This window comes from Microtus oregoni, unplaced genomic scaffold (genome assembly GCF_018167655.1).
Source record: "Microtus oregoni isolate MIOR12 unplaced genomic scaffold, Mior012 000032F_ref0000030, whole genome shotgun sequence".
Taxonomy (NCBI): domain Eukaryota; kingdom Metazoa; phylum Chordata; class Mammalia; order Rodentia; family Cricetidae; genus Microtus; species Microtus oregoni.
Window position 1 is genome coordinate 12,867,686 of NW_024543091.1, and position 288,358 is coordinate 13,156,043.

The window sequence follows — 288,358 nt, forward strand, 5'->3', positions numbered from 1 at the left end:
GCCTTTATTCTAGAAGGAAATACAATCTCCACTAATTTATTATTAGAAGATGGTAGGAAGTAAGGGGTTCTTTATAGAGGGTTTCATAAGCCCTGCTAAGGAGGTGTAGAGTGCATCAGAGGAGTGGGATGCTAAATTTGTATCTCAGAGAATGAGTTTGGGTAGCAGCATACAGGAAGAGATGACAGCAGAAGAACCATGATGAGGTTCCTATGCCAACTTAGACATGCTGAGCTGAGGCAGTTGCCTTGGGGACACAGGGACGACATAGCTATGAACTTACTTAGAGAATCTGATAGAAGATTATTACAGGGAGTTCATGTTGGGAGGGAGGGAACAAGAGAAAGATATTTTATAATAAAAAAGAGATCACTGGATGGGTGGTGGTTTCAAATGCCTTTAATCCCAGCACTCGGGAGGCAGAGGCAGGCGGATCTCTGGAAATTTGAGGCCAGCCTGGTCTACAAGAGCTAGTTCCAGGACAGGCACCAAAGCTACAGAGAAACCTTGTCTCAAAACACTAAAGAGAAATATATATATATATTTCTCTTTATATATATATATATATATATATATATATATATATATATATAGAGAGAGAGAGAGAGAGAGAGAGAGAGAGAGATATCACTGTGAGGCTCCGGAGTTCAAGAGATGAGTGCAGAGTGTCTGAAGCTGTGTCCTAGGGCCATGTGCTTTGATGGATCAGGCTATGAGGAGTGGAGGAAGGAAGAAACGTGGACAAAAGGGAAGAAAAGTGTGGAAATTACTTTCTTGTTTTTTCATGAAATCTATTTGTGAGAATTTTCTCCCTAGGGTTGGGGCTAAGCCATGTCTACCCTCCTTCTAAGGTCCCAATGACAAACCAAAGTTTGATTCCCCTGAAGTAAACCCAATGAATTTATCTGATGAGGAGAAATGGATGAAGGTTTGCTCATTAAAGTGTGGATAATCCCAAAGCAGCCACACTATAAAGTCTGCACCCAGCATAGATAATGGCTTTTCCATAGTGGAGGCCCCTTTCTCCTGTCTTCCCCAGGGCAGAACTGGTTAGGAAGGGAAGCTAAATACTCAGACGAGGGTCCCATGACCTGCCTTGCCCTCCTTCTATGAGGGAACATCAACAGTAGACAGGACCTGCTGTGATGATTCCTTATAAGCAGATTCAGCTAAACTCATGAAGGTAGCAACAGTTTAGCTCAGAGACCGGGGAGATAGCAAAAAATTAGCTTTTTGTCGAAGCCAGGAGAGAGCATATAAGCCCAACGTGAGTGAAACTAAGCAAAACACATTACAAATGTGTGCCTGGAGCTTTCTGTTGGGAGAATTTTACCTTTGACTTGTATTTTTCAATGAGGTGCCTTTCTGTCTCCCTAAGGTACATTTGACACTGTCTTAGGGGACATTTTTGATTGCTGTAACTAACATGGGGCTTCTGGCAGGAGAGGCCAGAGGTTCTGCTAATGTCCCTCAACATACAGGGGAACAATCACCTGACTGAAGATGTTAATGGAACCGAGGGTGAGAGATTCCTGCTTTGACAATTGAGCTGGCAATTTTGTTGAAAGAGCTGAAATCATCCTTAAATTGCTTTTCTCATCAAGAAACACCACAGAAGGACCTTGAAGTAATGTAGGGGAGGACCTTGGTATGCTGGCTGGGAAGTCCATTCCAGTTAGTTTTTCTCGCTCAAAAGGCCACTTATCTGGCCAACAGCCCTTATGCACACAGAGGCACATTGAGGGCTTCAAGAACATGCCACACATTGACCCAGTGAACCCAATGTGGAGGATAGCCATGGGTGGAAAGACATGTTCAATATTACAGACAGATATAGATAGAAACTAGATAGAAACACAAAGGTCACGGGGAACAACTAAAGCTGGAGGCATGGACACAAATGTGAAACATGGCTACTGCAATGTTACATACGAATGCAGAAATGTTGCACATTGTCAACCCAACACAATCTAGACTCACTTGGGAAAAGATTCTTAGTAAGTTCATCTAAGTCAGGTTGGCCTATGGGTATGTCAGTTGGGATTCCATGTCACTCTGCAATGCAGAATCCCAACTTCTTTTTTAAGTTAAAATGCTGTAAAGTGTGATTTTTTTTTAAAAAAATCCACTTTTAGATGAACCTCTCTTCACCTTTAATGATCTTTCAGCCAAGTGCTCTCCTGTTTTGTTTTTACTTTTCTAAATAGAAGGAATATACAGAATGGCTTGACCAATGAGGATTTATCATTCTTTGCCTCTATTCTCTTTATGAAATTCCCTCATTCTGATCCTTAAAGTCCTTGGATATATTTATAAAACGCTGTCTGAAGTCTCCTTGTGCTTCTGCTAAGTTGCTTTTCTCAGGGAATATCACAATGGGGGGGGGGGCGGTTGGTATCTGGAGAAGACATACAAAACATGCTTGTGTTTTGTAATGAGATCTAGGCATCAGGAGCTACAATTCTGGGATGCTTCCTGCTATGGATATTTGATTCTACCCTTGCTCAGTGGGGGTTTGGATCTCCATTTGTTGCTACCCCAATCTTGCAGTTCATGGATCCACTGAGTGAGGCATCCATCTGGGTTTTGGAGTTCAGATGCTGACTGGCCTCAGATTGGTGCAGTGAGGAGCTAATGTACTGGCTGGAACTCTGAGCTCAGACTCCAGGCAGACCAGAATCTGTGTAGTGGGAAGGATGAATGACAGGTGACCAGACAAGGGAAGGGGACTGGCTCTGGGGCCTCTTAAGCAGGGTCATTTTTGGTAGTAGTAATTGCTTTCTAAGTATTACTATATAGTTCAGAATTGGACCACACAAATGACTGATTGCTTTTGTTTTTTGGATTTTCATTTGTATAGTATTCTGTCACATAGCGCTGTGTGACCTAAATTGCAACAAGAAGCAATTTAAAGCGGGAAGGGTTTCTTCTGGCAGAGAGTCTGAGAGGAATCTATCCACCCTGGTGGTGAGTGGACAGAAGCGAGAGAGGGTACCACAGATAGAGCAGGAAGCAGCTGGCCTCCATTGCACCTGCAGAAACAGGACAGGAAGTGGGGTTGGGCAATAAAGCCTCAAGCCTCATCCCCACGATGTACTTCCTCCAGCAAGGCTTTACTTCTTAGAGGTTTCACAGCCTTCATAAACAGCTCTCCTAGCTGAGGCCTAAGTGCTCAAACATGGGAACCTGTGGGGAGACATATCACAGTCAAGCCACACCACCAATACCTGACAAAAATTCATCACCAACTCCATCCAAAGATCTTCTGAAATCAGCCCAGCTCCACCAGGTAACCTACTGGCTTCTTTATCCTACAGGCATCCTGCTTGGAGTTACCTACTTCTTGTTATAGTCTGAACTGGTTGCTTCCTAGGCTTGTTCACAGCAGTAGACATGAATAACAGCTTTGTCCTCTGTGGGATTTTCTTTTGCCCTAGGTTTCACTAATGTCCTTTTCTGATTTACTTGACTTTGTAGATGTCCTGTATCTTCCAATGCATGCTAACGGTTCATGGAAGAAGTAGATTAGCTAGGTATATACGTTTAGTGTGGAAATGGTTTTTAGAGCTGGGTGTGGTAGTGTACTGTACACCTTTAATCTCAGCATTTGGGAGGCAGATGCAGGTGGAACTCTGTGAGCTCAAGGCCAGTCAGCTCTACATAGTGAGTTCTGTGACAGTCAGTGCCATATAGTGTGACCCTATCATGAAACAAGACCACACACACACACACACACACACACACACGAGCATTTAGGTCAGGCCCCTTCTTGCTTCTAGAACCCAGAATGGAAACTGGTAATTCTACCTCTGAGCTCCACACAGCCGATGAAGCTGGGAGTTCTGATGCCATTTGATTCTCCATCTTCCTAAGAGCAGCTTGTTGTCTCTGACAGTCTGAGTCTCACTAGACAATAGATTGATGTAGGCACTTTTCAGTAGTTTCATTGGGCATCCTGGTTTGGCATCAGTGTGACATTTGTTTTTGTTGTTGTTGGAGTTGTCTTCACTTTTATTAACTTTCCTGTTTGCTCTCTTTATACCTCTTATTAATATTAGCATTGGGGCTTTTCCAGAAGAAATGTCTTTAACTGTTCGTATTGCCTCTTCTGTTTTTTTCACGTAAATAGAGGAGGGAAGAAGTGAATAGAAGAGGCCAAACTGTGATGAGACATCCCATCACTCTTTACTGAGGATACCCCAGGACCAGCTTCCATCCCCAGGCTTGCTCTGCTGGTGTGTGATGGCTTTGAAGGACGTCAGGATTCCATGTCCATCCTGCCTTGAGTTGGGTTTTCAGCTGAGCTTCTCCGAGAAGTTCAGCTTAACAGGAAGCAATTCCTAAACACGTGCCTCTGTGGGAAGGCAGAACTCAGCATATCTCGTCACCGTGCTTTGGGTAGTATCTTTCAGGAGCTCTCTGGATTTCTAAGTTCTCAGTGCCTCTTTAGAGGTGTGTACATGCTTTATATTGGACTTCCATGACACCTGCGGAAAGCCACTCAAACATGCATGTTACCTTCCGGATGTTAGCATTGACAGGGGACAAGGACAAGAGGGAAAATGCTTGCCCTGCATAACCTTAGATGAACTATTACCTGTCCCACTCAGATGCAAGCATTCCTGGAAGGTTATCTTTTATGATACAGAACATGCTGTTTTAGTTTTGTTCTTCACTATGCTGTGGAAATCATTGGCCTTTCAATCAGCTGTTGAAACTTGACCACACAACCCTTGATCTTTGATTCAGTTAACATCAAACTCTTTTTAGAAGACAGTTTTATAAAAATTACCTATGTACCTAATGTATTCCAAATCTTCCATCCAGTGTGAGGAATGAGCCTTCTCAAGGACCAAAGGATCATTCTGGATGTCTACACTGATGATGATAACTAGGCATTTTTGGTATGCATACTGATTTATTATAAAATTATATTCATTAATAACAGTACTTGAAAATATTGCTTAAAATTATAATTTTTACTCCACATATGAAGAGAATAAGGCTCAGGACAGTGTGTGAGACTATTTTCCTGATGTGGGATTTCCCTCTGTATGCTGTGAATATGATTGGTTAATACATGAACTACTTTGGTCCTATAGCAGAGCTATAGGGGAACAGAGCTAGGCAGGGAAAACTAAAAGGAATGCTGGGAGAAAGAAGAGTGGAGTCAGAGAGAAGCCATGTAGTCCCTGCCGGAGACAAATGCCAGAACTTTACCCAGAAGCCACAGCCATGTGACCATACACAGATTAATAGAAATATTAATAGAAATATAATAATTAATATGTAAGAGTTAGCCAATAAGAAGCTAGAGCTGATGGACCAAGCAGTGATTTAACTAAAACAGTTTCAGTATGATTATTTCGGGGCTAAGTGGCTGGGAAGCAACAAGCGGCCCCTTTCCCACAACATTTTCCTACTATGTTCTAGTAAGAGGATGAGTGGGAGGCTGATAATATGGCTCAGAGGCTAGACTACTTTCTGTCCAAGCATGAAGACCTAAGGTTGAACCCCCAACAATTCATGTAAAGTTGTATGTAGTAGCACAAGGTTATAACAGAAGTGCTTCCATGGAAGATACAAATGGAGACTCTTTTCACACTGGTGGGCCAGCTAGACTTCCACATGCAGTGGTGCACAACAAGAGGCCTTGCTTCAGTGGAAGACAGAAACCTCTGACCTCATGTACCACAGCATGTGTATGCCATAGTCACATGCTTGCACGCGCAGACACACACGCACACACACACACACGCACAGACACACACACACACGCACAGACACACACACACACACATACACACACACAGACACACACACACATACACACACACACAGACACACACACACACTCACACACACACATACACACACGCACAGACACACACACATACACACACGCACAGACACACACACACACACACGCACAGACACACACATACACACACAGACACACACACACATACAAACACATACACACACACATACACACACAGACACACACACACAGACACACATACAAACACATACACCCACACACACACGCACACATACACACACACACAGACACACACAGACACACAGACACACACACACACATACACACACACACACACACACACACTAAACAGAGGACTGGAGAGATGTTCCCATTACCCATGTCAGCACTGCAGCTGTCAATCATCTGTAACTGTTGCTCCTGAGAATCCAGTTCCTTTTTTGGCCTCTGGAGACATTTGCATGTACACACACACACACACACACACACACACACACTCATTCACACACATACACACACACATTTTGAAAAAGCCTTTAAGAATCCTACTGCATGTACTGGCTTTGTGGGAGCCTAGGCTGTTTGGATGTTCACCTTCCTAAACCTGGATGGAGGGGGGAGGACCTTGGACTGCCCACAGGGCAGGGAAACCTGACTGCTCTTTGGACTGGAGAGGGAGGGGGAGGAGAGTGGGGCGTGGGGAGTGGGGGAGGGAGAGGGAAAAGGGAGGCGGGGAGGAGATGGAAATTTTAATAAAAAAAATTTTAATAAAAAAAAAGAAGAAGAAAAGAAAAGCCAAGTAGCTTGGATGCTCAGCATTTACCCCACATTCAATGCCTGTTATATTCATGCTATTTCTTAAAATATTTCTATTAAACTACATAGGTTGAAAGAAGAGAAGAGACTAAGGATGTGAGGCAGCAATTCTCAATCTGTAGGTCAAGACTCCTTTGGGGGTCAAATGACCCGTTCACAGGGGTCACCTAAGACTTTTAGGAAAAAAAAAAACAGATATTTTACATTACAATTTATAACAGTAGTAAAGTTAGTTATAAAGTAACAATGAAAATAGTTTTATGGCTGGGATAACTACAATGTGAGAACTGTATAAAGGGTTGCAGAATCAGGGAGGATGAGAACCACTGAGTGAAGGAACAAGAGAAGGGAGTTTCAGCAAACTGAAAGAGTGGATGGGCAGCCTTCTTGCTTTCTTACCTTCCTTGCCTTGGGAGTCAGTCGCCATGTGTCACCTGCCCGGAAATGTGAGCATTTTCTTGATATTGTGAAGTACTGAGTCTATGTAGCAAGAAGTTCTTAAGCTGCCATCATGAAAGACTGTTTTCTCTGACATGGACGAGTTGCAGTGAATCACCTGGAATGGAAATCACCTGCGTTTCATCAGTTTTCTAGCCCAAGGGAAAGCAAGCTTACTGCGTTGTGGTGTGCATACCAGTCCTAAATCCTTGTGGACGTTTGAATGAACAGCTTCCTCAGAGACTTGACCCACGACCACACCTTATCCTTGGCCGCATGGCTCCCGTGGGGTCTCTGGCCTCTCTTCCAGGTATCCTGGATTGGGTGTGAACTTCATTTGATAATGAGTGTAGTCACTTCTGTTTAGGGAGATCAGGAGAAACGAATTTGTCTCTCCACATTTACTCAATATTTTTTTTTTTTTTTGAGATGATTACATAGACGGCCTTTCTCGATTTCACCAGAGGCTTAGGTGGTCGGGCCCGAAAGCAGTTCCCTTCCTTTCCCAGCAGAGAACGACTACAGCCAGGAGAAGCTAAGGAAATCAGACCCTGGAAAGAAAGACACAGAAACAAATTCTACAGTCCGAACAGGAGCAGAAGAATTGATTTCAGTATTGAGGGAAGTGACAGATGTCCCTATGTTATGGGAACGGGTTTAAGCATAACCTTAAAATAGTGCTTGAGAGATATGGGGAGACAGAGAAGAATTTGTCTTTGTGCCTTAAGCCCTTTCTCTTCCATGAGGAATTTTCTTTTAGTTAGAATACATTTTGGACCACAGCCAGGGACCTGGTAGTTTCTAATCTTGGGTGTTGCTGCCACCTACATGGCAGGAAGACTACACACAAATCAGCGCTTCTCAGAGGGTACCTGAGACAGAGCACTGTCTGTGAAAACATAGCCCTGAGACCTCCCCATTTATTTCTCCACTTCACTATCCCAAACAAAGGACTATTTATTTCTACCCCATTACCTTGAATTCTCGAAGAAGTTTAAATTCTTCACTTAGATTGGGGGTGGGGAGAATAGCACTGGTTATTTGGATTAAGGACTGATCTCAGGGAATCTTCTCTATCATAAAGACCACCTCATGGACAGCTTCTTCCCTGGGCTTCCTTCTCAGGGGAAGAAGAAATGATATTGGCCTGGTTCTGTATGTCCCCAACTCCCATTGCCCAACTTCAGAATACAAAAGGGAAGCTGAAACCACATAGGATACAATTAGAGATGCAGAGAAGCAGGGTTCTAATGACAGACAAGAGAGGCTATTTTTGATAGGCAATGCAGTTGACCCTGAAGCATTAACAGGGAATTCCTTTTAAAAAAAATCCGCAGAAGCGTGTGCTGTATCAAGAACAGAGATCACAGATGCTCCTTTTATCTTAGAAGAAATTGTGCAAACACCTTCCCTGCAGAATCTGCACAGGCAGGATCTAAAAGGCAATTGATGACTCTGTAGATAATTACAATTAAAATGATTGCTAAGTGAGTAAATGATGGGTTTAGGAGGCACGTGCCAACTAATTATTGCTTTTTCATACTGTTATGAATATTGGCATGTTGCTGGCATTTGGCACTTTACAAATTTAGGCTGGGCGTGTACTAAATATGGACTGTTCTTCATTGCTGTTAAAGATCTTATATCCTTGAATAAAAATCCCCACAGCATTTCAAAGGATCGGGCTACTGAAGACAAAAAGGATCTTTACAACTGATGACAGAAAACGTGTTGTAGCAGTGGGGTAAAGGTGTTTGAAATCGTTCAAAGGCAGAGCCCGAGACACCAAGAATTTTCTCTTTTATTACAGAAAAGCAATGTAAACATGTTTAGGTGCTCTATGAATAACAGTTTTATGTAATATTCTCTTACCTGTTTATTTTCTGTATCATTATAATCATGCTAACAATAATGCAATCATCGCAGTCTGTCTGTATGCAAATTGCTTTGTGGGGGAGGCAAAGATGTATTTATTAAAAAGTAAAGGAGCAGGACCAAAGATAAGTAATGATTTTTTTTAAAAAAAAATCAAATTAATCAAGACAAACATTTTTAGTGCAATATTTATCAAACCCTAACTGGAAAATAAAAGTATGCTATCCTAAGTTTGAAGATGAGATCTGGCACAGTTAAAACGAATGTAAAGAGAATGGGAGAGCTGTGGCTGGGCAGGCTCACCCTGGTCTCTGCCCCAGTCATGAGCTGACCGAACACCTGCCATTCTCCATTGGACCTAAGCCCGAAGAGAGTTTCCAGTGGTAGGTTCCTTTGGGAGATTGACTATTTTTATCTGAACTTTTTCTCCACATATCCTCTTAAGGATCCTTCCTTGCTGACCAGAGCCACTGCGCGTGCTGGTGGTGGGGTGGCATTTAACTGTGTGTGGAAGACAACAGTCAAGACGCTTCACGAGTTTAAATTGGATTACTACTAATTTAGAAAATCTTTAACAAATGCTAAGCATTGCACAGATCTTTACACAGAAGAGACTATGAAATGAATGGCAATTTTGGTACATTGGATATATTGGAATCCATTTTGTAGAGAACAAAAAGTTCTGACAATGCCTTAAAATAACTGATCACATGAGCTGTGTGTAAATTAAAATTAAAAATTACAAAAGTCCATTCTGTGAACTGGAGACTGAACTCAATTGGGATTAAAATATTCTGACACTCCAGTTTAAATGCACAGCATATACATCATCTTTTTTGAAAAGCAGATTACCATAATGTGCCTTTACAAGACGAAGGAAAACCAGTATAGCTTCTAAAAACATTGATTTGATCATATCTTAAAGGGATTTTAAAATTGCAGGAAATCGGACACACAAAGGAGATAAATATGACCGCAGATGCCAGCCCCGGGAGACAGCCTACCTACTGTAAGGTTTTCTTGTTATTTCCTAATAGTAACAAGGTCTAGGAAGTCTAAACGTAGTTTCTAAAATAGCAAGGGAAAAGTTGAGGCTGTCTGATGGTGTGTTTATGATACCACACATTTGACTTTAATTGGGTGTTTCCCAGGGCTTGCATCATCGTCCACAGCTATCACATGGAGCCCTCTTAGGGTGGAAAGTGCATGGAAGCATGGCAAAGAAATGGGGCTCCAAGAAGCCCACATCACCAGGGCACACCAGGGTACACCAGGGTAGCCTCTTAGCGCCAAAGAACTTCCTAAGCTCCTTCCTCCGCACCGCCAACAAAGACCTGGAACAGCTCCACAACGTGCATAAAGGGTGATGACATTCATGTCTGAAGACATGGCTTTACTCTGAATTAGATTTCTGTATGGAGGTGTACACAGGCATAGATACTACCTGATGACTCCTGAAAAGAAATGCAAGATTCTCTTAAACCAACAATTCAATACAGTCACAGGACTCTGAATCCAAACAGTTTCAGGTACTCCAGTGCTCACCAAGAGACAGACCTAAGAAAGACACCCTGCCCCAATCAGGAATCCAGTTTTAACTTGAGAGCTAAGGTGCCAAGTGGTCGTAAACCTAATTAGTCATAGGCCCACTTGCTGCTTCAGTTTTCCTAAAGTAGAAATCACTTAAAGCATGGACTCGAGACGGTGTTCATAGGGGGAGCATTTTCAAACAGCCCCAGGGATTTGCATCCTAAACAGGACTGCTATGAGGAGCATTTCAGATCTAACACACTCAGTTCTAATCCGAATTCAGTTTAGGATTAAAAGTTTTCGTTTTGGAGTGGTGGTTTTTAGAAATTGATAAAAAACAAAAACCAATCTTGATGAAGTCATTTAATATGAATTTAAAGTGACTCAAGCTACGGTGCTGAAGAATCTTATGTTCTGTTCGGTGAAGCCAGGGTTCCCCCATGTCTGATCTCCCACCACTGCTGACACCATGAAATATTTATCAAGGATTCAATATTGTTTTCTTTAGACCTGAAAATATGCTAAGTACAGCAATGGTTTCAATGTACTGTTAGTCTTTTGTGCAAAGGACATATTTATGAAAATAATAAAACTCATTTTAAATAAGCATACCAGAGTTTCAATACGTACTTGGTTTTAATCATTACAATTTCTCTTTTTGGAGACATCTTTGATATTTCATCATCCAAAATGCCTGAGATGCCTTTGAAAGGCACAATCTGCCCCAATGCCTAGCTTGTTTGTAACTTGTTTCAGATTCCTCACGGCTCTATTCAAAGGCGTAAAATGCTCAGAAGAGAATGGTTTCTGTGGCTATTACTATTGACAACATATTACAGCGTAAGTACAAATCAAAATTAACTGCATGCAGCGACATATTTTAGGAACCATGAAACATGGATTTTCATCACTTTGATGGCGTTGCAATTTTTTGATATTCCTATTAGATATATTCATCTAGTTCAATAATTAATTGTAAATCTCGAAGGGTACAGAGCAAGGCAGCTCAATGAAGTATTTCCCTTTTTGAATCTTTCCTTTCCCCTGACTGCTGCATCCCAACACAGGATCTGAGGCTGGTCCTCAGAAAATTGTTGAATTAAAATTGTATGAACTGAAATGAACTACACACACACACACACACACACACACACACACACACACACACATACCCACACACCGTGCATGCACACACACAGGCAAAATATGTATATATCATATATATTTATTTCCATCTTCTTATAAATTAGGCCATATTTCTATTCATTTAGCTATATATTGATAATCTTTGATGGTTTTCTATAAATTAAGAAATCATTCAATAAAAGTCATAGCACTTAATTCAGACCAGCTTCACAGATGAGCATGTCACATCCATTTCTGTTGATACTGCTTTGCGTTTTTTTTAGTTTTAGAATTTCTGCTAGCCCAGCTTCTTTCTGGGAAAAGATTGTGGATGTTTATACTAACAAAGAATGAGCTGTGGCATGTTGTAAGTAGAATCCCCTCCCCCAGTTCAGGTTACAAGGCTAATAACATCAACCTTTAATTAAAGACGTTCGCTACGGTGTCATTAGAGCTCTGGACTGATTGGACTTTGCAAAACTAGACACTCTTGTATGTCACAGATTGACTAAAGGACATTTCGTGTTTAAGGATGTGATGTGCAAAGGCTGGTTGGAACTGAAGCGCCCGCTAAAACACTATGTCCAAGCTCAACATGGCAAAGTTGATAAAGTTGTGGTTTAAATGCCTTGAAACAACTATAAGCTGAGAGTCTTGTGCATTCCTTTGGCTTCTCATATTCAGGCACTGATATTCACCACCTGAAGCAGTGTTAAATCTCTACCTGTGGGCTGACATTCTTTTTACAAACAGTGACAGAAAATAAGGAGGAATAAAGAGGCCCACTTAGACAATCAAATCCTAGAATTAGAATTTGGGTGTCCTCAACCAGTAATAACATTTTTAATACACCCTGGCTAACATATTAGTGAAGCCACTAGAGACCCACGACAACACTGTTTCTTTTATTTGGTGGGAAAGAAATAGTGTGTTTGTGCTTCTCTGTTAGTTCAGATTCGATTCCGTTTTCAAGACTCCGTCTAGCACATCCTGCAGGAACACACCTTCGCTATCCATGGACGATGCCGAGGCTGACCTGGAAAGAAAGCAGATATCTGGGTTACATTGTGCAGTACAGAAACAAGAGGAAAGACAGAAGGAGGAGAGATGCGTGAAGGGGAAGCGAGAGGAGCAGAAAAGGAAGGAGAACATTGCCTGTGATTTCTGCATCCCGTTCCTACCCTGAAGTAAAGTGCACTAATGATAACCGATATCCCTGTCTTATAAGGCAGGAACCTACATTTTAATCCTACGCATTACCAGTAGCTTTAAATAAGTTCAACAACAAAATCTTTCAAAATGATGAACTTAGCTTGAAAGAGGCAAATTCTCCCAAATTTTAAGTAACTCAATTGTTCTTAGAGAAACCTACAACAATGGTTTGAGTGCCAGGCTTTATAAATATTTGCTGAAGTATGGATTAAGGTGCAGAATGTATGTATCGTTCAAGCATTTGGGTAGTTATCTGTATAGGCTAACAAAATGGGAGGGGGAGGCAGATATGATATAAATTGATTTGACTATTCAAAGAAGTGGAGGCTTGTGCTTTCATTAACTGATTTTTTTTGGTATTAATGATGCAATTCCAAAGTTGTAACTTTCATTCCTCCTGGAAAAATTCAAAATTGGACTTTTAATTTTAATTATTATCACAGCAAATAAATAGGGTGCCCTATATCATTACACGTATATATTCCTGTGAATCAGCCTATGGCTTTATGCTGCTTTAAAAGTTATTATGCTGGGGTTTACATTTTTCTCTTTGGAATAAATTAATTAAAGCATTGGTGTTGCTAAACAAAGCCAGTAGGAACTTATTACTTTATTATTGACATTGTTCTTCCTTTTTCCAGAGCAAGTTTCAGCCTCAGCCACAAGCCTGTGTTTGGTGGCCATGATTGATGCTCAGCTCACACTGTCCACATTTTCGGCCTCATGCATCATCATCAAGCCCCTCCAACACTGCCATCCTGGAGCTGTCCTACTTTCTGATTCCTGGCTTTTGCCGGTGATTCATGAGCCAGAATAGTAAAAGAAAAAAAATCTCACCTTGGCTTTTCACAATGTATCATCCTCTGTGAGAATTCTAGTTTTGTTCATCAGATTCATGCAAATGTGATATTGATTGACAGTGATGTATATAGATCCACACGCACAATGTGCGACATAGAAACCACTAAAATGTTCTATTAGCGGCAGGACACACACTGCTTAGAAACTACTTTGAAACTGATGTGGAAACTTAGTGCATAGTTTTTTATACTTTCAAACTCTGCCTTCTCCTCTATTTTCAGCTGGCACTACCCGTGTGTATGTACGTGCGTGTGTTCATGTGTATGCATGTATGTGTAGGCCAGAGATTAGCACTGTTATCATTCTCTGTGTTACTTTTTCAGCTCACTGAACCTGGAGCTCTCTGATTCAGATAGACTGGCAGGCCAGCAAGTTCCAGGGATCCCCTGTTTCTATTTCTTCAGCATGTAGATTACACCTGGCTATTTTTACAGAGGTGCTGAAGATAAAACTCATGTTATTGTGCTTGCATAGAAAGCATTTTACCGACTGAGCCACCTATCCTTCCCCTGAAGTTATTTTTAAGTCCACTGTCCCAAGAACATTGGGAGGTAAAATTATTAATTTTCTATGCCAATGTTCTAATGTCTCTCATTAACAGTAGCCTAAAAATTGCAAACATTGCCCTGTAATTTTATCATCATGAGTATGACGATGAGGGACAAGGGGTGTGTTCTAAGACAGCCTGGAAGATAAGGCTGAGCTTTACCCAGAAGCAAACTAGAAAATGTCAAAATTATTTTGCAAAAGCAGCTTTTAAAATAAGAAGCATCCAGGCCTTAAAAAGCCAGGGAAGGAAGGTCTAATGGCCCAAAATCACAAATAGGGAGCTGCATGTTCATGATGCTGCCTTAGAGCTTCTATTACTAGACATCAACCTTGTCCCCACAGGTTTCCAGAACAGAAATGCCGGGGAAGAAGTAGGTAGATGTCACAGAGTCAGAGACACAAGCTCCTATTTGGGATTCACCTGTGAGCCAAAACTCACGGCTGATGAATTATTTCAAAGAAAAGACATGTCCAAGGGTTACTTTCCTCATCAGACCAGACCTCTAGGTTCACCAGCAAGGTCGAAATAGCAAGAATACCCTGGCTGACAGGTGCTTCGCCAACCTTAATGGACTCCAGGCACTCACCTGGGTATAAGGCTTGAACCAATAAAGATCAGAATGGCAAGCTGAGTAAGGTAAAGCCCTCCAGAGAAGAGGGGAGCACACTCAGCCAGGCCTCTGAGCTGTGACCCATATGCAGAGTGGCCCATTTATGAACAGCTCCCCCTGGCCAGCTCCAGGCTGGACAGTACTGTGAGGGTGAAAATTAACCCACTATCTCCAAAGGCCACTCAGGACGTCATCTGTAACATTTTACAGAAAATCTAAAAATTCCATTTTATTAATGGTGTTTAAAAACTAGCAGCACCTAAAATAGTAACTTCATATCTTTTCAAAAATATGTTTCAACTTCTCTATGCTACCTTGTCCTTATGACCTTCTGTTTATGAATGAGGGTTGGAGTCAGTGTTATGTAGCTACAGAAGCCAGAATTAAGGGTCAGCTCGAAAAGATTTAAAAACAAAGACAGTATTTGGATAGAGGAATAGAGGAAGCGATACTCTTGGTATGGGAAAATCATTTCTGTTTTCCTTTTCTAAATACTCTTTAAACATTTAGTCTATTCATTTAAAATGAGGTAATAAATATATTAGTCAGTTAGCATTACATTAAACTACATAAGGTCAATATCCATTACAGCTAGAAGGCCGAGCATGCTCCGCTTTGTAACGGGGATTTTGCACACCCATGAAGATGTTAAAGGGAATTTCAGATGGAGTGATGCCATTCCAGGGGAAAACGGGAAGAATGATGGCTCCAGACTTAAGCGTACCCCTTCGCAACGATGGCATTGTAAGTTTAGCTGCCGACACACTGCTCTTAGTTAGGGTCTCAAATATCACCACTTCAAACCTCCTACATTGGTTTTGTGTGCGTGTGTACACCACCCCTACACAGTAAACAGAGATGTGTACTTCTCCAGGGTGATGCTCATCATTGTGGGGCCCCTACACTTTGAGTCACTTAGACTGAAGTTTATCTCTGAAAAATGAGTTGTCATAATTTCACAGCTTCAGAAAAGTCCCTCTTTGCCACCAAATTCACATAAGAAACACAAAACATATTTTCTTTCCTTGTTCAGTTATAGGAATTTCATCTATCAGATGTTTCTACTCCGAGGAAATTTAATGTCTCATCAAAATCTTTTTCAGCAAACAAGCACCTCTGTCAGAAGTGTCTTAATTTCTTATTACAGAATTTTATCCACACGAAGAGTAATAAATAATTCATGCTACTACCTCTTTGTTGTGTGTCCCTGAACTGCACAGAGCTGGGAAGCTGACAGCTGTGTCAGGGCCAGGCACCCAAGATCTGACATGACAAGCAACTAACAAGTTCCTTTCGGTGTGTCCCAAAAGAAGACAACAGCCCAAAGTGCAGAGAGAAATCCCGAGCCAAAACGAAACGGCTTCTTTCTTTTCCCCTAAGTGTTTGCTACGAGCTGCTTTCCAACCCGCAAGCCCTGGTCATTTTACAGGACTGCCCAGCCCCCTTCCTTCCTCACACTCGCTTGGCCATTTACGCCTGGCTACGGATCAATATGAGCAATTCTTGGAGAAATACGATGTCTCCATGACAACCAAGCCACAAATTCTCAGTGGAAGGCAGTGAGACCAGTAGCGAACCCTCCAGAGGTTTCTAGGCCTATAAGGGTAAGATGTCTTAAAATGCAAGGATGGACAGAGGAAGAAGCCAGAGCAATTCATTCTTTATTACCGGTTTAATGATGTCCGATGTATGGAACAGGGCTCCCTCTACAACACTCTTCCCCCACTCCTGTGTTTTCTAATTACTCTGTTTTGTTTCTTTTGGACATGTTCTTTTGTTCACAACAGTCAGATGGTAAAAGCCATCTGATTTTCACTTATATTAAGGAATCGTGGGTGACATTATTGCTGATGCATCGTGTCAAAAACAACGAGCGCTTCAGGAAACCCCTGATTCCTAGATTTAACTTCCCGACAAAACGTTTGATGGGAAACAGTTCATGGAGAACTGTAAAAACCCCGTCAGAACTAGACACCTTCAATCCTAACTAAGTAATCTAGGAATAATCTTTAGTAGGGACAGATAGCACTACCATCACCGTCTCCTTTTTAAAGTGAAACAAATCGACATTTTCCTTGGGGTGTTATGCCAGAGAGCAGGGTTAATTTGTTCTTTAGCAATTTCCGTCATTGTAAGAAGATGCTGTCTCTCTGTGCCCTCAGATGCAGAAGAGAAAGCATTGCTGGGATCGGGCACGCAGCTGCAGCTCCTTTTTTAAGGGATCCTAGTGCAGTGGAGGGGGCTGATACACACTTGCCATCACGACTGGGCCTATTGGGGTTCTGAGATGACTTAGGGGGCCTGCCATACATTGCAGGCTGCACCTTTCCCTGAAAATTAAATCTCAGTATCTCTCCTCCGGGAAGGATCAGGGGACTGCTTGCAGCTGGCCCCCTGTCAGGGAAGGCAACACAATTTGGAAATCTCTTAACTAAGCTGACAGCCTACAGAGAGGATGAATCAAAAATATGATACAAAGATCGCACACAAAGATGTGAGAGGGTGGAGGAGACAGTGTAGCCAGACAAAACGGGAAAGCAATGTCTGTCCAGCCCGGAGAGAGAGCGAACTCTTTCAGCCATGGTAATGAGGTGGGTACCAGCAGCTGGAGGCTTGTAGTGGCCCAACAATGTCATTCAATTTTTAGTAACAATTATTTTTTCTTATAATTAATTAATAATTAAAATTGGGTGTCCTTCAATCTGAAGGCAGAAGCCAAAGATCCCAGCTAAGAGGTTCGAGCTATTTTTTTTTTCCTGGTACATTTTCCTACCTTTCCTTTTCACAGAGAGAATATCAATGTAAGCAAATTTGACACAGAGTAAATCTTACTCCCCGATAGAGGGTTCCAACAGTCTTTCCTGTTGTTTGACCACCTCCACCCTTGTTTTGCTAAAGCTCTCCCCTCCCAGTCAGAGTTCTGTTTGTACAGGGTAAGGTAAAGAGATTCTAGTGGTGGCAATCTGTTCCTCTTTGCTCGGCTCTGCATTTCAGCCTTTCTCGGGTTAGATCTCATTATTTGAAACTATTCCAAATGTCGACATTTCTCTAGTTTCCAGCTTCTGTGTGGATTAAGCAGTTTAGCTTGGAATTGATAATGAACTAATGGTGCCGGCTTCCCTTCTCCGTCATAACGTCTTTGTACTGTGTCCAGCTGAATTCTTGATGAAAGAGGAAAAGATAACAGCCCCACACCGTGACCTCCTGGGGGGGGGGCGTTAATTTGAGAGTGCAGCTGCTAAGAGCCAGCAGCCTTCCACTGTCCTCCCCCACACACTCCCGAGGACCCCAAAGCTGTGTCAAATTTATCATTTTATACTTGACTATGTTTAAATGGCTTCCACCTGCACTCTCCGACTCTTCCAAGACACATCTGTCAAGAATGTCCTCGGTATCTTGGAAGTTTGCCGAGTTCAAGTCGGTGCCATGCTTGACCGGACTGACTGAAGCTGTTAAAGAGAGAGAAAGGAGAGAGAAAGAGAAAGACAGCCATGAAAAAGTAGCAGTGAACGCCATTAGACCATTTCAGTCCCACAGAAAGTGTGGGGGCACACTATGGAAACACAAATAATAAATTGAAATAAAGCGTATCCTCTAAGTATTTATTGGCAGACACATAATTAGTTGAAAAATCCATAGATGGGACTTTATCTCAGAAGAAAAATAAGCTTCTGGCCTCAGCTTAAAAGCTACGCAGCTACAAAGTGACAAAGTGATGCTTTCGAAGTTGGATTCGTATTTTTAATGCATAAATCTAAAACAATGTAGTCAATTAAGAGCACATGGGCACAGAGCAAAGACCATCAGCCAACTCAATTAGAAAGCCCAGCTCTGCCCCCGTGGTGCGACTCCTTCCGTGGTGCAAATCACAGGAATGGACTCTTTGTTTGCACTTTGGCTGTCTTTTCATCACCCCAAAACCCATGGCCCCAAACGCATGCACACCAAACGTCTCAAACGAAGATCTTCAAGTAGAGAAAGAATGCATTCAACACCAGGAGAAGAAGGGTGTTTTGAGCAGCAGGTCACCCAATGACTTTTCACAAGATCATTTCCTAGGTAGCAGCAGGGACAAGACATGGAAGCTGGCACCCAGGTACAGCATTTCCTGTAAGAACGTTATCAACACCAGCTCTTTAGCAGATAGACGCAGATACCTATGGTTTCTCCGCAGGTTGAAACATTGGCTGTAGATGACATCCACAAGCAACGCGTTCCCATGTTACCTCCTCACTAGTCATTATCTACCAGGAAAAGAGGGTCTGCTCAGCATAAAGATATTCAGTAGACAGAACAAAATGAGTGCCGATCACACAGATCAGGTCACACCCACTGTTCTGAAGCCAAATATATGCACATTGTGGGGCATATGCATTCCTGTGAAGTATAAACATGTACATACAACTGTCCGTACATGTCCTTATATATGCATACATGTATACATATGTACACATTATTGAGTATACACTAATGCAGACATGTAAACATGTACACATCACCATTCATATGTATACCTATATATACACTCACGTATATATACATGAACATATGCTATCCAATATATATACATATATACTCAAGCAGGCATATAAATGTCCATACATACCCTTTTCTATATGTATACACACATGCACATACACTATTGAGTATATATCCATATATATGTGTGTATACGTATAGAAAATAAATACTCATTAAGGCATGTAAACATGTCCACACACCACTGTGCTTATGTACACACATGCATATATACATATACACAAACTATATATATATATATATATACTCATTCAGACTTGTAAAGATGTACATGCACCACGATTTCTCTCTATACATGCATACATCTATACACACATACATATACTGCTGAGTGTATATATATATATACATACTCACATGTATACACATACATACACTACAAAAAGGGTATATGCATGTACATACTAATTGCATATATATAGCTCACATCTATATATGTATATATACACTATTGAGCATTTCTATATAGTAATATATATACACTAGCAAATATACATATTACTTACACACATCTATAAATATATATCTATATACACATAAACACTTTTAAATGTACATATAACTCATGTATATAAAACATTTATCTATATACATACAGATACACACTACTGACAATATATATAGATGAACTCTTAAACACATGCATATGCATATACATGTCATACTACTGAGTGTGTATGTAACTCAAATGCACACACATATATTAGGGAGCAGTAGAATATTATATTCTTATGTTTCTATAGTACTGGCTACCACTGTCTACAGCTCTTGGTGATACATCATATTTATAAGTAATCAATGCAATAAACAAAATGTACCTACATATCTCATATAGGAAACGTTCTTAGGTTCAGGTTCACTGTTGCTAGACCTCCTCTAGTACATGAAAGAGCCACGCAGAGGCTGGAGCCCACATAGCATCACACACTGGATAAGTGACATCAAGGTGTCCTGCTGGAGCCCACAGAAATCAGCAGAATCAGCGGTCTGGGCTCCCCACTCCTCTGTGTGCTCAGAACCTGAGGCCCAGCAGCGACTCTTAAAAAGAAGCTGGTAACAATTCTAGTCACACATTCGCTGCAGACAGGGTCAGCAGCCTTCTCCGAGCCCAGAGAGTAGCTATCTTATGAACAGTGGGAAAACACTGGATTTACTATGTCCCAAAAACCTTCCCTTCAGAAGCAAACATGGGGGAAAATGGAATGCTTATTTTAGATAAATAAATCTACACTTTCATTTTGTAATTTTTGAAATTTCTGGAAGACACCAAAAAAGCATAGGCCAAGCCTGTCTCCTTCATTTTCTTTCTTGCCTGCAACAGTGCCTGGGTCATAGAGATTATTCTCCAAGGGTTTCTGAAATGAATGAATGGGCCAGACTAGTTGTCTCATAAATCAAGAGTATGTGTGCTCTCAAGGATGTGTGTTCAGTTAGATCCACCAGGAGACTACCACTTCATACCGTGTGGCCGAGTCTTTGATCTGCAACGAAACACCTGTGTCCTGATTATCGCTGGTGTGGCTTCCTTCAGTTTAGCTTTCCTCGCTTTAAATTGTGTGGATTTTTGAATTCACAGACTTTTGTGAGTGTCTAAGTGGGGTAGTGAAATGCGGCACAGCCACAGGAAATTGTTATACCAGCCAACGCTCATAGTCTTTTTAAGTGGATCTTTTCTCCATGTATCTTATTTGTTAACTCTGAAGTAGCAACTGTGGTGTTTACAATAAGAAGCAGATCACATAGATTAATCTTTTGATAGACACCAACGAGGTGGCGTCTCTCTTTATTTGGGCCAATGCATTGTTCTTCTCATCCAACATATTGTTCTTTCATGATCGAACACCTTTTATCATTCATCCATTTCTTCACGCCTCCAAAATATCTCTATCAAACAACCAATATTACAACTGCTACTCTAGTGGGCCCCTACTCCTTAGCCAGAACTATTGGCTACTGATAGACTATGGGAGAAAGGATACCATTGTTTTCAGTTGTGTGCCCGCTGGTGATCCCAGCAGACTCCAATGAATAGTTCTGATTCATGGCCACTAAAAGACCCTATTTAGTTAAACTCAGGGGATCACTAACCAAACATAAATGTATGGGTATGAGGAAGAGACTAATAGGGAAGATAGGAGGTAGACAGAGGAAGGTAAGGGATTACAGAGGGTGGGGAATTATATGAGTATACTACATACATTTGTGAAATTGTCAAAGAACACATTTAAGCAATAAAACATATTTCTGTTAACTAAAGACCTCAAAGGGAAGAGGGCATGGCATTAGAAGAAAGAAGTGCCTACCACTATTATGAGTGGCCATAGACTAGATCCAAGATGGGAAGATGACACCCAATGTTTTCAAAAAGCTAGAAATTAGGACCTGCCCTTGGTCTTTCTGGAACTGAGTCCAGCAGGTACCGCGTAGTTACTCTGTCTTGACTTCTGCTTTTTAAGAAGCTGGTTCTTGTGAGACTGAGTGTTGTTATTATGAGGAGGTTATTCAAATGCCCTCCTCACTACGGGAGAATTTTCACATCTAAAGTGGTACATGATTTGCCATTCTTCCCTGGGAGCTTCACAGAGCATCCAATTAAACCTACTGTGCCAGAAAGGACTCTACTGTGTCAACTGGTAGCAGCAGGCTTCAGAGAGGTTAATTACTGCCAGTCTACCTTTTGTTTGTTTGTTTCTTTGATAGGCTAATCCTTGTGCTTGTCTGTTGGGGTGTCTCCTGTGGTGTTTCCTCACTAAACTCTGACGTGACGAGTGACTGAAGTCCCTGCGATGGACCATTTCAAAACCGTTAAAATGAACACACACTGATTTGGTGTTTATTTAGGCCTTGCTCTTTGCTGGACCCCAAGGGGCAGAGAAGTGAGGGTCCTTTTAATGCACCCTCATGCAACCTATGATCTAGCTGGTGCACAATTAACAACATTAGTCAGGATCTCTGGAGTCCACACTCTCAGGGTGACATGCCTCTCAGGAGAGCAGAGAAGTCCTCTGCTAGAAAGTACTAGAGGTGAAGTTTGATCTAACTCTCCTTGAATGGGAATATGGGAAGACCAACCGGAGCCATTATCACTAAAGAAAAAGGCCCAGGCCCAGGTATGGTCAAAGAACTGCTGAATACCTCATGCCACAGATGTGTTTGCCAATGTGCCTGTCCACTTGGGATGTTTTTAATGAATTTTCCTTGTTTGTCTCTTGGAGCTGTCTCTGAATTGCTGCTGTTGGCTAATTCTTCTCACCTGTAGACGTTAGTTATAGACAGATTTTTTTCCTTGCCCTAGATAGTCAATAATTTGATCTTTACTGATGGAGGACCCATTTATCACAGGAGCCATCCTTTCACTATACATATCGACTCTTCCTTATCAATACCACAGTCCATTTGTAGCTCATCACTAAAGTTCTTGGGTGTTTTCAGTAGTTTTTGAAGGTGCTTTTCAGAGCTGGGCGGAGAGGCGCTTTTGACATCAATAACAGTGGAGACGGAAGCAAGACTCATCTTCAGCTTCATATCAGCGGCTTTGCTTCCTCTAGAGTGGATGCTGAAGCTGCCCTGCATTTGGAGGGTTGGGACCCCAAAAGACATGCTCTTCTCCACTAAAAGGCGAAGTCTGTTCCGTCCACTGGTGGATGGAAGGCTGTTCCCTTTACTCACCACACACTTTAAAATATTGACAGCCGAAAGGCTGGTGCCCTGAATATCTTTCCAATATCTCTAGTCAGTAGACAGAGAGAGGAGTCTGTGTGCTCTACATAAATGTGTGCAACTATGGAATGTACCTCTAATGGGTTTAATTCTGGGTTCTAAGAAATGAACGGTTCAGACAAAGACAATGGAAAATCAGTGTCCCTCTCTCCTCCTGTGTGTGTGTGTGTGTGTGTGTGTGTGTGTGTGTGTGTGGTACAGATTATTCAGGTTCATAGTCACATGCGTACATACACCTGTGGAGACCAAAGGTTGATGTCAGGTTTTTCTCAACTGCTCTCCACCTTACCTGTTGAGCCACACCCAGTTTTTTTGTGGGTGATGCAGACTGAACTTGGGTCCTCATACTTCCACAGCAAGCACTTCATAGACTAACCCATCTCTCCAGCCCTCATATCCAGGAGTTTAAAACAACATCCCAAACATTTTATGAGGAAGACTCTATGGAAGAAATTACTGTTTAAATTACATGGTGACATGGCCACGTAATTCCAAGTATGCCACACTCCATACACCTCTGTTCTTTATTCTGACTTCTGTTATTTTATAGAAGCTCCCACCCCCTTTTTGCCATTTGTAGAATAGCATTTAATGTTAAAGACAGCTATGACTAGAGTATTGGTTGCCTTTCCCATCACTGTGACCAAATACAGAGACACTTCAAAGAGAAGAGTTTGATTTTAGCTCATGATCTCAGGGCATCTCAGTCATGAAGATGACACAGAGAAACTCAAGGGTACCTAGGGTATATGGCTGGTTCTCTTCCTGTCCTGATTACAGAAAAGAAGCCAAGAAAGCTAGACCAAAACTGGAGCTAGGAAACGTCCTCAAAGGCCCATTTTCAGGGACTCACCTCTGCCAGACTGACCCCATGTAATGAAGTTTCCATAGCTTTGGACAAGCTGACTACCAAGGTTCAAACACATGAACCAAGGGGAAGAACACCACACATTCATATCCCTCCTAGCTAGAAGGGTTTCAGGAGATACACTCCCATCCTGGGTGAGAGGAGAGACACCTCCAATGTCAGCCTCCGTTCCCTCTACAAATACCACATGATTTCTCAGCTAAGGGACTCTGACCAAGCAGAGTGCTCTGTAAGAACCCATGACCTTCTGCTATAGGTAAAATGCACAATGAAGGGCATTTTCAGAAGAAACAACCCCTCCCCATGCCTAATGGGTAATCTCTCATTGGGCATAAAGTCTCCCAGGAGAATGCTTGTGTCCAGTACCCACCGGGTCAGTCTACTTCAGTTGGGGTCCATCAGTGAAGCTATTCTTCTTCCCACTTGAAAATCAATGGTTCCATGAAGACCATGTCCAAAATATTCTCCATATTCTAAAATCTTGTAAATCATTTATCTTTGAATTTAATTCTGTAAAGTCAACTATTTCGAATTATCTTTTCTTGCTATGTGCTTTAATTGAAAAGAATACATGTCATATGTGAAGTGAATAAAATAAGCATAAGAAATGATTCTAATATCATAAATTAGGACTGATTTAGAAAGAGATCCCAGGGTTAGGGAGATGTTTCATTGGTCGAGAGTTTTCGCAAGGACCTGTCTGTGTTCTGTTCCCAGCATCAAGTTAGGCAGCGCACAACTGCCTGGAACTCCAGCTCCTGGAAATCTGTCTCCTTCTTTTGGTCCCCTCGAGCACTGCAATTCCATGTAGGCTACACCCCCCAATAAATATAAAACCTTAAAAAAATCATAGAGATCCATTCATATGTGCAACCTCTTTGGAAATAAAGGCAAATATTTAAAGGCAAATGACTCATAAAAGAAAAGCACACATATAATACACAAGTTCAGGCCAAAGAAACAAAAGAGAAAAAGAAAATAAGAAAATAAAGAGAATAAAGGAAGAGAAGAGAAGAGAAGAAGAAAAAACCAAAAAAAAAAAAAACCAAAAAAAAACAAAAAACAAAAAACCCAGTCCAAATCTTCTGGCTTAGTCTGGAAGCAAGATCTGAACACTTTCTTTTGGGATTATCTACCTCCTTCTGCTCCAGTGGAAGCAGTAAGAAATACACAAAACAACGTCTTACAAGAGACACAAAAGAAAGAAAAACAACATCAATTTCAGTCAGAAGTAAATGTTGATGCCATCCTGGCAGGTCATAAAGAAAACAGCATTCACATATTTTATGTGTTTCATTTATAACTATGTCTATGTGTGAAGGTATGATATCTGAGGGTAGGTGCCCTTAGAGCCTGGAAGAGGACATCAGATCTCTCAGAACTGGAGTTACAGGGTTTTGTAAGATGACAGACATAGGGGCTTGGATTCGAATGCTGGTACTTTGCAAGAGCAGTACATGCCCTTAACTAATGCATGTACATGTATTTTAAATCAGAAGGAAGTACAACTCATAAGGGAAATTTAAATACAACCAGCAGCTCTGTAAGCACAGAAAATGTCATCTGGACAGACTCCAAATTTAGTTCACAACATGGCTTGTCTCTGGACAGATGTCAGATCAGGACAGCATTATCTGCTAAAGAGCTGTGCACATATTGCCCATACTTTAAGGAGTATCTACTGAGATAATCAGGTGGTGGTATCGCTTGAGTGTACACCCTGGGTTAGACTCTGGGCTTACTTTGCTTTTGGTGTGGAAAAGAAACCTTACAGTGACGTCAACAGATTCAATTAGGAACCTGATGCTTCATCACCACTAAGGGATGCTCAGGAAGAACACTGTTAGACTTCTGTGTTCCCTGTCCCCTGAGCTTGTTACCTGACCTGCACTGTCATTTGGATTTGATTTTTCTAATGTGAGTTTCTGCAAGGATAATGAAATTTTTAACTGGTAAAAAGAAGAATCTTTCAGAATTCAATGAATAATACCCATTATGTTGGTACCCACACCCAGAATCATGCAATTTTTATTTCTTCATACACACACAGACATACACATACAATGTTGACTAATTAGACTGAGGGGGAATTTTTCCTACAGCTAAATCTATGGCTGAGGCATGTGTCTAGATCACCAAGGGGATTGGAGGGTAGGCTAGTGTGAATCAGGACGAGGTATCAATTATTTATTAAATCTCTTTAAACATGATTTTATTCCTCACAGAAATACAAGTTCCTCTATTACGCAGGATATCTGAGCAATGAGTTACTTTGGTTAGACTAGAAACCAGCAAGTACTATACTGCTGACCTACCACAGGGCACAAAGGACTTATCAATAATGATTTTCAGGGCTGGAGAGGTGGTTTTATTGGTAAGAGTACTTGCTGTTCTTCCAAAGGATCAAAGTTCAGTTCCTAGCACCTACATTTTTGTGTGGTTCATAACCACCTATAATTCCAGCTCCTGGGGCATCTGACACCCTCTTCCGGCCTCTGTGGGAACTTGCATACATATAACACAAACTTACCTACACTTATACACACACACATAAACAAACAAACAAATAAATAAATAGTAAATATAATCTAGGTAAAGCACTAACAATAATTACGAAGGTTGAAATAATTACCACATGTAATTGTAACTTTGGGGAAAAAAATCTTAGGGCTCTATTTAATGTTACAGCTCAAATCAATCCAAACATCTCTAATAATTTATCATTGAAAACAGTAGTGGCTTGTATTAAAATGCCTTATTTGCATATTTTAAAACAGAAATATTAACATTCACTAGCTAATGTCCAAATTATGTTTATTCATTATAAGATAAAAGAATATAAAGGATTTCATTATTGGAAAGGTATGCCTTCTCAAGGATACAGTGTAGCAACAGGGCAGGTGTCTCTGTGTGTCTCTCCTAAGTCTGAAGCCTAATGTCACCTCTACTCTTTTTAGCGTGACCTTGGGCATGGGACTTTACTTTCCTGCCTCAAGTTCTTTTCTACATAGAATGAGGGGGTTGGAGCAGGAAGTCCCTCTGCTGCATTACAAGTCTGAAGTTCAAGAATTCTCAAGATCAGTCAGCCACTCTCTCAGAGCATCACAGAGCAGAGTGCTAAGAAAGTAACTGGCGAAGAAAGCGGCCTTGAAAATCTCCAAGACCTCTCTCTCTAAGGGTTTCTAACATAAGCAAGGGGACAGGGTCCTTTGTAGCTTCCGTCTTCTAGGCATGGAGGGAGCAAGAAAGACGCTGGGACTGGGAGCTAACTCAGTCAGCAAGCTGCTTGCCTTGTGAGTACGGAAGCCCAAGTGTGATTCTAACTCACACAGAAGAACAAGTGCGGTGGTGCTTGTAATCTAAGCACTGGAGAAGCACAGACCCAAGGGTCCCTGAAACTCAGTCAGCAGTCTGGTTTAGTTGCTGGCAATGACAGATAATATCTCAGAGTTAGAGGAAGGTGTCAAAGAAAGTAAGCAGGGTTCCCGAGGATGACACCTAAGGTTGTCCAGGAGACTTCACATGCACAGGTATGGTTTATATGCACATGCATACCTGCATGCAAACACACACATGTATGCACTGTCCCCATACATTCACATATTTGCGTACACATAAAACATAATCTGTCCAAATTGTCTGACTTGACCCCAGCTTCTTACACAATAAGATAAAGGCTTAAGAAAAAAAAAAGACTCAAGAACATTTAATCTTCAAAGACTCTTTGAGACTAAAGAGGTGAAGAGATGGCAAGCCGCTTTCGAGAGCACACAGAGGTTAGTGTTCGCGCTCCTCGTGTAATTTAGGTTTGTCAAAAGTCATTTTCCTCATAAGGACCAAATCCCCCAGTAAACGCAGAAATGCATTACCTTTTCTAACTAACTGTTGAGAACCATAAAAAAATATGAACTGAAAATCAAGACTAGATTCCAAAGGAGAAAAACAAATAGGTCTTCACACATTGGCAACTTGAAGAAAAACCCTGAGAGGAACTTACAAGAATCTTCACAGCTTGATTTTGTAAAATGTAGGAGAAGGTCAGAAAAACAAAGCAGACCTTTCCATCAAAAAATACCAAGCTAGCATTTGAGAGCAGAGATAAACATGATTTATGTGTGAACTTGATAAGGACTACAGAGGGCAATTTAAACTATAACAAAACCTGCCATCCTTGGTAATAGAAAGTACCAGAAAGAGCCCCCTCTTGATCACTGGGAGAAGAGACAACCATAGAATTACATGAGCTCTCGAATCTATAAGTCCTGCAAACTTTTCCCAGGGTGAAGCTAAGGAAGGACCATGTGTGTGTGAGGAGAAAGAGAATGGTGACAGGGCAGTCAAATTCTCAGCTGATATTAGTCTGTGTCTCAGGAGACACTTGTTCCAGATGGTTAGTCAGATCAGATGGTACTGTCCCAAGACAGGAAACAGAAAATAAACAAATCATGTTACCTAGCCTATACCTTGTTTTCCCTTGTCAACAGAAAGAAGGAACAAAAGAAGGAAGGAGAGGTCTAAGTTAGAGTAATTTTGAAATATTAGTCCTAATGCTTTGAAAGTAATGGTTTGCTTAATACCAAAGTGGAAAGTCTTACTAAACTATAATGGGAGGCAAGCTTGGATGCTAATCATGCTTTGTGATTACATTACAATCCAACCTGGAATGAGCATCACTCTATCATATCCTGCATCCCACACAAACGTTTATACTAGACGTGAGAAGTAGACATGGTGGTTGGTATCCACTTTTATGGTTATGCATATGAAATGTAGCCAAGTGTTTTAAAATGTTTAAGTATTTATTGAAAGATAAATAGGAGAAAGATGGTTTCTAAAGTCTGAAAATAGTTGGTGTATCATACTCAGGATATTTGCATGATGCTCTCAAGATTTGGTTACTGATAGAACATAAAAACAGCCTTTATAAGTGACAGAGAGTGTCCTTTATATACTTATTATTTTTGTGACATCATCTCTTTATTTAGCACATATTGGTTTTGAACTCAATATTCTCCTGCTTTGTCCTCCCATTGGTTCTATAGATGTGCACCACAATACATGCCTGAGAGACCCAATTTGATGCAAAATAATCTGTAATAATAAGTAAGACAAGCATAACACAAGGAAAAGAATTTAAGAGCATGCATGTATATGAAGGAAGAGAAACTATACCCTATAATCTAGGAGGATGTATCAAGAGCACAAAAGAGATATTATCATAGGCTGAGAACAAAGAAAAGTAAGCAGAGAGCAAGAGATGTACAGGTGCTCCTAGATAAAACAGTTCCCTAGCTTATGGTAAAATACCCCTTGCTATGTTTTAAAACCTTGTTTGGAAGAATGCATGAACATAAAGAGTTCCCAAGTTGAGAAATGTTAGGCTGAATCATTTAATTATAGAAACCACCATGAAACACAATCAGAGAGAATACATGTTGTGCACACATTTTGACAAAGTTACATTCTGGAAAGCATTCAAGGGAAAAACAATCCTAAGTATTTGTAAAAGAAACAGGATACTGAGCTGTCATTTGGTAGGACTTAAACAGGACTTGTTTCATAGGGAAAAGAAGCTGGTGAATGACTAAAATCAGGTTGGGGATCCAGGGAAAGGATGAGCAACACAATAAGCCCAGCACAGGAGAAGCAGAGCGAAGAGTCTTGTGAGAAAAGCCAAGTGGGCACACCAGCAGGTCTTTGCTCTTGATGTGCTGCATGGGTCCCTGATGTCTTTTAGGATACAAAGGAATGAATGATCTGGAAGGAATGGAGAGGAGAAGAGTTCATCGCTATGAGACTATCTTAAGATAGCAAGACTAAAACCTGGGAACAAATCTGAGGAAGGCAAGGAAACAGTGATTGAAATAGCTCTGAGAGTCATTTTCTCACCTCCAGTTTCTCTAACAGCCATGACCTTACTCCCTTTCTGCAATCCCTTTTGGGGTATCTATTGTGACCACCCAACTGGATGTCTCTCGAGTCGTTCTTTCAACTGAGAAATGTTGTATCTCAAATTGAGGGTCTGATCTTACAGCTCCTGTGTAGAACATGATCTTCCACAATGATCCTTGTTCAGTCCACAGTGGGAGATTCTGGAGTGATAAATTTTACGGACTGTCCTAGTGCCAGCTCAAGTAACATTGCTGGTTACAAAGGGATTCCACCCACTCTCAAACATTTCATTTCATACTGAGATACAACACACTTTAACATTATGAGATCACACATTGCCCCTGGGAGATGACAATTATTTTCTATACCACTGCTTTTGCACAGATCCTTATGGACAAATGTCACTCCTATTCTTTGTTTACTAAAATATCAGTCGTAGTTGGAGATGTAGTTCAAATTCTACCTTTTTACAGAATATTCATTAACCCACCAAGGAATACATCTCTTTCCTCCTGTCTTTATCTGACTTAAATTACACTTGCATGGCCATTCTTTGACCACACACGGGTACACTCTCAGGACTTCCAGGTACGTTAGACACATCTTGAGTCAGGACGCTGTTTTCCTCTGCACGGAAGCTCCAGTGCCGCAATCAGAAGGCTGGGCTAGAAAAATCAGAGGCATGACCCATATGTCAGTTTCTGACAGCCCGAGCTTGTCTCAGTCAGTTGGAAATTCAGAGCGAGAGGATGCTGGTTCCAAACGTAATGAGCTCAGCTCTCCTGGGATGGTGGAACTGTAGGCAGTAGGGGTCGGGAAAATCTACTTTCTCAGATTGGATCTTTATGTCAAGCCTGGGTGCTCCATACAAGAAAAAACTTTTAAGTCAAAGATCACTTATAAAAAAAAAAGTGTTCCCTCATAACCTTCAAAGAATGAAAATAAAGGTTGTTGTGGAACACTGTCCCCTAAGGATAATAGCCATTACCATCTTCATCAGAGTGGTTGTGATTACTGCAAAAGACTACAAGATTGGACCTCTTAACATGCCCTCATCGAAGAAGATGGAGAGGTGTAGTACAGAGGCTGCTTGCTGGTTCCCCACTGCTTAGACCAGAAATAATCACACAGAAACTGCATTAATTAAATCACTGCTTAGCCTGTAGTATCCAGCAGACTTGCCCATGAAGCAGGAAATTTCAAAGACATTTTTGCCTATATTGGAAGTTTGTCAGTCACTTTTTCCAGGGTCCTGCAGAATGTCTAGTAGACGTCTAGGCAAGTTTAGCAGTCATTCATCTGCAGGTTCTGCATGTCCAGTTCATCAAGCAGTCCAGGCAGGAGCAGTTTCTTGCCCAAACAGCTAACCAACTCCATAAGGAGCTTATTCAATGTCTATTTTTCTCTTGAAGTAGATTGGTGCTGCCAGGAGCATATGTGTCTCATGTCATGGGAAGTCCTAAGTTCTTAAACATTTTAAGTGCCATATTCTGAAGGTCTCTGAAAGATTTGAAGAATACCTATCTAACTGAAATATATCTCTATACATCTAGAAAATCTAACATGACTACAAGGTTGACTATTATAGATGATTATCTATTAACCTATATTTCTTAATTATACGTTACATTTTTAAATGAGCTGCACAAATGCAATGCCTTTATCAAGAGCAAAAATATACATATAACAAAATTGACCTTAAATTCATATCAATAAACCAAGATCTATACCAATGCAAATCTCTATAGCATATCCCCCTTTAAATGTAAAAGAAAATTTATAAACAATATTTGGGAATATGGGTGTAGTTATTCTCCAAACTGCTGTCATGGCAATTTGTAGGAAGAGGATGCTTGTTGGTTCCCAGCTGCTTAGCCCCAAAATAATCACACAAAAACTGTATTAATTAAATCAATGCTTGGCCCATTAGCTCTAGCTTCTTACTGGCTAACTCTTACATATTAATTTAATCCATTTTTATTAATCTGTGTATTGCCACATGGCTGTGGCTTAACAGCTAGCGGGGCTACATGATTTCTCTCCTCTCTGCCTTCCTTCTCCCAGCATTTAGTTTAGTTTTCCCTGCTTACCTAAGTTCTGTCCTATCAACAGGCCAGGGCAGTTCATTATTCATTAGCCAATAAAAGCAACACATAGACAAAAGGACCTCCCACACCAGGGAGAATCACTGGGTCCTCACCTGAGATTCCAGTCATTCCCATGTACACCTCTCTCTCAGCTACAGGTAATGCTTCTCTTGATGCATGTGTTCTTAGGAAGTACCAGAGAATATAGAATGCTGAAAGTTAACTGAGGTACTCACCCCAGCCATGTGACAATGAAGACCTTGCTATCTGTGCTGTGATGAGACCTTTTCAGTGATGTGGCTCTTTGGGGGGGTTCCCCCAACATCTCTAAGTAGCCCCCAACCAATGCTCTGGAGGTCCTACACACTCACTGATTTGCCAGTTTGGACTTTGGTGGAATCACCACTTTGGTCTGCACCCTATCTGGTCCAAGTACACATTTATTCATGTCTTTCGAGAAAATATTCACACTATCATTGCGAAAATTACCTCTACTTCTGACAATTCAAGGGACCATCCATGGATAGTCATTCTCTTTCCCTGACCCTCATAAATCACAAAGTTAAACTGACCCCTGGGATTTCATTCTTCTAAACATTATATACAGTCATAAAATAAATTTTAGTCCCACAGGACATCCCATTTTTGTTTCATTATTTCAAGGAAAGGGTCACTTGAATGTTAAAGTGTTTAGTTTGATCATTGCTATGATTCATGTTGACTAACACCCATAGAAGCATTCTTATGCACTGAATGCATTTTATTATATAAAATTGTGTCATAGACCTCATAGCAACAGTACCTTCCTGAAATATTTTCCAAAGCAAAGGTAGGTATTAAAAAGTCTGAAATGGTAACCAGAGATAAAAACAAACTCAATATGTAAGTGATGGTTATTTTGCATAAATTCCTGTTCCAAGAAGATTTATTTTTCTTTCTTCAAAAGAAAATCTTCTAAGAAATGCTCTTAGAAATTTCTCTCAAATGTAAGACCTAAGTTTTTATTCATTCTCTTTTAATATTTTTATGTTAAGTTCAATCATCTCACTGATATTTCATTCTACAGAAGATGATAAAAATTTTATTAATGTAATAAAAGGAAAAATGAGCGAAGATAATTTGGCATAATTTAACAAGATAAAATGAATCCTTGTGCTCTTAATTTAAGAGCAGGCTACAATCTCCAAAGGAATATGCAATTTTGGAAACATGGGTTTTGCATAAGAGCACCATTGATAGTCATAATTTAGTTACATGATATGTTAATTAGGATGGCTCTAGAAACTTAAATGGGGTTGGTCTCTAAATTCTTTCCAGAGGACAGTTATCTTTAGGATTTATTTTATTCTATGAGTGTGTATATTTAATCTGCATGTATGGATGTGAACTGTATGCATGAAGTTTTCCTCGGGCCCAGAAGAGGGCATCAGATCTTCTGTAGATGTAACCAAAGATGGCTGTGGGTCACCATGTGAATGCTGGGAATGGAGCCCAGGTTCTGTGCATGAGGAATGGCTGCTCTTAGCCAATCACCATCTTTCCAGTCACAGCTATTTTTAATGGCTTCCTCACTCACCTGCTAGTAGGTTGGGGTAAGGGTTTTTCTAATCTCTAATAATCAAAGTTTGATTTCTCCTGTTGGGCATCTTCAAGGGACCATGGTCATTTGCCTCTGCTTATGACCTCCTGTCCTTCATCAACTATAGATCACCCATTTGTTCTTCAAAGAGAGAAGATTTAGGTTAAAGTTCTTTTTGCCAAAGTAGGGTTGTTTATTTTTTGTTTTTGTTTTTGAGATCCTAAAGACTTGAACTATTGAACTACGAGGCTTAGCCCAAGCCCAGCACAGTGGGAACCTAAAGAGTTCATGGCTCTCTGGGAGGAGGCAGCCATTTCCAAAGTATCCCTGCTACTTCCCACAGTAAGGAAGTTGTCTAACTTGGCGTCACACAGTCCAGTTAGATGAGGGATGAAACAAAAATGCCTTAGAAGTCTATTTCATTGACCAATCTAAAGCACAGATCAAATTGGCTTTCTCCCAAGACTAAACATCGTTCCAAATCCCCTTATCCTGTGAAACTGTATCTGAGAGTCTGACCCACACATGGCACCAGGCCCTGGCCTCCACTCAGCCAGGCAGTTATCCATGGAAGCGGCTCACGACTGACACACAGATTGACTGGTTCACACTAATTTACTTCACAGAGATTCCATTTATCTCTTAGAAGATCCCCTGGCAGCAGCTTATAATGGCATATCCTAGGATGCCTGCCTGTGTGTGTTTTTAAAGTGACAGTCCTTGATGAACCTGAGCTGGAAGACAGTTCACAGAGGGACAGACAGCTTCGGAACTCATCCCGAGGCACAGCTGGGACCAGGAAGCTTGCTTGACTGGGCAGAGCAGCTGAGGACTAGCTGGATGTGTTTTATGACAGGGACAAATCAAGGCCACATAGCCATTTGGATGGGGGACAGAGAGGCAAACAGAGGACAGAGTACAATTTGGCCATTAATCTTTACTTATTGCATGTGTGTGTGTTTGTATGTCAAGGTGGACACAAATGTGTGTGGATGTCAGAGGCACTTCTGTGAGGGCTGGCTGACCAGTGAGTTTCAGAGACCTTCTTATCTCCATTTCTCCAGTGCTGGGATTACAAGTACATGCCACAGCATCTGGTTTTTACATGCTGGGTGCTGGGATCAAACTCAGGTCCTTAGGCCTGCATGGAAAGCACTTTGCTATGGAACCACCTATGCAGGCCTAGTTTTACTCTCTAACTATGACAATATTATCAATTTCAACAAATTATCAATGGAGTGTTCTAAAGTTAAAATAGTTAAACTTAAAAATAGATCAGTGGACTGGGAAGAAAGAATGAAGGGGCAGACACAGGTTTTTCATAAATATACTAAGTGTTAAGAGTAAGTGATGGTTGAAGAGTCACTCCTAAATGAGACATTCCCTCTACGGCACAGGGAACAGCATGGAAGAAGAAAAGAAGAAACACACACACACACACACCAGAAAATAGAGAGAAGACATGCAAAATACTAAGTTCTAGGTAGGGCATGGCCATTGGAATTACGAACTCAAAGCAGTTGAGGTTGTTTGTGTTGGCAATGCATAAGACTGGACCTGTCAATTGTCAATTATGAACTGAGAAAGAACTCACAGAGCCCTATCTTCCTTCCCCTGCCAAGCTACAAGTTAATTCCGAGTGAAGGTCACTATCTTCAGTTGAGTACACAAGAGAGAGACCACCAGGCTCCAGTGGATAGCTCCAAACCCATGGTCACACAAATACCTCTTGTCAAAATCAAAACAAAAGATTGTGAATGTGGGAAAGAAACCTGCTAGGGAGTTGGAGGAGTGGTATTAACAGTGATAGGAGGGAGGGAGGGAGGGAGGGAGGGAGGGAGGGGGCAAGGGTGAGATTAACCAGAATGCCCTATATGCGTGGATGAAATCACCTAAGGATACATTTAATAAAAGTTATAATTAGTCAGGCGGTGGTGGCACATGCCTTTAATCCCAGCACTCGCGAGGCAGAGGCAGGTGAATCTCTGTGAGTTCGAGACCAGCCTGGTCTACAAGAGCTAGTTCCAGGATAGGCTCCAAAGCCACAGAGAACCCCTGCCTCAAAAAAAAACAAAAAAATAAAAGTTATAATTAATAACAAAGAAAGAAAAGAAAAATACCAACTAATTTCATTTGCTATCAGCAGTGAAGCCTAAAGAGCTAGCTGGAAGACCACACTTGACAGACTGGTTGTTTACATCTGAAGATAGGAAACCTTTGTATTTTCCCTCCCATGCATTTCATAGAGCTTGAGGAAAGATAAACTCAATCTGCATTTATCTAAAGGATAACCAGATGGATGAATATCTGAAAAGATAAGTCATATTGGGCTATATCTGGGGAATGTGGAACACTGGCCAGTTACATGGTAACGGGAATTGAAATATTTTGATTCCTAATTATTTATTATTTGAAGGGTGTGTGTGTTTGCACACATGTATGTATGCACACTCACATGCATGCATGGAAGTTCTAAGAGGGTATCACATATCTTCTTCTGCATATCTTTGAGGCAGAGTCTCTCCCTGAGTCTATGGCTCATGTTTATCTAGTTTAAGCTAGAAGCCAGCAAGCCCCAGTGATCCTATCTACTCCACATACTTCAGGGCCAGAGTTACAGGCATTCATAGGGTAACAGGTTTGTCACCTGAGTTCTGGGATCTGAACTCTGGTCCTCTCAGCAAGGCCTCTTAACGACGGAGCCATCTCTCCAGCCACTGAGTTTAGATCATTTACCGACATTGACGCTAATAACATTAAACAATAATCTTAAACAACAGCAAATCTACAGAAGCGGTGGCTGAGTCCACAAGGTTAAATGCCAGGCGGCAGTGGCTTGAGCCCTATCAAAAGGGAGGATTCAGGTTTGGCTTGTGCCTTATGGTGACTGTGCTGCTGGCCTGGAGCTTTGAAGAACAGCTGCGATTGTCTTCAAAGACACTCAAAGTCAAAGACATTCAGGCCGGCCCCAAACCAATTAAACAGATGTAAACAGAAGGAAGACCCTCCCTGAGAACCACCACGGTACTGCTTCCTAATGAACGGTGGCATAATTGCGCGCCACCCAGCCCCTTGATCTCACATTAAATCTAATAGCTAGCTGACTTACACTGAGCGTGCTGGTCCCGGCGTTCTGCATTGCTCTGCTTAATTTTAGCTCATTAGCCTTCATCATGCGACTTGTAATCCTTAAAGCCCGAGATTGTGTCTGGCTGTTTGGTGAGGATTGTGCTTGGTAATGAAGGGATTCAACTTCTAAGAGGGATGGTTTAATTGAATGATAAGGTATGATTCGGCACTTAAAGAGTTACACACTGTTTTCCTTTTTGGACAGCCTGGTTTGACTGTGTATGTTTTCTGCAGCAAACAGGATAATAATTTAGCAGCAGTTTCCATCTGCTTAAAACAAAAACAAAAGCCGCCCCCCCAAAAAAAAAACAACTTTTTTTTTTTTTCCAATGAGGAACATCTTCACTTAATTGTCATGGACTTTGGCCATTATGTTGTTAAAACATTCAAACCAAGCAACATCCTGGCTTTCCTATAAACTGGTGACCCTGAGAAGTCAGGCTGCCCGTCTGGGGTTTCCTCCTTTACAACACAATGATAAGGACTGTGCCCACTGGAAAAGAACTGTGCTCAGAGATTAATCCAGATAAAATGAGAGGATTGCTTGGAACAATGGCTGGAAATTGACAGGCCTAAGTCAAGCATTATTATATCTGTGCTTGTCCAGAAATGTGCGCTATTATGGATGTGATGCTCTGGCATTCAGATCGAGACATTTTACCTCATCTTGCTTGCACTACAGTGATACATAAAATATAGGAGAGCAGGTCAGGGTGTTTTAAGTGGCTCTACTATCTGGACCTTCATTTGAGACTTCAAAACTCCAGGAGATATCTAGTGGCTCCTCTTACTTTAATGGTATGCACAGGCATATGGTGACCAAATTAAACCCCGCCCAAAGTCACCTGCAACTTTTCCCTTTTCTTATAAATAGTGCCAGGGACAGCAGGAAGGAGAGACTGTTTCTGACAGTGTTGGCTGGAGAACATGGAATCTCGTTGGAAAGATGCTCTTAACAGCTTTTTTCTTTGCTGATAAATTGAAAGTAAAATAAATTAAATAGGCATGGTGACATGCTGATACCTGTTATGAAATATTATAAAAGTCTCATGAAAACTCGACTTGAGTTTGGAATTTTAAATTATTGCACGTGCACAATAGTTTCAGACCATAGATGTTTTGATTCTGTCCTTAAATGAACAGCTATGTGTTTATATTGAAGCTGAGAACAAATCTTGTGCTATTATTTGTGTCTGGTCCTTTATTTTATGGGGATGAGTATCTGTCTGTATGTATATGTATTATATGCATTCAGTGCTCAGAGAGGCCAGAAAAGGGTGTTGGATCTCCTGGAACTGAAGTTACAGATGTTTGTGAGCTGTCACGTAGATGCTGGGAATCGAACCCAGGTCCCCAGCAAGGGCAACCAGGGCTCTTGCACAGTGATGTGTCTTGTGTGCCAGGATTCCTGGTCTTTTGATTTACTCCTCTAATACTTTAGGTTTACAGAGATGCTGATGCGGAAAGTGAAAGTTACCCCAGCTGAGCTCCGTCAAATGCAAGTCCACAGCAGGAGGATGACTATTTGATGTGCTGCACCACTAAAGACAGGAACCAGGGCTGCCTTGTTGCCCACATTCCTCTTCATCCTCTTTTCCAGGTTAGAAAGTTCCACAAGGCAGTCAGTCAAATAACAACAAAGAAAATAACCTCTTCTTTAAACAACAGGTCACATCTCGGAAACAGGACATGTTAATATCCATCCTAATGGATAATATAGCCATGTTAGGTTTTGGAGGATTGGTTTTTGTTTGTTTGTTTGTTTTATTTAGAGTCAGGGTTTCTCCCTGTGACAGCCCTGGCTGTCCTGGAACTCACTCTGTAAACCAGGCTGGTCTTGAACTCACAGAGATCCATCTGCCTCTGCACCCCCCTCCCAGTGCTGAGATTAAAGGCGTGTGACACCATCCATGTTTATATTTTAACTGATCCTAGTTAAAAATAAACATGTAAAGTGGGATTAAAGTCGAGACTACCTTTATATCACTCTCCAGCCATAGCTGACAACACATTTTGCTTAGCTGCTTTCTTCACTGACACCCCCTTATTCACACAAAAATATCAGGTTTTCTCAGCTCCTGTATGCTTCTACACACTGTACTGGTGGCTAAAAGAACTGGTCAGAAGCCTGAGCATTCGCAAGACCCTTGAGGCTGCATTTACAATTTATATATGTAATGCAACTGCATTACATAGGGAGTGTCATAAAATTGGTCTTTATAATGCATTGCCAAAAGTCTCCTATATAAGCGTCTGCAGAAAGGTAACATCACAAGAGAAAAACATTTCCCTAAGCAGAGAGAGAAACAAGCAAACGAAAACAATTCAAAAAGAAGAGAGAAAAATAGAAATTTTGAGGAAGATAAATCAAATCAACCACAGGGTTTAAATAAGTAAATAAATAGAAAACCTACTAAATAGCAATAAGTAATCTTCATATGTTAGCATATATTCAAACCAAGCAACATTCTCAGTAAACACCAAAGAGCTTAATTCATCTGTTGGAGAAAAAGATGGAGAGTAAAATCTAACTGACGAATTTCACTGACAAAGTAAAATCTGACACTGTGCTGGATAAAGGAGAATCACCAACCACAAAGAGTTAAGGGAGATTAAACATAAAAGGATAGGAAGGCTTTAAATAAATGAACAGAAAGCAGCTGCCACACTGATACTGCACAGGGTGGAGAGCAAAGCAGAGAGCATCAAATAAAGATACAAGGAAGAATATCTTCTCACACTAAGGGGACTATTCACATTGAAGGCAGTTTTTGACTAACTAGCTTGCATATAATTTTATCACCATTTTAATAAAGCTGATTATAAATTGCCCCCTTGGAAAGCAAAGAGCAAATACTAGTAAGATAAAGCTTTGTGCTTGCTCAACCTAAGACAGAAATGGAGACAAAATATTGACAAGTACATAGAAAACCTACAAAAGCAAATCAGTCTGGAACTTTGAACAGTAATAATAGACAGCACATGTTGCTGTCATATGCACACAAAACATTCACATTTTTATGATGAAAAGAATCCCCAGGAATGTCCCAAGGAATAGAATTAGCACAAACAGTGCCCTCCAAATCACAGCACAATAAAATTGAGATCTAACAAGATTTCTTGTGAGCAGCCACTTGGAGTCTTGCCCTTCTCTGTTATGTACGGCTATACAGAATGGGTGGTCACCTTCTCTAGTGAGAAATAAGAAATATAAAGTGGATGGCAAGGCGTTCCTCACCTGACTGCTCTTTATGGTCGTCTAGAGCTATGTTCAGATGATCCCAGAGCTCCGTTTCTTTACTTTCAGTACTATAGACTTTGGCAGCACTAAACAATATTCCCAAGATCTTGTTCCAAAATACAGTTGTGCTAAGGCACACTTCAGAGGGACATCTTCCAAAACCAGAGAAAGGACCAGAGCTGCTTCCTTTCCAGAGACTAAGTGATGAGGGAGAGGGATGCATGACAGCAAGATGCAGTGCGGTGGGATGTCTCCAGCACAGCTCACGGGAGATGGAGCTCCTCCTGCTCATCTAGACCATACACAGAACTTCAGCCGAGGTCAGTCGTTTTCAGAGAAGGCAGTTTGTTACTGAAGACAGACGGTGAAGCACTAATCTTTGCTCAGCTCCATTTACTGCTTCAGAAAAGTGACGAAAATTGGGGCAAGGTTAGAGAGCAGGAGCTGAGAAGGCGGTAAGGACTTTCTTATCACATCACAAACTTTTGAGTCTGAGTGTGGAGGGGGACCAGGTTAGGGTTTAACAGAAAGACAGTATATACTGTTTGGGTAGCTTAAAATGGATTATAATATTTTTAAAAAGTTAGTTCTGATGTCTGAAAAATGGAAGAGCCATTGTTTAAAATGGGTTATACAGCATGCCCGGCTACAAGAGAGGACAACTTTAAAACCTCGAGTCAAGGGAGCGATCAAGACATTTGCTTCATCTTAAAACCAACCCAGAAAGGCTGAGGGTGACAGGCAAGAAGCTTTAGAAATAATTTGGGAATTCAAAAGAGAAAGAGAAAGCAACTCTGCCTGGTCATAAACAACACAGCACTTCAGTAAGATACCGTAGAAACAGGTGGGTATGGACAACGTTCCTTCATTCTTTCTTAGAGTTAATTCTTTGGCTAGGGCTTCCATTTATTAGTTAAGAAGATCTAAACTCAAGGAAGTTAAAACAATACTGCTTGTTCACATACATAAATCTAAAGCCTGACAGACAGGAGCCAACTTAGAAAACAAAACAACAAGAATAAAAAGTAAGTAGATTTGAGCAATTTTCAAAGGCAAGGGAGGTCAATTTAGAAGCATATCGATGTGCTTCTAAACCAATATGGTGAAGTCTCACACCTAAGGCCACGTAGGCTGTGATTTATAACAGGTCACAGGTGATTTTTTTATTTAACCTTTTGTTTTACATGCTGAAATCAAAGCACCCAAGTTCCAAGTCCTAGTGCTCTGAGAACTAGCTTGCCCACTTGGCTTACCTTCTCTCCTTTTCATCCACACAGATACTTTCCAGTGGGGACTGATGGCATCCTCTCTGGTAGTAGAAGTGCCACAAACCGAAAGTTCAATTAGGTCAAATCAGATAAGCTTCATTGAACCCAGCCATTGTTCTTTGTATTGGGCTCTAGGGCAAGCCACAGTGACAAGTGTTGAAGAAACAGATTTGATGGGACATAATCCAGGACCTACAATTGCTTTTCTGTCTCATGGGTCTTGACCAGGGGCTGGGAAGCCATTTCTTAAAGGTCAAGATGGTCAATATTTCAGACAATGGGTCAGGAAGGACATGGGCAGATCCTAACTATTTAGCATTGCCATAAAGGAACAGGAGCCTTAGCTGGCAATACAAGAAGGGAAGACTGCAACTATGTTCCAATAAAACTTTATTTACCAGAGCCTGGGTTCACCCTAAATGCCCACAGTCTTGACCATTTTGGGTTGACATATCAAGCTACCAGCTGAGCCGGAGTCTATTGTGATATTGAAAGCTTAGCACCCCAGAATAACTACAAATGGGTCCTAACCAAAACTTTACACTTACAAAAAACACTAGAAAGTTCTTTGCAATAATATTTTCAGATCAACTGTGTAGTTCTCAAGTGTGATCTTTGGAAATGACAAAGTCAAAAGGTTGGATACCCCTGTAGCATTATAACATAAAATTCTCTCCTTTCCGATGATGACACACTGACTGCAAAATGGGCCCAAACCCCCACCCCCTCCTAACCTCTTCAACTACTACCCTGGCCCAGGACAATAATATATATGTATGTGTGGGTTTTATATATACAGGTTGTCTTGAGCACACACAAGACTCCACTGTAGAAGGTGCTTCAGAAAGGAGACAGTGAGAGAACCATTAATTCAAGGGACATGTGTTAAGTGTTGACTGTGTGACAGTTCCTGCCATAGAAAACAACACACACAGGTCCTTTATAAGTTTAAATGTTAGCTTCTAAGCTGGAGGCATACGGTAAGTGCATAATCACAAAACTACTAACTGTGCATGAAAACAACCCCTGGTGTGTCATGAGCACTCATAACGCATGGGCGTCAACGAAGCAACGTTCAAAGTAAGAACTCCATGGGCAGAAATTTGGTAAACGATTTACAACAGGAGAGATGCCAGTTAGGATGGTAGCCACCTGCTTAAGTGTGTGTGTGTTTCTGAGGTTGGTGAGATTTGGGGACAGGAAGAAGGCCTGCAGGACTGCAGGGCAGAAAATGGAGAGGGGACTGAGAAATCTGAAGCTGGATAGTCTGCGGGAGGACCCCACAGTCCACAACAGAGCTGCGGGGGGGGGGGGGGGGGGTGTTCACTGCCTCTTCAGCACCATGAGAAGCAGGGAGAGTAATTCATGCAGGGCACAGGAGGCATGCTTAAGCTCCCCTGCCTGGAAGTTCATTCTGGTTATTGTGTGAGATACGGCTTAGAGGAACTTTTTAAAATCAAACCTGTTCTCCCCCTTTCTCCTGTCAACTCCTCTTATGAATAAAGCACCTTCTATTAAAAAATAAGCTTTTATTAATTCTTTGAAAATGTCATTATGATGTATTTTGAAGGAATTAACCTTCCTTTCCCCAACTCTTTTCATAACCACACTCTCATTTGCCCATCACTTCCCACCCAACTTTGAGATGTCTGGGTTTTGGCTTCTTTGGTTATTAAGTACAGCTGTATACAGAGCAGAGAAGTGGTTAGAGACGAAACCCTGCACATCCCTTCCTCTCGTTTATTTTATGTCCATAAATAACCTAGAGATATAGATTTCCATGAAATTGACTTCCTTATGCAAGGAAAATCCTAATGTTCTGTAAGAAACATTTCCATTCAGAAATCAGATTCCCTGCACAAAACAGTAAGATTCAACAGGAAGATATTTAGACAATCTAGACAACAATAACAAGGAACCAAGGAACCAGGGGCAAAACTAAGCCAATAACAAGCATCAGAGAAAGAGTTGGTAACAACACAGGGTGATAACTAACGAGGCATGGAATAAGATGGAGACCACGCATGTGTACATATGTGTACATGTCCCTCCTCGTACACACACAAAGACAGACAAACCCACTGTGAGGCGGGCAGCCCCTGATGCTGTCTGGACAGCTGGCCTCCATTGACTGCAACTGTCCTGCCAGACCAGGGTGGGGACAGGAGGAAAGGAAGTGACCATTTGCCCATCTGCTGCCTAGCATCCTCGGAGAAAGGACAGAAGTGTGCCTGTTCGGAATTTTCCAAGGCCATCTCCAAACAAACCACCCTGCATCTCTGTCTATGCACACACTCCCCAGGTAGAAATACTCAGAGATGTAGAGTGGCCTACCTTGGTGACAGAGCTAAGATAGTCTTGTTTATTGGTAAAAGTTTAGCTGTGTAGCACGTTGACGCCTCCTGTGCTCAGGAAAGCCGTGCATCCCGCTGCTTATTTCCCAGCTTGTCAGGGTTATTCATTGTAGCCATTGTCACAAAGCACATGGTCACATCTCATGTGTCCGATTCCAGGGTGGATCCCATGTGACCTTTGACTTTCTGTATCACAAAGGCTGACATCACCCGTTAGGTTGATATCATCTGTTTTCACAGCGACCAGATAACCTATGCTATCTATAGTCTAGATTTTCTATATCTCCTATTAAATAATAATAGTTTTATAATAGAATGCTAGATGCTTGGTCGTTTTCAAATAGACTCTCCTTAACGTGTTTTAACAGCTGTTCTTCCCTTTGGTTCTGTGACGACATCTAGACAATATCCAAGTGCTTAGAAAATCCTTTTGTTCTCGGTGATAAAAAAAAAAATCTGTGTGTTGTTAAACAACAGAAGATTCCTACCTTCTTGTTACAGGTTTATGTGCTGAGTATTTGTATTCATGAAGAAAATATTAACCAGTGTCCAACCCCATCTGATTTCTCTCCCTTTTGTTTTGGGGAACATGCTTCCCCACCCCAAAGGGTAGTTCTCCTGAGAAGGACCAGATCCTCTGTGCTGGGTCAATGCCACAGGGAAGGAGAGACTCCCACACGACAGCAGAAGGTTTGAATCATAGCCATATAGATGACGTCCACGACTATCAGGCTTCAGCGTCATTTTAAACTCTAGAAATAATATAAAAAATAATAACAAAGAAAAATTAAAATGCCTGGCTTTCTTTTCAGGCCTTCCCCTCGGCCCCTGACGCCAAGTGTCACATCTCTAACCAGAGACAGGACATATCACAGCAGCCAGTAGGAGAGAAGTCATTTTTTTTTAATCTGGAAAGATAGTGGCTTCATCATTAAAAAAAATCCAACCAACTAGAATACAAAGCCCTTTGACCTGGAGGATCAAAGGTTAGGCAGCAATTTTGAATAATAAATGAGACCTGTTGACCTCTTGACCCGAATCTGGCAGGGTGAGAGTGTTCCGTTCTTCAGCAGATGCTGAAGACAGACACTTGCACAGTCAGCCAGCTAATGACCTGCCTGAGCCCTGGGTTTCAGTGTGGTGGAGCACGGGCAAGAATGTTCTTCAAACTGCTAGGTCACAGAAGAGACATTAATAGGAATATTTCCATTGTTGCCTAGAAGGAGTTCACTCTGCCGGTCCTCGTGTCTCCACTAATCTGCAGCATTCAGTAGATGCCCCACCATCAGCTAAGGGTTTCCTTCTGATTCTTCATTTATTTCTGATCTGTGCATGTCAGAGACAGTATCAGCAAAGTGATTCTATTTGTTTTATTTTGTTTTTCAGACAAGAGGAAGACTGCCTTGTTATGATCCTTGTCGTTCATCAAGGCAAACCGCCCGGGGAAGTTAAACAATGGATTTAGACATGCGTGATGCCAGGCTATGCTCAGGAAAGGTTTATGAAATGACATCGGATATAATAACTAGTTTTGCCATTCAGGTTTATTAGACTAATAAAGGGCTCTAAGGCATACCATAAAATTTCCAGGAAAAAGTGGAAATGGAGGCGAGGCTTTAAGCTACACTTTCCATCTTTGCTATTTAAACTTTCATGTTGCTTCTGGAAAATAATCCTCTGTTACAGAGTCAACGTGGGAAATATTTGCATCCTCTTAGTAAATATCCCATATGTCTATTTTGACATGCTTGATTAACAACAATGTCAGCACATTCAGTTTGTGTTTGCCTGGTGTCTTTTTAAATTTTTTTTAAAAAAAAAAAAGAAAAAGAAAAAATGTCAGAATTTGGCCAAATTCCAGTTTAGCTAATTAGATTTACCCTGGTGGGTCTCCCTTGAGCTTTCAACTAGATATTATATCCTTTTTTACCATTCATATTAAATTCTTATCAGCTGTTAGATGGTTGCCAAGGGTCAGTTTGTTAAACAGTGTTATCTCCTTTTGAGTAACACAGATGAAGAAAAAATATTTTGAATGAATTTTCATTTGCCACAGATTATAAAAAAAAACAGTAAAGGGAAATCTTCATGTAAGTCTCTATATCTGCTGTAGACAGAAGGAAGACAGCATCGAAAGCTACCAGCTGCTCAATTGGTTTTAAGCTTATTCAACTTGATCTATAGCGTACACATATATGGAGCACTATTGGCATACGTGGGCCTGCTAACCATCCATCCGTTAGAGAAAACGGTGTTATTTGTGCTGAGTTTGTCTATAGCCACAAGCTTTGCAAAGCACAAAGTACTTGACTCAAATGTATCCTGAGGTCATGTTCTAAATAATACTATGGAGTATTACTTCCTTATCCCCGCTGAACCGTAATGCAGAAGAAAGAAATGCGTATAATATTCCATGTGTGTGTGTGTGTGTGTGCGGGGAGGTCTTTGCTCCATGGAAGCACTTCCCATGCCATTTTATTTTAACCTCAAGATGAACTGTATGTGGGATATATTCAGCTCTGGACGAGACACTGCCAATCTGTTCTTGAACAAAGAACAAGCTACAAAGTAGAGAAAAGCGGTGGCACAGTCATCGCTGACTTCCATGACGTTGATGCAGAGGGCGGGAGGGGGGGGTCTCTGAGATGAAGAATAACTGGGATTTTAGCTAGTGTTCTGCATCACATGGCCAGATTCTGAGTTCTCCCCTTCTGACTCTTCCAAGTCAGTGGGGACTTGGAGCAAGAGAAAGAAGAGCTGGAAACCGTGGAGAGAGTTAGGGAGTCTGCTCTTTCTCCACAGAGCAGTAAGCCAAGGTACAGCCATGGAGTAAAGGCAAGAGGAAGAAGAAGTAGGTGATGGTTGCAGAAGAGAAATTGGGGGAGGAAAAGGGAGGGAGGAGAGAGAGAGAGAGGGAGGGAGAGAGAGAGAGAGAGAGAGAGAGAGAGAGAGAGAGAGAGAGAGAACTGAGTAAAGTGGGAGGGGAAGAGGGAGAACAGGATGGGAGAGAGTGACGGGAAAGTCCTCACCAGGAGAAGGCTGTTCCCACACTCCAGTTCCTTGCCTGAACAAGACATGCTTTGTGCTTATCCCCTCTAAGCCTGCACTCAAAAGAACGATTATGTTGCTGGGGCTGAGGACATGACTTTGTTGGCAAAATGTTTTCCACAATAGTAGGAAGACCTGAGTTTCAATTCCCCAGAACCCACATAAATAAGCCAAGCATGATGGAATGTATTTATAACCCCAGCTGTGGGGGGGAGGGAGGCAGAGATGGGTGGGTTCCTGGGCCTCAGTGGTTGGATTCCAGGTTCAGGTAGAGACTCTGACTTGTAAAATAAGGAGGTGAGTGGTAGAGAAAAACACCTAGAGTTGGCCTCTGGCCTCTCTGTGCACGCAGGATCACACACAGACAGGCATGCACACATGTACATACACAGACACATGGGCACACACCATGCACACACAGGTGGATATTCTGAACATATCCAGGCTTTTCTCTGTGCTCTAAAGTACTTTCCCAGCCCTTGTCATCCAGCAGGGTAGAACAATTACATCCTTGAATCCAATTGATCTTATCCTGGGGCTCTTCTTTTTCCTCCAAGTCCAGCTGAGATTGTATTCCAAAGGAGCTACGGTTTTTTTTCTTCCTTCCTTTCTTTTTTTTCCAACATAACATTTTTTATTGATTCTGAGTCCCTGGGAATTTCACATCATACACCCCAATCACACTGACTTCCCAGTCCTTCCATGTCCCTGCCACCCATGTGACCCCCCAAAGGTAAAATTAAAATAAGTATTAAAAATAAGAAAAAAATGTTCAGTTTGTCTAATACTTACTGGAACGCGGTCAAACTCTTAGTGATTAGCCTCTTAAATAGAACTGAGTCCTTCCTCTCCTGTTCTCCTGCCAGAAGCCATCAACTGTGGAGAGCTACACTTCAGCAGCCACACCTCACTTTTTAAGAGTTCTCTTCAATGGCTTCATGTCTAGATTGTTACATTTTGGGGGGTGTTGGAGATGGGGGTAGGGGTTGTCACAGAAGCCTTCCAAGTTCCTCCCTCTCAATGGAGCATCTGTAGTCATGGATACCACAGCAAATGTAGCATTCTTGCTCTTCAGTCAGCAGGAGCACGTATTGTGGGCTTCCACACGGTTTCTGGTAACAGCACAGACCACAGCCATGGCCCCCAGATGCAGTAAGACTATGGATGCAGAGGAGGCCCTCAGAGGCAGCAGAGGAGGCCCTCAGAGGCAGCAGAGGAGGCCCTCAGAGGCAGCCCATGGATATCAGCATGGCCTCAGGTAGCAGCGCAGGCCACTCACATTAGCATGGCCTCTGACTGCAGCATGGCCCATGGACATCAACATGGCCTCAGGCTGCAAAACAGACCACAGACACCCACATGGCCTTTGGTGGTAGCATGGGCCACAGACATCAACACAGACTCTGGCTGCAGTAGGACCATGGACCTAGATGCAATAGGACCACAGATCCAGACATCGCCTTTAGTGGCAGCACAGACACAGGCATCACTATGGTCTCAAGTGGCAATGCAGGTCCCTCATACCAACATGGCCTGTGGCAACAGTATGGCCTCTGGGTTAAGGCTGCGGCACACAAACTACAGACATCTGCATGGCCCTCGGTGGCAGTGTGGGTCATTGGGAGCTGCTGTTTTTAAAGGTATAAAGGAGGCAAATGGACCAATCCATCTACTCAAAATGGTAACAAAAGAATAATTACATTGTTCGTATCTGTCAGACTGATGGGAAAAAAAACCGTCAAAATGACTGTGTATAGTTTCAGTTAGTAGATTCTGAAGATCAATAAAAATGATTCTACACGTAGGAGCTAGAGCAGGGTGAGACCTCTGACTTTTGAGTTAATTTCACCTGGCAACCAGGCAGATTAAAGATAGTATCACAATTTGTCTCTGTAACTCTCCAGACAATGTATAGTTGAATTTCTCCAGTCATATATAAATCAAAACATTAGAGTGAGGTGCAGCCATTATAGAAGTGAGATCTTTCTCTTCGTCTTGAATTTACATGTTTCTCACATTTTGGTTTCTTGCCTATTTTTCATTTTTATCCTTTCTTCATGCATTAAGAAATAGATTTCTTAGTTGTAAATTCTCTGTATCTTCTGACTCCCACTGGCAAAACAAGACATCCAGAGTTGGATATTCCTTGTGTGTATCTTGTTTCTCCATCCCATCACCCAAGTACAAATGAATTAAAATAAAGTTTCCAAATCATGTCAAGGACGTATATTTGATCATTGTCTGAGGTTCTGCCTATTCAAAACCATTTCTCAGCCTTCTACTACAGTACCCCTCAGCAGAACAGAGAAGGGCTTTAAACTTGTCCCCTAACATGACTTAGGTCACCTTCAGGAGGGGCTGCCAACTTCCTTTCACAAAGTTAGCAAAGACAAGAGGAATGAAGTAATTTTCTTCAATCATTTAGCAAGCTGAGCTAGGGCTTGCATACACGTTTCTATATTGTATATTATTCTATGATAATCTCTAGTGTATTACAATGTATCAAAGTCGTGTGTATGCGTGTGTCTGTGTGTTTGTGTGTGTGTGTAATCCTCTGGGGAAAAAGTTTTACCAGCAGTTCCATAATGAAGCCGAGTGGTTCAGCATCCATTTACGGGGCTTGGCGATGTTTAAGACGGTGAGTTTTGCGGCATTCTCTGACTGCACAGGTCGACCCTGTTTCACAACAAAGGGCTTGTGCTTCCTTCCTCTCAGGCTTACATCATGCTGCCATGAAGCCAGTTTTCCCCAAGATCATTTACTCCTCCAAAGTGTTTCTCAAAGATTGCCTAAACTGAGGTCTGGAAATCAGGAGGGCAACGTTTAGAGGTGTCCCTCAGTATGGATGGATGAAACCGGCTCATCAGCTGTCACCCAGGCATCCATGTGAGAAAGGCCGACTATGCCCCACACTGGCAATTATCTGCTGAATGCAGCCTAGTAAACTGCCCAGCCTGAGAGAAGTTCAAAGAATAAATATGGTATTGGGAGAGAACAAAGAATCATTTCTGGTGATCCAAATGTGTTCTCTTAAATGATCAAATCTTCAGCATCAGGCTCATACAGCCCACAGACTATAGCGGGTGTTACATAACCTGCCTCAGAATAAAGCATGAAGAGAGGCTGCAGGAAAATGTAAATTCTTAGGATAATGCATGCTGAGTATGTATATGTGAGCACATCAAACACAATCCACATTTCCAAGCATCACACACAACATACAACATACATATATATGTGTGTCATACACAACACATATTTATACATATTATAAGCACAATACATAGATATATGTATTATACACATAATAAATAAGTATACATGTGCTATACGAAATCCACATAGACATACATCACATACAATATACATATGCACATGCAATACACATGCATTACACAAATAGTATACACTCATACATCACACAGTACAGACCCTTACATGCGATGCACACATACACATGTATCTCTCACATACAATATACGTGTACATATATATGTTACACATACACAAGCAATATACTGAATGAAGAATTTAGATTATTAAAGTTTTACTTTGGGTAGATAAAAGCACAAAAGAAGTTCTATTGAAAGTAGGAATTTGGCTTAAACAATTAAACTACTGCCACTGCCAAGTTGGACTTGGTTAGACTAACAAACTTCACTTCCAAAGAGATTTATGTTATTGGTTCTTACTACGTTAGGCTTTCCAGAGAGCATAGATGCCAAGGTGCAGTGGGCATACAGTCAGAGCAAAAACTTAACTTCCTACTGTGACTACGCTCCTTCCTTTAGCCTGTGTGGGGACAGCCATGCTATGCACACTGTCTAGTAACTGTTCCTGAACCTTCAAACCACCTTAGAGAAGCAAGTTCACTACTTCTTTCAACATGATGACAAGAACAAAAGAGCACTCAGGTGGACGCTCCTGCAGGCATAGAACTCTAGTGGCTTGGACGGAGTTACGAATTTAAGTCTGGACTGAACTTGCATAGCAAGTCCGAGGCCAGCTTGCAGATATAGTGAGACCCTGTTTGAGAAGCAGATCAGGAGCTGGGGAATGGAAAGAAAAAAGGGAGAGGAGAGAAGAGAATCAAAATGACAAACTAAAGTTAGTGCTTGGCCTAGGCATCTTGGAGTGATCATTTTTATGCTCCTGTAGAAGACCTGGGTAAGGTCATGAGAGACAAGTCCCATGGGACTGATAGAAACGTGGCACCAGCCATCCCAAGCCTCAGGTCCCTCACTTTTAAGTGAAGGGATGCTGCTAGTTAACTTCCAAGGTTCCCAGGAGCCGTGAAACAATTCAAAGCACCTAATATTTGTATAGAAATACAATTCAACGTATCTATATGTTAACTTAAGCCGTGCACATTAAGTTTTAGATAAATAAAAGGAAGCTGAAAAGAAGTTAACCCAAGTGACATTGAAAGTGGGAGCTGGACTTCAAGCTTCGGTCCCCATCCAAGGAAGAATTTCCTGCATACACCTGCACATTTCTATAGAGATGCCAAATTTCTTCTTTCATCGCAATTTTTCAGGTTGCAAATCCCTTACCCCTTCCATTAAGGGACCCCATTCCTTCCTGTGGTGTGGATTGTATGGTAGTGGCCTCTTGCTGAACCCAGACAGTGGGAAATCCTTTAATGTATTACTGTTAGAGCTGGGTCTCCCAAGGCAGCAGACTAATCTCCTTGGTTGTCTTCCATAAACAAAGTTCCCTGGCCTGAGCAAGAGGAGCATGAAGGGTTAGATGTTCTTCCTTCTTCAAGACCTCCACCCTGCCATGTGTGGATCAAGAAAAAACTATCCGAGTTTGAATGGTGTAAGAAGGTGGAGAGAAAGCCTGTTACCTTTGTGATAACTATCTTGAATAAGAACAATCATCTTGGCTAATGACCATACAGCTAATCCGATGAATCAGGATTTTAGTGAACAATAGGTGCAGAGGACTTCTTGATATATTGATGTTGAAGGGGCAGCTGCAGTAGGAGCACAGACAAGCGGGACAGACAGATCTGTATCCACTGTCTTCTCAAAGACCTCAAATGATGCATCTTATCCTATAATCTACAAAGTATAGTTTCATCCTATCTTGGTGACAATTTTAACAGTAGATAGTTAGTTGCCCACATTTTAAACATTAAATCCTGACAATTTGGTCTTGCCTGTTCCTATTACCTAGTAGATGTTTGTATGCTCTAATAGTCTGTATTTCTTCTAACAAAGAAAAATTTAAGAAGTATAGAATGAACTAGCCCAGTATATAAAATACAAGTAAATAATCTAAAACAGAAGTTCAATGGGAAAGGAAGGGCATACGAGAAGGTGTCAGGGATTATAATCAAGATACATTGTAACTGTATTAAAGTGTGAAAAATAAATAAATCTTTAAAAATCCAAAGCAAGTTCTGAAAAATTGGCTCGTAGGCAAACACTGTGTATCAAATTTCATTGGACAAGTGCAACTCCATCCGATAGCATTTTACAGACAGTATCCTGCATCTTTGCTCTTGGAGGAAATGGCTTAAGAGTGTAAAGAAGGAGAAGAAAAGATGATTTGATTACCACTCACTATAATGATTTAGCAATTCATCATATATTAAAATATATTTTCAAAGCAATGGCAGATTGACTTCCAACTTATAAATTCCAAAAAGTTAACATCTGCTAAGCTGCTGTGGAATACTAGGATACTAGAATATTCCAGAACCTTATGTAGATTATTCTGGTCAGCATGCCCTTCTTTTTCTCCCAATGAAAATAATGAATGAAGCTGGTGAATTCTGACTTAGAGCTGTCGATGGCACATACTTCCTATTTCACTCTTAACAGTGAAAGAAATAGTTTCAGAATAAAAAACTTTTAATGAAACTTTATGATTGACCTTTCAACCCAGGGACATATGACTTCTCAAAAACCTCCATGTGTGCCAGAGTTCCTGTGTGTGAGTGCAGGCCAACGCTTGCCACGGTGTGTGTGTGTGCAGGTGAGAGGTGAACCCTGGGTGACAGTCCTCACCTTCCACTTAACCCACTGAGATGTCTCCTCGGCTCCTTCTTTTTCTGCATTACCGTCTGCGTATGCAAAATGCATGGAGTCCCCATTCTCTGAGTTTTAGAATCTCAGGTGTGCAGAGGAGCAGGGTATTGGGTTAGTGTCTATATGAATGACTCGGGGTCAGCTCAAGGGCTTAGGCCTCAGAACTGTAACTGACCTGCAATGGCAGCCTTTGATGGGTATTGACTTACAACCCGGTATTGGACCTTGGCTTTGGATGAAAGCACTGTCTCCCTCTTCTGACTGAAAGACAAGGATTTTGCTTGTATCACTGATATCCTCCCCACCCCCACTGCCTTTTTAAAGCCCAAAAAGAAATGACTGTCAACATCCCCCATCTAAATGACCTTTAATGATGGCAAAGTATAAAGAATGTTTCCTTTTTTTCAGATGACAGATATTCCTTTTGGAAAATGAATTTTGGGGGGTTGAAGAAATGGCTTAGAGGTTAAGAGGGCTGACGTCCCAGGTTTGGTTCCCAACACTTTCATGGTGGCTCACAAACAAGTATCACCTCAGTTCCAGGTCATCAAATGCCCTCTTGTGACCTCTAGGGGTACTGTGCTCACATGGTACACATACACCTACACATTTGTATAAAATAAAAAAGTTCAGTTGAATACTAGCCTTCCTGAAAGACTCATTTTCACCTGCAGTGTCTGCAAGCAAAATTCATGGACAGACATCTGCAATGTGAGTTTGCTTTTCTTGCTCCAGCACTGCCCTCCAACCTGATCTGAAAGAACCCCCTTCTTTCAGAATGAGAAGTTTCATTGACTACAATAACTCTAAAATGGACATTGGTGGTGGAAGCCAGCATTTGTGCCCAAATAAGGAGGTTTTGTGATTCTGACTGCCATGCTTAAACAGGAGGACAACATCACAAGGAAACTTTCCTTCTGACAGCCTCAGTATGCAGCATGAAACCAATGTCTGAAACTACAGGCTGAAGCATGGTGATCAGGAAGAGAGAAGGGGGATCACGAGGAGCACACATGGGCTCTAGTTCTACGTGGCATCCTGCCAGTTTCGGTCTCTGAACACCGAGGAGCTCTGCCATATCAGAAGCCAGTTGCCAGGCTGCTGTGTGCAGCGCTGCAAGAAGAGATGTGAGGAATAAAAATGGTAAGCCTATTGGATAATCATTACAGATAAATAAAAAGCCTTTGATACATGCAATTATTACAAGTTGAAATGGAGGCTGGTGTTAAAGAGGCGGCTTAGATGTGCACGGCACATTTATCAGCGCTCCACAGACAAGTTATTGAGCTGTCTGCAAAAGAAAGAAAAAAAAGAGAGCCAAACAGGAAAGCCTTGCACACTGAATGGCGGTGGTTGAAGGCCTTGATAGGTAGAGCTAGGTGACGTGAAGCTGTCCGATGGCTTTCTGCGAACTCCAGAGAAGGAGCTCACGGTCTCCCGTGGTGCTCTCTGACACTGACGAACTCCTACTCTATTATGGCCCAGACTGAGGTTGCCCCCACTCCATATCCGGCCACTTCCTGCTGCACACCATTGACTTGGCTAGCCAACCGTTGACTTTAAATAAGGGTCTGCCATCTTCATACTTTAAAATAAGATAAAGACAGGTTCACTAGATCAGAGAGCCTGAGCTGGTTGAAAACGCCAAGCTTCAAGGGTGAGTGGGCTAGATTAACAGTGACGGAGGCTATCAAAGGGCTCCCTTAATCACAAGCTTCAACAGATCACTTATGCAAACAGCAAATGTTATGCACAGATGCAGGAAGGGAGAGAGGAGGATAATAATATCAATGACAGTCATTAGAACCAAGAACAAATCTTCAAGTAGTGAGTGACTTTCACCCCCTGCTACAAGAGTTTCCTGGGAGATAAATGGGCTTGAGCATCCTTTTCTCCACAAAGCCAAAATTAGACCTGGTGTCTGACAACCGGATATGAGAATATTCTAGGAGCCAAAAAACCATTATGTCATTGTTTAGAAAATAAATGAATGATAATGAATAACTTTACATCTGCTGTGCTCTGTACTCCCAAGTTACTTGATCCTCGGCCAAACATTTCTTTGCTTGAGGTCATAAATCACAGCTTCTGAAACATTGAAGGCAAGGGAATTTTGTTGGATTTATCTTGGTGATTTATGCCCTTGGTGCGAAATAGACAATTTAAGATATACATTTGGTTTTCCCTCATCAATTTTAAGATGATAATGAGCAATAGCCAGAAAGATGGCCCTAATTGTTTGTAGTGGACTTTGGTCAGATGTGATTCATAAAACGGCGTTTCTGTGCATCAGCCAGTCATCCAGGTCTCAGGGCTTTGGATCATGATCTTTCTTCAGTTATCAGCTGGACTCATTTCTTAAATTGGAAGCTAGGCATAAATCCTGACATCATTTTACAGTCCTTTCACATCTGCCTAAGGAAAGTATAAAAGAAACGCATTTGCATTGCTCACTTACAATTTCGGGGACACCCACTCTGAGCTGTTAAGAAAATCAGATCAAAACCCCTATCTCAGGTTTGAGGTGAACCCTCATGGCTAACCATGAATCTAGCCTTGGCACTGTCAGCCTAAACACCAGGCTTCAAAAAAAAAAAAGATGTGAAATGCGGCTCCTGCAGACAGCCAGTGGGACGACACGGAGCTGGGCTTGCCTATCAAACTGATTACTTGATGTAATAGTAAGCAAGCTTAAGTGAACTGTGTGTCTTCAATCTTCCCAATCACTTAGGGATGGGCATCAGAGCTCGTCATCCATCATCCCTGGCCTGGACCATACGATGCATCAGCAATCCTGGGCTGGCCTAAATGAGAGCAAGAGCCGCTGTGCTGCTCACAATAAGCAATTGCTAGCCTCTGAATTACAGGGTTGTGATTCGATTGCTAATACGGCCAACTTGATGTATATGAGAAGTATCTGGGAAAGTTTTTTTTTTTGATCTTCTAAAGATTAATTTATACCCTGGAAATGTAGACCAACCACAGAGTCAAAAATATGTCAAGGTATTTTTCTTCTAAGCAAGAGAACCCGGCTGTTACCATAGTCATTAATTTATTTCTGGCACCTTTATCTGCAGCAGAGTTTAATAAACAAGGGGTCTGTTTGTTACCATCTTGGCTTGGCTAGAATGAGCCAATATGATAATTAGTTTCTGTGAAGTTAAATTTATTTGGGGGAGGAGTTACAAACTGTCAGGATATGAAAATCCTAAAATGTCTGTAACTCATAACTTGAAGTTTTTCACCTAAAATAATTTAAAACTGACAATTCAGTATTCCTAGCTGTGTGTTCTGTGATGTGTCAGAATGGAAATAATTAAGCAAATGCATTAAGCAAAATGCTGGGTAGCTACACTTTGCATTATTTCCTTTGCTAAGATTAAAATGTGTGGACCTAAAATTAAAATTCATTACAGTTTTGCTTATTTCCCATGCATGTGTGAGGGGATATGATCCTCATATCCATGTGGAGGTCAGAGGATAACTTGCTGGAGTCTGTTATATGGTCCTTCTGCCATATGGGACCCAGGGATCAAACTCAGGTCATTGGACTTGGTGGCAAGTGTTTTTATACACTGAGCCATCTCTCTAGCCTCAAATTGAAGATTAAAGAAACCATCTCTAGGTCAACAGCAAACCTTTAAAAGAATATTGGCATAATAAATTTGAGCTTATCTTATTTGTGGTTCTGTATTTAAATCTGGCTGTGTGTTCTTATGTAAGTTGCTTGACTGTTCTTAACATTGCGGTTCACATTTATAATTGTAATAATACTTTGGGGCTTAACCAAAGTCTTTCCTAGGAAGAAACATTCACTCTTCAGTATTTATAAAGTCATCCACATTTTCCATATAGACTGCTAGTAAAACAGAGAAGACAATGGCTCAGCGGGAGGGGAACACAGAAAGCAGACAAATACGACAGTGACTTCAGCGTCCTACAACGGTGGAAAATAACACTACCCAGAGTGAGCATTAAGGTGCCGAGGGAGCACACCGGCCTTTGTACTCATTGCCTCTTCTCTAACACAGACTCCGAGGGATCCTATTGCAGCAGCCCATGGGTGCAAAGAGCTAGGGCTCACTGCCACGAGGGTGTTTACAAAAAGCATTTGAGGGTTATGTTAGAGGACTGCTTGGCCCAGCATACACAAATCCCTGGCTTCCATCCCCAACATCAGACACACATCTCCAACCCCTGTACTTGGGTGGTAGAGGCAGAAGGATCAGAATTCAAAGTTCTACTGTCAGTTTGAGGACAGCAAGGGCTAGGTGAGACAATGTCACAAACTAACAAGGCTCAGGGATCATGCCAAAAGAGGGAGAAGCAAGATGGTAAGAGCCAGAAGGAGTGGATGACTATACCAAGACAATGTGTTCAGACACAGCAGGGCACGTGCACACATAGCCTGCGAGTGATTGTTCCTGTTTACAAGACCTTTACAAGATCAAGTCAGACAGAAGTCCCAGCATGGCACAGTGAGGCAGTCAGGAAACCCCACCCCGGCTGCTGGGAAGGGGAGAATCAGCTTTCTCCAGGTGTGTGGCTCCTGAGAGGTTCCCACGCTTCAGTAGACTGTCCTACATCTACGCACATACTGGCAGCACTAAGTGGACCCTGCTAGTTTAAAAAAGGCCACATAAAATCGCAAGGGAACCATAGTGTTGGGGGTAGTAAAGGAATTAGAGTAGAGGGTATGGGGGTGATGAACCCCATAAACACACATTCTTTGTAACTATGGAATCCTCAACTAAGAAAAGGAAAAATACTAGATTTAAAGTGAAAGTCAAGTCATTTTTAGGACATGCAATAGAATATCATGACTTCTGACTTTGTATATATTTGATAGCAATTATAAACTATTATAGGAAAAGTCTTAAACTTAAGAAAATTGACTTAGTCCTAGAAACCTCCCCCCCCCCAAAAAAATTAAAAGATTTGGGAAGTAACCCTGGAACTGTAAAAGCATCACAAGTGTCTTTTGGGCAAAGGATGAGAAAAATGAAGCAAATGTTCCCAGCAGGAGCCCATATGAGAAAGAAGTAGCTTCAAGGGCCACCAAGCCTACGGAAGCTTGAGAGGCAGAAACAGGAGGATTCTTCTTCTCTTTTAGCAATTTATCCTTTAAACATGCGTGTACAAAACATGTACAAGAGATTTCTACCACTTAAAAGTCTTCCTTCTGTCCTCTCACCTCGCCTGTTTCCGCTTGGGAAGAAGTCATTTTGACTGCCTTCCCAGAGACAACCAGTTTGTATGTCAGAAGTCCTGGCATCTCTGGGCATTCAGTTCCTGTGAGGGTAGGAATAAGGTTTGTCTTGCATGGTACTGCACCCGCGTTTCAACTGTTTTGAAGGTTGAGCCATCATATATACCAGGGTTGTTTCTCAGGCCTCCTCCTGCTAGACAATATTTTTTCTGACTAGTCACTTCACAAAGAATAAACACTTGTGTCTAGGTTATTTCAAACATGCACACATGTTAAACCCAAGGAACTTACTAGAATTTAGCATATCGACAGGTTGATTTTTGCCAAATTTGTTCCTATTGAGGGATACTAGTTTGCAATCTGAGTGGCAAGATAAAGAATGACAGCTTCTGTCTTAGTTGCTTTTCTATTTCTGTGAAGAGACACCATGACCAAGGCAATTTATGAAAGAAAGCATTTAATTGGGGCCTTGCTTACTGGTTCAGAGGGTCACTCCATGGCCATCGGGGCAGAAAGCATGATAACAGACAGGCAGACATGGTGCCGAATCAGTAGCTGAGAGCCTACAGGTTAAGATAACAATCACAAAGCAGGGAGCACAACTACGAATGGCCTGGGCTTTTGAAATTTTAAAACTCCGGGCTGGAGAGATGGCTCAGCGGTTAGGAGCATTGCCTGCTCTTCCAAAGGTCCTGAGTTCAGTTCCCAGCAACCACATGGTGGCTCACAACCATCTGTAATGAGGTCTGGTGCCCTCTTCTGGCCTGCAGGCATACACACACAGACGGAATATTGTATACATGATTATTTATTTATTTATTTATTAAAAAAAAAGAAAGAAATTTTAAAGCTCCACCCCAATGACACACCTCCCTCAACAAAGCCACACTTCCTGATCCTTCTCAAACAGTTTCACCAATCATGGACCAAGTATATATGAGCCTCTGGGAGCCATTCTCATTCCAGAGTAAAAGAGTAAAAATGGCTTGCTTACTCTCCAGGAAAGAGCCAGCCTTTGTTTTGAGACTGGTAGATGGCAAATTGGGATCAGCAGAGGCTTGTAATCACACTTAGGAAGTTCTGCCCACTGCAGTGTGGATAGTAGATGGACTGGACCGGGAGAAACAGAAATCGAGAAAGGCCATTAGCAAAGGTGCTCAGAAGTGGTAAACTGTTATGACCAGGATTTTATGAACATCTACACTCCATGCCAGATGCAGAACTGTCTTTTTATACTTATACAGCACTCTTCTGTAGCAATCATTATCCCTGACTCCAGACAAAACAAGAAAGAACAAAACTAAGATGCAGAAGTTCATGACCTATTTAAGTTTATAGGCAGTACAGTTTGTGCTAGCTTTCTGTAACTATATAATAATGAAAGTTAGATAGTAAAAGAAATTCATCTATTACTGCGATAAAACACTCAGGCTAAAACAATGTTCGAGAAGGAAATGAACCTGAACTTACCCCTCAAGTCATAGCTCATCACTGAAGGAAGTCAAGGCAGGAACAAGGAGCAGAAACCATGGACGGACCCTGTTCACCCTCCCCCAGCTTGTGCTTAGCTAGGTGTCTTACACACCCCAAGACTACTACCAGCCCAAGGGTTGCTGGGCCCTGGCGCATCAATTAACAATTGAAACAGTCTCCAAGGGACATTCCCATAGACCCACCCAATCTGGGCAGTTCCTCAAATTGAGTCTCAAATGTTCCAAGTTGCCAGTTAAAATTAACAGGGACACTAGGATTCACAGATAAGGAGATAGTACCATAGGACAAGGGCTTGGGACCACTGTGATAGCCTGTTTGTGATAGAGAGAAGTCGTTCCCCTTGAGAAGGATCAGAAGTAGAGCAAAGAGTCTGTTGCTAGTTCAAAAGGACTGGCAGCACTGGCTAAGGCTGGGAGCCCAAGAAAAGTGCCATTTTGGCTCTAAGTAGTGATAGTGTAGAGGCAGGAGAATAGTATTGTCTAGGGATAGTGCTGTACAGTGTTTATCGTCACCAATCACCATCACCATGGCAACCAGAGCAGAACAATACAATGGTAGCCAGGTCTATGACAATGGTAATGGGGCTATTGATACCCCCAAGGGAGGTTTGAGAGAACTTTTTCCTGAGATTCCAGCTGTTAGTCGTCCTTCTAGCCGCAAGTGATCTTGGGAAGTGCTACAGTATGCAAGAAGTATTAATTGCAAGCCAGACTCCTTGATGCAACTTCTGTGAAGTTGCCATCGATGATGGAATGGGACTTTGCCATGAGAGAGCTGTTTTGGGGTTCAGCCTTGTTCCTGTTAATAACCCTTTGCCTGCACCTTGTAGTCAAAAAACTCATTTTTTTCTCATCAAGTTGGACTCTGGTAAAATCGTACCAATGGTACCCGTCTGGGGTGACTGGAGGATTGATTGAATCTCTCCAGAAAAAATAAATGCAACAGATGGATATGGGCCACTGCCAGTATTCAGCCACTGTACTCAAATAGTCCACAGCCGACATGGCTCACCTACAGAATGTGCAGAGGACATAAGGAACATGAACGAGATTACCCACCAAGCCAACAGACAGGGAAGGAATGGAAAAACAGAAAAAAATGTCACTCAACAAACCAAGTTTTAAAACGGCCCCACAAAAGGCTCTGAAAAACCTACAAATAAATTGTCAAAGCCTTTTCTTCCCCACATCCACGCCTCATTTCCGAGAAAACAACATTTCATAAAATGTTTCCAAACCCAGGCTACCGAACACCACACTAGTGCTGTCCTGCTTAGGATGGTCTCCAGAAAAATTACTTTCCCTAGGCTAGTCGAGAGTCCTGATACATTTCTTAAAAGCCCTAATAACCATGCAGAAAAGTGTCAAATTGAGGATTTAAAGGCAACAGCTATGGTCCCCAGAGAGAGGCTGGGAGTGATTCCCGCGTACCTGACATAACTCAGAAACAGGAGAGCCTTACTGAGCGGGTCGGCAGACAGAAGCCTCTCGCACCACCTCGATAAATCTACAAGAGGCTGCGCAGAGGTTTATGTGAGCTGTGTGTCCAACATGTGTTAGAAAATCAGTCTCGTTATATTTTCCCTGTAAATCCTTCCAGGAGTCTGCAGGGTTTAAGGGGGACCTTCACATTTGGAATCAAGAAATGAGTATAGATTTTCTGAGACGGCCCAGACTGTAATATGCTGTTCATACAATATATTTGGGGCAAGAAGACGGAGGTGCTGTCAATCAGTTGATGGATTCATACCAAGAAGTTCCAGCTGACCCACTCTCCTTGGATCCCTCAGAAAGAGCGATGGATAGACTTGCTTTTTACAGGCCAACAATCGCTATAGAATCCTACAGTCACAAGCCTGGGTGACCTCACTAGACACGGCTGAGCCTCTCGTTCAGTTTATCTGATCAGTTTTACAAATGACCAATAATATCACCCGTGTTAGCAAATCTAATCCCACTTCTAAACACATTCAAATGAAAATCATCATCTCACCAAAACAGAACATAAATAGATTTTTTTTTTTGCAGTGGGGTCTTATGTAGCCCAGGCTGGCCTCAAACTTGCTGTGTAGCTGAGGATGACCTTCAGTTTCTGATTCTCTTGTTTTCACCTCCAAAGTGCTGGGATTATGGGTGTGAACCATTATGTATTGACGGGAACCCAGGGCTTTGTGTATGATGGACAAGCACTCTATCAAATGAGCTGTATCTCCAGACTTGAATGTAAATACATCTTTATGCACTGAAATTGTTCACATAGATAAAGGAGCATTGCAGAGCAGTGGTGGTATATGCTTTTAATCCCAGCACTTAGGAGGCAGACACAGGCAGAGCCTTGTGAGTTTGAGAGCAACCTGGTCTACAGAGTGAGTTCCAGGACAGGCACCAAAGCTACCCAGAGAAACCCTGTCTCGAAAAACTAGAGAGGGGAGAAAAAGAAAGAAAAGGAGCACTGAAACATATTTTAAAAAATTATAGTAATACATTCTGAAGAGTGAATCCTGTATATGCTATTAATACTTACGCTAATTTCCAAATTTTAATAAATAATTGTAATTACTAAGCCAAATTTTATATTTGAAGATATTCACATGTGATGGAGGAAGGTCATTGGTTAAATAAAAAGAAACTGCTTGGCTCTCATTGGTTAGAGATAGGTGGGAGGAGTAAACAGAACAGAACGCTGGGAGGAAGAGTAAGTGAGCTTAGACTCCACAGCTCTTCTCTCGGGAGCAGACGTCTGAGAGAGATGCCATGCCCTGCTCCCGGGCAGACACACGCCATGAAGCTCCGACCCAGGATGGACTAGGCTAGAATCTTCCCGGTAAAACCGGTTCTCACAGATTATTAGAGATGGGTTGATCAGGATATCAGAATTAGCCAGTAAGGGCTAGAGCTAAAGGGCCAAGCAGTGATTAAATGAATACAGTTTGTGTGTTGTTATTTCGGAGCATAAGCTAGCCAGGCAGCCGGGGTGCCAGGGATGCAGCCCCGCCGCTCATATTACTACACACATGAGGCATCTCTAAGAGATTTTGTAAATGGCTTAAGTTCAGTGTTCCTCAGTTTTGTCAAGATTGGTTTTAAGCTCAACTACTCATTAGTATGAATACAAATCAAGTCTTCTGAAGTGAAAAGAGGAACCATCAAGGGTGGCTTGGGATATTCTAAGTTAAGAATTTGTTACAGGCATTTTTATTCTTTTTATTAATTTTAAGAAAACATATTTGATTTGTCTTTGTTGGCTAATAATGATCTTTTTTTTAAAGTTATTAAAAGTCGTATCAAGGGCTAGAAAAATGGCCAGTAGTAAAGAGTATGGATTGTTCTTGCAGAGGATCCAAGTTCAGCTCCCAGGATCCACATGAGGCATCTCACAACTCTGACACCAGCCCCAGGAGAATCAGCACCCTCTTCTGCCTGGAGCTGCACCTGCAGGCCTATCGCATATGCCTCTTCTACCAACATACACATAGACATGCAATTGAAAATAAAAATATGTAAACTAAATGTCTGCTATATGAAAATTACTATATAGTCCAGTTTTGTATCAGATATATTATGTCTGTATGTCTTTTAAATGACAATTAAAAACCCAAATTTGATTTAAGAGCTTCAGTGTAGCTTTCCACAGAAATGAGAATGGAAGGAAGAGCTGCTTTGTATACGTGGCTAAGTCCATGCTGGACAACGGCTGCCTTGGTTTGGTGTCTGGTAACTGTCTTCTCATTTTCATCCATAGTCATTCCACAAGAAGTTATTTCCAGCCTGTACAACGGTGCTAGGCACCGACCTCTATTCTGGTGACACAGAGACACCAAATTCTCCCATTTGCTATATTTATGTCCCTTGGAATTATGCAGTGCTCACATTCAACAAACTGGAGCAAGGTAACACAAGCTCAGAAGACAGAAAAGCACCACGAGGACTTAGCATCCTTTTATATTGTATTTTTCTCACTGTATCACTTTATTTATTCAATTATTATGTTTTTTTGCATGTGTGGGATGCATATCTGTGTGCATGGAGACCAAAGGCCGACCTTAGGTGACTTCTACAGTTGCTATATATTTATTTACTAATGGAGGGCTTCGTGATGGAGCTTCCCAGTTCCAAACAGTCTAGCTAGACAATTTACCAAGGGAATCCCGTGTTTCCACCTCTCTGGTGCTGGGATTATGGGCAGCTGTCCTGTTTGTCTGGCATGTGGTCTAGGGATCTGAACTCAGGTCCTCATGATTTCAGGGCAAGTATTTTAGCCACGGAATCCTCTCCCCAGTTTTCTTTTACGTTTTCAGTCTCAGTTTTTTCTAATGCGCTTGATTTTATTAACTTTTTCCTAAAAGAAAACTTTCAAAATTCACCTTTTCCATGAAATAATACTTCGTTATATAATTCCTAATGTGAAGTAGTAGTCAGATTTATATAACAAATTCCATTAAAACCAGACCATCTCTTCTCTATTTATGTCTTCTTCTTCTAGAAAACAAGTAAAAAATTTTTCTGGGCTAGGCATGGTGGCTCATGCCTTTAATCCCAGCATTTGGGAGGCAGAGGCAAGTAGATTTCTGTGAGTTTGAGGCCAGCCTGTTCTACAAAATGAGTTCCAGAACAGCTAGGACTGTTACGCAGAGAAACCCTGTCTTGAGATAAAAAAGGAAGGAAGGAAGGAAGGAAGGAAGGAAAGAATGAAGAAGGGAAGGAAGGATAGTAATTTCTGTAGGAGATATACTATGTGTTTTCAGCATAAATGCATGTAAGAAAGTATATTTGGGGGTGGGAAGAACATAGGATCTTGACAATAGTTTTCAATAGGATTAGACAACTAGCCTATTAAAGAAGGGGATATGGTGGCAGAAATTGTCCTAGAATATATTTAAATGGTTGTCTAAAAATTAAACACAATATGTACGTAGACATACCTTTAAACGCACATGCATATAAAACACCTTATGATACACATGTTGCTCGGATGTATCAACATTTTAAAAATCAAAGTAGGGATCTGGAGTGTCTTTGTTTTCTGCTGAGAACTAACATTTCAGCAGGAGAATCACTACTAATTGTTTCTGAAAATTGCCAAGTGAGCATGCACTTCATGTGTAAATGGGGACTAATCTTTGATTCTCATGAGACATGATTCATAGCCAGTTCCTGCAATATGTCAAAAGAGGCTTTAAATCCAGGTGCTGACACTTTGTGTATTACACTCTAATCAATACTGTTTGCTACATGCTCTGTCACAGAACTAAAATCATGATTCTCCTGAAAAGGAAATTTCAATCACTAATACAAACATCCATACTCAGAATGGCAGAGTCTCAGGGGTCAGACCCAAAACAATTTTATAACTATGTTAGGAAAAATATTTTAAGATTTATAATGTTAAAATCAAAAGGAATAGCCTTATAAATTAAATAATTAATACAATTTATGTGTCACGTTATTACTATGTGTATGTGCATGTGCACACGAGTGCAGTGTCTGATGAAGCCAGAAGAAGACATTAGGCTCCCTTGGATCTTGAACTGCAGTTGGCTGTGAACCACTTGATGTGGATGCTGGGAACTGAAGTCAGGTCCTCTACAAGAGCAGTAATCACTCTCAACCACTAAGCCATCCCTCCAGCCCCCCGTGTATTTTTGCTTTTTAATTCAGGCAAATCACTTCTTGAGGGAGCGGGGCTGAACTTACTTTCTTTTAATGTAAACGGAATAAAACGGTTCCTGTTCACAAGCCCGTGACAGAATTAAATTACATGAGTTTAAAGCTCTCAGCATTTCAGGCATGTGTCCGTAACTGGAGAATGGAAAAATGATTTGAACTTGAGTATAGATGGCCATAATTGGATACATGTTGACCTATGTGTGTTAACAGCTGCTCAGATGCCCACAGCACAGAGAGCGTTGATTGCAGACACTAATGCTGTGTGATCACTTCGCTCTTCCCACTGTCTCAGGGGGTGTCAGCCTCTGGCATAGGATTGGAAGAAGGCATTTCAGGAGCCCCTGAGAGAAGAGTTTTCATTCTAACAGCAGGGTGGATCTTCAGGGCAGCCATCCTATTGAGAAATGCCTACATTCTGCATTCCCAAATTTCCTAGAACCTACAGTGCAGCATATAAAACTCTTTACAGATTGGTCCCCACCCTCATTAGAAGCTTGCTCCACCCATCCCCCTCTGCGATTGCGCTTGAATTATGCACCTGAGGCACTCGTTCATGGCTTTGTGGCTTTAGTCTATCAGATATCAAATCCTCATCTAGATTGTCTTTAAAATGCTGGGCTGCAAAATAGGAAGGCAGGCCAGTCGGGGACGCATCACTTCATCTTTCAGAAAAGCCACCCTTAAGTGGCATCTCAGCTCTTGTATCTTTCAGGGACCCTTTGGGGCATCAGCAAGGAGATCAGCTGAGGAGCTGTTGACAGTGAAACAAACTGTTAACAGATAGCCTTTGTTTTGCTGTTTTCTGGAAAGTACTATGTATATTAAGCAGAATCTAGCTACCTGAGGGTAGGAGGAGCCTTTTGTGTTGGCAACATCCCACTCCCACCCTCCAGACTTAAGAGTATAGGAATCACCACTGCATACTTGACCTTGCCCCCTCCCCCCAAATAACCAGATTCCTTCCAAAAGACTGGGCCACTGCTTAGAAGTTCTGGGTTGCTTGTATTCATGCTGCCCTTTCTTATGCAAGCAATGCGGTCGGCATGACTCATAAATTTATGGCTTTCATTTTAATCAGCAAGGAAGAATTCCTGCTCTGCAAAATCTTATTAAAGGAAGCTGATTGCAAATTGAATGTGGTCCAGCACCTCTCCAAAGCTCATTTAAGATATTTGATATTTGAGAGAAAAAGCCTAAATGGGCATGTTAACTTTCCATTTACCTACCCGATTCCAAATTCTATCTCCGTGCTCTCAGGCCATCAAAACACAATGTCTGGGACTGCATTATCCCAGTCAATCAAAGACCAGGCTTCGGAGCTCTGACTTGCTGCCATGGCCTTTGGTTTTACAGAAGGCTGAGATTAAAAGTGCCTCGTTCAAGAGCACAGCGGTATCATTTGGAAAACCAGTTGGAGGGACATTTGACTATGTGACTTCGCCGTGTCATACATGAGAATTCACAGGATCAATTTAAAGAGCGGATCCTCATCCTCACAGGCACACCCATATAGATCAGCTCACAGGAAAACAATTTACTTCCCATGGTTACCAAGCCAAATTTAAAACTACATTCTCTCAAATAGGAACAAAGTAGAAGTACGAAATAAAATAATGGCCCATATTCCAAAGTGCCTCTGGTCAGCTTATGTTCAACTATAGATTTAAACAGAAAGTACTAATCCCTCGCTCAAACTAGAAAACAACCCACACCCTACTGAAAATTTTCAGTAGAAAATTAATGGCCAAGCTTGCCTGCAGATTCGACAAAGCCATGTACCTGGTAAGCTTTAAAATAAATGGAATGCAAAATGCGGAGGTGGACCCACACAAGGTCCTTCGGTAAGAAACAGGCAAACTTAGGCAACTGAGGGAAACATTCGAGCCAGATGGCATGAGAGAGTGTGCCCTCCTGGCTGCTCAGGCATGAGGAAAGGGGTGAAGGGGCTTGTGTTGGGCTCATAAGGGACCCGTTCCTCAACCAGTGCAGCCACCACTGGGAGCTGATGCTTTGCTAGGTCACACAACATCTGGCTAGCTTTCCCCACTCAGAGTCTCCAGGGCTCTAATTTGAAGTGAGGATTTATATTTCTCACTGCTTCCCTGAAAATGCCATACTGAACCCCATGGCTTTGCATGGCAATTTAAAAACTACACTATTTGAGAATAAGTACTCCATATAATCTCTAAACTGTTTCAATATTCCATTATGTGTATTGTTTTTCTGTTACTAAGTCTGTCAATGAAGAAAAGTCCATTCATATTAAGGATTTTTGTATCACCCGTTCCATGGTCCAGGCTGGTGTTGATCTCCCTGTTTTCCCGTCTCAGCCTCCCAAATATTAGGATTACAGATGTATGGAACCATACTGGATCCCAAATATCTTGCTCATTGCTTCCCCACACAGTGGTTCTTAACCTGTAGGCTATGACACTTTTGGGGTGTTGAGCAGCCTTTTCACATGGGTTGTCTAAGACCATTAGAAAATGCAGATATTTACATTATGATTCACAACAGTAGCAAAATTACAGTTGTGAAGCAGCAATGAAAATAATTTTATGGTTTGAGGGGGTGGGGCGGTCACTATAACATAAAGAACTATATTAAAGAGTCACACCATTATGAAGGTTGAGAACCACTGGCCTAACAGGATTTGAGACTGCACATGGCACTTCTAGAATCTCCTGACATTTGCCTGCTCAAATGTTTGTTGAGTGTCTTCTAGGAGCCTGGCCTGATGGAACACTGGACGTCTTGATGGTAAGAAGTTGAATACAGGATCTTCTCCTCAGGACAGACAAGGCATCAGACACACACAACATGAGGTGCCTGGAGGCGTGATACAAGGCAAGTCACTTGACCTATTCTGGGGACCATAATAATTATCCCAGAAAATGCCTGGGACAGAAAATGGAAGAAGAGAGGGGATGTTAAGCATTGTGGTGAAGAACCAATGGCGCTGTATCTGGCACTGCTGTACACTGGGGACCTTGCTCCATAAGCTAGGGGTGGGGTAGCCTGCAAATACAGACAGCACATCTCTAGGACCAAAGAGAGAGAGTTTGGTTTGACTGAGTACAGCTTGAAGGTGAGGGCTAGAGGGTAAGACAAGACTGGAAAGGCCCCAGAGGCTGCTTGTTAAGGATCCTTATACACCATTTTAACCAAATATGCTTTATTCTAGAAGAAAGGAGAAGTTACCCATGACCAAAAAAAAATAACATTTAAAATAAAATAAGTGGTTTTCTTTTCTGCATTGCTATGCCACCCGAGTTCCAAGATGACAGGGTTCTTTTCTTTTATCTTTTTTCTTTTAATTTTTCTTCTCTTTTCATTTTTTTCTTTTCTGTTCCCTTCCCCTTCCTCTCCCTTCCTTCCTCTCCCTCTCCCTCCCTTCCTTCTTTTTCTCCCTCCCTCCCTCCCCTCCCTCTCCTTCTCTCTCTCTCTCTCTCTCTCCTCTCTCTCCTCTCTCTCTCTCTCTCTCTCTCTCTCTCTCTCTCTCTCTCTCTTTCTTTAACATAGGGTTTTCTATGTAGCACTAGCTGTCCTTGAACTAACTTTATAGATGAGACTGGCCTCAAACTCACAGAGATCCACCTGCTTCTCCCTCCCAAATGCTGGGATTAAAGGAATGTACAACCATGCCAACTTGATAGGGTTCACTGTAAAAGTTAACCTTTATTGGTAGTTACAACCAGACAAAGAGAACTTTGAATATGCCATAAACACCGAATTTTATACACCTGACCCTTTCTGCAAGTGTACCTGGCTAACTGCACCTGGGGGATCCTCCCAAGAAACCTGAGGCTGCTGAGCAAGGTGATGGCCACAGCTTCCAACCCACTGCTGCCTAAAGGCAAGCTGAGCTTCCTGATATCCAGCCCTTTGAGTTGACACGTGTGTGGTCTGGCCTGGATGAGCCTCTGTGTTCACTTGTTAGAAGACACCGCACCCACAAAGAGCTGCCATAGGAGAGCTAATGGGACAGATTTGATAACAGGGGATCTCTTTAGTTATTGGAAGACAAGTTACTGACAGTAGATAGGCCAGAATGCAATTCTAGCCTTGCTAGAATACAAAGGAAGCCTGACGGGGAAGAACAAGTGCCTTCCTTTTGAGTTGTACCTAAACCTGGAGACCCTCACAGCTGCTCAAGGCTCAGAAGGGCCAGTCTTCCTGGGATTACCCTGGCTGTAGAACACTATACATAATGCCTGCTTCAAACTTTCAGTGACTGCTGAAGACTAAGAATTTACAGAGATAATAAACTGTGTAAGTGCTCCCGTGTTTATAAAATATCTGAACTAAGACACTAAGATCCAATATAACTAAAGCCTAAAGCCTAGAATGAAAAGATACACATTTAAAGTAACCCAGCAGGGGGGCTGGAGAGATGGCTCAGTGGTTAAGAGCATTGCCTGTTCTTCCAAAGGTCATAAGTTCAATTCCCGGCAACCACATGGTGGCTCACAACCATCAGTAATGAGGTCTGCTGCCCTCTTCCGGTCTGCAGACATACACACAGACAGAATATTGTATACTGTATACATAATAAATAAATAAAAAAACCAGAATAATAAGACAGTCCATTCTCTGAAAAAAATAAATAAATAAAGTAACCCAGCAGTTCGATGGCTCTGTGGTGAAATCACCGAGTCTAACGAGCTAAGTTTGGTCCCCAGAACCCACGTGGTGGAAAGAGCTGACTGATTCTCACAGCTGTCCCCCACACAAGCACCATGGCATATGGCACATACACCACACAGAAATAAGCGTAATAGTAAACATTTCAATCATGATTTTTAAAGCCTATTTCCACGTGGCTTTAGCCCTTTACTCTCTTGGCGGAGGGAGCTGGGATGTCCTGACTTATACTTGTGTGGCAGGAAGGAAGTGGTTGGAAATCCACAATTCTATAGAAAGTTTTGAAGTAGGGAATTTTAGAGAAAAGAATTGCATGTGATTCTAGGAAGTCTCGTCATGATCTCACAGCAATAACCATTTGCAAAAGAGCCTTGCACGGTCTGCATGCCAGAGAGTGTTATTGGAAAAAGGCCCCAGCGACTTCCTGGAACTCCTCTCTCTGTGAGCCGACAGCTTGCTTGGCATAAGCTGGGCATTAACACAGTATCCAGTTCCACGGCACAGCAGGGACCAAGGAAGAATGTAAGGGCTCGTTCAAAGGGAAATGGTTAGAATCTTGATAGATACAATAATTCATGTTATTCAAATCATACCATGAGCCCTTTCTGGTGTGTGTGCACGTGTGTGTGCTCAAATGTGGAGACCAGAGGATAAGCTTGGGTGTCATTCCTTAGGCTTGGTCCACCCTACGTCTGCTTTTGTTTCTTTGCCTGTGGTCACTTATTCAATTAGCGCAGCTGACCATCAAGCTGCAGGGACCTGCCTACTTTTACCTTCCCACCGCTGGAGTTGCAATCACATGCCATAGACTTGGCTGATTTTCATATGGATTCTAGGAATCAGGATCTCAAGCTTGTATAGCCAGCACTTGACCAATGTAGGCAGATCTCAGCCCATTCATATATATATATGAATATATATATATTTGGAACTTGAAACAGTGGGGTATTTGACAAACTTTTCTTACATTGCCACTTCTGTCCCAGGAGCTCAGGTTTGAGCATGAGAAACATGCAGACATGTTTCTTGAAAGGATTCTCAGCAGTTTTTTTGTATAGAGATTTATGTATGTGACTCAAATTATGTTTTCAACATTTCATTGTATCTATTGTTAAATAAGGTCATTTCAAGCAAATTTTATGCTAATTATTAATAAACTTAGAAATAATAAACATTGATTTGTACTGTCAAAAATTATTCTCCTATAGGTCCAAGATTGATTTGTTCTTACTTTTTGATTTATAAGGTGCACCACTGAGAACAGAAGGTGTGTGTGTGTGTGTGTGAGTGTGTGTGTGTGTGTGAGTGTGTGTAAAAATGTTAGTTCAAAGCGATTTTGTTCATACAAAATTCTCCAACCAAACTGTAGATGAAATGTGCCTCTGTTTACCAAGATAAAGCAGAAGTTTTCCCTACGATGCATCCAGATCAAGATGAAGTTGAGGGTCGGAAGGTTGAGAGCTTGGTTAGCATGCACAAAGCCTAGCATCATAAGAACCAGGCATGCTAGTGTGAGCCTATAATCTCAGGGTTTAGGAAGTGGAGGAAAGAGATCAGAGGTTCAAGGTGGTCATAGGTCAACAGGAGCTATATGAGACACTACCTCAGTGAAAAATTAATTTTGGTGTTGAGACCAAAAACTGGCATGACTGTCATAACATCCTCATTTCAGATCACAGACTTCATTGAAATGTGCCCCATCTCAAAACTTAATAACACAAAATACAAATTATTAGAAATATATAATTATAAATTCATCAAATAAGCCAAAATTTTCTTTTAGTTATTTCATTTTTACAGGTGGTTCAGGTATGGAAGACAGTTTTAAAATTGCAGTTCAGATCATTTCTCAAATAACATAAGGGCACTAGTCACTGGTGGGAATCTTTAGAAATTGCTATGGTTTTTTTTTATGTAAAATGGAAGCTGCGGATGAAACGACCCATTTATCTAGTATTTTGCAAAATCTCAAACCGTAGCTATATATAAAGATCTCAAATAATGACCCCAAATAACAATGGAAACGGCCTAGTTTATCACACAGTGCAGGAATAGCTTGCTTGATATTCTTTCAGCCTTTATTTTTTCTAAGGATTTATGTAAGTTCATTTACACGTGTGTGCCTATGTGAGCTCTATGCACCAGCTGCATGTGGAGCCCAGAAAGCAGTGGATGTCCTGGAACTGCAGTTACAGGTGATTTTGAGCCTCTCCATTGGGCACTGAACCTGGGTCCTCTGGAAGAGCAGCAAACACTCCTTACCACTGAGTCACCTCTTCATCCCTCTGCTTGTATTTAAACAGCCCTGTCTGTGAGGACAGCAAGCAGCTCTCTTACCTCCAGGAATTGGCTGTAAAGTGTAAACTTGTGATGTATTGTGGCACTTTGTGTTATAAAAGCTCCATAAAGTTTTACTGATCACTTTTTTTTTCTCTTAAATTTCTAGATTTGAGAAAGGGTATTAATGCTACATCTTAAAATAGCAGATTAGGAATGTTGTAATTTATAATTATGGTTTGTGAACTTGGAAAAGTAAGGCTTGGGGTGGGAGGACGTGGGGCTCTAGCGAGTGCAGCAGGGAAGGGAAGCCTGCCAACTGTAATAAAGATGACTGCTCCTGATGTTTTCCCCTCCCTATGCTGCTCGAAGGGCTGCGCCTAAGTGCTTTCCACAATCAGTCAGCCCCGTGCCACAGTCTCATCCTTACGTCTTCTCAACGTCTTTTATGTTTGTGATTTACGCCCACGAAATAACCAGGAAAGCCGCATACTAGAGCATTCCAGGAGGAGCCAGAGTGCGGGTCAGTAAACTTCCTAAGCCCAGCTCTGCAATGGGAGCTATGGGACACGGTTTCCAGTAAACACTCTGGCCCTCCCAGCACAGGCTTCTTCCAGAGCTGCAAGGCTTTCTTAAGCTAAACCATGGTGGAATTTAATCCTTTCTCATGTTTTGGAGAAAGCAGAGGGTGGCGCCTACACAATTTGATTTGGTGTAAAAATACACACCAAATCTGATTTCTGTTACATTAAGGCATTCTCTGACAAAATACACAGAAGAAGGGAGGAAGCAAATTGTGCACCAGGACCATCTTACTAGCTTGCTTCCCGAATACCTGACCACGAATGAAAAAAATAAAATAAAAGGTTCAAACTCCACTTTAATTGAATATTTAATAGATGATTTAATGGTCAAGTTAAGATACATTTTAAATGCTAAATATAAAAATGATTTGTGTTTGCTTACTGGAAATATTTGTAATACAAGCCAACACATATAATAAACTAATATTTAAAACAAATTTACTGTGGGGGCCAATGCAATGATTATTTTCAATTTATGAAACATTGCATTCATCAAACTATAATTTTGACTAATACATAAACTAGGCTTTTATTAAAATGAACACATTAGCAGCGGGTTGCCACTGACAGGGAAAAAGTGTTAACTCTCTCTTCTAAAGGTTTCTTTTCTCTTAAAAAGTGCCATTGGGGAAGGCGCAAGTTAATTCAGAAAGAAACTCATACATACTCGTACATAAGAGGATTCGATTCCCTCTTTTGTAAAAACTCTATCCTTTCTATCCTGGTCTGTGAAGTAGCATCACTTAGAATAAAACAGAACAACAAAACCTCCACAACTCTGAGACTGTCGAATAGTAGCATAGTATTCTAGTCTGACTTCAGGTCAGCATAGCAAAGCTAGCAAACAAACATCAGTCCTAACTGATGGCTGAATAAAAGGGGTAGAGAAACACTTCACTTGGTAATTAAAATGAAAAAACAAAACCACTTTAACATTACTCTAAAGCAATAGTTTTCAACATGGTTGCAACTCCTTTGGCAAAATTCTACTTCCAAAAATATTTACATCATGATTCATAACAATAACAAAGTTACAATTATGAAGTCGCAATGAAAATAATTTCAGGGTTGGGGGCCACTGAGGCCTTAGAAAAGCCAAGGATTTGCAAGACTAGGAAAAGCTTGCTAATCAACTGGTCACACACTACCTGGACAGAACGGTAAATGAATACTTTGAAGTCCTGAACTTGGTATTTCTCTGGGATATTTTTAATTGACTTTAATTCTTGGAAAACCTGAGATTGCGATTCCCTGAGGAAAGTCAAGCTCATTCTACTCCAATGCAGCTGCCAGCATCAGACACTTCCCACAGACAGAGAAAGCCTTTCGTTGGTTTCACCCTTCAGGTGGGATGAGCGCCTCAGACATACAGCACCAGGCATGGCCCTGATGCACAGAGGAAAGTCTGTACTGCATTACGGGTGTTTTGCCAGGACTTTCTGAAACAGTTGCATGCTGCAAGGGTGTCAGATTAAAAAAATAAATAAATGAGACCACCGAACCTCAGCAGTTTGAAAGACATAAAAATAAATGGCATAACAGAAGTAAATGGTATAATAACTCTGGGACTAAGTAGACATCTCAAGATATAGATCATAAGGTTTAACCATGGAGACAATCCATACATATCAACTTAAAAATATAAAACTACTTTCTTCATTATAACCTTGCTTTGCTAAATTTCTTTCAAAAATTAAGATTGTTTCATGTGGTGAAGAGAAATAATAGAGGCAATTCCTGGAAAATTTCAAAGAACCAACATTGAGTAAATTGAATCTTAAGACTTGTTAGTGCTTCAATTCAGGATGTCTGACTTCAAAAATGATGAATAATGTCTGCGTAAGTCCATGTTTTAAAACTAGAAACAAAACATTGGTGGTGTCTCTAAGTTATAAACATCTCAAATGGAGCTAGGAGAGATGGGAAATCAAACCAAATCATTGGACGGAAGCTGAAGTGAATGTTAGAAGTGGATCAAAATGAAAGCAATTTGAAATAACCACGAAGTAGAGGAGAGACCTGTGCCAAGAACCACAGTCATACACGGACAGTGTTGCTGATGAGATTTGAGCTCTGATGACCACAAACACTGTGGTCATTGTTTGGACTAAAATTAAGGAGGTAAAATTCCTTTTTTATATAATATGAAGAAAATATCTTTTTTATGAGACATGAAGTACTGACATTGCCTCTAGCTGTTCTTATTAGCTTTGGTTTTCAATTTGACAGAGTTTAGAATCATCTGAGAAGAAAGTTTCCATTGAGAACTTGTCTAATGTGGGAAGTCCTTCTGTATATGTGTCGCTTTTATTGGTTAATGACTAAAGAAGCTACTTTGGCCTGTGATAGGACAGATAGAGCTAGGAGGGAAAACTAAACTAAATGCTGGGAGAAAGAAGGCAGAGTCGGAGAGATGCCATATCATCGCTGGAGGAGGCAGATGCCAGAACCCCGCCAGTAGGTCAAGACCTCATGGTGATGCACAGAGATGGGTTGATTTAAGATGTAAGAGTTAGCTAGAAATATGCATAAGCTAATAGGCCAAACAACATTACAATTAGTATAGTTCCTGTATTATTATTTTGGGTCTGGGCAGCTGGAAAACAAAGAAGCAGCCTCCGACTACAGTTGTCCAGATCTGATTGCCCCACAGACATGTGTATGAGGGATTATCTTGGTTATTAAATGATGCTAGAGGGTCACAGACTGCTGTGGGAAGCGCAATGCCTAGGCAAGTAGTCCTGGGCTACACAAGCAAGGTAGCTAAGCAAGAGCTTGTGTGCGAGCCCTCAAGTGGTGCTTCTCCATGAAGCCTACCTCCAGGTTCCTGCCTTGAGTTCCTGCCCTTAATGATGGACAGTGAACTGGAAGTAGAAGCCAAACAAACCTTTCCTGGGTTCATAAAGATATGGAAAAAAGAAAGTCTATAAGGAAATCAAATTTATAAACAAGTGTTACTTTACAAGGAAGGTGCTAAGAGTAAGGATAATCTGATAAGCTGTGTTTCCTGTTTCTTAGTGTTGGATATGTCTGAGTTTTTCCTAGATGATGCATTTTAGGATTGTCGGGATCCTTCAGCTCTAAGTCAGAAGTTTTGGCCACCAGGTCCTGTTTGTCCCCACCCTGCTTTAACGGGGCTTCCCTCATCCTGACCAGGACTTAGTGACCTGCTTCCATGATTGTCCTTGCAATCTTCCCTTGTCACTCGATGTTTTCCCAACTGGTGTCATCTGGGTCTTTGTAAAAGTGGAGTTAGAGAAACAAAGGCTGACAGGAAAGTAGCATCTCTCTGAGAAGAAGGGCACACAGAGACCTGAGCAAGAGGAGTTCTGTTCACTGTGCAGACCTGGCAACATATCCACCAGCCTAATGGAAACTCCACAGCAAAGATTGCCACTAGTGGAGTCCTGTAGTCTGCACAGTCTGGCCTTGTCACTCTGCTTATCCACTGTCCCAAGGAGTGTGACTTTGATCCTATTTGGGGACAGATTCTTCAGGTGATAACTAGGGTTGTAAACATCCAGTTGTCTCCTACCTCATGGTGGGGTGAGTCCTCCTTCCAAAAAAAAGGCTGAAAGAGTGCTCAGTTTCATGGTGAGTACAACATGGTTCCCCAGATCGCACACTTCCCCTTAAAACTCAAGCTCTATCAATCACAAGTTTTCTGTCTCCATGGAAATGTGAACTTTAATGTCTCATGCCACAATAACCTCCTGGGTTCTTAGATTCCTGCTTTTCAGAAGCTAGAAACTACATCCTATTTTTCCAAGATACTACACTTGACATGGAGAGGGCCTAACATGTATTCGAAGAAGTGATAAGTTCAAAAGATGGATGGATGGATCTATCAGTTGGATTATCAACCTGTTCATTCTCTATTCTGGCATTGATATATTAAGGGATATACATTGAATATAGCAAGGAATATTATGGAGTTATAAAAATAACTTAAACATATTTCAAATATTAGAGACTATAAAACACTGTATGAAAAAGTAAGATATCTTAAGCTATATTTTGAACTTACACATTTTAAGTCACAAATCTAACCCAATCATTAGTATATCACATGACCTTAAAAATAGATAATCTCTTTGCGCCTACTATTTTCCTCCAATTTCCGCTATCGGTTCACAGATTGGGAAATTTCACACTAGTTTTTAAACCCATGATATCCTTTATATCATTTGTATTATATAATAAAGCACAATTAAGTTGAAAATTGTGGGATTTTATTTAATGATCCTTTTGGGACAGGGCTTTTTAGTGCAAGGACTTCCTATTGTCTCATCAGGTAACATGGTCTCCATGGTGACCTCATGTGTAAGATCTTAAGACACTGGGATATGAGCAAGTGGATGGGATGAGAAGGCCTTTCTCTGTGGGTGGAGACAACTGCAGCCAGGTTGGAAATTCAGCCATTGGTCTTGGAGGAAGGAGCTGACACAAGGGAGCTGAGAAAGGAACTCCCCTGAATTATGTGGCTATTATTGGGAAAAGACAGACACAGAGAGATGTCAGACTACCTAAAAAGATTTTCTGTAAAGAATGGTTCTCCAACCGGGTGGAACTGCATAGAAAAAAAACAAAGGCATGACCAGCAGAGGACAATAAAAGAAAAAATATACAAAACAAATTTTCTCCAAGCAAGCAGGTTTCATACTACACCGTATTCTCAGGAGGCATACTATGCATTATCTGGTTTCCTTCAAATCCCATCAAAATTGTTTTTTCCTCTACATAGGTAAATTTCTCTTGAACTGAGTAGGCAGATTTGAGTAAGTGCTTATGAATACAGACTTTAGAATAGAATAGTCATCCCCATAATGACCCCTTCCATTCTCTTCCTAGTTATGGACTTGTCATTTTACATTTCTTCTTTCTTGGATCAGAGTTCATGGATATGTGTCTGCCACTGACATTCATTAGTCATTGGTTCATTCCTGCAAGAACACATGAGGATCCCTTGTCCTGCACTAGGAGGTGTGTCTGCCTCTGGGAGCACAAGGTAAGCTCCACTTTCTGTCCCCTGGAATACTGGAGTGGGAGGTTATAGAGCTGTGGAAGTGAGCAACTTGAGGGGCAGGTGGTTCATAACATTTTACAATTGTGCCCTCCTAGCTCTGGGCAAGAGGCACCGTTAAAAATCTATGTCTAACAGTGGACCTTAGCCATTGCAAATGCTTAATGCGTTCTGAACCTCTCCACATCATTCCAAGGTTGTAAATAGAACAAACGTATTGCACAATCGAAATGCAGAAATGAAGGCTGAGTCAGGAAGACAATCCACTTTCTCATGGGAACAGGGTTTCCGGGGCAAAGAGACCAGTGGGCCATTTCCCTTGTCACTGGCCCTTCCCTAGACACCACCCTGTGCTGCTCCCCATTGTGCTACCTGAAGAAAGTGCAAAACTCACTTCATGTCTGCTTTTTGCTCAAGGAATTTCATCCTTAATGACACCACGATTATTTTCGGAGAATTCATATCAGCATTATTTGATGAGATTACAGTAAACGACTTGACAAATGTCTCTGGAAGTGTCCAGTCATAAAAAGGGGTGGGGTGGGGCTGGAGAAGTGGTTCAGCGGTTAAGAACTTGCCACTCTTGGAGAGGAACTGAGTTTGGTTCCCAGTACCCGAGCCAGAAGCTCATAACCATTGTGACTCCAGCTCTGAGAGACTCACACCCTCTTCTGGCCTCTGCAGGCACCTGTTCTCACACTCATGACATACATACACATAAAGAAACACACAGGCGTGCAGTAATAAGAACAAATCTGGATGAAAACACAGTTCAAGTCCATCCCTAGCTACGTAAGGAGGCTAGAACAAGCTGGCCAGGACCTCCCAGGCTCTGAAGGTTCTATGTTAGCTGGACTAGAGAAGCAGTGACAAGGGATTGGAATAAGCTGAAAGTTCCTGGGAGGGCACAGCACAGGGTTGGACTGAGCATTGAGAAATCCACACCAAGGCATTGAATCTTTAAAGAGGAATTAAAAGGCAATTAGGTCAGGCTGGGGGCCACGTTCTTTCAAACTGCAGATCATAGCAAAATGGGTACATAAAGAGATAGTGGCAAAGAGACACATGAGCAAGAGTAGTCATCTAGAGTCCTCTGTCTCCATGCTTGTATCCCTATGTGTTTCTCTCTCTCTCTCTCTCTCTCTCTCTCTCTCTCTCTCTCTCTCTCCCCTCTCTCTCTCTCCTTCTCTATGTGCATGTGTGTATACATGTGTGTGTATGAATCCGTCTTGTGTTCATGTTGTTCTTGTCTCTATGTTGCATGCTTGTGGGATGACGCCTCTGGGAAAACACAAACTCCAGTGCGTATCAAGATCAATCCTGGTCGCTAAAGCACGGAGATCAACTGACTGTTCCATCCTTGCCCTTCCTTACTACCTAGGAGTTGGCTGAATGTTCAGAACAAATTTCCCACTGCTCATCTGTTTATTCATCTATTCAATAAATACTTTTGACTGGCTAGTAGGTGAAAGAGTGCTTTAGGCGCTGAGAGAGAAAAAGACAGATTGGCCCCATCCTTGTTCTTGAATGATCTATGTCAGGGGGCAGACCTCAGCTCCAGAGAACAATAGCACCAAAGACATTGATTTCAGCAAGGGAGTCTAGATCACTTTTTCTTTGTCAATAAATTTAAATGGGGATGTGGACAATAATCAATGCCATGGGGCTTGCAAACCTTTATCAAGGAAATACTTAACTCTGTTGCTTGACACCACCATCGCTGGACAGCGGAGCCAGGCTAGTATTGTGAGGGTTTGGCTTTTAAAAGATGACAAAATTTCCAGATTTTCATATAATACCATGGAAAACATCAGTCTTAAACTCTGTGGAAAATGAAACAACTTTTAGGTAAAAAACGAGCAGAAAATGGTTTTTCAGGGGCAGTGGAATTTTTAAGATGGTTCACAGAGGCACAAATGGCAGAAGAATTCAGTAGAGCTTGTAGGTGCAAAGGCTAAATGATGACGGAGGTGTCTCAGGAGCCAAAAATAAGACAGGGCATCCATTGAGCCAAACTACCTCTAGTGTCTTTGAGAAAGTATATAATGTATATGATGTGTGTGTGTGTGTGTGTGTGTGTGTGATGCCACTTTTACTTATTTTAGTCAGTTAATATCTATCTAAAACATAAATGTCTTGGCATTTAAATGAAATGGTCTAATGAATATTTTAATGTATGACCACAAAGGTTTACGATTCCTTCCATGTACCAAATGTTTAATCCTTACAGCTAACATGTTCATGCTAAAAGTTCTATATTTTTACATTTACCAGTGGGCATTTTCAGCAAAACTTCTTAGGTATTTTTTTCACCACTAAAATCTACAGAAGCATAAATTTATATTCCAGAGTAAAGCCTTTACAATCAAGCTGACAATTCAAAGCTTTGCAGAGGCCAGGCATTAATAGATAGTGACTGATTTGGTCTGGAATAGTCATTCTCAACCTTCCTAATGCCGCAACCCTGTAATAGGGTTCCTCATGTCGTGGTGATGCACAACCATAAAATTATTTCTTTGCTACTTCATAACTTCCATTTTGCTACTGTTATGAATTATAATATTAATATCTGATCTGTGACCCCTGTGAAAGGGTCCTTGGACCCCCAAAGAGGTTGTAACTGCATGTTGAGAATTGTTGGTCTAGAGCATTTTATTTCTGCTTTCTTGTCAAGTGCCTGGGTCTCTGCTGCTTTATAACCACTCATATGTAAAATAAACTAAAGAAGCAGAGAACAGATCCAAAGTGATGGATTGAGCTAAAAGTAAGGTCCATCCCCATGGCCCAGAGAGGCCCTTTTTGTAAAGGTTCCACATCCTTCGAAAACAGTGCCGTTTACTGGGGACTGAAGCCTATGGAAGACATTTCATAATTGACTACCAACAACCTCCATGGCTCATCCCCCCAACCCCCCAACACACACACACACTTAGACACTCACAAAAGCCTCCCTCTGAGAGTGTCATTCTGGAGAACTGGAGAAAGAGATGAGAGGAGTAATCGTGGGCAACTGGAGAATGATGTTAAGTGAAGAAGTTAACCTGGAAAGCAGACTCTATGAGGTGATGTGTGGCTATATCACTCATTGGCAGCAATGCTTAGGGCAAGATTTTCTCTTTTTCCTTTATTCTTTTGTTATGTTGAATATATCTGTACATTGAAAAACATTAATTATATTTACTAAAGGAAAGAAATTCATACTTTTCTAGACATGGGTGTAGTCTGTGTAATTCCTACCTATTCATTCTTCTTCCATCCTCATGACCCCTATAGTTCTCCTCTCTAGAAACATCTACACTTTCAGGATAACTGATAGTTGATTCTGCATTTGAGAAGAAACATATTTGTCTTCTGTGTCTAGCCTACTTCACTTAGTATAATGTCCATGAGTTCCGTCCTTTTCTCCAAAAACAAGAGAATTTGGTCCTTTATTGTTGAATAACAATCCACTGTGTACTGCATACCACATCGTCTTCACCTATTCACCTGCTGACAGGAACCTAGGCTGACTCCATATCTTAGTTATTGTGAATACGGTAATAATAAGCCCAGGAATGCAGGCTCCTCCTTAGTAAGATGGTTTCACTTCCTGTGAATTTATATGCATGAGTGGGTTAGCTAGATCATATATTAATTCTAATTTTAGTCTTCTGAGGAAGCTTTCACACTGTTTTCCAAAGTGACTGCACGAATTCAGATCTCCATCAGTGTGTACAAATTCCCATTTCTCCACACACTCACCTAGTGTCTCTTCTGTGAGATCAGTGATTCTGAGTGGGGTAAGCTCCACCTTCTTTACACTTCTGCATTCCTCAGGCAGTTAATGCTATTCGAAGATGGTCATTCATTTACTGGTCATTCATATTTCTTCTTTCAAAAACTATTCAGATCATTCTGCTATACTTTGTTAGACTTTTGGAGTTCTTCGTATATTCTGGATATCAGCCCTCCATCAGATAAATAGTTGGCACATATTTACTCCCTTTCGTTTTCTCTTTGCTGTGCTCTTTGTTTTGCTATCTAGTTTGGTATAGTCCCATTTGGTATAATACTCACTTTGTCTTCTTGGGCATCCAGAGTCCTACCTTGGAACTGGCATCCATGCCGATATCTCGATGTGCATATCCTCGACTTCAGTAATAGTTTCAGATTGTAAGATCCTACACTATTGGCACTGATCTAATTTAACTAATTTTTGTACAGGGTTTCAATGGACTTCAGTTTCAACTTTCTGTATGGACTGAAACATCTTTCCCTGCACTATTTATTGAAGCATTTGTTTGTTCTTCCTATCCATGGACATGGGAGGTCTGTACATGTTTTAATATATATCTTTCTCTCATTGGTGTTTCATAATTTTTATCACAAACATCTTTACTTCCTTGGTTAGGTTTATTCCTAGGAATTATCATTATTAACATATTATTTTAACATACAGTTGTAATGAACTAATTAGTAATAATAATCCTTAGGTTCACTCATTGGGGTAGCTTCCATTGTTTCCTCTGTAGCAAATTCATTACTGTTATAAAAGGACATACCACATTTGTATGCTTGTCTTGCATTCTGCAACTTTACTGGATTCATTCATTAGCTTTAATAACCTTTGTGGAGTCTTTTTGAAAACAGAGGTAATTTCTCTTTCTCTCATAATTGCAAATCTTTCATTTCTTTCTCTTGCTTGATATGTCTTGATGAGATGACATTTCTAGTACTGTAATGAGGAGAAGTGATGAGAATAAACAAGGTTTCTTCCTCATCTGGTTTGATGCCAGCTAGGAGTGTGCATGGGAGGGGGACTGGTGAGCACTGGATGCTTCTCTTCAGTCATCACACATCACAGATGGGTTGGTTGGTTGGTTGGTTGCCTGGCTGGCTGGTTTGGTTTGGTTTTCTCCACAGCATAATGGTATGAAAATACACATGTCTGCATAGAATGTTACTAAGTAATTTAGACTACACAAAGAATTCTGAACTAAACTAAACTGCATGAATGATGATGGCATTATCAATGCCACTGTTATTCTGGAAGGCTGAGGATAAAGAGGGCAGGTTATGGAAGCAATGAGACTCGAAAAGAACACATGTCTCAAGGAAAAGAAGAATTATTCCTGAAAAGAATCTGTGATCTCAATTAACAGCTGCCTCCTCTACCTTGACCTTTTGTTGGCTGACTTCTCTTGATCCTTCAGGTCCCAGCTTAGAGATATTTACATCTAAGAAGGTTTTTTTTTTACTCTCAAATCCTAGCTAATTAATTTCTTCCTGTGTTCCAAAGCCTCTATTGTAGCTCACCCTCATAGTTTCAGGTTGATAATAATGTTGAACACCAGGGTGGCTTGGTTTTCCTACATTTTAAGTTTGATTCTGGTTTGTATCCCTTATTGGAGAACTCCAGTTTGCTCTCTGACATCTCCAACTCTTGAACCAATATATAGTGCACAGAAGAAACCAATAAATAATATGATGTATAAAGATTGACTGAAAGTTTTAAAGAGAAGACACTGTAAACCAATGAATATCAGTCTACCAGTCCTTCTTAGTCTTAGCCTCCTAGTTCAGATTGCCTAGGTGATATATTTGAGACCCTTTCTTAGAGAATAATGAGAAATTCTGAACACATGAATACACACACACACACACACACACACATCAATGACATACACCATGTTAGTACCTCATCATTCCATTAATTACGAAATGTACAAAAATACAAATATTTAAAGGTAGTAAATAGCAAGTTCTCATCAGAACTTGTATTTGACAATATCATTTCAGTGTTCACATGATTAGTGTTATCTTGAATCCAGAATTTCTTGTTGTGGGACTTTTATCCTTCTCTTCAATTTTCTGTGGATTAGTTTAGTCAAAAATAGAAAAAATACGCAGATTATTCAAATATATATTATTGAAAGTAGACCTTCAGGGTAGCCTTTGTAGAGTGAATCTTCTCTATCTTTAACACACCCAGAATACCACAGTACTCCTAGACCTGATGCTGCAGTGCTAGATGCAGGAGTCAAGTCATCTCACCAGGGTTAACACAGGCACCATTGCCCTTAAATTCCAAACACAGAACAACACAATTAGAAAAAGAGATGCCAAATGTCAACTCATCTGAGGTTCTATCCAGAGAGAGCACCTTAGATGCTCCTGACACATAGGTCCCCATTGATGTGTCTCCTTGCATTTCTGCTCCTTGCTAATTCAGCATCACATGGAGATTTCCTAGGCAACTGCTATGACCATAAAGAACTTACCTCTTCTCACTTGGGCATAGAGACCCTATTGAGGCTAAATGAAGATCATTTAGTATATAAGTACTGTAAAGGAAGCTATTCCTTATGAGGTACTTAGCTATACAACAAAGTCTTCCTTTACTTAGACAGATATCCCTTTCAGCTCTGCATTCAGAGACAATCAGAATATACTCAGTGTGTAAATGTAAACTCAGATAAGGTGATCCATCCATACTTGACACACAAGTGTGCAAATATTAAGACCTCAGATGAAATACACACCATGAAACGTAAGAAGACACTGCAAAATGAGCAAGTTGCAAAATCATAAAATTCAAAGACCTATCACTTCATTTCCACATCCCTTGATTCCTGGTGCCTCCCATGTGCACCTCGTACAGATCGTTCAAGAAATCTGGTGATCTCATTTCTAATGAGACAGCCACGACGGAGCCCTACATTTTCTTCAGGGTTATAGATACACACTGCCGAGCCCAGATAGTTATGAAAGTGCTAGAGATTAGAGCTCAGGTCTTCAATGGCACCCCCTCACTTTGTTTTTATTTATATACAATAAAAATTTCCTTCTACAAAACACCTATAACTATGATGGAATCAGATGTTCTTTAATAGCCTGATGATGATGCGAACAAACTGTTAAGAGACTCGATCCAGTATGGGATGCGTGGCTCCACCTGTGAGGAAATGATATGCTGTCAACGCGCATTCCCCAACACATTGTCAGTAGTAGGAAAGCTCATTGAAAGAGCAAACAGGTAAACTGCTCACTTACTTTTCAGAGGGGAGGAGGTTCCCATATACGATAGCTCTATCTCTTCAGTCCACCCCACCTTCGAGGAGATCTGCATCCTCTCACAGATGGTGTGCTGTGCCACCGCGGCTGGTTGGCTGCTGACGGGTGTGTCCCTCAAACTCTTCAGGTGCTGCTGAACTTCAGCCAGTAGGACAGCTTGTATTGCTTCAGTTACCTGGGGGAGTTTTCATTTTCATGAATTATAGAATATTATTCCAAATTATAAGCAGTCTTGTAAAAGCCCAGAACTTTGAGTTTTTCCATAAATAATACCAGCCTATTCTGCTAAAAGCCACATGAAATGTCTCTCCTTATGAGTAAGAGTAGCGATGCAGAGAGAGACTCAGATGCCTAAGCTGCAGACGTGGGTCCAATCTTACCCAAGTTACTTATAGCACCCCTCTAAGGCTCAGGGAACACTACAAAAGGACAAATGAGGTGAGCCAAAATATGGGGTGACAAGCTACAAGATGCCATTCCCTAGACCCAAACACTGGGCCAACACTAGACCTACCCTATCAACCATCAGTCAGGACAGGGGGAGAGGTTTAAGGGCCCTGTTTTTCACTTCGGAACTCTTAGCTATTGGTAGATGCTTTGAGACAGAAGTCACTGTTTTTAGTTACGTGCCCGTAGCTGAGCCCAACAGGCTCCAATTGTCTCCACACACATGGTCACACAGATGGTCCTGGTTGATCATATCATATCACAAAACCAAACAAACAGACAGGAACATGAGAAGGAAATCTGCGGGGAGGAGGCCAGGTGGACAAAAGTGGTAGGTGGGTGGTAGGTGGGTGGTAGGTGGGTGTAGGTGGGTGGTAGGTGGGTGGTAGGTGGGTGGTAGGTGGGTGTAGGTGGGTGTAGGTGGGTGGTAGGTGGGTGGTAGGTGGGTGGTAGGTGGGTGGTAGGTGACATAGGTGAGAGTGGTAGGTGGGTGGTATGTGGGTGGTAGGTGGGTGGTAGGTGGGTGGTAGGTGGCATAGGTGAGAGGGGTCAGTACTCATGACACGCATGCATGAAACTAACTAATAACGATAAAAACTAAGATGTAATCAAGGTGGGACTGGGCACCAACAGCCTTGCACTCTTTAGAAAATGCAAGATTCTGAAAGGGCACTGGCGAGGTGTCTTTAATGACTCTGTCTAATGATACTGTTTTCATGTTTCTCAGATGGTGCAGAAAACTTCTGTGCTGTTCAGATCCACCAGCAGTTGCCAGGGACCCAAAGAAGCCGAAAGGGAGATGTGAGAACATTGTACAAAGCAGCTCTCTAAATTGGATACTTTTGTGTAAGGAAACGCCTCAGAAGAGGACAGTTCAAATCGCAAATCAAGTAATAACTAATTCTGCTTCCAAGAGAATTCACATCAGATAAGGGGCTACCCCTGCTAGAGTGAACCCAGCTCTCGTGGCTGCTCTTCTCTACCCTGCTCTTTGTATATCCTTTTGGGACATCTCTATTCTTTGCCTGATCCCTGTCTATACTTCAAGCTTGGCAAAGGGAATGGTCTAGAAAGTCATCTTGCAGGATAAGAATAACTGCCTTCTTACATTCTCAGGGAAGAGGGGACTCAATGAATCTTAGTAGCAGGCATCTCCTCTGATAGCTAGAGGCACGCGGACAATGTCATACCTGTACAGCCTGGTCTCTCCAGCAGGAGATTAGCTTCAGAAGTGAGATGTCAGCCTCGGGTGTGTGGTACTCATTCCTACCTAGACATGAAGAAAACTCATTTTAGTAATGCCACTCAGGATAGGTCCCTGATGCTGTCTGCACAGTAGGACCACCTGGAGAAGATTGCTTCTACAGACACCAATGATCAGGTCCGACCTTATGGTGGAGTGTGATTCAGCAGGTCCAAGGATGGGAACGGGCAGCCAGGACTACTCTGGGAAAGTATCTCAGATGACTTTCATACAGCCAGAATAATTAGACAGACAATGTCACACCACGCTTATTTTTATACTTCATTCATCCTTCTACCTCTTTGCTAAACTAGAACAAAGCACCAGATTTTTCTGCTTCTTACCTCCTCATACAAGTCAGCACCCATCACAGGTAAAATCAGAGACTGTATTGCTTGTGCTCATCCAGTCTTTCCTCTCCTACCAATGGGTAAAACGCTACTGCTTCATGCTCTGTGTGAGGCATTGTTTCTTCCAAGGCTGTCCTCTTTAGTACCCTTTCTCTCTTTGCCTTAAGTCAGTGAGAAGCTCTAACCTTGAGGAAGGGCTCGTTCTATGTGCACCGATCCATACAGAGACTATCAGTTCATCACACAAAAGAGTAATTAATAAGAAATAAAAGTGCCCTTTTATTAATTGAAAATGCATATATAATCATTGAAATGAAAACTATCAGTCACGTAAGGCTTTCTGATGAGTGCAGGCATCATGCAGATCTAAGTCTCGATAGAAAAAAGGGAAGCACGGTGGAGGCTTTCTGTGGTGGGAAACTGCAAATACAGTTGTCTTTCAGAGTTAAGGTATTGATTCATGTTTGACAGTCTAGTAACAATTATTTAGATTAGTTTTTATCCATTATATTTTCTATCAATCATCCTATATAGAAACAAATTACACAAACATACATATAGTATATATACATTTTGTATATGTGTGTATGTTACACATGTATATTTCCATTAACTTACATTAATGATCAAAGAATGGTGATGGAAAAAACATAAAAGGTATAAAGTAAATTAAGAACATAAAAGAAGTTGATAATAAATTGCTTGGTTACTACTATAATGTTTTTCTAAAGAATTTGAAGAAATCAATCATGGGTACACAGACCTGTGTCCCAGAACAACCTCATTCTGAACACACTTCCCACATCTCCACGATGCAGAAGAGGAGATTTCTTTTGATCTCCCTCCTCTCTTCCTCTCTCATCTTGATGACCTTGTGACTTCACCTTCAAAGCTAAGGCTTGGTCTCAACTGTAACTACTTACTGGCATCGTGGGGCACTTCACAGTATGCTTTAATGCGATGTTAAAATTTTAATATGATAGAGATACCAGAGCCAACTTTTCTTGGCAGTGTCAGGGATTCATAGAATTAATTGCAACGTCAGGGGTAAAGATGAAAAGAAAACATCCCAGTCTTGTCAGCATTACTCAGCCACCATTTCTGCTAACAGGAGTGGGCACTGCTTCCTGTCAAGCCTTGAAAAAGAGAACTCGGCTGTTATTTCACTTTTCAGGATTTGGATTTAAAAAAAAAATCAATCACCATGAACTGAATCCTTTCCTATACCTCCCCACTCATCTCATTTCTTTGTCTACTGTGGAAAGAGGGTATTTTATTTGTCTCAAATTTCAACTGCGTGTGACATGTGTGCATATGTGTGCCTATGCAGGTCTGAGCTGGACGGAGAATGTCTTCCTCGATGAGTCTCCACTTTCGTTTTTGAGGCAAGGCTTCTCATTGAACCTGGAGGCTCACTGAGTGACTAGGTTGCCTAGCAAGTAAGTTTCAGGTCTTCTGCTGTCTCTCTTGGATTTCAATCATGTGAATCCATGTGAATTCCATGTGGAATTATGTGAACTCGGGTCCTCACAATTGCATGGCAATCATTTTGCTTACCCAATCATCTCCCCAGCTCTTAATCTTAATTTAGTCTTAACTGTTAAAAAATGGAACCCAAACACCAATAAAACACTAATTCTTAAGGCTGTTCAGCTGCAGACCCACAGGAGAAGCAGGAACACCCTAGGATCTGGTTAGTTATTCCGTCTTGATAGAAACATACATGTTAAACCTTAAATTTGAATCCTTCTCCTAGTCCTACAAAAAATTCAAACTAAGGAAGTATCCATATTAAGAGCTTCTACATACTAAGAGGATGGCAGGGGCTACCTAGAAGGGATGTAAAGGCATGCAAATGAAGAGTGATTTGATGAAGAGAGAAGGAAAGGGAGAGGGAAGGGTCAGATCTGCATGGCAAAGCTGTGTCTCTGGTTACCAAAAGTCTGACTGCCATCCATTCATCTAATTTTAAGGGGTCCCATTTTTCCCTGAGGATAACAGAACCTTCTTATGCTTTCAATACATAGGGTTCTTTATATATCAAGTGAAACTTTATATACAAACCATTAATAGAATTTTTGGAACACACCAGGACCCCATAATTGAATGCTATTAGTAAACGCTCCTAAAATCTTACATTTTCTTTTTCATAGTCTTGTAGAGTCACTGTGTACCACAGCTCAGTGGTGCTTAGCTGCAGAGGTAGCATTGCATCAGGCTCGGGACCTTATTCTCATTTTAAATAGGGATTTAATAAAAACGAAAGACATTCCCAAGGGTGTGTACATAGTAATCTACAGAGGAATTTGAACCCCACTTGCCTATTTCATTCATTTCTCAAACATCCTTCTAGTCAGCAAGTACCCTTTAGGTCTACTCACTTGTCAATTTTTTTAAACACTAATCTAGAACAATTACACAATTCTTTCTAGACACTAGACGCAATAATGAATAAGACTGTCATAGAAATGAGAAAGAGCATTATTAGTGTAACAGTGTCTGGAGAATGGCACAACAGCGGAAGAGGTGGGATGTTTATGGAAGGAAGTGGGGCAAGATGAAGGAGGTTTGGGAGGATGAAGGTGAATGGAAGGACAGCAGGCAGGGCTCTGTGGACACCAGAAGTATGGACAATCCAGACAAAGGCAGAACCAATGCTGAGGTCTTAAGACCTACTCGTCATGTTGCTTAAGGATAAAGAGACAAAAGTAGATGCAACTTCGTTCTGGACCAGGACATGATGTGTGGATGTGGCGACTTGGGCAGGGTCTTAGGATTAGGGAAATGATGTAGCTTGTATCCCAAAGTGAAAAAGAAGGGTTGGGAATAGAGTGTAAGAGGCAGGGGTAGGAGTAGGGAGTGGTTAGGTAGCAACCTACTATAGCCATATCAGGGTGAAGGGTCACCCACAGGGTGTGATCACAGTCAGAAGAATCAGGTTCTGGGATGACTGGAAGCTCACACATGGGATATGAAGTGGAAGAAAACATGAGACAATGGCATCAAAGTTCTGGACCGGAGCAACAGGACTGAAGATGCTAAGACTTGGAGAGGCAAATGGGAGATGTATCAGCCATTTTGCATTACAATGCAATCTAAAGGCTGAGACGATTACTCAGGAGAATTTGAGATGGTTACACACATAAAAATAACCTCCTGAAATAGCAAGCAAACTCTCTGATATTGGTTTTGGAAAGGGTGTAATAAAGCGATGGATGCGATCAATCTTCCAATAAATCACACAGGACTCTACTATCCAAACATTACATCTGCAGAGAAGTCTCAGCAACTTGGACATCTAGCGCCCCATAGATGCAATCTATGCATTTTACAGTATGTGGTTAAGCATTGCCATCCAGTTACTGAAATATGGTTTTATTTTATAGGAAAGAAATACATGTGTTTTTCATTAACTCTCTTACCATTTTTTAGGTGACCAGAGAAGCTTGACATACTTAAAATATCACTTCCAGGAAATTTCCCCTTGTTGTGAACAGACTCCATTTTGAAGGGTCTGTTGAGAAAAAAAGTTTTAAGGGTTATTGCTTTAAAAGTATGGTAAACTCTTTGATAAGCTGAAGGTGCATGCTCAATCCTACCTTAGCAAATTGGGGATTGAACATGACTTATTTTCATCATTGCTTCTACACTTAATTTCTCAACTTTGATCGATCTACATTCTCAACTGAACTTCCGATCTTAGCTCATCAGAATGAACTGTGACCCCCCTTTACAGGAGAGGTCTTGCTACTATAGAGCGAGGTATCTGACTGCTATGACTGAGTCCTAAGGTTCACACCCACCAAGGAACTCTCCCAAACACCATCAAGTTCTGTGCCGGGTCATTGTTCCTAACATTCTCAAGGATGCTGCCACAGGTTGTTTCTTCAGAACTCAGTGCAGTCACGCAGTCTGTTGGAATCTTTCTCAGACTGCACAACTATAATAAAATGTTGGCAAAATCGACAAATTTGTTGGAAGGATTTGAAATAACATATCCAGTAATACATTATTTTGATTTCTCAATAAAACATAGCATCCTGGCTCCAGTCGGTCAGATTCAGAAGAGCTGACTTAGAAAAGTTCTCATTCTGACACCTCCATTCCAGAGTTCTTTGAATGGGCAGTTGGGGTTTTGATTTAAGAGACAGGGTTTCACTGCCACAGATCAGCCTGCCTTTGCCTCTGCCTTATGTGGAGTACTAGGATTAAAGACATGCACCAACACACCAAGTATTTTAATGGGTAGGTTTTTTTTCTGAAGCATAGACAGTCTTGTGACAACTTTCTAAGACCCTTTAATGGTAAGCATGCTGGGAGCTCCTGAACCCACAGCACCCCAGACAGCTTTCCACCCCAGAATCCTTATTAAAAACATCCTCCTGGTGGAATCATAATCCAATGGGGGTGGGAGGTGGGGAGTGACAGCCTAAGATCTGCAGAATTTGAATAATTCTTAGCATCAGTCATTCCCCAGCTCACTTTGTAAATGAGGAAAGGCAGGTTAATGGCAAGTCCAAAGCCCCACGGTAGTGCCACAGTGGATGCAAAAGGCTCTCTCCCAGGCTTTCAGGCTCAAGACTGAGAATTCAGTTTAAGCGTACTTCATTGTTGTATAAATGTTTAGTAAGAGAAAGGAAAAAGGTTGCCTTTAAATCTACCTTAATTTTGTTGTTAAGGATACAGATGTGGGTGGGATTTGAGAGCTCAAGATGAGCAGAAGCAGCGTCAAAATGTGCACACGAAGCAGAACTCCCTCTCCCCGTCTCTGTTCTCTCTCCATCAACACCAGCAAACTGGATATTAAATGCCTGTGACACAGCAGCATTCTGGTGTGAAGTTTATGGGGTCTGCCCCAACAGACCAGAAGCACTGGAGGGCTGGAGCTCTGTCACACAGCCTCTAGGACAGACACTTGCTGACCCGAGCTCCAGCTTGTAGGAAGCAGATTGCAGCGACTGTCTGCCCTGAAGCAAGCAGGTCGACTTCTGTCCTGGAAGAGCATCACAGACTTGCCTCACCCTCTCACCCCTACCGCTCATACCACACTTGCTTCTCCTTGGCTCCTTCCTTTACTCCAGCAGTCCTTACTTGTTTTATGTGTAGAGTTTTTACTATTTGAGTGAGTCCCTGCCTCAATCCAAAAAATCTGTTTTCTCTGTCTTCTGTACGTCATAAGCTGTGTACAAACTTGAATAAATATTTGGTGAACTGAATTCCATTTATTAAAATCAGAATAAAAATGTAACCGTATATGTAAAGGGACAACATGGCATCTGCCAAGTGTTAAAATACAGCTGCCGTCATTACTGGTGAGCCATCCCTACTGTAAGGCAGAGCCTTGCACAATCACATCACCCCACCTGAATATGCAAAGCACAGGTTGTGGTAGGAGTGAAGAGATAACATTTCCAACCACCATAAGCACATATTTAAGAATCATTAATGTATAAACACATGTAAGTACATATGTATATATGCATATGTCAATTCATCTATGCTTTCACTAAGCATCTAACCCTATGGCTTTTCTAGCACATATGAATACAATGCATATTTGTTGAGTAAATGAATATTATTTCTAATTTTATTTTTGTTTTTATGTGTGTATTCAAGTGTATGTAATGTGTGTGCATATGCAATTAGAGACCATAGGTCAATGTTAAGTATCTTCCTTGACCTTCTATTTTGAGACAGATTTTCTCACTGGCCCCAGAACTCATCAGTTGTGCTAGAATAGCTGGTCGGCCAGTTCTAGAGATCTACCTCCCTCTGCATCTCCAAGGTTGGGGTTAGAGGGACCCACTATCACACCCAGATTTCATGTAGGTGCTGGGGACTCAATCTCAGGACTCCATGTTTGTATGACACCATGACATCTTTCTAACCTAAATGAATATTAAAACATATAGACATATAATTACTCTCCAACCCAAAGAAATAATGGGGAAATGTATTTTCTTTTAAATGAGTTATGAATTTAAAAGTTGTTTTATCTCTAACCTTATCTCCCAGCAGAAGGAAGATGATAGCGCTGAGCACAGAGAATGATCATAACAGCTTTGATGTCTCCATTAGAACCATCAGTCTCTCTAGTGCTTCTTACCTGTCGATTTCGCAGGGCAAATCCAGAGGCATGTTCACTAACTTATTAACTAAAAAGAGTCTGCTCAGTAAATACGCTATAGTATCTGATTGCTGCAAAGCATCACAGTGATTCTCTAGGCCTCTGGGAATTCCAGTCTGGTTCGGAAGTGTGGCTGTGTATTTATTTGACAACTCCAGAACTTTTCTGGAGAACAGGTTTACTCCTGAGTACTCCTTCATTTCAGAACTGCATGCATCCCACCCGGGTAGCATCAGGGAGAAGAGGTCTTCGTTTGAAGCGAGTCCCAAAGACACAGGACCCTGCAGCTTTAAGATACTGAGATGCCTGGTACACAGGCTGTCTAACTCTTTATCCACTCCCCACGGCAAAACACAAGACAGAAACAATTTCGCCATGTCTATTATGAGGCTGGAATCCACCTTTCTGGATGGTTTAGGGCGTGTCTTCTTGGAGCTCTTCATTTTCTTCTGTCTTTTAATGCTATCACTCTCCTCTGGAAGTTTACTGGAATTATCCCCAAGGGGCAAACTGTCCCCAGTGGACTTGGCTTGTGCCTCGGCCTGGAGAGAGCTACATGAGGCTTTGTTTCTTCTTATTGTCAATGTTTTCTTCTCTACTGTGCTCTTGGCTCTCCTCAAGATGTCACTTCCATAGAATGATCCAGAATGGTCAACATCACTGATGGGAGTGGGCAGCAGTAGTTCCACAAGGTTTTCCAGATCAAACAGCAGAACATGGAAGCCAATGTGACTCCATTTTGTTTTCACAGGCAAGACATTGAAAGGTCTTGGGACTGATGTAGCATCAGCAACCTGAGAGGAAAGATGTCAGCATATCAGAATTCATAATAAGTATTATGGATCTATGATGCCATTGTGGAAGAAGAAGAAATATTTAGTTACAGTTAAAGGCAAGAATTATTAAGTCCTACTTTATAAAAAAGCCATGGCAACTGGTTTTTTTAGTTATGAAACTTCCCTTCTAAATTGAACGTCATAGATTCTACTGGCAACTGTTATAAATGTCCCTTTCTCAAAGAATTTTTCCTAAGTAAATTTGAACTAGGCTTCTAGAGAACAACAGTCCTAGAATAGAGTCTTTTTTTAAAAGAAATAATTTTATTCATGTGTGTGGGTGTGTGCCCTTGTGTGTGTTTTGCATGTGTGCAGATACATACAGAAGGCAGAAGACAGCCACCTGATCTGGAGTTGCGGTCAATCGTGAGCCAGGGTGCTGGGACCAAACTCTCGTCCTTCGCAAGAGGAGTACATGCTGTTAACTGCCATGACATCTCTCCAGCTCTATCCCATATTATGTGTGTGTACACATATGTATACACACATGAATATGTATATATACAGTGAGTGTGTATGCCTGCTGCAAACATATAACAAGTGATATAAAGGGAACTAACACTGAAGAAATCAAGAAGCTGCCCCCGTTTGGATCCCACAGCGGCGCGTGCCTTGATAATAGGACTGCCCCCTAGAGCTAAGGTCTCAAGTTTATGATTCCTTTGCTTTCACTTAATAACTTCAGCATGTATCTTCAACTGACCTATTAAGAGTCACTGACAAATGTGTGTGCCATAGCTATTAAATTCAGCAAAACAGGGCAAATCAATGGAAATGGGAAAGTTCATGTTCCCGTGAAAGTCAGGATTGTGCCAGTTCAATAGTCTCAAATTCAGAAAACACATCGAAAATTATACTTTCCCGCATTTCTCATTATAAAAAATGTTACCTTCTCTGCAAAAATAAAATAATTATCTATGATTTTTTAAAATTGACAACTTTTATGACTTTTAAAATTTAATTACTTTTTAGTTTTTTCTTATGGATCTGAGCTGCAGCATCAAAAGGCTTTCATGTTCTTCTATCCTGGTGTTCATCTGCCCCAGTGACTGCTGTGAATTTCCCCATTGCTCACTGGTCTAATTACTTGGGACATCAATCGATGTATTTATCACCACTGGACACAAAATTGTGTAATAATGCTAAAAACAAGGACAACATCTAATCAAGTAGGTCACCTTACTTTGGTCATCCCTCTGACCTTCAAAGGTTTCCTATAAATCAGAAAGCACATGTCAAGTTCCAAGGCATGTTTCTCACTTATTTAGATAACAATTAACATCTTTTAATAGTTTTTTAATAAATGTTCGAATTGACATCTTTCTTTATCAGATTACCATGTGCTGGCCTTCACAGTACTGTGGGTCCTTTTGCCTTTACTTTTGTTCCTTCTTTTTTTTTTTTATCACTTGCTAAAAGTTTCTCAATGTTGATACGTTTCTTAGAGAATCAACTTTTAAGTTTGTTTTAGCCTCCCGACAGAGTAATGTTTTCCTGGAGAGACGATTCTGCTGAGTACACTCTTTCAGACGGTTTCACCGCGTTTTGCTGGTGTTATTCCGCAGTCCCTGCCTTCCTTGCTTGCAGCAGAGAAGTCGGCTGCTTGTCAACTGTCACTCCATCTGTCTGCTTTTTCTTTAAAGACCCATTTGTCATGAACATCCTGATGGGTACAGTTTTTTCCATATTTCAGCTGATTCCTTCTCAATTGGGTTGTAAGATTATATTTTTGCTCCTTTTCCCCACAAATCATGCTTATTTTATAAGTGGCTCCACGTTTCAGTTCTGCCTGTGATTTCCTGGTTCTTTATGTGAATCTGGCTGCATGCGATTGTATATAGGAAATATTGTTGGGAGAGCCCCTTGAGACACAGGGTAAGGGTACATTCTCCCAGAGAAAAATTTAGTTTGTTCCTGCATCATATACTGGGTTGTCACCCACAGGACACTTTTAAAGTAGAATGTTTAGTCAAATGTTTTTCAATTTTTGCATATATTATGAATTCTGACTCCTACACCACAGTGTTCAGTTCTCTGTCAAAACTACGTTCCCCCATCTTCTAAGGTGGAGACCAACAAAGGCACAGAGTCGCATTTTCTTGTTGCTTTGTGGAACACATCCTCAGCCTTGGATCACATTTTCCCCGAGAGTGCAGTGTCTCAGGAACGACAGAATTGGGCTATTACCAACATCTCTTCACCGCCCTATTGGTACACTCTCTTTAATGACCCAGGGAGGGGTTAAAGCTAACCTAAAGTCCCAGGGACACAGCCACCTTTCAGCCTTCTTCATAATTTACTGAAATTGTATTCCCATTTTGATTTTAGCATCTCAGGACTTCCTTAAATTTCTTGATAATTCAGCTAAGTATTCTTTTCAGAGATTAAAAAATATTTTGTCTATTATTTTGGGGGAATCTAGTAGGACTAATGTTTAGGATATTAGCCTAAAATTTGACAAAAGTTGGGTTTTCAAGATCAATATTTTTTTAAAGTCGGTTTTCATAGAGAAAATGAGCATCTTATATATCACAAAGCCAACATACATGGTGTCTGCTGCCTGGAAAGCAGCTGGTGTTATATGTTAAAGTATAAAGAATATTATATGCCATCTAATATTGAAATTATTTAAAACTAATTTAGCCCTCAAGACAATTTCAAAGATACAGAGAGTCATATAAAAACAATGTACACTACAATTTTTTTAATGCCTGTAAACTACACAATAGGCTGTGGCCTAAATAGCCATTGTCTAAATACATTAGGTCTGTACTCCTAACGAACTGTCAAGTGGTTGCTAAAGCATGGATGCACCAAACATATGATGTCATGGCAAGGAGTCTGTAGGCATTGCTGACGGGGATGACTGGGCTTTGAAAAATACAATCCCAATTATGAAGATATGGATTTATCATCATCTCCTTTTATCTATTTTTGAAATGTTTACAAAATTCTATGCTTTATTATACTGAATGATAACTTCTTTTTAAAACAAACAGTCATCAATGTTGTCAAAGAAATAGAGCGAATTGATAAGGTTTTGGCAGGCTGTGGTTTGAGCTTCAGGTGCCCTCAAAGGCCCTGTGACAGTGTGTGATCCTGAGTTTATTGTGCAGGTTGGAGGGCCCTGCAGCAGCTGAGGTGAGATTGTTGGGAGTGTCCTCTGAAACAGAATACTGTGACTCTGATCCTCGCTTTTCTGTCTCTTTGCTTCCTGGCTCCTAGATGCTGACCAAGTTAGCTCTACCGTAAGCAACACCCTGTCCCCCACCAAAGGCCTGAAATCAGCAGAGCCAACTGACCTGAAACCAGTCACCATCATACACCTTCCCTTCTGATAAACAATGTGTCTCGGGCATTTTGTCACCTAAAGGAACGCAGGCTAACACAACATACACCGGCCAGAAAAGCACAGAAAAGCGTAAGAACAAAAGTTAGATGACAGATCAGCAAAGATTAGGAGTTTGGGCAGATAAAGAACTGAACAGATTAATTAGCTAATGGCTCCTATCTCAGGGCATAAAAAGGAACAAGTGTAAGTAAGGTCTCATAGGAGACAAGCTTTAAGCCATTTATCTGCACACAGATACACACCATGACCCACAAATAAATACCTCCTCACTCTCCCCTACTCATGCAGACACAAAATTAGAACATAAGTTAAAACACAGTAAATAACAAGTCAGCCAGAAAACCGCTGCTCCAATGCCCGCTAAGTATGCTGTTATTCTTGGTGACTTAAAATCCAGTCATTAAGCCCATTCTTAGAGTTCCCTTAAGCCCGTGTCTAACTTACATCTGATCAGAGAAATTCACTTAAGAAACTGACTCCTAAGTGAGAAACAAATGCCTCCAAACCTATTTAAGCCCATTTAAGCTCTAATTACAGTTCAGTCAAAAGTCACTCTGCCAAGATCAGTCCTGGGCCTGCGGGCTCTTGTGCACTGGGCACCTCACTCAGAAAGTTCTCACTCCTGGTGCTTGTACTCCTGAATACAGTATCTCTCTTAGAAATTTTCTGGTCGTGAGTTTGGAATTGGAGAAGGCAAGAGATTTTGATTAAGCTATGTCCACAGACACATAGAAATATGTGTTTCGTAACCCTTCTATACACGCACCTAAAGCAACTCAATGTGTTCTGGGTAATTAAAAATTCTTTGAAGTGGAATCTCAGAATGATGAGACAGAGATACCTTAAAGTGAAGGGGAAATTGTTAAATGGCTGCAGCAAGAATGTCCCAAGATGTACTTGGAAAATGCAGGTGTGCGGGGGGAACCATTCACCCAGCATTTTGTAGTCATTATCACAGAAGTAGGAAATGTGCATGGGCGAGCTTCAGTGAGAAGCATTTCATAACTATCTTAGCTTCATTTTTGTTACTGGGATAAAACCCTGACAAAAAGCCACTTAGTGAAGAAAAGACACATTCCTGCTTACAATTCCAGGTCACAGTCCATCATTGTGGAAAAATCAAGGTAGCTATTTCAAACAGCTAGTCACATCACATCCATAGGTAAGAGCCGAGAAAATGAATGTGCACATGCTCACTTGTGTTATGGAATACTAATTTAACTATGTAAAGGTGTGTGACATTTGTTTATGCTGCATTTGTTTAATGATATATTGCTTTGCCTCCCTAAGACTCCTTATTGGTCCAATAAAAAGCTGAATGACCAATAGCTAGGCAGTAGAGGAATAGGAAGAGCTAGCAGGCAGAAAGAATTAAAAGGAGGAGAGAGAAGGGAGAGGAGAATGAGGGAGGAGAATGAGGGTCAACCAGACACGGAATAGGACATAGAGAATGAAAGAAAGGTTAAAAAAAAAGGTAGATGAAGAGAAACAGTTAAATTAAATTATAAGAGCTAGTGGCACAAGCATAAGACAAGGCTGAATATTCTTAACTAGCAAGTCTCTATGCCATGATTTGGGAGCTGATGGCCTGAGAAAGCCTGCCACATTGAGCATTCCAACATGGGGCTTGAATCTCCACATAGGGTCTGTGAAAGCTGAAAAGAAAACGGATATGGCTCCTTTAATCAGAGCATATAAATAACTGATGTGCTAAGTAGAAACAAGCTACAGACAAATGTCTGTCACAGTGCGGATACCAATTTTCTAGAGCCAGGGTGGCTGAATGCCACTCTAAGGCAGGACCCTGGCCATAAAGCTTGGCTTTCATCGATCTGATCTGGACTGATCTGATTGGTGGATTGCAACCACCAATGCAAAGTCTCTTAGCAGTTTAAGGTTTGGCTCATGTGGTCAGAAAAGGCTAGAGACACACAGTAAGGACATGACCAGCAGAAAAAAAACTCTAAACAGATTACAGTGTATTTAAAAATGATCATAGGCTCAAGAAAGAAAAGAAAATGTCTATAGACAGTCATAAAAAGTAAATAATTTATAAATAATAAGTCTTTAAAGACAGAGGAAAGTAATATAAAGAGAAAATGTCACGTAAAGATGGGAAATACAAAGGGAGTCTGGATCCTGTATGGTGTTGTGCTGACTGAATTTTTTGTATGTTAATGAGCGAACAATGACAGCTGCTGAGAGACATTGGGTTGTAAAAGGGAATGCTGAATTAAACCAGGGTAGACACTTTAAGGATGCCTAAACTTTAAAATGGAAGTCAGAAAATGTATTACGTTGGAGAAGAGGTTATACTTTTGTTTATACAGGAAACAGAAGAATGCAGATTCCTTCATGGTAAATAAAGATCAGGTTTGACTGGGGGAGACATCCTGAAAATCTTGAACATGAAGAAATAAACCAAGAAAACCTAAAAACAGGTGATATATATACTGATCACTCTGCATGGCGATAGTTCTGAGACTAGACAACAGATGTTACAATGAGTTTTCCCAGACTTGACCATTATCTCAATTTTCTCAGGGTCCCCTAAAGATGCCTCCACCTTTGGACAATAGGAAGCAGTCTAGAGAACACAATGGCTACATGTGGAGTGGGTGGTTTTGGTCATGCAGTGGGTTATGGATGTTTGTTATCATTTAGGGGGATATAGAAATATAGGATAAAAAGACAACCATTAATCTAAAATATTTTTCATTGGCATGGATTTTGGCATATTGACACAAATTTAAAGTTATTTTTATTATACTGTATGTATGTTTCTACTTTTGTTTGGGGTATTGTGCTTATGCAGCTCATTTAAAAATGCAATGTATAATTAAGAAATACAGATTCATAGCTAGTTATCTATAATAATCAAACTTGTAGTCATATTAGGTATGTTTTCAAGATTGAACAGATGTATTTTGGATAAACACGTGCTCTTTAAAGACAAACAGAATAGGGCATTTAAGACATTTAATAACCTAAGGTTTTTCATGACAGTGAGAGATGTCTGCTCCTGGCAGTACCAATCTACTTCATTAAAGAATGATAGGCACTGGAGAACTTCTATATGGAGTTTGCTTTCATTATGGAAAATCGAGCTATTTGGGCAAGAAACTGATCTTGCCTTGACTACTGACAGCATAATGTACAAACTGGATATGCAGGATACAAAGGAAAGTGACTGCCAAACTTTATAATAGCAATGAGTGATAGTCCTTCAAAATTCCTGCTTCACAGAAAAGTCTGTCAGATATTCCAGGCCTGTGGGCTGAAGATGGATGCCTCAACATTGCCAAGGAACCTTGGGTCCAGGCAGCCAGATGTCTCCATTGTTTTTATAGTTTTGGAAGTGGCTTGCAGTGCACTTCCTGTTTACTCAGGTGCTGTGGGAATTCTTTTAGCCAATAGTCTTTAAGATACCAGCCCACTTGGGTATGGCCTCTTATATTCTAAATGCAGTCGTAAAGCTTGCACATTCCCTCTTGGCTGCTGGATTCGATTCCTGTTCCCTATTCATGCAGAGGACTGTGATCTGTGAGTCTACCCCTGAATAAAAAGCCCTTTATTATACTCAATTCTGAGCTGGGGTGGGACTACTTTATAGTGTCCATCTTCTCTCAGGCAATGTTATATCTTTCTAAGGTCTTTGATGGAATAGAAAACTAGTTAATTACAGTTTTTCTTAGTTATGATAGAAGGTAAATTAGATACAGAGCTTTGGACTCATAAAGATAGGATAGATAATAGAGTTATTTCTCCAAATTTTCCAAATAAAAATAATGTTAATGTAAATCTTACTTGATAACAGTTCTTATTGCATATAGTTTCACTATGTTAAAACTAAAACCCTTCCTTTTTATTTACACAAATGGGGGAAATGTTATGGAATATTGCTTTAACTATGCAAAGGTGTGTCACATTTGTTTATGCTGCATTTGTTTAATGATGTAAAGAAGTGTTGTTTTGCCTGCCTAAAGTACCTTCTTGGTATAATAAAAAGCTGAACAGCCAATAGCTAGGCACCAGGGCTAGTGGGCAGAGAGAATAAATAGAAAGAGAAAAGAGAGGAAAACGAAGAGAATGAGACAGAAAGAGAAGGAGATGCCTGGGACCAGGCAGGCAGCTGCCAGACATACAGACACGGAGAAGGGCATACAGAATGAAATGTAAAAAAAAAGCCCCGAGGCAAAATGTAGATTAAGAAAAATAGGCTAAATTAAGTTATAAGAGCTCATGTACCAGCATAAGATGAGGGTGAGCATTCCTAACTAATACTAAGTCTCTGTGTTATGATCTGGGGACTGACGGGCTGAGAAAGCATGCTACACACTTGTTCATGCTAAGCTCCAGTTCTCTACTCTTACATAGTTCGGGATTCCCTGCCTAGGAAAAGTGTTGCCCATTGTGGGCTGAGTCTTCCCATTTCAATTAACTTAAGACAATATATGTCCACAGGCAAACCAAATGTAGACAGTTCTCATGAGACACTCCTCCCCAGGTGACTCTAGACTGTGTCAAGCTAACCAGCACACTATTGCACTACCATGTTGTTCTTGTGACCCAAATGACAATCTTTAGATAGTTTTTCATTTTTCTATTTATTTATCAACTAGGAGCACTCATTTATTGATATGATAGTAACGTATTAGATATTTTACTTAGATGTTCCCAGCTTTCTATTAAGCTTCTAAATTGCACACGTGCTCAATTATATATTTAAAATGGTTTAAACACAAAAACAGCCATTTTAATGTACCTCCTTGAGGTCTGGGCACCCTCAAGCCCTTCACGGCACAATGACTAAATTTATTACCACATCTTATACTTTTCTAGAAACATGTGTGGGAAACCTATAGGATTCTGTGTATATTTTTGTGGAAGGTCGGTAAACGATTTTTATATCTTACATAAAATGACAATGAGTTATACTTAAACCATTTGTGAGGTTTCCTCTCTTTTTTTTTTAAGTTCCATCTTTTTCAAAGAACAATTTGTGACTTACTTATTGAGTTCTTTTCTTATTCTATTCCATTTGTCCAGCTATCTGCTCTTGTTATATATAACATGCTTTGGGATGGATGGATGGGGAGAAATATAGAAGGATTCTCATCTGCCATTTTGCTGTGTTTGCATTCTTCTTGGCTCAGTTCCTATATCTATCTTTCCTATAATTTTATAATACACTTTCTAAATACCTAAAATTTAACCAATGAGAGTTTGAAATTTTTCAATATTAAATACATAGAAATGAGGCTTGAGAGAAGGCTTAGTGGTTAAGAGCACTAGCTGGCCTTCCAGAGGACCTGGGGTCCCATACACATTGTCTGTAAGTCCAGCGCTAGTAGGTATGACACCCTTTTGCCTCTGCAGGCACTGCATGCAAATGACAGATATGCATACATACATATATACATACACAAATGCAGGCAAACACTCATACTCATAAAATAAAGATAAGTCTTTAAAAAGAAAGAAATGTATGTATTTGGGAGTATGAACATCTTTAAAATACCGTGCTTTCCTCCTGGTAATACATGTTTTCATTAAATCAATAGCTTTTCTGTTTGTGGTGGTATTTTAAATATAGTTCTCATGGGCCTATTACATACGTATCTATTATTTTTATCTTATCTATTTATGAATATTTATAATGAGTGTTATATTTTCAAATTGGTAATATTTTCATAGGAGTTTTTCATTCAATTACGTTGCTTAACATTTTTAACATTAGAGTTTTCGATTCATTTTTCATTTAGGAAAATGCCCACTATTACAGTATTTGAATAGAGGTAGCATGTGTTTCTTCACTTAGTTCTTTTATTAAATATTGATATTTGGTAAATATGTAAAATCTAAATAACAACAGAATGCTGAGGTGGTATAATTTTAATGAGAGTTGATAATTACTGCTTTAAAATCATTCGATTCAAATATTGTAGATAACTTGGGTTTTTTTCTACTTCTGTTATGGAATTACCTACCATCCACCTTTAATTATTAAATGGATGTGAATTTGTAATCATACCAGGCAAATTAAATAATACTGACTCCTATAAAAGAACTTAGCATGAGAATACTGTATAAACTAGTAATGATTACAAAATATTCTTGGCTTCAAGATGCTTCTCCCATCAAAGATTTTCCTAAAGAAAAAACTAAAATAACATTTATAGGTGGAAGGTCCCCCAAGTTTTCTTTTATATATATTTGGCTGTGTGCTGTCTCCACATACAGTGAGGGAAGGCTGGTTTTCAGTTTGCCATCCTCTTGCCTCCACTGCCCACGTGCTGAGATTACAGATGTGTTTCATCACACTGCATGTAATTATGTGCTGTGTTCATGCAGTACCCAGGAAGCCTAGAGAAGGCATCATCTCCCCTGGAACTGGAGCTACCGACAGTCCTGGGCTACCAGTACAAGAGCTAGGGATCAGACCCCGGGCCCTCTGTGAGAGCAACCAGTGCTCTTAACATCTGAGCCAGCTCTCTCTTCTGGCCAAAAAAAATTGCTATTCTAATCAAGAACTATTTTAATCTAAATTTAACCAATCAGAACTAGCATCTACAACACAGTCTGAATTCCACATGAAAGGAAACAAACACCCCCCCCCTCCACCCCACAAATTTCCATCTTGTACCCTTGAAAGCATCATGTCCACAGCCTAATAGCAGAGGTGAACCCAGGGCTGAGACCTAAAGCACTAGCAAGGTTTTCTTGTTGCTTTTTTCCTCTCCGTAAATGTCAGGGTTCTCTCTATTCTGTCAAGCACTCACTCCTAAAATTCAGCCTTGGTCCATTAGTGATGTATGAAAACCAATACTGCTACACTGTGTTTTGGAAAGTCTTAAAGGACATAGACACCATACCTGAAAAGTCAGCTTAATGTACATGTTACTGACATGACATCCAGGAAAAGGAGAGCCTATGGCAACCCCACCCCCCTCAACTACATCAAGGCCTCAGCTGATTTAATACACATAATCACATAAAAATTTCATGGCAAGTGCAGTTCAGATGCTGTTTTACCTGTCTCACCTTGTCTCCGAAGGCTTTTTACCACTGGGATCCACCTGGTTCTGGGAACTCAGCTACCTCCCTTAAAACAAGCATTTCCAGTAGCTGATGAAGGGGCTTATGCTGGCTCCCCTCTCTTTGCCCTCTTCCTGAGACTAATCATTGTGCTGACATGAGGAAAGCTCCTGATGACCAGGTGCCCCCTTTGCAGGCTTCAGTGCCTTTTTATTTTTATCAGACTCTAAGCTATCAAACACAAAAGGAATTCCTAAAAAAAATAGTAAGAAATGAACATTTATCTAACATTAAAACAATGCCATGCAATTTTCACTTTGGAATCATTTGTTGTAAAAATATGGATTTGATACAGATATTGGCTACAGGATGCCTTAGTTTATAAAGATTAATGACACGGGGCATAACGAGTGCCTGGTCTCTATTCCAATAGCAAATCAATTAATAAATTGCCTAACGAATTCAAGTACTAATAACAACTAAATGTTTACCAAGCAGACTTTTACTAAGCAAGCCAAGCAATCCCTCTAGAGGCATAGAAAGACTATGTGAGATTTTTCTTTTCCTCTCTGAAATGCCTTCATCCATCTTTCCTCACAAAGATGCTGCAATTAGCCTAGAAAACTCAGGTCCATGTTGTTTCCTAAGCCTACAGCACCACCGTCTCTAAAATTGATGGAACCTAGTTGGGGCACACTTCCTACCAAACTCACTTTGTGGTGACCCATGCAATGTTGAGAACCTGGTCCCACCTGCGTTCATGCTTTGCCATTATTCTACTGGTGAAAGGCTTCGTTCAGCCTGGGTCTTTCCGGTTTGGCTTATGTATGTCTACCCTAAGAAAGCTGGAGTTATTCGAATGGAGGGAGTCTCATGAGAAAATGCCTCCATAAGAGCAATCTGTAGGCAAGCCTATAGGGCATCATTTTAGCTAATGATTGATGGGGGAGGCCCAAGTCTTGGCGGGTGGTTCCTAGGTTATCAGCACTTTTCATAGCCTGTGTATCAGCTCTTGTCTCTAGGTTCTAGCCCTGCTTGAGTCCTGACTTTCTTCAGTGACACACTACAATGTGGATGTATAAGTTACATAAACCCTTTCCTTTACAACAGGCATTTGATCATACCAGTAGTAACCCCAACTGGGACGTTATTGTTTGCTTAAGTTAAAAGCTAAATGCATTTGTGTGTATGCATGTGTATGTGTGCTTGCATGTTTGCATGTGTACATGCGTATGTGTGCTTGTGCGTGTTTATCTAGAAAGAGAAAAGACAATGTCTTTTTCAACAATTCATCAGCTTCCAGAACCAAACTTAAAATGTCAACATTTAACTGCAATGACCCTTCCATGGAGAATCACATAACACAGAATTTAATTTACATATGCAAAATAAATGCATGAACAGAGATTTTCACCACTGTAGATGTACACAGTTGTTGCAAACATTCATATACAATTGTAAAATCAAAGCCAAATTTAAGTTTAGGGTATAAGCCTAAGTGCTAATTTAATAATGAGTTGATATCATTATCTTTGGGATAAATTATTGTTATGATTTGAGGAAAGCAGGGCATTGCCAGCGATGAAGTGAAGTGGTCCTTACTGCAACACAAGGCTTTGAGGAAGTCCCCAGCATTTATGCTTATCTATTTTAAGTTGCTCAGAATGGGGTGGTTATTTTACCATGCACAAACACAAGCTGAAGGCACGGCATGCATCTCGCATTTAGCATTATGAATTTAAAATAAGGTTTATTTGACCATGCCTGTGCTTGCTTGCAGTTCAGAAATTCTCTTTAGTGTTCATTCTTGGTACCCCAGTGTTCAACTTAAGACATTTTTACAGGGGCTTAAGAAATGGCTCCATGGTTAAGAGTGTGCATTGCTTCTGCGGCCGACATGAGTTTGATTTCCAACATCCACATCGTGGCTCACAACTGTCTGTCACTCCAGTTCTCTGCAGGCACACACATGGTGCACAGAAACCCATGTAGGTAAAATAGTCATACAAATAAATAAACATCAAAATAAAGGTATTTTAATTTAAAATTTTAGCTGTTCAAAGAAAATTGTTTATATTTCTCCTCAAAAAATTTATTATTTTATTACCAGAACCTGGTACCACTTTTAAAGGGATTTAAAAAAAAAAATCTACTAGATTAGATCAGCAAAGGGTTTTGCACTTCCTGAACCAAATATACTTAAGCGTTCATACAAATAAGTTGAGTTCACAGGACACCTTGTAGGGGGAGTGTGGCAGGGTTGGGGGGGGGTGGTATATGCTGCTGATGAAAACGTCCTGTCGTGCAAAGATGAAATCCGGGAACCGTCGTTGGGCCAATAGCAATGAACACCATCAATGTGTCACTCAAACAATAAGGTGCAAATGAAAGTGTCAGCCATTCTTTGAGACCATCGGAGCCCTAGGATACCGGATGGAGCTGTTGGCGATAAAACCATCTGAGTCCATCTGGTCAGGTGGAGGGTGGCCTGACCGGCAGTGCAAACAGTAGACAAAAGAGAAAGGCTTCATTCTGAGGCTGATGCACAGGAGAGTCTGGCAAACTGCGCTCACAGCAGAGACAGTATTATCAAACTAATGGCATGGGCAATCACCAGGCCACCGTGCATCCCACGTACCAGCGGGGCATCCATTTTCAGCTAAGTGCTGGCGTACGTTTTTCCTTGCTCTCCCCACTGCAGGGGTAAGTCAACCCAGCACTCGAGACCCACTGCCTGGTAATAAATTACTATATTGGACACTTTTTGTTTTCTTTCGCCAATGACTTCCCTGTGTGGTCTCACTATCATTACCAATTAAAAGACAGCCTGCTTCAGCCAACTGTATCTCACTGGGTATCAGCTCCGATACTCCAATTGCCTTGGCACGTGCGGCAGGGTCAAGAGGCCCCTTTGACCTTTTTCTACTAAGTCTTCCTGACCACTCGCTATTGCAGCAATCTCAGCTGAACAGATGGACACTTTCTGCGACACTATAAAGCTTAGAATATAAAGATAAATGAAATTGTGTCTCAGGCTTCAAACTGGTTTATGAGCCCGTTCTACAAAACCTGCAGTTTTAAAGTCTATAATCTCACCAGGGCTAATAGGAGAGACTGCTTGTTTCTTTTGAAATTGTCAGCTTTATAACTTAAGTTTGAGATATGTCAGAATTCTGTAAGATGCTTGGTGAGTTGACTGTGTTTCTAATTAATATAACAGCTGATTTTGGAATGTAGAGCACTTTTTTATGCTTATTGCTTTTTATCAATGACTGAAAGACAAAGTCACTCCATAGTAACTAACCATGTTGAATGAAAGATGAATGTTCCAAATTGCTTCATGCATAATTTTTCTTTTATTGTATCACTGAATTTCTTAAATGTGACTCTAGTATTTTTGCTTCTCAGAATGTAAGAGGAACACTAATAAATATTCTATTTATTGTGACTTTTTGGCATATTCATGCAAGTTTACCACCACGGTTATTTGAATATTTTAAAATTGATAGTTTAACCTCGAGTAGCCTATGATATATTTTTCTTCACTCAAGGGCTGTCTCCTTTAAATAAAATGAGTGTGTTATTTATTGTTCAGATCAGACTACTTTTATGGAGTGAAATAGGGAGCTATTAATAATCGCATTGGTACCACAGCCATGAGCCATGACTGTCTCAGCCAACCTGGATGCATTCCCACCAAACTCAGATGTGTGAGGCCATTAATTTACTTATGGAAAATAATGAATGTTTCTGTGTCACTCATAAAATGTGACTGCGGGGCTGGGGAGATATCTCCTATCTCCTTGCATAAAGAGCTTCCAACACAAACACAAAGACCTGAGTTTCCATTCCCAGCACCCACATAAGAACGAGGTGTGGTGGTATGGGCGTGTAATCCACGAGCTGGGAAGGGGCAGAGACAGGCAGAACCCAGATGCTTGCTGGCTAATGAATCCAGCTGAAGCCTATGAAAATCCAGTCAGTCTAGCCAAAGCTTCAGGTTCAGGGATCCTGTCTCCAGAAAGGGAGTGGCTGAGCAATAGTTACTCCAAGTTAGCCTTTCATTTCCATATGCACATATGTATGTGCACACATACAAATAACTTAAAAATGTAATCCTAACTGTCTAAATAATTTCTTCTAAACTTTCAGGCTAATGGGTCTGGAGAGATGGCTCAGGGTTTAGGGACACTGGCTGTTCCTCCTCTTGCAGAAGACCTGGGTTCAGTTCCCAGCATTTGCATGGCCATTCACAACCATCTGTATCTCCAGTTCCAGGAGACCTGATGCCCTCTTCTGGCCTCCAAAAGACCAGGCACATACAGGCACGATATCCATACACATAAAAATAAAATTAAATTCAACTTGCAGGTTGAAGTTTTGTTTCAGTCATTAAGCATTTCAGATTTGTGTAGTAAATTAAAAAAATGAACCAAGGGCACAACACAAAGAATATCACAGAAAGACTATTACTGAATAATTAAAAATGATTCATTTCTACATTTTATATTTCTAAAATTCATGCCACCACTGTCCTGTTGTGCAATCTCTAAAATAATACCTCAGTAGTCAACTAAATTATTAACATAAAGTAAATATAGTCATAGTAAATAAGAAGTAATACATGCTCATTTTCAACTGATTTATTTTGATGCATTTATTTCTCATCAGGCTGGAGATAGAACCTAACACTCCCTGCATGCTAGGAAAGTGCTCTACTACTGAGTGACACCCTAGTCTCCATCCTTGGTTGATTTAAAGGCAAAAATTGCTTGACATTTTTCCACAAGCTTTGAAGACCAGGTTAAGAAAGAGTTATAGAAGCAAAGATAAGGAAGACAAGAAACAAAATCACCAAGAGGGCAGGTGGGAAGTCCGGGCTCATTTCAGGGAATTACCAAACTAAAGAAAAGACCATGAGACAAATCCACTTCTCCCCACAGAGAAACCAAAACACGAGCAAAAACCCAAGTGTCCTCCGTGTCTGGAATGAGAGAGAAGCCAATAACTAGCTCTTAAGTTTCAGTATCTTAGAGCAGAATCTAAAAAGCAAAGATCTAGTATGGTTTTAGTCTGGTTTTCTGAGGCAATGCCCCTCTGGAGGGAAAGGCTCTTGAATCGGACAGATGGAATCTCAGAAAGAATTATCACCCTGGTCACTGGAATGTCCTACATCTTTCTTCCCCAGCCAATGGTTCCTGCTGCTCTCTAAGCCTACTGTCTCTATACTGAGTAAAGGGCAGACCAGTGCTAACAACAAACAAGGCTTAAACGGGGGTTGTTTTAGCTAATAAGGCCGGGGCTCTTAAACAATTAAGTATCAATGGATGGATGAAAAGACAGACAGACATAAGAGAGCTGAGAGAGGCCTGGCGACAAATTCAAAGTCTCACAGCCTTTTATTCAATCAATCCAACACTGAGGAGTCCTAGTGGAAACGAGAGGCCGGGGCGCTCTTGAGCACCCATGAGAGAGAATACTGTGTGCTTCCTTTAAAAGTTACCAGAAAATCCAAAACCACTCTTCCCACAAGTGCTTGAATAGATGTTTTATAACTCAGCTCTGGTTTGTCCTGTATCTTTTAATAAAATAAATGGCACTAATAGAAAAGAATATCAAATTCAAAAGCACTTTTATTAAGAAGCTCAATCTTAAGTGGCAAAATAGATGCTCGTCTTAAACAGCAACCATTTCCTTTGATTTCTGTTTACCTCTTACTCAGTATGTAATTGTCAATTAAGATGACAAGTACATGTTTCTAAATTACTGGGAACTGGCCTCTAGGGATGAACACTAATTAAAAAGTATGTGCTATGGGCATGTTGATGTGAGTCACTCCCAACACCTTCGCTTCCAACCATGATACTCGAGTCAGTGGCAACACACTAACACTTGATAAACGCCATCCCGATAAGCTGATTATTGACCCAAAGACCAGGAAAAGTGTAAGTTTAGAGGAAAAACAAGTCAGCCAGAAGTGGTTTGCCATTACATAGAACAAGAAACAAAATTTAGTAAGCACTCCTTCCCTTTGAAGCGACACGTGTGTATTTAAATAACAAACTGGTGCTGGAGAGATGACCCAGCTTTTAAGAGCAGGTTTGACTAGTGGGGGATACCTGCTTACAATTCCCAGCACCCACATCAGGCAGCACACAACTACCTATCGCTCCAGTTCTAGGGGACCTGATGCCCTCTGCTGGCTTCCAGGTCATCTTCACATGTGTGGCATGCATTTACAAAGGCATCCACAGGAAGAGGCGTGTAAGGCCTGGAGTCGATAGTGCCAGCCTGTGGAAGAACATTAGCCTATTGAAAACTACTGAACAGCCTCATCATCCAGATCTCACTCAGGTATTAAGAGTCAGTGAAGAAGAGGAAATCCTTTAAGGCCTGCAGTCTCCTGAGACTCTGAACTTATCCCACTCAAAGAGAAACCTGCAAGCCTTTAAAGCTGTATGCACCGGAGTGTCATCAGCTCTCCCTCCTGTCCTCTGATGAGAGGGCCACAGAGCAGTCTCCAAATCAACTACCAAAATCAGGAAGCTGCTGCTTGGGGCTTACCTTGAGTTCCTGCATTTGGGAAATGAAGCCTAAATAAACCTCTTTCATATTTATCGTACATCCATTCCTAAGCGTTATTGCAAACCTGTTGATTAGATGGCCAATAGCTTTGGGGGTTTTATATTAAGGGGTGGGTTTGAAAAGTAATTATCCCAGGGAAGAAGACGACGCATGATATACAATATAATCCTCGGGCTATGTCTGAGTGATTATTTTAGATAACTCTGTGTCTAGGAGAAATGAGCCTGAGATTGACAGACAGGTAAATGGAGGGGATGCCAGAAACTTCACTGGAGAACAAAGCCATTTTAACCGTGTCACCTTTTGTCTAAGAAAACCGCCATTTGTGTCTCGCCTAAAGTGAGACATTGGTTCTCTGTGTGCCAAATATCCAAGATCTCATTTCCATTATTGAATAAGCTTATTAAGTTTATTAAGCCAGCAGATGAAGGCATTTGCTCCTATTGTACTTCATGGTATTACCCATCTATTATGGTCCTTTTAGAGACATATATAAACTCAGTGCCCCAGTCCTTTCTAATTTACTCATTAGAGAAGGATAGGTGGATTTTAATTATTGTGTTTCATGGGGTGTACACCTCTGATCGTAGGATTGGGGAGGCAGAAGCAAGAGAAGAGCAGTAAGTTCAAAGCCATCCTGGTCTATGTCATGAGTTTCAGGGTAGCCAGCACTACTTAGTGAGACCCTGTCTAAAAGGAAAACTCTGGTTACAAATAGAATTATGATAATCTGGAGTAATGCAATGCTTTAAAACACAAAATCTAGTCCCAGAAATAAAGGATTAGAATATGAGGCCAACACAATGTATTTAGCCGTAGGGCTAGTGCCCAGCTAACTGGAAGGGCTGTACACTATCTGAGTGCTCACTATAGCTATTCGTCACGTTTTGTCTCTGGTCCTAACTGCTATCATATCTAAAACAGAAGGGTAGATTATATAAGCAAAACTAATGGTAATGACTGAAATTATCCTAAACACATGGAAGACGAGAAATTTCTGCTACTCTCATGGCAATCCCCTCCTTGAACATGCCAGAAATTAAGGCTATATGTGTTCTAAGTGTTATTTAAGATAATCTTTAGTTTATACAAAAATCAAAAGCACAAAGAACGATCAGGGTTCCCTGCCCTGTGGGAAGTCCAAGGACCACCCAACTCCATCCAGGTCTAGTAAGGTGAGCATCCAAACTGCCTAGGAAAAAAAAAAGCACAAAGAAATTTCCCCTCAGCCAGAGACTCGTTGTAAAGGAAAGAGCCATTTTATCTGATTTTTGCAAAAGACAATCTTGGGACTTTTTTTTTTTTTAAGACAGGGTTTCTCTGTGTAGCTTTGGAGCCTGTCTTGGAACTATCTCTTGTAGATCAGGCTTGGCCTTGAACTCACAGATATCCATCCCTCTGCCTCCCGAGTGCTGGGATTAAGGGTGTGAGCCACCACCGCCCGACAATCTTGGGACATTTTAAGGAAATGCAGAAAGAATTTATGATGAACTTCCCTGAGCAGACTCTTGAGGTAGCAATGTGGTAGTGTTATGACCTCAGCCTCATTGTGAAGTGAGACTCCGTGTATCTATCAATCTCATCTTGACGCTTAACTTTCCTTAACTATTTGAATGTGTATTGTTTCATTGCAAAGCTTTGCTTCAAACTGGCTTAAAATAGGCTTTTCTTGGTGTGAATAAAAACAATGATGCTGCCTGCTTACCATCTAAAAAAAAAAGAAGTAAAACATGCCATGGGGCCTTAAGGACATTTTTAAAAAATCATCCATAAACTTTACTTAACTGTAGGTAAGTAGGTTGAAGAAAAAGTAGGTCTTTTGTAGTGGCATTTCAATTGTATTTTAATAAATAAAGCTTGCCTAAGATCTAAAAAGCAAAATAGCCAGCCACTGACCAGTCTTACAGACCAGCTAATGGTAACACATACCTTTTATCCCAGTAGCCACACTAGTTTGCCATAGAAGCCGGGCAATGCATGCCTTTAATCCCAGCCCTAGAGAGGATTATAAGACAGGAGGAAGACAGTGCTCAGACACAGTCTCATTCTGAGGTTCCTGGAGGCAGGATCGCCATTTCTGACTAAGATCAAGGTAAGAGCCTTGGCTGGCTGTTATGCTTTTCAAATCTTCAGGATGAACCCCAGTTTCTCTCTCTGAGTTTTTATTAACCATGCTTCAGTCTTTGATTTAAAATGATCAGCTGACAAACCCATAATACATAAGTTTAGTGGGCAATCTAGATTCAGATGAGCGTTCAATTTGGGTGCTTGTATTACCCATGGAGTAATAATCTCATTTAAATCTCTGGATGACCTCATAGGAAGTCAGGGCCTGTGCTCTTCTCTCTGTATTCTAGACATATAGCTACATGCTCAATGCCAGACTGTGGGGGTTGCAAAACAGAGCTTGGTAGAGGAGCTAGAAAAAAAGGAAAACAAAATATTTGTTACCAAACATGAAGTGGAAAGGGTCGAGTTTTGTATAGTGACCAGAAACCTCTAAGGAGGTAGGGAAGAAAAGAATTGATGTTTCATAAGCTTTGGGAAGGACTTCAACAAAAGCACATCTAAGACAATGTGGGGGGACCCACCACCATCAACAAAAACCATACAGAGTTCAGACCTGTTTGGGTATAAAATTATGTACACAGGAAAAGAAAGTCCCTGCTGTCCATACGGCATCCTGGGAACATTTAATATCCATGAGGAATAATGATAGTTGGAGGAAAAGGTTCTTTGGGCTGTTTACATTTAGGATGAAGATGGCCACTTAGCCTCGAGCTGTCACTTCAGAGAACTGAAGGCACTTCCAGGATGCCACTGTGAACACTCAGTCCTGAACACTCAGTTGGGAATACTGGCAGTTTCCTGATGAAACACAGTCGGACTCCGCATCAATAAACAAAGCGAAGGGCTTAATACATTTTGTTTTAATAGTTCAGAGGAAATATTCCACAAGAAAAAATGCTTTTGTCCGGAGAACTGCTTCCTGTAACATGTTTGCATTTTCCGCTCCTAGAGACAGCATCGGCATACGTCACTGATGCCAGCTTTGCTCTGTTCTGTTTCCCTAAATGGGCTCAGAGGGCGTGCTCAGTCAACAAGGGACAGGGCCAGCTTTCAATAAAAGAGATCTCATTCTCCTCTCCTTTCCTTCTAAATTCTTTGGGTTAACCCAATATCCAAATTTCTATAAATTTACTTCTTATTCTTGAAACTGGCATTTACTATGCCAGTAATAAATAAAATACCCCTCTTTGTATTTTTTTATTATTAGCACACTGGAGACTAGTGTGCTATCATTACACAGACAGAGAATGATTTCACATCATTACAAAGATAATGATTTTACCTCACTCTTGCTATATACACTAGTATGTATCATTATGAAGTATACGCTAATGTGTATCATTACAAAGATAATGATTTCAAGAAACTTCGCTGCCAGAAACAAGTTGCTTAAATGGGACAGATCTGACCTCGGGGGTGGCAGTGCAGGGAGAGGGGGTATTGAAGGATTTCTACTTTATCAGATATTGGTTCTCCATGAAGCTGAATAGCAGATAAAACTTGTAAAGCCATGTTTTTTTTTTCTTGGTGTGTGTGTGGGGGGGGGGCAGTTGTTGTTCTTTTGTTTGGTTTATTTGGTTTTGTTTTTAAGAGAAAACAATTTAGAACTGAAAATAAAAGGGAAAAAAGAAACTAAGAAATTGGTGAAGGAAATGTTCCTAAGCTGTCATGACATGTCACATGATCATAGCATGCATGTGCTCCAAAAGTCTATCAAGTTATTCATGTCAGTAAAAGCAAGTTTTAAGACATATGTAGTAAATCTCACTAACCATGTTTCTTGATTAAGATGAACACAACATGAGATGCCTGATTCACTTAACTCTTCTTGGTATTTCTGAATTGAGCCTCCTCCCCGCAACACACGCACAAACAAGTTAGCCGGTAACTCTAGAAAGAATTCAGTAACAGAGTATTTTAAAAACCCCAGAGCTTCACATTCCCAACGGGACTGATGGGATACTGTGTGGGGAAGGGTCCTGAAGTAGAGCCAGGCTGCAGGGAGCACTGAGAGGTAGTATAGACATTTATTCATAGAAAAATCTTCCAAGAGAATTAACAAAAGAGATAACATTCGCAGAAATCAAAACTGAGCAGCAAAGCCCTTCTCTGGGAGAAATCACGATTGCCTATCAGCAATTATAAAAACAATAACGGTGACCTTGAGTCTGCCTTAAAGGTCTTTGTTCACAATTGAACCGTCAGCTTTATGAATTTTCAGATGCTATTGCAGCCAAAGATTCAGTAAGTGCAGAGTTGGTCAGTAACAAGACCACAGCTGTTTCAACCGACCCCAGTGAAAAGGCATTTGAGAAAGGACACATCACACTGGCATTTTCTATGTTAAAAATGACAGCTCTTCCAGATTCCACTCAAAGTGCTTTAGATGAAGACTTACAACATCTCAGGGAAATACCAATAAAAATCCAAAATCACATACAGTCAAAGAAAGAAATAATTTAAACAAATTATATCTGCAATCCTGGGAGATCAATAGTCAGCTAAAGGTTTTCATAACTTGAAATGTTTTATGGTTCAAGATTTTACCTTAAGACATTTTTTTTCTCTCATCTCGCAGATGCAATTTTATTTTCTCTGCTGTATGTTAAACATAATGTCTGGTAATAAGAGAGACACCCAATCAAAAAGGAAATAATAGAGAGACCCAATCAAAGAGGGAAAGAAGGAGAGGAATCCTAGTGTGGAGCTATCGGAATTAAAAGATTCAACAGCTATTACTGCCAGTCAGGTATCATAGCAACCTTATATGGTTCAAAAAAAAAAAAAAGAAGAAGAAGAAGAAGAAAGAAAGAAGAGAAAAAAAGAAAAGAAAAGTACTAGAAAAGCCCCTAAACCTAGTCCCCAAACCTGCAAGGCTGCTTTGGGAACATAATGTTGTCAACAGCCACAAAAGATTCTGCCACCCATATTTTAAGAAATAAAAATAAAAACTACACACAGAGAGAACGGAGGGAAAGTAGAAGACACATTGATACGTAAATATCAAGAAGTCATTGGTCTTTGTCTGGAACGTCACCCCAAATTCCGTCTGCTTTTCCACTAATTCTTTTCTACAGAGGACAGAGACTCCAGGCTCAACTGCCCGAGAACTGTGACTCAACAGGAAGGAACCAGGACGTGGAAATCGTATCCTAAAACACCACTTTGGTACTGTCTGTGGCAAGTCTTAACTGGAAACTCAAAGTGGATTGCATTTAAAACAATATTTAAGCTCCCACTTCTCCATCCTCAATAGCCGTTGATAGGTCCACGGAAGAGAAAAGAACAGCTTCCTAGAAGCAAGAAGCTGATATTGATTTTTTTTTTTTTCAGCAGTGAGTCTCCCGTTCTGTGTGGCTGCTGTCAAAGGCAATCTCTAACAGCTGGAGTCAAATTGTACTATTTAGAGAAAGAGCCCTTGTCAAGTGGACCGTAAGTCCCCCAACAATACGCTATTCAAATGGCACTTTGCCACACAAATTGCTGGCGGGCTGAGTAACCCGTGGCAGTGACTGAGGCCAGTATCAAAGTTTCATTTTGATGAGAGGTTTTACTCTCACACATTAAGCAAGCTTTTTTTGAAGACCTATGAGGCTATCTATCCCGGGCCCTGGAATGCTGCAAACAATTAAAATCTGTTTAAATACATCAACGGAACCTGACAACATTAATATGGATCTGGTGTTAACTGCGTTTGTCACAGGGGGAGGAGCGGTGCCCTTCTGGGGCTGCCAGTCCCCCTCCCCCGGCACGTGCAGTACAAAGCTTGGCTCTGGCCAGCCGTACACCATGAAATAGGCGCTTTTTCCTTTTGTAACTCCGATTTACATGGCTGACGAATGTTTAGATTTGAGCGAGGCTTTGAAGTCCTCCGAGGAAATTCAGGGAGGCTCCTGTGCAGGAGGCCGGCAGCTGGAGTTACTTCACCGTGCTTATTCTTTCTGTGGGGACCGGACCTCCTGAGGTAGTTTTGAAACAAAGCTATGATCGCCTACGCTAGTTTTTCTCGTGATTGAGGCAACTTTCTGAATAAAAAAATAAAGTCTAAATTCATCTTACTAAATGAAAGATAGGATTTTTTCATAAAGAAGTTATTTTTTAAGCATTATCCATTAAGGAAGCTTTTATTCACCTTACAGAACCTCTGAGAAATGATTGCCTTCTGTCAAAAACACCCCTTGCTGCATATATCGTTCAAAAAGCAACCTGTCGTGCCCACATTGCCACTACCAGAGGTTTTCCTATACCACCCGAGGTGGGCGGTGCTATCATTCAGTCACTGTGTTCTAAATACGGATTAAGTAAAGTCAAATATTTAAAATGAAAATTTTAACACTAAACTTATAGAGCTGAGTGTTTTCAACATTTAATGAAAACGACACATGTATACAAACCTATACAAAAATATATGAAATTAAGATAAATGACTTAATTAAAATTTCAGATATGGATAAAAGAAGAGTTAGAGATTCTTTATCCAGGTCCTCCTGATACTTCTACATGTTCCCTGACAAAGAGAAGTTCTAGACCATAGATCAGCAAACAACAGTCAGTACGTTACATCTGGGCCACTGCCTGTTGCTGGAAGGTAAAGTCTCCCTGGATACTCCACGGTTACCCCAGTGCTCAACAGCAGTGGTACACATTCTACTCTTTCAGAAGTCCCTAGAACCCATAGCCATGTGAGGTGCTTCACAACCACCTGAGCAGGCAGTGATCTGAGCTGTAACCCTAAAGCAGTCACTCCTTGATTTTACTGAAGGAGTCACATAACCCTTTTCATGGTCACCATTGTCTTCCATCAATAGAATGCAGATCACACTTACGTTTTTAAATTGCCCACCAGTCATTTTAAGACAACACAAATAGAAAGTGAGTAAAGTTGGTTTAAATAATTTTTATTTCATCTCAATATTCAAAATAAATGTGTTTAACATTTTGTCCTGGTATTATTTCAAACGCCAACTAGTGCTGCCCTGCGTTCATTTTCATGTCACCACATTCGACATGACAGCTCTAAGCTAGCAAGCAAGCAGGGAACTGGTAAGGGAGAAAAGTTCTGCTCGGCTCAGCAGCGTCCTTCTCAGCTAGATACTGTGAATGCATAAGTCATGGCAATTAAAATAATCCTGGTTATCCCTTTACCCATCTTGTAGATAAGAAGCACAGTAAAAAACTGAAGGCATACACACACACACACACACACGCATGCACACACACACAATGAAAATGAACCAACTAACCAATGAGCAAAATAGGATTTTTCTCTTTAAAATACAGTGTAGCAGCAAAGATCCCTGTCATGTAGCAATGATTTTAGCCCAGTTGTTAAATCCCTACCTCAAAGCTAAATTTCTCCCACTGCTATTTAAGTAGATTCTATCCTGCTTTATCCTCTGTGCAATCTAAGGAAAGTCAACACACAGTATTGTATCCCATAAATCCTTTAAGACCCTGACTCTCCTCCTCTGGTCCCAAAGATCTTCTCTGTAGAGCAGCAGAGATTCAACTCCTCCAGAAATTCAAAGCGCATATATTTTAAAAATGATTTTTATGACATTGTCTGTTCTCTTCATAATCTGGCCTTCATTTATATGCAGTCCTCAAATGCATGAAGAAAAACTGAACAGAACATTCTAGAAACATCCAAATTTGACCAACTTTGAGTTCTAAATGCTTTCTTTCTGTTTAAATTGTCTAGTCCGTTGCTGCCCAGAAGTCTACCTGTGCCTCGCTACCACTGACACTGCACAAACACAAAGACGTCTTAGATGCTCTAAAGTGCATAGGCTTCTTGTCCCCCATTTTCCTCGCCTACAGAATGTATGTGATTCACACACTCTTTGAAAATTATTTTCTTATGAAACTCATGAAGCATTCACTATATTAAGAGCAAATCACCTATGGGCTGGGAAGATGACTCAATGGAGAGAGCTCTTCTCTCAAAAATGTGAAAAGCTAAGTTTGAGTCCCCAGAATTCAGAGAAAAGCTAAGCATACTATCACACATTGGTGGTCACAGTGCTCCTATGGTGAGAGGAAAGGCAGAGAATCCCAGAAGCTCGCAAGAATTCCACCCTGGGGGGCATCCATAACAGCAAACAACAAAATGACCTCATGAAAAGCAATATGGGTGGCAAGGACCAGCACCTGAAGCTGCTCTCTGACCTCCACATGGGCACCAGGACATGTATGCCCCACACTCTCACATACATATCACATGTACAGAAACATAGATTAATAACACACCAGTTTATCTTTGAAATCTTATACTTTAAAATGAAACAATCTCACTAGGCAAGTGGTAGTGCACACCTTTAATCCCAGCACTAGGAAGGCAGAGGCAGCCTGGTCTATGGAGTGAGTTCTAGAACAGCTGGGTCTACACAGAGAAACCCTGTCTTGAAAAGCAAAACAAACAAATTCACGAACAAACAAATAAATAAATAACAAATAAATAATAAAAATAAGACAATCTCAGCACCCTGGCTCTAAGAAAACCCTAAAATAACACATGAATGGAGGACAATGAGGACATCTCATACATAACTGGAAGTGGAACAGAGAAGCACAAATACAAATACCCACAGCCACCCCAAAGCTGGTGACAACAGGAGCATGTAGAGGGACGGAGGTGACTCCCCTGTCCTCTTTACTTCTCCACTGCAAAGAACACAGGCTGAAAATTGTAGCCTGCTCAGGGAAAGGGCAACAACTAGAAAATAGAGTGGAAATCAGTCTAGAAGAAGGAAGACAAGACCAGGGCATTTTATTACTTCTTGAAGTCAAGAAAGAAACAAAATTATATAGAGAAAATGAAATGTGTATATACTGCTACCACGACCTAAAGGATAGCTCAGAGCGGTGGGAAAAAACAGCAGTCAGTTTACCTTTGGGGAATCCAAGCAGAAAAACCTAGTGAAAATGATTTTATTTTCCTACAGACCTTACACCTCCAACTCTGAAACACACAGATCAACAGACACCTAGCTCTTGCCTGCCATTTTAGAAGACTTCCTACTCCACTATTTGTACACTTATTGTACAAAGTGGTGCATTTCCTTATGACACTCTCAGACCCAGGGATCTAGCATCTACTCAGGCTCGCCCCACATAGCCCTTTCCAGCTATGCTCCACTATGACGGACGGCAAGAAAGCTGCACTGGCATGGGAAAGCACAGCTGGGTTCTGTAACTGAACCCGTTGATCCAATCATGTACAGGATTCAAAAAAAAATTATCACAACTATATAAGTATCCTTAAAAACAGCCTGTTTTCATGTTAGAAATGCTGAGAATTAGGGCTGGAAAGACGGCTCAGTGGTTAAGAGCTCTGGCTGCTCTTTCAGAGGATCTGAGTTCAGCTCCCAGTACCCACATGGTGGCTCACAACTCTCTGTAACTCCAGTTCCAGGGAATCTGATGCCCTCTTCTGGACTCCATAGGCACAACCTGTACACAATGTCCATGCATGTAGGCCAAAATAAATAAATAAATACAAAGTGCAGATTTTGATGACCTCAAAATAATGAAAAAGTACAAAAAATAAGCTGTGACTATCCCCTAGTTTAGAATCCGAAGAAGGAGAGCATGAACTGAAGCAGGTTGTCTGATGAAATAGTAAACAGAGAAATGCAGGATTCAGGGGATTTTCACTCTACTCTAATCATGACCTGGGGAGATGGTGGCCTGATAGTGTCTGACTTTCAGAACTCAGTGGACCAATACTCTGATGCTGGCATAACAAGGACCACAAGGCTCTGCATCAAGATCTGTGATGTGCGATCATCCAGCTTTGAGACTGGACGATCCACCAGTGTGATTCCAGCACTGTTACTTGCTCACTGTTCATCCTGCGAACACCCTTCAAGTGACACATGTACTGTTAGGTGTTCGGTTGGCGTCTGAGCTCTCACAACAAGTGCTAGACTCAGATAAGATTCACATCAGGTCCCTAAACCTGTAAGGTGGTGTGGAAGTTCAGATGTGTGGCTTGGTTTCCATTGCTTTGGTGAATGACAAGACATCTTTTGTTTCTAATACAAATGTGCCCAAAAGATAAAAATGGGATCAAAGCTAATTCTTCATTAAAAAGCAAAGAAATAACAGGAAATGGGAATAATATGAAAATTCCAATTTAGAAACCTTCCTTCCCACGTGTCCACAAGATAATTTTGATTTTGATTTTATTTACATTATTTCTAATTATATGTAAGAGAGTATGTGTGTGCAACATGGCTCTATACACACGTGAGAGCCCAAGAAAGACAGAGGTATCAGATCCCTGAAGCTGTAGTTACACACAGCAATAGGGTCCATGTGGCTGGTGAGATCTAAACTTGAATCCCCTAGAAGAGCAGAAAGTGCTCTTGGCAACGGAGCATTCTCTCGAGCCCCTATTTTTGGTTTTCTAAAATCCTTTAGGTTCAAACATGTTACTGAAAATTTATATATGAATTATTAATTAGTAAAAAATAATTTATAGCAGCAAAAGAGCAATAAAACATAGACTTTATAGTAGCCCTTAAAATTTCAGAAATGTATTAAGTAATATTATGGAGAAGATATTTACATGGAAAAAACTAGGTATATTCATACAAATGGCACAGATAAAGATGCCAACAAGACAGCAGAAGGATAAAAAATGAAAAATAATATCTGAAAGAAACTAGATTAAATCACTATCACATGTCTAGAAAGAAAAATATTAAAGATAGCTTAATAAGAAGAAACAAGTCAGAATAAAAGATACTAAATGTATTCAACTAAAGAATTAAAATGGATCCAAACTACAGAATATAATCACCACCATTGAAAAACACTTATAATTTGAGTTGACGGAACAGTAACTTAATTTTTGATACATTGGAAACTCTATTGTCACAAATGTCATTGCGAGGATGTCATTCACTTTGGTGTTAAATGTCCCCCATCCTGTTCCACCCAACATTACTGGATCAATGTCATCATCTGCTTCCATGCTTTTGTGCCGACAGGTTAGGGCCATGTCGCATCTTACCCGGGTTGCTGTCTTGTAGAACACTGGAGATATGGACTCACCTTACATGAAGACTCCAGCTGCAGACCAGGGCAGGGCACCAGCCCAGACTGGTGGGAACTGGAGGACCTCTGCTCTGCACCTTTGTGCTTGTGTGTCTCTGAGGCCACTGACAGTGTAGGCTCAGCTCTGACAAGCGGCAAGTCATCACCACGGTTAAGAATAATCCTTGCTCTTTCTCCTGTTTCATGCCTTTCCAAAGTGCCTAGAAAACAAAATTCAAGATGCAAAACAAAGGTAAGTAAAATATCTACCAGAGTAGAATAAAGAGACCTCAAAGGATGTTTTCGTAGAAGGACCTTGGATCTTTAAGCTGTCATTCCTGCCTTCTTACAACAGAAAGAGCCAGTCTGGGAACTTTGTCTAGATAGTTTAAACTTTGTCATCAATTATAAAACAGTGGACTTGAAAGTGTACCCCACCCCAAGAGTCTTTTTATCCACTGGAACCAACATTCCAAGGGTCTCCATGACTAAAACCCATCTTACTATCCCGTAGGAAAATAAGCAACAAGGAACAATTATGGAATATTTTTGTGCCGTCTCCTAGTGTCCCAGCTCACAAACAACAGAGACTCTGGAGCGCTCGTCTGGGATTCCCAGGTTTGCAGTGTTACAGCTGCTAATGTATAACTTACTTAAACAATTAGGGTTGTTAAAGACACTGAAGCTTAGGGTGCATCTGCCCTCACTCAGAGCGCCCCAGCTTTTGCTGTTGTTTTTATTGCTGGAGTTTGTTACCGTCAGAGCCTTTCTTTTTTTATTTCTTATGTTATTAGAACTGGAATTAATCTCCTCTGCCCTCTGACATCCTTCCAGCTGCAGGAGTGGTGCTGACAACTCTAATTTAAAGATAAAAAGAACAAAAGTATAGGGCTGGAAAGATGGCTCATCAGTTAAGAGCACTGGCTGCTCTTGTAGAAAGAACACTGTCTGGGTTCTGTGCCATATGGTGGCTCAAAAATACCTGTAACTCCAGCTCCAGGGGATACAATGTCTTCTTCTGACATCTGTGGGCACTGCACTCATGTGGAATACATTCATATATGGACACACATACACAGATACATGTAAATAATAAAAATAATCTTTAAATAAAAGAGCAAGTATAAAATTGGTTTACTAGAGTTGACCTGAGGTGTTGCCCTATGCTTACCAAATAAGTAAGAGTTCAGATCCATACTACTCAGGTAAATGCCTGGTAGGCAAGGTAGTGTACCTGTAATTCCAGCATGCAGGAAACAACACAGGGAGTTCTCTGCCTAGTTTAGCCCAAGTGGTGAGCTCTGGGTAAAGTGAGAGACTCTAGCTCAATAAATAAAGAATAGAACAAAAAGAGAAGACACGAGACATGATCTTTTGACCTCCAAATGTATGCACATGAAAGTGTGCCTATACCAAGAAAATACACATATGCAAATAATACACACAGATTCATTATAATGCACACACACATACACACATACATAATGATCAGAAGACTGGAGAGTTTAGTAGCGAGGTTCTGCCCAGCTATAAAAGCCTCAGTTTAGAACCCAGCACCCCAAAGTCCCTATAACCATAGCACTATGAGAGGCAGAGACAGAAGGATCAGTGGTTGGCTGCCAACCAGCCTAGGCAAAACCCATGAGCTCCAGGTTCATGGGGAGACCCTGCCTCAAAACAACAAACGTGCAGAGGAATAGAGGAAGACCCCTAACACTATCTTTGGTTTCTAAACCCATGCACAGGTAGACATATACTACACACATGTATGCACACTACACTCATATACACACACATGCACATAAAAAAGGAAGCATCAGAAAACAATTGACAAATAGTCAACTGGTTTTGCAAATGCAATATCATGCATTCATTGAGTAAATTAATCTTGATGTGTGCTTTCTATCCTCTGAGTTCATTTGTATTATTAATCTTGTATTATGTATAATGCATACCCAACTGAATAAAAATAATAAGAAATTGAATAATTAATATCACATTACAGATTTAATTTCATATTATTTCTTTCCCACCAATGAGGAAAAGTTGTAGCATGTGTTAAAGATAATTAATTCTCACTGATAATATTTTAAAAAGATCAAATACATTGTCTATCATGGGGAAGTGTTAGTAAAAATCATAGATCGCTCTTTCTCCTGATAAGGAGCTAGGTATGCAAACTGTATCACAATTATTCAGCCTATCTCAGGCTTCTCCTCCCTCCCCTGCTAACTCCATCACCATTAGCTGGTATTCAGTACTTTAAACTGGTACTGGCCATCATTCTGTTACACTAACAGGCAGAATTTTAGTCCCAGGAACTCTTGACAATGTTTTCCCATTGTAATCATTTTACATTTGTAAGAAAACATCCTGAATATCAACTTCTAGATATAACTTTCCAACCTCTCTTCTTCCACGACTATTCAGATACTGTCAACAAAGGATGCCGGCAGCAACATCAAGAAAACCTTTTCCCTCAAGAATGACAGTAAGAAAAGTTTATCAGATCAATGACTTCAGCTCATCTTCCCGGAAAATGACTGCATTCCAGAATTTATAACCATAGGATTCGTTGTCTTTCTGAGAAACCTCTCTTTAAACTTGATATCAACCTGGATAGTCTGCTCGTGAGTCTTTTGTGGCTACACGATGTGCTATTTGAAAAATATTTTTAAAAAATTTTGAGTCTCTCTAGGTTCTCTGGATCTAACTCTGTACTCCTGGGCTCGGCCTCTCAAGTGGTTGAGAAAACAGGTGTGTGCTACCCTGCTTGGCTTTTGATAATCCTCGAGAAATAATTTATTGGGCTGTCTATTTTTCACATTCATGTATTTCATCCGAAAATAAGTACAGCCATCTCTTGAATTGTCCAGACATAACCACAGCTTACCCACACTCAAGTGTATGGCTGTCATCTCCTGCTTTTGCACACACAGGTACCTAATCTGTTTCATCTACTGTACCATCCAATGTGACCTGTTTGCAACATATACTAAGCAAGAATGGTTCAACTTCAAAGTCTCATGGCATTGCAGGAGCAAGAGACATTGAAGACTAATTTACTGTAGTATGTAAAATACCAATATTCTATTCTAACCCTAAGTAAATATCTCCCAACCAAATAAAACACTTGGTATTTGGTTTTGCTGATAATAACTCTTTACATAGGGGCTAATTCTTTATTGTAAAATTTCTTATCAAATTATTATTATTCTTCCTCCTGATTAATAAGCCCCTTTAAATCACTTCCCAGCAGAAACAATGGAATTTACAACACTCAAGCACATTTTTTATATTGTTGCAGGTATCTAGATAAAAGAGAATAACCACAAGGAAGACTATAGGTGTGTTCTTGTGCGAATTCATCCCCTGGGAAGTGTAAACAAATCTACCCGCTGCATCCTCCCCAGTGACAAGCCAAAGTATCATTCCTCCAAAGTTCCCCTTGGATCACCAATGAGTTTATTGGGCCTATAGACAGAGCATACTGAGGGTTATGGGGAAGGAGCTAAGCATGGATGACTTTGGCAGATGCACTTGAAGATCTGCACTCAGCATGGAGGTTGGCTTCCCCGCGGCCCACAGTCCTCCTCAGTTAACTTTCCCAGGCCTCTACACTCTAGTGCCTAACCTAGACTCAAGGACGGAAGCAATTAGAGCTGAGTTGTGTACAATTGCCTGCGAAGTATGGATAGAAGTTCAGTTGCTAGTCCAACAGCCCCACCTCCCGAGCCCCTCCTTCTGTGAAGGGATGGGAACAGCAGCCCACAACCCTGATCATGTTAGATGCTCTCAGGAAGACAAAGCCAACCTCAGGAAGACGGGCACTGCTTCCCAGGGAGGACGATGATCTACAACCGCTGCAACATCCCTAAGTGCTGCCTTTGCTTCCTAATAGCAGAAACTCAAGGTTACAAATCACTTCATCCAATCCCAACTTCAAAAGAACTTCTGCTTTTCCACGTAAACCCAATGATAACCCAAACTGGTTTCCATTCCATTCCACGAAGAGCATAAAGGATACCCTCTTCCCTGATTCGTTCCGGACACAACAGGAAATGCGTAGAGATGCACTTGATTAAACCCATACTATCTGCTACCATCTCTTCTTTGCAAGTAGGTGTGTGAAAAATACCATGAAATCTATATGGTGTAAAGAATTGAGGCTAACCTGGGCTACATAGTGAGTTACAGAGCAGCCTTAAATACAGAGATAAACTTTGTGCCATAAAATAACTCAAAAGCTCTTCATATAAATGCTTTTAAGATATTTTCCAGTAAATATCATGCATTATTACTTTATATTTTATCATTACAAGTTTTTGACATAATTTTGTTTCAACTTAAACTGTTCTCTGTAACTCATGGCATTAATAGGTATTAGGTTTTGGATTTTCAAATTAAGGATGTTCAAATGACACAGAAATGTGAAAGACTTTTGCTCCTCAGAATTTGGGGTACAATATCCTCAGTCTGTGGTATACAAGAGAAAAACCATGAGAAAAGAGCACTTAGGACAATTATCGCCTAGAAAGGGCAAGATATTTTGTAAGGGATCCAGTACTGTATTTTCTTCCAAGAAGTCAGAAAGCCTTGTCTCTCCAGTTATAGACAATCTAACTCATAGCACAGTCTGTTTGGGTTTTTTTTTTAAGTACAGATATATATATATATATATATATATATATATATATATATATATATATATCTTAGTATAGACTTGAACTCACTATGTGTCCAAGGATGGCTTTGAACTCCTGGTCCTTGTGCATCTAATTCTCAAATGCTATGACTATAGGCTTGCAGTGTACCACTACGTGGGGTTAGGGAGGGAATGAATCCAGGGCTCTTTATAAACTAAGCAAGAATTCTTAGCAACATATCCGCAGTCCTGTGGCTTGCTTTTTAAATCCTCCTCAGACATCAGAGTAGGCTCCAGCATAAATGACAGACTGGGTATTAATTACTCTTTAATGGCTTGTATGTCAGCAACAACCCGGGTTATAAGGGATTTTCTACTTGGGATTGACTCCAGCCCCTTGAACTACAGGTTCCATTCTCAGCATAGTCCCACCCACCCCCAGATTTTTCCTTTTCCTCTTCCATCTGATTTCCATTTAAATACACCTTTGCCTTGCAGACTTTAGCTTTAGGTATGGCTTGCAGTTCCTGACGCTCTGCTAGGTCTTCCGAAAGCAGCTTTCTCTCCCCACCTTCCCTCGTTTTCAATGGTAGCATCCTCAGGGCACTTACATTTCTAACTGGTACATTACAGCCCAGATTGGTACATCATCACCAGATTGCAGGCCCTGGCTGGGAAGTATGAGCGACATACTCAGAGTGTGGAGCATAGACTAAAAGGAATGCTCACTGAATGGATAAAGTTTACTCTTTCCATGCAGGCAGAGCGAGAGCACATTAGTGATGGCTGGCTCTCCTGTCCAGGCATTAACACCCACTGTGCTCACTATCAATCTATACCCAGGCCTTAGGGGAGGCAGCGACTCTATGAGGTGGTTTCCAGACCTCAAGCCAGATGCCTGGCAGAGCTCACAGATATGCTGCCAGGTTACTCCCAGCACCCCCAAGACTCAGGAATTGGAAACCAGAAGTCAGTCTCCAAACACCTGAATTCTTGTTAACTTGACCTGTGGATTAGCCAATCCAGTTTTTCCATTGGCCAAAGAGCTGGATATATTAGTCCAAGGGGATAAAATAAGAAACTTGCTGAGAGGCAAGGATGGGGGAAAAGAGAAGAAAAGAGAAGAGAGCGAAGAGAAGAGGGAGGGAAGGACAAGGGAGAGAGAGAAAGAGAGAGAGAGAGAAAGAGAGAAGCAGAGAAGGTTGGTGGAGAATAGTAAGGCTCTCAACTTTCTAGTTATTTCTCACCCCATCCTAAGGACCAGTGCCCCTGATACGAGGCCTGAGGGGCACACCCTTCTGAGAGGCACACCCTTCTGAGAGGCACACCCTTCTGAGAGGCACACCCTTCCGCATTTATGGCAAATCCCTCCTTCTGAGAACACCACCTCTGAGTAACTGTTGCTCTCTACCTAATGGGTTCTGGCATAAGGAGGTTCAGAGATACGTCTATGATGGTTGAGGTCAGCCATTTGCATACACAGCCTGGGAATTTCCAAGTAGAGACTGGGACAGACAGACAGAAACTTAAACAGTCATGAAATGGGCTGGAGTTAAATTCCAGGGACAGACTCCACCTAAGGGAACGAGGAGTGGTTTTAAAGCCAGTACAGGCCTCGGAGTCTTTCTGCATATAAAGGGAGGATTATATTTTATACCTTGCATATAAAAGGATGATTGCCACCTGGACTTCCCTGAAGTGGTGTGTTGCTAAACTATAAACACAAACAAAGAGACAGGGGCTGTCAGTACTGATAGGGAACCTACTGTACTTCTTTCTGCTGTCTTCATTTTTGAGTAGGAAAAATGATCTCCATGTTGTGTATTGGAGAGTTGATTTGGAATGTCAGGCTTTCTTCCAGCAAGACAGACAGGCCACAGAAAGGGCGGTACTTCGATCCCAGGCACAAGAGCAGGGTACCAGTGTAGTACTCCTGTCTACAGACAGAATGGGTAGGCGCTGCCGTGCCTGACACCAGAAGTCTCTTCCCAAGAGCTGGAAGTTCTCACCATTCGGCTTCCCTGGGAATTTCTACCAAATTTAAAACATCCGGTCTTCTAGTTAATATATTCTGAAATACCACTGACATTTGCTTTCTAGTCTCATAACCTACTCTCAACAAATATAGTGCATCAAATTATCCACCTATATAAATAAATTTGAGACAGTAATGGCTTCCTGAGAAAAAGGCTAAAGAAAGAAAATTGTTACAGGAACACAAATTCTCAGAGCCACCAGAAGCTCAGACTTGTAAGCCACCACGCTTCATAAAACAGAAGATGCATTCAGTTAAATATCGTACTCATAGCATTGTCAAAACATAAAACATGATCTGAATGTACTAAAAAGAAACCTGGTGTTATGATTACTAACAGGCATATGTTTGCATGAACAGGACTTGACATTAAGAACATGAAAGATTGCGTAATAGAGCGAGGACTCGTCTCCACCAGTCGGATCTCCTCGGTTGAATCTGAAGAGCTGTGGGGCGGTGCTTAGGAACAGTTATATTTCAAAGTGACCGTACTGAAAATAGAGTAGGTTTAAAAAGTAGTTTCACGATCCGAGCTGGTAGCCTCACCCATACAATCAGATTTCAGTCAAATAGACCGGCTGCCAGAAGTAATCAAATTCCTCTGCATGGAGGAAGCTGCCCATTGGCTGTGCTGTGAGATTTCTCACTTATCCGCAGTTGCACGTGAAACTCAGAGACTTGCTCGAAAGGGTGCATGGCTCTTCCTAATAAAAACATTTCACAGTGACTGCGTCTTACCCTGGAAAATAGGGAACTGATGTGAGCTTGACCAAGGGGAAGCCCTGGAGGCATGGGATTTAGATTTAGCTAACTAGAAAGAAATGGAAGCTTGGGGAAGAAGAATGGCTCTGAAAATATTAAACCAGGTATAGAGGCACTTTCTTCATTGCTAACTATCGCAGGATGGGATAAATCCATCTGTAAAATAGATCTTCAGTGGCTTGAGTCATTTCATGCTATGCAAAGGCTTGAGTATGTTAACAAAGTCAGGACTGGCTTCCCACCAACCTTCTTTACCTCTAGGGTATAGAATACATTTTTAAAAAGTCTCTGACCTCTGTGACCTGAAGCTCAGCTTGGCCCCAGCCTCCAGCACCTTCACAGAAATCCCGGTGTTTACCAGAGGGATACACTCAACCCCCACATCTAATTCTGACCTCCAGAAAAATGCAACGAGGGGCTTAGAAGGGGTGAAAGAATGAAAGGGCTGAGATAAATAGAGATTTCAAGTTGCCGACATGTGTCCAAAATATAAATAAAATACTAACTTTAAGGAAATTTCAAACCCAGATTTTTCCCATTATTTTCCTATTAAATGATCCCTCTTCTTAAACATGTGTTAGCAACATTACCTAGGACTAAATTTAATGTTCAGCTTCATTCTGGAATTAAGGGAACTAATTCATGAAGATGTGCATGGAAAAGATAGGTTTTGCTTTACTGTCTGAAAGGTATGCTTAAATTGACAATCACCTATCACATACATAGCATGAAGATCATCCCATTTCCAGCTAACAGAGAATGTCGCTCACTCTGTATGCCTTGCATTCTGATACCAGGTATATTTATTTTTTTAATTTTAAAATAACCATCTTAGATTTTATCCCTCGTGCATCTTATTGAAGGCTAGCTGACTTATTGGCTGCAATGGCCCTGAAGACATTCCAGTCTATCATTTATTTGCCTCTGGCATCGGTTCAGGTAATTAGGTCATTATCTTGCTGAGTTGATCTAGAGTTTTTCCTGGAAAGATGAAGCATATTGGAAAAGGCAGAATTGAAGTGTGCTCTCCCGGATAAGGTGCTGAGTGGAGGGCAAATTCTATGGAGGGGCCTGGTGTTTCTGTTTTGTCTCATTTGTATTCGGAGGGGGAGGATATAATAGAGAGGAAAGAAGGGTTTTGACTGCAATCAGTACTTTGCTGTGGGCAAATGATGAGAGAATGCAGGGTCAGTGGAATGTGGAGTTTGTTTGGAAGGATCGAGGCCCAGGATACTGTCACTAGAATCTACCTATTAAAGTCAACACTATATCCATACCCAGGTATGCAAAAAAAAAATGTTCTTTAAACTTTTCTCCCTTTAATTCCATAGATTCTCTTACTCCTGGAGTCTTCACAGACTCTTAGGCTTGAGCTCCAAGAAAATATGCAGAATTCTATAAATAATCCCCAGTGCCCCTCAATCTTATCCAGTCTTGTCCCATGGGATTGTGATGTCATAGCAGTCCAATGGTCAGTAAATTTCGAATTCTTTGACCTCAGAGGGAGACCATTCGATTAGGCCAGTTCTCATTAGCTGACCTTTACTTTTTATTTTTGTATGTGTTTATGTGTACAAGCATGTATGTGTTTATGTGTGTCAGCATATGTGTGTTTACAGACAGAATCCAGAGGTAGATTCAAGTCTCTTCCTCATTTGCTTCTCCACCTTCCCATTAGAGACAGGGTCTCTCATTGAAGCTGGAGTTTGCTGATCTGGCTAGAGTGGCTGGACATTTGAACCCTGGATCTCCTCCTGTCCCTGCTTTTGCATTGCTGGCATGCAGGTGCATAGCACCATGTCTGGCTTTTTAAATGTACTGGAAATCTAAGCTCACTTTCCTGGCTGCATATCTCCCCAGCCCATAATTGAACTGCTAATTGAGCCCTTGGACAGCGGCTGTTGCAAGCAGGGAGGTCATGCCTTTATTTTAGCCCTGTGAGATCCAAAGCCTTAAAGCTAGTGGCATTCACCTTCATTTCTACACTGCAGGACCCCGTATGAGGTACTAAGCTAAAAATTTTAAGCTACGAAGTTTGAAGTTATTTGCAGTGGGAAAGCAATACAGTCCAGGCTCCTGATGGCATACCTACCTGGACTCGAATCTATGATTCTTTTTTCCACTAATTTTCTTATGGAAACAAATTATTAAATGCACATCAAGATATAAAAAACATGCTTCTCAGTTACATTTTTAAAATTTCAGAAAGTAATTCCATCTCCTGCCTTACACTCTTATTACAACAAGCCACAGAGACATTCAGTAAAAAAACTACAGATTAGAAATCATGTGCCCAACTAACATGTTCATTTTAAACACTCTCTTTCTGGAGGAACTGTATGTAAGACATAACATATAGCTTTTGTGTGCTTTTTGTTCTTTTGCTCTTCAGTTCTCATTATCACTAAATCTACCATTATCTACCATTTGTTTGAAGAGAAGTCTCCTGTGGCCCAGGCTGGCTTCAAGCTTATTATGCAGCTGAGGATGACCTTGAACTTGGGAGATTTCTGCCTCCATCTCTCAAGTGCTGGGACTAGTGGCATGCATCCCCAGACCCCATTTGTGTGGTGCTAAGGATGGAACCCAGGGCTTCGTGCATGCTATGCAACCCCTCTATCAACCAGTTATGGTGTGGGAGAATTGTCTGTATTCTGTCGATTATGCTTTAAATAAACGCTGATTGGCTGGCAGTCAGGCAAGAAGTATAGGTGGGAAAACCAGACAGGAAGTAGAGGTGGAGCAATGAGAATAGGAGTATTCTGGGAAGAAGGAAGCTCTTTCCGCAGTCCTGCCCAGACACCAAAGAAGCAGGATGTGACCTGCCCCGTTGAAAAAGGTACTGAGCCATGTGGCTAACATAGATAAGAATAATGGATTAATAAAAGTTATAAGAGCTAATACCAAGCCTGAGCTAATGGGCCAATCAGTTTATAACTTATATAGATCTCCGTGTGATTTTCTTTGGGGTCTTACTGGCTGTGGGAACTGGGCAGGACAGAAACCCCAACATGCAGGCCCTCATGTTACACAGCTATATTCTCAGACCTGAGTGTTATTTAATTCTTAAATCAATCCAGGAAAGAAACCGAAGGATAGAAAAGATGAGTGGCAGGGTATTTGTACGATCCTGTAGCAGAGGCGGCATGCCAAGGGGGCGGGGATACTTGGTGCTGAGTTTAAAGGATGTGGTGAACGGATGGTAATAGAGAAAAGGGGTTAGAAAGAAAGCCTTGTCTGTGAGGTAATCAGTTGGCAAATCCCCCAATAACTGAAGAACCCCAATCCATCAATTTTTAAACATTTACAATACTCCTGAAATTATTTAATTTCCTTTTTCACTGGTAGTGTACAAGTTTCTTTTCAAATGATTCAAGTTTACCACTGAACATGGTTGATAAAAGAGGAAGAAAGAAATACTAAATACTTTAGCCTCATATAGCTCCCTATATGGCTGATAGGCTCTGAACTGGATAAAACCAATGATATTTTCTTGTTATTTGACCAGAAGAGTATTACATACTGTCCATCTTACTGTAACAGAGTGATGGCATCTGCCTAGGGGATCCCCAAGTTCCTTCTATGGCACAAACAACCAAACATGGGGGGGGGGGGTGCAGAAGACCCAAGCTATGGAGAAAGGGAAAGCAATAGCTTTACCCTTCTGGAAGGAAGGAGCCTCAGGCTGGGAGGTTGGGAAGTTGGCATGGGTATTTAGAGGTTCCACTGGGTCCCTCCCCTTCCCTCATGGGCCCTGTGCCTTCCCATGAATCCTCCCACGAATGGTTCTCTTTGGGAACAAGAAGCTGGTGTTTCAGGGACCCGCTTTCACTGGTCTACCTATGTCTCTCTAACTTCCTTTTATTTCCATCACTTGTGTTTTCACAGTCATAACCTCTGCTGTTGAATTTAGTTCATTACATTTGCCCAGGTAGTACCTTACCAAACCATCTCCCCACCCATGATTCTTAGCAGCTTAGGTCTGTTAGTGCACCTGGGATTTCACACTGCCAGTTGCGGAAGTAGGTCTAAAGGCTTCTAAGAATGACTGACATATCAGAACTGGGTCTTTGCAAAGAATGGGGGAAATGGGTGGGACGATCTATACCCAGACCTTATTGACAAGGCAAAGATTAATAACCAATATTATTTTCGACATGGAACGTCAAACCCAACAACAATCCCTCAGCCCAGTCCTCTGCTCACCAAGACAAGGACTTGACCTCTGTCCTAATTTTCACTTGGTTCATTCCAGAAACATCAAAGACCTCTCCCATCTAATCTTAACACATGTGAATGGTAGATACTGGATATTATCGACACACCCAGACTAATGAAGTTAAGTCCAGTGTCTTTTATCTTGTGGCTCCACCCCCACCGTGTGCGTGCCCTCAGTCCCAGTCATTACAACCCACTGAGTCTTGCTTTCCAAGTCATTTTTGTGGCAGCTGGCTGCTGGGAAGGTAAGGGTAACGGAAAGGAGGAAGCCTGGGGAGGGTAGATGGCTCCTCTGGGCTTCTTTCCACTCTGCACTGCAGCCTGGAGTCCTCCTAAGGTACCAAGTGACCATGTAACATATGTGTATAAGCAGCTTCACTAGGATGGAGCTACAGAGCAGCTGCCTGAGATTCTGCAGCATGAGCCCCCTGCACATTAGATGTGGGTACGTGACAACACACCCAGCCAGCTCTCTATCTCCAAGTGCAGCCCGACCACAGGAACTGCTGAGAGTGATTTCAGCTTGAACAATTTCTACAAAGCAAAATCCAGGAAGGCAGCAACTGCTGAATGGATGCACCAAGGGTTGGGGGAGGGGGTAGAGAGAAGGGGGCATTAGCTGGTGAAAAGCAGACGGCGTTTGTTTTCATAATTAGAATGACATCGTATTGATTTTCACGTTTGTTTCTGAGCACACAAAATGTCCTAAAGATGTCTTGCAAACATCACAGTAATATGTCCAATGTATTATGCCAGGAGAGCCAAAAGACAGGGTTAAATAATAGCTCAATTAAATTTCATATGTGCAAATAAACTCTTCCTCACACACATACCCCCAGACAAGCACATGCACACATATACACTGACATATTCACACACAGAGAAAGTGGTAGAACAAAACTTAAACCTGCATGATTTAACTTTCCACACTCATGTTCTTACCCACTCTGGGCTCTGTCTCTTACCTAAGAGATTAAATTTTGTTTGATAAACATTCAGTTGCTAAATCTCAAAGTTCATGTTCCCAGCTGTGTACCTACCCATACACTCATGATCACACACACAACTCCAAATTACAGTGTTGTTGGGATAACGAGGGCTGAGGAGGAGAAAGTGAAGATTCAAAACCAGGTTTCACAACAAAAAACAGACATTGGATAATAACCCCAGTAATCATTATGATAAAGGAAAACAATCTTAGACAAGGTGGCATAAGAAAAACCTTGCCCTGCACTCAAACGCATCCTCGTTTTCCTTTCTAAAAGCAATCATCTCAAGGGGGTTCCATCTGCAATCTGCCACAACAAAACCAAGCAGCTTTGGGAAAATGGCACGTAGAGACACCTCTCCTGGCAGGATGCTGTGCACTCTGAGCCCGCCTCTACCACGTGTGCAGTGGACATTAAACAATAGCCCTGCTGACAAGGCATTCCATGTGCTATAACTTTACCACTTTAGCTAGACAATGGTGACCTTGGGAAGAAACTGAGCCAATTATCCTCAGAGTAGTACCTTTGGCCGTGGGGCTTTTCTCAATGTTTTCCTTTTACGTTATACCAGTATTAACCATTGTGCTCCATGGGGGACTAAAATTTATGTACTGAAAATTTGTTTTCCCAGAGCCAACTTGTATGCTACTTTGTCATGGTAAAGTTTGAATTTAGCCACAGATTCTACGCCATTGGAGCGAATATGACCATTGATCTAGTAAACTGTAGGCCCCATGTATTCCTCATGGTTTTTACTCTACACACGTCCAAGACAAAGCATTGGATGTATTTGGAAAATATGGCCTATTCGTTTTTAGTTGGCAAAATTCATCTCTCGTATATTTTTCCTTTTTCTTCTTCTCATGTATGTGTGTGTGTGTGTGGTATGTGTCTTCCTGTGTGTATGCACCTTTGCCTGTGTGTGGATGTCTGTATATGCAGTTAAGATTGATGTTCAGGACATTTCTCTATGATTCTTCCACTTTATTCTTTGAGACAGAGTCTGCCAATCAAATCCAGAACTCACCAATGAGGCTAGCCATCTTTCTGCAGATGGGAGAGGGGTGGGGTGGAGAGAGTGACGACCTGTCTCTGGCTTGAACTGCAAGACAGCTGTCGTGCTTACTGAACAGTTACATGTAACATAGATTTAAACTCTAGTTTCCTTGCTGTGAGTCTTTAACCATTGTTAAGAGCTTTAAACACTGAACTACCTCCCAGCCTAGAATTTTTCTTAATTCTTTTTTTAAAAACTAAATCTTACTATTTCCACCAAAACTATAAAACCAAACTCCCTAATTAGACAGCAACATTGAAGACCCCAAGAACTTTCTAACGAGTACAAATAAATCCATTGTGGAAAGAAATTATGAGGCTGGAGATTAATACCGATGGCAGAACAATTTCAGCATTGTTTCTTTCCTGGACTTGGGAATCTGCTTGAACCCTGTTACACTGCAGTTTCTCCTGCCTTCCTATCGGCTGTCGCTTCTGCTGTCTGGTGTGCCTGTCAGTAACCACCTTTTGCGTATGCGTTGCTGTTTCTAATCTGTCGTGTGAGAAATCAGATGACCAGAGCTGTTAGGACTGTGTGTAAATTAAAAGCCACATTCTGAGAGATAGCCAGAGACCCTCCTTCCCAAGAGTACCGAGCAATCTTCCAGAAGCTGTTCTCTCTCTCTCTTCCCAGCATTCTTATCTAACTCCTGCCTGATGGTTGCAACACGCTGGCTTCCATCTGCAGGAACTGTAGCGTGTAATATGCAATGAAGGACAAACCAGAGATCAGGAAGAGTCCTGTGTCCCCATACAGGGGTGACACCCAGACAGTTGACTTAGACACACAGAGACTGTCTCACCTCTGTTTCCTCACGAGTGAGTTGATAGTGGCAATCCCAAACCTCCACAGCCAGTAAGGTGGATTGAACTAAGAATGAGCTGCGCTGAAGCAAATATTTCAGTGTGTATGGGTGATGTATTTGTTCATGTGCATATTTGCAGGCGCATGTACATGCATGTGTGGGTGCCTGTGGCTTGGTGGTCTGAGGCTGATTTTAGGTGTCTTCTGCAATTTCTCTCCATACGTATGGCAAGGTACGTACCTGGAGTAGAGGACAAACTTGCAGTCTGTGCTTGTCTTCCACTGTATGACCATGTGGTTGAAATTAAGTCATCAGACTTGGCCACTAGTTTGTCTGTTTGTTTGTTTGCTACTGAGCCACCTCAATGCCTGATCATCTTAGTTTTGGAGGCAGAGTCTCACTGAACACGGAGTGTGTTCATTTGACGAGGCTGGCTGCCCAACAAGCCCCAGGGATTCTCCTGTCTCCACGTCCCTAGACAGGGGTTCCAATCGTATGCCATGCCCTGATATTTCTTCCACGGGCTCCGGAAATAGAAGCCCAGGCCCTCGTGCGTGTGCAGCGGGCACTTTACTGGATGAACTCTCCCCCCAACAGCAACATTATGTCTCAGGTATACTAGCCACAGCGACCTGCTGCCTGGTTCTGTTTTACTGAACAAAGTTTTATTGAAACACAGCCTTGCCCATACTGTATGTATTGCATACAGATTCTCTGGAGTGACAAGGGCAATGTCAGAATCACAGGAGAAGCCATAAGGCCCCAAAGCTGAATATTTTTACAATTCAGCCCTGTGTTGAAAAACTACTGAACCATCCCATCAAGAAATGCTTTATCTCTCAGCAAACGAGATTTCATTTGTTCCCCCACCAAAAAAAAAAAAAATAATTAAGAGGCTCACTGTGGACTATGTTCTAATAGCAGCATGGGTTGGGCAGAAAACATTCAGGAATAAAAATAAGCAATATATTAACAACACATAAGAAATTCAAAGTAGAGGTTTCTTTCTGCCCTGTGAATCTGTTACTGTAAACATGGAAGCCCTCAGAAATATGCCAAAATTAATGTCTAAAAGGAATAATTAGCTCAGACCTGAAAATGATTTCTGGTGCGCACGTAGGGGAAGAGTGGGTAATGCATTAGTCCTATTGTGTCAGCCAGGCAGCAGTGAGACTCAGAGTCCTCAGTGCCAAACACGCTGTGGGAGCACAAATATTAATCAAAATGACATCTCCAATTTTTCCCCTTCCTAATCAGGCCTAAACATCACGGGACATCCAGTAGATCAATACGTAAAACTGGAAGCTCTCAGCACTCGAGGCTGTAGCTCTGCCCTCAGTCAGGACAAGAGCCTTCGGTGTTAACCAACAATCCCCTATTCTGGTCATCCAGGAGGTGAGCATGTCCACCTATGACCCCAAAGCATCACCCAGCCATGCCACCTGTCACAGAAGGAAAGACCGCATACAGTTTCAGCATGAAATCGGCACAGGAGTGTGGCTCTAAGATATGTCTTTTCTTTCCAGGCCCCTTGCCTTGATTTCCTCCCCATTGATACTTGCTATCCCCCCCCCCCCCTCCTCTGGGCTTTGGAGGTGTGCCGGTGCTGGGAAGTGTCTGACTCACTTCAGTCAATTGATTCCTCCTTTGTGTTTCCAGGAGGCTGAATACTGGAACAAAGAACACATCCAGTCACGTGATTCGAACCCAGTGGAGTGAATTGCACAACCACAGGCGAGGGGACAAAGGCCCAGAAAAACTCCTGGAGTCGAAAAGGCATTGTCCTCCCTCCCTCTCAGGAGGTATCAGCTTCTGGACCCTGTGGGTTGTGTGGAGTAGAAAGCTCAGGGCTGCTTACAGCCAGGCATCAGAGAGGCAAGGACACTCAGTGCTGGGAGCTCCATCCTCCCGCCACTGAACATGTGATATTACACTCACCCACCCATTCATTCGTTCACTTAATTGTGTGCCAGGCACATCAGCGAGCAGGCATATTCTCTTTCTTAGGCTCCTCTTAAACAGTTTTGGTCTTAAACAGTGTTTCCTGCCCCCTAACATGAAACAACACATGGGAAACCTCCCTGACTCCATTTTTCACCTTTATATAAAAAGAATAAAATTAAGAAATAAAGCATGAGAGAGATGATAGTACCACTTTAACCAGCTGATATCAGGCTTGGTAAGGGAAAGATAATCCCTTCAATCTTAAGTAAATAGGACTGGAGAGATGGCTCAGAAGTTAGGACAACTGACTGCTCTTCTAGAGGATCTGGGTTTGATTCCTGGAACCTTCATGGCAGCTCAAAATCATATAGAACAGTAGTTCCAGGAGATCTGACCCCTCTCCTGACATCCACAGGCATGTGGTATACAGGCATATATACTGGCGAAACACCCATACTCATAAAATAAGTATATATAAACCTCAAAGGGAAAAAATGCAGAGACTAAAAACAACCCTCAACAAAGTTAATACCAGACCCAAGGCTAAAAGAAATTAGGCAAACATAGTTTAAAGGAGGTTAGAGGGCTGGTGGTCATTGTAATGGAATTTGAGGAACGTGAGGGACATGTCACCCATATGAAGACTCAGATAGATATAAATAATACTACTTCCAATCCTGAGCAAATTCCTAGATTGAATTGATATTGTTTCAAAACAAAAGGGACAACAACATAGTTAAAGTAGTTAACAAAAGATAAATAAATATATTCATTCGGAACAAACATCCCATAGGTCGGTTTGACAGCAAACATGTACTTATCTGATACAACATTTCTACAGAAACAATATTTACAGGCAATTCTAAGAGATTCCTGAATTAAAATATGTTCTGTCTATGACAATTACTACATCGACCATTGTCCATTGGACAGCCCAGCCATTCCCACTGCCTGTGTTCTGCTCTGTGCTCACTGAGGCTGATGCCAAGGACCAGCCCTGATATCTAGTAGAGTTAAATAATGAAGGCGGTTGTTAAGAGAATGAGAATCACTTCATTGCTTTCCCTCCTTTGACCCTGCATGTCTGGCTGCAACATCCCCTGAACTTCCTGGTTTTCAGTTGTACTAAGGTTACTTCTGCTTCATTTATTGGTGGTCAGAGGGTGGGGATGGAGGGTGGGGGTAGAGGTTCATGTTGCTGCCCATGGTCACCTGTGAGGGAGCTCATCACTCCTGCCCTGATTCCCAACCTACTCCTTCACCCCTACCCACATATTTACAAATTTTCCATTCACGAATTTCTCATCCTTTGATGAATATCAGTTGAATTCAGCTTCCTGCTGGAACTGCGATTGAAATATAACACACTCATCTGTTTATTGGCATGGAAATGTGAACATCAGTAAGGCGTTAGCATTTATAGGACGCAAGTTCTGATAGTGAGATGGAATCGTTTCTTTTAACTCTGTAGTAGAACCAGGGACACTTGGGAGTGACCACATAGTTCTTTATTTGTTCTAGATCCAATTTTCTATGAAAAACAGGTTTGGTCACTTAATATCCCCACTCAAGTATGCAACTGCATACATGAATAAGCACTTATGGTTCACAGAAAAGAGCTTCACAGACGCAGTTAAGAGGTACTATATTCTTTGATGATGATGATGATGAATATTGCTGATGACTTACTGCTTGTTTTCCAATATGAGAGGTATGATTTGATTTAATCAGTATGATTACATCTGTTCCACAGACAAGCCTTGCAGATAAGCCGCATGATTTGCCCATGGCCCGTAGCTCTTGCCTATCAGATCCCAAGGCAGCCAATACTTTGAAATCTCTTCTACTCACTATATTCAACAATCACTCAGAGCCTTAGAAAACACACAGATTTTTAAATCTTTCTAATTTGAGCTGAAAAGATGGCTCGGTAGTTAGGAGGTTTGGCTGCTTTTGGAGAAGACCTGAATTCAATTTCCAGCACCCACTGTGCTGGAAGCCAACACATAAACTCCAGTCCTTAGGGATCCGATGCCCTCTTCTGGCCTCCTCCGGTACTAAATGCACATGACACACAAGTATATGCCTAGGCATAACACACGCAAAAGAAAAGCAAGAAACAATAAAATAAAAATTATCAAGGGTTACACCCACACACTGAGACAATGGGGATGTTCTATTGGGAACTCACCAAGGCCAGCTGGCCTGGGTCTGAAAACGCATGGGATAAAACCGGACTCGCTGAACATAGCGGACAATGAGGACTACTGAGAACTCAAGAACAATGCCAGTGGGTTATTGATCCTACTGCATGTACTGGCTTTGTGGGAGCCTAGGCAGTTTGGATGCTCACCTTACTAGACCTGGATAGAGGTGGGCAGTCCTTGGACTTCCCACAGGTCAGGGAACTCTGATTGCTCTTTGAGCTGATGAGGGAGGAGGACTTGATCGGGGGAGGGGGAGGGAAATGGGAGGCGGTGGCGGGGAGGAGGCAGAAATCCTTAAATAAATAAATAAATAAATAAAATATCATGTTTTTGGATTTATTGTGTGAAGGGTCACCAGGGACCTAGAACTGTCTCCTACTTCTTAGCTATGCAATCTTGCATATTCACCCAGCAGGCGTGGCGTGCCCCATTAATACAGTAATGACTAGGATCTCTCCTCTCTACAGCACAAGTTGTAAGGATTAAATGAGAAAATGAACACCGAAGCCATCAGAGCTGTTAAAGTTGAAACTCCGGTGTACAAATCACCGTCATTAGCCCACAACAGTCAAAGGGAGAGAAAACTGCAATTCTTAGGGCAAAGTCTAAGTCCAGACTATATTAGGAACTCCCCAGCCTGTTAACAACACCCAACTCAAAACCACCACTGCTGATCTATCAAAGCCATGCAATAGGTCCCGTGGAACACACTCCCAAGAGATGCGTGCTAACTCATATTCAGTAATTATACCTCCTTTATTTGGTGTGTTCCCAGGCCTTTCTGAAATCTGTTATTCTGTCTCCAGACACCTAATCAAACTTGAAAAGAAAAAGAAAATCCCTTCAGTGTTCAAAACACACAACCTCTCTGGTGTGATATCAAAAAGTTCAGTTGAACTAGTTAGTCTTCAGTTTCCCTGACTCAAGTTTTTTGGAGTTTTTATAATTAATTATATTCCATTATTACTCATCATCAATTAGCTCAAAATGTTGCTGAGTTGGTGACTGTGCTGAAGAAGGCAGAATTTAATGATAATTTGAGACCAGGAGGACACTAAATTTCTCTCTTGTTAATAATTAAAGTAGATAACTTATGTTTTTATTTATAGCTTCCAGAAATATCCGGCTCATTCCTGAGCTCTGCCCTGTCAGCTAATCATCATCTGGTCAGGATCTGACTTCGGCCACCGTGTTTTATCTCCCGCACTTCCACTGCAGCTATAAATGTAGCCCAACCCAAAGTGAAAACAACTGAGGTCATCGCTGTGTGAGTTATGGAACTTTCCATCCGGACAAACGCTTGCACACCCCCGACAGACTGACAAAGGAGAACTAGGGCTCACCTCTCTGCTCACCTGTTTCAATCTCCCAGATGTAGACAGAGTCATCTGCACAACCGACGATTAGAAAGTTCTCCACTGGGTGCCATCGGACGGTCCTCACAGGAAAGAGGTGCTTCCGGGCGCGCAGGAGGCACTGTCTCCCTTCCAGCTGAAGGAGAGCCACGGAGTGGTCGCCACACACACAGCAGAGTATCTGCTCATCACTTACCTGGAGAAGCACAAAAGACTTATATAAGTGAAAAGCTGTGTGCTACGTAATGGGAGAGTTAAACTTTCCACACACTCAAACATGCACACACTGTTCTGCTGTACCTATTTACAAGAATGCATTTGTACATAAACAGAACTTCTTCACAGGGCGCTCATGAAACAGCTGTAGACACAGAGCAGAGTTTCAACTCCCCGACTCTCCAGAAGGGTCACAAGACAGGCGTGAAAGGGAAAGGGCACATCCAGATCCTCTTGTAAGACAGTGAAGGGTTCCCATCACCCAGCAGAGGCAGCAGCAATGCTGATGTCGGAAACAGTGCAGAACACAACAAACCCCAGACCTCATTTGTCACCACAAAAAGAAGCTATTTGTGGACACGAACTTAGGCCCAAGGGTATCGAGAATGGAGACTCTCCACTTAAAGCCTCAAAATGTGATTTGGTTAGGTTCCCAGAACTCCACAGTTTCTAATCCAAACAGGAAGCTAAGTGCAGACACAGTGTAAAACAGGACAGCGTTAGATGGTTCCTGCTGAAGGTGCTCCCTCGAACGTACAAGGGCATAAGGAGTTTTACAGCCCTGAAGACATTGGTCAAAGTCATCAATGGTACCTTCACCACCCTACTTGGGAAACGAATTGATAAAATGAAAAAAAAATTAAAGTTAATAAGTGCTGCAGGGATGTCGCAGTGAAGAACACTTGCCTTGTATGAACACAGCCCTGAATTAATCCTTAGTACCATGCGGGGCTGCTAACCCATCCAGAATGGCAGCTGCAGCACTGATGGCTACTCACTGTGCAGGCACTGGGCATCATGCCCCCCCTCAATTGTAAGGAGACTAAAGAAATCCTGAGGAGAAAAAAAAGTCACAAAATAGAAGATGTGATACATCTGGAGGCTAGACTTTAGAATGGGTCAGATGTCACAGCTCCCTAGATATTCTACCTTGTGGAGAAATGGTATACTCGACAGCTCCTGGAATGTGAGCCTCCAAGTGATTTGGAAACACACACAAACATGTGCAAGTATGCACGCACGCAGACACAGACACAAACATGCACAAACACACACAGAGACATACACAGGCACACACAGATACACACACAGACACATGCACGCACCTCCACCCACATATACACAAACACACACATATACACAAACACACACACACACACATATAAACACAAAAATATAAATCAAATGATCATGCATGAACACAGGTTGGATGACTCACACCGGGTTGATCCAACCCTGTTTCCTAAACATTCGAAAGTTAGAAGATGAAATAATATACAGGAAAAGAGGCAGAATTGTAGAATAGTATGCTCTTGGAAGTAGAAACAATATTTCTGAATTCATAGTTTAAGTTCTATAACCCCCCATGCTGATGTCCACTATATTCTTTCAACAAATCCCTTTTTATCTGACTTGTTTTGATTGGATTCTGGCACTAACAGCTACATCACCTGTGGCTGGAGCAAGAGGCTAAGAGAACAGGAGAGAGACAGACTTGGACTTCTGTCCTGGAGCAGAAAAGAGAAAAGGATTGAAAGGAGCAAGAAAGAACTTTGGGAATAAAATATATTCCACACTATTCCAAATGTCAACATTGGAAGTTTCTGAAACAGCATTTCACTGTTTTGTTTAATCCTTAGTGATTGAGAAATACTTTTCTTCATGTCTTAGCCCAAAATACAGTGTCAAATTCTCCATGTTTACACTCTATGGACATAATTTTATAAGCCAATATAACTTACCAAACACCTTATCTACAATTGCCATATACCTTTCCCCCTCAAAAAATCTAGTTCAGACTTTAACAAGGACCTCAGCTCTTTGTTAATAACTGGATTTAAGTTGATGTCTCATGAGAGGACAGGCATTATCTATATTTCCTTTTTCTCATAGATTGATGTTTATAAATTCAATATTTATCAAATGTTCATACAGTGCTTACTAAGGAAATCAAAGCTAAGCTTCAATTTATATATTCCTACATTCTTTTACTTGCTTTTGCATAATCTTTGAAATTATTTTTGAAAAAATTAAGACAGAACTAGGGAGAAAAAAATTGATTACTTCATGCATAATTAAGAATATTTTATAAAGCTATAATTGATCCAATGTTTACTTTAGCAACATTGTTTGTGTGACACATTATAATAAAAATAAAAACCATATTGAAAAGTTACAAGCAGCTGGCGGTGGTGACGCACGCCTTTAATCCCAGCACTCAGGAGGCAGAGGCAGGCGGATCTCTGTGAATTTGAGGCCAGCCTGGTCTACAAGAGCTAGTTCCAGGACAGGAACCAAAAACTACGGAGAAACCCTGTCTCGGAAAAAAAAAAAAAGTTACAAGCAAATTTGTCCAAAGCAGCTAGCTAACTGTGGGCAGACAGAATGTGCGTATTTTGTTTGTTTGTTTTCTACTTGTGTGAATATAGGATTTTGTTGCCATTTGCTTTTTAACTTGTGTGTTAGGTTTTACTCTCTTTATTCACTTACTTTCAGGTTCTCTGGTGGCATCAAGAGTCTTGTTACTGGACCAGCTTCCAAAAAGAACGTGTGCAGAATTTCTTCCCTAAAAATATCCCACAGGATCACACAGGAGCCTTGATCCCCAGACACCATCCAGCTTTCGTCTAATTTTGAAGCAAGACCGTGAGGGTAAAGCAATGAAGTCACACTCTGGTGATGGCCTCTGAGAAGAGTATGACAGGGGGGATCTGTAAAGTGGTCAGACACCAAGTATCACAAAGTTACTTTTAAGGTAACTCTAAGATTTTTGTTTCACACATTTTTAACACATGCACACATTTGGCTAAGAAAATTACTCAGCAGACTTGGTACACCATCTCAAAGAGCTAAATGCTTCCTCTGAAGCTAGACCAAACTTTGACAGAGGCAGGAAGCTTGGTCATTCAAGCCTCCTGCTTGCTGATGGCAGCTGACATGCTATATAGCATGAGGGAACTGGTCACTTACCCCTTCTTCACTCGAGCAGCCAAGTTAAATTTAACAGAAAAGAAAAGCAAATGCCACAGGACGTCTTTCTACAGATGTTTAAAATGATCAAGTTCTACCTCGTTTCCATTGCTTCCAGATAAAGTATACCAGACTCGAATAGGTCATCAATTCCTTCTGTTGAAAGCTGGGCACAATGTTTAAGCTTTGGTGCTGAAGGAGTCGGCACCTTACCTGTGAGCCAATCACTTCCTACATGTGCTGCTGCAGGTGCGGACATCTGCTCCTTCCTTCTGACTCACAGATTCTACCCACCTCTTTAACATATGAGCAAAAACCAGCCTTACATCAGACAGGCTGGAGGGTGAAATGAATACATTCTCACACAATGCCTGGCACCTGGGAAGCATGGGAAGCCTGTGGCATGCGGGCGAGTGACCTTCCAAGCCAGATCTACACTGGAACTCAGGTCTCCTGATGAGCCGCTTCCCTTGCCACTGGCCCCGGCTGCTTTTTTCATTGCAGCCCACATTTTCCAAACTAGAGGTGACCCTTTGGCGTGTGCATTATTTGAACCGAAACAGAATCTCCTCAAAGATCGTTATTTTGTTCTGTTTCATATTCTGGCCTTAGCAAGCTGCGATGAATGTTAGTTAAGAAGCTGTCAGTCAAGGGCAGGTTCCTGTTTGTTTTCTCGATATTAGGATAAATCGGCCTAGATTAAAATGTCTACAGTGACCGCTTTCTCTGACTTTTAATGGCAGCTGTTTACCTACTTATTATCTCTTTATTTATCTCTCCTGGCATCGTTGCCATTGACTCCGCTGCTGTCAACCACAAGTGACTCACACTCCCTGAGTGGTTCATGTGTGAGAAAAGAACAGAGACTACATGAGGTTCTAATTGAGAACTGTACAAAAACAAACAACAAAAACACTGAGGATGGGTCAGGGCCTAGGTTTGGGCCCTAGCACTGCAGGGAAAGAAGAAAGGAAGTCCATTTGGGGGAACCCACTGTAGAATGCTTATGAAGCATGCACGATGCCTTAGGTTAAACCTCTCAAAAAGAAAAAGGAAAAGGAAAAAGCCAAGAGCATACAATTTTACTATATATCCTAAAGCTCCCATCCTCTCTAGTCTTCCCTCTCCTTATATGACAACTCATTGTATAATGACATTTATTTAGCAGGTATGAATTGTCATAACGCACAGAGCTGAATAAGAGCACAGACTTCATGACAAGGAACTACAAATAAATACCGGAAGATGCCATTTTATTCCTTATTGGTAAAGATTTAAATGTTTTCAAAATGTAAAAGGTGGTCACTTTTGGGGGAACACTTGCAATTTCACAGGTTATTATTGGGTATTCATGTATATACTGATATAAGTTCTTTATGGAACCATTCAGATAGCTTAATTTTCAAAATCAAAATCACAAACTAATATTGATGTAGCCATTCAAGGATAATCAATTCTAAACCTTCCATAGTAGCTAAAGGCTGGAAAAGTTAGGCTCAATTAACAAAGGGGTTTTCAACCTAAATTTTGATTATTATTCATCATTTATAATGAGCTCATGAAGAATGAGCACCAGAAATATTTTATTAATAGTTAACCAATAATAAATACATGGCAAATATTTTGGTAATAAAAACACTGCACACAGTATGCTGGTGTGCATGTGTGTATGCACACATAGACATACCCTTTCAAGAAGTATAGTGAAACTATTATGTACAGTGGCCTTTAAAGTGGTACGAGAAGCTTCTGGTGGGACAGTACAACTCTCTGCTTGAGTCTTCACAAACCTATCAAAGGTCTGAGGCCTCTGAATCATTTTTGTATAGCTCGTAGAAGATTAGATGAATTAAGTAAACAGGTGAAGGAAAAAATTCAGTCACCTTTCCATAAAGAGTCCCCTTCCAGAAGTCCTGCTTTGGCAGCATTCAGAGCCTTCGTGATGAAAATGGTCCCGTCCTCACAGCCACAGACGAGCTTATCGAGATTTGGAATGTACTCTGATGAGGTGATGGTTGCTGCCGTGCCCATCTCATCTCTGGACCCGGAGAAATGGTCTGCGATGCTCTGGGACACCGTTTGATGCTTATCGAAATTGTCCTGGAGAGTCCAGGTGGTGGTCATTGGGATTTCTGAAAGGAGCACATGCACGGGGGAGGGTTGGTTTATTTATTCATAAGCGATATGAATAGTTAAGGTGTCATCTTTTTGGTAGAAAAGCTCGGCCACATTCAGAATGCTGATCTGTAACTCCTGGGATGCTCAGCTGAAGGTCATTGGAATTATGATAGCTGTATTTGTGCACCAGACCCACAAATTTAAACTACATCTGTTTTCATATTTATGGTTGTGAGCCTAGCCTTTAACGGCTGAGCCATCTCTCCAGCCCAAACTACATCTGTTTTTATATTGGTATTACATCCCTAGTTGTTTGACAGAATGTCTCACAAAAGAAACTTAAGGAAGGAAGGGTTTGTTTTAGCTCAGAGTTCAAGAGCATGGTCCATCATGGCGGGGAAGTCACGGCTATGGAGCTCCCGGCAGCACTCATACTGCATCTGCACTTAGGAAAGAAAGAGATGAATGTGGCACTCAGCTTGTTCTCTTCCTTTAATTTTGTCCACGACTCCAGCTCATGAAATTGGCTGTCCACATCTGATGCCCTTCCTCCCACCTTAGTTAACCTGGTCTAGAGACTCTTCAGAGACGCGCTCAGAGGTGTGTCTCCTAGGTGACTCTCAACCCTGTCAAATTAGCAGTCTTTAATTCTCACAGTATCTAATGGCAAGAGTCTGTGAAGCCTCTTCACTGCTCTTGTCTGAAGTCCTCTATGACTCAGTGTGAAAGTCTCTGAATTTATCACAATTGGTTTTCAGATAACAAGACTGGAAACTGAAACTTTTGGGGCTAGGGAAATAGGTCGGCAGTGAAGAACATATAGTGCTTGTCTAGAGGACCCAAGTTCAATCCGCAGCACCCACATCAGGCAGCTCACAGCTACTACCTCTAACCCCAGCTCCAGAGGGAACCAGACACCACTGGCTTCTGTGGGAAGCTGCACTTGTATGCACAGACTCACAACAGACATATACACAAAATTTAAAATAAGAAGAAGAAAGAAATGGAAATTGGCAAGCTGATCACAGCTTTAATCCCACTGCTTGAGAGGAGGAAACAGGAAAAGCTCTTTGAGTTTGAGTTCAAGGCCAGCCTGGTCTGTCTAACGAGACACTGCATTGGAGCGTGGGGGACAAAACTATCTTACCTCTAGGAGAACCATCAAACTTAGATATGGGGACATCTGGGATATGCCACAATGTAATTCTTCCTGAGACTTCTCCAGAGAAAAGTACCTTGTAAAAAGGCTCCTTCCGTTCATTCATGTAGCCCATGACAAAATGCAGGCTCTGCAAAAGCAAGCATGGGTGTGGCATACGTGATATGGTAATGACATGGGTGGTATGGTAATGGCATGGGTGGTATGGTAATGGCATGGGTGTGGCATAGGTGATATGGTAATGGCATACGTGATATGGTAATGATATGGTAATGGCATACGTGATATGGTAATGTCTGACCACAGGGAAGAGAGAGGCAAGACTGCGAAGCCAAACTAAACCTTTTCCATCTGTTCACCACTCTTTCAAAATCTGCAAGTGAATTAAAATCATCCATGATTTAGGTAATAGAAAAAAAGAGCCTTGATTAAACATTAGACATGAGATCACAGGCTAAGCTGCAGAGAGTTGACACAAGGATCTAACCTTGGGTATGGCACTGGCAAAAGATTCACCTGTTTATGTGTTCATACTCAGAGAAACAAAGCTGCACAACTTCCCAGTTAAAAAAGATTTCATTTTATGTGTATGAATGTTCATCTTCATATATATTTGTGCACATGTGTGTACCTGTGGACCAGAAGAGGGCATCAGTTCCCCTAGAACTGGAGTTACAGTTGTGAGCCACCATGTGGGTGCTGAGAACCGACCTCGGATCTTCTAGAAGAGCCGCTTGTGCTCTTAACTGCTGAGACATTTCTCCATCCCCACTTTTTCAGTTTTAAAACAATGATATTCTATAGCTTGGATATTTGCTTGTTAGGGTAGAAATTCATGAGCGACATTTGGTTTCTGTGGAAAACTGCGCTGTTAAAAATGTATTCTGGAGCCAAAAGGGAGAAAACAGCAGGTCCTACAGAGTAGCGAAAATGCCGTTCTAAGTGAGCCATAATTCTGCTCTGAGACAAGGTTTTGCTTCTGCCTGTGAAGGAGTGTAGAAATGTCCCCTGATGCAGGCTGTAATCCTGAATTTTTTGTTCTTTTTTGTTTAACTGTTCCAGCAGCAAATGGGGTTCTCATTTTGGCTGAGAGATTTTTTAACAATGTTTTTGCAACAAAACCTTAAAGGGGGCATCCTGGCTGTGGGGCTTCCAGGAGCTCCGCTGCCTAGCTAAGCAAATGATTATTTTGTACATAGCCGCGTACTTTCATGTTGATACGCCACTAAAATAAAACTCTTTCTCTTCACAAAGCATCTTTTTGGATAATTAACCGATGGCTGATTCTACAGGTTAAAAATCACATTGAATAACACCACCAGAAGAAAAAAAAACTGCTTAGATTTCAGATGTGGTCAACTGTCGAAAGTATAGTTCAGCCAAGGAGGAAGCTCACAGTTATATTCTCTACCATCTGCCAGCAACCTTAATTACTCTCGTTTGAAGAGAAAATTTACTCACAAGAATAGCTAAGCACGTGTGAAAATGATCAAGTTTTTATTTATGTTTTTAAGTATCAACTCCCTTTCAGAGTTTGAGAATTGGAATAGGTATATCGAAATGTTAGGGATGTTGTGTGAAACAGAGCTGAAGATAAACGTGGGATGTGGGCGCATGTGTTTGAGAGAATCCATACAATAAATTTCAGTAACTGGTGCACCTAGGGAAAGGACAAGTAAGTGTTAATCGTACTGTCCTTTCAACTTCCCAACAACTGAAATGTTCCCTGCTACAGTAGGCGAACAGTCAATATTTATGGTGGTAAAATTAGAATTTTAATATCTGCTTTATTTTCTCCCACACTTGTAATTTCCCTGTAATGAATAGGCCTTGTTTATATCAATCAACAGTTCTTAAGGGTGGCACTTTCTCTCCCGTAGCCATTAACACTCCAAGTTGATTTTCTCCGTAACAAACTTGATCTGATGCTTTGGTTTCAGTTTTGCAAGCCTGAGTCTATTACAAAGCAAGAAGCAGGCGTGGGGCCGCTTTTCTTCTCTTACCTTGTTTTCCTCCACAGTCGTGGAGCACAGTAAGTGAGGGTAGATGTTCTCCTTGAGGACTCCGCCATCGGCAGGGCATATGCATTTGGAAAGCCGACTGTGCCGGGGAAAATTAAGAGGCGAAATTTAGAACTTAGGGTCTTTCATTTGCTTCCACTTTCAAAAGCCGGATGGCACCATTCGAGTTTCTAAACTCTAGTTAGAAACTGTTGGGTTAATAATTACGGATGACTTTTTGAAAGCCCCGCACCAGCTGCACGAGTTCTACATGGCTAATCTCAGGCCTTCATCCCCCGCTGTGTGGTACAAAGGCAGAGGCCTTGCAAGCCCGGAGTAAATCTTCCAGTGCCAAAGTTGTTTTGTTCTGGGTTTTGATCAGGGGCTGCACGCAGAGACTTTTCCATAATAAACCTCCCCAAGTTCATTTTCTACCTGAATGTTCTGAACGCCGCTCCCATCTGAGCCCACCTGTTCAGCAGCTGATAGATGTAACTGTGACCGTCCTCTGTCCAAACAAGGATCCTGTGCGCAGCAAGCACTTCTCCACCAGCAAAGAACTGTCCGTCTCTGCTAACTTCAGTCCACAGAAGGGAAAAGTCACAATAGTCATAAACCTGTAGGACATTGCGGATACACATGAACAAAGCCCGGGAACAGACTCTGCCCGGAGGATTAGCAATACTCATGCTCATGGAGACTATGATGAAGTTAATGCTACAACCTAATAAATATTAATAGCAAGCATTCTGTATTCATGGACAAAGGTATTGTTTTGTGATTTACTAATATTTCACTCAGACTTACTCTCTCCCATTTATCCTAAGGTAAGTTGCAGTGGATAGAGCTGTCTGACTGGCTTGTCCTATACCTTGTAAGCATAGAAGCCCAAATCCTACATTTTTAAATAGTTTTATTCTCTCCATATGAGTAGTGCTAGTACAGCGCTTGAAAATTCCTTATATATAAAATGTTTGCATAGTAGAAATCCTTAGTTAGCTGGCATACTTAAAATCTTCAGCAATAATACATCATTATGGCACAAGTCAGACAGACTTCTGTTAGCAGCTGTGTGAAACATTAGAGTAAATAAAGATGATGTTGTAGTTTTTCTCTACCCTTGGAGACATCACTGACTATATTCACAAGGAAAGAAAGAATACTCCCTAAAAACATGGTAGCTATAAACAGGAAAAAATTCAGAAATATGATCTATCTCTATAAGTGACAAGTATTAGCTTTCTAAAAGCAAAATGCAAACATTGGTCTTGAAAATAATTTAGAAACCCTGTCTCGAAAAAAACAAAAATAGAAAATAATTTGGCAATTCATTTTTTTAAATAATTTGCCTTTGTTTTATGTGTGTTTATCTGCACACATGCATGAGTGCCTGAAGAGGCCAAAAGCAAACATCACATCCCTTAGAGAGGGAGTCACAGGCATTTGTGAGACACCGTGTGGGTTTCAGGAACAGAACCCGTCCTCTGGAAGAGCAGCCGATGCTCTTAACCCCTGAGCCATCTCTCTGACCCCCAGAAATTATTTTCAACATTACTATGATTTGTTGTTGATAAAACTAGAATTTATTGGTCCATATACAATATCTTTGGGAGCTAAGTAATGGAACACAGAACAATAGGACAGGAAGAAAAGACTAATCATTCCATGTCTTAACATTATTACTTTAAGGAGTTTTTTTTTCAATATTTAAATTATATTATCATTGTTGGACTCAACAAGAAAACCATTTCATTTGTCCATCACCAGTATTTTTAATACCTTCCAACATTTAGAAAATACCACCAACAGGAGTCTCTCTGTGTATGTACAAAATCGTATCGTTTGGCAGTTCAAGGAATCAAGAAACTTCGATTCTTTTTCATAGACATCTTGCTTTTCCTTTAAAAGGAAAAAAAAAGAAACATTTGAATACAAATTCCAGGAAATGTACACATAAACAGAAGACATAGTTTTTCTCATATGCTTGACACTGGCCCTTCCTAGCATTAGACAGGGGAAAGTATCCAAGGTTCCTTTCCAGTGTTTTGATCTAAATATTACTTTGCAAGATTCAAGGACTTATTACTGATAGTCAGCCAAATACCATTCTACAAGAAACCATGATAAGCATTGAGAACATAAAGTTACCAGCTACCAGACAGAGCAGAAAGGAGGGGTGTAAAATTTCAAAAATCAGAACAGCAACAAACCAACCGTGAAGGGTCTTGATTGCTAAAACCAGAAGTAAGCTGCTATGGGATAATGGTCTTGTACTTTGTAAAGATTTGTCACTTGTATTTTAATAGAATGCTGATTGGCCAGTAGCCAGTCAGGAAGTATAGGCGGGGAGGACCAGGCAGGAAGTAGAAGCAGGGCAACAAGAATTCTGAGAAGAGGAAAGCTCAGTCTGCAGTCGGCATCCAGATGCAGAGGAAAGCAAGATGAGAACACCTCACTGATAAAGGTACCAAGCCATGTGGCTAACACAGACACGAATAATGGGCCAATTTAAGATGTAAGAATTAATTAATAAGAAGCCTGAGCTAATAGGCCAACCCATTTATAATTAATGTAGTAGACCTCTGGGTATTTCTTTGGGATGAACTGCTGTGGGACCGGGCGGGACAGAAACCTCTGTCAACAGTAAGCAATACAAGAGATGCTTTGAAGAAACACAATTATAACCAATGCAGGGCACCAAACCTGCAGTAAGCTTCTGATAGTGCTGGGGGTGGGGTTCTAAAGAGCAATAGGCAGCACAGTATCTAGGCTTCTCAATGAAGAAATTGCCACCAACTGTGTGGTGCTGTCTGGCACACATACTGTGTTTCTGCTTTTGTCTGTTACTATAACTCTAGTCTGACGCAGCAGGTGGGCATGCGGGCATTCCCAAAAAAGTGACCCTTATACACATCTGTCTGTTCACAGATCTCATACCCTAGAACAGTCTTAATGGAGGGGACAGAACAATGTCTGCTATCAATTTTTAAATTAAAAATATAATCTTTCCCTCTCTCTACCCCTCCCCTGTGTGTGTGTAAATAAATCTATTTACATTATGTATGGAGTCGTGGTTGGAAGGATGCAATTCAATTGCTTCAGTGCCCACCCTTGGAAAGATATCATTTAGACCTTCAACTGTGAACATGCATCACCCTCATAGTTTGAAATTTTCAATGAATAGTGATTGAAATAATGGAAAAAACGAGTGGTTTCCAAGCCAACCTGGATGCTGTTGATGGACGAGGAGAGGTCCCAGACTTTGAGCTCGCCAGTTACAGATACGACCAAGAGCGAATCCTCTGTGAAAGGAAGGTATGAGCTGTCAGTCAGTGGACCCGGATGCTGTCACTATACCCTCACAGCCACTTAAGGATTTCACAGGGCTGGGTCAGCAGGATATATTTAGCTTTGATTTTTGTTGAATTTAGAGGAGAATGATTTCATCCCATGTTCCAACTCCCTGTGTATGTGCAGAATAGAGAGCCATAGCACCTGGCAGATGCTGGTGATGTTGAGCCCACTTAAGATGGGTGTAGAGCCAACTAGCACATCACTCAAGCATTACTGACTATAGAGTCTGAATCTCAGTAATATATCCAGAAAAAGCATTCTGCTGCTCCACAACAAAAGAAAAGAGAGAAAGAAAGAAAGAAAGAAAGAAAGAAAGAAAGGGGAGGGAGGAAGGAAAAGTAAGAAAGGTGGAAATAAAGGAAGGAAGGAGGGAAGGAAGGAAGGAAGGAAGGGAAAGGGAAGGAAGAAAGGAAAAGGAAAGACAATAAAAGAAAGAGAAAGAGAAAGTTGAAGGGACAGGAATGGAAAGGGAAAGGAATGGGGGAGGGGGAGAAGGCAAGGCAAGGAGAAGAAAGTACAAACAGCTCAACAGCCTGTCCCTCTCAGCAAGCAGAACTGAGGACTTAGTCATAGAAACAGCTTCTCTTTCATTCGTCTTCACCTCCTGCTGGCTTCTTAATAACTTGACCCACTGGTGGAGGGAATCTGGGTTTCCCCTGACATGGCTTCGAGACATCGCCATGACAAGGTGAACACCAGCGGAGTTCTCCGCTCTGGGTTGACAATTTCAGGAGCGTCTCAAGCAGCTGCTGTGCAGTCTTAGAGTCCCGAGATGCCCACGGTTACCTTGAATTCTCACAGAGTGAACAATGCACATGCATTTCATCCAGTCGGGGGACTGTGAGGAGGAAAAGGTGTGCAGGAAAGCCAGCGTCCCAGCGTCGAGGATGAGGACATCTTGGTATTCCCCACAGCACAGCAGCCAGCCTTCGCCGGTCATCCGGAAGGAGCAGTAGTAGTACTGTGGAATAGAATTTCAAGAAGAGCACCTCAAAGATGGCTAGCTAGTCTTGATGTCCTTCTAGCTGTGTAAAGGCCTCTCTGAATCACAGGCACCCTCTACCTTTGAACTAGGTGACACCTCCAATTCCCTCCGTTAGCCCCACACTCCTGCCATGTTGACTTTTCAGCTTAGCTTCACCCCCCCCACCCCCTCCACCTCCCTCACCCCACTCCCACCTCTCATCCTCATCTCATCCTCCAGGGTAAAGTGGAGACCTTTTAAAAGAAATACTACAAATCATGGAGCAGTGATAGGTATATTATTCCTTTTTTCCTTTCTTTCATTCTTTCTCTTTTTTTGTTTGTTTTTAGGTTTTTCGAGACAGGGTTTCTCTGTAGCTTTGGAGCCTGTCCTGAAACTAGCTCTTGTAGACCAGGCTGGCCTTGAACTCACAGAGATCCACCTGCCTCTGCCTCCCCAGTGCTGGGATTAAAGGCATGTACCACCAACACATGGCTGGTATATTATTTCTGTAGTGTTATTTAGAGCTAGACAATCTGGGCTCTCTACCCCAGTGATACTACTAAAAACTAGTATGAAGTGAAAGCATTTTAAGAAGATATTCTTGTACCAAATAAATTTTGGAAGTAATTTCTGTTAAAGAATAGATTATACATCCTACGGTCCCTACACTCTGTGACTGGGTTCTGGTCTAGGAGAAGAGGGGAGAGTGTGAGCATGTTATGATACCAGTAGCACAAACAATGAAAAAGTATAAAAGCAAACTCTCAATAGCAAAGGGGTGCTGAAATTACTCCTTTATTAGTAATCTGTCCATCAAAATTCAGAAACTACTTTGAAAAACAGAAAGTATGACTGAAGAAAGGGCTCAGCAGAAATCAGTTGTCTGGTATGTTTGAAGCCCCGGGCTCAACCTCCAACACTGGAGAAAACAGAAAGCCCCTGGACTGGAAAGTGATAACAGAAACTGTAACTAGGTTTTTTGCTTTAACAAATTAAAAAAAAAATAGAAATCAACAAATCCACCAAAAGAACTGGTTAAGACTGAAAAGTATACCACGAGCTTTGCTTTCTTCTGAGATTTTATTTTTACAGTTTTAAATTGTACCTGTGTATCAGTAGGGAGTGGGGTATGTGCACCTGAGTGCACTGCCTGCAGAGGCCAGTAGAGGTCACTAGCACCCCCTGGACTTGGATTAGAGGCAGGATTTGTATGCTGGGAATCAAATTCAGATCCTCTGGAAGAGTAGTAAATGCTCTTAATCCCCGAGCCATCTCTCCAGACCCAGACAAGGTTTCACATTGTATAAAATAGTATATTGTTAAGCTGAATCTTCCCAATTATACATGGATGCTTTGTGTTCCTTAGGAAATGTGAAACAACATCAAACCCATTTATTTTTTTTTTTTGGCTTTTTTTTTCGAGACAGGGTTTCTCTGTGTCCTGGAACTAGCTCTGTAGACCAGGCTGGTCTCGAACTCACAGAGATCCACCTGCCTCTGCCTCCCGAGTGCTGGGATTAAAGGCGTGCGCCACCATCGCCCAGCTATGAAACCCATTTTTAAAGATAAGATACAGAAATGAAATAACCAGGAATAAATGTTGTTGACCAGTATCTTTAGACTGAGAGGAAGACCACACTAACAGGTGATCACTGGTGATATTTTTTTTTCATTTTGGAAGAAAAATAAAATTCAAGAAGAGTATTCTCCAAAAGTATTAAGTCCCCAGATAAAAAATGCTGTGAGCAAATTGCTGTTTTGGCATCCCGAACGTTCTGAAGGGCGTGCACTTACACAGATTGCAGTGTGCCTGTAAGGAAGGGTGGTTTTCTCCACACACTGACCGCTGCTCACATTCCACAGGTACATCTCTCTGGAACAGAGAACTCTGCGTTATCCTCTGCCATTTCCACACAGTTGGCTGGGGTAATTTCTTGTGCCACCAAGTTTTTCTTCAGTGATGCACTTAGGCGCCACCTGATTGTTCGTGTGGCTTTTGTTACAGGTTACTGGACAAGAAAATGCTGTGGTCGTTAGCAGGGCTGACACACCGGAGCGCTGTCGTTTTGTTTAGATAAAGACACCCTGCCTGCAGCCTGAATGCTTTTCTTTAGGGACACTCTGGCTAACAACAAACAGTGGGGATTCAGCCAGTGTGGCCTTCGAGAGGGACACTAACACAGCCTCTCCATGGAAACTTATTTCAATGAGCTTAAACTACATATTCTGGGAAGGATAACACATCAAATCTGTGTTCCCCGACAGCAGCTCCCCCACCCCTTCTCTCTCCTGAAAACAAACAGCACCACCTAGAGGCCACACTTGGTCTATCATTGATCCAGTTTCTTTCTTTGATCCCCCCCCCCCCCTCCGATTTGAAATCCTGAAATAAACAAACCTTGACACTTAATATTTGTAAAAACTTCATTATTTTTGAAAACTCTAGTTTAATGCATGTTATACACAATGAAGCTATGAAATACGCCAGGTAGATATGTTAAACCTAGATGATTTCTGTTCAGAAGATTAAGGACAGTCGAATCAGAATTGCATAATACCCTTTGACTTTGGAAATTTCAATACAGAAGCAAAACCAATTAGATGGGTAAAAAAACAAGCTTTATGGGTAATATGGGGAAAGGCTGTAGTTGAGGTAAAAATTATTTATATATATGTATATAAATATATGTAATATGTAATATATTTATATATATACACTAATGATGTTAAATTTTGCATGTATCTGATAATTTTTCAGGGATTCATTTTTCTAATCAAGCACTAGGAACCAATATTCTAAACCAGTGATTCTGAAACTGGGGTGATTTCTGTTCCCCACCATCAGCCACTTCTTGAAGACAATCTTGTTGCCACTAGGAACACACTGCTGCCATCTAGTGGACAGAGAACAGAGGTGCCTCAGTCGCCTTGCAGTGTCAAGGTTTCCACAACAAAGGATGTTCTTTCCAAAATGCGGTAGAGAGGGCGTGCCCTAGAATCCGACTCATAGACCTTCCTTCTGCTTTTAACTAGTACACCCAAAACAGGTTTTAAGATAACCTGAAAAATCATGTCATTCTGCAAAGCGGGAGGGAAAAATCTGTGTGTCCACAAACATGTATGTGCATTCGTGTGCATGCTGAAAACAATGATGGAAAGAAAGACAGAAATTAAGAGAATATATCCCAGAAATAAAACAACTAATAATACACCCAAGGTAAAATGAAGTATATAGAAACTAAAGGTAAAGAAACTGAATTCTAAGTAGCTCACAGCATAAAGTAACACAGTCACGTAGTTTAGCGCTGTAGTCTCTCACTCTTCCCCACATCCACAAGCCTCTGAAAGTATTTACAAAGCGACCCCAGCGAGCCTCACTCCATGGCTGTTATGGAATACTGGTATAGGTGATTTTTTAGAAGCTCACGGTAAACTGATATGCTTTGAAGTTTATTTTTAAGCTGGTATCTCTAATAATCAGTTTTTAAAGATGTATCTTATTTTTATTTATGCATATGTGGGGAGTGCTTTAATGTGTATGCACACAGGAGTGCAATGCCCATAGAGGCCGGAGGAGGGGGTCAGGTCCTCTGGAGTTGGAGTTCCAGGCATTTGTGAGCAGCCATGTGAGTTCTGGGATCTGAATTTGAGTCCTCTGGGAGAGCAGACACATTCTTCACTGCTGAGTGATCGTTTCAATCCCAGATCTGGACTCTCTTGCCTTCTGTTTCCTATTGTCTCTAAGAGTTTTCTGTTCCCAGGTCTTCATGTGCACACGTGCGAGCGTGTGTGTGTGTGTGTGTGTGTGTGTGTACATATAAATGTGTGTATATATACACACATACATGTATAGATAGATAAATTGATTAGATAGCTGTCCCTATGCTAAGCTTTCTCCATCAGAGCTCGAGATCCCCATGCCCACCTGCCTACAGATGTTCCCATCTGTGTGGCACATGGGAATTCACAAACCTCTTCCCTCTTTTGTTCTCTGTCAGTGAATGGTTTATCCATATGTAAGATTCCCAAGTTTATCTGAGTCTCACACTCCTCCAGCTGTCCCCAAGTGGGCACGGGAGACTCCAAATATGGTTGCTGGGACATAAGGATGGAAGGATAGTCAAAGATTGTCTAGAAATGTAAGTTACAGGGCTCTAGGCCACCCCCACTGAACTCTCATTGTAGGACTAGGGCGCAGAAATCTGCCCTGAGCCTCAGCACACGTCTCTGAGATGCACTCAGTCTTTGGGACCTGGGTCCTTGCAAAGTCTCTGTTCTAAGTTCTGACACTTGCCTACTCTGCATCCACTAGTAACCATAATTTCTCTTAACAAGTGGAATCCTCTCTATCAATACCAAAACATTTTGCCTTTAAGTTTAATTAACCATGTTGCATTAACTCTGTATGCTTATCTATATAAAATATTAATACTACAATATCAACATCATTTTGTTAGTATATATTTCCCATGCATTTCCTTTTCTAAAAGTTTTGCATGAGTTCTAATTGGTCTAAATAATAAAAACCCAGAGTCAGATATTAGGAGGTGAAATCTGAGAGATCAGAGAAGCAGTACAGTTGGCCACTAGAAAGACCTTTTACCTCTACCGAAGCCTCAGACTGAAGGGGAGATCCCATCAGACTGCACACTCAGACTGAATCCTCAGACTGCACTGAGTTCCTGTCTCCTCCTGCCTTATATTCCTCTCTGCCCAGCCACATCACTCCTGTCTCCACCTCCCTAGTGATGAGATTAAAGGCATGGGATCCTAAGTGCTGGCATCACCTTTGTGTGAGCTCTGTTTCTTTTTTAGACAGATTTAATATGTAACACCGGGTGGCCTTAAATTCACAGAGATCCATCTGCTTCTGTCTCCTGAGTGCTGGGATTAAAGGTGTGTGTCACCACTGCCTGGCCTCTATGGCTTACTAGTGACTTAACTCTGCACTCTGATCGCCAGGCAAGCTTTATGTGTTAGATCACAAACAAAATATCACGGCATAAAAGAAGTCCTTACATTACTTAATTTTTTACAAATGTATTTCCCAACTTTATTTTCTTTTATGTTTTATTTGGTCTTATTGTTTTTCCAATTGTCTGACAACCATTATAATTTAGTTTTAAAACTTGGTCCTGTTATTTAATTGAGATTAAGATTAGTTCAACTGCCTTATTTTATGCTTTTTTAATGTGTGGAGGACAGAGGTCCACACTGTTATTTTCCTCACTCCCTCTCCACTTTCTTGTGAATGTCTTTGTGTTTGTGTGTACACACGTGTGTGGGTATGCATGGAGAGTGGGTGTACAACTGTGTGCAGGTTTTTGTGTGGATGTTACTTCTCTGTCTGCGTGGGAGGATAACAATGAAGGCCATTCCTGGATTGACGGCGACCTTCAACATGTGGTCCTCATATCTTCAACGTGTGGTCCTCATACCTTAACCTATCAAGTGCTGGAGTTTCAGGTGTTTGATAACACACTGGGCATGAAATCTCTGGAGGCCAGAGGTCAACACTGGGTGTTTGTCTAGATTGTTCTCTCATGGTCTCACATAGAACTTGGAGCTCATCAGCATCACTAGACTGACTGGTCCACACCTAAGGCTCTCCTGTCACACTCTGTGGGGTTACAGCCTTGTTCACGACTGCCGGGGGTCCATACACAGGAACTCACATTTGAGTAGCAAGCACTTTACCCCTGGGTTCATTTCTCCTCTACTCCCCTCACACGTTCTTGGCTTTTAAGGAAAGGAAGGCAATGGAGATGGAGCTAAGCAACGCCGCTCACCCGTTCTCTGCAGCACTCACAACATAGGGCTGTTTGGAGAAGTCTCTCGCTCTTGCCAAGCATGTCACTGAGGCTGAATGTCCAAAAAGAAGTTCTTTAGCTGAAATCTAAAAATGTTGAAAATTAGGTTTTTGAACAACTCTAAACTTCTAGTAATAATAATAATACATTTTTTAAATATGCTAAGTTTATATATATACAAGTTTCAGGAAAACTGACCATAACACAGAATCCACAGTCTAGGAAACCTGGAGATGAAGGGACGTGTTGTTCTCAACGTTTTATTTGCTTGAGTTTGGGCTCCATCATGAAATTTCAATGAGCACTAGACCAATTCCTCAACATTTCCATTTTGAATACATTTAAGTCAGTGTCGCTGCTTCTTCTCATGCCCAGAAATTTCCCTGATGAACCCAGCCTGTGGAGGCCAGGATTTCATGCTGGGTGTGGTATTGAACCCCTGGTACTCCAGCACTTAATAGGCAAAGGCAGGAGAAGCACACATTGAAGATCATCCTCAATCCAGGAATGGCACCCATTAGTATCCTTTCAAACAAACTGAAAAGTCATGTCCACACAAAAACCTATACACATTCACAACAGTTTGACTCAGAATTATTAAAAATGGGAACACAACCAAGCTGCCCTTCAGTCAGACACAAGCCACAGGCCCATAGGCCAACAGCGGGTGTCAGCTGACTCAGCAGGTGAGCTGCATAGACAGGTTGAAAGCATGTGCTTGGTTTGGGTGAAAGAAAGAACCCTGGACAGCCCACTCTCGTATAACTCCAACTCTGGGATGCTCAAGACAAGACAGAACTAGGGATGTCAAAACATTGGTGCTCATCAAGGGTTTGGGAAAGCAGGAGACTCTTGGATCCAAAGGATTTCTAGAACAATAAAATGTTTCTGCATCACATGACAAATTGTAAACATATGTCAGCATACGTCTGTCAAAGCCCATACAATGCCACATCTTAGTGACACATCCAGGGGCACTAAGAAGGAATCAGCTATAATGTAAAATCATGAGTTCTAAATCCAATGATGTGCACGATATACCACTCCAGGGTGATAGGATGTCAGAGTTAGCGTCAGTTGTTAACTTGACACAAGCCTATAGTCACCTACTACTGAAGATTTGTATAGATCAGACTGACCTGTAGGCAAGTCGGAAGGGCATTTTCTGATTGGTGATTGAGGTAATTGGGCCCAGACCATTGTGGGTAGTACTGTCCTTAGGTACATCCCTAAGCCTGGGCTATATAAGAAAGTAAGTAGCAAGCCATGGGAAATAAGCCAGTGAGTAGTGTTCCTCTGTGGCCTCTGACTGAGGTCCTGCCTTCTGACTTCTTCAGCAATGAACTGTTACCTGGAAGTATAAACTAAATAATCACCTCCCCCCACCCCATGTTTTTCTGGTTCTGTTGTTTATCACAGCAACAAAAGTCACACTAGAACACACAGTAATGGCAGGAGACATTGGGTGAGGGATGAAGAACCCTGTGTCTTCTACTCAAGTACTTTCAGTACATGTGACCTTGCTTGATATCAAATAATACTTTAGGTGCCAATTTTAAAATACCTTTAAAAATAAAGCACTGAATGTTTTTAAATACCTAATTTGACTCCCTTCATCAAAAAAAAATAAAATGAACTTTTCTACACACAAAAAACTCATTTACAATGTCAATGTGTTGCTTTCCTACTAGTGACTTGAAAGTATAGCCCTAAGTACTTATTCTTTTATCATCTCACATCTGAAATGAAAAGTATATTTCTATTTTGTAAAGAAAAGACTCTGAAAATTAAAGCTATAGAGCAGAAAAACACAGGGCTGAGAGAGGGTTCAGCAATTAATTGTCCTTGAAAAGGGCCTGAATTTGGCTCTCAGCACCCACATGGGCTAAGACCTACTTGCAACTCAAGCTTTAGGGGCTCCAAAATTCTCTAGTGACCTCTGTGGGCACCTGCACTCATGTGTGCACAATCACAGAAACACACACACTCTCTCTCACACACACACGTACACACACACGTACACACATACACACACACAAATAATAAAGAATAACATAATGGAACAAAATTAATTTGAAAAAAAGTCTTGTGGATAGTAAAATATCTATATTTCACATGGCTCAATACCCACTTTTTCTCTAAACTATGTAAACATATGCAGGAGCCAATAACTAAATATTTCTCTCCAAGATAATGGCTTCCTTTATTTCTGCCATAATCAGAATTATTTTAAAAGATCTCTTGTCATACTAAAATGGTTGTGTTAAAAAAAATCATACAGTTTATCAAGATCACGTACTAGCTTTATGTTTTTCCTGGAAAATTCCTGAGGTTCCAATTCAGAAAACACTACATCCTTGTACCCAGGCACTACATTTGGGTGCACAGCCACTTGAGTGCCGTCCCTTTTCAATGGATGAAAAGCCACAGCAACTCTAGGTACATCACAGACATGCTATCCACCCAGAGAAAGTCCACAACAGAGCAAATATCTGAAGTGAACACCATTGCCTTGCTGAGATGGTCTGAGTGAAACGGTCCTCGTAAGCTCACGTTTGAATGCTTGATTCCCCAGGGAAGGGAACTGTTTGGGAAGGATTAGGAGGTGTGGCCTTGTTGGAGGAGGTATGTATGAGAGGTAGTAGGCTTTGAGGTTTCAAGAGTCCATGCTAGCCCCTTTCTTTCTACTTACTTTCTGCCTGTGGATTAGATATAAGCTCTTGCTCTATTGCTCCAGTGGCAAGCAGACATGCCACTGGGGTAGCAGCTAAGAGCTTACATGTGATGACTCTGGTCAGTAGCAAAAGACAAACTCTAGTAATGCCACTCATATAATGTACACAGAAGTCAAAGCCAGAAAGAGATAACGTCTTATATTTGCTCTACACACTGTTTTATTTTCATGACTAAATTTTCATAGTGTCCTAATGGTCAACATCCAGAACATAAGACCCACCCCATGCCCCCAGCTCAGATCTTCCCAGAAACTCCCCTTGCCCAGAAGATTTGAAAATCCCTTTCCTGGGCAATGAAACATCTCCATGGCCAAACCTCATCTCCTCTCCTAGCTCATCTCTCTTTGACCCTAGTTCACACCGGGATCCAGCAGCAGGACGTTTCCCACCTTGCTGCAGATCAGGTTGTTTCCTTAAACAAAATGACCTGCTTCTCCCACCTTGCCAGTGTGAGTCTCATTCCACTCCACATCTGTAATGCTGAGTTCTTCCATATTGGCACAATAGGCTTTTGGTTGCAAAGTCTTTTGTTCTAGACAAAATGCAGTTTAAGACAGTAACAGGAACCACTAAATGCCAGCAGCATCTCCCTGGTTCCAGTTTTGACAACCAAAAATGTCTGAAAATACCACTAAATGTCCCTTTGGTGGTAAACTAGCCTCCTGCGAAGAACCTCTGCTCTAACCCTAAGAAGACAACATGCTCCTAAAAGGAATATGACAGAACTTTCCAAGGGAACACCACATTGATGACTACCACCTACTTAGGACTCTCACAGGGTGGCCTAAGTAGCCAAGTCTGGCTTCTCCTATACTGCAACCTCAAGGGACACCAGCACAAGCATTCTCCTTCAGGTATGAACTCACCCAAGCTACCATTAGTGTGTATCCAGAATGCTCAGTGACCAAATACTGCACGAGTATTAGAAACACACTGAAGAAATGAGAAGCTAGGAATTCAAACTTCTTAAGCTTGTAATGAGCTGCGCATTGCCAAGCACCTCTTCAGCCGGAAAGTAATATAAAATAAAAAGATTGAAAAAGATTAGCAAGAGATTTTAGGCCACTTAGGAGTCTGAGTTTAAACGATAATAGAAAACATACATTTCGGATATATATGAGCACCATTTTGAAACACATTCACTACGCCACTACCCAGTCCTTTGAAAAACGTTCATAAACATTGAGCTGAGCTGGTCTGCTGTGCAGCTCTTGGCCGTCCTATAGCAGAAGGGTTCGGGGATAGGAGGTGTTAATTAATTACACTATAAAATAGAATTACAATTAATTGTTAATTTAAGTTTAAAAGTGACAGACTTTAAAGGCTAAAAATAGTTTTGATCTTTAAAAGGCTTCTTAATGAGGGCAGTACACTTTAAGTACATCATTAGTTTAATTGTTCAAATTGGGTCCGGAGGCTGCTGGAGTTAAGCAAATATCTATTCCGATATGTTAAATGTTTATGACTCGGGACAGAAACAATTAATTGCTAATCGATGGGTCCAATACTAGGTGAGGTCAGGTTCTGAAATCAGAGGGCGACAACAGTAAATTGGATGTAGAGGTTTTGATGTGGTCTGTAAAAACATCACAGCAGAGCAGGGACTCAAAGAATAGCAAGAAGGCTAGCCCGTCAGATATGTCCAGATAATTAAGATATTACTCATTTAGTTAATAGTGGCTTTCAGGAGTGCCTTTTGTTTATATTAATGGACCATATTTCTTTAGAACTCTACTTAAATGTCTACTCACTTACTCACCCATATAATTCAGGCTAGAGAAGAGTAAAACTCGGTGCGTCTTAAAGGGTGGCAATACTTAGCTAGTAGTGAAGACTAACCCTCTTCATACTTTCCACACAGCATCTTGATTTGTCCTGTGAACACCTTTTCCACCATCATGCAAGCCATTTACCATTACTGTAGGGCTGAGAAGCAGAATGACCACCACAGGTTTAATACCTGTGGCCTTGACGCACCTTCAGGTCAGGTGAGAGACTCCAGAGACAGAGCTGACCCTCCTGACTGCCGGTCACTATGGTTTGCTGGTCGTCTGTGATCATGATGGCTGTGATGCTGTGAGGAGGAGCTTTTCTTCCCCAGAGGGCCACAGCCTGCAGAGCACTCCTCATGTGGACGAATTCCAGATACAGAGACCCTGAGGAAAACAATGTATATCATTATTGTTCTTAAATTTAGGGGAGCTCACATCTGTAATTCTAGCAAGGGAGGCCCGAGGGAAGATTACTGGCACAAGTTCAAGGCTGACTTGGATTACACAGTGAGTTCTAGATCAACTGTATCTGAGAATCTGGGATGGAAGTCTTTGTGGCCATTTCCTGCAAAGCCAGATACATATATACTCCATGACCCAGCCAATCTTCTTTACTTCTTAGTCAACCAGAGAAAACAGGGTGTACCTATAGGATGATTGCTAACTACATGTGCAACCTTCCTCATAATACCTAAAAACTGCAAGCCAAATGTCAATTAATAGGTAACCAGATAAATAAACAGAGGCATAGCTACACAATGGGATACAATTCCTCAACAAAATAAATGGTCTAATTGACCCACGTGAATCCCAGAACAATTACTTGAAAATAACAAGTACCTGAAAAGAACAGTGTTTTATGATTCTCTGGGTAAAATACTGGAATGTCCATATTAGCACATGGTCATTGGAAGCAGAGAGCAGAGCAGGGAAGCCCCATGGACAGGGACATGCAGCTTTTAAAAAAAATTAACATTTATTTTATTTGCAGTTATGCGTATGCATGTGTGTCTGTGCACACGAGTACAGTCTCTCTGAGGCCAGAGGAAGGCTTTGGATCCCTTGGAACTAGAGGAACAGGGGGTTGTGAACTGCCTGCTGAGGGTGCAGGGCACTGAGCGCTGATCCTTTGTGAGAGCACCGTGGTCTCTGAACTGCTGAATAATCTCTGCAGCTTCAAGGGTGGTGAACATGTTCATCATCCCATCTCTGGTGGTGGGTTTAAGAGTATGTACGTACATATAGCAAAGCTTATGCTTTAAATGTATATATTTACTACATATTTATTATATTTTGCATGCCAATTATGCTTCATTAAAGTTGTTTTTTGCTTTGGGAGGCATTCTGGAAGATACTGTCACAACAAAGTCTAAACAAAATTCTTATGGAAACATAACCACAATTGTACATAAATTCACAATAAAGACTTATAGCCATGAAGATCATAAACCATGACCAATCAGAGGGCTTGACTACCCTGGGGACTAATAATAAAGGACTAATCTAAAATTCACCATAAAATGAACAAACAAACAGTTAGAAATTATTAGAATGGCAAGGACATTAAAACCTTAAAAAAAAAATAAGACCTGAGAACCTGAGGCAGGAGGACACTTGTTAAAGCACAGGCTGGACTTAATAAAATCTCATTTTTTCTTCTTTTAGAATCTAAGGTTTGATGTTATAGCTCTCTAGTAGACAGCTTACATTGCATTCATGGCACCTTGGGTGTAATCAGTTAACAACTGAAGGACTGGCCAGATCAACTTGGTCTAAGGGCAGTGTGGGGATTGTCCTTATTGTTGATTGACATGGGAGGGCCGAGTCCACTATGGGCAGTTCCACCCCAGGACAGGTAGTTCTGACTTGTACAAGAAATCAGCCTGAGCAAGCCTTTAAGAGCAAGATAGCAAATCTTGTTTTCCACAGTTCCTGCCTATGCTCCTGCTAGAATTCTTGCCCTGGCTTCCCTCAGTGATGAACTCTGACCTGCGCGTCCTCTCAAGCACTGTAACTTACCCAGATACCATGGCTTATCTTTCTCATGAAAGTTTCCAGAATGTTCCCAGCTGGTTCTATGGCTTACAGCCATTCTTAACCCACTTCCATTCTGACCTCAGCAGGTACCAGGCATGCACACAGTACGCATACATACATGTAGGCCAAACACTCATACACATAACATAAAATGAATAGACCTAAAAATATCTTAGGTTTAATAGCTAAAGGGCCTATTATAATGCTGGATTTGATGCAATTTAATTAGGTCTAAAGACAAATATAATAGATATGAAGTAAAAACAGCATTAAATTTTATCTCTAAAATTACATATTTAAACATACATTATATGTCAGGAACATCCCAACCAAGAGCAAAATGTCACTTTTGATACAATGTTTAGATGTTCCACTTTCTGTGCATAAAATAAAGCCAAACTCACCTTTAAATTTTCAGAATTTAGCTCTTGAATAAGAGAAGATTTGGGAATTGTTACTTGCAAATGATTTTGAACCATTCAAATCATGAATTGAGACTATTTTTACATTCTATAAAAAGTCCTTAAATGGGGGTACTGATAATCACGCAGGAGACTGAAGCTCATTCCCTGTAACCAACAAATAACTGAACCTCAGGAAAAGACAGAAGACCAAGCCACCAAGAAAGGAGGAAAAAAGAAAATAAATAAAATAAAAAGGCTCCATCCCTTCAAGTTGAAAGGGGCATAAAGCTGAGAGTGCCTGGGTCCTCCCCTTACCTCCTCATCCCTACTGGTTCTGTTTAGTAATCTGCCCCAGAGCTTCTTGCATTTTCTCCTGTCATCTTCTGGGAATGAGAAACCAGTTCTGGGAGTGTGTTTTCTCTTTCCTTGCCTACCATGTCTCTTCCTCTGCTTCAGTCCTGTGCACTGAGATCATCTTGATTCTCCCTTTTTGAGCATTTCTTTTTAACACTGAAGCAGTAGAGGCAGCTTGGTACCCAGGATTAGCATATCAGATGACTCTTGCAGATGAGGTATGCCTATCTTTACATCCGGATCTACAGAGCTGCTCACAGATTCCAGCAAAAGATCTCTGCTCTGACAGAAATGAAGCGCAGCTCCCCAGCAGGGTGCCTGCCACGTTGTAACATCTGGGAAAGGTGGATTCAGGGCTGGGAAAGAAATCAAACTCTCCAACCTGTGTATTTAAAGAATGGAAAGCAATAATGTCTTCATTTGGGTTTCTATTGCTTCGAAAAGACACCATGAGCACATCACCTCTTATGAAGGAAATCATTTCATTAGGGCTAGCCTACAGTTTGAGAAATTTAGTCCATCTTCATAGTGGCGGGACATGGAGAATGTACAGGCAGCCATGGTGCTGGAGGAGCTGAGATCTTGATCTGCAGGCAGCAGAAAGTAAACTGTCTCCCACACTGGGTATAGCTTGACCATATGAGACCTCAAAGCCCACCCATATATTAACACACTTCCTTCAAAAAGGTCACACTAATTTCAACAAGGCCACACCTTCTAAACTGTCACTTCCTATGGGATTTAAACACACAAGTCTATGAGGATCATACCTATTCAAACCACCACCACTAACTAAAGTGAAACATGGCCTGGGGCAGAAACAATTTAAAATCACAGAAGGCTCTAGCTACTGCAGGGTTTGAGAAGCTATATCTGTGCCTAAGATTCCAGCCTCCTGGCCACATGGTTGTGCTGACAGCTCAAGACAGCTGTATGAAATCACGGCACGAGCTCAGATTGACTTCAAGTAAAACATTCTGCGAAGCTTAAACAGCAGTGCCCAGCATATTCTAACAGTGGGTGCCTCCCAATTGCCCTGCAGAGCCAGTCTCTGCCATCAAGCAGGAAACTCCTAAAAAGTCCCTGCTCCACCCCCACCCTAGCACCTTGCCTGACAGAGGTGACACTTGCTAAATATTTCTTAAGTGATGATATTCAATCCAGACAATGGGAAAGAGACTTTAAAACATGGAGGTTGGGGGCTAGAAAGATGGCTTGTTCTTCTTCAGAGGACCCAATTTCCTAGCACCCAAGTTGGGCAGCTCATAATCACTGGTGACTATCTGAAACCCTGATCCTGGTCTCTGTGCATCAATGAATACTTATCAGCTCTCTCTCTCTCTCTCCCTCCCTCCCTCCCTCCCTCCCTCCCTCCCTCCCCCTCTCTCTCTTTCACATACACACACACACATACATTTAAAAGATTAAAAATTAAAATTATTAAAATTATGCAAATAAATGCTCATTATCATTGGGTAGAGAATAAAGCTGCATTGGTTTAAAGCATGGCAAACTGTAGCCATACAGAGAGAGAGAGAGAGAGAGAGAGAGAGAGAGAGAGAGAGAGAGAGAAGGCGGGTCCAAGTGACTCCATGTAGCTGCAGAAACCTTATTGGTAAACCATGAGCCTAAAATATAAAATAATAGGAATGGGTTAATTCAAGATGTAAGAGTTAGCTTGTATAAGGGGTTGTTGTTGTTTTATTCTGTTTTGTTTGTTTGTTTTGTTTTTGTTTTTTGGGATAGACTTTCTCTGTGTAGCCTTTGCTGTCCTGGAACTCACTTTGTAGATCAGGCTGACCTCAAACTCAGAGATCCACCTGCCTCTGCCTCCTGAGTGCTGGATTAAAGCCGTGTGCCACCACTGCCCAGCAGGTGTTTTTATTTGTGAGTTAATTACAGTATACTACTTTTATTTAAAAAATAAACAAGTCTGGGTTATTGTGCACAAATCACCTTCATAAACTTCAAAAGGACAAAGGTTTCAAGGAGGAACAAACTAGAGGGCACTGTCGCAAAGCTGGCTATTGGTAGTAAAGTCCTGTTCCATGCTGGAAAAATGAAACAGAAGGAGTCAGCAGAAAGAGAGCACTTCTATACAGACCCTGTCATTTGTATGGTCCCTGCCACAGCAACCTTAGCCATAGATGTATGAAGCAGTCAGAACCTGAGGGAACCTGAGCATCCTGCGTGCTTGGCATGGTCCTCACAGAACCTGAGCATCCTGCATGCTTGGCATGGTCCTCACAGAACCTGAGCATCCTGCGTGCTTGGCATTGTTCTCACAGAACCTGAGCATCCTGCATGCTTGGCACGGTCCTCACAGAACCTGAGCATCCTGCATGCTTGGTATGGTCGTCACAGAACCTGAGCATCCTGCATGCTTGGCATGGTCCTCACAGAACCTGAGGGAACCTGAGCATCCTGCATGCTTGGCATAGTCTCCACAGAACCTGATCATCCTGCGTGCTTGGCATGGTCCTCACAGAACCTGAGCATCCTACGTGCTTGGCATGGTCCTCACAGAACCTGAGCATCCTGCGTGCTCGGTATGGTCCTCACAGAACCTGAGCATCCTGCACGCTTGGCATGGTCCTCACAGAACCTGAGCATCCTGCATGCTTGGCATAGTCTCCACAGAACCTGAGCATCCTGTGTGCTTGGCATGGTCCTCACAGAACCTGATCATCCTGCGTGCTTGGCATGGTCCTCACAGAACCTGAGCATCCTGTGTGCTTGGCATGGTTCTCACAGAACCTGAGCATACTGCATGCTTGGCATGGTCCTCACAGAACTTGAGCATCCTGTGTGCTTGGCATGGTCCTCACAGAACTTGAGCATCCTGCGTGCTTGGCATGGTCCTCATAGAACCTGAGGGAATCTGTGCATCCTGCATGCTTGGAATGGTCCCCACAGAAGTGGGTCTTTCAAAACCTGCCAGCTTACAGAGATTCACAAAGCAAAAGATTTCTTGAATAAGACCACTAGAAGAAGACCACGTCATAGAAAAACCAAAACAACAATAATAAATACATTTACTTAGTTGAAGGCTAGCCAAGGCAAATAAGAATAACGCACACATACACTCCTGTGTTCCACCCTCAGAAGCATGATCCTGTCTTCTACCGTTGGAAACATAACTACTCTCAAATTAACCCTTAGTCAACATCAAAGCAGAGTTCCTCATCAACACCAGTGAGTGGTTAACTGCTACTTAGAAAATTGTAGGACACAATAAAGTCAGTTTACAGCAAGCCCATGGCCAACATCAATTTAAATGGAGAGAAACTCAAAACATGCCCACCAGAATCAGAAACAAGACAAAGATGGCCACTCTCTCCATACTGATTCAATATAGTATTGAAGTCCTAGAGAGAGCAATAAGACAACTGAAGGAGACCAAGGGGATACAAATAGACATACATACACACAGAGGATACCTATAACACTCCTGAACAATAAAGTAATGCCTGAAGGTATCACCATCCCTGATCTTAAATTGTACCGGAGAATTACAGTAATAAAAACAGTATGGTATTTTGGCATAAAAAAAGTGATATCAATAGAATAGAATTGAAGACACAGAAATAAATTCATACATTTATGGACACCTGGTGTTGATAAAGAGTCATAAATATACACTGGAAATATACATTTTCAACAAATGGTGCCAGTACTGGGTGAATGAATGTAGAAGAATGCAAATAGATCCTTACTTAACCACTGTAATAAGAAGGCTGCTAGTTTGTTCCCAGCTGCTTAGCCCCAAAACAGTCACACAGAAACTGTACTAATTAAATTATTGATTGGTTCATTAGCTCTAGCTACTTATTGGCTAACTCTTACATATTAATTTAACCCATTTCTATTAATCTGTGTATCATCATGTGACTGTGGCTTACCCACTAACGTTCCCTTGTCTGTCTCCAGCATGGCTCCATGGCATCTCTCTGACTCTTCCTTCCTTTCTCCCAGCACTCAGTCCAGTCCTCCCTGCCATGCGCTACTCTGCCCGGCCCTACTCTGCTATAGGCTCAGAGCAGTTCTTTATTAACCAATGATATTCATAGGATATAGTGGGGAATCCCACATTACCTCTCCTTTTCTGTTTCAATAAGAAGGAAGGTCTTTGCTTCAACATAGAAAAATTACATATAACAAAACAGGTATCAAGCAAGAATTACAGTTATATCTATTTTATCTTTTATCATAACTAAGGAAAACTTTATTATAACTACCTATTCTTCAATTCCATCAAAGACTCCAGAAGGATATAATATTATCTATGTAAACAGGAAGTGCATTATAAGCAACTTCCAAAACTCTAGAATTGACAGAGACACCTCGCTGCCTGGACAGTCATCCAAAGTTCTTCTGTATCATTGGGGCATCCGTTTTCAACCTACCCATAGTATAGGCCTATAGTATCTAGCAAACTTTCTCATAAATCAGGAAATTTCAAAGACAGTTCTGCCTATATTGGAAGTTTGTCAGTTACTTTCTTCTGTGTCCTGAAGAATATCTAGCAGACTCATTCATAAAGTAGGAATCCTGAAGGACCATCTCTCACTTTTAGGCAAGTTCAGCAGTCATTTTTCTTCTGGTTCTGCAGGTCCAATTCATCAAACAGTTCAGACAAGAGCAGTTTCTTACCAAATGGCTAACCAATGGGATTCTTGGATGCTCATCCCCCTCTTGAAATAATTGGTGCTGTCAGGAGATATGTCTCATTGTCATGATAAGTCCTAAATTCTTAAAACATTTCAAATGCCATATTCTGTAGTCTTTAAAAGGTTTGAAGAATATACTCCATAAAGCCACAGTGGTTAGGTATAGAGCAAGGCACTGGGGAGGAGGATGAATCTCCCTATGAAGGGGAAATACAATAGACATTTATGGAAGGAATAGGAGTGGGTTAGAATGGGAGGATAAACCATGGAGAGAGAGAGGAAAGGGGACAAAGCAAAGGCATACAGGGAGGGACAACTAAAATTAAGGGCATTCTGAGTGAGTTGTATAGAAACCTAATACAATAGAATCTTCCTGAAATATATGCATACATGAAGGTGATCTAAATGAAACTGCCAAATAACAGTGGAGACAAAGCCCCATCTGGACATTTCTTAACCAAATGAAGCTTCCAGTATTGAGAATAGGTTACATCTAGTCGAGTTCTTGGCTGAAACGATCCTATGGACACCCACAAATAACCCAAGCTATTTCCAAGGCTACTGGTGGCTCTCCAGAAACTGATGGGTAGGCCCTATTGCCGAAGACAACACCAATATAACTCACAGAACATGGATAAGTTGAGCTGGTGCCTACCTTGAGTCCATCTCTATGGACTAGTGCTCACAGAACTGGAAGATGCATTCTGCACACTGCCTATGGTGAGAGGTAAACATCAACCCAGCTACAAACCCTTCTATCTAAAACAGTGACCTGCCTACAAGATGCGCTGGTGCAATGGTGGCACAAAGCTTGTGGGAGTAACCAACCAATATCTGATTTGACTTAAGACCCACTCCTTAAGATGGTACCCATATCCGAGATTGCTTGGATGGCCAATAACCTGAGAGTAGACAGGCTAAGGAGCTAGGGAAACATCAAATACTACTGTTCTGCCAGAGGAACATAGCAATAAGATGATCCCTAATGACATTCTTTTATACTCAGAACCGTGCCTTGCTCACTCATCATCAGAGATGCTCCCTTCTGCGGCAGATGGGAATGAACACAGAGACCCACAGTAAGACAATCTGCAAAGAATGAGAGTGCTTGGGACGCTCAATCGTAACAGGAAATGTCTCTTCCAAATTCCTCCCTTCGAGGAACCATGCAGATAAGGAGGTAGAACAAGGTAAGAGCCACAGGGGATGAAGGACACAAAGGGATCAAGGCCTTCTAGACACAACAGTGCTGATAAACATATGAGCTCACAGAAACTATGGCCACGTGTACAGGGCCTGTACAGGTGTACAGCAGATGGGGTCCTGGAGCTTAAAGAAGAAATGCGCACATGGCCCTGTCTCTATTCTGAACCCAGAGTTATCTCCAGTTGATAGCTACTTGCAAATGAAAAATTAGTTTTCTTTTAGGAAGTCTCACTTAGGGAAACAAACCACTTTTAAGGGTAGGCTCTGTGTCTAGCAGTAGACGGCCAAAGAAAACAAACCCACTGACAATGGCATTTTTGGAGGTTCTTTGTCTCATAATGTTGTCAGGGCTTTTTTTTGGTCTTACAGATCCTTCAGGTATATGTTATGGTTTCTGGCTTTGTGTTTTTATGAAATTCCTGTGTGTGGGAGCATGTGTGTCTCTGCATCTATATGTGCTTCCTGTGCTTTCCATTTGACTCTTTTTGTTTGTTTGTTTGTTTGTTTGGTTCTATTTCAGTTTGTTTGGTTTCGTTTCATCTTATCGTCTTCTCTTTTATTATTATTCTTTAGATGTATATTTGTTTGTTTTTATTCTTCTCTCATACATTACATCACTACTGAAGTTTCCCATCTCTCCATCCGTGTGTGTGTGTGTGTGTGTGTGTGTGTGTGTGTGTACCATCTGTCTGGTTGGTTTTTAAAGAGAAACAGAAAGGAGGGTATGGGTCTAAATGGGAGGAGAAAGGAGGAGGAACTGAGAGGAGCAGAGGGAGTCAAAACCATAATCAGAATATACAGCCTGAAAGAAATCTATTTTCAGCAATTACCTTAGGAGGTAATATCAATTAAGCAGACATGCAGATTAATCTCTGCTCTTCCAATACTCATGATCCAGGACATGCAATAAAACGAACCAACCAAGAAATTGCCTCCCAGTTGTTGGAGAGATGAAGCTCCAGCTTTACAGATCCCAGCTCTACCTGCTGAGTTACAGGGTTTTAGGAAGCATTGCCTGTACACTTCACCTCTTCTTGTTAAGTTACGTAGCCACAGCACTAACAAAACTAAACAACAGCCAAGTGTGTTCTGTGCAGGCATTGTGAGAGGACAGGTGCTAGCGTGGGAAAAGAAACATGAGCAGCTCAGAGGAACTATTTTTGAGACACACACGTTCATGTCTATTTAATCTGGGAGCAGTTCAGAGAACGACAGTCCCTACATTTAAACCCTCAGGGTTAGGCCTTAAGAGAATGCTGCTTTCTCAGGGACATTTTTTTTTGGTTGTTTTGTTTTAAATTGTGCTACATTTAATTATCCAAATATTTTATACTTAAAGCCATTTTTTAAACCTAAAACTACCTAGCACTCTTTAGTCCATTTAGAAAAGATCTGTTTCATTATTTTTAAATCACATATGTGGTGTGGGGGGGCATAAGTACTTGAGTGCAGTACTCATGGAAGCCTGAAGAGGCGCCAGACCTCCTGCAGCTGGCCTTATAGGGAGTTGAAGCCTACAGATATGGGTGCTCGAACCAAACCTAGGTCCTCTGGATGAGCAGCAATTGCTCTCAAACCCTGAGCCATCGGTCCAGCTCTATGTCCATTCTTAAACCAAACAAATACTTATTTGTGCAGTTGCTGTGCAATTGTTGGATTGGGCAGCACAGAACAGGGAAAGAGGATAAACAAACTCTCAGCTCTCAATGTCCTTATTACTGAGTCACCCAGTGGTTAACTTTAAGTAAGCCTTTGTGTTGTTGGCAAAGCAGTTGTTTGTGTGTGTGTGAATTGAATAAGCCCATTTCAGTGTTGAGTCATATATTTTTCTAATTTCCTAGGACGATATGGAAAACAACTTGCCTAATATATTTGCTTAGGTTAACACACGAAATTCGTCTATGTAAGAATAAATCTCTGGTTCATGTTGGGATGGACTCCCCTCTCCCATGAGCTCCTCTGCCCACACCATAGTGTGGTCAGCACCATGTGAGCACTGCTCCCCTCAACTCCACAACTTAGGGTGAAATAAACTAATTATAAAATAAAACAGAATAAATTGCAGTCCATAAGCATATCCTTAGGAATCACACATGTCTACAGAGTCCTGACATATATATGCTGGCTTTCTTTTTGACAATGCGCAGTAAAACAGCACCCACTAATCTTGTGTTTGTCTTGTGCTACTGGATCACGTGACCACAATGCCCTGTCACAGTGAGATTTTTTTCTCACCTTTCATTTCACCCCAGTTTTTTGAAACAGTGTCTCTTGTAACTCAGGCTGCCCTTCAGCTATTTTTGTAGCTGAGGCTGACTGAACTTCTGATCCCCCTGCCTCCAACTCCCAAGAGCTGGGATTACAAGAGTTAAGTAATCTTTGGACACTGTACTATACTGAGCACTCACTGCTGCCTTAAAACCCTGCTGTGGGGGCTGGGTAAATAACTCAGGTGTTCCGAGTACGTACTGCTTTTGCAGAGGACCCAAGTTCTAGTCCCAGCACCTACACTGGACTGCTCAACATAGCCTGCAATTTAGTTCCTAGAGATCTAATGCCTTCTTCTGAACTCTCTGGGAACCTGCACTTCCTGCACTTTCATGCATATACCCATACACACATATACCCATACACACATACACACACATATACACATATAGTCCTATATACATATCGACATAAACCCATCTACACATACACACATATACACATACACACATATACATATACACACATATAACCATCTACCCATACATAAATATACACATATGCCCATATACACATACACACATATACTCATATACACATATACACATACACACATATACCCATCTAACCACACACATATATATACATATACCCATAGACACACATATATCCATAGACACATACATACATATACACATATACCCATATACACATATATACATACACACATATACACATACACACATATATCCATAGACACATACATACATATACACATATACCCATATACACATATATACATACACACATATACACATACACACATATACACATATACATATACACACATATAACCATCTACCCATACATACATATATCCATAGACACATACATACATATACACATATACCCATATACACATACATATATACATACACACATATACGCATACTTTTAAAAAGTAATAAAAGCATTGAAAACATCCCGACACAAAGGCTATCCATGTGCCTTTGTTTCAGATCCTTTCTGTCATTTAACAAGCAAAGTCATTCACCACGTGAGCATCCTTTTGTCACTTTAATACTCCAGCTTTGCCTTATTGTAGTTTACTTTTTTCTAAGTGTGCCATGCTAATCTCCTAGAATAACTTCCTTGTCTTGGTTCCAAGTTTCATTTTCTGCCAGCTCAATGCCTCCCTTATTAGTTCTCACTCTTTTTCTCTTCAACTGGCCTCTCTTCTCCCTGACCACTTACTTGTCTTTGTTTGCATTTGCTTTAAAAGACTTATTGCATACCCTCTGTGTGCTGGAGGCTTTGCCGCCCTGTAGGGCTTTCCACAAGACAGACTGTCACACACCACCGGGAGTTTGCCCATGTCTGACGAGACAGGTGCCCTGAATGTTTCTGGGAACCCAGACACCATGTTTAAGCAAATTCAGTTGCCTGTGTGGAGACAGCTAAGGCAGGGTGGTAGTTGGCGTAGAAGGGGCTTGCACAAGTGGAATCTCTCATACCTGCTGAGAATCAGTTCCATCTTGTCTGCTGTAACAAAGTCAGTGTCTACACCACTGCGTCCAGCCTGAGTTCATGAAGCACAGGCATCTTCCAGAAATCTCAACAGCAGCTAGAAATCCAGCACGCGTGATCTCCTGCAGTAGGGTTCCCACTGAGGAAGGCATCTCTCCTGGAGTTGCCGGGAGCTAGTCTCTCACCCCTCGGCTCTTCCTCCACAAATATGTTTTCCCTAGGCTCAGCTGTCCCTTAGCCTTGACTCCTATATTGCATGGGGTTTACCCCCTCTCCGTTCCACACAAACCAGTTATGAATGTGAATCCACTGCCATTGAGTCCATCCCTTCTTCCCTGAGAGATGGCAGAGGGCAGCGGGCCACCTACCGGGAAGCAATTCTGTGTAGAGTCCTAAACTGTGATTCTGGTGTTTTGTGTGTGTGCGATGGCTGGGACCAGGCTCCTTGGAAGCCTTTGAGCCCATCTCCTGCACTGAATGCTTCTACCTACACCTTCTACCTAGCAGGGTGCTTGGGGAAGGGTGGGCAGTGTGGAGATACAGAATTGTAACACAAATAAATGAACGTTGTCTTACTTAAATCCCTGATTGTATACCTGTGAGTGTTTGTCCCTTTGTACGCATACACTTGCCTGTGGAGGCCAGAGGACAACCTCAGCTGTCACTCCTCAGGTGCCATAAACCTGTTTCCTTGACATCAGGTCTCTTGCTGACACAGAGTTCACTGATAGGCTAATCTGGCTGAGGGTCTAACCCCAAGGTTCTGCTTGTCTCTGCCTCCCCCAAAGTTAGTTACAGGTTACAGGTGCTTTGGCTACAAGGGTCTTTAAAAACTTCTCTCTCTCTCTCTCTCTCTCTCTCTCTCTCTCTCTCTCTCTCTCTTTCTCTCCATACATGTGAAGTCAGAGAACAGCTTATGGGAGTTGGCTCTCTCCTTCCACCAAGCAGGTCCTGGAGATTGAACACAGGTTCTCCATCTTGACAGCAAGCATCTTTATCTTTACCTGTCCCTTCTTACTTCAATGGGTGTTCTGTCATAGGCCAGACAGCTTTCTTTCCTTTTTATTTTCCTCATGCCATCCCTTTAGGAAAAGAATCTCCCTGGCCTTGGCTCGTCCCATCTCCCCTTCTTTGAGCACACATCCATACTTCAATTGACTTTTCCTGTCTTTCTCAGTCACCAGGAAACCTTTATAGATCTGTCATTCATGTTTACTAAATCCCAACTATCACTTGGACACTGGAGTGGGGCGTTTCCACCTTTCCTAATTCATCCGCATACCTGCTGTTTAGTATTTACTCTCAGGGGGAAGACAGCTGGGCGAATCTGAGTTCCCTGGTGAGGAATAATTATATCCTATGTCTGTCTGACGTCAAGACCCATCCCACTTCTCAAAGGGCTTGAGAGTGAGGGTTGAGACAGCATCATCTCCTGCCTAATCCACAGGAGCAAGCCTGTGTTCCAAAGAAAAGGAAACAATGCAAAACAAATACAACTTAAGCTCAACCACAGAGTGACTGAGGTTCAATCCATTCTTCAGTCTGAGGGTGTATCTACAAAGAGATTTTGTTTCTTCATCTACAAAACCTATTATTTACGCACTCAAAGTCAACAGTGTGGGCAGTGTTCATTCAAAGTACCAGGTCTAACAAAAACAGGAGAAAACCTGTTGAAAGGGTGATCCTGCGACCTAAGATCGTAACTCAGAGACGAGTTCCACACAGAGCGTGGTCTCCAGTTCGGAGTCCAGGAGCTGAGGAACACCTTCAGGGCCGAAGAAGACCCAGCACTGCGCTGCTTTCTAACCTTGCCCAGCCTCTGCCCATTCCAAAGCAGTCCCTGGCAAGTAGAACCCCCTTGCCCTCCTCTGCTAGGTTCCTACTTACCATAGAAGTCATTCTATAGCTACAGCCACAAATTCTGTCCCTGGGGCATAAATAAATGCTCAACTCCTGGAGTTCACGGGCCAATGAGGGCCTAAGAGGCCTCCAATCGATCCAACCCATTTTAACTAGCAAGAAACTACCTAGTAATAGCTCGTTTGTATTTCTTGGAGGAGGGACACCAGAAACCCTTATTTCATTCTCCACAATAATCAGAGGGCACGCAGCTAGGGCAGCACCATCTCCCAGCTGCTGGTTACATCAAAGGCTTGAAGCACAAATTCAATTTTATGATGTTAATCTTGGCCTGCCACTCAGAAATTTTCTCTGAGGGACACGATTTTTTTTCCTCTGGATTTCATTTTAAGAATGATTTTTTTTTCATCCTCAATCAATAAAGATATGTTTTCATCAAAAGACTCCATCTTGGCAGAATTCAATTGGCTACCTCAATCCCTTTTGGTGACACGGTATTAATTAAAATAGTTTGTGTTGCACCTCGGCTGGCAAAAGAGGCAGTGAGAAAAGCAGCTACTCAGAACACATGTTCTAAACACGGCAACACAGAGGCCAGAAAATAATTTGCTCCTTCTCCAGGTGACAGACATTAGCAATTCAAGGGTCATTCCAACTCACTTTCTGTCACTGGGAAAAAGAAGGAAAAGAAGAAAAAGAGACTGCAGCTCTCTCTGTCAGTTTTGTTCAATAGAAAACCTAAGTGCAGGTAAATAGAATTTTCCAAATCCTGCCCTTCTGGGACCACAGGACCAGTAATTACCTCTGCACCCAGGGTGTGGTGGGGTGGTCAGAGTCAGTTTCTCTTAGGCTAAATGAGTAAATGGAAAGATGAGAAGAACACAATGATTAAGGAAGTTCCTTCTCGGCTTTGAAATAAAGATTACCATTGAATATGCTGTGTTTCTCAAAAGCAGGCATAGAGAATTATTTAAAGTTTCTCTCAGCTAAAAGAGGAGACAACTACAAAGTGTGTCACAAAAAGCAAAACATTTTGGATTTGATAGTCATGTAGAAAATGGGTGTTGACTGACCCCAATACACCCTTAGGTAGTTCCTGACTCAGTAGTCTATCAAACACTGAGGTGAAGCGTCCCTCTTCTGAGGTACCTGCAGATCATGAAACCTGTGTACCCCAAGGGATAAAAGGGCTGCAGCCTGGTTACCATAAGACACACAGAGAGCCAGAAATAGGGTGTATTTGGATAGCCTGAATGGGGAATGAGGAGGATTATTGGTGTGTGTATGTGGGGGGGGGGGGATCAAATATTGAATTATTCAGTTGGGGATTTATATCCAAAATTGAGAGACACTGTGGAACAATCTAATAAAATAGTTCATGACTGATCTAAGCCCCCCTTCTTAATCCTGAACTCATCCATCTGCTGTAATCCTTGATAGCCTAAGGACAGACCTTCATCTGCAAGTGTTTAGAGGAAACTGTTTTAGATGAGACTTTCCTTGGTATTAAAAAAAAAAGATAAAAAGCATCAAGTTGAAGGAAGACCTGTCCAGTCACAGTAGACATTTAGTGAAGTCTGGTCTCAATGAAAAACCTCGCCTCAAAATGTAAGGTGAGGAGAGAAAGATAAAGACACCCAGTGTTGATTTCTGGGCTTTGCACACACGCGTGCGTGTTTGCAAGGGCACCACATGCACACCTGTAGGCACACGATCACATCCACATACCTGTATGTGCACCACACACACAAAACAAACATTTTCCATGGGCTCAGCATCACCTTAGCATTCTGTTCAAATGAAGATTCCTGAGTGTCCCACTGGATGGAGCCTCTCAGGAAGAGTCCAGGAATCAGAATCTAGACTCGGGTTCCAGGGACATTTACACATAAGCTGAGCAGTTTGACTCAGTCTTGGCTTGATTCTGTCTGGACCTTATGTATATCATCAGCACAATGAACAAATGTTCAAGTTAACTGATCAAATCAAAGAAGATGAACAAAGCAAACACATGCTCCAAAAGAATAATTTTTACCTAATTTCTTATGCCAGATAGTCCTGGTCTGGTGAGAATGGAAACCCAGCCTGATCGAGGATTTTAGGAACTGACAGGGCTGGTCTGAATCCCGCAGAACAATTTTTCTCAAAAATGAACAAAACCTAAAGTAATTAAATTCCTTTTTCTCTCTCGTGGTACCTACACAGTAGGTTTCATTTCCCACACCTTGCGGGGCATTGTAACAAAACTCTTTAATTTGAAATCATGTAGTCAGTCATAAGAGCAGGAAGAGGCAACTCTGGGTGTTCATTTATTCAGCCAACTTGGACAAAGCTTGGGAGATGGGGGACTAAGGCATGCATACTCGAGCTAGAATTTAAAGGAAAAGACTTTTGTACTTAAAAGGATTTGGAAAGCTAATAATAACAAAGAGAAGTCAAGAGGGTAAAATTCCATAAGAATTCCCTCTTAAAATGTTCAGTTATCATTTTTAAGAATGAATAATGAATTCATTATTTCATCCTAAATAATGAATCTATTTTCTTATCAATACCTCTTTCTTGACATTCCCCCTCCCCAGCATTCACTTCAAAAGCTCAGAAGGAAGTGGTGGGCAGGGTTTGGACTAGAGACACCATAGACTCACATGGGAATGCAGATACTTTTTCTGGCAAGCAAACACACGCAGAGCGGGAGAACCTTCTTCCCAACTCAGACTTGGAGAACAGGGGCAGGAGCAAGAGCAGTAAATACAGTTTTAAACTTTATTCCAAACTATACCAGCTAAGTCATTTAGTAATCGGTTTTTAAAATACATTTTTACATAGATGTATATATGTGTATATGCATGCCATATGTGTACGAGGGCCCCTGAAGTCTTGAGAAGAGTGTGGAATCCTCTGGAGCTGGAGTTAGAGGCAGTTATAGACTGTCTGACTTGGGTGCTGGGAACTGAACTCTGATCCTTTGGAAGAGCTGAGCCATCCGTCCAGTCTGTGTTGGTCTGCTTGTTACGATATGCATGACGGAGAGTCATAAGTTGCATCTGGACTGAAGTGTGGACTAATATTTCACTGTGTCTAACCAGGGCAAGTGCTCTAGGGCGGGACACTGAGTCATGACACTTCACCCCCACAGAAAAGCCCTGTGTGCATAACTCAGTGTTCCTATAGCCTCCCGAAGGCAACACCCTTACAGGAGAGATTCCGAAGTCGCAAGACTTCCCAATTTGCATTTGAGAACAGCAAAATCCAGAGGTGTAATAATACCTGGACTAAACTTAGGAAATGCTTGGAAGTCAGAGAGTGTATGGCTTAGCTGTGAAGAAGTATGAGAGAGGAGGCATGCTTCCCTGTTCTCCATCTTCCCTACACAGGTCAGTGTGTGGATATTCATCCTGAGAGTGTGACCATGGGGTGTACACCAGAGCAAAGGGCAGGTGGGGAAAATAGCTGGGCTGTGGCTATGCATTCTACTCTGCTGTGAAGCCATCTAAAATCACACCTGCTCCCTGGGCTCACAACTCACCTCTAACTCACGGGCAACACATTCACCAGTTGTGAACTAGGACTCCATCCTGGGCTTACTTAAATGTTGATCATGCACGTGTGGGACTTGATAGTTATTTTGAGACAAATTTTACCTTAATAAAAGTTTCCTTTTATTAAGACAAGTTATGGTGACAAAAGGATCAGAAGTTCAAAGACACCCCCAGCAGCATAGAGAATTTGAAGTAAGACTTGGCTACATGAAACCTTGTATCAAAACAAAACAAAACAACAACAGTAAATCTCCAAGAATGAAAAATATCATGAGAAAAAGAACACTGAAGAAATTGTTCCTGTTTGTTGAATGACAATTAATTGCAGACTCTGTACGGTTTGTGTTATAGCCTTCACCAATCTATAAAACATCTTAGGGAATAATATTCTCTCCAGCCAGGAGGAAATGAGACATGGAGGGTAAAAGTAATTAGACTGAGGTCCCATCCGTCCTAAGCCCCATGCCCTTTGTCACCTGCAGAGATGTCCAGCATACCGGAACACCTTCTGGAACCAAGAGGAAAGTCCACAGTCCAAATTCTGCAGAGCAGTGATTCCCAGCACAGGACACGTGCGTGCTAAGAAGAGATCAAATACCCTTCCCGACAAGTCTTTATTCTGAAAATTAAGGGAAAACAGAGAAAACACACCCCCTACACACACACACACACACATACACACACACACACGGTAAAGACTTTTAAAAACCCCAGAGTCAATATAGGAAGGGATTTAATGGGACTTCAAGATTGAGCTAGAACTAGAACTCAAAACACAGTTCAGTTCTTTCCACCTGGTTCCCATCATAACCTCTGATTCTGCTTTATGGAGAGCAAGGTCCAGAAACCTTAACAACCGGGGAAAATAAAACACGCATTAAAAAAAATGAGCCAGAGAAGTACCACCCACTTACAATGTGCAAGACAGAGTGGTTACAGGGACTGCCACTGTGAGTGATTATAAGTAACAGAAATAAGCAAAATGTAAAGATCTGGGATATTGGAGCACAGCTGTCTTGAAACCTTGGGATGTCCTGATACAATACTTTCAAGGTGCCTCAAGAACTCTTTCTCAGGGAGATTCTGCATGAGGACCCCAGATTTCTCATGTCCCCCTTGGGTAGAGACAGTAGAAGAGCCTTTACATGCGGAGAAGCCTAGCAGCAAACATTGTCTTGAGAAAGAAGGTCCAATCTACAAATATCTACCCCCCCCCCCAAAGAAGCCGCAATATTAGCCTCCACACAGACAATCAATTTCTGTGGTTTTTAAAATTAGTTTCCTTTTAGAGCATCACGTGGAGGGCCACTTCCTTTCTCCTTTAGTGTACTCTTTACAGAGTTAGGGGCTGTTAGCATTGGAGGAACTAAAAGAAAGGAAGGAACTAATGATGTAAAAAAAATGGAAAAAAGAAGATAAAGAACTCCAAGTACCTGTAAGGACTTGCTAGAAAATGTGTTTACTTTCTTCTCCCCTGGTGCTTGAGATTTCTGGAAGGTAGGCAGAGGGACTTGCTGACGCCCACCCCTTTTGGAGGAGTTATCAACTGCTGACTTCTGGGTCAGAAAGAGGTAGCTTTAAGGGTGTGGCCCCTGCTGGACCCACGCTTCAGTGGATGGCCCCAACACATACGCGTGTGTATCTGGGCAGCACAAATTGTACTTTGTGGATTATTTTTTAAAAAACGAAGACTAGAGGCTGGGAAGAGGAGTGGAATAGTGGGGTGGATTTGGGTGGGGTTAAGGGAAGGGATGGGAGTGAATATGTATTATATAATATATAATTATGCATATGTGAAATTCCCAAAGAATTAAATATGTGTAGAAAATTACAATTTAAAGGTGTGGGGGTGTGGGGAGAGTTAAAGAAGATAGAGCAAGTGAAAACCTTGTGTGTGAATAGAGTCAGGGGCAGAAGCCAGATAGAAAAGGGAGGTGAAAGATTCTAAATATTTGCATGAATTGAAAAATATTTCCCAAACTGACCTAGTGTCCAATGTCTGACCTTGAACTCCTTGGACAGACGACCTCCAGGAGGAGGAAGAAAGGGTTTAAGGCAGAGCCAGGCTCTGTGCAGACCATTGTTAACTGTACACAAAGAGCTGGAAGGAAGGAAGGCTGTTGGACGGGATTGACTGCCCTGGAGCGCGCGCGTCTTGCTTTCAGGTCACCTTACCGCGATTTCCTTAAAACAGGCAAGCCCCTGCCACCCCCTATGATTCCGCCTCTCCCCAGTCAAACTCACAAGAGACGGATCTTGACTGAGCAGATCTTCTTTCGAGCGGTCTCGGCCACAGGTGGGAGCTATCTTTATCCCTGAGTCCCCCGCTGCCTTCAGCTGTCACAGCCAGCAGAAGCTCACCTCCACCGGTCGTTGTCCTCGCCACGGAACTAGCTGTAAAGTCCTAGAAACTTTCTCCACCGGAAAGGTAAGTGTCCCAAAGCATCCAGGAGCAGGTTCCCAGTAAAACCCAACCAAGGTGGGGGCGGCTAAAGGCAGCTGCCCCCTGGCCCACCCAACAGATGCTCAGATTTCCAGAGAGGGAGGAGCCGAAGTAACGCCAAACCCGCAGGTGACAGGGCAGGGCTGGGAGGTTTCAGGTCGGACCCGCCTCCACCTGCCTGCCCCGCCCAGGCCGGCGCTGACCCAGCTAGCTCCGGTCCTGCCTGCTTCCCACTGCCCTCTCTCAGGCAGTGAACTCCCTGCCGCTGACCAGGGTGAGTCTTTCCAGGGACTCTGCCGCTGAAATCCAAGGAATACAGGTGTCAGAACACCAAGAACTTCGGTAAGGGGGGAGGGGGGTTCCTCGGAGAGGGCCTGCTGTGAGACTGGAGTGCTGGGTTGCACTGTTTAGACTGCTAAAGGGGCTAAGGAAACGCTGACCTCACAAATGTGGGGTCCTTAACGCAGTAAAAATGTCTAGCTTAGAGGCACACTTATAATCCCTATTCTGAGGAGGTGCAGACAAGCCAATTACTGCGGCCTGGCTGAATCCCTGAACTGCAGGTTATGAGAGACCTTGTCAAAAATTTACCTAAGGTTGTTGTCTAGCTTACACAAACACACACACACACACACACACACACACACACACACACACACACACACAAGAATGGTAGCCAAAGGGGAGAGAGAGAAAGTAAAATTCAAGTCTCCTAACTAGCATCCCTATGAGCATGGGCTGTGAGTAGTCAAGCTCTTTGATTCACTGAATGGGTTGGAGAAATGGGAGGGGCTCAGTTGTTTCACCCTTCAAACCATGAGGTCACAGCATTTGAGACCCCTAGAAAGAGGAGGGCAGTAATTTTATCCCCTCCCTTCTCAATAATGCTAGGTCTCCAGTCGGCACAGGATAGGGTGTCCTGCTTAGGAGGTTCCAAGGTTGTAGGAAAAGCCTTTATCTTCCTGTCTCAGAATTGTATTCTCTGTGTCTTACTAGTTTCCTATTCTGGGTCCAGTCAGAGGCTCAGTTCCCCTCCAAGGCAACGCCGTCCCACAATCTACCACAGAATTCCTCCTTTGGTATAACAACGGTTACCACAGCTTACTGTCACTGCCACACTGTGGCCCTGTAAAAGATGGGACCTGGAGCCCATAGTAGATACCTCAAACCTTGCTGAAGAAAGTCATGCATGTAGCCAGTCACTCACTGCTAAGGCTCCAGCCTCCTCTGCCCAGAGGCTCAATAACCTTCCATCATTAGTTCTGAATGCTAAGTATACATCAAAGTTAGGAATTCCACATGCGCCTCAGCCCTGAGCCTCTCTTCAACCTTCCGGGCAGAGCCCTCAGCTCTGGTGTTCACGGAGGCTCTGGCATGTGGGAAGAACTTGGGGCTTAGCTGCTGTAGTAAGAGGCCTGGCATAGTAACTTAGGGTTTCACACAATATCCTATTCTGGGTCTTACTCCATTAAGTCTAGTGCCTAGGGTCATGATATTGTCAGAACCAACAAGATAGGGTCCAGAAACGAAAAACTTTTGAACTGAATAAAGTATTGTAAAAATATAGCTTATAGACCAGGTGGCGGTGATGTCTGCTTTTAATCCCAACACTCAGGAGGCAGAGGCAGGAGCATCTCTGTGAGTTAAAAAAAACCAGTCTGGTCTACAGAGCTAGTTCCAGGGCAGCCACGGCTACACATAAAAATCCCGTCTTTAAAACAAACAAACAACAACAACAAACACCCTCCATTTGGAACAAGATCTCCTTCAGTAGCACAGTCTGGCCTCAAACTCAAGTGCCCCCCCCCAGCCCCATCCGAGAGCTGCAATTACAGGCTTGCACCAGCACCAAGCCCAGTCTGTTTAGTAGTGTTTGTACTAGTGTAGCATTGACCCTGAAAGGCAGCAGCAAAGGGTAAAGAAATATGTATAACTGTGTTTCAGCGAGAGCTTGCAGGGAGCCCCGTCCCAAAAGGCGTGAGGAAATGGTGGTGAGGTCATTCTTGTTTGTCCATGAACAAGCTGGTCAAGGGCTCTCCAAACCCCCTGTCATAAATGGGTGACTGGACATTTGTACCGACTGACCAATTTTGGAATACAACTTACTACATTCACTCAACTGTATTCTCTCTCTCTCTCTCTCTCTCTCTCTCTCTCTCTCTCTCTCTCTCTCTCCTGTGCCCTTGAGCTTTGAGCACACTCAGCGCAAACCTTCTCCTAACCCTATTCCCAGCCATTCTGGGAATAAGCTTCTCTTTTGTCTCCTGTTCTCACCATTTCTCCACATCCTACTCTTTCTAAAATTGCTTACCACCCACCCCACCCCCCCAACACACAGAAGAGACCTTTCTTGTTAAACATTTCAGAGGTTGGTGGATTTCGGGGTCAAATTTTTCTCACTAGTTAGCAACCAACAGAACAATCTGTCTCATTTACTACATACATACTTCCTCTACATCCACCTATCTGGTTAGTGGGCTCAAAGCAGTTCCCAGGCCTGATTTGTGAGAGAAAAGTTCTCCATCCCAACTCCTTTGTGAAAGCCTCAGGTATGAATAAGGCTGTTTGATCATGCCCCAGGCTATATGCTAGTCTCTGCTCAGGACACTGTTGCTACTGTGTTTCTAGCCACAGGGCACGCTCTTCTCTTTTTCTCCTGCCTTCTGGTTCCATGTTCAAGATACTGTAACTAAATAGCAGATCCATGAATTCTGAACCACAAACCACGTTATAAACAATGCTACTTCTCCCTCATATAGACAACATTTCAAGATTTCCCTGAATTCTCTGAGAAACACTGAGTGTTATATTTTACAAAAATACATTGTACTACATTTATCAAGTAGTCTGGTGGTCAGGATTGGCAACAAGCATTTTTTCCTGCTGAGCCATCTCACTGGTCTGAGTATAAGTTGATTTTCTAAATGCTTTTAGAAATACACAGACAAGGAAGGAGAGAAAATATATCCCAAATTATGCCAACCAGAAATAGCCATGTTTAGCTGCACATATTGTAATGTTTTCTGCTTCTCTCTTTGCAAAAACATCTTTCCACATGATTGGAGTATTGCTCTGGTGTAGTTTATTTTCTTTCCATTGGTACATGAAGGATGAGGCTGACAAAGATCTCCTGGGTTGTTATCCTTCATGACTCCTAAACAGATAGATTGTAGTATGACTGCTTCCTACTTACTGGTCTTTGCTTCTAGTGTTTTTTTTTTTTTAAGGTAAAATATGCTGTGTTGGATATTTTCTTAGAAGAGATTTCAGCAACAGAATTGCTAAGTCAAGATGATCACCACCAGTTGATGTTGCTTTGTCTCCCCATTCATCTTTCTTGGTGTATTTGTGGGATCTTCTCCTTCTCAGCCTGGGGATTGAAGATGTCTCATAATATAATATGATAAATGACAATTAACTACCCCAAAAGGGAGTTTTATCAGCCCCCTAACTCCCTCCTTAATGATAACTTTGAAATTATTATTTGAAAATATATTATTGTTTGTGTATGATTGTTTTAACTGCATGCATGTCTGTGCATCCCATGTGTACAGTGCCTGTAGAAACTAGAAGGGGTTATTGGATCCTCTGTGAGTGGAGTTAACAGACTTTTATGAGCTGTCATGTGAATGCTGGGAACTTAACCTCTGAAAGAACAACCCGTGTGCTTAATTTCTGGGATGTCTCTTTGACCCCAATAATTTATTTATTTATTTTTTTTTGGTTTTTTTTTTTTTTTTTTTTGGTTTTTCGAGACAGGGTTTCTCTGTGGCTTTGGAGCCTGTCCTGGAACTAGCTCTGTAGACCAGGCTGGTCTCGAACTCACAGAGATCCGCCTGCCTCTGCCTCCCGAGTGCTGGGATTAAAGGCGTGCGCCACCACCGCCCGGCAATAATTTATTTTTTTAAAGTTGAAATCAAATGCCAGAGAACTTTTATGCTACCTGTTTGCCCCTTTAACATGTTAAGTTTGTGTCTGTTTTTATTTTGGGAGTGTCTCAGTTCTGCAGTGTTCTTTCCTCTCACTCTGAAGATATCAGGGTCACACATGTGTGCCTCCAAGCATGGGTCTAAACACAGTTCTCTTCTTAAAAAGTATCCTGAGTTACAAAGATACCTCCTTCCCTCCCACTCTGTCAACGAGGTTAGCAAGATTATAATGCTTTATTTTATAATCCACTCATAGCAAAATTATTGGATGCAGGAAAGTGAGCTCAGGGATGAGTATTTTAGAGGAGCCTAAGTGTGTTACTTTGATGGTAAGATACTATCAGGTGTGAACTCTTATCTTTAAGCTCTGAAAGATTTTTGCACAATTAAATATATCTGGGTAGGTGGTAATATTATTTCTGGTGTATTATAATATGGAAGTGCCTGGAAATATTGCTCAAGGAAGTAATTTTGGCCAATTTTTGGAAAAAAAAATGTAACATAATGGCTTAGTATGTGTCCAAAGATTCCTTGGCTGTCTTTCAGGGGAGTCTGAACCCCTCCTTCCCTTTGAGTGTGGAATATATTTACTGTTTTCCTTTTCTTTAAGACTATTTATTTGTGTGTGTGTGTGTGTGTGTGTGTGTGTGCGCGCGCGCGCGCGCATGCATTCAGGCACCTGTGGAGACAACAGGGATTGAATTCCCTCCAGATTTTAAGTAAGAGGCAGTCGTGAGCCACCATGCTGAGAACCAAACCTGGGTCCGCAGGAAGCTGACAGTGCTCTTAACCACTGAGTGGTCGCTTCCACCCTCCTATATCAACTTAATTCATTACAGGAAACAACTCTAGCAGGCAAAGGAACCGACTCTAGTGTGTCTGCAGGCTGGAGTGGTGCCTAGCAATAAACAGGAACAGGTAACTGATACACGCAGAAGCTTGCCTGGACCTCATACGCCCTTCAGAAATGAAACTAAGAGGCTATACACCATCTGATTCCATTTTTCTGTTATTCTGAGAAAGCAAGACTACAGTCACACAAAACAGGTTAGCGGTTGGCATAGACATGGACTAAGTGTACTCTTCTGTACTTTTAATGTGTTTCTGGTTACATGACTTATCTGCCACCATTCTCCATAAAACTGCATTCCAAAAGAGACAAACTCCACTGTGTGTGTTGAAGAACATCTACTGTGCGTGCCTTTTGAAGAGCACCTAGAAACTGAAGGAAATTTTGTGTGACTGTGTAGAAGTGAACAGAGAGAACAGAATATGCTTCTTACCATGAAATATCAACTCAACAAAAGGGCAACTTTGAGGGATGCCATGGCAAGATGACATTTCACAGACAGTAGAAAACATACCTACTCTGTGCAACCTTTATCACATGTCTTTGGAACTGTTGGCAATGTGTGTGCCTCCAGGTATACTCGGTCTGTTTGAGCAGAGCCTTCCTTGCACAAAAGCTGAAAACACTTGGAATTCAGGAAGTGTCAGATCAGTGGTCTGTGCATTCTAGCCTGTCATTAGCTAAGTAACCATAATAATGACAGGTGAGTCCTTGGTGACATGCCAGTCACAGTCACACAGAGACATGAAAATGACTGGCATAATTCCGTTCCTACAAAAAGGCAGATAGGCCTGGAGTCTACTGTCTCTACCTCTAGCTCCTCTAACCCTGTTTCTGTTCTTCCCTTCTTTCCACCCCCACCCCCAAATAATAACTGTGAGTCAGGAGACACTGTAATAATGGGATCTGACTTCTGAAGACCTACAGACATGCCTGGAAGGAGGCGCCTCCTCTTCAGGGAAGATCTACTTTGTTTGTAAAGTTTGAAGGATCCTAGGCATTGTGAACTTTTATTGACAGATTTCCACGTTAGCATTGAGACCAAGGACTGACTTTGGATCCTGGCGCCAAACAGCTGCCAGACTCTAAGATTTTATAGATCTGGGGTTCTTTAGCCTAGTGGGGGAACTGTTGGTAAGACACAGTCTTTGAAATATTTTAACATGCCTAGAGGAGCATCAAGCTCTCAACATATGAAAATGAGTAATGTATGTAGAAGAGAAATGTGTATTACTTTGAGTTATCCATCGTATACACATTTATGAAATTGCCATAACATGTCCCATATAGATATATGAATTTTATATTTCAACACACAAAAAGTTCACCGTTCTAAATAAAATTACAAGTAAAACAAGGGGAAAGGAACACAAGCAGTCAGTTTTTATTTTGCCAATTATTATCATTAAGAATAAAATAAATGGGGTAGCAATATATCTCAGTGAGTAAGGGTCCTTGCCACCAATAGTCGCATGACTTTGACCTATGGGACCCATACTGTGGAAGGAGAGAATGGACTCTAACCAGCTGTTCACTTAGCTTCATGAGCAATCTATAGCATACACCTCCCATCTACCTGCAATAAACATATTCATAAATAAATACAATTAAAACCTTTTAAAGAGTAAAATAGATGAAAAGTCTTTAAACAAAAATCAAATCACACCACATATACACTATTGTGTAGTAACAGAGTGCCAGGGGTAATGAGCAGCTTCTAAAACCTTCCAGAGAGAGAAGACAGACTAAGGGTCACCAAAAAGAGAATAGTAAGGGTCGCTAACAGCAGAAGGTCATTACTGCAGCCACACAGAATGCTAGATTAGAACATTGATGCACATGTGATTTTGAAGGAAAATCAATCATCAGAATAGAATTCTATATTCAGCTAAATTACCAACCAATGATAGCAATTTTTCTTCTTAAATATTTAAGAAAATCACACACATGTTTTTCTAAGGCAATCAAGAAGGACATTTAAATTCATGAAAAATAAGACATACTATATAGGGAAGAGTCCCTATGAGAATATGGTACAGGGAAAACCTAGTCTGAGATGCTTGACCAAAACCAGACAGTAGCAGTCTGGAGAGGAGAGGAAGAGGGAGGCAGGAGAGCTTTCCTAGGAGAGAAAGAAAAATGACACAGTGGAATGCCTAATGTATGGGACTCAGTGCAATGCACTGAGAACTCAAAACAATACACATACTTGACAGTATTTAAAATAAAAGAACTTATAACAATGAGATCTAACACATATGCACAGAAATTACCAAGTTAATGCTACTTGAAATTTACTAGAAGACTGTCAGATATCTGTGGTTCTGGTTCAGGCTCTCAGACTCTTGAAAAAATCTAATGAGGGAGCATACCATACTATAATAGCTTGTAGAATTCTATGATACAAAAACTTTCCTACCAAGATCTTTTGATGCCAGATTCAAGTGAACTATGCTCTTTGGTAGGTGGGATGTATCTACCAATTCTCAGCCATGCTATTTAGGCAGATCCCTTACAGAATTAAGTCATCTTGGTGAAAAACAAAACAAAACAAAAACAAAAACAAAAAAGACACTACTTCAGACGTGTAGTTGTGGTGACTCTAGGACAGGGTCCAAGATCTGAGAGCAGTGGCAAGAATCCCTCTGATGCTCCCAGCTCTCCAAAGTTCATGGTTTAGCCTTGTCTGTTTTGTTTTCTGTTTAAATACTTTCAGTGCCTGCCCAGTTAACTTCAGCTGTTAACTCCTCACAGCCTAGAGTTCTTGGAGGGAGTCTTAATTGAGGAATTTCCCAGATTAGATCATCTTGATTATCTTGACTAATAAGAGATATAGGAAGGCCCAGCCCACTGTGGGTGGCACCATCCCAGTCCTGGACAGGAGGACTTGACTTCCAAGCAAGAGCCTGAGAGGAAAGATCCTTCCATGGTTTCTGCTCCAGGTCTGTGTCTAGTCACCACTGAAACATCTCAGTAGTGGACTGAGACCTGGAAGGGTATGATGAATTTAGCTTTCTCCTCTCCTAAGCTGCCTTTACGTAATGAAGTGTCAGGAAGTTTACTGTTTTATTTATGGTTGTGTACCTTGCCATGAGGAAACTGGACTCAAATATCAACCTCATGGTTCCCTGATCCTTGTTCAGCCTTACCACATTGTCTTTGTAAAGACAGACCAAGTCAATACTTTCTTCTTCAGTCCTCATATCAACACTCAGTATTTGCTACTGTCATTTGGTGCTGCACTAAGGATAGAACCCAGGGCTCAGTGCATGCTTGGTAAGCACTCTTCAACTGCCCATGTCCCAGTCCCATTTTTACTTTTATTCTGGAATACTCTTGATAAATTACCCAGTCAGCCTTGAATTCATGATCCTCCTACCTCAGCCTCCTTAGTAGCTATTGTATTAAATGTTTTGATAGGCACAGATTTGAAAAAAAAAACATTTTGAAGGGAAAAAAACGGCTTAACTGTGTGTGCCTACGCTCACGTGTGCATGTTTGTGCACGCATGCACACATGTGAATGTATGTTCTTGAATGGATAGTGGGACTGAAGATCCTTCAACTGCCTTTGAAGAAGTTCTAAACCTATGTAAGTCAGGCTTTAAAAAAATGATGGTAGGTTATTGACTATAGCTGAGTCATTGGCCACCTTATGATACAATATTTTAGGTGAAAAGTAACATTTAGACAAATTATCTTTCTAGTACTTGATTTAAAAGTCAAATGCATTTCTTCCTCATGCTGTATAAGTTCCTACATTGAAATAAAAATGACAAAATACTACATACATATATGCATACATGTATATAGATATACATATACATTATTGGTTTTTGGGGTTTTTTTTGTTGTTGTTGTTGTTTTTTTGAGACAGGGTTTCTCTATAGCTTTGGAGGCTGTCCTGTAACTCACTCTGTAGAACAGGCTGGCCTTGGACTCACAGAGATCCATTTTTCTCTGCCACCTGAGTTCTGGAATTAAAGATGTGTGCCACCACCACCTGGCAAGTCAATATATTTTTAAATGGTAGAATTCTGGGTCCTCATAAAGGTGAACGCTGGATAATTTGACTGTTACCTCAACAATCATCAAATACAGTTATTCCCCCTGCTCCAAATTTTTATGGGACAGAATAATTTGGGGGGACAATGCAAGAAGATGGACACCTCAGATGTAGTTAAGACTGCAGTGGCTATGACCTTTTGGCTGCCGGTATGAACAATGCGGCCTTGCTTCCTTCAGTAGTAGCAACTGAGGATTTTCAGAAGAAAACCTACTGCATAGATTCCAGCACTCTTTGACATGAAAGGAAGTTAATTTCCAGAAGCTAATTATATTAATATCCCAGAAAGGGTCAAGGAGCAGAGCGTTCTGTGGATGGGCCCTAGTTTTCGATCAGTGAACCTGAGAAAATCAGTTCCAGCGCTCACACGGATTTATGACTGCAACAAGCCCAATGTTTTGACGGTCACAGCAGCAGACTCTTAATTCTCTGTGCTGGTCTCACGAGAAGGGCGGGTACACAGATAAAAGAGGAAGGACCCTTTGCTCTTGACGCCACATGGTTTTCTAAAAATTGTCTAAGACATCATTTTGAGACAAGCCCGAGCAGTCATCCATGAGGGCTAATGTTTGTCCTTGTGACACAAACTCAAATCACCTGGGAGATAATCCCAGCGAGAGACAGTCTACATCAGACTGGCTTTTGGGCAGGCCTGGGAGGGATTATTTTAATTGCCTTGACTGATGTAGAGAGACCTGGCCGGGAAAGTGGGTGGCACCATTCTTAATTTTGGGCCTTGGTCTGTATGGGGTAGAGAAAACTAGCTGAGCAGTGAGCCCTGGTGCATTATCCACGTCTCTGCGCTTTACTGTGGGTGTCACGTGACCAACTGCCTTGACTTATCTGCTGTGATAGAGTGTTCCCTGGAACTGTGAGTGCAAATTAACCTTTTCTCGCCTGAGTCATTTTTGGTCAGGCACTTTTGGTTATCACATCAACAGGGCTGAGACTAGAATGTAATCCCAGAGACTTGCTTCGCTGGGCTGTCTGTCACTGCTCTCTGTCCATGAATCCGGTCTGCTCCACAGATCAGATTGACATTCCTCCATTGCCAACTTCTCAGAGCTCAAATACCCCATTGCTTCCCATTGGTCTCCTCCCATCGCCTCATCCAACTTCTCTTCTTATTTTTCGGTCTACTCAACTCTTACTTCACACCACTGAGCATGGCGAAACCCACCTTTAAAATCACTGTGAGTGCCTTCCACTCATAGCTCTGGATCCATGTTCCCCATCGGTGCCCTATGACTCATGTTTTCCAAGGCAGCAGTAGGAAGTCCCTTGCAGATGTTACACAGGGAACTGAAATGCAAGAATAGATAAGAATAAGAACTTGGTGCAGATTGACTTTATCAACCTGGATCAGACTTCAGGGGGTCTAATAACATTCAGGGAGTCTAATAACAGGCAGTTTGCTTCCATTTAAGTCCAGATAATTCGGAAAAGAGTTTTCTAGCCTGATACAATTCCGCTGCACAAGGAAGCATAATTACATTGAAATGCAACTCAAGGTAGGCAACATTTCTTCCAAGAAGATGGGTTCTAGAGATATACTACATGTACTAGCTTAAGTGCCTGCGGGTCTAGCCTGGTCTCTATCATAGAGATAGTGTAGAGGTCATTTAGGCTATTAGGTCACCTTTGGTCCTGGTTGTGGGAGTCATTTAGATTACTAGTCGCCTCCTGTCTTGGTTGTTAGAGCCTGATAGGGCCTGGCCCAACAGATAACACAGATCCCCTGGAGGTTAATCACTTGCAATTCTCAGCTTTCTGGATGGAAGAACAGGTTTTCCATCTTTCACCTCCTTAGGCTGGAATTTTTCTTTTAGCACCTTCTATAGGGCTGGATTTGTAAATAGATATTGTATAGATGTTGCATGGAATATCTCCTTTTCTCCATCTATCATAATTGAAAGTTTTGCTGAATATAGTAGTCTGGGCTGATGTCTGTGATCTTATAGAGTCTGTAGCACATCTGTCCAGGCTGTTCTGGCTTTGATAGTTTTTATTGAGAAGTTAGGTTTTTAATCCTAATAGGTCTGCCTTTATATGCAACTTGGTCTTTTCCCCTTGCAGTTTTTAATATTCTTTATTTGTTCTGTATGTTTAATGTTTTGATTTTTATGTGGGGAGGAGACTTTCTTTTCTGGTTCAATCTACTTGATGTTCTGTAAGCTTCTTGTAACTTTGTAGGTATGTCCTTCTTTAGCTTAGGAGATTTTTATTCTATGATTTGGTTGAAAATATTTTATGGGTCTTTGAACTGGTATTTCCTCATTCCTCTATCCCTATCATTCTTAGATTTTGTCTATCATCTTCACAAGGTTTGTTTTATGGTCTTTTCCCTGTACTTCAAGCCTGCTGTGGTAGGGTAGCTGGGCTCTAGTGGAGACATGTTGCTCCTTCTCTTATTGATTGTGTTTTTATGCTGGCATCTAGACATTTGGGTTTGGGATGATTATAGGTCTAGGTGCTGATTTCTGGTTTGTTGGTTTTGGGGTGGATGTTTTGTTCCACAGTTTCTGGTTCCTCTGGATTTTACTGGCCTGCTCATCTGCTTTGTTCCCAGGGAATGCCTATTGGTGTTGGGGGCTGGGATAGTGGGATGAGATGGAGGAAGGGAAGTTGGAGGATAAGGTCTTTGTGATCCTTTGGGATGGGGTCAGAAATACGAGGGGGTGGGAGTGGATCTCAAGAGCAGAAGGACAGGTGTGGGTTTGCCTTCAACTTCCTTTTTGCCCTCAAAGGAGTACCCCTTAGATTAGAAGGAAACCCCTGCTGGGGCCTAGTGCTGGATTAAGAAACAGAGTCTTGAGGGGAGGAAGTTAGGAGGGGTTGAACTACGGGATCCACAGGAACTGTGGGTAAGGGGGAAAGGAAGGTTGCAGCTGGTCTTCTTGTTGCAGAGCTGGGGATGAGACAGGGGGATTGGGTCTAGGGGAACAGAGCGAGCACACTCATTCTTATATCTCCTCACTTAATAGAATAGCAACACTTTACTTTTAGATTATGTGAATATACACTAAATGTCTCAAAACTGCATGTGTGCTTTGACCAATAATTTTATTAAAATTTTATTAAAAGCATCTGGAGAAACTTTCAGTTACAAAGATTTCAGTGTAGGATTTTTTTATGATTTATGTATTTCTTATTTTCTCTCTCTCTCTTTTTCTCTCTGTGCGTATGTATGTATGCAGATATACCTGTGTGTATGTGGAAGCCACAAGAGGTCACTGGGTTTTTTTTCTCTATCACTGTCTGCCTATTTCTTTGTGGCACAGTCTCTACCTGAACATGGGGATCACCGCTCACGTAAGTTCACATCTCGGCTAGATCAGGCACCAGTAATCCCTTGAATTCCTCTTTCTCCTGCTCCCTCCAACCTAGTGCTACAGGTATTTGCATGATGCCCAACTTGTATGAATACTGGGATTCAACACAGGTCCTCACTGGAGAGCAAGCGCTCATAACCACTGAGCTATCTCTCTAGGACCTTAGGTGTTCTCATGATGATGAATTATTTGGTTAGGACTCTGGATCTAGGAGGTGAGTTAACGTATAGAAGGGTAAATGTGGCAACACAAAACTGATACACAGGATACATTACTAAGTAAAAAGAAAGCAGATGACGCAGCAATGTGTTTGGCATGGTTCTCTCCTATTTGAAATAATATGTAATATACACCATATCAGTAAAATGCACATGTGTATAACCATATACCACGTATTCCATGGAAATTGTAACAGAGCAGTCCTGAACATGAGTGAGGCTGGTGCTCTAGGAAATAAGCTCCATTTGTCCAGAGTCTTTAGTTAGTAGTAGAAAATGTGGTTATCTCCTCAATAGCAGCGTAGAGATAAAACACGTAAGGTGTGGTGGTAATCATAGCTGTGTTTCTTGTCAACTTGACAGAAGCTAGAACTATTTGGGAAGAGAGAAACTCAAATGAGAAAATGTTCCCAACAACTTTGCCTGTAGCCAAACCTGGGTGCACTTTACTGACTGCTATTGATCTGAGATGGCCCAGCTTGCTGTGGTTGGTGTCATGTGTTAGCAGTCTTGAAGTGTTTAAGAAAACAGTCTGAGCAAGCCATGGTCTCTGGGTTCCTGCCACTGGGTTCCTGCCCTGACTTCCCTGGTGATCGACTCTGAGGTAGATGATGGAACAAAACTTTTCCTCCCCAAGCTTCTTTTGGTACTGGTGTGCTATAACAAGCAGCAGAAAACCTAACTCAGATACTGTACTTAAAAACATTTAGAGAAGTGAAAGCCAGGAAACAAGGGGCTAAGGTTGTCGCTTAAGCTTCTGTGTTCTCTGCTTCTTCCTCACTTGAGGAAATGTTGTTTTTGTTAAATTAAGGAGCTGCAAATGCTGTCCTAATTGGCAGTTGCAACTCTGCAGCTCTGAGTAGCTGTTAGGCTGCTCTGGCCTCAGCAATGCAGGAATTCTGTTCCCTCAGGCACCAGCTCTGTTACCACTGAGAAAGAGAACTTTATCTGGATCTATCCCTCTCTATAGAACTCTGCTCCCTCAGAGTGGCTGAATAGCAAGCAAGTAGCTAACTGGCACCCAACTTTTGGGGTACAAATTTACAAAAAAGTCTTTTGCCTGAGGCTTTTTAGTCACTGGAACAGGCCAGAACTGGAATTGGAATTCCAGCTCTAGGAATTGGAATTCAAACCTAGCCATATGGGCTTGGGAGAGAAACTACCACTCCCAGCTCCCATCTGCCTGGCTTAGCTTCCGTGTAAAGATGGAAAATTCACAGAGAATCTGGATACTGTATGTTATTGTGTTGTCTTTGAGTTGTTTGACTGCTGAGGAAGGGGCAGCAGCTGCTAAAAGACATTTGATTATAAATACTGCTGGATTAATCCTACTGTATATATTTTGAAAATGTCTTGACTTCAAAATTTAAGTCAAAAGATATGTTATTTTGGAGAAGATGTTTTGCTTTTGTTTCCACAGGAAATGAGAGGCTGTGAATTCATTCTGGGTTAAGAAAGATAAGGATTGATCAATGAAGACCTCTTGAAAAATCTCCCATAGCAGTAGATGGTCCAGATCATCCTGTGGGAGCCAGCCATGATAAGCTAAGTATGGGCAGGTCACCCAAAGGAAATTCTTTACTTCCAACCATTATCACCTGCCAGAGTAGAGCTCAGCCATCAATAAATTTAATAAGAGACCTTAGTCTCAGGAGTTTACCCTGAAGCAATACCTGGCTGCAGAAAGAACCACAAGCTTAGATTACCTGACCACCACCCAAGAACAGACCATTCAAAGGAAATGCCTAACATTCCAACCGCCTGCCAGAACACACTCACTGGGACACCCCTAGACAAATATCAGCCAATCAGGGGTCCTGAACCTCAGAAACCCCTCACCCCACCTTTACGACTATAAAAACCCAATTCTAACTGAGCTCCGGGCTCTCTGCTTATTCTAATACATTGGACATGTGGAGAGACCAAGTTTGCAAACTTGCTTAAAATAAAGGCTCTTTGCTTTTACATACAAGACTTGGTCTCTTTATTGGCTTTTGTGGGGACTTCGTGGATTTTGGACATAACAATCCAATGTTTTAGAGCACCTCTGTTGCAGTTTCTACAATCTAGAACATTCTGAGTTTTACATCCCACCCAACACACTAATTAGCACCTATCAATTCTAAAAAGCCTTATCATTCACACACATAGAAAATGGGTAGAATATTCTAGAGTAAAGCATGTTGTTGTTGTTACTGTTATTAATGTTATTGTTTGAGACAGGGTTCCAAGTGAGATGTACTGAATAAGAATTTATCCTTTCCTTTGTAGAGGACACAGGTAAGGCTTTGACAGAGTAAGAGTTGACAAGTAGGGTTCAAAGGGTGGACAGAAGTGATGAATAGTGGGTGAGGACAAATCACTGCTGTGTAAATGATTTGACTAGATCATGTGTTCATTATGGTTCAGTGCCAGATTGTGATGGGAATAAGACATTACTAAATGTTAAAGGTTATCTAGCATTGAGAATTTCATACATTCAGGGTAAATATTGGATAGTTACATTGATTTGGAATGGGATGAAGATCTAAATGGGGAGAGGCATGCCATTTTGGAAAGGTAGGCTTGAGAAGGAAATTTGGAGGAATGAACAATGTTATCCATGTAAATAGTCCCAGAATTAGGAAATACCAAAAGAGTTTTCAGAGATAAAACTATTTGGGGCTGGGCAGTGGTGGCCCATGCCTTTAATCCCAGCACTCAGGAGGCAGAGGCAAGTGGATCTCTGTAAGTTTGAAGTCAGTCTGGTCTACAAGAGCTAGTTCCAGGATAGGGTCCAAAAGCAACAGAGAAACCCTGTCTTGGAAAACAAAACAAAATAAAAGTCATAGTATATGAAAAGCTATTATGACAAGCAGATCATAGTATTAGCTCCTTTTCTCATTGCTATTTCAAAATACCTGACAAAAAGCAGTTTCAGGGCATAAATTCTGGCTTACCTTTCCATAGGATCATTCCAAGATGGGGAAGGTAGAGCAGAAGGTGGGGAAGGAATTACAGAAGGTGTGAGGCAGTGGGTCATAAAACATCTGCAGTCAGGAAGCAGACAGTGAAGAAGTGGGCTGTACTAAGAATCCTCAATGTGCACGATAATGCTAATCAAAATAAATCTGGAAAATGTCTAAAAAATCATAGAAGCAGAGGTCAGGTAAGGAATTAGTACAGAAAAGTAGGACATTATATAAAGAAAAGAGAGTGAATTCTCTAAGTAGCTATGATAATCCTTAGTACATATGCAACCAACATCAAAGTATCAAACTATATAAGGCAAAACCTAACCTAACTGCTAAGAATAAGTGGATCAATCTATTAATTATTATTGAAAATTTGAAGAAACTCTCTTTCAGTAATTTATAGATATAACAGGGGGAATAAAAATAAGAGAGAGAGAGAGAGAGAGAGAGAGAGAGAGAGAGAGGACCAGTACTACAATCAACTGTGTATAATTGTCATTATTTATAGTGTTTCACTAAACTAGAGTAGAATAAATATTCTAAAGTTCATATTGGGCAGACCCAAAGTTTGACCATATTGTTTGCAATAAGCTACACATTAAACATTTCAAACGATATAAAAATGATTATAATCTGAGAACCTCATGGAATTAAACTAGACAACACCCTACTGAAATAGCTATAGATTCATTTCCCACACTATTAAGTAACACATGTTCAATAAAAACATTTCAAAATAAAAATAGAACTCATCAAATTTTATATAATATAGTGAAAGCATGGCTCAGCGACAAATGTGTGATGCTTTGTACAAATATCAGAAAAAGAGCTAAATCTAATTAAGTTTCCATTTGGAAGCATATGATAAGAGATATTTAAAGCATGCTGAAGAATATATTAAATACTAGAGCATAAATCAAAGAAACCAAATATGGGAACTCATCTGACAAAAGCCAACAATACCGAAATACTAGTTCTTTGAAAAGATTATAGAAAAAAAATGATAAAACTCTATTAAGACCAACCAGTAAAAAGATGTGAAGACAAATTAATATAATACATAAAAGAAGGAATTGTTATTACTAGCATCATGGATGTCAAATGTATAATGAAAGACTCATAAACAATTATGTGTTCATAGTTTTAATAACTTAGATGATACACAATTGATTACTTGAAAGTTGCAAGCCATAAAAATTCAAAGAAGAAGAAACAGACACCCTGAATAGAGTCTTGTTTAATAAATGAGTAAATGAAAAACTAGTAGCCTTTAAAGTAATGCATAATTTCAGTTGGTTTCATAAGTGAATTCAGCAAAATATTTAAGAAGAAATGATGACAGTGACACTGACCAGCCTCAGAAAGATAAATCACAGGCAACAGTTCCTCGCTAATTATCTCGATCTTTTATTATATTAACACTCAAGCTAGAAAACTATATATAGAATGTTCAGCTGATCTCATAATGGTATGTATAAATAACAGCAAAGTGAACCCAACAATACACACACACACACACACACACACACACACACACACAATCACTCTAGCCAGGCAGAAAATATTTCAGGGATGAGTCTGGGACTACAGCTGAATATCAATCAATGTACCAAGGGCTTCAGCAGTCTAGGAAAATAAAGTGACTCTGTTAAAGATGCCAAAACATTTATCTAAGACCAGTTCTTATTCAAAACACAAGCATAGGTAGTTGAGACTGATGTATGAACATGGAATAGAATATTTTATAAATCTTTAATTCATTTAATTATTATTGGTGAGAAATTGAGTGTTTCCCACCTAAACGTGGGATGAAAGTTCTTTTATGTTCTTTTAAGCGTTATTATATGATACTGTACTGGAAGTCACAGATAGTAAAATAGCATAAGAAAATGCAATAAAATATATAGATATCTGATGGACATAAATACAACTATCTTAGTACTTATGTGAATCAATGGTCTGCCTATTAAAATCTTAATGAATTGATTAAAGAAAACTCCAAACTAAAAACTGATGAAATCAAGGTCACAGGATATAAGGGTGACATAAAAAGTTCTATTGCTTTTCTATATATTTAAAACAAAACCCAGAAATTTAAAATTGATAGCATAATACCATTTCTATTAATCTAAAAATATTGAAGTATTTAGATTGTCATCTAATAAAATAGAATACATGCATGAAGAATACAAAATCGTTTCATGAAACAAATAGATAGAGATGTAATGAATAGATTCCACATTCATAAACAAGGAGAGTCAATATTGCCAGTTCTTTGAAATATGATGAAATATGATGTTCAGGACCCTTCCAAGTAAAATACTAACAACTTGTTTTGAGAATATAATAATCTTAAAGATCCCAAAGAGTAAGCTCAGTACCAAGAGCACAATAGCAAACTGTTTAACTCAAGATTTAACATGATTGCAATGGCACGGACTGGTAGTAAGCAGGTAAACAAATCGATAAAACAGAAAGGAGAACCCAGACATAGAGCCTCATTAATATTGTCAACTCATCTTCAGCAGAGGATCAAAGATGGCGCCCATAATCAAGGATAGAGTCCTCAACGGGTTAGTCCAGTACAGAGGGTCATGGAGGAATAAAAAGTCCAGATACAATCTCATATCTTCTGTAAGAGTAACCAAAATGGATCATAGAACTAAAGATAAAACACAAAATTGAATTCTATTTGCAAGGTAACATTTGTGAAAAGTCATTTTCAGCTTACTTATGATTTTCAATACAACATTGCCATGAAAAGATTTAATCAACTGTACTTCATTACACGTGAAACTTCTGGGACTGGAGAAATGGCGCAGCAGAGAAGAGCACTTGTGGGTAGGTCACAGGGCCAGGTCACACATGGCATTGGGTAGATGACTCAAAAACTGTAACTCTGCTCATTTAAACCCGGTTAAAAAGAAAAGGAGAGAGAAGAGGAGAAGGGAGGAGAAAACTACCTGAATCACCCCAACCTGACCACAACCAGGACTCCTCTGTAGATGAGAGATTACTATACACAGTGTTAAGTAAGGACAATCTAATATTATTCATTGATAAGAGGAATTAACTATCAGGTCATGAGGGGAAAGAAAGAACGATGGGATATGAATGTTTATTTCTAAGTAAAAGAAGCCAAGATGAGGGTCCGTGGAGACGCATGGTGGGCGGAGCACTTGCTAAGCGGCGATCTGAGAAGGGGTCGATCTGAGTTGAACAGAAAGGAGGTGATAATACAGAGGCAGAAGCTGGAGCGAGGCGGTACACTGATGGGTGGCTGCTGTCTTGCCTGGGAGCTGGGAGAGGCAAGGTGGACTGTGTTTCCAGATGCAACTCCCCCTGCCCAACCCCCGCGAAACTGATTTCAAATTTCTTGCTTGTAGGAGAGTGAGAGGATACATTTATGTTGATTGTACTGTCAAGTTTGTGGTCAGCAAGAGCAATGGTCTCAGAAACTGTCGAGGTCATGACGGTGTCCCACTTGGCCATATGTAAGTGGATTGTCCAAAGCTTGCTTTCTCTATACAGGCTGCACATGGGCTCATTTCTCGTCTACCGAGGTTTGAGTTGGATTCCTGACATTCAGAATGATACAAATTAGACATGTGGAGAGTGACTTTTATTGCAGTCAGTAATCAACCAGGCTGGGTTCAAACTGTATAGTCTGCGTCCCTGCAGCGAACAGCTCACATTTTCCTTCAGATGTGAAGTTTATAACCCACACTTTCCTGGTTCCTCTGTGGACCTTTTCCATGGGTTTGAATGGGTTTGAGTTGACATACTGTCCAGCATTGGTCACGTGTGTGTGTGTGTGTGTGTGTGTGTGAGAGAGAGAGAGAGAGAGAGAGAGAGAGAGAGAGAGAAAGAGAGAGAGACTCTGCCTGTGTGACCCCTCCCCTTCCAAGCTGTTCTGCTTTTCTGCTTTCTCTTCTCTTCTCTTCTCTTCTCTTCTCTTCTCTTCTCTTCTCTTTTCGTCTCTCCTCTCCTCTCCTTTCTTTTCTTTCTTTTCTTTTTTCTGGTCTGAGGTTGAAACCTCATGGTTCCAGACTTCAAAACCTGAGCCTGAGGGCCCCATGGGCATTATCTGCTATGCAGATGAGTGACTGTCTCCAGGCAAAGAGATAACAATCCCTAAATCAGTCTGAAGTGTGTAATTCCTGTTTATCCACCCAGTTTCTGCTGTTTCCTGATTTCCAGTAAGTTTCCTTAAATATTTTAGCATTTTACTCTGGAGAAGCCCAATTTACCCACCACTGTCAGGAAGAAGTATAAGCATAGCTCAGATAGTGCCTACCTGCATTCCTTCTTCATTTCTATTTTATCTACACTTATCAAACTATTTCAGAAAAGTCTTTATGACACTGACTTGTTTGTTCTTTACAACATTTAGGGGAATCGCTCTTATCATTCCTGCTTGTCAACATAAAAACTGAATTCTGAACTGCAAACTTGTTTAAGAGAAGTCAGGATTCACATCCAGGAAGTTTGGTCCTAAAGTTTGTATTCCTAATCTCTCAACTCTAAAAATTGATTGAAATTGAAACCCCACATCTAAATGATGAGCACAGATGACAACTTTTGCTCTTTAAAACAAAACAAAACAGTGCTTGACCTGGGAATTCTGAAGATCTCCAAGTTACACCGGAACTCCTATGTGAGAGGAAAGCACAGAAGTCTGAAGGAGACAGTGGCTTGGTGGGGCATGTGCGACCTCAGATGGTCCTATCTCCTTCGGTTTCATGCTGTTTTTCCAAATAATGCGTATTTTAACGCAGCAGAGACTAAGAGAGTCTTGCAGTTCCTCTGCCTCTCCACTTGATGGGGAAGCAACACTAGGTATACTTTTCTTTAGTCCAGAAAAAGAAACTGCAGTGATCGGTTTTTATTTTGCACTTTTTCCTGATGATTTTAAACCCTTCTTTATAGGAAATGACGGACATTTGTAGAGAAATAAAGAAGAAAATAAATGCTGTAAGATTGCAATGGGAAAATCAATCACACTTAAAACATTTCAACCCGCTTGGCTGTCTGACATCTAACTAAGCCTTTGATTTTTTTTTTAAGAGATTGTTTTCTTTTGTATGATTTCCCATGTTTTCCTTTGAGATGTCCCATGTGGCACAGCTCCCTGCCCCACCTCCTCCTTCTTTCTTGTTTTTCTTTATGAATTTTATATGTGAGTACTATTTCTAGATCCTTTCTTCCTCCAACTCATCACCTTCTCTTTCTGTTTCTTGATTTTCTGTGACTTTGGTGGGTTGTGTGACTTTTCTGCTTAGAGTCTTAGAAAGGCTCCACCCTCTTAAAAAAAAGAAGTGTCTAAGCACCAATGTCAGTCTGAAAGGTTCATTTCACCACCCAACCTCAGTCTCCCCCATGCCTTCTTCTACTCCAGCCACTCAGCTGTTGTACAGAGAGAATAAATTTTATTTTTGCTCATTTCTGTTTCTTCTTTATATTTAGGTAATAAATGAAACAAAAATATTCCATGAACATTTATTTACTATCGATTAGAGTTGTGCCTACAACCTCTGCTGTGCACTGCCCTTCAGCACAGCAAAGCACACATCTTCTTCTGCAGTCACCCTTTTCTTTAGAATGTGCACTTACGCCATAGTAAGTAGGCAGCTCCACTTCATAGCTGATGTTTGCAGCTAAGCACCATCTACAGCTGATGTGAGGCACAAATTCCTTCAAGAATTTTCAACTAGCTCATGCTTGGCAGGAATTCACACTGTCTTACCTGAGGAATCTGTGACCACCAGGTGTCAGCCTGGCATCTTAGGATTCATACAAACCAAAGAGTCCAATTGCTCCTTCACAGGCACGCTGTTTAAGATAGTTCAAACTTGAATTAGCAGTATCTTAAGGCTTGCAACAGGGACTGGTGAGGAAGAAGTGCAGGACAATCCAGGTCTTTCCATTTCTTCATGTGCCTGCTCACTGGGCAGCACTGTGGGCTTTTCTCCTGCCATGTGATTGTGACACAGTTATTAACATGACTCTTAGTCCAATCATAATTTAATAATATAATGTTTTTAAAAACCCTAAAATGTCTCGTCAATTTTTAAGCATGTAAGGGTCACCTTAATTCTGAGCATAACTCATTTCTACATGTTGGTAATTTGTGGTAGAGGTCAGAACACCACACCATCTCCAACCTGGGCAGCCTGTATTTCACTGTTTTTATTTTCTCTTACTTTCCAGCTATCAACAATCACCATCCTCCACCAGGCTGTTTACTGTCCCTTCTTCAGCATCTTATCTAGCAAGGGTTTCCTTTCTGTGTGTATGTGGTTTAAACTGTTGTTCTGCATCTTTTAACTTTGTTCTTTGCGACATATGTGAGAGAGATATTTAATATATATATTGAATATATATATTGAATATATATACACAAACACATCTCTATATATAAACAGATATAAATATTCGGTTTTTCAAGACAGGATTTCTCTGTGTAGCTTTGGAACCTGTCCTGGTTCTTGCTGTGTAGACCAGACTGGCCTCAAACTCACAGAGATCTGCCTGCCTCTGCCTCCCAAGAACTGGGATTAACGTGTGTGCCACCAGTGCCCAGCTACTCTTTGATGTTTTAACTCTTAAAGATGAATTGTCTGGGTTTTCACATAAGGTGACAAGGATAGTTTATTTCAAGCTTTTCATTATGAAGAAGGAAGTACAACAGGGTGTGTGTGTGTGTGTGTGTGTGTGTGTGTGTGTGTGTATCATATGCCATGTACTTTATGTGTACAAGCCAAATATGGCTGAAAGTCTTTTTCCTTTTTTTGGACTTGTGTAAGATCTATAGAAAAGTCTCACAGGGTAATGATAATTCCTGCCCAAGTCCTCATGATGGGGCAAAATAGTAGGTGGTCCCCCTGCTTCCTTTTCTCCCTTTTCCACTTCCTCTCTTCCCTCCTTCTTCCTTCCTATCTTCTCTTCCTTCTTCAAGTTTTTGTTTTTTGAGTTGTAATTGATAAATAAAGCTAGCAATACTTAATGTCTACAATTTTGTGAATTTGGACATAATCCTACATGTGAAAACAACAGTAGAACTGAGGAATAGATTGAAGCAGTGACAGCTTGCTCAGCAATATCCAAGCATATCGCCACAGTATCAATTTTCTATCAATTTATTCTTCACAATTTCACATGACTGTACATGCTGGTCGCACAAGGGCTATAACTCCCTATAGAGAACTTAGGCTCCTTAGAGAAAGGTGTGGCTTCCAGGCTGTTGCAGAGAAAACGCAAAGAAAGGCTGTACCTTGTTGCAGATGCTCAGGAAGTGTCAAGGGGATAGGGGTTGGCTGGAGAACTCAGACTGGTGGAACTCAATCAGAACATACTGAAGATCAGAAGGAATTTTTCAGTCCATAATAATTATACCACACTAAAGATACATCAAAGAGGAGTAGGTTTGAATGATCTCTTATACAGAAGAATGCCAATCAAGCAACAGAAGTTCTAACAGAAGTGGAAAATCACAGCCAAGTAACAATTTCAGAGCTCCGACTCTCCAGAGAGGCTGGGTATGGTTCAGTGGAGGGCATTTGTCTAACGATCAAGTTCAGGGCTCAACACTGTGAACAACAGGAAGTCATTAAGCCACTAGGTCAAAGTGTGCTGGAGAAGAGAACATTAACCCACAGGCTGATTATTAATTACAACAAGTTGAGACGCTGTTGCAATGGAGTTGTCTTCGGTATCACTAACATAGGTGCGAACTGACACAAGCCCACAAGGACACCACGGGACCTGTGTGGGAGCTCTGCTGAGAATATCCAGTGTAACTCTACACTGAGCAGACAGACACATTGGAATAAAGGGTGTGAGCTTCCATGAAGATCACAAGTGAGGGGCCCGAAAGTGTTAATATTGTGCAGGGTAAGAAAGGAAAGAGCCAGACAATGCTTCTAGTTTAAAGAAGATTAAAGAAATATATATATCTTTAATTATATATAATTATATATACATGCATACATACAGAGTATGCATATACATATAGCATAACTCCAGTTTTGATATATATCCTTCAATTAAGTTTTAAAAGAGGTAAACATTTATGAATTCTTTATGATGCCCATGGGAACACTCCAAAGCTCTGATATTATGCCTATGTCCTATCTTATCTTACTGGAACCATTAACTAGTTTTCAGCTCCATATGAAGGGTAGAGGGCATGAAAAACAATAAGAGAAGCATAGTGAGAAAAATGTCTTTAATAAGAAAATGAACCATGAATTGCTGCTTGGGGAATGGGATGTGGACTGCCATCATTTTAAGTTTGTCCCAAATGTTTAAAATTAAATAAACTAGCGTGATACTTAAAAGGCCCTTGAGTTTATAAGCATGAAAACCATATTAGAGTTATTTGCATTGAGATAAGAAAAGATACCTGAATTACTGGAAAAATACAACAATTCAACAAAACTCCTCATAAATATAAATATTTATAGTATTTTTCAAACACAAATATATAATTATATAAATTTTGGAATTAGAAGATAATCATAGGAAAGCATGAGACATATTGGCAAACTACAGATGGAATAACATGTATTTTCATTCTCTGAGCTCTTAGTAACAGTAAGAGAAAGCTTGCTTACATGGTATTTGTGAAAAAAAATCTACCTGAGGGAAGATATCAAAAGTAAAAGTGTGAAGTTCATAACAGTTATATGATTAGTAATTATTAGTGGTTTAGCCTATCAAATTAAATGTAATGTATGGTTCTTAATTAGTCATCTTTCTCCCAAGAAAGGAAAACTATAAAGATCACTCACTCTATTAAGGAAGGTGATATGTGAACTTTGGTAATTACAAAAAAATCTTAAACACGGACTTTTGTAATAGGAATGATAGGATTGATCCACAGTTATATGTATTAACTAATGCTTAATTTTTGTGCTAGTTTAGAATTATTATGAACTTGTGCCATGACACTCACATTGAAATTGGGAAAAACTTCATAGAGTATGTACCTCCTGTACCCTACAGATTGAACTTGGGATGTTGAATACATGACAAACTCCTTTACTTGCTGAGCAATCTCACCAGCCTCCAGTGTTTAATCCTGTATACATAGACTTCGCAACACCATCTCTGAATTATTACTGCCTTAAGAACTTTTTTTTGTTTTTTATTTTATATGGATAAGCATTTGTCTGCATATAAATATGTGTACCATATGTATGCAGTGCCTGTGCTAGCCAGAAGGGGGCACTGATTCTCTGGAAATGGAGTTACAAATAAGCCTCCATGTGGGTGCTGAGAATCAAACTGAGTCCTTCTGCAGTCAGTCCTTTTAACCACCAAGCCATCTCTCCAGCCTCAGCTTCTCTCTGAAATATTTTAAGACAAATCACAGACATCCTTTTCAAATATTTATTTTTACAGTTTACATCTAAAGCTTTAGAGACTTTGTAAGCATCAGTAAAATAATTAGAAACCGTATTTCTACATTTATTTACCACAATGTCCTGGTACCAGTGGCATGTTCCCCAGGGCTTTAAACAATCTCTTAGTACTTAAAAGCTTTTCTAATATGGTACTCGGAGATAATACCAATGGTAATTCTGAAAATGTTTTCTAAAGAAATATGCCTGTTTGAGAAGATCTAACCTTTTTGTACTGAATAGATTTATGTCAACCTTATACATGCTAAAGCCATCTGAGAGAAGGAACCCTCAACTGAGAAAATGCCTTCGTAAGACCAGACTTCACTGAAGAAGGATGCTAAAATGTAATCCCACCATAGCTCAGAATTGAGTATAATAAAAGGTTATTTATTTAGGGGTAGACTCATAGATCACAATCCTCTGCTGGAACTAGGAACAGCAACTGAATCCCGCAGCCAGAAAAGAAGCCGAATGCATGCTTTACATAGGCATAAATAGTATAAGAGGCTACGCCCCAGTGAGCAGGTAACTTAAAGTCTACTGATGGTAGGAATTCCTGCAGCACTTCATAAATTTGCAGGACCTTTTCTTAACCAGAGGTTGATGGGGGAGGCTCCAGCCCATTGGGTGGTGCCATCCCTTACCTTGTGGTCCTGGGTTCTATAAGAAAGTAGGTTGTACAAGCCATGATGAGCAAGCTAGTAGACCGCACCCACTCTGTGGTCTCCACATCAGCTCCTGTGTCCAGGTTCCTGAATTGTGTCAGTTCCTGCCCTGATTTCCTTTGTTGGTGAACAGTGAGATAGAAGTATAAGCTAAATAAACTCTTCTCCAATTTGCCCTTTGGTCATGATGTTTCATTGCAGCACAAACATGATACCTATGAACCAACATTTTACAAAACAAAACAATCCCCCCCCCCACCGAACTATGGTGTTATGAAACATGCAGGAGTAGAAATAAATATATATTATATTTAACTGCATGTTGGGCCATAATGTCAAAAGCATGGTGAGAAGGATGAAAAGAAAGGCACACACTATACAAATCCAGCCTCCTCCTCCCAAATACTTTCAATCTGCCATTGATTGATATAGTGGTTTAATGAAAATCCATCCCCCCATAGATTCATATATTTAAATGCTTGGTCCCTAGTTGGAGGATCTGTCTGTGAAGATTAGGAGGTGTGGCCTTGTTGAAGGAGGTGTGTCAATGGAGGAGGCTTTGAGGTTTTAAATGCCCACACCATTCCCAGGTAACTCTGCCTCATGCTTGTGGATAAAGATGTAAACTCAGCTACAGTTCTCTTACCCTGCCTGCCTGCCTGCTGCCAAGCTCGCTGCCACGATGGTCATGGACTCTAACTCTCTGGAACCATGAGCCTCAAAGTCAACATTTTCTTTTATAAACTGCTTTGGCCATGGTGTCTTGTTATAACAATATAAAAGTAACTGTGACAGTTGAGTTCTGGGTACAGAGCTTATATATCTGGAGGGTTGAGGTTCCATTATTATTCTTTAATAATTAAAAAGATTGAATTCCTTTTCTTCCTTACTTTATTTTTTTACAGTAATTGTTATTGTTTATGTCTTGAAACTGTTTATCTTTGCTATAAATGGCATACATCTAGTATAGGATGGGGATTGTGTGTTGGAAGCTAGACTGGACTTCATAACAAAATCTTACTCCAAACAGAGAAAACCACAAGCCAAGAAGAATAAAGCAAGTCCGGCTGAGACAGTGACATCAGTGAATATTCTGGAAATCTCTCTTCTCTCGACTCCTGCTCTTCTTTGCTCTCCTGGGTTTCTTCCCCTGCTGTGGATGCCACCTTTATCTCTTTATCAGCCCTTCCTCCTCTGCTTGACCCTGACTGACAGCAGCATCTGGATGGAACAGATGTTGTCTTTTCAGTCATTCTCTTCATCTCTCCAAGTCCTACGGAATTAAATGCTACTGGCCAATTAATCTGATTGTCTGTCTTAGATGAGATTTGCTCTCCCTTGAGCCTCAGCATTTTACACCCTATAGACTACTTGAAAGCAAATGAAGCATCTGATAACCCGTGTCCAGAAACAGAGAGCTAGAAGTGCTAATGTCCCCAACAAGCTTACCAGGCTGCTTAACTGAGTAAATGTGACTATTATCTATTCACTTCTGATCACAACACAAGATGAAACAACATAAAATGACAAAGAGAAAATCTAGGAGTCACCAACTTACGGGGGCCATAACAAGCTCTGTTGGTTTTCACAAAATTCTCCATCTTCCTCTTCCTCTCTCTGGTCTATAGTCACCTCCTTATTCCAAACCTCCATCCCCTCTCAAGAAGATGACAAATACCTTGTAACAAAGCTCTGTTTCCCCTATAAAGCCTCTTCCTTACCCCATATGTCAATCATCCCATTTAAAAAGAAACCATGACTTTTTATAACTCAAAAATTGTAATATAAAGTTTTAAAACTTTTCTAATGACTCAGAATAAAATTAAAAGCATTGACTGGAATCTTCTTCACACTTTTGGTTCTAATGCCCCAGACATTAAAAATGGTCAACTAAGAAATGTTTAAAGAAAGTTCCTTGCCTTAAAAATTATCAATATTTTAAAATAAAAAGTTTTTATTTTTCTTCTACACTTATTAGATTAATTATTAAAGTATGGTAGGCAAAGCTATTTTGCAAAATCATCTCCTAGTGAATTAAACAGAATTTTAATTCATTAAAATCCATTAACAATTTTCTTGCTAGAACAAGTCAGGGTTCCAGGGTTAGCACACTTTCAATTGACACTGCACATTTTAGAGTTGTTTTATTTGCTTTTTTTGTTTGTATTGTATAACCAAACTCTAATTATACCAGTTCTTCAGATATATCTCAATAGGATTACTATGGAGGTAAACTTTAGGGGATTGCTTTATATGATTGTTTTTAATTATGTTTTATTGGTAAATTCTATTAAATGTACAATTGTGCACAGCAGCACAGTCTAAGTGAAATGGAGAAGCTTGCCATTAATTGCATGTGCTTTAGGTATTGCATACTAGGTGGTGTTTGGATCCACCCCCACTTCTCTATTTATTATTTAAACACAGAGAGACTTTTATAAAAAGAATCAAAAAATGGACAAAATACATAGAAGTGTTTTGTGGTTACCTGCTGAGGCATTATTCTGTGTAACATTTCCTGTACAATGAAGTTATGTAAGTTTAGCAATTTCTTATGCACTGAAGCTTGCACCTGAATTAATGAAGATTAATGAGCTGGTCCTGAAATTACTAAGGGATGTAGGTTCCTAATGTGGGTTCCTAATGAATGCCAGTTGGTTGAATTGGATGTATATTCAATAATAATCTATCCATTAAATGAATGGCACAATTATTGAGAAAGGCCACTTGTGTATCGGCTTTATAATTTGTTCATCTGTGAGCAGACAGAAAGGTCCTCATGGACTCCTAGCGACAGCAATATAGGCATTACACTCTTTCCAACAGGGAAAAATGGCAGAGTACTTAAAGGGTCCTTAAACCCCAACAGGTCTAAATAAAAACCTACAACTATCGGTTACCAGTTGCATAAAGTAAATTTAATTTCATTAGGGACCAATTACCACTTATAAAATGTTCATAGTAATTGACACTTCTTTGAAACTTTGCCTGAAGTCTGCCCTGGCCCCTGCCCTGAACCCTTTCTGTCTGTGCCCGTCCATGACTCAGAGTTAGCAGAGCTGAGGAGTCCTTGGATGCCTCCTTCAGGTTCTAGGATCAGGACTGCAGCCCCCGAAATGAAAATTCCGGATTTCAGATTCTCCAATCTGGCCTGTAGGCAGGGGTCTTCTAACTGCTCGATGCATACATTTCTTTGCCCCTGATAAATCTTGGATTTTTCTGGAAGAAGTCTCCCTCACCGTGGCCTTTAGCAAAGGAGCCTGTGGGAGTGGACTTCAGTGGACTCCAGGAGCCCGTGGGAGAGCTATGCTGAAGATTCCTGCCTCGTGTTTCTGGAACAGGCTTATTGTCTGCCCCTGTACTGCTCAATGTCCACCTTTACATATTGTCTGCTTAGTTCTTCTGCTCCTACTGTTCCTTAGTCCATATTTATAAACACAGGAAAACTAACCCTGAAGTAAGCTACATATATTAACAAAGTCCCAAAGCAGCCTGGATAGCCATGGAGTTCGCTGGCAGGTGCAAGGCATGATGTTAATTTCAAGAATCTCTAGAGATGTCTAGCCTTGGACTCTCCTATGGGGATAGATGGCCTGCGTCAAGGAGGCTAACAGTTGTTCCTATGGAGTTGCTGACCAGGTTGAAGGAACTGTTAGAACTTGTTAATAATAGGCAATATTAAAGAAGGACATGAAGCCATAGAAAGTATCATGTGTGGGGTATTCAATACTGAGACATCCATGGGGTATCACCAAGCTAAAAGAATAGCAGTGGAGACAGAGGATGCAGATCTAGACCAGCCTCACATCTGGGCCTCCTGTAGCTTCCTGCAGATGTCTGTGGCCCACTCTGGGCTCTATGGCACAGGGAATGCTCTGCCTCCTTCACCTGCACACAGCCGCTCAGCTGGTGACAGCATTGGCTCATGCGTAAGTGCCTTTTTTCCAGTCTTCTGGTTTCTAGATCTCTGTGTTTTCACTAGTTGGTTGACTCCTTGCAGAAACCCAGATCTAAGCTGGGAAGGAAGCCAACATCCAAGGCAGAGAAACTGTGAAAATAAATCCAACCTGGCTCTAAAGACAGCAATGCTTACGCAGTATCATAGGCCTGACTGTTCATTGATTTGGGCTCGTATTTTTGATATAGACATGTTTGTTATACGTTTCTAAGTTATTAAATACATGGCAAAAACTCCAAATTTAACACAATGATTGCATACACGTTGTGTATATTTAATGAGAACATCATTCCAGGAGCATGATTATGTGGACTGGAAGAAAACCAGAGTCATGAAATCATATTTAAGAGCAGTTAATCCATTCTACTTCAGTTTTGGAAAGCTTTTGATAGTATGGTTTCTTAAAAAAGATTTAGTCATTTCTATTTTTTAGTATTTTTATGGGTACATGGCCTGTCCCTGCTTGTTTGTCCGTGCCCTGAGTATGTACAGTCTCCATGTTGGCTAGGAGAGGACCCTCTGAGACTGGAGTCACAGACCCTTGCAAGCCTCCCTGAGGCTGGGTCCTCATCATAGCCGTCACTGCCCTTATCCACTGAGGCAGTAGGTCTCAGCCTTTCTAATGCTCTGACCCGTTAGCACAGTTCCCCATGTTGTGAAACTATTTTTGTTGCTACTTTGTAATTTTGCTCTGTTATGAATTATGATGTAGACATCTGATATGCAGGAGATCTGCTGTCCCACTGCTGTGAAAGGATGGTTCGACCCCCAAATAGGTCGAGATGCACAGGTTGAGAACCACTGCACTGGCATCTTTAAAACAAAGAGTTGCTATTAATTAATAAATTAAATCAGTATTTTAATATGCAGAGAAAATTCACAATTGATGTTTGAACTAATTTCAAAAATTTTATCCATATATTTCCATCAAATTTAATTTATAAGAATTTGAAAGTAATATATAATGAAAAAAATCAAAACTAGAAAGTTAAAAACACCTGCCATCCTCCTGCCTCTAACATTGCTACCTACATTTGTTGGTGAATTCTTCCAGATGATGTATATGTATGCACCTTCCATCAAAACATGTGTGGTGCATGTTTTTTTTTTCTCAAATCAAGATTTCCTAACTAATAAACATCTGATATACTGAATAATTCCATATCTTAATAAAACAGAAGGGTCAATGATTAAATACTATCTCTTCACCTATGTGTACAGTGATTGTCCACACAGCTGCCTGCTTGGGTTATTTAAGTGGGTTCTTACCACAGTGAAACAGAACTGGCAGTGACTTGGGCTTCTGCTCTTGGTGTCAGATGGCACTGCTAAATATGTCTCTTCAGCTTGTCTGCTGCTTCCTGCACCTGCTGCTCCTGGGCTTCAGTGCATCAGTTTTCTCAGTTTTCCTCTGAGAATGTGGATCTCAGTATGAGGCGAACATCCTATAAGCTAAGAACATGTCTGCAGCAAGGGCAGGCAGACCTGAGTTCAAATCTTAGCCCTTGGGTCTTCCAGCTCACAGATAACTCCTTTCGCAGGTTTAACATGGGGTTGTTGCATGAGAGAATTGAACCAAATCCATCTGATATTTTGTGGATAACAGTTTTGCCAATGATTGGTTTTGTTTACCAGATATAGTTGGTGAGCACTGTAGTATGGGAGGCTCTGTGCAGGGTACTGAAGACAGAAGCCAGTCTAGCGGTGTCCATGACATCAGGTTTGAAGACAATTATCACTACAGCCAGTGCTAGGGAGGAGAGAGGTCTGCTGCCATGCGAGCTGCTGAGGGTGACAGCATGTCATAGCAGGGGGCTCTGGCATTCTCATAGTCAATAAGTGTCTCTGCTTATGATTCAAGGAAAGCAGACAGGGCTGTAGGGAGATTGCTATTGACCCCAAAACACACTACGTGCTCAAATCTATCTTCTCTCCCAAATGAATAGAAACTACACGAATGAGGCTTTGCAATAAAATGCTAAGGCTTAAGATGAGCAGGGAGTGTCTTTAACTCCTTCCTGCTCACTACATGTAACTTTGCTGTGCTTTCTTATTTATAACACCTTTGCTCCCTAGTCTTTCGTGGAGTCATCATGGCTATCTCTTTTCCCAAGTGCACATAGCTTCCCATATTTATTCTCTGTCACCTCGATGCTATCCGGATTTAGCAGGGCACAGGGCATCCAGAACTTCCCATCATATGCAGAGCTGAATAACTTGAAAACACACTTAACATTTCGGGACAGAGAGGGTAACACTGGCTGGACAGAGGCAGATGGGAAGGAAGGAGGGACCTCAGAAAGATATGAGCAGGAAGGAAATGGCCCCAGGAAGATCTAGGGAGAAAGGATGGGGTTCGTGGTCCATTAGTGTTCTGGAGACACAAACCAGATCACTTACAATAGTTTTAAATATCTCTGAAAAGGGAAGGCAGCATCCCAGATAAGAGAGACATTGTATGCAAAGAGAAGACAGGATGGAGGGCATTTCTGGAACAGAAAGTGTCAAGACATGGCCCAGCGAGTGGCTGGAGGAAGGCTGTAGATGGGAGAGTGGAAGATACCACGCAGGCTGTGAGAGGTGAATCTGGAAATTCTTTCCTACAATAACAGTAGATTTCTAATAGTCGAGATAAATATAAAACCATGCAAGCCAAGAAAAAGAATAAGGCTTCAGAGATCGGAATGCTGGAAACATGTGGTAGCTCTGGAAAACCAGAGAGCAAATCAAACCCTCCTGGTGGAGATAACGACATTTTAGAACCTCCATCTTCCCAAGTTTCCTTGGAGGAAAGGCAATCCCGTGTCCTGGGGCACATTGACCATAGAGCACAGAGCTTTCTCCTTCTATCTGAAGCTAGACAACCCTTTGCACACAAAAGATTGACTTTAGCTTTTCATTCATGTTTATGTGTGCACATCTCTCTGTATGTACCTGTGTCAGCTAGAAAAGAGTGTGGATCCCTGGAGATGGAGTTACAACACTGAGCTACCTGATGTGGGTGCTGGGAACCAAACATTGGTCCTCTCTAAGAGCAAGAAGTGCTCTTGACTGCAAAGCCATGTCTCCAGGGCCAAGTACAGCATCTTATTATTAAAAACAAAAGCAAAACAAAAATCCCACAAACTCTAGTTTTCCTATTCATTTTAAAACACACGTTAATAATAAAATTTTAATAACTTTCTTCCATAAATATATTTTCTCATTAACGAAGCTCTTTACATACAAACAAACTAAAAATTTTATTTGCAGAGACTATCAAGTTTATGCACGATAGTAAAAAATTTGCTACAATAACAAACGGGTGTTGTGATGGTCAGTGTGCCAGGGTCTACCATCCCCTGGGAGATAAACTTCCTGGCATGTTTGTGAAAGAGTTTGTAAATTGGACTAATTGAAGTGAGAGGACCCATCCTAAAAGTGGGTGACACCATTTCACAGGCTGGGGCCTGGACACCTGCCTCTGCTTCCCTGCTGAGGAGGCTCTGGGACCCCTCTGTCGCCACGCCTTCTCACAGTGATGAATTGCGTCCTTATACTGTGAGTCAAGCAAACCCATTCCTTTCTTAGGTTGCTTTTGTTGGCTGTTTCATTGTAGCGATGAGAAAGCTTAGTTAATATAGATGCCTAGTTACCTGTTTTCATTTTGTAATCTGTGGACTCTAGAGCAGTCTTGGGTGGACCACCTGTTCTGCCGCTTCATGTTCACCTGATCCTCATCTTCCATGGTGATTCAGTATGCTAGGATTCCTTTGGCCAAGTTGAATGCTGATGTGAGTTCTGCAGGTGTGTTAAGTGATTGTCGCCTGGCAGTCCAAGCGAACACACAGGCTGCAGTGGAAGATCTCAGGAGAAAAAGGTAAAGTCTATGCTGAGATTTTAATGCTTCATTTTGTTGATATTCTTTACAGAGCTGGAGTTTTTTCCAGTCTGCAGTGTGAGAGAGAGATAAGATTTTGCTTTTTAAAACTTCGGTGTCCCCCCGCCCCCCAGCATTTAGGAGATGAACCAGGCTTTTCCCATTGGCTTACATTACCTCCAGCTAGCCACCATGTTAACTAACCAACATGTGTGGGTGAGATTCTAAGCTCCCTAATGTTGATCTGTTAAAAATCAGTGCTATATTTGAAATCATCGCTTCACAACCAACTTTGAAGACTGTGTTAGCCTCATAAATCTGTCTTTTCTGTTGGTAAATAATCTCTTGTTTACTCATCAACTTGATCTAGTTTTAGAAGTTGTATAATAAAAATGAACTTATAATTCTCCATGAAAAAAATAAAACTTGTTACAATTTTGCCTGATGTTGGATGAATTTATAGGCCAATTTGGAAAGGACTGACATTTTTATCTTTCTACATAAAAATTTAATTTGTTCATTAGCTACATCTTTTTAATTCTTTTAAAGTTCTCATGATTCTAGCTTATAAAATCACTACATATATTTTGCTTCATTCAGTGATTTATTATTTTATTTGGAAGGCTTTATAAAATTAGTAGTTTATATTAAGAAACATCTCTATTTTAAGGGAACAATTTTACACAATTAACTAATACATTTAAATTTTTGTAAATGCATTTTAAGGGGTTGAACAAGCTTTTCAGATGTATCTCTTACTGTGAATAGATATCCAACATATTGAATTTTTATTCATCTGTTGAAGGTTACACAATGTGGGATTTACACCAATTATTGTTCTGATATTAAATATCCTCATATCTCCAATATGCATTCAATTGAAATATATCTTAGTACATTTAAATTTGACTTAACAATCTCTTGTTTAGGATATATGTGTCATTTTTTTCAGATACAGGATAGATACTAGATGCTTGATTGATAGAAAGATAGGTGAGTGATAGAAGACATGTGTTAGATGACAGTTGATGGGAGATAGTTGATACATAGATAATGGATGGACAGATGGATATATATATATATATATATATATATATATATATATGATCTATAGAAGACTGAAGGTGATGATTGATAGGTAGGTAGGTAGGTAGAGAGATAGATGATAGACTTGTTAGATGATAGATAGATACGAATAGAAATGGACACAGATGATGCGGATAGAGATGAAATCTCATCTTCCTTTAGATTGGCCGCAGTTACTGTATTCTTTTTCCTCTCTACATCCAACTCCCTCATCTGAAATGTGCATCTCCCAGCTTTTGAAAACGGCAGACATTTCAAAGGATTTGTTACCTGTAACCAAATCAATTTTAACAAGATTCAAAAAGCAATGTCTCCAACTTCATAATTAGGTACTCACACTAAATATTCCACTTTTTCAGCGATATACGAATTAACAATCGCCAATATCATTTATTAGTGACAAAGAATTGCTGCCTGTAATAAAATTACAGCCCTGAGAAGAATCCACTGCCATAGTTTAGTTGTGAGGAACCTGCTTGAGAGTGCCTGAAAATGTCTCATTTTGCGTTTCTCAGGATTGTTCCTTAATGGAATCTCAGCTCTATTAAAGAGAGATAATGCTCTATGGTAAACTCACTGAAAGCCTTTGGTGAGGAAACTTGTCAGTCTTTGGTAGGAAGCCATGGTGCTGAGATCTCTACTATCCCAGGAGAATTCAAGTCATAACTGGGAAAAACATGAGCAATAGAAAAGGCCTGGAGAAGAGGCCTACAGGGGCTGAGGAGGACAAAAATTGAGGCTCTGTGCTAAATAAAGCCCCAGGACAGCACTGAAACAGCTCAGAGCAGCAAACAGTGAACCGTGGCATCCCTTTGGCGTGATGCCTGAGTCTCGTGGCCCCTATGTAATTTGTTGGCCAGCCTTAAGGGCTCCTCCCATTTTATCCTTGAAAAGAGGGATATAGGGGTGCAATGTGAGTCTCAAGGCTGGGATGGAGAGACCAAGATATCCACCTGAGAACAGTCACTAACATGGGCAAAGCAGAGCTATGAGGCTGGGCATGCCAGGAGATCCTGAACCTAGGTACCAGGATTCCGGACGTTAAGAGCTAAGTGTCATATTCAGAAGGGTGATCCAGCTCAGAGCCACCAGGAGGAAGTAAAAATCTAAAGTTCCAGTATTTTAAGTAGTGCACGGTCCTTTGGGTCTCTCTTTTGTTGTTATTGTATAAGAAATTCATATGCATTTTCTGTAATGTTCTTAAGCTATCCTGAAACTATGAAGTGTTTGGTGAGTGTAAATTTTATGTTTAAAATAATTAAATTAAATTGTATTTTAAAAACTTGAGCATTTTAAAACTAACAACCAGTGCAGCTAAGATTCAAAACCCAGTTTATTTGAGAAGCCCGAGTCTGCTTTCTCCTCTGCAGATGACTCTCCCATTTGAGTCTTAAGAGAGACAGCCACAGAAAAGGCTGAGAAACACACATTTTCTTTTCTAGAAAGATAGCTTGGGTAGATTTTTCTTTCTTACTTTCTTATTTCTCATACTCTTTCTCAAGATGCATGGTATTTGTTGAACACAACAGACATCTAATAGACACTTAAGGAGTGCAATCAAAATTTAGGATAAATTAGCTAAGGACTAATGTATAAGTAATTCCCTACCCAATGTAATTACAAAAATGGTGTCTCATGTGGTACAGGGATACTGCCCCTGAAGGAGCTTAGGAACTGAAAATTTGTGATTGGTTGAGGGAAAAAAAAATGTTTTCTTTCCATAGATGAGCAGTTTCATTTACTGAAAATGGGTTTGGAGATTGTCAAGGGTCATATCTGGATTTAAACAATTTGCCACAGATAGGAAGAGCAATTGTCACTACTGTGGATTAATTTTCAGGACAAAATTTGCATCTCTTTCCTCTGGGGTTAGCGTTGCCATGGTGATGTCATGGCATCAGGTTTTGCAAAGAGGGTTACAGCTTCTTACCTGTCAACTTTTCTGTGAGCTGGGTGGGAAGAATTTCTGGAACATTCCCGGGAAGAACTCTGTGTGTTTCAGTCGGAGTAAAGGCTCAAGCGGTGGGTTGGGGTATCAGACTCTACCATCCCCTCTATTTTAATGTTCATTCTAATATTCTAAACATGAATGGAAAAGGGGTCACTAAGGAATGGAGCCTGGGATCCCCATTATTTGGAATGAGCAATGCATCCTTTACATTTAACTGGTAGCATTGGCAACATCAAGTTTTCTCAGACAGGCATGTTACAGGGCCAGGGGGCATCAGGGCCAATGGAAGCTGTGTTAGTATTTTCTAAGGAGCGTGTGTTTGTTGCCAGTTTTATGCAATTTTTTCATGATCATACCAATGATACATGCAAGTGATGACGCTTGAGTCTGAATTATGGGCTAAAGCTTAAGTAACCTTGGAGAAAACTATAAATCTACTGTATAAAAAATAATAATGGATTATTCAGTTTAGAGCAATGTAAAAACAATTGACCCCAATATCTTAAAAAAATACACAACCATACCGTTAGAACCACAAAAGTAGCTGGCATCTGAATCAAACTCAGGCAGAGCCCACCCATTCCACCCACAGCTTTTAACACAACCCGCTGTGAGATGAAAGTAAATCAGGAACCTGCTTCATTACTCATAAAATTTATTGAATGTGTGTGGCATGTTGAGCACTGGTTTGGGGATTCAAAGCTCAGTGTGAGTCTCGTGGTAGATGATTAGCTGTGCACTGCATGGGCCTGTACCTCACTGAACCACCAGGAACTTTTCTGTGAGTTAGTGCGTGAAATAGTATGCTCTGTTAACCAATTGTTTGGTTTCCCCCAATTTTAAAAATTTGGGGCAGCATTTAGGTTTTACTAGTGAGGTGTATTTGTACTGGGACAGACCCAACACCCCATTTCTATTGCTATGCAGAACTGTTATTATCAGGCTTGCTGATGTGTGTTGTATAAGATGAAGTTTGCAACACCTGACTAGTGAGTCTTAGAAATTAGGACTGCTCCATGCTTTCTTTTTCAAAAAACAAAAATCAATCTCTCTCTCTCTCTCTCTCTCTCTCTCTCTCTCTCTCTCTCTCTCTCTGTGTGTGTGTGTGTGTGTGTGTGTGTGTGTGTGTTACATGCTTTGAACAGTTTTATTTTACTTAGTTTTAAAATAACTAATGTAACTAATGGGCTCATGAGCTTAGGGACACCACAGCCTTCCTTGATTTAAATTTCAGTTATCTCTGCACTTTGGTATGTGGCTCGGTTTCTAGAGTTATATCAAGTTTTAGTATTTATTTGAGGAGTCTTGTGGATGTTAAATAAAATAGGTATTAAGTCACCCACAGCCACAAAGCTGAGCATGTGTATCTAGGCCAATATGATATCGATTTGCCTTAAGACATTCCAGATAGTTGTAATGACTGACAAATATTTGAGAATATTAAATGGTATGCTACAGAAAAGATATTTTATCTTAATACAGCTTATTTTCTGGAATGGTATATCTGGGGAGGTAAGATATTTTAAAGAACTATTAGTTATCTCTAGGTGCTGTGTCAAAGCCAGATCATATAGAAGAGTTGGCCTGTAATAGACTCACAGTGGTATCCAACTCATAGTCCAATACCTATGTTGCCCAAAACAAAATAATCAACTAGGAAATTTCTTCTTCTTCTTCTTCTTCTTCTTCTTCTTCTTCTTCTTCTTCTTCTTCTCCTTCTCCTTCTCCTTCTTCTCCTCCTCCTCCTCCTACTCCCTCCTCCTCCTCCTCCTTCTTCTTCTCTTGTAATAATCTTGTGATTCTCAAATGTGAAATTTATGGATGACAGTGTGCCGAAGAAAAGCTAAAAGGTTGACTTTCCCTGTAAGCATGCCAACAGAAGGATTGTGAGAGTAACTTCAGAGACTCTCAGCCCAGCAGGTAGATCTCTAGGTTGAGAAAAGGAGTCCTGAAGAGCTCAAGGTAGAGCTGTGATCCTAACTCATGCTCAGGCATGTGTGGAGAATGGGAACATGATGTCAAGAACAACAAAAATACCCAAGAAACAAACTTGGCTCATTGATCAGAAAGACAAATACCTGGAGAGTATTTTGCTTACATTTTATAAAATTCTTAATTTTCAACTGGCCAAATTCAAGACCGATCCTAGAATTCACACAAGAACTTAACTGTCAGGTGTTCACTATTAAGATTTATTAATTTGTGTATAAAAATTATAGATGTCAACTAACCTTGGCAAAAAAGAAAAGGATGATGGGATGTGACCAAGACAAGATCATTAGCTGACTTTCTGTTTGTCCTAAGCAGAAGGACATGACCTTTTGACCCAAGAGATTGACTTCAAGACCATCATCACTCAATAGTACAAGTAAGTACCCATGATGAAATAGTAAGCTTAAACTCAGGCTATATAGTACAGCATGCATCTATTTCCCTTGCCCAATCACAATATTTCATTAATAGTTAACAATGTTAGGGTGAATTTGAACTTCCAAAACAAAGATAAATATGTGTTCAAACTTTCAGTTATCAAAGCCCTCCAGACTCATGGCATGATTAGTCAAGATGAGCACACACATTTCACCCATTGGTCATTCAATGGCCACAGTTTGCCCTGTTCACTTGCCCCCCTTTCAATACCGGTAGAGTCTATAGTAGTGACTCCTCTTTTGTTCTAGGCATTGGTGACTTGCTGGTATCCCTTCTCCTAGCCCCACACTGTCTTTTCTTGGTTATCCTAAATACTGGCTTATATATTTAATTAATCTTTTCAAATAATTAGTTTTGGAAGGATTTTCTCTACTGTTTTTCAGTTTCTAAGGTTTATACTTCTGTTTTATTGTTTCCTTCTAATTAACTTCCATTCATCTTGTTCCTCATTTAAGAGCTTCTTTATATAGAAAGTTAGATTATTGCTTTTAGCACACATGGCTATGCCCATCAAATAAGGTATTTGATTGGTTTACATTTTCATTTATTAAAAATGCTTTTAATTTTACTTACAATTTCTTTTTGAGGTTCACTCTAAAGAACCTCAAATATTCAGAGGTTTTCCAGATCACATTCTACTCTATTGTTAGCTTTGATTATATTTAATTACATTTGCTTAGATAACATACTTTTGATAATTTTGCCCATTTTATGTTTATTAAGATTTGCTTTGTAAATCAGCATATGGTATTTATTAGTGGAAATTCAGTGCTTATTCAAAAAGAAAATATATTTCTACAACATTTGGTTGAGTGTTTGCTGCATCAATTAGGGCTTCTTGGTATTTTTATGACTTGTTTGTCTCTCTTCTTTTTTCTACTCTGTTCTGTCAACTGATGTAAGCATTAAATATAAATGCCACTAAATATAATTATAGTTTTAACATAATTATGGTGTTATGCGTTTCCTCAGTAGGACTTTGACATTATATCACTAGTTTATGAGTTTTTGTATTCTCATATCTCTTGATAAGTCAATGCTAACTTTCTTATTAATAGAGTTTTATAATAAACATTCCCTTTTGTACCTGTGTTTTTAGATTTAACATTAATTTACTGTGCCTAACATGCTAGCTATGGCTTAGAGATGGTTAGACTACTCTTCTTCAGGGGCTCATGTCATAGAAGCTCTGTCTCTATCAATGAGTTGGTGTGGAAATTTTAAAAAGGAAGGCTCTGGAGAGAAGTGATTAGTGTGGCCCTTTAAGACATAGAGGGAAGCAGTTGGTTTGGAACCATTAAGAAGCAGGTTATTTCTGCCAGATAGTTCTTGTTATGGACCCTATAAAAGAGTCCCTGAAGGGAAGTGCTTGATATGGAACCTTTAGCATGTACCATGGAGAGAGTGGTTATGTTATTAGGGTACTTCTTGGAGGAAATTCATGATTAGTTCTTGAAAGGGTTACTGTGAAGGGGCAGGTTTGCTCTATCCTTTTTATAAGACCTTCAAACTTTGTGTTGTCTGCCATGATAAGTATGATTAAAGAGTCCTGGCAAAGCTAGTGTTATGACCTTTGGACATACTACTCCTTAAAAGTTATATAAGCAAACTTCTTTCTTCATGTATAACATAGCCAAAGAATTTTCCAGAATAACAAAATATAGACTAATATATGATATATAGTTGAATCTTTAATTTTCCATCCTGATAGTTTCTGTCTTGTAGTTTGAGCATTTAAAATTTTTGTGATGACCTGTGTGACCCAAGGCAGTTCTTAATTTAATGGAGTGCAGGGAAGCCAAAAGGTTGAACACCCCTGATGGCTTAGGGTTAAGTCTTCCATGTGGTTCACTTTTCATGTGTAGTATTAGTTATGCATGCTTGGTCTGTATTTTCTGTCTCTTTTTCAAATGAATATTTATTAATTTTATATTTATCTCCACTATTCATAGTTATTTTATTGACAACTAGGATTTAGAGTATCAAATATTTAACTTTGATATAACTATTAAAATGTTATTTATATACTCTACATAAAATATGGCTCCTACAATATCCAGTCTGTTTTCAAAGATTTTTTTCAAATATTTCACATGTGTTGTGACTATTACTATTTTCACTTTTAATAAATTCTAAGAAAACAACAATAATGAGCATCATGTACATGCTTACCTGTGTGGACTCAGGCAGTACATACTGCAGGAACAGTGATGAGGAGCATCACATGCTTTAGAAAGATTAATGATGAATTCAGTGCACACTTCAATCATTTACCACTTGCGCTCTCCCTCATCAGACACTAGGTCCTCCTTTGCATCCTTAATGTGATGTTTCCTGTCTCATGAGAAACTTCCTTCATAATTCTTCAAGCAGAGTTCTAGCTTAATTTTCTATTTGTTTTTAGTTTTGAAAGATTTTTTTTTTTCTGGAATGAATGGCAACACTCAATCCACTTTAGGTTCTTAAAAGAAGTTTCTAGTTCTTATTAGGCTGCTGGCAATTGTCTGTGACTCCAACTCTAAAGGGATCTGGCACCCTCTTCTGGCCTTTTTGGAACCTGCATTCAAGTGCACATATACATGTTCACATGAAATTTTAAAAATTGTCTGTTGAAAGAATGTTTTAGTTATCTCTCTTTTATGTTACAAAGTCATTTATGTAAATCAGTAACTGTTGTGCTGAAATAATTTTTACTTTTTTTATGCTTTCTCATCACTGGTTTTTAGAATTAATTTGTCTGTCCTTGATGTTGCTTTATCTATGGTCATTCTACTTGAAATTCACTCAAACCATTTTATCTGTGGCATTATCATATTTATCAAATTTGAATAGATTTTGTCATTGGTTTTTATCTGTGTTCTCCATTTTTTTCTGTATGGTTTCCCCATATAATAAATATTGATATTTCCCACAGAATTTGTATCACAGACTTATGTTTAATTATATGTGTATGTGTGTGTGTGTAAATACATATGTCCATATGTGACTGCAGGTCCTGGCCAAGGCCAGAAGAAGCTCATCAGGTGGTCCTTTTAACTGGCATTACAAGTGGTTGTGAACTACTTTACTTGGATGCTGGGAAGTGAACTAGGGTGCTCTGCAAAAGTAGCAAGCCATTTCAGTCTTATGATATAACATCTGAAAAAATCACAGATCTTCCAGGTGTCCAATAATCTATTGATTTTATCCTGTGTTTGTTGTGTCTTTGCAGTGTTGAGCATTGCATCCAGGTCCTTGTGTATAGTTCTGAGTTCTGCACTGAGTTATACCATTTGCAACCCTCCAGAGATGTTTTTATTCCAGATCATTTATTTTTTGGATCTCTTTAGGCTGTTTTATAGGCCCCAATTCTCTGATTATTTTCATTTTGCTAACTTTCCTGAGTAAATAGAACATTTAAGCAAAATGGTTTCGCACCCTTGCCTATTTATCTCGTCATCACTGGTGCGTCCCTGTATGTTTCTGTGGCCTGAATTCTTTCCTCTGGCTATTGCCTATGGCTCTCCCGCTTACATTACCTATCTAGCTATTTTAGTGTGAATGCCAGGCATTTTCAGTCTTCTGTTTGTGGCACTAGATTTCATTGTTGCCCGATGAAGGGCACAGGATTTTGTTTTGGGTGACTGTTGGGACCATTTGGAGTCCTGGCCTCCAGCTGCTCTTCCCTGCTAGAGATCTTTACTTTCCTTCTGATTTGAGTTACTGAACACTGTGCCAAAGTTGTTTACTAATTCTGCTTCATGAGCACGTGTTGCCTTGGCCTTGAGGATCAAGGTTTTTCACCTGTTGGCCCACCTGGCTGTGTTGGGTATATAAGACTCCGTGGTGCTATTCAATAAAGGCCTTCTTACCAGTGACTAGAAGTCCATGTCTCTGTCTCTCTGTCTGTGTGTCTTTGTGTCTTTCCATCTCCTAGCCCCTTTCCCAAAGCTCGCAAACTGTGTGGTAGCGCATAGAGCGCAGACAGGCGTCGTGCGATGCAGGTGACAGTGCATTTACACACATCATCACTGTGATTGTTTTGAAACTCCTTTTAAAGCTCTCTTGGTTAGGGTAAATATGAAGTAACCTTCATATTATCTGCAATTCTAATGCCTGTCTTTTGTGTAGTTTTTAATTAACACAGTTTGTGATCACTGAAGCTTTTTACTCTGACTCCTGGGAACCCGACAGTTTCTAGGCCATATGGTTCTCTTGAATTTTTCATTTTCCAGATTTCTGGAATTGTCATTTACATAGACATTTCCCCCTAGATTGTCCTGCTAGGATTTATACATGCACAGATTATTGGTATTGACCACTAGTTCACGGTTCCTGCTAGACACATTCCTTAGACTCTGTGCATTCTCCAGCTCAGGTTCTCTGCTCTGGAAAGTGTGTATATCCCTGAAATCTGTATACTTTTTCTGGATTTAGAGTAGAAAATACAAGGAATCGTAAGGTTTGTGACATCTGCTTTTTCTCTGCATCATATTGGAGCTGCACTGCCCACACTTTGATACACGAAAAGGATTTTTATTTTCTGCACTATTTTTGTGAGAGTAGTTTGATCCTAAGTGCTCTTTCTCTTTTGCAGTTGGAAGTCTTCCAAATCAACTGCTTTTTCAGCAGATCACGGTAATTTTTACAATTATTATATAGCTGAGTAAATTTCTGTAGGATTCGCTGGAACATTGAAGGGATTTCCTGATAAAGGAAAGCTGAGGATGTTTGTTTCAGATAAACACACACGCCACACAGAGCATAAGCACATTTAGCTAAGAAACCTTGACTTTTGCCTGCACATTGTGCTGTGCCTGGGTGGAACCCTCCCAGTCTCTGTGACAGGACCTGCTTAACCATCCAACTCATCTCTGGGAAGCCCTTCCCCACCACGGCCTATCAGCAGGAAGCTTGGGCCACCTATAGCTTTTAAAGGGCTACCACCCAGATAATTTCATATTTTACATGAAAAGCTTTAGTTTGAGGAACTCCTATGAATCCCAACACAGCAACACTTTGATGTTGTTATGGGCACATTGAGAAGCAGTGTTGTTAAGAGTTCATAGTTTACTTTCACAAACTGTTCTTGACTGGAGAGGAGACTCAGTACTTAAGCATGTTGGCCTCTCTTGTTGAGGACCTGAGTTCAGTTCCCAGAACCCACATAGTAGCTCACAACCTCTTGTAAGTCCAGTTCCACCTCTTATAGCTCTAGTTCCAGGGATCCAGCACCCTCCTCTGTCCTCCACGGCTACTGTACATGAGTGGTTAACATATGCACATGCAGACAAACACTCATATGCATAAAACAAAAATAAATATTTTATGAAAGTGACCTATTTAGAGTTTACTCCCTTTAGGAGCAAATGGGCTAAGGATAAAACATAGATTACGGAGTAGGATGCTAAAGTAGAGGATGAAAGAGCTTGGAAGGAGTGGATACAAGTAGATAACCAGGAATATGACTAGATATGCTATAACAGTTCCATAAATAGATAACTGCTAATAAAAACAGACAATAAAAAGCAATGAGGAGATTTAAAGTATGCAATTCAAGGCATAAAGATTCCTAACATCCCAAATTTTGAGTGTGCTAAGACGGAAAATCTGCTGTAAAGCAAGCTAGTATGAAGAGAGATGCCGAGAGTCAGACATGAAGCTGTAAACTCCTGGAGATTTCCAGAAATCTTAGGGAAGACATTTAAAAACACTCAGATCCCAAGGAATAGAGATTTAGCAAATGTTGACTGCAGATCTACCCAGCTAAATGTGTTAACCCCAGCTCTATGCTGCCCGACACCGTAACCACCGTGCCAGTCACAGGGCACCAACCATTATTAACCTGGACTTCTGGCAGTGATAGACTTCTCCAGGTAAATTGTATAGATAAAAGATCCCATTTTTCCCCTTGATTCCTTTTTGGGCAAAGGATTAGGAAGAAAATTATCTAAAAGGGGAGCAGATTTCATATGAATGTGTTAACAAACTAATGTCTCTTCAGTGTGATTCACTCTGCGAGAATGGAACTGTTGTGAGCAGGAGCTAAGCTTTTTATTGCTTAAAATAATGAACACGTTGTTATTTTTTAAACAATTCAGCCACCCAAGTTCTAGTTTATTCCCCAAGCTAGTTCATACATTAAGATTCATGCTGCACTGCTTTCCTAATTCGGAAAATCTGAGTATTAAGAAAATGTCTTTGTGTAGATTATGATAAAGCTCCTGCAGAAGTAGTATTTCTCCAGTCTATATGAATGTTTTGTGTTGTGTTTAATTTCTTCAGTAGTTAGATATCCACTTGTAATCATGGTGGCTAGACAGAAATGTGGGCAGGCAGTATGTTATCCAGCATCCTGTCCAGTCAGCAGGTGCTTCTATCCTCTAGCGCATTGACATGGTGGAAATGAAATCGATAAAGCACATACCTAGAAGGTATTAATACATGTTCTGAATCATTTGCTGGGATGTCTTTTGTAAGAAAAAGAATGTGATTAATCCAATTTTCAACAATCGTATCTTATCATTGCATCTGCTGTCTCATTTTAACCCTAACAATGACATTTAGGAACAGGCTTAAAATCCTTGGCTGCCTCTTAAAATGTCACAACTGAAATATACATAGAATTAATATGCATGATTTAATTTAATCCTCCAAAGAATTGACACATAGGTTATTTGAACAGTGAAGTACAACACAGACAAAATTATATGACTATCATTTTAATTCATAGACATATTTTAGGATTAAAATACTTCAGGAAATTTCCTGTGGCCTAAAGATACCATTGGGTAATGGTGCTTAGCCTTTGAAATCTGCTAAAGTTAAATATTGTAAATCATTGTCTTTGATGTCTCATGTCTCATTTTAAATTTACTTTTTATATTTATTCATTTTTATATATGTGTGTGTGTGTTTTCCTACCTGTATGGTTGTGCACCACATGCATGCAGGAGGTTCCAGAAGAGGCAAGAAGAGGGCACTGCATCCCCTAGAACTATAGTTACAGATCTTTGTGAGCTATCATGTGGTTGCTGGGAACCAAACCCAGGTCCTGAAATGGCAGCTAGTGCACTTAACCACTGGGCTGTCTCTCCAGGCCCTGAAGTTTCCCTTTTATTTGCATTTGAAAATGATCACACACAGCTCCGAATTAGTTATCTGGCATTCATTAAAATCCAGGAAATGACATAAAGTCGATCAAAGCAAAAGATACCACATACTTTGTAATATTACAAAGGGACATTCATTGGTTGCTTTTCTCATTGCTAAGACAAAGCACCTGGCAAAAGCAACTTAAAGGAGGAAGAACTTCTGTGGCTCACAGCCCATCATGGCAGGAAAGGCATGGCAGCAGGAGGGGGAGGTGGCTGGTCATACCACATCCTCAGTCAGCAAGCAGGGAGAGAAGAGCGCTGGTGCTCATGCTTGATTCTCCTTCTCATTCAGTGCAGAGACTCAGACCACGAGTTGGTGCCATCAACATTCAGGATGTGCAATACCACCTCAGTTATTGCAGTCGAGATTCCCCCTACAGGTAAGCCCTAAGTGTGTCTCCTAGGGGATTGTGGGTCCAGTAAAGACTACAATCACGATTAACCGTCATGTGGTAGAAGAATGGCTTGGCGAATAAACATTGCCGGTCCTGGAGATCAGGATTTGATCCTTGGAAACACATGGCAGAAAGAGAGAAGGGCCTCTCAATAAGTTGACCTCTGACCTCTACATACACACACCTTCGCACATGGGTGCAAACACTCTTCCCCCCCACACACACACACACAAATAAATGCAAAGCATGAACTATTGAACATGACTACATGTGTTAATCTTATGTAAACTTAACTTATTTAATTACTGATATTTTTATAATTTGAGTCTATTTTTTTGAGATAGCGTCTCTCTATATAGTGCAGGCTGGCCTAGGACTCAATATGTAACCTGGGCTCTGAATTAATTCTTCACACCCTTTTCTCTTCCTAAATTTATCTTGACATCTTGCAAATGCAAGATGCACTTAACCCTTTGCTTTCATCCATCTCTGGGGCTTCACAGTGAATGGCCTATGAACCTTACTTACAAATCCTCACTGTGTCTATGACAGATCCAGTATTGAGAAAACATAGACACATTTTCCTCCAGCCAATTTCAGAGATGCTAGTTCCAGCAGTATGTTGTACTTTTTGTTTTCTGGATGTCAATGTACCCTTATTGCTGCTGGCATTTAAATAAGAATGCATTATTCAGTAGTATAACATGGTTGTCTAAAGTGATATATAGAAAATAGTTAACACATTTGCCTAGTGTCCATAGAGGCCGGAAGAGGGTTTTGAATGCTCAGGAACTGAATCTACAAACAGTTGTGAGCTGTCATGTGGGTCTTGGGAATCAAGCCTGGCTCCTCTGGAAAAGCAGCAAGTGTTATCAATGTCTTAGCCATCTCTACAGCCCTGGATGAAAAATTTTAACTTAAATAATATAATTGGTCTTGGGGGGTAGCTTAGTGGGGGAGCACCTGCCTAGCATGTACATAGAGTTGGGTTCAATGAATAACACCACAGAAAGAAAAAAATGAGTGTTAATTAAAACATTACTAAGGTGAATAGTGTATTTCTAACAGAAATTTATTTGCAGTTTGTTTCATAATCTAAAATATTCAACGTTTTATGATTGAAGAGGGCCTCTGAGTATTCTCTCTGTGGGAGGACAGCAGCCACTGTTCCGTATCCCCGCTGCCAGATGTGGAGTGATGGCAGATGATATGGGTGGCCACCCAGCCTCGGCTCTGTGGTCATGGCTGCAGGGTTTCTCTTTCTGTTATTGCCCATCAGTGTTGGCAGTTTTTGTTCATGTGTAAATGTGTGTGTGCAGGTTGGAGAACAAATTTTTAGGAGTATGTTTCTTCCACCACATGGGTTTCAGGGATTGAACTCAGGTTATCAGGTTTGGTAGCAAGTGCCTTTACCTGATGAGCCATCTCTGAGTCATCTCGCTGACCTGAGATGCAATTTTATTAAAATTACTTTCTATGTATGGGTATCTTGCTGGCATGTATATCAGTATTCTATGTGTGCCTGACAGAGGCCAGAAGATGGTATTGGGTTCCCTGGGAATTGAGTTACAGATGGTTGTGAGCCACCACGTGAGTGCTAGAAATGAAACCTGGATCTGATGCAAGAGCTGGGTCATCTCTCCAGGCCTGAAGTTGATTATGTTCCTCTTGCTACAGCTCCTCACTTTTCCTACTGGCTGACTCAACATCCTTAAAGTGTTTAAAAAAACGAGCATAGGTTCTTGCTTCTGGCAGATCATTTAGGGAACCAACTCCTGTTAAGACATGGATTCTGTGATCAAATAATATCCCATGATTTGTTGCTAAAATCAGTTCTTTCTATATAATTATCAAACATTTGGATTTCTGAACGAAAATGTGGGCTTCAGATTGATAAGAGCAATAGTCAGTAAATATCAATATGCATGCGGAGGCAATGAAAATTATTACAAAGACCTCCTTTTTCAATATATTTATGCTAACATTTGCATAGTATATTTAACTTGGTAACTTTTATCTTCTGTGTTTGTGTGAGTGGCTATGTATGATGTATGCGTATATGTGGTCTTGGTCTGGAGATCAGAGGACACTTGTGTGGAGTCAGTTCTCCTACCACTACCACAATGGGTTCTTCGGGTGGAAGTTGTGTCACGTGGCTTGGGGACCAAGTCCCTTTACCTGCTGAGACATCTTGCTGTGCCCCTGTTGACGGGTTTTTCTGTCCACACCCATTCAGTCCCAAAAAAAACACAGAGGCCTACATTAATTATAAACTGATTGGCCTAGTAGCTCAGACTTTTTATTAATTAATTCTTATAACGTATATTAGCCCTTAATTCTTGTCTGTGTTAGCCACGTGGCTTGGTACCTTTTTTAGCAAGGCAGTCACATTTTGCTTGCCCTGTGTCTGGCTTCCTCTGTGTCTGGGTGACAACTGCAGACCGAAATTTTCCTCTTCCCATAATTCTCATTGCCATGCCTCTATTTCCTGCCTGGTCACCGTCACCCCACCTATACTTCCTGCCTGACTACTGGCCAATCAGCATTTTATTAAAGGTAATGCAAATGACAGGATAAAAGACCATTGTCCCACAGCATGCCCCTATACATTTAGTTTTTAAATGATTCTATGTCAATGTTAAAACCTTAAAAATGAATGTATGAAAGGACTGTCTGTTTGAGACTTGCTGTCAAGGCAAACTGCCATTAAATCTTATCATTTTGTTATAGCTGTTGAAAGACATAAACCCAGTCAAGCATGTTTCATTATTTGGCATATGATTTTCTGCAAGGATATTATTGGGAAATCTGTTGCTTTAAAATATGTAACAGTGTCTGAAATACACATCACACATAAAAGGACTCAGTTTTAACCTGTCATTTTGCTTTCTGCATGCCTATTAGAATTTCTCTATCATAATAAAAAAATAATATCCTAGCCGGGTGGTGGTGGCGCATGCCTTTAATCCCAGCACTTGGGAGGCAGAGGCAGGCAGATCTCTGTGAGTTCGAGACCAGCCTGGTCTACAAGAGCTAGTTCCAGGACAGGCTCCAAAACCACAGAGAAACCCTGTCTCAAAAAAACAAAAGACAATAATAATATCCTGGAGTTGAAATAGTGGTAGAGCACTTGCCTGGCATGGAAAGGGCTTTGTTTTCCATACTCATCACACACACACACACACACACACACACACACACACACACAGACACACACACACACGATGTGATGTGATGTGAGTATTGTCTGTTTATAATAAAGTGTGTTTCTTGGTCTGGATCTGTAGGAAGCAGAGCCGTGGGTAATGAGTAAATTGTTAATACCTGGAGAGGTGTAAACACATGTTGTCACTGTGTTTCCAAAGGTAGAGCAACACACACAAGAGACAGGGGGAGCGGACAGGTCCAGAAGGCTGCTTGGAGGCACGTCACCTGGAAGTTGGAGGATCTGCAGAGGGTTGTGAGAGGAGCCATACCTCCAAGTCATCCATGAAGAAGTGTTAAAATGGATACAGATCCCTGCCTTCCTCCCTTGTTTCTCATCAGTCACAGTTCACCTAGGCTGACTTCCCGTGTGCCCATCATCCCCGCTGTCCTTCCTCTTAGCTTAGACCTTCCCTGGGATACTGGTATTGGCCTTGTACATAGTTATGGATGTTCAAAATGCAAATGTGCAGTCACACCAGACACAGTCATCTGCTTTAACAGCAAAGCTTACTTCCTAGCACCCACCACACCAAGGCAGAGCCTGGCCAGGTTTGGCTAAGCTCCATTTTTGCCTTACAGGGGACCACTTTATTTCTTCTTCTTATAAAGTCATTAATTCCTTCCTGGTGGTTTGTCCTTATGACCCCATCTTATGCTAATTATCAAAGATCTCAGCTTCAAACACTACCACATTGGAGAATAGAACATGAAATTTGAAATAACCTTGGTCACGCGTTCCTTCTCCACATTCACATCATCCGTGCATGTAAAATACATCAGTTCGTGTCCAATAGTCTCCTTATTATAATTCAATCTAGTATCAAGTCTAAAGCCCAAAACACTGCCCGTTGTAGTGGTGCATGGCTATAATCCTAGCATCCAAGAGGCTGAGGCAGGAGAATCATGAGTTTGACCAGCTTGGGTCACACAACAAGACTCCATCTTACAGAAAAAAATTCCAAAGTGGCTTCATATAAATATAAATCAGACATGTGTGAGAGTAGAGGTAAGAATCACACAGAAGCAAAAGTATGTTTTTGCTGAGAATCTGTGAAACCAGATAAGGGCCCCCCAGTATAATCAACAAGCCTAAGGGATATTCCCATGCCACAGCGAGCCATCAGATAGACACAGCTTAGACTAAGCAGATCCAAATTCTAGTTGGGCAAATCCCATTAGATTTAAGACTCAGAACATCTCTGCTAGCTCCATGCTCTGCCACCTGGCATGCCTCTGGTGGTCGCCTCCCTTCAAAGTCACGGCACCACGTTCTGTTCTGCTCAATATCGTAAAGGATGAGACAGAAATGGTACATGCAGCTAGCTGTATAAATTAATACAATCTGGAGAGCAGCTTGGCAAGGCAAATTCAAAGGCATAAAATACTACATATCCTGTGACTCGATATTTTCAGTGCTGGTTGTTCATCATTATGCGGTAGCCACAGGTGCACAGGTAATTGCACAGAAGGGTGTGCATTCTGATTTGGATCTTATAACACAGAAGCTGAGATGCTGAAGGTCAGAAATCAGAGTTTTATGTTAACAGTCAATAAACTGGTGTGCACCCAGAAGGAGTAGGAATACCCGCTGGAGGAGCTCAATAGCCCAGGGAAAGTTCAAGGTATATTAAAGGAACAGAGCAAGGCACCAAACCGTGGATGCATGTGCTTCAACTACCCAGACCAGAGGCACCTTCTTCTCTCAATCTAATATTTCTTTAAAGGGTAGAGGGGCTGGACAATTCTGCCCATTTGATAAGCACTTGCTATGTGACCTACAAGAGTGCATGGACTAGCACCCAAGGGCATTCGCCCCTCCATTGAGATAACTTGGAGGTCCAACTTTGGTACTGGCTCTCACTGGAAGTGCCTCCAGCTACCAACTGTGAACATTTCCCCAGGACTTTCCATTTTTATCTTTCTGTTTGTACATCTTCTCTGTACCCCAGCTGTGACTCCTGACATCACCTAATTAAACTTGAATCTTGATGTATTTGAATCTTCCTCTCAAGTCTCATCCTCTTCCCAGAAAATTCAACTTGGAACTCTGATTCCAAGAGAATCTCATTTAATCATAATGTTTCTGCTCATGGAAAATTGATGGACATGGGCATACTGAATTAACTATGTCTATTTTTACTGGGGATGGTTGTTACAGTTGATTAGTTTCTTCCTCTTTGCTTATATTATATTATCTTTAATGAGAAGTCAACTCATGCTTTTCCCCCAATCATCCCCCCCTTCAAGCCCACCCTCCTCTCAGCTTCTTTGAAGGAAAACTACTTGAAATGACTTCCATGATTTATGTCCCAAACCATATTGCATAATTATGTAATGGCTATCAGTGAAAAGAATATTCAAGGAAGTACAGGCCCAGGGCAGTTCCTACCTCATGTGAATTTCAGTTTAAACTCCAATATTCTTTCTGCCTTGTCTGCATTCTTAAATACCTCAGTCCTAAGAATTTTTTTTTAACCAGTCAAATATTGGCCCGAGGAAAACAATGCTGTCCCTAGGCTCCCATATAGATTTCTTTGAAGAAATTCCTTTAAAATAATTAAGGGTATAGAAAGCCTGCTTGGTGGTTAAGAGTACTTGCACCTACTGATTTTGCAGAGGACCCAGGTCCAGTTTCCAGTGCTCACATGGTGTCTCACCACTGTTGGCTGCTACAGTTCCGGGAGATCTAACATACTCGTCCCACCTCTGTGGGCACTGCATGAGAACAAAGCAAAGGAGTGTGTGAGTGACATGTTTGGGGAAGGAACAGTGACGGGGTGTGGAGAGCAGTCTCATTGGATCATCTCTTATCATCAGTTTTTGGTGAAGACTCAGAGGCTGAGTCCTTTTCAGCCTGATTGGCATGTCGGGTGAGCAGCTGCATGGCTGCCTGTGCTGGTCTGAAAGAAAGGCTGGTGTCCACAAAATGTCACAGCCTGGCTGGCTTAAGAGAATGAACCTGTTTTCTCATGGCTCTGGAAGTTGAAAACCTACATTGAGGTCTCTCCAGGCTTCATTTCCCCTAGCACCATCCTTTGTATTTCTGATAGCCACCTTCTCACGGTGTCTGCCACGCCTTTGTTTCGTCTAAACCCATGTGTTTCCCTGGTGTCTCCTCTTCTTGTCAGGGCTCCAGCTAATGTTCTGTTACAGCCTCACTCTAAAGACCTCAACTGAATTCAATCACCTTCTAAAATGCTTTTAAAATTCTCTCTCTCTCTCTCTCTCTCTCTCTCTCTCTCTCTCTCTCTCTGTGTCTGTGTGTGTTGTCTTTCTGTGTGTGTATGTGTGTATTTGTGCATCTGAGTGCAATGCCTGAGGAGGCCAGAGGAGGGTGTTGATTCCGCTGGAATTGGAATTACAGGCAGTTGTGAGCTGTCATATGTGGGTGCTTGGCAACTGATCTCAATTTCTCTGCAAGAGCAGTAGTACTTGCTTTAAACCACCGAGCCATCTCTCCTGTCCCTCAATCACTTTTTAAAGACCATCTTTCTTAAAGATTTACGTAGAAAAATACTGGGACTTCTTGCAAACTTAGGGGAGGACAATTCAGCCCCCAGATAACATAAGTTAGAAAGTGTAATGTCCTGGAGGCTGAAGTGGCAAGAGCCACTGAGCATCATAACTTGATTAAGAAAATTTATTTGAATCTCAGGGCTTCTTTGTCGTCATGTGTCTTTGACGGTATTTACCCACAGTCATGTTCTAGTTGTGCTTATGTTTTTTGAATGCTGAAGTTTACTAAAATATTGTCCCATCTGAGAGTAACTTGACTATGAAACAATCACACACAACATTGATTCCTGCATATTAGGCCGGAATAAAATTGTCAATAAACTTCCATAGGAAAAGTTATGATGCTAAAATTGAAAGTTTAGAAATGTGTATATAAAAGGTAATTTTTTAAAAAAGCAAAAAAGACAAGAAAACATTTTTACTTGTTTTGTTGTTAGTGGTGTTATTTGTTTGTTCATTTGCTTGTTTAGATGATACATGGTCTCTGTTGCTCAGATTGGCCATATCCACTATGTAATGGAAGATGACCTTGGAACCCTGGTCCTTCTCCTCCACCTCCCACATGAAGAATATTGACCTGGGTCACTATGACTTGAAGAGAAAAAATATAGAAGATACTTCTAATAATTCAAGTCAAAGAAGCATGTAGATCTGTATATAGAGTAGTAAAGGAAAAATTTCAACTCTAATTTTCAGTACAGAAATTAATTTTAAAAGATTTATTTTTTATTTTAAATATTCATTTGCTTTATATGCATGTCTTAGTTATGATTTGCATTGTTGTGATGAAGCATCATGGCCGACATCCAGTTGACGAGGAAAGGTTTCATTTCATCTTACACTTGTAGTTCATTATCCAGGAAGTCAGGGCAGGATCTCAAGGCAGGAACTGACGTCAGCCATGGAGGGGTGCTACTTACTGACTTGCTCCTCATGGCTCACTCAGCCAGCCTTCATCTACCATCCAGGACCACCAGCCCAATGGTGGTACCGCACACAGTTAGTTGAGCCCACCTACATCATCCATCAATTAAGAAAATGCTCCACAGGCTTGCCTACAGGTCCCATCTTGTGCAGGCATTTTCTCAATTGAGGCTCCCTCTTTTCAAATGACTAGCTTGTGTCAGCTCGTCATAAAACTGGCCAGTACAGTGTGTGAGTGTCTGCCTGCATATATATCTGAGCACTATAGGCAAGCAGTGCCCACGGTGGCCAGGAGAGGACATCAGATCTCCTGAGTCTGGAGGTAGGGATAGTTGTGAGTTGCCATGAGGGTGCTGGGAATTGAACCTGGTTCCTCTAAAAGAGCAGTAAGTGCTCTAAATACCTGAAGCAGCTGGAGAAGTCATCATATTACTATGCTAAATCATCAATAAATGCAGGCACTAGATAAGCCATGAAAGTTAACATAAAGTTAATTGTTTATTAGTTCTAATTCTATCATGGATTTTTTGGTTTGGGTTGTGCATAAGACACATTCCATACTGAAAGCATGAAATACTGAATGGTTGATGTTTAACATGAAGTTCCACAGCTTTCATCCCAAATGCCAAAGCTAACTCTACAGAAGTTCACTGAATTGCATAGACTTTAGGTCTTAGTTTTGGTGTGTGACTTTTTGTTTTTTTTTTTTTTAAAAAACTATTTGCAAAGCTTTATAAACAAAGATTATACAATTAAAAAAGTAATGAATATTTAAACTGTATGGCATTGAAAATTCATTGTTTTCAAAAGAAGGTGATTTGAAAGCCCATGCCATCCATCTCACTTCAGAAGTCTGATAAATTGCAAAATAAAGAGATAAAAACATAAATGCAAGTAGGGATAAGTAAAACAGATGAGAATGCTGTCTCAAGAGCGGTTACTTGGAAAAGCATCCCGTAGGCAATGCAAATGCTCCCCTCACTAAAGAGCGTGGAGTGTACGATTATATCAGGCAATTTCAAAAGCGAGGTAAAATAGCTTGCCTGAAAAAGCAATTTGAATTGATGAATAGTAACCAAAGCATTTTGTCCCCTGCCTCACCCATGACCTACAAGCCCTAGCCCCAAATATCTGGGCCATAAATTCAAAGCAATCTGAGAACACACAGAAAATTAAGAACTATAAGCTAAGGGGAGGTATGAATTGATTATTAGCAATTTAGCCAATTCACACAAATTGTCAGTTCAGTCATAAAAGTGGCACGGTACTAGTTCTGGGTATTTCAGAAGAAATTCATATGGATAGACAACCCAAGGAAATTTTTGTATCTGTCTTGATATATACAGTAGGCAGCTGAGGCCACAATAAAATGTGAGGTTTCCCATCACATAAAATATTTACAACATATTTTTTTTTTTGATGAAAACTCTTCTGTATAGAAGGCCTTCTCTCCATATCCTGACTTCCCTCTTGCTCCTCACTTTCTCTATGGATCACTGAAAGACACCTTATATCCAACTTTTCATTGATTTTGGCGCCTGGAGCGACTCACTGGAAATCAATGGCTTTCTCTTCAGTAGGTGTGAAAGGGTTGGGTAATTGACAGGATGTGCCAGGGTTGGGGGAGAATGTTGGCCTTGGGGATGGACTCTTTTTTCTTAACTATCTCAGATGTCAAACTGTCTTGCCACTGTGAGGGTCAATCTTCCTGCCTGGCTGGATCCTTCAGATTCTATTTCCCATAAAGCAATGATCTCTGCATCCTTCTAAGGCAGTGGTTCTCAACCTTGCTAAGGCTGCGACCGATGGATGCAGTTCCTCATGTGGTAGTGACTCCCCAACCATAAAATGATTTCATTGCTACTTCATAACTGTAATTTTGCTACTGTTGTGAGTCATAATGTAAACATATAATATGCAGGATATCTGAAATGAGACCCTTGTAAAAAGGTCAGTTGAGAACCACTGTTCTAAAGTGTAGTCATAATCTTCATAGCTATATTGCAAAGCTTTGTTACATCCTATTACCAAGGAGTAGCAAAAGAGCCACGATACTACTCTCTCTTCCAGAGAAGTCTCTACTGATCCCTGCATCTATTTCCAGGTAGACAGAGGGGCATGGAGGTCATTGCCATATGCTTTGAGCTCATGGCCTGAGAAGGTGATAATCCAATCCCTGGGCAAGTCAACAGAAAACACAGCCAAGGGCCACTTGAAACGGTATCTGCCTGTGGGGCTTTAAAAAATTACCAAGACTACTTTAAAGCGAGGAAATGTCTGAACTGATCTACCCTAATTGCTTCTGGGTTGTCTTTCCTAGATCAGAGGGTGATTACTGCCACAAGGATAGAAAGAGGGGGTGCCATGAGACCTGGCACCTTTGCAACTTGTCCAAAAAAAAAAAAGAATTTTTTTCTTTTTTGTACCCCTTAATGTACAAGGCTTCCCTACGTGGAAAAAATGTTACATATGCAGAAAACCATACATCTCTTTTTGTTTATACCTGGGGAGTTTAATCTTTCTTTTGGCCAATCCTTGAAAAGATTTGAATACTAACGTGGTGTGGATGGATGGAAGTAGCCTGGATGCCATGACAAAACCCCATCGTTGGGACTGCGGGGTTGCTATCGAGGGTTTTATAGAGTTCCTACTAGAAAACCTGTTTCCAAAACAAGAGTTATACAAATGAGGGCTGGAGAGACAGCTCAGTGGTTATCAGAACTTAACGTTCTAATAAAAGATGCAGGCTTGATTCCCAACACACACACACCCGTGATGGCAGTTCCAGGGAATCTAATGTCTTCTTCTGACCTCCACGGGCACCAGGCATGCACAGACAAACATGCAGGAAAAACACAAATACACATAAAATAAATTATTAAATCTAATAAAAATAAAAAAAAACAGTCGTTATGAAGATGAAAATCAAGTTGTTAGGTTGGCGAATTAATGGCCTGAAATTAAGAAAATGACCACATGGGGGCAGCACTCAGTCGTGCTCAATGCCGCTTGGCGAATTAATGGCCTGAAATTAAGAAAATGACCACATGGGGGCAGCACTCAGTCGTGCTCAATGCCGCTTGCTTCAAAAGTAAACTAATCCACACTATCCTAAGGCAAGTATTTGTACACCAGTATATTGGTTTCCAATTATTTTTCAGAAAATTTCATGACTGCGAAAAAAATCATTAATTTTTATCTCCGTAGTGTCAAGTCAATAAAAGGGGGAATTCATCAATACTCCCTGCCAGCTGAATCGTTTCCCCTCAATATTAGAAGATAAATATTTTTTTACTCCTTCATAACATTTAGGGGTCCATGTAGATTTTTCTAAATGCCTTATTTACACAATATCTCTAGTTTTATGAAGATAAATCCTTTTGGATTTTTTATTATTATTTTTGTATGATTTTTTTTTTCTCCTAAATTCTTTTACTTTAGAAAAATTGGGAAATTTTTAAACTCAAAACTTCATGAGTTGGGGCCTGGATAAATGGTTCTGTGGTTAAGAGCTGGTACTCTGCTCTTTCAGAGGGCCCTAGTTTAGTTCTGAATATAGACCACCTGTAACGCCAGCCCAGGGGATCCGATGCCCTCGTCTGGCCTCACGTGCATGGAACTACACCTACCCATAAATGAAAATAAAATAAATCTTAAGTAAAGAAAACACTTCATGAATGGGTTGTGGGTTACCAAGTCTCACCTACCAAAAATACATTTCTCTTCTCTCCTTCTAGCAATGTCTACTGTTATGCAATAGTAACACATGGGTGGGGCTTTGCTAGGCGGTTTCAGTTCTGTATCGTTCTGCTTTCCATTGGCTCCTGTAGAGATGTCCTGACCATGTGTCTAAGGGCCAAGTGTCTCTCTGAAGTTGACAGCAAGAAGCAGTCCTTAGCCACCCAGGCCTGCCTTCCAGGGACTGCTCATTCCTGGTTATAAAAGCAACAAGTTTCTCTATTCCATGCCTGCAATGCAATTGCCGCTTTCTGAGACAGCAGGAACTTGTCCTGGCAGAAGCTCCTGTTATATTCTGGGCAGGAATTCAGTACCTTCTACACTTTATCACGTGGAATCTGCACAAACCCTCTATGTGAGGTAGATCTGATTCTTATTTCCATTTGATAATGAGTTACACCAAAAGAGGTTTAATACGCAGCCAAGGTCACACATCGCTCTCAGCCGTAGTCTTGAAGACTCCGTTTCCCCCCAAGACGGATGCTACAAGCCACTCGAATTCCCCTTCATTAACCAGCTGCCCACACTGTTGCATTCTAATTCTCATTTTTATTTAGCACTGAAAATTTCCTCCCCCACATATACAACCGCTCTGCTTTTCCTTTGATTTCCCTTTCAGATCCTTTTATACAAACCTTTATTTATGATAAGACCTATATGTCTTTTCTTTCTCCTCACTCTTCTCGCTTATCCTCTGTTACTCTGGTTCAGGATCTCCAGGCTCCTGCGGCACTGACAGAGCCTCCATCTCCATGCCTTGGGTCCCCATATTCTTACTGCTCTTTGCTTTGGGTGTTTCTGGGAGGTGTTCTCACTTCCTGGGTACACCTGACCACCCCTCTGTTTGTCTATAGAGTGTTCTCTATCCCTATCTTCAGCACGCTCCTCGCAACAGCAAGCGACTTGATCTCCTAAAATAGCAGTGGTCTCGTGAGCAGAGACAGGCCGCTTCTTATGCAGCTGTGTTTCAGCTGGACTGGTGATGGACCCAGAGTAGGTCTTCCATAAATGTATTATCAATGAGAAAATAAAGAAACGATGGACTGGAGAGATGGCTCAGCGGTTAAGGGCATTGCCTGTTCTTCCAAAGGTCCTGAGTTCAATTCCCAGCAACCACATGGTGGCTCACAACCATCTGTAATGAGATCTGGTGCCCTCTTCTGGCATATACACAGACAGAATATTGTATACATAATAAATAAATAAATAAATATTTTTTTTAAAAAAGAAACGAGGTGGAGAGGAGGGCTCCCTAGGTCGGAGCCTCACTTGGTTCAGCTCTAATGATATGAATTCTAGAAAACGAAAGAATTCATCTTTTGTGACTTCTTTAAGTTCCCCTAGCATGCCCATTCATCAAGGAGAGATCGGTCCATCCCAGTGGCATGATGTCTAGGAGAGGCATGGCAGCAGCCAGCTCTTGTGGAGGCAGGTGCTTGTCTCTGAAGACTTGAGCTTTCAATACACATCTGCTCCTTCCCACAGGGTATCGGTTTTTATAAGAAACAGGTCTTTCACAGATGGTTTCTGTGAGTAGGGACATGGGGTGATGAGGGGATGTACAGAGTGGGTGGGCACAAAGACTCCTAGTGTAGGCGAATTTACAGTGTGTGTGTTAGGATGAGTCGGGATGACTTCTAAGAGATTGTGGGAACCTGGCTCACTGTTCGTGTTTTCAGACTGAAGGCCCAAGTCCCTGAGACCCCACCCCCATGCATCTCCTTGCCTCTGAGCTCAGTGTGGAAGAGCAGGAATCACAGCAGTAACAGTGTTAGAGAAGAAGACCATGGCTGGTGGGGGGGGGGGTGCAAAGGAGAGTTTTTAATGAGTTATAAGGGAGAAACAAGGGGAGTCGTGCCAATCTCTCTGAACCCTTTTAAAAAATGACTTTGCTTCACAAGTATTTTTAATTTATTTGCTAAACCAACACAGAAAGTAATGGCTTCCATGATAGAAATTTCATGTGTGTATGCCATTATGCCTTAAACACTTTTTCTTCTGGGAAATGGGCTGAAGGAGTGCGGAAGTAGTAGCCAATGGCAAGGAAGAAGTGGGTCTAAGAACTTCAAAGTGGATTAGTGTCCTTCTTCATGGCTTCCTGGATGCAGACTGCTGTCAAGATCTTTAAATCCGTCATGGAAAGCTCTCTGCTATCTGTCCCTATATTCCATTTCAGTGGTCATCACTGTGCTGTGAGCTCCTGTGAGCTTGAGTCATCAAACTTAGTGTGACAACTTCCTCTCCAACCTCCATGCCTTTAGGCTCAGCATCATCTAACCTCCCCTGTACGGTACAGGTTCTTAAACATCTCTATTGAGCTGGCCCCAAGTTCTTCATCCTCCCCTGTCTTTCAGAGTGTTCACTGGGTTCTAATGGGTACAGATTCTCAGTATGAACTCAGTTTTCCTTCCTCATGTTGTTTTATGCTGTTCCTCTAAGTTAATGTTCCTGTGACTGTGTCAAGGGAACACATGGAAACTCTTCTTTCTCTGATCACTTTTTTTATCTGGTCAGACTTTTAGAAATGACAGCTTTGTCAGCCTTCTGGCCTTTGGCTTGCTCAAGATTTATAGTGTAGTGTTTTACTCTTTTGGGGACCCACCACCCAGCTTCCATATAAATACATGGAAGCTTATTATTACTTATGAACGCCTGGCCTTAGCTTGACTTGTTCTTACCAGTTTTTCTTAAATTACCCTGACTACCTTTTGTGTCGGGGTCCGAAGCCCCATCATAAACTACTTTTCCCTAACTCAACCTGTACAGAGACAAGGGAAATAATGAGACACAGTTCACACAGCAATATGGGAAGGGCATCTCAGGCTTCCTTCATTCCTGAAGATCTACCTGCATTTATTATTCAAACACCTTTTATTTCCCCAGGTAAACCAAGGTGGAAACTCATTAATATTCTCTTTTCTGGGGATATGGGAACACCATCACACCTGCAACTAAGTCACCAGCTTGGAATCCACACTTCTCCCCAGGCGATCTACATATTAACAAAAGGGAAGGAGCAATACATCCTGAGCCTTTGTTAGGTGGCTACCGGTAGTCTGGCAGGGTTGTAGCTGCCCTTGGAAACTAAGCATGGCCAGGGAACCTGGCTGCAAATATCTTGTATGAAATATGGGCCTACACTTTTGCCTCTGGGCTTTTTCATGTATCTTACTTTCAGTCTTACTCCCTGGCTAACTGGATGACTGGGCGCCTGGTCCCTGACATCCTCCTCCCCCTGTTCTCTCATTGCTCCTCTTCTTCCTTGTTTTTCCTTCTCTTTATTCTTTCTGCCTGCCATCCTTGCCTATCCTTGCTATTGGCCATTCAGCTCTTTATTAGACCATCAGGTGTTTTAGACAGGCAAAGAGTCACAGCTTCACAGATTTAAGCAAATACAGCATAAACAAAAGCAAAACACCTTAAAATGCCACTCCCCAACAAAGATTCTTCAAGTATCTCATCCAGTTTTAATCTTCCCTCCCTTCCTCTCTTCAGGTCTCAACTCTTCCTGGCTTCTTGTAGGCATGGTGGTCAGTGCTGCCTGGTGTCTCCTCCTTTGGCTCTGAATGGTTTGGCGTGTTGAGGAGGAGGAGGAACACAGTCCAGCCTCTCTTCCTTGAGTCACCAATGTTGTCATCTTCTCGTGGAGGTATTCTCTGTCTCTGTGTGTAGCATCCTTTGTTAATAATAACCTCTGGAGTACAAGCCCCCAAGTGTTTTTTCTGAAGAAAGTGTGTGAGGCTCAGGGGTGCCCAGGGGAGAGATGTGGGTCCCTGTGGAGGATGTAAGGTCCTGGGGTACTCTACAGGGGGATACAGGATCCCTGGGTGCCCTCTAGAGGCTTATGTTCTTACATGGGTCCAGTCTGAACATCTAGCTGCCTTACTCTTCTATCAAGCCCCACTCATTGCTACTCTAGTGTCACTCCCTGTCACCTTCAAGATGGCTCAGTACATGTCTTTCCAGAATGTCCACATAACTAGCAGGAACCTCAAGGACAAGAGGCACTCTATGGCAGTCTTGGGAGCTGACCCAGACCGCTTAGTCCTGTACTCCTTCTCTCTTTGTCCTTTTATTCTGCCTCAAAACATCCACAAGGCAAATATCCTCACCGTTTGCATTATATCCCTCAACTCATGTGTTGCAGTGTCCCTTACCCTTGTGGCTTGAGTCCTCTGTTGAAGGTGAGACCTTTGTGTGCTGGGTTACTTAGTTGAAGGTGCCCTCCTTTGCCTTGAGTTGGCTCAGGCACACACTCCTCCACGGAGATGAAAAACGCACAGATGCCTGTTTCCCTGGAACGGAGTGAGAGTTGCAGGGCAGCTGAGGTGCTCAGCTAACTCATACCTCTTTAGTGGCTGCCTGACCTTCTGGTTGATAGACTGTGCTGTGGCCAGTCGTTGACTTTTAGCTTTAAATTTTAATTTTCACATTGGTGAAATGGTAAAAATTCCAACATGGCATTCTTAAACGTTCTAGAACAGCATATTCATATAACAAGAAGAACAGTTAGACTTCAGTACACATTCCAAGGGAGTTAGTGCACAAAGCCCCTGACTGCATCTTGATCAGACCCTTCCATCAGCCAGGGAGGTGTACCTGGTTACCTCATTTTCTGAGTGAAAGTGACTAAGGCTAGATAAGCTATCAGCTGTCCCAAGGCCGTGACCCACACGACTTCTACCTGTGCCCTCTCTGCTGCTGTGGAAGACAGTTTCCCTCCCCAAATATGCCACATAGTTTATTTCTATCCACCATGTTAAAATTGGTCTTAAGAGTTTATCCAATCAGATATGTCCATCCCATACACGAGAAAACTTATGCCTACAAATGACTAGTAAATATCAACATGTTTTTCTCAGCACTTCCCAGAAATGTGCCTCCTACCTTTCTACACATCCAAAGCCTACACAGCCTACTTCCAGTCTCCTTCCATCCAAGCCCTGGTTCTCTGTGGTGTCGGGCCCGCTTGAAGTTTATACCAGTGCTGCCAACACAGCTGCTCAGCACCTCCCCACCCCCTACCTTGGCATTTCTTTAATTACCTGTGGCTAATTTAACAAGTTTTTATTTATTTATTTATTATGTATACAATATTCTGTGTATGTCTGCAAGCCAGAAGAGGGCACCAGACCTCATTACAGATGGTTGTGAGCCACCATGTGGTTGCCGGGAATTGAACTCAGGACCTTTGGTAGAGCAGGCAATGCTCTTAACCACTGAGCCATCTCTCCAGCCCCCTGTGGCTAATTTAAAAGGCAGTTTTACAGGCATGTGGTTTTACCCATCTTCTATCTTAAGTGCCCAGAGGAACACTTACGGTATTTTCTCACGTGGCATTTCAACTCAGTTTAGCTATCCTTTCATTTGCAAGAAGGTAACCCATTAAATGGATGGAAAGAGAGGAGGCCAGAATTAGAACATAGAGACTGGAGAGGTTGTGCAATACTGTCCTCAGCCAGTAGAACGTCTGTGAGTGATCGAGTGAGCACCCTGGATGAAGGAGAATTTTGGTCAGGTCTGAGAACTGGAATAGCCCGAGACAGCTGTATTATAAAGACAGAGGGACCTGGACGGCAAATCAATACTCTCACGGAACTAGATGGCCACTTCATTTCCAAAGAAGTTAATTTGGATTGCAGCAATTTTGCAGTTGCTTCCCCACATGACTGAAGAAATGGCGCAGCACTGTCTCAATGACATTCTTGTTTGCCAGAAGTGATTTTGTGTGTGTTTCGGGGCACGACCTTCTGCCACCTCTGGTGACAGCAGGAGAAGTTCAGCTCAAGAACCTTCCCGAGAGGCCCACGTGGAGCTCCCATGGGACAAAACTCGTCTATGGTCAGGACAACCCACACTGCTCCTGACGTGAAAGGATTGCTAACACGAATTAACCAAAGTGTCTTTCTGTTCTCATTAAAGGCAAGCCAATGCCTCTCCTTCTCCTCTCTCTCCTCCTCCTCCTCCTCTTTACTTTTCAAAGACATCATCACAAGGGGTAAGTCTGGGAGTTAATGGTTCAGCTGAGATGCTGCAGCAGATCCAGGACCTTGCTCCCTGCCCTTTCCAATACTGCCCTTACACGTCACTTACAGGATGCCCAAGTGAGTTTTAGGACAACAATGGCTCGTGTTTTATATTCATGAATAATGTAGACCGCCTTGGCAGGTCACTCAGTCTAGGGGCTGTAACCCGACTGGCAGGTCAGTTATTCCAGGGTCTCAGAGAGGCGCTATCTGAAAGACATGGGTGGGAGAGAGGAAGAAGGCCATGCTAGGTTTGTCAGAGCCTCCGTTTATTAGAGTCATGGTTACAGCTTATATAGCCCCTGGATGAGGAATTTGGGGGGCAGGGGCATGGGCAGGAAGGAATCTTGCAGCGGTGGTTCCAGCCAGTTGCGAGGTCGTTGGCCAGGAGGTTACAATCGGTCAGGTCATGATTCCTAGGTCAGGAAGTCACAAGTTGACACATTTAGTTCTCTAGATAGTTGGAGTGTGGGGCGGGTTCCGCTAACAGTTAGCTCTCTATTAACAGATAATTGGGTGTGGGGTAGGCTCTGCCAATTTTGGAGGGAAATGGCTCCTGACAGAATAAAACAAATAATGTGATAATCTCAGCATGAAAATCAAAAACGAGATGGGTCAACAGGTAAAGGTGATTGCAGCCAGCCTAGTTATTTCAATTTGACCCCTGAGCTCCACATGGTGGATGGAGAGACCTGACTCCCACAGCTGGTCCTCTGGGCTAATGTAACTAACGCGGTGTATGTGCGCCATGCACGTACATACACTCCTGCAAAACAAGTCAAGGGAAAGTTCAGATAAAGAACATATCGAGAGTGAAAATCTCTGAATCGCATGGGGAACAGAAAATTTGCATTTTCCTTTCTATGTGGCCCCAAAGAATACTGGCCTTATCAAATGCTTCCCAGGGTCGGCTGTGTCCTGTTGGGCCTGAGCACAGTGAGATTGTGTCACCAGAGGGTGATGGCAAACCCTCTAAGATCACAAATTTGTGAGTGTAAGTTTGTGAGTGTGTATGATTGTGAGTGTGTGTGTAAAAGAGACAGTGTATGAGTGGGTGCTTATTTATATCTAGTTTGCCTCTAGTGGTAAAGAAGCACAATATTGAAATTTTGTGCTGAGAGTCTTGTAGACAGCCACACCATTTGGTGAAATCAGTGTGTACTCAAGTTGCTGTGAGCTACCTGCCCACCATAGAACCAGCAATCTCTTCTGCATGGACAGAAAGGCAGCGCCACACAGTTATAAGGAAAACAAATGCTAGCAATGAGGATCATGGGAGGTAGGGTAAGACCCTTAGATCCAAGGAGGTTAGGAACATAAAGGATAATGAGGCATTAAGCTTTGCCGAATGTGTATAAACATCCCGCTGCGTGGGCTGTGTACAGATTAGCTAGGGGACATTTGGGATATTGAGAGTAATGTCTGGCTCTTATGTTCGGCTACTGTTATTATGACACCAGTATTAAAAATTCAACATAATTGAATCTTGATTTGTGAACAGTGTCTGGAATCTTCCATTAGCTCAAGGCTCTTCTTTTATTCTTTTTCTTTTGCATGTGTGTGTGTGTACGTGTGTGTGTGCATTTACAAGCAAGGTAATTTAATTTTTACTGTACATTTCAATAAAAAAATAAGTGATTACCTTTGTGATTTATGCATCTAGAAGTAATTTTTTCATGTTACATTTGCTTAGAGTCGTATTATGCTATCCATAGCTAAGGGTTGTTGTATTATAATCAATCTAAGATACTTCCTGTAGCCCAGTCTTCTGTTTGAGTCTGCATGAATATTCATGTACGTGCTTCATTCTGTAATATCGGAATCCTGACAGAGCATGGGAAGTATTTATATTAGCAGGGCTTAATCACTCGTTTGCTCCTTCAAGGAGAGTCATTTAAACAGTTCTCTGATGCCTCCTGAGAGGATAGGTTGTAGCAGGACTCTGGTTGGTTGAAGATGTTTTATAATGCCCTCCTGTCTTTACAAACTTGCTCCTATCATTAAATCAAGGAAACCATTTTGGTTTCTTCCCGAAAAATCTTCCCAAGCTCTGACTGACAGTTTCTACGGAGGTAACTGGGAATTGAAGAGCTGTCAACAGTGGGAAACACACTGTTCTGCTGTGGACGATGCATCATCTGTAATACTAGGTGTCCAGCCACTTGCTTTTTATTGCCAATTGAATTTCAGAGCAACTATGCAGCTACGACACACAAGAAAACTAACCTGTAAGGGAAAAAATGAGATCCAACAAATTACTGTTTTTAAAACACTCAAAATGACCAGAATTTAATATACTGCTATGATGCTGCAGCATCAGCCTTGGATAAAACCAGAACAGCTAGAGGGAGATTATCTCAGGTCACCACTCTGGGAGCCTCAAATAAGAGGAGTCAGCTTTAGTGTATAGCTGTGACTTTTGGCTGGAAATGTTCTTCATGGTGCTGGTCACCCTGCAGAAAATGCTGAGGGGTGGGGAACCGATTGCCTAGGTTTTTCAGTGTAGTTGCAAGATCCTGCCTGATAACTGCCTCTTCATGTCATGCACGAGAGTTACTTTAATTTTCTTATCCCAGAAAGAGTGAGCTGAGTGACAGTTCTGGCCTATCACTTGCCCTCCCATAGACCTGTTGGCAACGCAAGGAAATGCCGAAGTGACAGACATGTTAGAAGCTGGCTACATTACTGCTATTTAATGAGGCAGACGAAGCGATTCTCCAAGATTAGATTTTTATGACAAGCTGCCCCGCATTATATCGTACAGAACTATTTGTCAAAGAAACCATATTTGATTTTGACTGTTGCAGAAATCTGAGAGGGAAAAACCCCAGATTCTGTTACATGTTTAAGAAACACATAAGTCCGGGCACTAGAAAGTTTTAGTATAGGTGTTTGTTATGATGAGAAAGTCTGGCTTCCTCCAAGTATTCTATTATTTGGAGTGAGTATATAAAACTTCAAGATATCTGCATTTGTCTTCCCCAAAAAATCTGGGAACTGTCTCTAGGTAAAGTCTTTCTATAGGTTTTTGTTTTTTGTTTTTGTTTTTTTTTTTAGTTTTATAATTTTCTGTAATGTTGGGATTCAGAGAAGCAATCATCTAACTACCGAACTATGAAAATAACCCTGAATGTAACTGATTTTAACCTTCTAATTGAAATACTCAGATTGGCTAAATGACTTAAATACAACACCCAAGAATTTGTGCTTGAAAGAACTATGTCTCACCAACAAAGATACATACAACTAGAAGTAAAATATGGAAGGTGATTGTCTAAGAAAATTAAAAGTAAGCAGGAATATTCTACTAGAAAGACTTCCAGTCAAAACTAGTCAGAAAAGATAGAGGCAGAACATTCTAAACGGAAAACATCCCTCCAAAGAGTATACAACGATTGTTTGTGTATGAATTTCTGTGTAAATGTGTGTATGCGTATGCATATATATATATGTATACATGCATGTGCATATGTTTATCTATAGATATATGTATATATATGCTTATACATGCATGTTGCATGACTATATGTGTGCATGCTTTTTGTTTGTATGTGTGAATATTTATGTGTAAACAGAAGTTTCTTGTCCCAGCTGCCTGTTCCCAAATAACCACTCTGAGGCTTATATTTGTTGTAAATGCTCAGCCAATAGCTCAGGTTTATTACTAACTCCTTTTTAAATTTACCCATATTCCTTTATTTATGTTCTGCCACATGGCGGTATCTTTATTAGCATGATACTTTCATCCCCTACTCTCTCTGCATCTGACTGGTGACTCCTGACTCTGTCCTTCTCCTTCCAGTCATCCTTAGTTTGGTCACCCCACTTATACTTCCTGCCTGGCTACTGGCCAGTCAACATTTTTATTAAACCAATTTGAGTGACAAATATTTGCAGCATGCAAGAGAATTATTCCACAGCAATATGTTGTATGTGTGTTTACATGTGTGTATGTGTGTGCATATATGTTTATTTATGTGAGTATATGTGTATGCATGTGTGTATAAATATATGAGGACAGATCCCCTAATATATAAACAATTCAATAAATTAATACATGGGAATAGAGAAGTCACCAGCTATTAGCAGACTCTCTACAACAGATTTCGGCTCCTCACTGTGGGCTGCACAGTGGCTTCCTTTCAAAGAATGAAATATTGTAAAAGGAGGGGAGAGGCAATTTTTCCAGGGGAGAAAGTAGATAAATAATAATCCAGCCAGGTGATAAAGGTGAATACCACCAGTCATAAATCATACTGAGACTCTGTGCCTTTGATGACACCTGATGAAACCGACAGCTCACCTTGGTGACATTCCTTGCCCAAGATCATAATGCCAATGTATGAAACCCAGATAAGTTACAAAAAGAATAAATTCATCCACAGTATACCTCAACACTGCTTCTCCAAATCCTCAAGGTCAATAAAAAGCCAGAGAAGTGAGATAAATTGCCACAGCTAAAATGAGACCACTGAGTTATATAAATGAAATACCTTTCTATCCTGCATGGAATCCTGGGGCAGAAGACAGACGTCGTGTGGTTAATACAGCTTGCCAACTTGACAGGATCCAGAAGCACCTAGAAGATAAACCTCTGGGTGTATCTCTGAGGATATCCCTGATGGGGTTCATTGACGCATCCTACACTAATTGCAGGTGGCATTGCCTCATGGCTTGAGATCCTGGGGAGAAGGGAGATGTGAATGCCAGCTGAGCATTCGGCTTTCTCTGCTTCCTGAATCCCCAATTTCCACTCCAGGTGCCTCGAGCTTTTACTGCTATGGCCCCTTGTGTGATGATGGCCTGAACCCTCAAACCAGGAGTCAAAAGAAACATTTCCTTTCTCAAAATACCTTGCATTTGCCAGGTATTTTGCCATAGCAACAAGAGAACTAATAAACTATTAACCAACACTGAGAAATCTGAGAAATGAATGGACCTCAGTTACTAACTCTATCCAACATTTGCTCATTTATCTCAACACATGTGCTATTCTAATGGAAGCTATAATAATGGACAGGGATGCAGGCAAGGCCAGTTCCAGAGGAACAGATTTCAATTGTCATCATTCACATCTGGCAGCCACAACTGTCTGTAACTACAGTCCAGGGAATTCATTGTTCTCTTCTGGCCTCTATGGGCACTCAAGCAAATGTGGCACATATTAATACAGACATATACACGTACACATAAAAAAGTTTTTAAAATGCAGAATAATGGAAGAAGCTATAAAAAAATTACAGGGATTTTTTTTGTACTGTCTTTCCAACTTTGTAAATCTAAAACCTGTGTAATGGTACAGTTTATTTAAATACTCCTTAAAATCATTTAAGCCATATATTACTTTATTATGGAATATGATTCATTACATAATTGGAAATGTGAGGAAAGAATAAACTTATGATGATATAACCACTCACTTTGTTATATTAAACAACACTGGTAGAAGGATAATCAGCTGAATAAATGTACCAAATATTTTATCATTTATTACTATAATGTAGTGAGCCGGACAGGATCGCCATTACAAGATGGCGCCGACATCCTGTCTTGTTGGAAATAAACAACTCCATATTTGGCTATGCCTTTGAGAGCTGTGTGTCCCCCGCTTCCCGCATGCGCGGTGGATGAGGATCCTTGAGCCTATCCCAATGCGGTCTGGTGTCAGCTGTTGGTGGCAGCCAATCACAGGGCAACCCGTGTGCCAATTCCCTATTTAAGCAGCTGCCTCAGTGCCCTTCCCCACTTTGCTTCATGCTGTCTCTCCCCTTAGCTCCCTGCCCCTTCGCTCCCTGCCCCTTCGCTTCCTACCCTTCCCTTCCTGCCCCTCGTTTCCTGCCCCTTTTGTTTCATGCTCCCCATCAATCAAGGGTACTCCAGTAAAGCATGATCTGAGTGGAATCCTGATGTGGTGGTTGTTCTTTCTCGCCGGTTGAGAAGTCCGCCACACTTTAATATTTGTTTTTATTGTGTATGAGCATTTTGCCAGCATCTATGTGCACCTAGAATTACAGGTGGTTAGAAGCTGCCATGTGGATGCTGGGAACCAAAGCCAGATCTTCAGAAAGAGCTGCTAGTGCGTGCAGCCACTAAACTACTTCTCCAGCCTCCTACTTAAATATTTTTAGTACTTTTTGACAAATATCATAGGTTGGCTCGCCTAAAATCCAAACCTAAGTTCTTTCTCCTTTTCCTTACTATGACAGAGAGCACAAACTCCAAAGGCTTCATTCCACAGTTTCCCTTATAGCAAGGGTGTGCCTATGTGTTTGGCCTGGAGCTGTGAGCGTAGTGTATTCATTGTTTTCTTATGCTTGCAGTAGGAATATGACTCCAAAATGGTTCAGCTCTCCCAGACAGCTAGGAAGGAAGTGTTGGACCTCTGGGTGTCCTGAGATAGACTCCAGTTATAGAAATCGCTGGGCTGTGCTTTGTTTTATCACTAAAAGATCCCTTTCTAAAAGCATTGGATATTTATTCATTCATTTGTTTGATTGCAATTATTTGTAAACTCTTTATGTTAGAAAACCAATACTTGTCAAAAAGATTAGTACAAATTAACCTGAGAACTTAGTGATAATCAACTTGCAGCGATCTGGTTTCAGTTAAGTACGTTCTTGAACCTTGAGTCTTGGGGAGATGCTGTTGCTACTGAAAAAAAATGTAAGGAGTATGTGCTTCAGGAATTGATGTGGAAGGACAGAGAATTGAAGGAAGCCGCTGCAGACAGGACAGCCATGTGTGAATAACAATTCAAATCTACCCATCGACACATCCTTACAGAGTGCCCATCAAGAAAGGCTGACCACACAACACTGGGGATCACGAAAAGCAAATTCATTGACTTCAAAAAGCTATGCTCCAGCAGGCACAGAGAGTAAGAAGGGTAGAACGGCCTTCAGACACAAGACAGGACACAGAATTCTAATGGGTCAATAAAGTGAGGGACCAAATGAGAATTTGTCTTTCTGTACAGGGGTAAGGCTGCTGTAGGACACAGGGCTCTCTCAGAACTTTAATGAATTTGAAATTGATATTATAAAACTGGTGGAAAAATTGAATATCGTCACGAGTTCAGAGATGGATGAATCCTTCTTGTCTTAGCTTCCAAGAAAAACAAAGGCATCATTAGTTTCCGAGCTAACTTCATACATTCAATCTTACCAACAGCTGCAGAATGCCAAACTCATTTATACAGGATTATGTGGATTGACAGTTAGATTTACAGCTTGCACACACTGCATATACTTTAATTATGTTTATAAAAGATTTCTGAGCTCTACATATTATATAAAGTCTGTTTGGTTTTGGCAATTCAATTATCTCTAACCTGAGGGTTCAAGGGGATGAAATAATGCCTGGGTCTTTTATAGCTTATTTTCCAAAAAGGCACTCGCCACTACTTATTGATTTAATGATTTCATAGATAAGGAATAATCTTAATGAGGAAAAGTATTTTCATCAGATACCTGTGTATCTGTGATGCTAAATATCGATATGCAACAGTTATACTTGGAAGTAGTATTATGCCAATATAATGCTTGGTGGAGAAGAATGCAAGAATGCATATTCCTTTACTGCATTTTAAGGTGGCCGTGATTCTCCACACATTCTTCTCACATCAACTTGTTGACTACTATTTTCTAAAATAAAACTGTGGAGACTTTTTTCTTCAACTGTGGTCTCCCTAGTTGTCACTCTCTTTTTATTTTTTAAAAATAGCAGATAGAGAAGTGGGTATTGTTATGGAATTTCCATAATCTGCCTGATGTTGGTCCTCACCCCTCCTCTCCCTCTCCTCCCTATGTTACCCTCCAATCTCCACCTTTTTCACAGCAGCCCCAGCTTTGATGTCTCATGTGCTCTCTTTGTTCCTTACACAGTCCTGAGTCTTTTCCTTCTCACGAAAAGTAAACCTTTCTAACCTTCTAGCTTCATGGCATGTACTCCCTTGTATATACATATAAACACACATACACTAAAATTCTGGATTCAGATATGAACAAAAATATATGGCATTGGTTTTTCTAAGTCTGGGTTACTTCCCTTAATATAGTAATTTCTAGCTGCATCCATTTTCTTCAATGTCAATGCACCATTTCTCTATACAGCCAAACAAAATTCCATCATACCATGCTCTTTTCCTCATCTCTTGGTGGACATGGAAGAATGACCTCCTTTCTTCTAATAAAAAACCTTTTATCAGCTCTGGCCTTTGCTGCCAATCATCCTGCTAGGGAGTCTCACAAAGTCTCACCAGGTCCAACTTCCCTCGATTTCTGCTTGGGGATAGTGCTTCATCTTCCCCTATGCACATCTTAAATTGTATATAGCTATGTAATATGCAGCATAGATATGCATAACTTATTTCATCTGAGGATAGGAAAGCCTGAAAATAAAGATGAACACTAATATTAAAATTCTCCTAAGTCTAGCACAGCGTTCCGACATATTGCACGTAAAACTGACTCACTATGGGAGCTTCACAGATACCTATGGAACCAGTTATAATTTATTATTTTATGTTGTATCAGCCACTCTTATTTATGGTATTGGTAAAAATATCCCATATGGCCTATTTGCATGCATAGATGATGTATGGGCGTTTTGCAATTTAGAGGAGTATGCTTTGTTTGTAAATATCAAACAGGGAGAAATGCTCTAAAAATAGCTATGATCTCTGCTTTTTCTCAAAACCGATCTTTTCAATAATGTTTTTAAATGTAGTAAACTTAGTGACCAATGTATATTTTCTGTGAATATAAGAAAGCAAGGGTGCTGATGAGGAGAACTGACCTTTGTCTCATGGCTGAGTGATGGGAATTGATGATCTCATTGTCAGGAGAAAGTAGACTGTGGAGGTAATGCACTCCAGAAGTCACACAGTCTATCTCAGGGGTCACTCAAAGCCTATGCCTGGGTTGTTGCTGTATGAAAAAGGAGGCCATGGATCACTGAGCTTGTATTTGTCTTCAAGATGGTCTGGGGAAATGTATGATCTGTGTTGTCAGTCGGTTTTAAGATGCTCAACATACTCAGAAAAATCTTCAGCTTTGACTTTGGGCCTTTGCCAAGCTCACTCTGAACACCTCCTCCATCCTGAACTGGAGGAGCAGCAGGTGTCAGCACCTTCTTCTCCCACATTACCTCTGTTTCTGCCCACCAACTGTTTCCTTTTGGCTCCTCTCCAACATTAGCCTATAAAAAACATTCATGAGGCGCTTGAGAAGACTGGCATGGCTTTTCTGATGACAAACACTATACATACTGCTAGGGTCTTAGAAGCTGCTGAAAACCAAGAATTAGAACAGACAGAAAACTCTGTCATTGCGAATGTAAGCAATGGCATATTTAATAAACATAATGAAAAAGTTATTTTTTTTTTTGACAGAAAGACCAGCATGAAATTACACACTCTTGGCAAGCCTCATTGGAATGCAACTTTGGGGTAGCTGTACTGTGCTGCATTTAGTCACCACCATTAGACAGGTGGCTTCTGATTTTTGCTTTTTTCTCATAACGAATGGTATAACATTTTTCTATATTCACTTCTGCCTGAATTATTTTCCTAGAAATAGAGCCATATATTTCAATTTATGTATATTTGTACTGACAAAGTGGTTTCCCAAAACATTTCACTAGTTTCCGATATTGCCAGAAAGTTGAGAGTGTGTGCTTAACGGCATGCAGAGTGTCTCAAAATTCTCATGTAAGAAAACCGGCTGTAACTGAACCTCCCATGTCTTTCCCTGTCTTACCTTCTCCTTTTCCTATATCTCAGTGGGTAAGCCTCATTTCTGTGTGAAGGGGAAAATCCAAATTCAATCTATCTACAAAATTATTCAGAGCTATCATCATTTTGCCTCCTCCCCATTCGCCTTGGTGGTCGAGATCACCATGTGCTGTTGGCTCTCACCACATCTGGCTTTCAAATGCAGGCTTCTTCTTCAGTGTTCGAGATCACCATGTGCTGTTGGCTCTCGCCACATCTGGCTTTCAAATGCAGGCTTCTTCTTCAGTGTTCGAGATCACCATGTGCTGTTGGCTCTCACCACATCTGGCTTTCAAATGCAGGCTTCTTCTTCGGTTTCATAACAGCCTCCCACTCTTTGTTTTTTCCTCTGTGCTTATAATGCTTTCTTTTAAAGAATTTTATCACTAAAATTCTAATCTAGACCCAGTGAGATGTCTCAGTGGGTAAAGGCACTTGTAGCCAAACTTGGTGACTTCAGTTTGCTCTCTAGAACCTACATGGGGTAAGGAGAGAATTGGCTCACAAGCTGTTCTCTGACATCCATGTGTGTGCAGGCATGCACACGCGCACACACATACACACACACACACACGTACTAAAGGTAGTTTCCTTTTCAAATGCTCATTTTACTCATTCTCATCTAGCTTTGTTTGCTTTGTTCTCAAAACTCTTCTTCTTTTTTTTTTTTTTTTTCATGTCCCACTCCCCGGGACCAGGGATTGAACCCGGGGACTTGTACTTGTTAGCCAGTACTCAATTAGCCAGCTATCTTCCTGGGTTTCTTTTTACTTTGTATTTCAAGAAAGGATCTCACCAAGTTTCTTTGGATGGCACTGGACTCCCTCATATTCAAGGGAGGCCTTATGCTTTCCATGTTCCCATGCCAATCTCTCTAATAGCTGTGAAAACAGGACTGTGTCCCTGAGCTCAGTCTGCTTATGTTCCTCATTCTCTTCATTTCTTTTTAGACGAATGGTGTTCATTCCCTGCCTTTGCTTTTCCACTCCCAACATCTTCCAGAACATTAAAAACCTTATTCCTCTGAAAGGGTTTTCCTCAGCTCACCAGTGAGGAACTACTTATAAGTTAAAGACTCTTTCTGGGACTCAAGACACCACACATACACACACACACACACACACACACACACACACACACGTAATTATAGTAGGGGAAATAATGCTATATAGGGATGAGTGGGGAGAACAGCTGACTGTGGTGACTGTTGATCACCAGCAAGTATCAGATACTATGTCTCCTTTTAGTTAATTTATTGTTAGCTTTTAGGAGGAGGGCCCACTTGTTTGTCCTGGCCGCCCAGCTAACTTAACCTTAAAATAACCCACATAGAAACTGTATTAATTAAATCACTGTTTGGCCCATTAGCTCTAGTTTCTTATTTGTTAATTATTACATCTTAATTTAGCCCACTTCTATTAATCTGTGTATCACCACGTGTCAGTGGCTTACCAGGTAAAATTCCCAGTGTCTATTTCTGGCAGATCCTTGGCGTCTCTCCCTGGCTCTGCCCATCTTTCTTCCAGTATTTAGTTTTGTCTTTCCTGCCTACCTAAGTTTTGTTCTATCAATAAGCCAGGGCAGTTTTTTTATTCATTACCTAAGAAAAGCAACACACAGACAGACCCCCCACATCCTTAGCTCACATCAAACACCCTTGTGTGCTGAAGTCAACATGGTTGATGAGATGGATGATATATCATTATCAGCAGAAGCCAAAGACTTACGACAGGAAAAGCCAGGTCTGAAAAGGTAGGCAAAGGGTCTTTGTGAGCTTTAAGGGCAACAGTGCATTGTGGGTATGGCATCAAATAATATCAAAAGCAGCAGAAGCTTCAAAGAGTTGGTTCCTAACACAGGGAGGCAACAAGGCTGGGGCAGGGTCTTGGCAAGACATGAGTGATGGTCCCAGAGTCAACAGGAATTCTGATTATGTTTTTGATATTTAAAAATAAGGCTGATATAATAGTTTGTCTAAACAGTATCTGTCAACATAGGATAAAATATTCCTCCAAACACTATAATTTGTCAATCTATAAATATTAGTCTGTTTATATAGGAGCTGTATAGCGAATGGAAACTGAATGACGTCAGATCAATTCAGGTTTCAAGTGGCCTTGACCCCAACAGATGTAAGCATCACAATTTCCTGGAATAATAAAATGACTCAGGCACTGTTCTCCATCCTTTGTGGACCTCATGGGAAGAAATCAGAAGCTCATCTATCACACACTTTCTAAACATTGCAGAGGATAGTCTCTAAAGAGAAAATTACTTCCATTCTAATTAAGTTGCCAGAATCTGAAATCCAGACAGAGCAAGACAAACCCGAGGAGAACCTTCTTCATTAGTGTAAGATTATCATGACAGCCCCCATGGAACTGGCAGCCACAAGGCTGACCACGTTATTCTGTTCTTTTTGTACCAGCACTCTCAACCAAAATCAATACCGCAGTGAATCCTATCTGTCTGCAAGCTGTCCTTAATAATCGGGCCAGCATGTCTTCTCCGGAGATGTGGGTGGAGAGCAGGTATAAAGAGAGCAGGCAGCAGACGGGATCAAATGTCTAAAAATTGGAAGTTTCAATGGGCCTGAGTTTGGGCAGGAAGTCATGTGTGTGACCTACTTTAGTACGAGTGATGGGAAGCTCTAAGAGGGACCTTGAAGTGTGTGTTTGTGAAAGAAACACTGGAGCTTCCAATCAGGAAAGCTTGGTGTTAAGCTCCCGGGAGCACATAAGGAAAGAAAATACGATGTACAGTGGAGATGGCAAGATGGAAGAAAAAGAAAGATGAAAACAAACCTTGAACTCAGTGTGTCTTTATCATGAATATCACACATTCCTAATAATCCTGTCTTGGGTGATTGGTTAATTCAGATGGTCAGATACAGTCTTTGGAGTTATGGGTTCACTAAAGAAGTCTTTTCTCTGAAAGGAAACTGAACTCTCCCACAGAGACAAGGAATCAGCTTTTTTCTGCCTTCATTTGACAGCAGTTCCTCCAGCCGGCATTTCAGGAATGGATGGACTCAGTTTTTCATTTGATTTTTAAGATTAAGAATATTTAATTATTTTCATGTATATAAGTGCTTCATTGGTATGTATGGTATGTCTATGAACCATTTGTGTGTCTGGTGCCCAATGGGGTCTGGAGATGACATCAGCTCTTCTGAAACTGGCCTTAGAGAGGGTTATAAGCCATCGTGTAGGTGCTGAACCTGGGTCTTCTGCAAGAATGGTTAAGCACTCTTAACCACCGAGACATTTCTCTAGCCTTTGCTTTTCTTACTTATACATGATTTGATATAGACAAAATAATTTCTATAAACATTATTATAAAAATTTAGAAATCTAATATAATAGAACAATCTCATTCTCAGTTCCATTAATGTATCATATGCCCTTGAAATACTATGGATAAAAATGAACAAGATCACCACTGTAGTTCACACCTCGAGTCTGAAGTCCCTTCTGTTTGCCCTCAGTCTATGAGGCTTGCCACCTGCTACATTCAGTAGGTAATATTCTAATTCTGTGCCACTCTCCATATATTTGCAAAGTAGGCTATCCTGAACTTGGCAGTAAAGCAGATAATCCTGAAATTCAGGGTCTTACGTAAGACCTAAAGTGATCACAAAGTCATGACCATAAATTCTGAAGTGAACTTTTGGGCTTATGCCCGCTCTGCTCTTTATTGGTTATACCTAGGGACATTACATAACTCTTGTGATGCCTCATTCAGTTCATTCAAAGAAAAAGTGATTAGAATAATAGTTCTGTGACAGTAATGTGGCAATCCGACAAATAAATTAAACTGTAGCTTTACATATTGTTAAATTATTTTTTGAATTAATTTTTAATGGTTTTACTTTTACTTTTCTGTATGTCTATCTGTCTGTGTTTGAGTATGCTCATGTGGGTGCCAGTGCCTATGAAGGCCAGAAGTACATCTCAGATCCCCAGGAGCTGACTTTACAAATTATCTGTTGTGGGAGCTGGGAACATAACTCAGGTCCTCTGCAAGAGCAATGAGCTCTTCATCTCTGTGCCATTTTTCCAGCACCAATTTAAAAACTGGGGGGGGGGGGGCGGTGTGGATGTGGATGTTCATATGCACAGATGTGGATGTGAAGGCCAGAGATTAAGGCTGGATATCTTATTTAGTTGTTCTTCGTCTTACTTTCTGGCCTGGATCTCTCACTGGCCTGAGACTGAGCTGACTCACTGAGCTAGGCTGGCTGGCCAGCAAAACCCAGGGATCTTTAGGTCTCTGACTTCCTATCTTTGGGATTACAGGGGTGTGCTACTGGGCCCAGATTTTTATGAGGGTTCTATGGACTGAACATGGATTCTTGTGCTGGCATGGTAAGTAAGTACCAGCCTGCTCCATCTCCCCCATCCTCCAAAGTGTCTTTAATGGTAATAGATTCTTTAAAAGGTTTTGGAGTTGGTGCATTTCCAGAAAGGAAATTGTTAACAGAATTTTTATAGTTTGTGGGTAATGAATGCCTTTAATGCAAAGCTTCTTGCTTCAACGTAGGTGTTAAAAATTAAGTACCCATAGCACAGGCATTACAGAATCAGGATGGAGTTTCCGTTAAAATAGAGCCCTCCTGCAAACCATCAGTCCTACAGTAGCTAAACATCTATGCCAATACTATTTTTTTTAAATACATGGAGAAGATACCGTTTTCTGTTATTTTAGGCTAAGAAAATGCACCATGCTTTGCAAGCTCTGCCTGGAAACTCATAACTGTTTCCCACAAAGCAGCCAAACTTCTCGTCAGCGGCAGTTTTCTGACCTATTGTTAACATAGCACATTTATGTGAGCTGCACACTCCTGTGAGCACAGTCATATGCCACTCTGACAAGGCAATGCTATATTTATTAAAATTATTAATACATTAGAAGCAGATAGTAAAACTGTAAAATCTTAGCTTCCACTCTGAAAATACTGTTTTGAGCTCATGCTCAGCATATGTAAGCCATTCTAGACTCTTCTATTACTATTTTATGAACTGCCCAGTCCAGTCTGTTGCTCCTTGACACCAAAATCAACCCTGCCCAATCTGTCAAGTTTAGCGGTGTGATTGAGCAGGGCAAGTGGTCAGCATAATGTAGTCCCACCCATACTCAAAGAGCAATAGCATAGGGTAAATGTACCTTATAACTATTTATGCCTTGTGAGTTTGAGAAGGGATGAGATGACCAGGAGAGAAAGATTCCCCAGATTACATGGGCTGAAAGAGGAGCTGGAGACAAGCAGCTATAATTCTAACTTACACTTTAGGAAATTCGATCTGGGGAGATGTTGAATGGGTAAGGACCTGAGCTGCATCGCCAGTACCCATGGAAAAGGTTGGGCGTGGTGATCACATCTGTAATCCCAACACTGAAAGGCAGAAACAAGAGGTCTCTGGGGGCCCACAGACAGTCTATCCAGTCAGTGAACACCATGTTCAGGGAAAGTTGTATCTCAAAAGAGGAGGCTGCTGAGCATCCTGCTACGGCTCCGCACACAATGGTGCATGCACACACATAAACAACAAAAGAGAACAAACTCTAGTAACTTAGACAGTTAATTAACACTGTAGCAACTATAGCCAATAAGCTATCAATGTATTTGACATATTAACTTTCCCTATTAATAAATCAAAAGACAAATGACAGATTGACAATAGCCGACAGATTAACGACATACAACAGATGACAACAGATTTGAGGGAACATTTCACAAGTAAATGAATATAACAGATTTGAAAACCATGTCCAACTTACTAGCAAAAAGTTGGGCAAATGAAACAGGCTTGTATCCTACTTGGCTTACTACATCATTAAATGAACTGCAGAAATGTGCTGAAACATAACACCTCATAAGTGTGAATAATTATTGTGTATTTATTTAAAATAAAGAAAAGCTAAGTTAAAAATAAAAATCAATTATGATCTAATATGTCATACTAATAAGTACTTTTTAGATAAAAAAGCAGATAGGTTTATGACTATTAGAAAAATACACACATTATTTTATACCGTAACTGGAACCTAGGCTATGCCAATTTCTCTTTATTTTAGACTTCTTAACTGTCCAGGGGAAAATGGGCCCTCTGTTTAAGATCCTTTTTTAAAATGTTATTTCCCAAATTGTTTTTCACCAAATATTCATTACAGTATTGTGTTTCTTATAATTCTAACACAAACATCTGTTAAATATTTATACAGGAAAGCAGAGATATCTTGGTGGTGGGAAAATTAGCTTTCAATCGGGAAAACATTTAGTAGCATAGATTAGGCACTATGAAGGTGGAGGCAGGAGGATTATGTTCAAGGCCAGCATGGACTATCTAAGGAGACCTATTTCAAACAAACAGAACAATGGGGTTCTCCACGCAGGGGACCATGGCAAGGTCCCTTATCCATACATTCTCATTCTATTTAAAGGGCAGACTGCGAGGACTTGCCCAAAGACAAGTCTGGTACCAAGGCCAATCCAGTGTAGCTCCTCATCGTCTACTTGAAAGGGACATTCAGTGCTATGAGAGCTCTAGATCCCTATTTCTGAAACACGTTTAAGCTCGGGGTTTCTTCCTGCGCTTCTTGAGTATCGTTGGAGAACATGTTTACACATCATTTGCTACCTCTGTCGCACTGGTTGTGACTGCTTGCTGGAGTCAGGCACAGCCTTGGTGTCCACCCTGGAGCACCTTCTGCTCTTCAGTCAGGGAGGCAAAGATTCTGCACTTTTAAGTTGTATTTTGGTGTGTGTGTGTGTGTGTGTGTGCGCGCGCGCGCGTGTGTGCATACATGTATGTATGTTGTGTGTGTCTGCTCATAGAGGTGAGAAGAGGGTGTCGGATGCCCTGGAACTAGAGTGACAGGTGGCTATGAATCTCCAGGATGTGGGTGCTGAGAACTGAAATATGTTCTTCTGCAGGAGCACTTACAATTGCTGAGCCCTCCCTCTAGGTCCAAGAATCTGAATTTTACACTAGCTCCTTGGGTCTTCAAGACGAAGAGTCCACAAACTCAATTAAACACAATGTTGTCACTTCTTTGAATGGCATGAAATATTTGAGAGAAAACAAAGACTCTCATGGCCACTCTGTAGTTAGACTAAGGACAATGTGGGTAGGGGTGTGGAGGTTCCTCTTCCATTCATTTATTTTTATAATGGCCCAGTCAACAAAAATAGGACCTCAGTGACAGAATTTTGGCTCTTTCTACATCCTACACAATCGCTACCTGTTTTAAGACAGTCAGAAAATTGGAACGGAAAGATTTTCTGAGTTCATCTTGTGTAATTAGAGTGACTTTGTCTATGAAACCTCCCAGAATTCCTTAGCAATTGGTTGCAGTTGAAGCCTGAGCTATGAGATGCCTCCCATGCAGCAGGTTCAGCCTTGCAGGTTCATCGGCAGCGAAGCACTGGGCTCCTGAGAGGAGGCAGCTGGGTTGCATTGCTGGCTCCAGAAGAAACGTATGAGTGTGAGCATATCAGTTCTTGGAGGGACCATGTTGTTATCAATGGCTGCTTGATAAAACCTTGATATTTCTGGCAAAACAGAAACAGGTACCCAAGAACTCATAAGAGAAAGGGTTAGATTAAGAGATGTATGACCCAGGGGTAAAGAGGACACAGAAGGGAACGACACAGTAAAGGGCTCGTCCTGTCCATCTTCCATATGATGTCACTCCTCCACACACTAGCTGCTATTCTTCTGTATTTCCCTAGAGGGTAAAACAGGGGACCAACAGAGCATATTCAAAGTGAAACTAGTATTTGGTAAACTTGGCTATTTTCACTGACTTTGAGAAAGAGTACTTTTAAAAGTTATTTTCGCTATTGAAGGAAGTCACCCATGGTGCTCTGAGATCATGTACAGAAGGGAAGGTTCTTGTTCAAGGTTGATCAGCCTGGCGTGTTTTAAGTAAGTTATTGCTGTTCCTAAGCAGTAGGAGCAGCTGGGCCAGGAGACTTCCTGATGCAAACTGGGACTCTAGGGGAAAAAAAATCTCCAGTAGGATTTTATTTGCTATATCTCAAGATGGAGATAGTTTTTACATTATTTTTTATGAGAACCATGAATGTCTTGCTTTCAATGCTGACTTTTGTTTGTTTATTTGCTTGTTTTGTTTTGCTTCTCAAAGGCCCTCAGGTGCAGAGGCAACAGGGATTTCAGGAACTGAGCACAGGGCTGTGCATGCGCTCTCCCTGGCTAAGCAGCAGCTCCAGGGAGACCTGCAGGTATTTGGCTGCAAGCCCAGTTGTCTCCCTTGCTGTCAACAAACTCAACAAATAGCTTATTTCTCTACCTAGTTTTTTTTTTTTTAAATCATCCTCATGTCACAAGTTACACATAGTTGCAGTTTTTAACAGTGGTTTTGGTTAAATCAAAGCTAGGATATTAAGCCCACCTATACCCACACATTGCTTTGAAATTCAACCCTCTCTATCTCTCTGCGGAGCATCAGTCCATGACATTGATATTTTTGTTCCTGCCTGGGTGAGTCATTTTATGTCTGTCCTCTGAGATGGCAGCCAAGTCAAGGCTGAGCTTGGGAAAGGTCTCTGTCCTTGTAGCTGATGTTATACATGGATTGGGGCTCCAGGAAGCCCTGCACTCCTGTGGCCTAGTGACTGCTGGTCTCTCGGGAACTCCAGAACTGGCTGTTCTCCCAGGCAAAACTGGTGAATTATATGGATGGAGACACTGGAGGCTCTCCCTATACATGCCTGCAGCGGGAGTGCTCTCTACCCCACATCGCGGAGTCTGTCTGGTACTGTCTCTCCATCAGGGGCTTGGGAATGGCAGTTGGTGCATGGCAAAGAGCTGCAGTGCGTTTTACAGAGATGAGATGTGAGCAGATTTTCGAGTCACAGAACAAGCTCCTCCTCTGCTCTGCAGAAGGGACGGGCAGACAATGGCTGTCTTTCTGCCGCTTGTTTGTTCTGATGTACAGAAGCAGAAGAACTTAATTGTGCAAACGATCCAATGCTGGCCGGGTGTTAGTGTTTGTTCATTTGCTAACTTCCCTCTGAGGTTTTGCAAATCCCGCATTCTCAAAGCAGCCTAGTGTGATGATTAAATGCTTGGGTCCCAGGTTGATTTCCATGCTTTGGACATAGGCTCCGAAGTCACTTTTCCTCCATTTCTTTCACTAAAACTTGGGGCTAGTATCACAGTTTCACCAGGGGGGCAATGTGAGGATGAACTGGAGTGGACTGTCGGTGAGCGTCAGGTGTGCTCAAACATCATCAGTGAGTGTGTTGGGCATGGGAATGGAGAGAAGAAGCCTGTGAGGGCTCCTGGGAACCACGTGGGTCTCAGCGAAACCCAGCTCTGTGGGCGGGTTAAGAATTAACTCCATGGGGGCTGGAGAGATGGCTCAGAGGTTAAGAGCATTGCCTGCTCTTCCAAAGGTCCTGAGTTCAATTTCCAGCAACCACATGGTGGCTCACAACCATCTGTAATGGGGTCTGGTGCCCTCTTCTGGCCTGCAGGCATACAGACAGAACATTGTATACTAAATAAATAAATAAATAAATAAATAAATAAATAAATAAATAGATAGATAGAATTAACTCCCTGATAGGATCCAGAGCAGAGCCCTCACAAAGCAGGTTCTTGGTGCTAGGACAGTGTTAATTACCAAACCTAATGAAACAGAATTCCCTTAACTCTAGGTCCACAGATGCCATGATGAAAAGAGACATGGCGGACTCTCCAAGAACCTACTTAGTTGCTAATCATGGTTTCCCAGTCTACAAGTAGAACTCTATGACTCGCTTTTATTTCAAAGGACAACCCAGTAGGTCTTTACACTGGAAAGCATGCTACGTGTAGCAGGGTCCTGTGCTCTCAAGGTAGAAACTTCAAGTTTAATTTCAGAAGATTCTGCATGGGGTTGGGGAGATGGCTCCGTGGGTAAGAACACTTAAGGTACAGACACAAGTATACCTTAAGTACAGCTTAAGTCTAGGTAGACCTTTCACCCTAGCACGGGGGTCAAAGACTCAAGGGTTCAGAAAACTTGCTGGCAGCCAGCCTCACCCAAACTCCAAAGCTTCCAGTTCAGTGAGCAAGCCTCTCCCAAGGAAATTGGCAGAGGTCTGTCTATGGAAGACATGCTTCCTGCTCTGGTCTCTGCAGATGTGTGCATGGGTGTATACAGCTGAATGTTCTAATGCACCGCACACATCACACACAAGTGAATTTAGCATTCGAGTACCACGCTATACTTTAGAATGGCAACAGAAGGTTGAAATCCTCAATGTCTTTCTAATACACTACTTTGTCAACCAACTTTTCTGTTTCTGGGCAATCCATGTTCACGTGGCCCCAGGTGCCTTTATGTTAGAAGGCCAGAATAGTTTTGTTCTTACCCATTTTGTCTTAATTTGGTACATTTTCTTTTTGTAACAAAACTTGTTCATTTATTCATCTTGATGCATATGCAGAATTCTACCTGCTGATAGATGGTCTGAGCACTTGTGGGCTTCTAGCCTACTTACCCATCCCAGCCACCGGTTTCTCTTCCTGTAACATACATTTCTTATTTATTCATATTCCAGATTAGTTAACATTCTGTAAAAAACATTCACCCCATCTTTTTCATTTCTTCTCTGGCTTCTGAGTTGTCTCCATATTATAATCCCACTAATGCCTGAAACTTGGCAAGGAATTCCTTTATATTTTCTTAGATTCTATCCTTAGGCAATATTTTTCTTCTTATTGCATTTTTTCTTTAATTTCTTTTTTGCTTTTCCTGTTTTTTCTTTTATTTACTCTTTTTAATATTTCTTTTATTGTCTCTTCTTTTTTCAGTGTCTAAAAATAATTCTAAAGCTTAATCTGAGAGCACACCAGCTGTCCGTAGCTTTTTTACAGTAGAGTTTATAACTGTGGGCTCACCGTGCTTTTCTATTAGACCACTGGTATTTATGGCACTTTAAGTATCGTAGCCTCAGAAATGAAACTCAAAGGAGGTCATGTGTGACACATGATAATCTGAGTGGGTGGAGTTTTCACCAGAGCGGGACTCTGAAGCATTGACTGCACCTTTGACTTAGCCTGCGCTACATACTCCAGGCCCCGTACATGGGAAAATGAGCAACAGGGCGTGGCTCCTGTGCTCTTAGAGTTTGATTCTTGAGATGGGGTATTTTAATGAGCATATAAAGAGATAAATCACACTTCTAACAGTAAAGCAATACAAACTCTGCATATGCCAAAAATAGGTAACCATGGGAGGAAGGAGGTGAGAAGTCCAAAGAGTGTTTCAGAGACATGAATGCTGGAGGGAAGACTTGAAGGATAAATAGGAATTGCATCTCCGGTACTGAGTGCCTTCTTGGCATTGGTAACATTAAGCTCCTTGTGGCAGGAGGAGGAAGCCTCTTTGGAAATAAGAAAGAAATTGTTACATCCGTGGCAGAAAAGGTCATTGCTCTAGCCCAGTGCTTCTCAACCTTCCTAGTGCTGAAACTGTTCTCATGTTGTGGTGATGTCAACCATGAAATTATTCTCATTGCTACCCCATAACTATAATCTGACTACTGTTAAGACTCATATAAATATTTTTTGGAAGTAGAGATTTGTCAAAGGGGTTGCAACTCACAGGGTGAGAATGACTGATCTATTGTGTTTAGCGTGGGTTTGACTGGGAAATTGACTCCATGTTTTCAGTTTTATTCCAGAAACTTCCTGGTCCTACTGCAAAAACTGGTTCTAAAACAAAAAACAAACGCCAAAGTTACAGGGCAGTGTTTATTTGTATTGGAAACAACAGTCTATCTACTGAAAATGTGGAAATGCTGTGTTATTTACAGAGCTCTAGTCAGGGGATAAAATTTCTACCTGCAACTGTCGATGAAAGACATTCCATGTTCAAAGTAGCTTCTCAACCAAGGAAGCCAAATATAAATAATGCAGAGGACACTGAAGTCGGCTCATTCTCCATGAAGTCTACATACCACACAAGAAAGAAGTCAGATTACTTAAATAGTGATTATTCTCAGATCTCTGTGATCAAATAGTTCCTTTAATGAGATATCAACTTTCCAAATGTCAGGGCAGATTACAGCCATATATGATAGACAGGACTCTGGGCCCTACTCTCCAGCGTGTAGCTGGTGATGGGTGGCTTTGAGTCTACGCATCTAGTCCATACAAATATACATAGTTCATGGGTGTATTATGCCCACCCCACAGTTTAATGACAGTTTAAGTCTTATAAGGCACTTACGTGTTTCTTATGTGGCATTCAATGTCTAGTTTTGGAACCCAAAGGGCTTGAAGTGTCATTTGACATAGAAGTAATTCGAATGGGATGGCATATGAGCCACAGAGCGTAAGACAGTGTTTGAGAGCAGTCATAAGGCTAATTCAGTACCGAGTCAATTCATTGGATTGTGACTAGCATTAAAAAGAATATATGAATAAAATAGAATGGCTCAGAACACAGTAAAAATAATTAATTTTTATTTATGTGTGTACCTGCATATAAACAATGTGTAAGCAATGGCTGCAGAGACCAGAAAGGAGCATTGGATCCCCTAAACCTGGAGTTATAGGTAGGTGAAGCCACTGCATGGAGAGGCTGAGAATGGAACCCAGGTCCTCTGCCGGAACAGCAGTCCTATGTAACCACTGAGCCATCTTTCCAGCCACTAGAATGATGCAGTCGCAACAAACATTTGTTTCCAGAGCATTTAGGTGACAGGAATAAAGGATAACGCTAGATGATGTAAACAACGTCGATGTTACAGAAGACTCAACTAGGTGTGCTGAAGCTGCCGTTCAGCCACCTGACAACCAAGCTTGGAGCAAGTCACCGACATCCCCGGAAAGGCAGCCATTCCGTTACTAAATGAGGCTGCTCCAGATAAGGGGTTCCTCCTTAAATATTCATTAGCAGCAAGCAGGAGGAAGGGTCCCAGGACAACTCAGTGCCTACAAACACTTTCGGCAATGAACACGGGTTCATACACAAATAGAAGGGGTGGGTAACGAACAAATGAAAGGCAGGCTTGATGAGCTTACTCAGATATGTGAAGAAATGCAAAGCTGGTGGGAGCCAGTGAGCGTTTTTGTCACCTTCACGCAAGTGTGAGGTTCAACTTAGGGGAAAAGCAATTGATGTTTGTAAACTGCAAGGGGTCTGTAGACACCTTTCTTGTTGATTGATACATGATTTTCGCCAATAAAACGATGTCGCCACCCATATGCATTCAGCTTATGGATAAAGAGAAATCTTAGTTTCTGATTATGATTTATGCATAGTTTAAATAACTAGTTTATTTTTTCTGTAGTTTTTGTTCGTTTGATTGTTTTCTGTGTCTTGTGGGTGTATCTTTGCCTTTTAGGCAGAAAAATCAAAATGCAACAGTTATCTTCCTAATCCCAAACAGTGCACATCGTGATTGAAATCAGGGCCCTCACGATGCCGTCACCTGGCTAAGGTCAAAATCAAAAGTCACTTGCTCGTGGAAAGCAAAACAAACAAACAAACGAACAAAATCCTTCCACTGATTTTGAATGTCAGTACAACTGGAGCAGGCATCATCAACTGTGCTCAGAGCTGGGCTTTCCATCCTTTTAGCCTGCCTGTAGTGCAGAACCCCAGGTGAGAGGAGAAGGGAGCTGTCCTTTGGAAATGATGTTTTTACAGCTGTTCTGAGCCAGACGTTGAATCGGAATAGGGCTTCAGCTAATAGTTTTTACAAAGAAAGAGTAACATTTAGTTTCAAGAGAGAATGTTCCAGAAAGAGGGGAATTTGTTTGCACTCTGCCTTTCTTTCAGTGCAGGGCCTAAATGTTACCAGGGGATGGAGAGGATCCACAACCGTTCAGGCGGCTTGAGCCATTTCATTCTGATCTCTGTCCTGTGCAGCTTTCTAATAAAAACATATATACCTTGGGCCAGCAATTCTGTTTATGGTGCAAAGGGTGAGACACATAAGCTACACCAAGGAAAAGTACTCTAGACACTTTCGTTTGGGCTCTGTCAAGATTTCAAATCCCCAAAGGGTCTATGTTTGGCACTCAGCCTCCTTCCCCAGAGAGAGGCCTGTTTTCAAGGCGGTTGGTAGAGCAGCTGAACAGCCGGCTTTGGGAGGAGTCTGGAGGTGAGAGGAATCACACTGGAGAGGTCCGGTGGCATAGAGCCCCTTGTTTGTGTCACCCAGACACACACCTGCTCTCTGTCTGCTTTCTGTTCTTTAAGTTCCTGCTCAGGCAGGTAAGGCCTTCTGTCTGTTGTTTTAGAACATACACCTTTCCCAGCCTCTGCTGTCGCAGGCTGGGGGAGTCTGGCTGTCTCATTTAATTTACGGCGTCAGGAGAAACAGTCCCCAGCGCACCGTGAACGGCAGACTATTATTTACCAGGGACTCTGGCTCAGTGCCTAATCTTCAGGTGCTTCTAAAAACTATTTTGTAAGGGAGGATTTTCCTTGTTCAGTCTCATGAAAAAAAATCTTCGGACTGGATAGGCAGTTTGTATTCACGGTTGTTCCTGTGTCTCTAAAAAACGGTATCTCAGGTAAGGCCTGGTTAAGTGGCTCCAAGGTTCTGGTGCCCTTAAATAGTGTGTGTGTTGGTCACAATCCAGTGGGACAGTTGTCTGAGAGTTTTTGAGACACTTGCAAGTAATGATGTGTTGGACCAGGGACGATGCTATGCTGTGATTGTTAGTTCAAACTAGACAACTTAGTTGTCTTTCCCTGCCTCTTCTAATGAGAGAAGCTATGGCAAACAGTGCTTCCATAGGAAAAGCATGCATTTTTCAAAAATATTGAAGTACAGATGCTTATTCAAGCTGAGGGGGATGCAACGTCACTCATTTTCTTTGTAATATAAAATTATATGTTTGGAAAAGAGGTCTGTGGGGCTGAAAAATGTATTACATGCCATTTGCATTTGAACGCTTTAATAACATCTGTGTTATCTTAGCGATAAGACTAGTCAAGTACTTAGAATATTTTTCTTTTATTCTGTGAATCAAAATAAAAGTGTATGTATTTCATAGAGCTCCCGATTCATTGGAGGAATGTGGTATGGTCACTGCCAACCTCATTAGGAGGAGACAGAAAGGTTGGTATAATTACATATACATAATTATATATGATTATCTGTTGTAGGGTCAGAATATAGCTCAGTGGTAAACACTTGCCTCAAATAAGTCCCAGCACTGAAGAAAGAAAGGGAGAATAGCCTTCTCTGGTAGACAATATACTTAAGATATAGGAATACAGAAAATAGCCCTGCCCTCATAAAGCACTTCTGATGGAAAGGGTAAAGCTTGTCAATCACAGACATGGCAGAATGTGGTGGCTGGAACACAGACCTCAAAGCACCAGGAACAGGGAGGGGTAGCCTGGCTTGAGTGAGCCCAGAAGAACTTTATCAAGAAGAGGCTCCTCGCCATTCTGTTGCTTGAAGGAGTGAGGAGCATACAGCCTGCACTCCAGGGGGAAGGGCAGCATGCATGGAATGGCATGGCAGGGAGAGTGGACCAGTAGCCACTGGGTATTGCTTTGCTGTGTGGGGTAAGGAACCCCAAAAGTTTAGGGAAGCAGCTTCCGTGATCTGGAGGGTTGGTTGGGTGAGCAGTGTTCCCTGGAGAAATGATGCTAGGCAGACACCACAGCCCTTCAACACATACTATGCTCTGCCTTCTGTGTTCCAGATCTCCCCAAGCTACATTACTGCTGACTCATCTTATCGCTATAACAACCAGGTCAGATCGATTATGGCTCTTTATCTGGAGAGGAAGGTGAGGCAGGGAGATGAACCAGCCCTCACGAGATGCACAGCTCCCAGGGAGGGAACCAGGGTTCAACCCAGAGTCTGGATTTCATGTTCTGAACCGCACAGAGGTTCTGTATTCCAGATCAGTCCTTACTTGCAAAGATTGGGCTGGCTAACAGGCAGAGAATGAGTCTGAAAGGAGAGAAGGATCCCTACAGTCAGGGAAAACGGAGAGGTGAGGGCAAGAGTCAGAGAAGAAACAAAGAATCAGAGAGGTGGGAGGAAAAGGAGAGGTGTGAAGAAAAATTAATGGATATTAGTGTGCCGACTGCAGATCCAGGAAGAGGAGGGACTGGGAGTCTTGGGTCAGAATGTGGGGACTCAGGAAAAGAGGGGCTGAGGGCCTCAGTTTTCAGGGTCGCTAATGATTTCATTAGTGAGGCAAGAAGAGTTGAGTAAAAAGGAAAAAGAAGCAGAGGGAATGTTGATGTGGCTGTGGAGTCTGCAGTTGCCTGCGTACAGGAGAGACATTATACAGATATGTAGTTCAAAGGTAGCGCCTGAGCCTGGCACCTACTTCTGAGAGTCCAGTCTAGAAGCCGTGATCCCTCGTGTGATCCACCAGAGAAACAAACTCTTATCGGTTTAGGCCATTTTAAAAACACAGACATTGGATTCGCATCATTTAGCATAAAGTGAGAGGTTTGAAGAGAACTCCAGAGAAACCAGCCGCCCAGGCGGTCTTTAAGAGTAGAGCAGGAAGAAGCACAATAAAGGAGAAAATGGGTGGAATCTCCTTGGCCTGTCTGCAACCAATGAGCTAAGACAATCAAGTGCAACCAGCTAAGGATGGAGAAACTCGGTGGAGAATTTTATAAGCTGTAAGGATAAAGGCTGCCCATGAACTTAGAACTAGAGCATCTAGAGAACAAGGGGACATTAATTGTGGGGTAAGGGTAAGTAGGGACAGGGTACGTTATGTAAGTACACACAAGTTACCTCATGCAACCCTGTGTTATAAGTTTATAAATTGCTTAGAAAAGTATGTAAACACAGAGAACAATGGGAGGAGAAGCCATAGATAAGAGTTTCGAAGCTTGGACATGTGCTCTTAGTTTGGGGTTTATCCTGCAGGAAAGGCCATGGGTTAAAGTTCTTTTCCATCTACTTCTTGTGCTATGTGCTACTCTAGATAGAAGGTACGTGGCAATTGGCAAGACCCAGGGCTTTCCCTCAAGGGACACTACAGTGGGGGGGGGGGCAGTCAATTGCAATGGAATCAGCATTTCACCACTGACTACCAAGCACAAGGTTGGTGTCTTGATAAAGAGTGCTTTAGCTTGATGACTCTTGGTTCAGTTTGGGGGATGGACACAGGCTGTCTTAATATGAGATCCTTTTTTTTTTTTTTTTTGGTTTTTTCGAGACAGGGTTTCTCTGTGGTTTTTGAGCCTGTCCTGGAACTAGCTCTTGTATACCAGGCTGGTCTCGAACTCACAGAGATCTGCCTGCCTCTGCCTCCCGAGTGCTGGGATTAAAGGCGTGCGCCACCACCGCCCGGCTATGAGATCCTTTAGTTGGGTTGTAAGCTAACATTTGTCCAGCTTTCCAAATTCTGGGCCACTTCCTTCTTGTCGGAAGGGAAGATAGACATGTTTTAAAAATAATCTCTGAAGTGATTAAGAAGTCTTTAAAAGTTTCCCTTGAAATTCTGATACATTTACTGTTTTAGGAAGAAATGGAAATCAAGACATAAATCACTGTAATTTTGTAGAATAGTTTCTCAACTTTGCTAATTATAATCTAGGAGACCTTTTCCATATTCCTCACCACACCCCTGTGGATACCATTGGTGCTTCTCCCTGTGCAGTAGCCGTCAGCTCGTACAGCCCAGGTTTGCAGGCCTGTGAGGACTCCTTATTCTGAACTAAATCCTGAGCAGAAGGGCTTGGGGCGTTGGGACATTTATACATTAGCATATATTGTGCAAAATAAAGGCTCTTATGACATTTTCATGCAAGTACCTCATGTATTTTGACCATACACCCCATAATTTTTTCTCAAAGCACCTTCTCAAGCTAAATCAATTTGTGAAAATCCCAGAGCTGTGCTTCAAGTATATCCAATCAGATTGTATTTAGAGGGCTTGAGGACTCCATGTAAATCCACTCCTCGAAGGATTTTTATGTACTCCAAAATCTAACAAGTATGTAATGAAGACTGGGTAGAAGATCCTTTGTTGACCTCACATCAAGAACTTTATTATTATTATTATTATTATTATTATTATTTTGGTGGAGACAGCATTACTACAAAGTTAGGTTTAACAAACATTGTATTTGACTTTAAAAGATCTCCGCAATCTATTTTTGTTCTTTTTGTATTTTTGGAAATCCTCTCCTCAATGTCAAAAGCACAAGCAGGAAGAAGATGGAAATGTCAACACACAGGAAATGTGTCTAAGGAAACACTGGCTGTGCTCTAACCCTGCCACATCATCTCAGAATACACCAGGGAAAGAAATCCATGCGAACTCAGGAAGGTGACTCAAAGCAAGCAAGACTGTTTCTTGTCATTTAAACTTAGACTGTTCACACAGCAGGAAGCACATTATGTCCTAAGTCAGTGGTTCTCAATCTGTGGGTCACAACCCCTTTGGAGGTTGAATGATTCTTTTTCACAGGAGTGCCTAAAACCATTAGAAAACACAGCTATTTACATTATGATTCACAACAGTGGTAAAATTATAGGTATGAAATAGCAGCAAAAATAATTATATGGTTGGGGGCCACCACAACATGAAAATGTATTAAAGGGTTACAGCATTAGGAAGGTTGAGAACCACTGTCCTAAGTGATTTCAAGGCTTATTAACCTGGCTGGGAGGTTCAGAAAAAAACTCAGTCTCTAAATACAGGAGATATTTTTATAAAATTGTATTACTAAAACTTCTAGCCTTCACACATATGAGTATGCACATGCATGCACTCCCTGTGCGCGCGTGCGCGCGCGCACACACACACACACAGTATCAGCAGTATCAGAAACCAAAGCTAACAAAGTTTTCTGTGTCTGTGGATAGTATTGATGCTTGCTGGATAATTAGTATCTAATTCAATGCTAGTTTTTTGAACATAATTCTTCACTATTCTACTTTTGTAGTAATTTCTCGCCTCTAGCAAGCAAAGACAATAGTTCAGAAATCAAAGATGTGACTGAAACTCCACAGATGTTTTTAAGATGAAAAAAATATGTACATGCGTGTAAAAGTGTTTATAGGCGTGTATACCACGTGTTGGTGCAGGTGACCTTGGAAGCCAGAAAAGGGCTTCTGATTCCCCTTCAACAAGGCCACACCTACTCCCACAAGGCCACAACTCCTGTTTGTGTTGCTCCTTCTGAGCCATTTTTATTCAAATCACCACAGATACTAATGCAGTTAGTAAATAACCCAGCCATTTCTTGGATGCTCAGCATGTGAGCTACCTTGAGTTTGCTTGACAGATCTAGTAATCTCCATTATAGAATCACCAAAAAAGTGTTCATTGTGATGCTGTTATAATCGTTCTCACTCACAGAAGGTTCTGGTTAGAAGAACAAACTCATTTCCCTACAAAGCCATTTTGAAATGTGCATTCATCATTCTACAGATAAGTCATTGTCGCTTATGGGCTATCACCTGCTGCAGTGGCACACAGCAAAGCCAGGATGCAAGCTCTCAGTTCCATTTGATGCCCAAACCCATGTACTTGTTCTTTATTTTAATTCCTAAGTTTTTTTCCTTTATGTGGGGGTGGGGGCTCACACATAGTATGGCATCTGTGTGGCAGACAGACAACAACTTGCAGACATTGCTTCTCTCCTTCTGTCATGTGCGTCCCAGGGATCCAACCTGGATCCTCAAGCTTGGTTGTAAGCACATTGACTTATTGGTCCATCTCACCAACCACAGCTTGGGTTCTTTTCACTTTAATTTAATATGTATGAATATTTTGCCTGCATGTATGTATGTACACCATACATACTTACATGTACACCACACATGCTTACAGTGTGTTTGGAGACCAGAAGAGGACATTAAATCTCCCAGAACTGAAGTTTATTGTAGCCAGGCGCTGTGTGGTTTCTGGGACTGAGACCTGGGTCCTCTGGAATAGCAGCTGTTAACCACTGAACAACCACTCCAACACGTCACAAACTCATGCTCTCTTTGAACACCCTTCAAGTTCTCCTTTCTTTATCAATTAAGAGAAAGTGACTTAATTTTTAAAAGTCTATGACACCTTAATTTTTAAATGCAGATACCCTTAAATCCTAGGACACTGTCCTTATGCTAACTCAAACCTATTGTGTTACAAGTCAAAGTGATTCCTTTGGCTCTGTCCCAGCTGAGCTAGAGACAAACTGGTCACAAGATTTTGTTTTTGTTCAAGGTATGCTCATCCACTAAAACTCTGCAAATGGAAAACCTTGACCACAAAGGACAAAATCTGGAGGCTCCACAGGACAGTGAGTGTCTCTGGCTTCTCTGGGTCCTGCTGAAGGGTGTGAGAGTTCACCCATGCTGAGCCTTTCGTGGTGGAGTAGGCTGGTGTCTTAGGTAAATGACACGGGGACCACCTATTGAGAATAACTAAACTGGGAAGACAGCAAGACTCTTTTCTAGAGTACAGGGCGCTCTAGAAAGATGGTCCATTGGTTAAGAGTATGTCCTGCTCTTTCAGAGGACCCAGCTTCAGTTCCCATAACCCATGTCAAAAGAATCATAACAGCCACGCTCCAGCCACAGGGGACCTTACACCCTCTTCCGGCTCCCACAGGCACCTGCTTTTGATGTGCACACCCCTCTTTCACATACATATAATTACAAATGAAAATAAATATATCTTAGCTTCTCATGATGGCACACTCCTCCAATCCCAACTCTCAGGAGTTTGAGTCAGGCAGATCTTTGTGAATTCGAGGCCAGCTCTGTATATGTAATGAGTTCTAGGATAGCCAGATCTAAATAGGAAGACCCTGTGTCAAAAGCCCAAATTTTTAAAAGCGGGGATTCTTAAGAGCCTGGACTTATAGTGTAGAGCTGTAGACTCAGTGGATTGGTTAAGAAATGAAGGTAGCCCTGCTGGGAAAGATGGCCATGTTGCTTGTTATGGCAGCCATGTCTTTATTGCACAGCCAAGAGACCAGATCCATGCAGTGTTTGCCTTTCGTGTTCATTGTCACACAGGAGTCAGCTAGACCCTGATTTCGGAGTTTCTAAGTGAACATAACCCACTCATTATCTCATACATATTTTCAAACACTTGAGATCAGTTTGACTAGGCTAGTAGTTTCCAAATGTGAATGTCCATTTGAAAGACCTCAAAACCTTAAAACACCAGCCTAGATATTGTGGTTTAACTGGCCCAGCCTATCACCTGGGCTTCCAGAAGGGTTCAGAGTGTAACAACCTCTGTAGTATAGGATGCTAGCTCTTGTTAGTAGCTAGAAGATCAAAGCAAAATTATGCCCTTTAAAGTTGGCAATGAACAGCTGGAGAGATAGCTCAGCAGTTACGGACTCTTACTTACTTTGGATCCCAGCACCCACAAGTAGGGGCTCCCAAAGGCCTGTAGCTCCAGTTACAAGGGATCCAATGCTCTCTCCTGGCAGCTGTGGGTACCCACACATGCGTGCATACAGTACAGACAGCGCATGCACACACAGAAAAGAATAATTGGTTGAGCGTTGGCAATGAAACCAAGGACCTAAAGTCCATCCAAAGGAAACAAAATGACCCACAATATTCAGGTGTCCAGGGACTATGCAATAAAAAATTTCTACGAATTGCTAAATTTTAGAGTTTGTATGTCTGAATTTTTGAGAGGATTAGGAAAGACCATGGCAAAATAGAATAAGCTTTTTTTTTTCCCCTGGGGTACCTTGCATTTCTCTGAAGGATAACATATGGAATGCAGGCCTCCTTATGTTTATATGTTAAGCACAAAGTGGCTATGAGCAGCCTGGCTGTCACTAAATTAGCTCCTCCCAGCAGGCTTCCCATTATATCATGCTTCGGGCTCAGATTTAGGAGAGAACCTGAAGATGTGCTTTGAGAACTTTTCTTTCTCCTTGATGTTTGTGTCTAAATGACCACAGATTGTAATTTACATCTACATGGAGAGGTAGAGAGGTATCTATTAGCTTGCTACAGAGCAGACGCCCCTGACTCCCAGGGGACTAGGGAACTGATGCTTTCCTCTAAGCCTGTGGTAAGTGAGATAGAGTTAGTTTTTTCTGGAAGGTAACTGTCTGGCATTAAGTCAAGGCATATTAGCATTGGTCCCTGACTTTTGTCCTCAACCTTAAGGAATATTTAGACCTGGATATATTTATGGAACATCAAAATGAAAACATCACCCGAGAGTATCACAAGACAAGCAAAATAAAGATCTCTCCCAAGGACTCACATAAAGCCTAAATAAATTTGCTCTAAAAATGGATACATTATAAATTGAGGACAGTTGCCCAGTGGCAGCAACCAGAGGCAATGACTCAGAGACAGAACTGATATTTGGATAGAGTTTGCATGTCCAATGACATTTGTCATTATGCATGCCACCACATTATATATTAATATTATCTGGGAAAACAAAAATGGAATTTGGAGAGACCCCAGGGCTTTCCACTAAATTGCCAGTAAGTCATGTAGGATTGGTCAGCCTAATCATCACATGTCTGTTTTCATTTTTATATTCCCTGGAAAGGGTGTCAGTGCAGTGTCCACAGATGCTATGACACAGGGAGACTTGCATGGTGGACACACTGCAGGCCGGTGAGAGGGTGTGGCTCTGGAGTCCAACTGACTGAGCCACTGGGCAGCACAGCTCTCTTGTCTCCATGGCCATCCTTTCTCTTTCTGCATTTTCTACCAAAACTTGAAAAATCCTAGATTTCTCCTGATCATGTGTTTTGGGAGAAGGGACTAGCATATGTATAAGTCATGTAGCCGGTAGCCAGTGCCTGCCCTGTATAAATGCCTGCTTCATGCTTACACTGTATGCCATGCCTGAATTTACAATGAATCTATATGTTGTCCTTCTTAAACTATGGATTTCTCGAGTCAAAGAGTGTTTTCTTTGAATTGTAACTACTTAGCATCTATTTTCACACACCAGAGACTATTATTAAGAATTTGTTTAGACATGTAATGTGCCATGCTTGCCAAGGGAGTGAATACTGAGAAATGCTGAAGTTAGTTCACATAGGCACATACATTTGTAACTTGTCCAGCCTGGCGGTCTACACGCAAGGCTCTAACTTCAGGCCCAGGGCTGTTCCTATCATCACAGTCTCTTGTGATGGTGAAGACTGGATGCCACATTCCATGCTGGCATACTTCTCCACAGCTTGCTATTGCTAGCTAAAATCTATCTTCTTGCTGTAGGGTTCAAATGAAAGCTACAGATTTTATTTGTCTGTGGCAGAGCTAATTATTTGTATAGTTCCCCAAAACAAGTTTAGGTTAGATTAGGAGATTTCCCATCAGGTTGGTTTATTTGAGAGAGGGAATTCTCAGTGTAAAACTCAGAGGAATGCTATATGAATAATTATAAAAATGTAATGGATATGTTCACGATTCACAGTTGTAATAAAAAGCATACTTGCAGTGCAGTCACATACAGAAAGACTGTAACCATATTCTTTGTCATGTTCATAATTAATGTTGATAGTAAAGTTAAGATTAAAGGCCATATTGTTATTATCAGTTAATATTACTGAGAAACTAGCTCAGTTATAGTGCTAAGAGCTGATCAGGCTGAAGCATTTGACAGTTAAGTCATGATTTTGTTTACAATAATTTGGTGAGTATGTGATTAAACCTGGAACATGCATATGCTTTATATAAATGTATATCCAGGCACAAATAAACCAAAATATTAGTCCACTTAAGTAAAGATAACTTTTTAGATAGTTGTATGAATGTGAGTTGTTTAAATAATGTCTTTGAACTCTCTGGGTAGCGCAGATAAATGGTACTGAACGGTATTTGAGGATTTCTGCCTTCTGGTCTGCATCTCAAAGGAACGAATTTTCTATGAAAGGTATACATATGCTTATATATGCATCCTCACTAGTAGAAAAGTCATAATGAGAAAAGGGAAACCTATAAATAATTTTAAATGAGAATCTCATGACTCAGGATAGCACACAACTCTATGAGAAAAGTTTACTAAGAAGCACAACTTTTCAGATGATGTATTCTTGTTATTTTATTACAATGAAAGGAAATAGAAAATGGGGGAAATCGCTGTGGCAATAGAAGCAAGGACATTTGGCCAAAGCACCCAGTATTGTACCACTGGAATCCCAGCCTCAGGATATCTAGGTACACCTAGGGAATCCTCTGCAAAAGTTTGGAGAAGACATGGTGTGACATTGGCAACAGTTCTATATGACTACAGGGGTGTAGAGTGCCAGACAGAGGGGATGTTTTGGGCCTTAAAGATCCAGAGGCTTTAAGTGCCTAATCAGTAGTGGCTGGCTCCTTTCCCACCCTGACATGCCTCATGCTGGTCCCTGTGATTGGATTTCACCCATTGCAGAACACAGTAGAGAACTGGGAGGTAGGTCAGGTGTAGGGACTTGTAATTCCAGTTCTGGGGAGATAGAGACAGGGAGGGCTCCTTGGTAGTCAGCAGAGAAAAATAAGCTTATTCCAGGTCAGCGAGAGGCTATCTCAAAAACAAGATAGACAATGCCTGAGGAATGACACCCAAGGCTGCCCTCTAGCCTCCGCGTGCTTGTACATCCCCACCTTACAGACCCACCCACACAAAAGAAAGTAGAGGAGTGGATTAAGAGCAAGCCAGGATTTGATGCTTACAATGCTAGGTGCTCAGTATGCTCTGTGATCAAAAATAGATGTGTACCATCATGATCAAATTAACTACTATGTGATGATGACTTAGGTGGGCCAGGGAGATGAAGAACGGGGTGTTGTCAATGATGCTACTAGGATAAATAAGTTTGAAACCTCTGCTGTATATGCTAGCAGGTTGAAGACAAAATAAGTGTATGAATTGGGATAAAGTATGGGGTTCAAGAGGCGAGAAGTTTATTGAGTCTGCAAATTTACCATACAGGACCCTTCTGCCTGTTCAGAGATATAGGTTTAGTGAGAAGAGACATCAATAAATTTCTTCTTGTGAAGCAAACCATATAATTATACCTTGACTCAAACAGTTTGTTTTGGTGAAGGAGGTAGACAGGAAGATCTTGTTACTCATTCTCAAAGAACTTGAAGAGGCAGGCCATTGAATGGGACTAAGGGACATACTTCATATAAATTAGGGGCAAGAGACTATGGAGATACCTTTGAACAATAGTCAGCCAATTCTCTTTCTTCACCTTCAATCTAAAAATGTTTGAAGAATTGTGGTCAAGTGGACAGAGTCAGAGTGGCCTCATCTGAGAACGTTCTGCAGATATATTGCAATGTCTTTCTTCTCCAAATATTGTTTCCTGACTCAGTTTGCTTTCTATTGTTGTGATAAAGACTTTGACCCCAAGCAACTTGGGAAAGAAGAGGTTTATTTCAGCTTGTAGTTATAACCCATCACAAAAGGAAGTCAGGACAGGAATTAAAGGCAGGAACTGAAGCAGAGGCCATGGAGGAATGCTGCTTGCTTGCTTGCTCTCCATAGCTTGCTTAGTGATGAAGAGGTAGAGGTCTCGAAGCACTCAGAGCTATCTCGCCTTGCTATGGCAAGGTAATGACATGGTTCAGACTTTCCAATATCCAGATTTTCCTAGCTTTCTCTGCCTTCTGCCTGACCTTTGCTGGTGCTCATGCGAGTAGCCTAATTAGTTCAACTGGTATTCCTCCCAGACACTCTAGCTTCATCAGTTCTGTAAGTCTCTATCTGTTTCATTTGGTTGAGGGAACTCAGATGAAGACTTTCTAGGTTTGATCATTTATTGTTTGCAGAATTGATGGATTGAATGAAAATGTTTGTGAATTAAGTTTCATGATGAGAAACAGATACAGAGTGCAATAGCAGAGTGACTCAGTAATATACAGGAGATCATGGTAAATAGAAAATATTCTGTGGTCTTTTTCCATAAGGTGAATTTCTATTTACGTTTTCCCGTGGATGGTTTTTGCAATATCTGAGCTTGATATCATTGTAATAAAATAAAGCTAAAGAAGAAAATCTTTACAAATTACATTTTAGAAGGAAAAAAAAAAGCTCATGACATTTTAATAAACAGAGTAGAGTTGCTGGAAGGCAGCACTTGGGACTCTCTGGGTATGTATTAGTTTTCTGCTTTAAAAACTTTGCAGTTTATACTTAAAGAGAGCAATGAAGTCACTCTGTTACCCTGGTTCCTGTGGACACCTAGGAAGGGTACAGCCTCTAAGGACTTGGCCATCGTGTCCCATTTCATGCAGGGACTAGAGTCTCACTTTTGTCTTCCTGTGTTCTTAGACAGTGTAATGGTTAAGATGTTAGTTTTAATTGTCAACTTGACCCAATGTAGAACCACCTGGGAAGAGTGCTAATGAAGCAATATCTAGACTTGGTTGTGTTGCATGGAGAGCAGGCCCTTATTCTGTCCCGGCTGCCCAGCTAGCTTATACTGAAATAACCACACAGAAACTGTATTAATGAAATCGCTGCCTGGCCCATTATCTCTAGCCTCTTATTGGCTAACTCTCACATCTTAGTTTAACCCATTTCTATTAATCTGTATGTCACCACAAGGCCGTGGCTTACTGGGAAAGATTCTGGTGGCTCCATGGTGGCTCTCTCACGCTGCTTTCTTTCTCTCAGAATTCAGTTCTGTCTTCTCCATCTACCTAAGTTCTGCCCTATCAGCTAGGCCAAGGCAGTTTCTTTATTCATTACCCAATGAAAGCAACACACAAACAAAAGGAACTCCTACACCATGGCTGGCCTGTGAGGAATTTCCTATCAGGTTAATTGACTTGAGAGTATCGCCCACTCTAGGAAGCACCATTTCCTAGGCTTGGGATTCCTAGGCTTACACTGTGTAAGGATGGAGCAAGGAGCTGAGACTAACCCATGGGCATTCTTTTCTCTCTGTTCTTAACTATGGATGTAATGTACATAGCTGCTTCAAATTCCTTCCACCTTGTCTACCCCACAGTGATGGAATATAACCTTGAATAGTGAGCCAAATAAATTCTTCCTTCCTCCCTTACATTGCTTCAGTCTGGGTATTTTATCAATGTTAAATGAAACCAAGAACAGCAGAAGTGAGGTCTCTAAGTCTTGGTTTCTTTATTTGTGTAACATTATACTTCTGCCTTTAAGACTTGTGTGAGAGCCTTATATGACTCTCTAGCAGGCTAACCAAGGATAGAGCGCAATTCACTATTTTTTCCCTCTAAATGGTACCTTGGATTCTATAAGTCTCAGGAATGGAACCAAACATCATTATTCTCCAAGAGACTGTACTTTTTTTTGTTGTTGTGTTTTCTGTTTAGCTAATCTTTTAAGCTGATCAGTTCACTATTTAATAGAATGCATTTGAAATCATAGGCCCAAAGGTTTCTTGGAACTTGGCTATAAACTAACACCAATACAATTTCTTATTTAAAATTATCAAGAGCATGTACTGTACAAATGTGAAGTAAGAATGTGGCCTAGAAATGATAAATTAGTTACTCAATAGCAGCTAATCACTCTGACAGTCTCATTGCTGTGTAGACTGTCTTTGGAGGGCAGAATATAAGCTGGTCACTATAATCATCTAAGTATTCAACTCTCTGACATGTCATTATTTAACCCTAATATACCAGATTTCCCATCAAATTACAGTTGATTCTTTTGTCTTCTTAACAGTGCCCTTTATTTTCTTTGCATATTGAATTTCCATTCCTATATATGATCTCCCCAGTTCACATTATATAATTAGCAAAAATAATTGCTAAAATAATAATAATGCATATTGAGTGATAAATTACAAAATGACAGTTTAAAAAGTGTGTTTACAGTGTGTGCTCAAAGCTCTAGGTGTGTTCTTATACAATTAAAAGATGTGTAGAAGTCTACCTTCTGAGTAACTGCCTGTTTTTTATGGTGTCTGGGTCCCTTTTCAATTCCTGAAGATTCAATGCAGATGAAAAATTGCCTAGAACTCTCAAGGATCGCCCCAGGCAAGGGGGCATCAAGGGCTAAAAGATCTACTCAGACTAAGCCTTGAATTTCCCAGCTCCCAGCCATCCTTGGGGATGTCACCCCTTCTTCAGGAAACTCCTCCTTCCCTACATGGGGAAAGACCCTGTTTTCAGAGGACTGCACAAGACCTTACCTTGATGATGAAGGATAAACTATCCCAGTACTTTAGAGCATTGGAGTCACTGTGCACAGTTGTTAAGAGCAGGTTTGAATCAAAATGAGTAGCAGGCAGGGGTTCACGGTTTAGAAGCTTGTCTATCATCTCAAAACCTTCATTTTCCTAACAGTAAAAGCAGAAAGAGTGAGGTTATTGAGAATATATTAAGTCATTTGGTATATGTGAAGACGTGAAGGGTGATTTTTATCTTTAGTGGTCTTACTGCCATAACAAAATAGACATCCCTGGGAAAAAAGAACTTATCTCTACTTCCTGTCTTCCATATACATGAGGCATTCCATCTGCTGAAATGCCTGCTCAAGTATTTGCTATTTGCAGAGCCTTTCTCCTAGATCAGCAGCACAAGAAACCTACACTCCAACCCAATACCGAGAATGGGTGTGTCAGATTTCTTACATTTCATTTAGTTTTTTTCTTAAATGCTTTATTAAACTTTCTGTTTAAGTTTTCAAATTTTTAGAGTTACTGAGGTATCAAGCTGTAGATTTCTAGAAGACAGCTCTTTATTTTTTTCTCCCTTTAGAAATTTAGGAACTTGGACTTAGAAGGCTTATATTATTTTAATCTCTGACATTGATATATCAGTAAATTAGATTTTCGCTCATATTTTCATTAGATTCTTTGTTAATACTGGACAAAGTGCAGCAATTTTCTGGCTTAATGAATTTTATTTTTTCACACTGACAACTTTAACGAAAACATTAGACTAGCCGATGTGCCTCTCTTTGAAAAATAGAAGATGAAGAATGCATTTAATGATACGACTTTGGTAATAATTTTCAGCTTTTGCACTTTTAATATCTTGGCCATATTGTATTAACTGATATTTTATATATTCTCTCTTATTATAAAATTATTATTCAAATCAATTTTGAATTTATATATATATATAATACATATATATGTTTATGCCAAACCTATATATAGGTGCACAATGCACATGCATATATATACATATAGTCATATATATGTATATGTGTATGTATGTGTGTATGTAACCACAAACATGATCCCCTTAGCTCCAGTGGACCTGTAACTGACAGTGACATTCTTTCTGTGTCAGGAAGCAGGTGAACCAATGTGCTGAAACTCTTCTTCTCCTTGTTGTATAGGCATCTGGCTGTAGAGGAGAGTACCACACCATCAAAGAGGAGAAGGGGCATAGTTTGCTAAAAATATCAAGGTTTTCAGTGTCTTTTTCCCCTTCAGACATAAGATGCAATCACAGAGGTAGAACTTCTGCTCCATTTAATTCTTTCCTCTGCTAGAATGCCATTGTTCTCTCCTGCCCTCCTCAGAACCACCTGGTCACAAACAACCAGCACTCACCTGTTTACTCTTGTACATGATACAACCCCAAGTCTTTAGGAATCATACCCAGTTGGAAGGAAAGCATGACAGGTGTAGTTGTATCTTCCTTGGTATTGCATTTTCCAACGCTGTCTTATGGATGTCAGGAAGTCTATTTTCTTTTTTAAATTGATTTTTTATTGAGCGCTACATTTTTCTCTGCTCTCCTCCCTGCTTATCCCCTCCCCCTTCAACCCTCCTCCAAGGTCCCCATGCTCCCAGTTTGCTCAGGAGATCTCGTCTTTTTCTAGGAAGTCTATTTTCTAAAGAAACATCTTACATTTCTATTGTGGTGAAGTGGTGTGGGAGGTCCTTCTGTCCATGTGTAGCTTTCATTGGTTAATAAATAAAGAAACTGCCCTGGCCTGTTGATAGGGCAGAACTTAGGTAGGCAGGGAAGATGAAACTGAGTTCTGGGAGGAAGAAACCAGAGACAGAGAGTTGCCATGGATCCACCACCAGAGTAAGACATACTGCCTGCCGAAACTTACCCGGTAAGC

At 41.2% G+C, this 288,358-nt stretch overlaps 1 protein-coding gene across 1 annotated transcript; it reads right to left on the reverse strand.

Moving 5' to 3' along the window:
* Positions 1–12,546: 12,546 nt before the first annotated feature.
* Wdr72 (WD repeat domain 72) lies at positions 12,547–184,879 on the reverse strand. The gene is made up of 20 exons (XM_041679848.1): positions 184,770–184,879; positions 164,926–165,104; positions 160,193–160,299; positions 156,198–156,276; positions 154,223–154,397; positions 153,308–153,384; positions 151,862–151,981; positions 150,518–150,699; positions 150,086–150,182; positions 148,071–148,212; positions 146,689–146,937; positions 144,326–144,546; positions 141,620–141,815; positions 121,621–121,823; positions 92,659–93,473; positions 89,975–90,066; positions 86,150–86,229; positions 84,492–84,687; positions 18,144–18,248; positions 12,547–12,602 (listed from the first exon to the last, which is right to left on the reverse strand). The coding sequence occupies exons 2-20, from the start codon at positions 165,076–165,078 to the stop codon at positions 12,547–12,549; spliced, it is 3,345 nt and encodes a 1,114-aa protein (XP_041535782.1). The 5' UTR covers positions 165,079–165,104; positions 184,770–184,879.
* Between the last annotated feature and the right edge of the window lie 103,479 nt (positions 184,880–288,358).

Bases quoted from the DNA above. Each gene is read 5' to 3' on its own strand.
- Wdr72 (XM_041679848.1), bottom strand. From the start codon at position 165,078: ATGAGGAGTGCTCTGCAGGCTGTGGCCCTCTGGGGAAGAAAAGCTCCT. The intron at 148,213-150,085 runs GTAAGAGAAGAA...TTGCTTTTGCAG, and splicing joins CGACTGTGGAGGAAAACAAG to AGCCTGCATTTTGTCATGGG. The intron at 84,688-86,149 runs GTATGACATTGT...AAACTCCCCCAG, and splicing joins GGAGAGACCAGGCTGTACAG to GTAACTGAAGCAATACAAGC.